Source organism: Ornithorhynchus anatinus, chromosome 3 (assembly GCF_004115215.2).
Source record: "Ornithorhynchus anatinus isolate Pmale09 chromosome 3, mOrnAna1.pri.v4, whole genome shotgun sequence".
Classification (NCBI taxonomy): domain Eukaryota; kingdom Metazoa; phylum Chordata; class Mammalia; order Monotremata; family Ornithorhynchidae; genus Ornithorhynchus; species Ornithorhynchus anatinus.
Window position 1 is genome coordinate 89,316,293 of NC_041730.1, and position 288,358 is coordinate 89,604,650.

General features: G+C 45.4%; 1 protein-coding gene and 4 non-coding genes across 12 annotated transcripts; 2 read left to right on the plus strand and 3 right to left on the minus strand.

Moving 5' to 3' along the window:
• Positions 1-10,070: 10,070 nt before the first annotated feature.
• Positions 10,071-217,576, minus strand: GHR (growth hormone receptor). 8 transcript variants are annotated; one of them, XM_029060282.1, is made up of 13 exons: positions 217,389-217,575; positions 210,472-210,606; positions 180,578-180,692; positions 172,108-172,205; positions 126,544-126,624; positions 62,616-62,663; positions 31,844-31,976; positions 29,232-29,389; positions 28,371-28,549; positions 23,682-23,847; positions 22,582-22,672; positions 16,076-16,145; positions 10,071-13,077 (listed from the first exon to the last, which is right to left on the minus strand). In XM_029060282.1, the coding sequence occupies exons 5-13, from the start codon at positions 126,611-126,613 to the stop codon at positions 12,106-12,108; spliced, it is 1,887 nt and encodes a 628-aa protein (XP_028916115.1). In that variant the 5' UTR covers positions 126,614-126,624; positions 172,108-172,205; positions 180,578-180,692; positions 210,472-210,606; positions 217,389-217,575; the 3' UTR covers positions 10,071-12,105. The 8 variants fall into 8 exon arrangements, with proteins under 8 accessions (XP_028916115.1, XP_028916112.1, XP_028916111.1 ...); XM_029060279.2 differs by lacking the exon at positions 172,108-172,205 and having other exon boundaries at positions 210,478-210,606; positions 217,389-217,576; XM_029060278.2 differs by lacking the exon at positions 172,108-172,205 and having other exon boundaries at positions 217,389-217,576.
• On the minus strand, positions 44,225-44,362 carry LOC114810369. Its single transcript, XR_003758070.1, has one exon. It is a non-coding gene; the product is annotated as a small nucleolar RNA SNORA7 (small nucleolar RNA).
• On the plus strand, positions 119,276-119,413 carry LOC114810700. Its single transcript, XR_003758395.1, has one exon. It is a non-coding gene; the product is annotated as a small nucleolar RNA SNORA7 (small nucleolar RNA).
• A 51,301-nt stretch (positions 217,577-268,877) lies between the features above and the next one.
• On the plus strand, positions 268,878-269,015 carry LOC114810859. Its single transcript, XR_003758549.1, has one exon. It is a non-coding gene; the product is annotated as a small nucleolar RNA SNORA7 (small nucleolar RNA).
• A 10,214-nt stretch (positions 269,016-279,229) lies between these two features.
• On the minus strand, positions 279,230-279,366 carry LOC114810499. The gene has a single exon (XR_003758198.1). It is a non-coding gene; the product is annotated as a small nucleolar RNA SNORA7 (small nucleolar RNA).
• Positions 279,367-288,358: the final 8,992 nt, after the last annotated feature.

Sequence of the window (288,358 nt, forward strand, 5' to 3'; positions counted from 1 at the left end):
CAGAGCACTGTATAATAATGATGGTATTTGTTAAGCGCTTAGAGAAGCAGCGTGGCTCAGCAGAAAGAGCATGGGCTGGGGAGTCAGAGGTCATGGGTTTGAATCCCCGCTCCGCCACTTGTCAGCTGGGTGACTGTGGGCAAGTCACTTCACTTCTCTGGGCCTCAGTTCCCTCATCTGGAAAATGGGGATTAAGACTGTGAGCCTCATGTGGGACAACCTGATTACCCTGTGTCTACCCCAGCACTTAGAACAGTGTTGTGCACATAGTAAGCACTTAAAAAATACCAACATTATTATTACCATGTGCCAAGCACTTTTCTAGGCACTGGTATAGATACAAGGTGATCAGGTTGTCCCAAGTGGGGCTCACAGTCTTCATCCCCGTTTGGCAGATGAGGTAACTGAGGCACAGAGAAGTGACTTGCCCAAAGTCACACAGCTGACAAGTAGCGGAGTTGGGATTAGAACCCATAACCTCTGACTCCCAACCCCGGGCTCTTTCCACTGAGCCACGCTGCTTCTCTATCCCACCTCTCTCCTTTCCTCTGCCCTTCTCTTCATAATAATAATGTTGGTATCTATTAAGCGCTTACTGTGTACAGAGCACCTTCTAAGCACTGGGTAGATACAGGGTAATCAGGTTGTCCCAGGTGAGGCTCACAGTTAATCCCCATTTTACAGATGAGGTAACTGAGGCACAGAGAAGTGAAGTGACTTGCCCAAAGTCACACAGCTGACAAGTAGCAGAGTTGGGATTAGAACCCATGACCTCTGACTCCCAAGCCCAGGCTCTTTCCACTGAGCCACGCTGCTTCTCTATCCCACCTCACTCCTTTCCTCTGCCCTTCTCTTCATCCAATTAATTCATTCAATCGTATTTATTGAGCACTTACGGTGTGCAAAACACTCTGCTGAGCACTTGGGACAGCACAACACAACAACAAACCGACACATTCCCTGCCCACCCTGAGTATGAACAGTAAAACTCACTTAGAGGCCAGCCTTCCACTCTCCATTTTTATTGAGAAGCTGTGTGATCCAATGGATAGGGCACCCGACTGGGGGTCAGAACACCTGGGTTTTATATACTAGCATTGATAGAAGCAGCGTGGCTTAGTGGAAAGAGCCCGGGCTTGGGAGTCAGAGGTCGTGGGTTCTAATCTAGCCTCCACCACTTATCAGCTGTATGGCTTTGGGCAAGTCACTTACCCAGTCACTTGCCTCAGTTACCTCATCTGTAAAATGAGGATTAAGACTGTGAGCCTCACCTGGGACAACCTGATTGCTTTGTATCTATACCAGTGCTTAGAACAGTGCTTGGCACATAGTAAGCTTAACAAATACCATCATTTATTTGATTTTTATTTTCATATGGGGTTAGATCACCTCTAGACTGCGGACAGGGAATGTGACTGTTTACTGATATGTTGTACTCTCCTAAGAGCTTGGTACATTGCTTTGCACACAGTAAGCTCTCAATACATATGATTGAATGAATGAATAAATGGTATGTGTTAAGCATTTACTATACGTCAAACACTGTGCTAAACTGATGAACCTGTAAACACTAAATACTGGGGTAGGTATAGGTTCATCAATACTGAATCCTGGCTCTACTACTTGCTAGCTGGATGACCTTGTTCAAGTCACTTTTCTATGTCTCAGTTTCCTCATTTGTAAAATGGGGCTAAAATGACTGTTTCCCCCCACCACTAACACACACACACACACACACACACACACACACACACACACACACGTGCTTAGTACAGTGCCTGGCACAGAGTAAGCACTTAACAAATATCCTAATTATTACTATACACACACACACACACACACACACACACACACAGACTCTGAACTCCAAGGGGGTAGGATTGTCTGGTTTATCTCATATCTATTCCTGTGCTTACTACATAGTAAGTTCTTAACAAATAATTTATTATTATTATTATTACACATTTCTAAGCACAGGGGACATTTGTTTGTTCACATGAGTCATTCAGTACAGCATTCTGCACACAGTAGGGACCCAGTACAGTGCTAGGTAGGGGACCCACTGCTCCTGAATATGTTGGAAAGCATATGCTTTTTTATGCTATTTATGAAACTCTTACTATTTGCCACGCCCTGTACTAAGTACTGGGGTAGATACAACCTAATCAGTCCATGTCCCTTATTGGGCTCACAGTCTTAATCCCCATTTTACAGATGAGGGAACTGAGGCACACAAAACTGAAGTGACTTGCCCAGATCACACAGCAGACGAGTGGCAGAGCCAGGATTAGAATTTAATGTCCTTTTGATTCCCAGGCCCGTGCTCTATCCACTAGACCACACTGCTTTTCACTCTCTGTTTGGGTGATCCTTAAAAAATTTTTGCAGGGGGAGATGAAAAGCTAGCACTTGAAAGGGTTTACTACAATACATGAACTTTGTATCCCCAGGGAGCAGGTAGCCCCCTTCCATTTTCATACCTATAAATCTGCTACTGAATGGACAGCATGGATTGCCAATCTGAAACCACAACTTCCTCCCCACACAATCGTTCAGCTGCAATACGGGCTAATTAACACTATGTGGGTGGCCCTGCTCTGAGGGCCCTTGTGCTTGTTTCCCTCTTGTTACAAGGGAAAACACTGGCTGAGAGGGAATCAGCTGGGTACCAAAGGAGCCATTAGGGAATCGATAATAACAATAATAATAATAATAATGGCATTTGTTAAACACTTTGTGTCAAGCACTGATACTATGTTGTCTATGGAACAACGTACATATACATGAAAAGCAGCTTGGCTTAGTGGAAGGAGCCCGGGTTTGGGTGTCAGAGATAACGGGTTCTAATCCCGACTCTGCCAATTGTCAGCTGTATGACTTTGGGCAAATCACTTAACTTCTCTGTGCCTACCCATAGATAGGTACACGCTAACCAGTAGGTATACGCTAATCAGGTAGGACACAGTCCCCATCGAAACAGGGCTTATAGTCTTAATCCCCATTTTATAGATGAGGTAACTGAGACCCAGAGAAGTGAAGAGACTTGTCCAAGGTCACACAGCAGACAAGTAGTGGAGTTGATTACTGAGTTTACACCAAAGGGCCAAAGCAGACATGGATCTGAGAATGAACCCCACAACCACTCCTTCTCAAGCCTGTGGTATTGGGATTGGACTCCTACTTGGCCAAGTGCTCATAGTCCCCTCCCCAGTTGGTAAATGGCTCTGTGGGTGGTAGATGGATGGGGGAGAAGGGTACAGATACTCCACTGCGCTCACCCCACCCGAGTACATGATTTGGTTAGTGGGGTTGTGGGTGGGCAGAGAAAAATGGAGGCAAAGGGGAGTTTCCCCTCCATTACAGGGTCCACCTAGGCCCTGAAACCTCAGACTAACGTAATGCTGTGCCCAGAACACCAAACTGGGAGCTCACCAGCCATATTTAGGTCCACTCACCCACACAGCTGTGAGATCTTTCTGGAGTTCACTCCCATGGAAAGAGAGACAGACATATAGGCAAAAGAGAAAGCAAAATGACAAGGGACAAATTTTCAGGCGTCCTTTGTGGATTCTGCATTGGCCTTCTCAGCCACACATGCTTTCATAGGGGAAGTTCACCTTCACTGGTGTCTTCTTTCAATACAAATTACATATACATGTGTAATAATAATAATGACAGTGTTTGTTGAATGCTTACTATGTGCCAAGCACTGTTGTAAGCACTGGGGGAGATACAAGGTAATCAGGTTGTCCCAGGTGGGGCTCACAGTCTTAATCCCCATATTACAGATGAGTTAACTGAGGCACAGAGAAGTTAAGTGACTTGCCCAAAGTCACACAGCTAAGTGGTGGAGCCTGATTAGAACCCACGACCTCTGAATTCCAAGCGGGGCTCTTTCCACTAAGCCATGCTGCTTCTCATGTATATGTATGTTGTTCTGTAAACAGTAAGCTTCTTTTTGATGGTATTTGCTAAGTGCACACTTCTAAGTACTGGAGTAGATGCGAGTCAATCATGTGGGACACAGTCCCTGTCAAACATGGGACTTTGAGGCCAAGTAGGTAGGAGAACAGGTATTTAATCCTCATTTTACAGATGAGGCAACTGGGGCCCAGAGATGTTAGGTTACTTGCCCAAGGTCACACAGCAGGCATGTGGCAGAGCCAGGATTAGAACCCAGGTACTCTGACTTCCAGGCAGGCCTGTGCTCTTTCCACTGGGCCACACTGCTTCTTCTTTAGGGAGAGATTTGCATCTCCCAACTCTATAATATAGGATTTTCCTAAGCGCTAAATACAGTGCCCTGGACACACAATAACCACTTAATAAATAATATTAATTGATTGATGATATCTCTATATATTATATATATGCGTATATTTGTTCACTTCACTTCTTCATCTGCAGTAGCTGAATGTTACCCGTAATTGTGGCAACTTCACTGCATACCACTTCTTCCAGGGGAGATGTGGGGTTTTTTTTGTGTGTGAAATAATAATAATAGTAATAATAATAATTGTGGTATTTGTTAAGTACTTATTGTGTGCCAGGCACTGCGTACTAAGCACTGGGGGGCGGGGGGGCATACCAGCAAATCAGATTGGATACAGTCCCTGTCCCAAGTGGGGTTAACAATCTCCATCCCCATTTTACAGCTGAGGCAACTGAGGCCCAGTGAAGTGACTTACCCATGGTCACACAGAAGACGTGTCAGAGCTGGGATTAGAAACCATGACCTGCTGACTCCCAGGCCCAGGCTCTATTCACTGAAAGAGACAGAGAAAGAATGAGAGAGAAAGAGGGAGAGAGAGAGAGCCTTGCTGCCTGTGTCCAGGGATCATGTTTCTACCCAATCCGATCCATTTAGCCTTTTATTTTTTGACCTGAATCAAGAGCTATGGACCCTAAGCTCTGTGACCATTTTTTGTTTTAAATGGTATTTGTTGAATGCTTCCTCTACATCCGGCACCGTACTAAGCAGTGGGGTAGATACAAGGTAATGAGGTTGGACTCCGTCCCTGTCACACATAGCCCCCATTTGACAGATGAGGTAACTGAGGCACAGAAAAGTGAACTGACTTGCCCAAGATAACACAGCAGACAAGTGACAGAGCTGGGATTAGAACCCTGGTCCTCTCACTCTCAGGCCTCTGCTCTGTCCGCTAGACCACATTTTCACTTCTCCACATCTGCTTTCTTCCACCCACTTGAAAAGGTGCTTGCTTCCACAGTAGCAGTACTTAGAAATTAGCTGTTTCTGAGCCCAGTCCCTTTCCCCATTTACTCCCTTCCCTCTTCATTCCCCCCACCTGCATCCTCTCCCCACTCCATCTCCCTTTCCTGTTTCCTCCCCTCTGAATCCCTCTCCTCTGAGTGTTTGGGAGCACACGATAAAAATAGAAGACAAGGTCCTACCCTCAAGGAGCTTACAAAACTAATGAGAGAAACCTACAGATAAAAAGTTCTCACTGTGCTTGGCACTGTATTAACTAATGGGGAGAAAATGAAACATTGGCCCTCCCGCAAGGGGTTTTGAATCTAATAGGGCAATTATCAAAATCAACATGCAAGTCAAAGTTGATAAAACATGAAAAATACAAAATAGAAGTCATAGAAACAGGGATTTACAATGTAGAGAGGGAAATGGGTTGTGATGTTCAGCTTTTTGATAATGGGGAATATGAGTCTCACATAATTTTCTCACTGAAAGTACCTCTATTACTCATCTCCTTAGATATTTCCAAAAGAAGTGATTTTTGGCCTATGTGGAATATTAGTCATAGTGAAAATACTTTCTGGGCTTGTTGAGACAATGAAAACAATACATAACTCTGTATATTTGTGGGAGAGAAACTCTATGCCCACATGTAGGGATATTTCTTCATTGTCTTAATAGATTAAGGAAGTTTTTGCTAAAAATAATGTCTCAATCCCCTGTTAGATGGTAAACTCTTTGAGGTCAGGGACTGTGTCTACTTACTCTCTTGCCCTGTACAGAGTAAGCACTCAATAAATGTTTTTGCTGATTGATGACTGCCACACATCCTGAATAAGTGTTGTTTATATTTATATAAATAGATGACTCCTCAAGTTAAAGATAATCAATCAATCAGTGGTATTTACTGAGCACTTACTGTGTTCAGAGTACTCTACTGAGAAAGTGGGTTCCTATATATGTGTGCTAGTGTTGCTGAAAAGACCAGTATATGAACAACACTCCCTTCCCATCTTGCTTGCCAGGAACAGTGCACCTTGTTGTGTTGGTAGGTTTGTCCCACTCAGTAAATACCAATGATTGATCGATTGATTGATTTGGGGCAGTCTCTGTTTTGGAACTTGCCTCTTCTTCTCCTGCTCTTTACTCAAGGGTCACAGCTCCTTTCCTAACTGCTGTTGTGTCTGTTTATTGTCATATTGTACTCTCCCAAGCTGGGAGACCTGGGTTCCAATCCCAGCTTCACCAAACGTCTGCTGTGTGACTTTGGGCAAGTAGCTTCACTTCTCTGGGCCTCAGTTACCCTATCTGTAAAATGGGGATTAAGAGTTTGAGCCCAAATGGGACAAGGACTATGTCCAATCTAATTAACTTGTCTCTATCCCAGTACTTAGAACTGTGCTTGGCATATAGTAAGCGCATAACAAGTATCATAATCAGTAGTTCATTGCTCTCCACACAATAAGCACTCAAAAAATACGATTGACTAACTGACTGACTGACTTTCTGCCTGCAAGGCTGGTCAGGCTGCTGCAGTGTTCTCCTAGCAGACTACTGACATTACTTCTCTGGGCCTTTCAATCAGCCACCGTTTATCCTACATTGTGACTTACCTTATGACCCTGTTGAGAAAATATTACAGTTAGAGATTAAAGCACAAAGATCCAGTCAGCGAAAAACACCTTTGTGTCACCCCACTGATGTCTTAGAGGTCTTTAATTGACAGTGCCAGAACCCAAACAGTTACTCTGTAAACTCCCCAAACCTTATTGACTTAAATGGATTTCAAAAGAGTAGATGAAATCCCACGACCTAGCTGTCTGCCAGGATAATTGGCTCCATTACCCCTTAAGAGAAACTCTCTTAATTTCATCACCCTCTAGATTTGTTTTGCTCAATATGTGCATAATGTCCTTTATGACATAGTCCCCAAGCTTAGCTTTGAGAATGATGAAATATTTTTGCTCTACTCCTCGGAGGAAGAAAGTGAAGGAATATTATGTGGGAATGTGATGGATCACCTAAATGATATTGCAAAATGGTTCAAAATTGAAGTCCATTGTTCATAATGAGGAATCAGAAAAAGGAAGCCGAAGTCCATGAATTACAATTTTGACACAGCTTACATAAGGAAAATTGCTCATTTTCTGTGGGACTGACAGTGGGAGAGAGTGGAGTAATAAAATTGAAGACCGAAGACTATTAAATAGCTCATCTAATAGTCCATTTTCTCTACACTGTCTCTATCCAATAGTACACCAAATTGAAGTCTCTCTTACTGATTGTGAGGTCAAGGTAATTAACATTTTATCCTGTGGTCTTCTCACCTATAGAGTGGGCATAATATTGTTCATTTTTCACCTCCATCTCAGGATGGTGCAAGTTCAGTAATACCTGCAAAGCAGATTGAGATCTCTGGAGATGAGGACCAGATTCAGCAGCTTGGCCTAGTGGATAGAGCAAGGGCCTGGGAGTCAGAAGGCTTGGCTTCTAATCCTGGCTCTGCCACTTGTCTGCTGTGTAACCTTGGGTAAGTCACTTAACTTCTCTGGGCCTCAGTTATCTCATCTGTAAAATGGGGATTGAGATGGGGAGCCCCATGTGGGACAGGTTCTGTGTCCAACCTGATTTCCTTGTGTCTACCTCAGTGCTTAGTACAGGGCCTGACACATAGTAAGCACTTAACAAATGTAATTATTATTATCCTGACTCTGCCGCTTTTCTGCTTTGTGACCTTGGGCAACTCACTTCACTTCTCAGTGCCTCAGTTCCCTCATCTGTAAAATGGGGATTAAGACCGAGCCCCATGTGGGATAGGGACTTTGTCCAGCCCGATTTGCTTGTATCTACCCCAGTGCTCAGTACAGTGTCTGACGTATAGTAAGTGCTTAAAAATTCCATTATCATTATTATTATTATTATTTTGAAGGGACAGCTCTCACCTCTGGGCTGCACTGTGGACGGCAGGACGTTCTCCCCGACAGACAGCGATATGAAGCAGCCAACGGGGTGATCCATAGGCAGAACGTGAAGTAAGTCAGGGCCTGGTGGGGGTGCAGTCACCCCACCGGTGTGCCCGGGGTGGGGGTCAGGGTTGGGGGCAAGTGGCTGGGGCATGGTTAGCCCATGACCCCCACAGTCCTTGGTCCCAGCGAAAGCCAGTCATATCGCCATCTCCATAACACAGTCTTCTGCCAATCCACTGGGGGTCCAAACCCACCTTCAAAAGACCTCCCGGGTCACAGGGTTTCCCTTCCGCCCGAGGGGAATGAATGAATGAAATCAGTCACTAAATTCTCTTGTTTCTACCTTCACGACATGTCTAAAATCCACCCTTTCTTCTCCATCTAGATTGCTGCTATGCTGATCCAAGTATTTATCATATCCTGCCTTGACTATGACATCAGCTTCCTCATTGACCTTTGCTGTCTCTTATCTCGCCCAACTCCTGTTTCAAATTCACTCTGTGGCCTGGATCATTTTTCTAAAAAAAATTCAGTCCACATCTCCTCACTCAGGAACTTCAAGTGGCTTCTCATCCACCTCTACATCAAATAGAAACTTCTTGCCATCATTTTTAAAGTATTCAATCATCTCCCCCCGCCACCTTACCTTGCTGATTACCCTACTACAACCCAGTCCATATACTTCAATCGTCAATGCCAATGTACTCACAGTACCTCAATCTCACCCATCTTGCCAATGACCCCTTTTCCACATTCTCTCTCTGGCATGGAACTCCCTCCCCACTATATCTGACAGACCATCACTCTCCCCACTTTTAGAGGCTTATTAAAATCTCTTCTTTTCCAAGAGGTCTTCTCCAAAGATATCCTCTATTCCCTTTCTATCTCTCCCTTCTGCATCCATTATGCCCTTCGATCTGTCCCCTTTAGGCCCTCCATATTTACCCTCCCTTACCCCCCAGCCCCAGAGCCCTTGTGTACGTAGCCACTGTAATTTATTTTAATGTCTGTTTTCCCCACAACCAGCTCACAATCTAGGAGGCTGCCCCACTGATTGACTGATTAACAATACTTCCCTGGATTACCCTAATGATCTATTGAATTTTAGAGAAGCACAGTTTGATCCCAGAGCTGAGGTAGCCAGTTGGAGAGCAGTCACTGGTAATAAGATTTAGCTCGTTGTGGACAGGGAATGTGTCTGTTTATTGTTATATTGTAATCTCCCAAACACTTAGTACAGTGCTCTGCACATGGCAAGCGCTCAATAAATACGATTGAATAATTGTTTGTTTCCCATACACTCCAAGTTCCATCTGGTGTGATGGACATCAGATCTTCCCCAACTCACTTTATCCCATGGAGAGATGGTCTTTTCAATTGTGGTTTTACCTAGCAGGGTATCTCAGTAACCAAACCTCTGTGGTCGGTAAGCGAATGGACATTTCACTTCCTTTCCGCATGAAATAAGAGAAACAATGTGGTCAGGACAGAGCATGGACCTGGGAGTCAGAGGACCTGGGTTCTAATCCCTGCTCCTCCACTTGTCTGCTGTGAGACCATGGACAAGTCAGTTAGCTTATCTGTGCCTCAGTTTCCTCATCTGAAAAAGGGGGATTAAAGCTGTGCCATATGGAACATGGACTGTGTCCAATCCGATTATCTTGTCTCTTCCCTAGGGCTTAGTACAGTTTCTGGCACTTAGTATGTGTTTAACAAATGCCTAGAAAAAAATTATGCCCTTTGGATGTTCATGAGACAGTAATACTATGTATTTGATGCTTATGTTCTGGACTCTGGAGAATCAATTCCTTAGTAAAAGTGCTTCTACCGCTCAGTAAATACCATTGATCAACTGAAGATTTTGGGCAGACAGCAAGGAAACACAATATCAAGGATCCAAGAAAATAAATTTATTAAATTTTGAAAGGAAAAAAAATCCACAGACATAAAGAAAGTTAAATATAAACCGTAAGTCACAACTGTTCATACTGATGAGTAATGGCTTGCGTAACCAGTAAAGTACCAAATGACATTCTGAGATTGATTGAGGTATTTAACTATTTTTGGCTATAGAAACTTTTTCAGCCTGCAGTAATATAGTAGGAGACTTTTTCCAAACACATACAGAGCTTTTAACTGAAATAATTTTACACTTATGAAATTTTACGTGAAACTAAATAACGCAGCTGTTAGAAAACTGTAGCAGCAAGTTAGCAGAAGATCTAATAAACAGTTACAAAAAAGGAACACGGTGAGCTATTAAAACTCAAATCCACTATTGACAGTTCCTTCGGGATCAAGGGAAACTTAAGTCCCTGATTGCAGCCAATAAATGTTTGTGCTACACCGGCAAAAACTGCTTATCGTCTCTAGACCGTAAGCGCATTATGGGCAGGGAACGTGCCTACCAAGTCTTTTACATTGTACTCTCCCAATTGCTTACTTCAGTGTCTGCACACAGTAAGTGCTCAAAAAATAGAACTGATTGATTATCATAAAGTTAATCTTGCCGAGGCCAGTCCCATTTTCTCATAGGTTGACGAATGTAGGTCATTTTGGCTTGAGGTATGACCCCTCTCTTGTAATACGGTTTGCGGACATTTTCCTAAGCTGGTATCTTCTCTTGACTGGGGAAAACTGAGGGCTGTGAGATGGAAGTTGCTAAACTTCCAGTAAAAGTTGGATGGGGAGAAACTCAGAGCCTTTGCCTAAAATTAGTTTTTGGATCATCGGTGACTTGAAACTGGTCCTGATTACATGGATTACAGGCTAGCTTGACTGTATGTGTCTGGTGTAGGCTGGAAAATGAAAGAATATTTCTTGATCCACATCTCTCTCCTTTCCTGTCCCCTATTAACTTCACTCATTCTGTTTCAACATACAAAAGGCTTTATCGGGACCTGACCGGCCCCCAAAAATAATGGAGCGACTCAGCTTCTATAAGAAAATATACTGCTACCAAGTGCCAAAGCTTATTTTTATTTTCTCTGTGAACTTCAAAACCACCCCAACTGTAGTGTTTATTTCTGCTACTTTTTCTATCTAAATGGACTGGCACAACCTGAATTTGGTGAAGAATTGATTCTCTCACCACCCTCCCACCCGCCCAGCCTGAATAAGTGTCTGGTAAAGCTTATGTATGCTTCAAAACCTGAACTTACGGATCTAGCTTTAAAAGTCTGGTGAACTAAGAATGCAAGACACTACAATCCCTTTCGAATTTTCTCTGGATAGTTTGGGAGGTATAAAAATGGCATTGTAAAAAACTAATTCGTTTTTTGCTTTTTATGGTGTCGCCGTGACTAAGGCAGAAATCGGCGTCAGTCTCACAACAGCGACTACATTCTTCAGAGGGATCATCGTAATCAAACTACAGTACACAGTGTGTAGTGTAATATAAAACAGGCATGCTGTATGTCTAGAATATTAAAATAGCTTTATTAATTTGTATGTTAAAATAAATGTTTGACTTACCCAAACTACTTTTTGCTTCCCCACCTCTATTTTACTTTAATTTCCAATTACTGATAAAAAACCTCAGCAAACGGTACGATTTGCATTAGATTCTCCTGAACTGCAAAACCCCCTGATTTTAGCTTTTTCAAAAAGCACGATTTACTGTACATTAAAAACATTGTCATTCGATGCTTAGTATCACAAAATCAACACCCACGATAACAAGACAATCACTGCTACTACACAGTCTTTGGAGACGACTCTTTAAAATATTTACAGGGCACAAGAGGAATTGTCAGATTAATATTTTATCATGTTTCAACGTTTCAGGAAAAAGCATAAAGAACCACACACACGAAAAACACAAAAACAAAACAAAAGAAAGGTTTAAACATTGTTTGGGTTGAAGTGCACAAGACCAAGCCAACACTATGCCATTACATACGTCTACGCAGAGAAAACAAGAGGCTAAGGCAGAATTTTGTTCAGTTGGTCTGTGCTCACGTAGCCGCAGGATGTGAGAAATTCTTTGTTTGGGACTGGCAGGGTAGTGGCATTGAGCACGAGGCCCTGCGGTGACTGAATGATGTGAATGGAGGTATAGTCCGGAACGGGCGTGTCAGGGTTTGAGGCTTCTGCTGGCATTCTGGAGCTCACAGAAGTAGTGGTAAGGCTTTCTGTGGTGAAATACACATCCTCCTCAGGGCACTTCGGAGCCACATGTGGCTCTGCCCCTTTGGGAGGGGCCGCGGCGATGGATTTTTTCACGTCCGCCTCGCAGAAGTAGGCGTTGTCCGTGGTGGGGTTGGGCAGACCGAGCGAGGTGGATTCCGGGAGAGCGTCACACTGCGTTCGACTCGCCTTGTTTCGCCCCGGAGAAAGGACGACGCTTCCCGCTGGAGTGATGTCGCTTACCTGGGTGTAAAAGTCGATGTTGGCCAGTGAACTGTGGTTGCTCAGCTGAGAGTGGACCGGGGGGATCTTGGACTCGACGCCGTCGATCAAAAGTGGTCTTGGCTTGGTACCGACCGGTGAGAGGGGGTCGTGGGGCTCCGGGGAGTCCGGGGTGCTCAAATCAGAAGGCGGGGCGTCATCGGTCTTCCGGTTGAGGCACAAGAGATCTCCTTCCTCCTTGGCTTTCGGCATCTGGGCCACCTCCGAGGACAGATCGCTTATGTCAATGGCACTGAAATCTACCTCTAGAATGTCTGGCTCATAACAGCTAGTTCGCCCTGAGTCGTCATCCTTGGCCCCAAGGCAGTTGAGAGACTTCAGATGGTCATCGTTCAGCAGTCTGTCCGTGTCCGATCCTTCGGTCTTTTCTTCAGAGTCGTCGATGTCCAGTTCGATGAATTCCACCCAGGAGTCATCATTGTAAAATTCAGGTTTGTAACTGTTGTGACTGGCTAAAATCATATTCACCTCTTCCAGCTTCCCTTTCTGCATGACAAATGGAAAAGGAAATGCGGTGAGAAGTGACTGAGTGACCAAGTAACATGTATCATGGGGAACATAATGATAAGAATAATAATAGTGATAATAACAGTACTTGTTAAAGCACTTACTATGCACCAAGCATCGTTCTAAGTGCTGGGCTAGATACAAGTCAATCAGGCTGGACACAGTCCCTGACCCACTTGGGACTCACATTCTCAATCCCCATTTTACAGATGAGATAACTGAGGTCCAGAGAAGTGAAGTGACATACCCAAGGTCACACCGCCGACATGTGGTGGAGCTGGGATTAGAACCCAGGTCCTTCAGACTCCCAGCCCATGCTCTATCTACTACGCCACGTTGCTTCTCTTCATTTGCTCAGGGTCAAGGAATGTGGAGTGACACTAATTTTATCGGCTCTTCCTCCACAATGTTTCCAGAATTTTCTCCTTCCTCTCCGTCCAAACTGCTACCACTTGGTCCAAGAGATTGTTATATCCCCACTTGCCTACTCTGTTCAGTCCGGAACAGTCCTCCCTGTCTCCAATCTCTCCCCTAGTCAGTCCATACTTTATTCTGCTGCCCAAAGTGTTTTCTTGAAGCATAGTTCAACACGCATCCTCTCCATACTTCCTCAAACCTTCAGTGGTTACCTACTCCTCTCTGCATCAAACACCTCCAATCAACTCTCTCCCTCCCATTTATTCTTTCTATTTTTCTACTATGTCCAAGGAGGCTTGTTTGGCTCCTCTCAAGTCAACCTACTTACTGTGCCTCGTTTTCTTCTCTTCCCGCACCAATCTCTTATTTGCACCTTCCCACCTGTGGAACTCTTTTTCCATTCACATCTGGCAGGACACGGCTCTTCCCATCTTCAAAGTCAGTCCGTCAGTCAGTCAATCATATTTATTAAGTGCTTACTGTGTGCAGAACACTGTACTAAGCTCTTGGGAGTGTACAGTGTAACAATATACCACATTCCCTGCCCATAACAAGCCTACAGTTTAGAGGGGGAGACAGACATCAATATAAATCAATAAATTACAGATTTGTATATAAGTGCTGTGGAATGAATAAAGGGAGCAAGTCAGGGTGATGCAGAAGCGAGCTGAATAAAAGGAAAAGAGGGCCTAGTCAGGGAGGCCCTCCTGGAAGAAATGTGCTTTCAATAAGGCTTTAAAGGGGGAGAGAGTCATTGTCGGAATTGAGGAGGAAGGGCATTCCAGGTCAGTGGGAGGACATGGATGAGAGAGGTCAGCAGAGAGATAGATGAGACTGAGGTACAGTGAGAAGAGGGCAAGGTCACTGAGTGCTTTAAAGTCAATGGTGAGGAGTTTCTGTTTCATATGGAGTAGATGGGCAACCACTGGAGGTTCTTGAGGAAGTGGGGAAAGATGGCCTGAATGTTTTTTTAGAAAATGATCTGGGCAGCAGAGTGAGGTATGGATCGGAGTGGGGAGAGGCAGGAGGCTGGGAGGTCAGCAACGAGGTTGATAGGGTAATCAAGGTGGGATAGGATAAGTGATTGGATGAATGTGGTAGCAGTTTGGATGGAGAGGAAAGAGTGGATTTTAGCGATGCTGTGAAGAGAGAACTGCAAGGATTTAGTGATTTCAAAGCTCTTTTGAAATCATAGCTCCTTCAGGAGGCCTTCCCTGTTGAACATGGACTAAATGGTTTTGCAGAAAAATCATCCGGGCAGCAGAGTGAAGTATGGACTGGAGCGGGGAGAGATAGGAGGCGAGGAAGCTGATGCAGTAGTTAAGTCGAGATAGGATAAGTGCTTAGATTCATTCATTCAATCATATTTATTGAGCGCTTACTATGTGCGTAGCACTGTACTAAGTGCTTGGAATGTACAATTCGGCAACAGATAGAGAAAATGCCTGCCCCAGCTTAAGTAGCAGTATGGATGGAGCGGAAAGGACAGATTTTATCACTGTTGTGTAGATAGAGCTGACAGGATATGGTGAAAGACTGAGTCAGTGGGTTGAATGAGAGAGATGAGTTGAGGATAACACCAAGGCTTGTGAAACAGGGAGGATCATGGTGCTCTCTGTGGTGATGGGAAAGTCAGGGGGAGGGCAGGATTTGGGTGGAAAGAGGAGGAGTTCTGTTTTGGACATGTTAAGTTTGAGGTGTTGGTGGGACAACCAGGTAGAGATGTCCTGAAGGCAGGAAGAAATGCAAGACAGCAGAGAAGGAGAGAGATAAGGGCTGGAGATATAGATTTAGGAATCAGTCACATAAAGATGATAGTTGAGACCACGGGAGTGAATGGGTTCTCCAAGGGAGTGGATGTAGATGAGGAACAGAAAGGGATCTAGAACTGAGCCTTGAGGGACCCCCGCAGTTTGGGGATGGAAGGCAGAAGAGGAGCCCATGAAAAAGATTTAGAATGAACAGTCAGAGGGATAGGAAGACAACCAGAGAAGCAACATGGCCTGGGAGTCAGAAGGACCTGGGTTCTAATCCCAACTCCGACTCCTGTCTGCTGTGTGACTTCAGGCAAGTCATTTCACTTATCTGTGCCTCAGGTCCTTCACCAGTAAAATGGGGATTAAGACCGTGAGCCCCACGTGGGCCAGGGACTGTGTCCAACCAAATTAGCTTATATCTAACACAGGGCTTAGTATAGTGCCTGACCCATACTAAACACTTAACAAATACCATAAAAAAACAATCAGGAGAGGCCAGTGTCAGTGAAGCCAAGGTCGGATAATGTTTTCAGGAGAAGGGGGTGGTCCGCATTCATTCAATAGTATTTATTGAATTCTTACTGTGTGCAGAGCACTGTACTAAGTGCTTGGGAGAGTACAGTACAATAATAAACAGACATATTCCCTGCTCACAAGGAGGTTACAGTCTAGAGGAGGGACCAAGTGCTTGCTATAGTACTCTGTACACAGTAAGCACTCAATAAATACTATTGGATTGTGAGCGCTATCTAAGATAGGAAGCCAAGCTAGGTTTGGAAGTGTAAGTGAAGGTTGTTTATTACCTTTAGGAAATCTGGGTCAATCCCTTTAATCTTGGGAACCGGAACCGGAGGGAGAATCAACATCTTGATCCTGAAAAAAACAAATCTATTTAGAGTCTGAAGTACGGTTCAAACATGGCTTTGTTAAGAAAGGAGACGTTTTGGCCCCGGCTTTTTTTCCACTCCTTTGTCTCCAGGGGAATGAAGTCCCCCACCCCCTCCCACACACAGGAGAAGACACTGGGCAGAGGAGCAGAGCCAGGCACCATCGGGGCTGTGGGGAGCTCAGCCATCAATCAATCAATCATTTGTATTTATTGAGCGTTTACTATGTGGAGAGAACCGTACTAAGCGCTTGGGAGAGTACAATACAACAGAATTAGCAGACACGTTCTCTGCCCATATGAGCTTACAGTCTAGAGGGGGAGACAGACATTCATGTGAATAAAAAATTTGTACTATATAATTTAAAGACATTCATTCATTCATCCAATAGTACTTATTGAGCGTTTACTATGTGCAGAGCTCTGTACTAAGCGCTTGTAATGTACAAATCGGTAACATATAGAGACAGTCCCTGCCCTTTGATGGGCATTTACATAGGTGCTACGGGGTTGGGGATATGGAGAACATCAAGTGTCCAAAGGTCACAGATGGAGGTACAGCTCAGTCTCCTCCCTCCTGCCCTCCACCAAGGGTAGTGATGACTGTAACAGCAAAACAGCATAACAGTAAAAAACATTATGGTGTTTGTTAAACACTTATTAGGCACCAGGCACTGTACTAAGTGCTGGGATGGATACAAGCAAGTAGGGTTGGACCCAGTCCCTGTCCCATGTGGAACTCACAGTCTCAATCCCCATTTAACAGGTGAGGGAACTGAAGCACAGAAAAGTGAAGTGACTTGCCCAAGGTCACCCAGGGGACAAGTTGCAGAGCTGGGATTAGAACCCATGACCTTCTGACTCCCGGGCCTGTGCTCTATCCACGATGCCACTTAACCTCTCTATGCCTCAGTTTCCTCAATTGCAAAATGGTGATCAAATATCTGTTCTCCCTCCTACTTACACTGGGAGCCTCATGTGGGACAGAGATTGTATCCAACCTGATTAACTGTATACACCCCAGTGCTTAGAACAGTGCTTGACACATTGTAAGCACTTAACAAATACCATAATAAAAAATAAAATAAAAAGAACTGTGGCCTGGTGTGAGGAAGTGCCTCTTGACTGTCTTTGCCTCACCCTCTAGATTGTAAGCTCAATGTGGGCAGGGACTGTGTCTGTTATATTGTTATACCGTACTCTCCCAAATGCTTAGTACAGTGCTCTGCACACAGTGAGCACTAAATAAATACATTTGACTGATTGACTGACTGGGCCCTTCCAAGTAGCATGGGTTAGTGGCAAGAGCTTGGGCTCGGGAGTCAGAGGACATGGGTTCCAATCCCGGCTCCACCACTTGTCTGCTGTGTGACCTTGGGAAAGGCATTTCACTTCTCTGTGTCTCAGTTCCCTCATGTGTAAAAAGGGAATTAAGACTGTGAGCCCCACGTGGGACAAGCATCTTACCTTATATCTACACCAGAGCTTAGAACAGTGCTTGGCACATAGTAAGTGCTTAACAAATACCATAGTTATTATTATTTAACACTCCCAATAGATTTATTAATTTGCTATTAACTTGTTTTGATTGTGTTTCCCTGACATCTTTCCCCGCTTGGATTATGGGACGAAGACTGTGTCTGATCTCATTATCCTGTTTCTTCCCCAGGGCTTAATAAATGTGAGCAATAATAAAAACAATAGTGACAACAAAATATTGGCAGTACTTGACTTCTTGTTCTTCCAGATTCGCAATGTTCTGACGAGGTGGGAGTGGAAGAGGGGAAGGCTGAGGAGTTAAGAGATTGGGGAGTTGGGCAAGGAGGAGTGGAGTGGGAGGGGATATAAAGGAAAGAGAAGAAGTGGGAAATAGGAAAGGGTAAGAGGGGCAGCAGCCGTGTTCATGTGACCCTGCTAGCCCATCCTGTCATAGGAGATTTGGGGTCTCAGAGGAAATTTGCTGCTCTGGGGTTCAGGTCCGGCCATGCTGGAATGGGATAGTTCAGTTCAGTCATATTTATTGAGCGCTTACTGAGTACAAAGCAATGCATTAAGTACTTGGGAGAGTACAATATAGGCACGAGACGCAGCAGCATTCTTTCACTCATTCAATCGTATTTATTGAGCACTTACTATGTGCAAAGCACTGTACTAAGTGCTTGAGAGAGAACAATATAACATCAGGCACATTCCCTGCCCACAAAAAGCTCAGAGTCTAGAGCAGAGGTGGGTGTTCAGTGTTCCAAACAACTTGAACGTGGGGAAGGTCATGACGGTCAGATTTCTCCCTCTCCCTTTTGTGTCATTCTGATTGCTCCATTTATTCATCTCCTCTCGCAGCCCCATGGCACTTATGTACATATCTATATCTATATCTATCTATCTATCTATCTATCTATCTATCTATCTATCTATCTATCTATCTATCTATCTATCTATATCTAATTATCTATCTATATTCTATCTATCTATATTAATGTCTGATTCCCTCCTCTAGACTGTAAGCTCGTTGTGGGCAAGGGATGTGTCTGTTATATTGTTCTATTGTACTCTCCCAAGCACTCAGTACAGTGCTCTGCACACAGTAAGTGCTCAATAAATATGATTGACTGACAATCAATCAATCAGTTGTCTATGTTGAGTCTTACTGTGTGCACACCACTGTACTGAACGCTTGGGAGAGTACAATAGAACAGTTGATAGACACATTCCCTGTCCATGACGAACTTACAGTCTAGAGGGGGACCCTGGGCTGGCCTCTGGAGCAGTGAAAGATCATTCTTTTATTGTAAAATCGATTAAGCCCAGAGTTTTCCTACCAGCCCTCTCCTCTGCAAAGCCTATGAACTCAGATCTGTGTCTTCTCTGGCCTTATGCTGTTGAGTCATCTCTGACCCGTAGCGACATCATGGGCACATCTCTCCCAGAATGTCCTAACTCCATCTGCAATCGTTCTGGTAGTGTATCCATAGAGTTTTCTTGGTAAAAATACAGAAGTGGTTTACCATTGCCTCCTTCTGTGCAGTCAACTTGAGTCTCCACCCTTGATTCTCTCCCTGCCACTCGCTAGCCACTGCCCAAGCTAGGAATGGAATGGGTATGCCGCTGTTTGACTCTCCCTCCCTTAGCGGAGACTGGTAGAATACTGGAAACTCTCCAGGTGTGACCCTGAGAGGGGACTCAGATCTGTACCCCTGAAGGATTTGATTTTCACCTTACGTTCAGCCCCACAATACTTTTGTACATCTATCAGTCAATCATATTTACCCAGCGCTTACTGTGTGCAGAGCACTGTACCTCATGCTTGGGCGAGTACAGTGTAACAAAATAATAGAGTTGATAGACATGTTCCCCGCCCACAAAGAGTTTACAGCCTAGAGGGGAAGACAGATAATGATATAAGTACTGTGGGGCTGAAGTAGGGATGAGTAAGGGGAGCAAATTCCAAATGTAAGGGTGACACAGAAGGGATTGTCTCTATCTGTTGCTGAATTGTACATTCCAAGCACTTCGTACAGTGCTCTGCACATAGTAAGCGCTCAATAAATACTATTGAATGAATGAATGGGAGAAGAGGAAATGAGGGCTTAGTCAGGGAAGTCCTCTTGGAGGAGACGTACCTTTAATAAGGCTTTGAAGGTGGGAAGAGTAATTTCCTGTCAGATATGAAAAGAGAGGGTGTTCCAAACCAGAGGCAGCATGTGGATGAGAGGTTAGTGGTGAAGTAAGTAAAGGATACATCTCCTTAAAATATCCTCATATATCCTTAAATCCTGCCACCTCCCTCATCTATTTATTTCCATGTCTGTCTCCTCCTCTTGAAGGCAGTGATTGTGTTTACCAACTCTAATGTGTTGTACTCTCCCAAGCACTTCGTACAGAGCTCAGCACACAGTAAGTGTTCAATTAATACCTCTGATTGATTGATTGCTTTGCTTTTGTTCTATTCATCATTTTAACCTCCCCAGGTATGTAATGATAATAATAACTCTGGTACTTGTTAAGCACTTACTATGTGCTAAGCACTTTTCCAAGCACTGGGGTAGATACAAAGTAATCAAGTTAGACCAGTGCCTGTCCCACATGGGGGTCACGGTCTTAATCCCCATTTTCCGCATGAGGATCAGAGAAGTGAAGTAGCTTGCCCAAGGCCACACAGCAGGCACATGGCGGAGCTGGGATTAGAACCCAGATCCTTCTGACTCCCAGGCCAGTGCTTTATCTATGAAGCCATGCTGCTCTATGTCTGACTCCAGTCTTTTCCTCCTCCCTTCTCTCAAAGTGGCCCATGGGCTGAGAGGCCATATCTGAACAACTCTCCTAGTACATTTCCCCAAGACTAGGTTCCGTTAGCTTGTGGGCAGGGAATGCTTCTACCAACTCTGTTGCATTGTAATCTCCCAACCGATTACTGCAGTGCTTTGCCCACAGTTAGTGCTCAATAACCACCATTGATTGATTAATTGATTGATTTTCTGACCACTCAATAAATACTATTGAATATTTGGACACAGCCTTGCTGCATTCAGCTTACATAATAATGATGGCATTTGTTAAGCACTTACTACGTGCATAGCACTGTTCTAAGCACTGGGAGGGGATACAAGGTGATCAGGTTGTCCCATATGGGGCTCACAGTCTTGATCCCCATTTTACAGATGAGGTAACTGAGGCACAGAGAAGTTAAGTGACTTGTCCAGAGTCACACAGCTGACAAGTGGCAGAGCTGGGATTAGAACCCATGACCTCTGATTCCCAAGCCCGTGCTCTTTCCACTGAGCCACACTACATCAGCAGCAGGTTTTCAACAGTCGATTTTATTAAATTCTAGGAGATTTATAAACCACTTTTCAGAGTCCGGGCCAGAGCTTCAAGCCTGCATGAGGCCGATTTCTGTGTTAATGCCAAGAAAAAACAAGCGCAATATGTTTCTATTATATTTTATCTACAAGGGGAAAAACAACTTTAGCACCGATCATCATAGGGGAGGCAAGTATTGCAGTGGATAGAGTCTGGGCCTGGGAGTCAGAAGGTCATGGGTTCTAATCCCAGCTCTGCCATTTGTCTGCTGTGTGGCCTTGGACAAGTCACTTCACTTCTCTGGGCCTCAGTCACCTCATCTGTAAATTGGGGATTAAGACTGTGAGCCTTACTTGGGACAGGGACTGTGTCCAACCCGATTTGCTTGTATCCACACCAATGTTCAGTATGGTCACTGGCACACAGTAAGCACTTAACAAATACCACAACTATAATTATTATTTGCTTCCTAATTTGCAGAGTGACTCAAGATTGAAAAAAAACTCCAGTAGAAAAAAGCTGAAGGCAGCTTTGGTAGCTTGCCTACATGTCATCAAAAATTTTGTGTGATCTCAATAGCCATATGGGACCTGGGGCAGGACACATAACTTCTCCGAAACCTCTCCGTTTCATCATCTGTAAATAACGGTGTCCTGTTCTGCATCTTATTTCCACCTTCAAGACTGCAAGCTCACTGTGGGCAGGAAATGTGTCGACCATTTCTGTTATATTGTACTCTCCCAAGTGCTTACTACAGTCCTCTGCACACAGCAAGCATTCAATAAATTCCACTGATGGATTGACTGATCAAAGACCAGCGGGTCTAGCTTGGCAAAACTGCTAACCTAGTCAGAGCCATGGGGACTTGTCACCTCATCTGTAAAATGGGGATTACGACTGCGAGCCCCATGTGGGACAGGACTGTGTCCAACCTGGTTAACTTGCATCTACCCCAGCGCTTAGTAAAGTGCTGGCACAAAGTAAGCACTTAACAAATTCCCCCAAAATTAAAGATAATTAGGTTGGATATAAGTCCCTGACCCACAAGGGGCTAAGAGTATAAGTAGAGTGGAGAACAGGTACTTAATTTTCATTTCACGATTGAGGAAACTGAGGCACAGAGAAATTAAGTGTCCTACCCAAGGTCACAAATGGCTTATTAGAGTCCATTTGCTCGAGGTCCCTCTTGCCCTGACTCTGGCTCGGATGGTCCGCTAGATTCTGGCTTTCCAACAAGGGGTTGTGGCAATACCTTGGTGTGAATACGTAATTTGGCCCTGAAATTTGATTTATAACTCACAAACCCATCAAAGACTTCATCACTGCTTTCCTAGATTTGTACAGAAAAGAAGCAACCTCCTTAAAAGCAGGGATCATTTCTACCAACTCTATCGTACCCACCCAAGGGCTTAGTACAGTGGTCTGTACAGAGTAGCAGCAAATGTGTCTGTTTATTGTTATACTGAACTTTCCCAAGTGCTCAGAACAGTGCTTTGCATACAGTAAGTACTCAATAATATTATTGAATGAATGAATATTAAATGCTCAATAAATACCATTGATTGATTGACTGAAACATCTCAGGGCATAATTATGCTTTAGAGAAGGCCCTTCCAAACATACCTTTGCTGCTTAGTAAACACGAGTATGAAAAACACCACCGTCAGCCCGAATATTCCCAAGATGATAACCAAAAACCAGGGGAACTGGAAATCTGAAACACACAATAAAAATCACACTGGTGGGTACTTGTGAGTCAGTTTTCACTCTCAATAGAAAAAAGATGCAGCGATTTGTTATCCAAGAAATGAACAGAACAGTTGCTAATTTGGCACTCAGCAGGACTGAATACATTTGTTTTTCATTATTCCCATTCAAGACATCCCACAGACACACACATACACAAAGCTTAAATAGGCTTAAATATACCATTACGGTGATTAACCCAATTAGTCAGGATATGTCATGACCCCACCCGGCGTAGGTATATCATTCTCTCTGGTGACAGGTGATTGGAACTGCTCTCTCACCCATGTCGGCAGTGCCGAAGAGGGTGCCCAGTTCCCTTCATGACATGGCATGCCTGGCTCGCCTCCACATCACTGCTGCTGGCTAGTGGCAGTGGAAGGAGTGGGAAGCACTGAGCCAGGGACAATCTCAGCCCCTGTGCCCGTTCTGCTTATACCAATCATGGTTCTTACTGATGCTGGACAGAGAAAGGAATCCCTGAGCCCAACGTCCCTTCCTCTCCAGCTGACTGCTTCAGTTACTCTATCCCTCCTTTCCTTCCTTCTCTCCCTCCAGCCTTCCCTCCCTCCTTTCCTTTCACTTCCTCTCTTTCTTCCTCTCTTCCTCTTTCTCCCTCTCTCCCTCCCTGCCTCTTCTTCTTTCCTTCCTTCCTCCCTTCTTTCCTTCCTTTCTTCCGTCCTAACTTCCTTTCTTTCTCTTGCTCTCTCTCCTCTCTCCTTCTTTCCCTCTTTTTAATCCCGGCTCTGCCACTTGTCTTCTGTGTGACTTTGAGCCAGTCACCTTCTCTGTGCCTCTGTTACCTCATCTCTAAAATGAGGATTAAGTCCTCTTTCCTCATGTGGGACAGTGACTGGATATGACCCAATTAACTTGTACCCACCTCAGCATTTAAAACAGTTCTTTACACATACTAGGCACTTAAATACTATTATTATTATTACTGTTATTATTAGTAGTAGAATCTTTCTTCTTACCTTCCTCACAAAGAAGTGGGCTCATCTGGGGAAGAGTCACATAAAGGGTCTCACTGAACTCCCCATATTTCTCAGAGGTCCGTTGTCTACATCTGACTCGAATTTCATACTCTCTGTCCACCTTCAGAGAATACAAGGGGATGTACGTCGTGCGGACGGGCTCCAGCTACAAAAAATAAAAATGTTCATTCGTTCATTGATTCTTTCAATCGTATTTACTGAGTACTTACTGCGTGCAAAGCACTGAATGAATTGCTGATTAGAAAAGGTACTTACTCTCTATCTGTAGATGCACTGAAGTTCCCACACAAAAGATACGATGGAAAACAGTAATGACAAATAGTATTTCTTTTTGAAGGGTGGGGGGCTTTTGGACAAAGAACCCAAAGCACTTTATATACATTTAAAGGGACCTAAGTCTTGAGGGATGTCTTGTGATTAAAAACAATAATAATAACGATGATATGAATTATGGCATTTATTATATGTTCTAGACTGTAAGCTTGCCTCTACACTGTAAGCTCACTGCGCACAGGGAATGTATCTACCAGCTCTGTTGTACTGTACTCTCCCAAGCACTTAGGAAGTGCTCTGCACACAGTAAGTGTCTAATAAATATCATTAGTTCATTGATGTAGCAAGAACTGTTCCAAGCACATGGATAGAAAAAACATAATCAGTTCAGACACAATCCCTGTCCCACATGGGGCTCACAGTCTTGGTGGAGGGAATCGCGTTAGATGCAGTCCCTGTCCCATGTGAGGCTCACAGTCTCAATCCCCATTTTACAGATGAGGAAACTGGGGCACATAGAGGTTAAGTGACTTGCCCAAGGTCACCGAGCAGGCAAAGGGTTGAACTGGGAATGAAACCCAAGTCTCCTGACTCCCAGGCCTGGGCTCTTTCCTTTAGGCCACCCTTCTATTGACGTCATCCAGTCCCCCATTTGCCCCCTTGTCTCTGGGCAGGACTGCAGCTAACTTACCCCTTTCTGTTAACATCCATATCTGTAATTTATTTATCTATACTAATGTCTAAGTAGCATAGCGTAGTGGATAGAGCACAGGCCGGGGAGTCAGAAGGTGATGGGTTCTAATCCCGGCTCCCCAACTTGTCGGCTGTGTGATCTTGGGCAAGTCACTTTACTTCTCTGTGCCTCAGCTACCTCATCTGTAAAATGGGGATTGAGGCTGTGAGCCCTATGGGGGACAGGGGCTATATCCAACCTGATTTGCTTATATCTACCCCAGCGCTTAGTACAGTGCCTGGCACATAGTAAAATACCATCATTATTATTATTATTATTATTATTATTATCCTTGTGGTCAGGGGATGTATCTGTTTATTGCTGTATTATACTCTCCCCAGCGTTTAGTACAATGCTCTGCACACAGTAAGTGCTCAATAAATATGATTGACTAACTAACTGTTTATTACCTGAGGTCACTGACTGTTTATTATCTGAAGAGGGAGAGTTTTGCCAGTCTTCCATACTTATGCTTTCCTGAGTACCACAGCTCTCCTGTGCAGAATCCTCAATCAATCAGTCATCAATCAATGATCTTTATTGAGTGTTTACTTTGTGCAGAGCACTGTACTTAGCACTGGGGAGAGTCCAATCTAACATAGTTGGTAGACACAGTCCCTGCCCACAATGAGCATACCCTTACTCATACGTTCAGAGACGAGAATGGATGCAGTTGCTCCGTACAGATGATCTTTTCAACCCACTATCAATTTAGTGAATATGATGAAGCAAAGGCTATTTTCTAAGTCAAATATTCCCGAAGCAAGTACGTAGTAATGTTGGTGTTGGTTAAGCTCTTACTATGTGCAGAGCACTGTTCTAAGCGCTGGGCACTGTTCTAAGCACTGGGCACTGTTCTAAGCGCCGGGCACTGTTCTAAGCGCTGGACACCGTTTTAAGCACTGGGCCCTGTTCTAAGCGCTGGATGCACTAGCAGGGTAAGTGTTAGCAGAACGAACCACTTCTGGTTTGAGAACTCTCACACTTCCTTATCCGAATCGGAAACTGGGACCACGGACGTTCGCCATAATCCTACCAACCCTTTCTACTTTTGTGTCGAAGTCCGGGTTCTGACTCCGGCAGTGATGATGATAATAATTGTGGTATTTGGTAAGCGCTTACTATATGCCAGGTACTGTTCTATGAACTGGGGTAGGTACAAGGTAATCGAGTTGGACGCAGTCCCTGTCTGACATAGGGCTCACAGTCTTAATCCCCATTTTACAGACGAGGGAACTGAGGTGCAGAGAAGTAAAGCGACTTGCCCAAGGTCATGCAGCAGACCAGTGGCAGAGCTGGGATTACAAGCCAGGGCCAGACAGCTCTATTCACTAGGCCATGGTGCATTCAGCTGCAAGTTCAATTGTTACTAAAACAACATAGTCAAAGCTCATTTGCTTGTGGTGGTGATAGCCAAAATATCTGCTAGAAAGGATCTGACCCACTGCCAACACACATGTACGTATCCATAATTTATTTTATTTTAATGTCTGTCTCCCCCTCTAGACTGTAAGCTCCTTGTGGGCAGGGAATTGTGTCTGCCAACTCTGTCGTACTGTACTCTCTCACGTGCAGAGTACAGTGCTCTCTACACAGTACGCGCTCAGTAAATACCACTGATTGATTGATTGCTGGAGGGCACTAGGGCATATAAATGATGTGGGGAAGTGGGTCAGGAAATTGGGCGTGATGTGACATTGTTGAGGCCGCTTGACCATTTAGGTTGACTTAGCATCGGTGGCTAAAGATTTGTACATGCTGGAGAAAGAGCATGGCCTAGTGGAAAGAGCACGGATCTGGGAGTCAGAGGACCTGGGTTCTAATCACAGCTCTACCAATTGCTTGCTGAGTGACCTTGAGCAAGTCACTTCACTTTTCTGTGCCTCAGCTCTCCGTTCTCCCTCCTATTTAGACTGTGAGCCTCATGAGGGGACAGGGACTGTGTTAAATCCAATTAACTTGTATCTACTCCAGCACTGAGAATGGTGTTTGACATACAGTAAGCGCTTAACAAATACCATAAAAATAAAAATAAAATTAATGTCCATCTCCCTGTCTAGACTGTAAGCTCGTTATAGGCAGGGAATGTGCCAAGCGCTTAGTATAGTGCTCTGCAGAGTAAGTGTTCAATAAATATCTTTTATTTATTGATTGATAACTCATACCCTGAAATAAGTACAATCACTCTGATTTTTCTCTAGCTTTGGGCCATGCAGAACTTATCTCAGTGCTGAGTTCCACTGGATTTGGAAAGGTTGACAAATGTTATGCTTAGGGTAAGAGGAAGGGAGCAGCGTGGCCTGGTGGATAGAGAATGGGCCCGGGAGTCAGAAGGACCTGGGTTCTAATCCTGCCTCCACCACTTGTCTACTGGGTGACCTTGGGGAAGTCACTTCACTTCTCTGTGCCTCAGTCACTTCATACATAAAATGGGGATTAAAACTGGGAGCCCCATGTGGATCAGGGACTATGTCCAACCTAGGTACTTTGGATCTACTTGGCATACAGTATGAGCTGGCTGCATAGTAAGCACTTAACAGATCCCATAAAAACAAAACAAAACAAAGGGAGAACCTAGCAGGCCCTCTCCCTTGGTCTTGCCACAAAATAATGATAATACCTTAGTTTTCTAGAGAACTTTTATTCCCAAAATACTCTCACATTAACTAGATCATTTCAGACCTCACAACAGCCCCATGAGGTAGGGAGGAGAGGCAGGTATCATTATTCCCATTTTACTGAAGGGGATACTGAGGTACAGTGAAGTGAAAGCACTTGCCCACAGTCACATGGCCGGTTAGAGGTACAGCTCGGACTCGAACCCTGGTCCTCTGGCTCTGCCACTTGGCCACACCATGACCGATCAGTTGACACTGAATAACAGTAAGCTCGCATTAGCCAAGCAGGCAAGGGGCAGAGCGGGATTAGAATCCAGGTCTCTTGATTGTCGGGTCCATTCTCTTTCCGCTAGGGCACCCTGCTTCCACCTTTTGGAGCACCCCCTGGTGCAGAGCACTGTACTAAGTGCTTCAGAAGTGCAGAGTAATGAAGTGGTATGTTACCTGTTTATGCTCTGATTGGGGAGACAAACATGAAAATATTTCCAACTACAGTGTTCAAAATAAATAAACTGAGCATACAGAAGGGTATTATCCAGCAGTTCCAGGTGAGAAAAAAACTGTTTTCTAGAGAACCATTCGTCCACCAATCAATCAGTGGCATTTATTAAAAACAAATAATAATAACGATGATATTGTTAAGCGCTTACTATAGGTCAAGCACTGTTCTAAGCCCTGGGGTAGATACAAGCTAATCAGGTTGGACACGGTCTCTGTCCCACTTGGACCTCACAATCTTAATTCCCATTTGAAAGATGAGGTAACGGAGGCCCAGAGAACTGAAGTGATTTACCCAAGCTCATCCAGCAGATGAGTGGCAGAGCCGGATTAGAACTCATATCCTTCTGACTCCCAGATCCATGCCCTTTTCACTACGCTACGCTATTTCTCATTATTGAGCGCTTACTACATGCAGAGCCCTGAACTAAGTGCTTGGGAAGGTACAGGACAAAAGAATCAGCCGACATGTTCCCTTTCCAGAATAAGCTAAATGAGGGAATAGCTGCATTTTGAGATGGGGAGGCGGGAGAGTCACCCCCATACCCGTTTCCAGTGCGAATCGTTGGTTTCCTTGAACTGCAGCTCATACTCTAGGATGATCCATCCCTTCTGGACGTCGGCGTTGGGTGGAGGCTCCCAGCGCACCTGGATGTCCGCATGGACCCCCGTCAAGCTGTCATTCAGCAGCGTCCAGTTCAGTCCCACGGGGGGGTCGGGCTGCACTGTTTTAGACAGAGCGAAGACAGGGGTGACGCCGGGTAATAGTAATGATAATGAATAAATAGGGTACTTGTTAAGCGCTTACTATGTGTCAAGCACCATTCTAAGAGCTGGACTAGAAACGAGTTCATCAGGTTGGAAACAGTCCCTGTCCCATCCTGGGGCTCAAACTGTTAATCCCCATTTTCTTGTCTTGCCTGATGTCATCGAGTCGTCTCTGACCCATAGCGACATTTCTTCCAGAACACCCCACATCCATCTGCAATCCTGTCTCCTTAGAGTTTTCTTGGTCAAAATCCTGAAGTGTTTTACCATGCCTCCTTCCGTGCAGTAAACTGTATCTCCGCCCTCGACTCTCTCCCCTGCCAGCATGGGTGAGTTCTGACTTGTAGCAGATTGCCTGCCACTCGCTAGCCACTGCCCAAGCTAAGAATGGAATATATGCTTCTTCTTGACTCTCTCTCCCTTAGTCGAGATGGTAGATTACTCCAGGTGCGGCCCTGAGAGGAGCAATCCCCATTTTACAGATGAGGTAATTGAGGCCCAGAGGAGTGACTTGCCCAGGATCGCACAGCCAACAAGTGGAGGAGCCGGGATTAGAACCCAGGTCCTTCTGACTTCCAGACTGGTGTTCTATCCATTAGGCCAACCTCCTCCTCAATGGAATACAATTCTGAGATTTACCGATATCATCAACGGTGAAACACCTTTCGTCCACTAAGCCAGTGTCCACGGTCAGCTGAATGCAGTAGGGTATCCAGACGGATGTGTATGTTTTATTGAAATAACAGCTGTTTTCTCCAGCGGAGACATAATCGGGACATTCTTTCCACTCGTCGTTCCTGAAAGAGGAAGGAGAAAAATACAGTGCTAATAGTAACGTTCAGAGATGAGTCAGATTTACATGCGTAGGAACTCTATTGTATTGTACTCTCCCAAGGGATTGTCCTGGAGCACAACAAGTACTCAATGAATACTACTGATTGATTGACTTGACACTAATAGTGATGCCAAAGTGAACTGTGCATTTTTGGTACTTAAGGCTATTGACTGACTTACTCCACTTGGTTAATTTTCAATACTCTAGCTATTTATTATCAGGAATATTTTTCCCCCATGGTACATACAATTTCTGCTTGCCTTTCTTTTCCTAGTAATAATAATGACAGTATTTATTAAGTGCGTATTATGTGTCAAGCCGAGTACTATGCCTAGTCCTAGGGTAGATCAATCGACCAATCAATAAATGATATTTACAGAGTGCTTATTCCAAAACAAACACGCAGCAAATATAATCAATATAATACAAGTTTGGATGTCTTTTTCTAGGACACTGACGTTTCTATCAATCCCATTTCAATCTTCCCTTTGCCCCAGTCTGTTGATTCCCAAGCACCACACTCTCAAGGCCAGGAAATCTCTTCATTTTTCAAAAGGCACTGTCTTGTCCATGGGCTTTGGAGTGTTAGGATGATGATGGGAAGGAGTACGGGCAGAGTTGGGACTTTAACAGCACTTAGTACAGTGTCCAGCATTTAGAATGGTGCTTGGCACATTCATCCATTCATTCAATCATATTTACTAAGTGCTTACTGTGTGCAGAGCACAGTACTAAGTTCTTGGAAAGTGAAATGCAACAGTGAGAGACAATCCCTGTCCACATGGGCTTATAGTCTAGAAGGGGGGAGACAGACATCAAAGCAAGTAAACAGTCATCAATATAAATAAATAGAATTATAGGTATATATATACACATAAGTGCTATGGATGGGGGAAGAGCAAAGGGAGCAAGTTGAGGTGACACGGAAAGGAGGGGGAGCTGAGGAAAAAGGGGCTTAGTCTGGGCAGGCACATAATAAGTGCTTAGCAAATACGATTATTGTTATTTGTGGAAATATCGCTCGTGGGAATCCTGTAGGGGAGGCAGAAGAAGGAATTATAACAACAGTGATAATGATGATGTTATTTCTAAAGCACTTACTATGTAACAGGCACTGTATTAAGTGCTGTGGTGGATAGAAGCAAATGAAGTTGGACTCAGTCCCTGTCCCATGTGGGGCTCAGAGTCTCAAACCTCATTTTCCAGATGAGGTAACTGAGGCACGAGAACTGAAGTGACTTGCCCAGAGTTGCACAGCAGACAAGTGGCAGAGCCGGGATTAGAACCCATGAGCCTCTGACTCCCAGGCCCGTGCTCTATCCACTAGGCCATGCTACTTCTCTGGATATATGGATATATACATATCCTTAGACTCTAACATTTCCCCTAAACGTAATTTAATTTACTTTATGTCTGTCTCCTCCTGTAGACTGTAAGCTTATTATGGGCAAGGATCAGTTCAACCAACTCTACTGTACTGTACTCACCCGAGCGCTCAGTACAGTTCTCTGCACATAGTAAGCGCTTAATAAATACCACTGATTAATTGATTGAGTTGAACCTCCTGGGGGCCGATAACTACACCAAATTCACTCAAGGTTCTCAAAGCAAATCATCTCCCTCTTGACTGAAAGCACACTGTGGGCAAGGAACATGTCTACTGACTCTGTTATATTGTACTCTCCCAAGCTCTTAGTACAGTGCTCTGCACAGGGTAAGAGCTTAAAAATACAATTGATTGGTTGATTCCTCCTGCCACCCCCCTCATCCATCTTCCCACCTTTACCTAGGAGAGGCCCCTCTCTTTATGCCGCCCCTTCCATTGGCTGAGGAGGCATACGTTTCAACTGTTTATTGTTTTATTTTATTCTCCCAAGCATTTAGTACAGTGCTCTGCTTACAGAAAGCACTCAATAAATATGATTGAATGAAATATTTCTATGACTGCATTGCTGGCCATTTTTTCCTGGACTATAAGTTTGCTTTGTGCAAGGAAAGTGTCAATGACTCTATAATATTGTCCTCTCCCAAGTGCTCAGTACAGTGCTCTGCACCCAGTAAGCGCTCAATAAATATGATTGGATGGAATACTCCCTTCACTATATTGCTGGCCATTTTCTCTGGACTGTAAGTTTGTTGTGGACAGGGAATGTGTCTACCAAGTCTGCCCTCTCCCAAGCACTCAGTACGGTGCTCTGCACCCAGTAAGTGCTCAATAAATATGATTGGATGGAATACTCTCATCAGTATATTGCTGGCCATTTCTCTGGACTGTAAGTTTGTTGTGGGTAGGGAACATTTCTACCGAGTGTGTTATACTGTCCTCTCCCAAGCGCTTAGTTCAGTGCTGTGCACATGGTAAGCGCTCGATAAATACCAATGATTGATCTCCCTCTTCAGCACAACACTGCCATACCTTTTCCTGTATAAAAGCTGAACGGCTCCTGGTTCCCTAAAACCGGGCTGGGCTCCGCCACCCGTCCAATGGCATGAAAAGGTCTCCAGTTCCGGGGAACGGCACTTGATGAATTGAGGTGTGTTGGAGGAATCTGCAAAACAGAACAGCAAACAGAAGGTTGACCCAACCACATCACACCTGGAACTGGTAGAGAGGGCTTTAATAATAATAACAATAATAATAATGATGATGATAACTGTGGTATTTGTTAAGTACTCACTCTGTTTCAGGTACTGTAGTAAGCACTGAGGGAGGAATACAAGCAAATTGGGTTGGACATAGGCTCTGTCCCATATCAGGCTCATAGTCTTAATCCCCATTTTACAGATGAGGTAACTGAGGCAAAGAGAAGTGAAGTGATTTGCCCAAGGTCACACAGCAGAGAAGTGGCAGAGCTTGGATTAGAACCCATGACCTTCTGACTCTCAGGCGGATGCTCTCTCCACTAGGCCAATGAAGAGAAGACTGACTAACCACATCCACACGTGGAATGGGTAGAGAGGGTTTTATTAATAATAATAATAATAATGATAATTGTGGTATTTGTTACGTGCTTACTCTGTGCCAGGGATTTAACCTCTCTGGGCCTGCTTCCTCGTATGGGGACAAGATGGGGATAAAATAGACTGTGAGTCCTGAGTTGCATAGGGACTGTGTCCAAACTGATAACTTTGCATCTATACCAGTGTTTATCACATTCTAAGTGCTTAATAAATGCCATTTTTTTCAAAAGAGATTTAGCTGAGGCAGAAGGAAACTAAAGAGAAGAAAAGGGCTGTGTGATATGATCCTGTCCCCTTGGAGGCTAGGCGTTCTCACGATGAAACTGCAGATGTGGTCAATCTGGGCTGGGTGTGAATGTTCAAATACTACCCAAGCAGGCTCCGACACCACAATCTGACGCAGAAAGAGAAATTTCAGGCTGTATGAAGCCAGGAGGAAATTCGTATTGTCTGCTGAAATTGTTTTCATGTGTTCTCGGGATCACAAAAGTTAATAGATGCCAAGGATGGGGAAATTACATTGCTCCTTCAGAGATAATAAACAGAGATGAAGTTTCTTCAGAAGCCTGGACTGCCTATTCTCTTTCGGCCCAGCATGGATATTAATTATGGCATCAAGTCTAAGAATGAGAAGGGTGTGGTTTACTGAGCTAAAAGCAAGGCTGGAATAAGAGTTATCTGTATGGTTTGTGTAGAGGGATATGGAAAGATGGCTATGGATATGGATATCTAAAGGGATAGAGAAGTAGCATGGCCTAGTGGCTAGAGCCCAGGTTTGGGATCTATCATTTAACATTTGAAAAAAAAAATGAAGATGACAAAATATCAATCACTCTTAAAGTGGGTCTGCCGTTATAAACCATCATCCAATGGAGTGTTGTAACTGAATCTTTCAAAGTGCTTTAGATAAGCAGTGGATTGTAGTGGATAGAGCACAGGCCTGGGAATCAGAAGGACCTGGGTTCTAATTCTGGCTCTGCCACTTGTCTGCTGTGTGACCTAGGATGAGTCACTTTACTGCTCTGTGTCTCAGTTACCTCATCTGTAAAATGGGGACTAAGACTGTGAGCCCCATGTGGGACATGGACCTGTCCAACCTGATTAGCTTGTATCTACTCCAGTGCTTAGTACAGTGCCTGGCAGATAGTAAGTGCTTAAGAAATACCATTTAAAACAAAGTGATGGTGATTAGAGCTTTTTGCTTCCTCTGATCAGAGTCAGCTGAGGAGGGGGTTTCTCCCAAGTTTGGGCTATCTGTAGGAGTTTAAGTTGTTTTTAAAGAGGAGAGGAAGATGCATATTTAAGGTCTCAGGTAGGTACGTCAGAATTAGAAAAACAAGAATCGACCATTAGATTCTGTCTGTCATAAGGAGGTCCCCAGAGGTCTGTGAGAAGAGCCTGATTGGAGAACATGGAGATACAAATTAGACAGTAATTATCATCTGGCTTTTGGATGTGGCCGAAAAGATCGATACATGACCAACAGGCCTGACCCTAACTGTGTTCACACAAGGTCATCCTTTGGGCAGTCCCAAGTGTTGCTTTCACATGGACGTTCAGACCCATGCATTACCTACAGTGGAGGTTTATCGTTATTCTAAGCTGAAGCTGCCTGAAGTCCCTCGGTCCCGGAAAGGTCGATATGATCCGTGTATTCATTAACTCTGCCGATGGTTTCCCAGAATCCCATCCCAAAGAAATCCTATTTATCTGCCATGGATCCCCCCTACATTTACCAATGCCTTCTCCTTCATATCCCCATCTCTGTTCCCCACTCTAAACTTGTCCCTTCTCACAGATCCAAGCAAAAAGATAAAAAAGGAGAAGCACTATAGCTTACATTTCTTTTAAGGCTGCTGTCTGGGTTGTATTAGTCCCTAAACACACAGTCTTCCCCCAGTTCCACTACTTGCCCACTGTGTAAGATCTCAAGCAAGCCACTTAAACCTTTCTGTCACTCAATTTCCTCTTCTGTAAAACAAGGATATAATACCTGTTCTTCCTTCCTCTTAGACAGAGAGCCCTTTCTGGGACAGGGACTGTGTATGATCTGATTATCTTGTCGGGCCTAAGCATAGTGCTTGGCACAGAGTTAGCATTTAATAAATGGCAGCATTATTATTTTTCACTTCACCGTTTGTGGACCACGCAAGAGTACGTGTGACACCACTGCCAGTACGTCTGGACTCTGGCCACTACTAAAAGAGTTTGATGGCCCTGAGAAGTTTATCAGGACCCTATAATGACTCCTCCTCAAAGACAGGGCTGGCAGAGTCGGAACTGGGAGAGGATTGACTGGTCCGTTCCATATCCCCAGTGGACAGAAGCAGGGCTGTGGACTAAAGCTAGTCCTATTAAACCCATTCAATGCAGCCGTGTTTCTGTAAGGATTCTTTAAGCACGTCAGAACCCTCATTTATTCGAACCACATAATCAATCTATTCACCACATCGCTAAAATCTACCCTTCTCCTTCCAAACTGCTACCACACCGATCCAAGCGTTATCCTAATCAGCCTTGATGACGGCATCTGCCTCCTCGCTGACCTCCCTGCCTCCTGTCTCTTCCCACTCCATCCATACTTCACTCTGCTGCCTGGATCACTTTTCTACAAAATCGTTCATTCCATGTTGCCCCACTCCTGAAGAACCTCTAATGGCTGAGCATCCATTTCCACATCAAACAGAAACTCCTGACCATCAGCTTTAGAGCACTCAATCACCTTGCCCTCTCTTATCTTACTTCATACATTCTCTACTACAATCCATCCGGCACACTTCGCTTCTGTAACGCCAACCTACTCACTGTCCCTTGATCTTGTCTACCTCACTGCTGACCCCTCACCCATGTTCTCCCTCTGGCCTGGAACTCCCTCCCCTTCATATCTGACAGACCATCACTCTCCCGACCCGGCTTCAAAGCCCCATTAAAACCACATCTCTTCCAAGATGCCTTCCCTTTTAGCATGACCCAACCAGACAGCGAAACAGGGCTGCGTTGCGCAGTGGAAATCGGACTTTATTGCTATTGTTTTTGTCTGTCCGTCTCCCCCAGTTAGACTGTAAGCCCATCAAAGGGCAGGGACTGTCTCTATCTGCTACCGATTTGTACATTCCAAGCGCTTAGTATAGTGCTCTGCACATAGTAAGCGCTCAATAAATACTATTGAATGAATGAATGAATGCATTTGGATCTGTTCCCTTTAAGAACTTGATATTCACTCCACTCTCAGCCCAGTAGCACTTATGTACATATAATAATAATAATAATAATAATGATGGCATTTGTTAAGTGCTCACTATGTGCCGAGCACTGTTCTAAGCTCTGGGGTAGATTTGAGGTAATCGGGTTGACCTATCAGGCTCACAGTCTTATTCCCCATTTTACAGATGAGGTAACAGAAGCACAGAGAAGTCAAGTGACTTGCCCAAAGTCACACAGCTGATCATTGGCGGAGCTGGGATTAGAACCCATGACCTCTGACTCCCAAGCCCGTGCTCTTTCCACTAAGCCACGCTGCTTCTCTTGAATATCAGTACTGCATATCAGTAATTTATTTTAATGTCGGTCTCCCCTACTAGACTGTCATCTTCTTGTAAGCAGGAAATGTGTCTACCAACTCTGTTGTATTATCCTCTCCCAAGGGCTCAGTACAGTGCTGAGCACACAGTAAGCATTCACTAAAAAACACTGATTGAATTCTCTGGGAAACTCTATCAACTCAGGTAAAGAACATGATCAAAAGTCCTTGAATCACATGCACCCAGGAGTGACTGTTCTGGTAGCATCCACAGGGGAAGACCGTGTAGATGAATCGTGACCTTTGTAGAGAGAGTATAGGTCTGGGAGTCAGGGGGACCTGCGTTCTAATCATGGTTCCTTCACTTGCCTGCTGTGTGACCTTGGAAAAGTCATTTTAATTCTCTTTGCCTCAGTTTCCTCTTCTGTAAAATGATGATTAAATGCTTATTCTCCCTCCCCTCTAGAATGTGAGACTCATGTGGGACGGGGCTATGCCCAACATAATAATAATAATAATAATGATAGTGGTATTTGTTAAAGTTCCTCCTATGTGACAGACACTATAACTAAGCACTTGGGCAAACTGGGCTGGATACAGTTCCCAGTCCCATGTGAGGCTCACAATCTTAAATCTTATTTTACAGATGAGGTAACTGAGGCACAGATAAATGAAGTGACTTACTCAAGGTCACACAGCAGACAAGTGCCAATCGTCACAGGGAAAGCAGCGTGTCGCAGTGGATAAAGCACGGGCCCGGGAGTCAAAAGGACCTGGGTTTTAATTCCAGCTCTGCCACTTGTCTGCTTTGTGACTTTGGGCAAGTCATTTCACTTCTCTGTGTTTCAGTGACCTCTTCTGTAAAATGGGGATTGAGACTGTGAGTCTCTGTGGGACAGGAACTGTGTCCAACCCAATTTCCTTGTATTCACTCCAGGGCTTAGTTCAGAGCCTGGCACATAAACTTTAACAAATATCGTAATTATTATTATTATTGTTAGCTGGAGACCTGAATGTGTGAGAAGAACTGGATTGAGTCTATGAGCAGAGAGAGCACCCAGAATGAAGTTATGAGCAACCAACAAGGGAGGGTATTTCAGAGAACTTGTTATCTGGAAATCAGAGTTTTGATTATGTAAAATTGCAGAAATTTTTGTTACCCAATTCCCCATCTAATTATACGCCCTGCCCAATTTCCAGACTCAAACTCCCACCCAGGGTGACTCGGCAGGTTTCTATCAGTTGCCCAGATCCAGGGCCGGAAATTCGGACTCCAAATTTCCTGAATGTGGAAAGGGGGAAAAAAAGTAAAATAGGAACAACTATTCACAGAGCTGTGAGAACCCTGGCCCTCTGAAAACAGGGGAGTGGGGGCGAAATCACATCATGTCTGACATCAGTGGAATTAATCAGGCACCCACTAGATGGTGAGCTCGCCGTGGGCAGGGAATGTATCTGTTGTTGTATTGCACTCTCCCAAGGGCTTAGTACAGTGCTTTGCACATAGTAAGTGCTTGATAAATACTATTAAATGAATGAATGAATGGCTCACAGCCGGGGGCCAATCTGATGGGGGCAGACCAGCAGACCAGCAGGACTGCAGGACCTGCTGGAATTGTCTGCTGAAGCTTGGCCTCGCGGCTGGTCCCATAGCAGAATTTGCCTCTGAAGTCGCCCCTTAGGGAGCCTCGGAGGCTCTCTAGACTATAAGCTCATTGTGGGCAGGGAATGTGTTTGTTTTTTGCCATATGTATTCTTTCAAGTGCTTAGTAAGGTGCTCTGCATGTAGTAAGCGCTCAATAAATATGACTGAATTACATACATCTCCTTTGGATATTTCCTACTAAAGCTCAGCCCGCAAACTTTACTCCTCCAGTGCCAACTGTCTCGCTGTACCTTGATCTCATCTATCTCACCACCGACCACTTTCCCATCTCCTGCCAGTCAGTCAGTCAATTGTATTTATTGAGCACTTACTTTGAGCGGAGTACTGTACTAAGCTCTTGGGAGAATACAACAGAACAAAATAACAGACACTTTCTCTGCCCATAATGAGCTTTCAGAAGAGGGGGAGACAGACATTAATATAAATGAAGAAATTCCACCGTTGTGGAACTTCCTTCCCATCCACATATACCAGACCGTCACTGTCTCTACCTTCCGACACATCTCCTCTATTAAGGACAGACCTCCTTCAAGAGTCCTTCCCAGATGAAGCCCTCTTTCCCCTGACTCCCTCTCCCTTCCACATCATCTTTGCATGCGAATCTTTACCTTTGACCATTTGGTGTTCACCCCACCCACAGCACTTATATCCATATCCATAACGTATTTATCAATCAATGGTATTAACTGAGCACTTTCAGTGTGCAGAACATTGTTCTAAGTGCTTAAGAGAGTACAACAGAATTAGCAGACATGTTCTCTATGTATAACGAGTTTATGGTCTAGTCTTATTTGCATTAATGACTGTCTCCCCCTTTTTATTATTATTATGGCATTTATTAAGTGCCAAGCACTGTTCTAAGTGCTGGGGTGGATAGAAGGTAATCAGATTGTCCCATGTGAGGCTCACAGTCTTAATCCCCATTTTACTGATGGGGGAACTGAGGCTCAGAGAAGTTAAGTGACTTGCCCAAGGTCACACAGCAGACAAGTGGCAGAGCCGGGATTAGAATCTACATCTTCTGACTCCCAAGTCCGTATTCTTCCATTAAGTCACACTGAATCTAGTCTATGAGCAGGGAATGTGTCTACTAGCTCTGCTGTATTGTACTCTCCCAAGCACTCAATACAGTGCTCTGCACACAGTAAGTGCGGTGACTTGAAATCTGAGAACATGCAGATGTGGTTTGTTGGGCAGTGCGTTACTAACAAGCCAAATGATGGTTGCCAGAGACCTGGTGAGTTGAAGCTGTCAAATGGTCTCAGAAGATCTGTGGATAGAGGGTAGAGGCTGATTTGACTGCTCTGAGAAGCTCACCAAGATCCAAGAGGGACGGCCTGTCAAGTCAGAAGGAAGATGGCTGATAGAGCATGGGCCTATAAGTCAGAAGACCCAAGTGAGACTCACAATCTTAAACGCTATTTTACAGATGAGGTAACTGAGGCACAGAGAAGTGAAATGACTTACCCAAGGTCACACAGCAGTCAAATCATCATAGGGAAAGCAGCTTGGCGCAGTGGATGAAGCATGGGTCTGGGAGTCAAAAGACCTGAGTTCTAATTCTGGCTCCACCACTTGTCTGCTGTGTGACCTTGGCCAAGTCACTTCAATTCTCTGTGCCTCAGTTAACTCATCTGTAAAATGGGGATTAGGACTGAGAGCCCCACGTGGGACACGAACTATGTCCAAGCTGATTACCTCATATCTACCCCTGTGTTTAGTATAGTGCCGGGCACATAGTAAGCGCTCGATAAATACCTCAAAAAAGGTGCCCTTTCTGATAAGATATTTCCCCATCTCTATGGGAGTGATTCAGGGTTGGGTAGTATGCTGGTCTCTGTCCAACCTATTCGACGCTGTCCTGGGTGAGGAGGCAATGAGAGATGGGCAAGCTGTAAGTATTTAGTACAGGGCTCTGCACACATTAAGTACTCAATAAATACGATTGAATGAATGGAATCAGAAATCACATTGGATCCTCTGGACTGTAAGCTCATCAATCAATCATATTTACTGAAAACTGCGGATTGTACAGTATAACAGAATTGGTAAGGGGCTTTCTGCCCAGAACAAACTTAGAGATTAGAGTGGGAGATGGACATTACTATAAATAAATAATAATAATTATTATTATGGCACGTGTTAAGTGCTTACTGTGTGCAAAGCACTGTTCTAAGCGCTGGAGAAGATACAAAATGATCAGGTTGTCCCACATGGGGCTCACAGTCTTCATCCCCATTTTACAGATGAGGTAATTGAGGCACAGAGAAGTTGAGTGACTTGCCCAAAGTCCCACAGCTGACAAGCAGCTGAACCAGGATTTGAACCCATGATCTCTGACTCCCAAGCCTGTGCTCTTTCCACTGAACCACGCTGCTTCTTTGATACAATTATGGACATGTATAAAAATATTATGGGGCCGAGTTCCTTGTGGGCAGGAAAGAGGTCTACAAACTCTGTTGTACTGTACTCTCTCTCAAGTACTGAGTACAGTGCTTCGCACACAGTAGGCACTCAATAACTACCACTGATTGATCAGCTCCACAGGGAACCTCTACGAGCCTCATCGAAAGTTCTGGGGGAGATACTCAGGTACCGCTGTTTGCTGGTGACGGTGTTCTTAGGTTGCAGACACAAAAATTTGGCAGATGATTATGACTCATTTTGCAGAGTCAGCACCGTGCTATGGGCTGACAATACATTCAAAGAAAACCAATGGAAAACAACCCAGCCCATCCTCAGGAAACTCCCCACCCAGTCAAAGAGTTCATCGGCAGCCCAGGACTTCACGGCGACAATGAATCTGTCAATCAGTCCATCAATCAATCATATTTATTGAGCACTTACCATGTCCAAAGCACTGTACTAAGCACTTGGGAGAATACGCTGTAACAGGGTTGGTAGACACGTCCCCTGCCCACAGCGAGCTTGTAGTCAATCGATCCTATTTTTTGAACGTTTATTCATTCATTCGATAGTATTTATTGAGCGCTTACTATGTGCAGAGCAATGAACTAAGCGCTTGGAATGTACAAATCGGTAACAGATAGAGACAGTCCCTGCCCTTTGACGGGCTTACTGTCTAACTGGGGGACCGACAGACAAGAACAATGGCAATAAATAGAATCAAGGGGATGAACATCTCATTAAAACAAGTTTACTTTGCACTGTAGGGCATAGTGGATACACCCCCGGGCTTGGGCGTCAGAAGGTCAAGGGTTCTAATCCTGGGTCAGCCACTCATCTGCCGTATGATCTTGGGCAAGTCACTTCACTTCTCTGGGCCTCAGTTCCCTCATCTGTAAAATGGGGATTGAGACTGTGAGCCTCATGTGGGACGGGGACTGTGTCCAACCCAATTAGCTTGTATCCACCCGAGCACTTAGAACAGTGCCTGGCACATAGTAAGCGCTTAACAAATACCCAAATTATTACGATTACAGTAGTACTACATATTACCATTACATATTACCATTATGGTAATAATTATGGTATTTCTTAAGGGCTTACTATGTACGAGGCACTGTTCTAAGTGCTGGCAGATGGGGGACGGAGTTGATAGGCATGTTCTCTGCCCATAATGAGCTGACAGTCTCTTAAAAGATCCCACTTTAGGTGTTTTGAACCTAATTACCCTGTCCATCATCACTTCGTTTCTACCACGTAGGCAATACATGGACTGATGATAATCATAGACAAAGGAATAGAAAACAGTACAGACAGGCAGCAGCACTTTTTGGATGCTGAGAAGCAGCATGACTTAGCAGAAAGAGGACAGTTCTAGAAATCAGGATATCTGGCTTCTAAACCCAGCTCTGCCAATTACTGGCTGTGTGATCTTGGGCAAGTCACTCAACTTCTCTGTAACCTCAGTTTCCTCATGGAGAGTCAACACCTGTTCTCTCTCCTACTTAGCCCGTGAGCCCCATGTGGGGCAGGGACTGTGTCCGGCCTGATTAACCTGTCTCTACTTCAGTGCTTACAACAGTTCTGGAGACATATTAAGCGCTTAACAAATACGATAATAATAATGAATAATCATAGTTTGGTGAAGAGAGGACTTAACCAAGTTGAAGGTCTGACAAGTTGTCAGGATGTCCAGATTTCTACACCATGAGTTTCCCAAAGGACAGGGATCACATCTAGTTTCCAAGTGTGTATTCTTTCCCAGGGTTTAGTACATTGCTCTGCACTCAGTAAGCGCTTAATAAATAATATTATTACTTCTACAACACCTCTATGGTTGTCACACCTGGACCTTCTAAGGAAATACAACTAGATTTTGGAGCTGTTCCACGAGACCACCTCTGAACTATACACGAGCACTCTAATATCCAAAGCCCCACAGAACTCATGTACATACTATTTCCCCTATCTAAATTTATTTGTCTGTCTTCCCTTGAAGACCATAAGCTTCTTGTGGGCAGGGATCACATCTGGCTGTACTGGACTGTACTTTCCCAAGAGCTGCAGTGAGCTGCCCACAGTAGGTGCTCAATAAATATCACGGATTGATTGACACAGCATCAAATGGCAGGACAAGACTTGAGCAAGTTCACTAGCGTTGTCCAGGGTGGAACATGAGATGACTAGTAAGCTCGTTATGAGCAGGGAACGTGCCTGCTAATTCTGTTGGACTGTACTCTCCCATGCACTCAGGAAGTGCTCTGCACATAGTAAGTCCTCAAAAACCATTCATTCATTCATTCGATTGTATTTATTGAGCGCTTACTGTGTGCAGAGCACTGAACTAAGCACTTGGAAAGTACAATTCAGCAACAGAGACAATCCCTGCCCACAGTGGGTTCACAGTCTAGAAGTGGGGAGACAGGCATCAAAACAAGTAAACAGGCATCAATAGCATCAATATAAATTAATAGAATTATAGCTATATACACATCATTAATATAAATAATACAATATAATAATTATATAATTAATATAAATATAGAATTATAAATATGTACATATATACAAGTGCTGTTGGGGGGCAGGGCAAAGGGAGCGAGTCGGGGAGATGGGGAGGGGAGGCGGAGCAGAGGATTGAGAGTATTAGTGATTGTATTTATTAAGTGTTTACTGTGTGGTTATTTGTGAAATGTTTAGTATGTGCCAAGCACTGAATAAAGCACTGGGGTAGATGCAAGATCCTTAGGTTAGACTCAGTCCTTGTCCCACTTGGGGCTCACAGTCAAAGTAGGAGAGAGAAGAGGTAATGAATCCCCATTTCACAGATGAGGGAACTAAAATCCCAAGAAGTAAAGTGACTTGCCCTAGTTCATAAAGCAGACAGGTGGCAGACTTGGGATTGGAATCAAGGTTCTCTGACTTCCAGGCCGGTGCTCTTTCCACTAAACCAGGTCCTGTCCCTCATGGGGCTTGGAGTCGAAGTGGGAGGGAGATCAGATATCGAACCACCATTTTAATCAATCAATTAATGGTATTTATTGAGTGCTTAGTGTGTGCAGAGCACTGAATTAAGTGCTTGAGAGAGTACGACGTAGCAGAGTTAGTAAACCGTGGCTCAGCGGAAAGAGCACGGGCTTTGGAGTCAGAGATCATGAGTTCGAATCCCGGCTCGGCCACTTGTCAGCTGTGTGACTTTGGGCAAGTCACTTCACTTCTCGGTGCCTCAGTTACCTCATCTGTAAAATGGGGATGAAGACTGTGAGCCCCACGTGGGACAACCTGATTCCCCTGTGTCTACCCCAGTGCTTAGAACAGTGCTCGGCACATAGTAAGCGCTTAACAAATACCAACATTATTATTAAACACATACCCTTGCCATAATGAGGAAACCGAGGTACATTTGCCTCCACATCAAATAGCAATTCCTTATGATTAGCTGCAAGGTTCTCCCTTCATCCATATTAACTCTCTACTCCCACTTTTAGCTGACTCTCTTTGCCCCTTCCGAGTTCACTCTACCTCACTCTCAACTTTTCTATCTCAGAGTCCTTGTATATGATGTCTTCCTAGCCTGGAACTCCCTTCCTCTTCAAATGCTCTAGACTACTACTACTCTTATTATTAATAATAATAATAATAATGGCATTTGTTAAGCACTTATTATGTGCCATGTACTGTACTAAGTGCTGGGGTGGATACAAGAAAATTGGGTTGGACACAGTCCCTGTCCCATGTAGGGCTCACAGTCTCAATCTCCCCATTTTACAGATGAGGGAACTGAGGCTCAGAGAAGTGAAGTGACTTGCCTAAGGTCACACAGCAGACAAGTGGCAAAGCTGGGATTACAACCCATGACCTTCTGACTCTCAGACCTGTGCTCTATCCACCACTATGCCATGCTGCTTCCCTGTTTTTCCTCCTTCAAAACCTTCCTAAAATCCCACCTCTTCCAAGAACTCTTTTCCGATTGATTTCCAACTCTCCAGATTGGATTGACCCAATAATCATCCTTATCCTCTCAGGGTCGCACCTGGAGAGTTTCCTGTACTCTACCAGTCTCGACTACAGGAGGTAGAGTCAACAGCCTGCTCTCCATCTGCAATCATTCTGGTAGTGGATCCAGATAGTTTTCTTGGTAAAAATACGGAAGCGGTTTACCACTGCATTCTTCCGCTCAGTAAACTTGAGTCTCCGCCCTTGACTCTCTCCTATGTTGCTGCTGCCCAGCAAGGTGAGTTTTGACTTGTAGCAGATTGCCTTCCACTCGCTAGCCACTGCCCAAGCTAGGAATAGAATGAATAAGCCTCAACTTGACTCTCCCTCCTTTAGTCGAGACTGGTAGAGGACTGGAAACTCTCCAGGTGTGACCCTGAGAGGCATAATGCTATCTACTCCCAGTCATATCCTTGTTCCTTGTTCTGTTCCTACTATTTTAAAATAATTTATGTCTGCCTGCCTTCCCCATTAGACTCTAAATTCCTTGAGGGCAGGGGTTGTATTTTAGGCTTCTGGTGTACTTTCCCAAGCACTAGTAGGCTCTCAAGAAATACCACAGACTGATTCATTGATCAGTAAAGTCATTATCAATTTATTGAGCACTTACTATGTGCTGAACACTGTACTAAGCACTTGGGGGTGTATAATACAACAGAATTAGCAGTCATGTTCCCTGCCCATAACGAGCTTACAGCTAGATACATTCATTCAATCAATCACATCTATTGAGAAGTAATGGCATAATGGATAGAGCATGGGCCTGGGAGTCAGAAGGTCATGGGTTCTAATCCCAGCTCTGCCACTAGTCTCCTATGTGACCTTGGACAAGTCACTTCACTTCTCTGGGCCTCAGTTCTCTCACTTGGGAAATGGGGATTAAGACTGTGAGCTCCACATGGGACAGGGACTGTGTCCAACCCGATTTGCTTGTATCCACTCCAGTGCTTAGAACAGTGCCTGGTACATAGTAAGTGCTTAACAAATACCACAATTATTAAGTTCTTACCGTATGCAAAGCACTGTACTAAGCACTTGGGAGAGTTTAATAAAATAATTCATTCCTGCGTTGAACTGGAAGATCTTCCGGGGTCACAATTAAGCCAAACAAAGTAACTGTGGTCTTGAGTTCTGAGCATCTTCTTAGAACACATACAAAGAACATTTTTTGGTCACTATTTCTCTATAAAATCAGACAAATGCGGTTTCACAAATGTGATGTACACTTTGTTCCATAAGAGGGCGGCAGGTGCTTAAACAATGGGGAAATAAACTTGATTTGCTGAAAAGGTTAGGAAATACTTCCAGGCTTCTGTCCTGGAGTTTTGAAGTTGTGTGAGCCCACCACTCTCCTTTTAGAAGAGCAGAAGTTGAAAACAATTCAGGGGTATTAAAGATTATGGTTCCTCTGCAGCCCTGAAAACATTACATCATTTCCTTCAATCACCAATTTTTTCCAAGAAGTGGATATTCAGCAGAGGGAATTAGAGATACACTAGGATTTGGGCAGGTAGGGTTGGAGCTCTAACTTGAAAAATAAAAGGAGTCACAGCATATGTTATAGGAACTGGTAGTCTGGGGGTAAGGACAAGAGCATTAATTAATATTAAAGGATTAGCGGATGAAATGCCTAAACAGAGAACACAATTTTTTATCAATCAATGGCATTTACTGCATGCTCACTGTGTGCAGAACACTGTACTCAGCGATTGGAAGACTACAATATAACAGAGTTAGTAGGAATGTTCCCTGCCCAGCAGCGTGGCTTAGTGGAATGAGTGTGGGCTTGGGAGTCAGAGGTCGTGGGTTCTAATCCCAGCTCTGCCACTTGTCAGCTGTGTGACTTTGGGCAAGTCACTTAACTTCTCTGAGTCTCAGTTACCTCATCTGTAAAATGGGGATTAAGCCTGTGAGTCCCACGTGGGACAACCTGATTACCTTGTATCTATCCTAGTACTTAGAACAGAGATTGGCACATACTAAGTGTTTAACAAATACCATCATCATCGTCCCAAGGAGCTTGAAATCTGGAAGGGGAGACAGACATTAAAATAAATTATGGATATGAACATAACTGCTATGGGGCTGAAGGTGGTGAATGTCAAGTGCTTCAAGAGTACAGATTCAAGTGCCTACGTGGCAGAGAAGGGAGGGGGGTAGGGGAAATGAGGACTCAGTTGGGGAAGGTTTCTTGGAGGAGATGGGATTTTAATAAGGCTTCAAAAGTGGGAAGAGTGGTGGTCTGGCGGATATGAAGTGGGAGTTCCAGGCCAGAGGGAGGATTTCGTGAGGGGTCAGAGGCGAGATAGATGAGATCAAGGTTCAGTAAGTAGATTGGCAATAGAAGGGTAAAGTGTGCAGGTTGAGTTGTAAGGTAGATAAGTAAGGTAGGAGGACAAGAGTTGATTTAGTGCTTTAAAGCTGAGGGTAAGTAGTTTCTATTTGATGTGGACTCAGTCAGTCAATCATATTTATTGAGCACCTACTGTGTGCAGAACACTGTACTAAGTTCTTCGAAGAGTACAACATAACAATAAATAGACACATTTCCTGCCCACAACAGTGTGGAGATAGGTGGGCAACCAACAGAGGTTTCCGTTTAATGGGAAGTCGTGAACTGAACGTTCTTTTAGAATGGGCCTGGGAGTCAAAGGACCTGGGTTCTAATTCTGACTCTGCCACTTGCCTATTGTGTGACTTTGGGCGAGTCACAACCTATCACTGCCTTGGTTTCCTCATCTGTAAAATGGGGATTAAAGGCCTTTCACCCTCCCCCTTAGACGTAAGCACTATATGTGATGGGGACAGTATCTGATCTGATCGTATTTTTCCCAATGCTTAGGATAGTGCTTGAATATGGTAAATGCTTAACAAATTCCACAATTATTATTAAAGGAAGAAATACCAAACTGAAAATAGTTACGTGACCCACTAAAGCTGAAGACTTTGAGGCCAGAGCAGATTGAGTTTCCTGCTGGACTCTAAGTACCTGGAGGGTTTTTTTTGTGTGTGTTTGTACAGTACTCTGAGCATAGTAGGTTCTCAAAAAGTGCTATTAATGATGATGATGATGAAGATATGATGATGATGATAAAAACTATTTTCAAGGTACAAGTCCCTTGATAATCTTTCCAACTGCTTTAACTTCCTCCTGATGCAAGTCACTTTCCTCGTTTCTAAAATGGGGATAAATGATCCCTATCTCTACTTACCTTCCAAGGGTTGTTGCGAGGGAAAAAAGAAAAAAACCTGGGGCTGTTGATATGGAGAAGTTTTAGGAAAATTATTTAACTTCAGGTGACAGAAACTCTGCATGGCTAACTGGAAGAGTGAATGATGCCTTTGGAAGAAACGTGAAAAACCTTTCTCCAAAATGGAGAACTCAGCTCAGTGAGACATAGTAATTCGTCAGGATAAAAAGGAGTTTGAAGAGCATCTTATGAAGGATGTCAAAGCTAATAAATGATTATTCAGATCTATTAAAAACTAGCAGCTAGAACAGAAATAAAAAGGTGGTACTCAGCTTTCTCGCTGGTCTCCCTGCCTCCAGCCTCTCTCCTCTTCAGCCCATAATCCATAAGATTGCCCAGATCATCTTTCAGAAGCATCATATGGCAAATGTCTTCCTTTTCCTCAAAACTCTTTAATGATTACCCTTCTCCCTCTGTCTCAAACAAAAACTCACTGTGGGAAGGGAACGAGTCTGCCAATTCTGCCGTATTATACTTTCCCAAGCAATTTGTAGAGTGCTCTGCACATAGTAAGTGCTCAATAAATATCACTGATTGATTCTTGGCTTCCGAGCTCTCTTTTAGCTCTTCACACCTTTCAGTTTATCTTTCTTCCCTACTATTTCTGAACTTGCACATCGGTCTTATGAAGCTCACCTCCAAACTATTTCTCTTCCTCCTGAAGACCGACAAGACCCCAGCTCTTCCCACCTTCAAGACCTCCTAAAACTCCACCTCCTCCAAAAAACTTAAAAAAAATCCACACCCCAAGTTCTATCAATCCAACCGCTGTCTACCGTGCTTGTGTACCTGTTCATATACCCATCCTCAGAGCTTGTGCATAGACTGAATAACCAACTTCTTTATTCTCATGTTTGCAAATATTTTAATGTCTATCTCCCCTTATAGAATGCCAGCCCCTGTAGGCAGGGAATATGTCTCTTGGTCTTGATGTACCTTCCCAAGTTCTCTGTACAGTGGATTGCTCTCAGAAGGAGCTCAATAAATACCATTTCTACTATGGGCAAAACCTAGTTATAACCTCCCCTCAGTACACTTCTCCCGTGGATCTAATCTGTACTGTTTGATACTTTACTCCACGTATCGTACTTACTATAGGGAAGTGGCCTAGTGGATAGCACTTGAGCCTAGGAGTCAGAAGAACCTGGGTTTTAATCCTGGCTCTGCCTTTTGTCTGCTTTGTGACCGAGGGCAAGTCACTTCACTTCTCTGTGCTTCAGTAACCTCGTCTGTAAAATGGGGATTGAGACTGTGAGACTGTGAGACTGTGAGCCTCATAGTAAGTGCATGAAAAATACCATTATTATTATTATTATTGTTAGTATAAAACCTTCCCTTCCTGCACCTGCAAGGTTGAAAATTAGCATCCAGCAATGCACGGATCTTGAAGAAAGTTCCTTCTACATTATGTGGCAAATTTTTGAGGCACAGAAGAGGCCCCCCATCCCCAGAAGATAAGCAAAGAATCTGCTGAACTGCAGAGGACACAGTTTAGAAATGGTTGGGGCAGATGTTGCTGAGTTGGGTAGCACCTCGCTGACAGGAGTCGTTCAGCAAGGACCTTATTAAACTTCAACAGTACAATGCATCATTGCAAGGTGGTGGACGGATTAAGGCACCATGGTTTCTTGGGATTAAGAAGGTCTTGGATCCATTACAAGAAAATGGATAAACTCATAAATGTGATGGAAGAAGAAGATGATGACTGTAAATGGAGAGAGGAGTTCAAAGGTACGTAGAGGTGTTTGGAACCGTGCTACAAGATGCTTTAAGAAGAAAAGAGGAAGAGTGCAGTATGAACTGAACTGGACAAATTCTTCACTGAGGTTGATAAATTACACAGTCACCAGAGTAAGCTTTTAATCGATCCTCGGTATCTATCGAGTGCTTACTCTTTGCATAACACTGGATTACCTGCTGGGAGAGTATATTGGAGTTAGGAGGCATGATCCCCTCCCTTCAGGGGGTTTCTAATCTAGCGGGGGACACAGATGTTACATCTGCAGCCTCCGGCATACACTCATAATCACACTGTAACTTAGTATGGTGCCTAGCACATAAGTAAGCGCTTAACAAATTCCATTATTATTATTTTTGCAACTCCTTCTTTAATAGTATGGTTAGGCTTTGAATTGCTTTAATAAAAAATAAACAATAGTTTCCAAATCTAGTATGCAAAGGGATTCACATTACTTTTCCAGAGGTTTGGGAATGGATTCTAATTTATAACTTATAATTCTCTGGGAAAATACACCCCTTGATATTATTATTATTGTAACTCCTCTAATATTATGATTAGACTTTGAATTACTTTAATAAAGATTAAACAATAATTACCAAATCTAGTATGCTAAGGGAATTCATGTTATTTTTCCAGAGGTTTGGGAATGGATTCTAATTTATAAGTTATAATTCTTTGGGAAAATATACCCCTTGATACAGACCCATACTTAGGGAACATAATCCTGAGATATGCCTGTAGTTTCACCTGAAGGCAAATATGTGCCTCTGTCTATTTATCTTAGTGAAATTATCTACAGAAATACTGCAAGAAATTATTTACAGAAATAATGACCTACAAAGTTGAGCAATACAAAATGTTTGCAGAGTAAACCATAGCCTTTTGGATAAGCTTTGGAAGGTAACTACCCTTGCAAATCCTCATTTGACCTTATCTTTCAAGTACCCATTCCCTCCATGAAAAAAAATAAAATCAGAACTGACAGCATTGCTTTTCAGATGCCTCTGATTTCTAAGATTCCCTTAACCAGATTGCCACTCTGGTTTGGTTACTGGGCTCCAATCCAAGAATGGGAGTAGCACTGGGGTCTAGTGGATAGAACACAGATCTGGGAGTCAGAAGGACCTGGGTTTTAATCCCGGCTCTGCCCCTTATCAGCTGTGTGACCATGGCAAGTCACTTTGCTTCTCTGTTCCTCAGTTACCTCATCTGTAAAATGGGGATTAAGACTGTGAGCCCTACATGGGACATGGACTGTGTCCAACCTGATTAGCTTGTATCTACTCCGGCAATTAGTACAATGCCTGGCACATAGTAAGTATTTAAAAAATATCATAAAAAGCGGGAGGAGTCTCTTTCACCATTACTTTTAACTAAGTACGCACTTTTCAAATAAAATGGTTCCAGGTACCTAATACATGCAGAGCACTGTGCTGGGTACCTGCAGTATGCAGAATGCTATACTTCATGCCTAATAAGGGTGGAGCATTGTACTGGAACCTGCGAAATGTAGAGCACTGTTCTAGGTGACTACTGTTTGCAGAGCACCATTCTGGGCACCTACTGCGTGTAAAAACACTCTACTAGATGGCTACTTGGTGTAAAACACAAAGTAGAAGCAGCTTGGCCTAGTGGATAAAGCACGGGCCCAGGAGTCAGAAGGAACTGGGTTCTAATCCGAGCTCCACCACTTGCCTGCTATGTGACCTTGGGGAAGTCAGTTAACTTCTTTTGGCCTTAGTTCCCTCATCTGTAAATTGGGGATTAAGACTGTGAGCCCCATGTGGGACAGGGACTGCTTAGTACAGTTCCTTAATTAACTTAATTAACAACACAATTATTATTCATTCATTCATATTTATTGAGCGCTTACCAGATGCCTACTGTGTGCAAAGCACTCTACTGAATGCCTCCTGCCTGCAAAGCATTTTACTGGATGTTTGCTGGGTGCAGAAGACTGAGCTGAGTGCCTTCTTTGTTTCAAGCACTATATATGGGGAGCACTGTTCTCAGTGATTGGGAACATAATCTCTGCTCACAGTATGTGCTCAAGAAGAACCGATGATGATGATAATGATGACTGATGGTGGTGATAATCATGATGACTGATGAAGACATCCACAAATGTTCAGACTCTCCTTCCTCTGACCCAGAAGAGACTCATCCATTTGCCTTCCACACAGGGCCCTAGCCTAAAACAGGCTTCACCTCAAACTGGGGCCAAGAAAGAAACAAAGCTTTTTCTCTCAGCACTCAACCTGCTTCCGCTCCTTCTGCATAGAAGTTGGACATTCCCTGAGGCCGAGTGGTTGCAAATCAGAGAAAGGCCATTTGGAGCGGCAAGGTCTCTTCTGCTTCCGCCCCTGCCCTCTTATTTCGAAATAGAGTTCAGCACCTGTGGGGAAGGCCCGAATTGCGGTTGGCGAGTCCTCCTTCAGGGTATCATCTCGTTCGACGAAAGACTCTATTGCCACCTCGACCTCAGCGTGGTTCAGCAGAAGGTTTTCTCCTCAGAGCATTGTTCTCAACAATAATGGGATAACCACCTCATTTTCTTTGAGGCAGCACCCACCTGATGTAATTAAAGTTAAAAACCACGGTTCTGTTTACGGCACACTAAAGCGGAAGGCATGATTTCATTTTGAGTGACTCATCCCCCACCTCTCCTCAGCTGCTTGAGGGGAAAAGATACCGAAGGGGTGTCATCTTCGTAGCGTGCTTTTTTCAAACATTGGATTCAAATGGCAAGAGGGGGGTAAATGGGGTACGGATCTGCTCCCACCTGGCTTGGTCACGCAAGAGTCCAGGGGTCCACTGGCTAGAGATCCCTTACAGATGGGTTGCTCTTTGTCATCTTGACCTCTCGGTCTCACTGGGCCACCCCAAATCAGTACTCAATAATAATAATAATAATGTTGGTATTTGTTAAGCGCTTACTATGTGCCAAGCACTGTTCTAAGCGCTGGGGTAGACACAAGGGAGTCAGGTTGTCCCACGTGGGGCTCACAGTCTTAATCCCCATTTTACAGATGAGGTAACTGAGGCACCGAGAAGTTAAGTGACTTGCCCAAAGTCACACAGCTGACAAATGGCCGAGCCGGGATTTGAACCCATGACCTCTGACTCCAAAGCCCGGGCTCTTTCCACTGAGCCACGCTGCTTCTCTAAATGGCCCTCATGGCTGCTTTGGTAAGGAAACTATTGCGGGGGGTCAATCTATTCTGCTCCACTGTACCTGGAAGAAAAAGTGTCCATGGTGCCTTGATTCGATGTGGGGGATTGAGGAAAGGTTTGGAAGCCTTTCAAAGGCCTTGGTGCGGTGGGATGATGACCCCATCTCGATACAACAGATCTTGGCCCTGCCAGTTGAGGCCTTCAAAGATGGTGGCCTTCTCCTCCTCTCCTGGAACTCGGGAGCCAAAGGGGAAGGGAGAGTCTGAAGCTCGCTTGCTCCTGGGGCCAAATTCTCTGACCAAATTCAGTAGATCCATCACCTGATTTCTGTGGGAGCAGAGTCCGGCCCCTCGATGCCGTGGGTTTTGGCTCCTGTTCCGCTGTGTCTGCCCAGGCGCCGCTGCGTGGCTCTGTTTGATTAAACCTCAACATTTTGAGACTTGTTCTGCTCTTTGAACAGCATGTCCTGCAGGGTGAAACCCAGGACATTTGTGAGAAACTACACAACTAAGCAGAGAGGTGCCAGGACGGCACTAGGTACGTGGAGTGACATTTTGGAAAATATTTCTATGAGCATATGTTTTCACCAGAAGGAAAGTGCTTTGTCAGTCAGTCATTCAGTCAATCGTATTTATTGAGTGCTCACTGTGCACAGAGCACTGGACTGAATGCTTGGGAGAGTATAATAAAACAATGTAACAGATTCATTCCCTGCTCACAACAAGTTTACAGTCTAGAGGGAGATTCATCTCTTGTTTAGGCTGGGAGTCGATGATGGTGATTTGGTCTTAAAAAATAGATATGTAGAACTACCCACAAAAATAAGAGCTGGCCCACAAGCCCAGGGTGGAAAGAAACCAGGCTGAGGGCCCAACAGAAATCAGGCTGTGGATGTGGGGAGACACTGGGTGTTTGCTGCATCTCTTTCCTCTTTCTTTTTTCTTGATCTCCAAGGAAGATCTTCAGCCAAAGTCAACATCTGTGGGAACTCTAAGGGTATTTGTCAGAGATAGATGATTATGCTCTCTGCCTAATGGCAGGGGAAGATGTGGAGATGATTGGAAGGTAGAGGTGGCATCAATTCAGATCATGTGATCCACGTCTCCAAGTGAGCCAGCATATAAGCATCTGGATATGGAAGGCAGAAAAACTAGAAGAAAGCATAAAGTTCTTTGGTTCTATCTTTTCTGTTTTTTGAATTAAAACCATATCCAGTATCTTTCCCTTTTAAAGGAGTGGACAAAGACAAATCCAAGGAATTAAATGAAAATATTTTCATAGACTTCTGACCCTGAATTATTTCACGAGTACAATGAGATAAAAAGCACCGCCGTCTTCTCGTCTTCAAAGCCTTATTAAGATCACATCTCCTCCAAGAGGCCTTCCCCGATTAATCCTGCATTTCCCCTGGCTCTCTCTCCCTCTCCCTGCTTTGCCCTGGATCAATATCCTTTGGGAATCTGGTATTCACCCTACCTTCAGCCCCAAAGTAGGTGCCCAGCAGGGTGCTCCGAAGGCACCTAGAACAGTGTTCTACCCATGGCAGATCCCAGTACAGTGCTCCTAGTAGGCACAGAGTATAGCATTCTGCATACAGCACTGATGCACATAACTCTAGGTTATTTGTTTATATTAATGTCTGTCTCCCCCTCTAGTTGGTAAGCTTGTCATATGTCTAATGTTGATATTCGTTAAGCGCTTACTATGTGCAGAGCACTATTCTAAGTGCTGGGGCAGGTAGATACAGGGTAATAAGGCTGTCCCATGTGAGGCTCACAGTCTTAAGCCCCATTTTACAGATGAGGTAACTGAGGCACAAGTTAAGTGACTTGCCCACAGTCACACAGCTGACAAGTGGTTGAGGTGGTATATTGTACTCTCCCAAGTGCTTAGTATACTGCTGTGCACACAGTAAGTGCTCAGTAAATACCACTGAATGATTGTTTAAACAAGTGCACAGTCAGTCTTGTAACCCCATACTGAACATACTGGCATTTACTTGCCAGTCATTCAGTCCATCGTATTTCTTGAGCGCTTACTGTGTGTAGAGCACTATATTAAATGTTTGGGAGAGTACACTATAACAATATAACAGAAATGTTCCCTGCCAACATCGAGCTTCAGTCTAGAGGTTATTATAATATGGTAATACTTATAAACAGTATTGTAATCTCAATTCTTGGGAAACCTGTGAATACAGGTGAATCCAATAGAGCTGATGTGGAAGCAAATATGACCAGGATGAATAGTTTTATTCAACAGTGTGTGTGCTGGGGGCCTACTAGGGGCAGAACACTGTACTGGGCATCTACTATGTGCGGAATTCTCTACTAGGCATCCACTATGTGCAGAACACTGTCGTGGGCATCTACTAAGAGCACCACACTGTACTGGGCACCTATTTTGTGCAGAGTCGGGCAGTAGGCACCCTCTGCATACAGAGCATTGGAGGAGGAGCTGGAGAACATACAATAAAATGACAGTTCCCCACCGTTGCCTCCAGGAGCTTAATGAGGGAAGCAGGCTGACATAAATTGCATAGAGATCTATGTAATTTCTCTTTTTATTTCAGATTTACTCCTATAGCCCACCTCACAAGCTTTGCTCCTCCAATATCAACCTTCTCACTGTACTCTGACTTAATCTATCTTGCCACCAACCCCCTGCCTGTATCCTCCTTCTGGCCTGGGACTCCCTCTCCCTTCCTATGTGACAGACATTCTAGACTGTAAGCTCACTGTGGTCAGGGAATGTGTCTACTATATGGTTATATTCTACTCTCCCAAGCGCTTAGTACAGTGCTCTGCACACAATAAGTGCTCAATAAATACAAAATTCTGTCCAACTGACTGACGTTCACTCCACCTCCACCTTCATAGCCTTTACATCTCCCCGAAGAGGCCTTCCCTGACTAAGCCCTCATTTCTACTATTACCGCTCCCTTCTGCATGGCCTATGTACTGGACCTGTACCCTTTAAGCACTTGATATGCACCCCACCTTCAGCCCCACAGTACTTCTGTACATATCCATAATTTATTTATTTATTTATATTAATGTCTGTCTCCTTCGCTTGGCTGCGTTTATACGCACATATACACATACAGTGAGGGAGGGAGGAAATATGAATAAACAGTTGATTAAATGTGGTAAGTGGAAATCCTTATATGTTACCGGAGACTCTCTGGATGGCCTGATCAGGGATCGGTAAAATTAGTTGTGGAAGACCTCCTGAAGAAGGGAGGCTTTCAGAAAGTTTTGAAGATGGTGAGAGGTATGGCGTAGCAGATCTGAAGTGGGAAGGAGTTCCAGGCCAAGAAAGAGCAAAAGTGAAGGGATGAAGGCTGAAGAGTGAAGAACGAGGTACAGCTTGGAGATTAACTTGTGGGAAGTGGAGAGCATGAGCTGGACGGTAGTGGGAGAAAAGAAGGGGAGGGAGCTGGTGGAGCCTCGGTCTTAATATTTATTTATATTAATGTTTCTTACCCCTTCTAGACTCCAAGCTCCTTGTGGGCAGGGAATGTGTCTGTTTATTGTTCTCTCCCAAGTACTTGGAACAGTGCTCTACACACAGTTAGCGCTCAATAAATGCGACTGAATGAATGAATGACTGGGAGAGAGCTGGTGGAAACTTGGACCCAGATCAAGTTGAATGGAGGCTCCAGTTCAGGTCACAATCATCATCATTATTATTATTATTATTAAGTGCTTAATAAATGCGAGTGAATGAATGAATACAATGCAAGAGAATTAGCAGCCTCATTTGCTGGTGATAATAATAATAATCACTGTGGTATTTGTTAAGTACTTACTATGTGTCAGGCACTGTACTAAGAACTGGGATGGAATCAAGCAAATCGGGTTGGACACAGTCCCTTCCTACAAGGGGCTCACAGTCTCAATCCTCCCTTAACAGATGAGGTAACTGAGGCACAGAGAAGTGAAGTGGCTTGGTCAAGGTCACCCAGCAGGCAAGTGGCAGATTTTTCCTTCGTGCTCAAAGCAATTGGGTATCAACTCTTGAGATCAGGCAAATCCTTCTTATCTCTGCTAACTAGTCCAAAGTCACATGAGATCTGGCTTTCAGAAGGGAAGATTCCAAATGACGGAACTTTTCCCGAGTCTTTTCAGGCTTGCTCAGGGCCATAGTTTGTGCTCACTCCTTGACCACCACCCTTCCTCCATATGTTAGTGACCCGGTGATTGAGAAATATCAGCCTACTCTGTCAGCTTATTGTGGGCAGGAAACGAGTCTACCGTCTCTGTTGCGCTGTACTCTCCCAAACCCTTGGTACAGTGCTCTGCCCACAAGAAGAACTCAATCAGTACCATCGATTGATTGATCGGTGAATCGGTAGTACTGATTGAGCGCTTACTCTATGCAGAGCATTGTACTGGAAAAGTACCATCAGTCAGTACCCTTGATTTCTACCCTCAAAGAGCTTAAAATTTTGATTGGGAGGGAGGTATTAAAATCGGTTAAATATCGGAAGTAATAGAATGTATAGATATGTACATACACGGGTGCTATGGGAGGGGGGAGCATGAGTACCAATCAATCAATCAATCAATGGTATTTATTGAGTGCCTACTTTCTGCAGAGCATTGTTCTGAGCACTTGGGAGAGTACTCTCTCCCCTTCAAAGCCTAAGTGAAGGCACGCTTCCTCCAAGAGGCCTTTCCAAACTAAGTTCCACTTTTCCTCATCTCCCACTCCCCTCTGCATCGTCCTGACTTGCTCCTTTTGCTCTTCCCCCGCCTACCTGCCCCACAGCACTTATGTATATATCTGTAATTTATTTACATTGATGTCTGTTTATTTGTATTGATGACTGTCTCCCTCCCTCCTGACTTTGAGCTCATTGTGGGCAGGGATTGTCACTCTTTATTGCTGTATTGTACTTTCCCAAGTGCTTAGTACAGTGCTCTGCACCCAGTAAGCGTGGCATAGTGGAAAGAGCATGGGCTTGGGAGTCAGGGGTCGTGGGTTCTAATCCCGGCTCTGCACTTGTCAGCTGTGTGACCTGGGGCAAGTCACTTAACTTCTCGGTGCCTCAGTGACCTCATCTGTAAAATGGGAATTAAGACTGTGAGCCCTATATGGGATGATCTGATTACTTTGTATCTACCGTAGTGCTTAGAATAGTGCTTGGCACATAGTAAGCATATAAAAATACCATCACTATTTTTATTATTATTATTAAGTGCTTGATAAATGTGATTGAATGAATGAATGGATGAATGAATACAATGCAAGAGAATTATCAGGCATGTTCCCTGGTGATAATAATAATAATACTCACTGTGGAATCTGTTATGCACTTACTATGTGTCAGGCTCCGCACTAAGAACTGAGATGGGATCAAGCAAATTGGGTTGGACACAGTCCCTTCCTAAAAGGGGCTTATAGTCTTAATCCCCCCTTTACAGATGAGGTAACTGAGGCACAGAGAAGTGAAGTGGCTTGACCAAGGCCACCCAGAAGGCAAGTGGCAGATCGGGATTAGCACCTGGGTCTTTTTGACTCTAACTGTGCTCTAACCACTATGCCAGGCTGCATCTCTGAGCTTACAGTCCAGAGCATCAAAGTGCTTAGGTGACGAGGAAGCACCGTAGTGGCAGGAGGGGGGAATAGGGAGTGGAGCTGAGCGATGAATCAGGGAAGACCTCCTGGAAGAGATGGGATTTCAGAAGGGCCTTGAAGATGGGGAGAACAATGGTCTGCAGGATGCGGAAGGGGACAGACTGTTCCAGGCAGAAGGGTAGGTGGGAGTAAGGGGTTGGCGATGAGAGAGGCGGGAACGAGGCAAGCGGACGTAGTGATGGTTGAGGTGCCCAAAGCCCACTGAGGTGTTTCACACCTGCGCTTCACGTCCTGGTAGGAAGCCAGGAAGAAGACTGCGTCTGAGGGATGGGACGTGCTGTGGAGAGGGCAGCCCCATGCGGACAGACAAAGCACCCAGCCCATGGGATCCGCCAGTGACATCTGCTCTTGCAGCCAATCCAAAAGTGGTCCTGTGGACCACTGAAGCCCAGAGCTTACTAATGAATTCAAAACAAAGGTAATACTACTAATAATAATTGTGGTATTGGTTAACTGTTTACTATATGCCAGGCGCTGTGCTAAGCATTGGGGTGGATATGAGCTGATGGAGTGGGACACAGTACCTATCCCATGTGGGGCTCACAGTCTCGATCCCCGTTTTACAAATGAGGGAACTGAGGCCCAGAGAGATGAAGCGACTTGCCCAAGGTCACATAGCAGACAAGTGCCGGAGCCGAGATTAGACCCACGGCCTTCTGGCTCCCAGGCCCGTGCTCTCATGCCAATTCTCAATGACACCTAGGTACTCAAACTGGAGTGGAAGTAGGGGCAAGGATCAAGAAAACCTCAAGAACTCCCTGGACCGCTTCCATCACTAAACAATCAGAAGCAAGCCTGTGATTTTGTTGCCAGACTTGAGGTTTATTAGGACTTAAAGGTATAAGAAGCAACCACCTTCTCAGAAAGCAGCCCCTGAGTTCTAACCAGCAGCTTTGTAACACCAACAAATTCCCTTAGTGAGTCCTGCTTTTGGGAATAAATGCATGCTTAATATGTGTAAATAATAACTGTGGTATTTGTCAAACTCTTACTAGGTGCCAAGCAATGTACTGGAATGCTGGAACAGATACAAGCTAATCCAGTCAGCCGTGGGCCCTGACCCACTTGGGGATCACAGTTTTAGTAGGAGGCAGAACAGGTGAGGAATCCCCTTTCTATAGATGAGGAAATGGTGGCACAGAGAAGTGAAGTGACCTGCCCAAGGCCACACAGCAGGCAAGTGGCAGAGCCGGGATTAGAACCCAAGTCCCACAGCTTCCAGGCCCAAGCTCTTTCCACCAGGTCATGGCCCGTTCTGACAGGATGACTATTTTCCCTGCATTGTTTTGGCAACAATGTTAGGGAATGAGGGGATTTTTTTCCATCAATACTGGCTCGTATAATTTATAAGGATTATAAGAATTTTTCAATCAAGCAATCAATCAATGCTGTTGAGCACTTTCGTGGGCAGAACACTGTACTAAGCACTAAGCACAGAGGAGAGTATAATAAAACAGAGTTGGATGTGTTCCCTACCCTCATGAGCTTAGCCCCTGGTGGGACAAGAACCATGACCAACTGAATTATTCCATAACAACCCCAGTGCTTAACACAGTGCCTGGCACATAGTAAACACTTAATGAGTACCATTAAAAAAAAAGGAGTTTAGTCTGTGTTTTGTGCTTAGGAATGCACATTAATCCTTTCAATTCGCTGGCAAGGTAGGCTGTGTTTTACTGTACCAATGTCTTAGGAACCTGGGAATGACTTAGCCAAGGAAAGATCTGACTTGTTCATCGTACATTTTATCATCAAGGGCCTGGAAAGTGTTCAGTCAATACTTGGTGACTGATCGATTGATTTATAAATCAAGTGTCATGAAGGTAGCTATGCAGAAAGGACAATTTTCCCCTCTCCTTTTCCCTCCCTGAAAACACTGGGAGAATAATAATTAACAAGACAATCTATTAGGACCTCTCTTTTCTGACTTTGGAAGTTTAAATACTTCATTAGTCATTAATGTTTCTGAACAGAAAGCCCATTATTAGAAAATCTCTGGGTTCATTCATTCATTCAATCATATTTATTGAGCACTTACTGATGCAGGGCACTGTACTAAATGCTTGGGAGAGTACAATAGAAAAATAGACCCATTCCCTGCCCACAGTGAGTTTACAGTCTAGAAGTAGGACCACACACCCCAAAATATGCTGAAAATCAGCATGGCCTATTGGAAAGAGCACAGACCCGGGAGTCACTAGGATCTGGGTTCAAATCCCTGCTCCACCACTTGTCTGCTATGTGACCTAGGGCAAGTCACTTAACTGCTCTGTGGCTCAGTTATCTCTTGTGTAAAACGGGATTAAGAGTGTGAGCCCCATGTGGTTCTGTATGATCTTCTGTATGACCTGATGATCTTGTATGTGCCCCAGCACTCAGTACGGTGCTTAGCATATAGTAAGTGCTTAACAAATGCTATTAAAAATATTCAATCAATCCATTTTTTACTCAAAAAGAACATTCCTACAGACTGTAAGCTTGTTGCGTACAGGAACCGTGTCTACCTACTCTGTTATATTGTACTCTCCCAAGCGCTTAATACAGTTCTCTGCACACAGTAAACGCTCAATAAATATAGATGACCGATTTCTATTTTGGAGGTCTCTAATTGCAAAACTGCTGAATAAACAGTACATATTGTTTCAGGAGAGAAAGGGGCTTGAGAAGAAAGGCACAAAAGCAAGGGAAGACAAAAAGAAAACTGGCTGATCATCTCAGATTGCATATATTTATGCTTACTGTAGGGGACTAGCTTTGTGGACCTTTTGGTATTAAATCCACTGTTGACAATGAAAGCAGATACTTGTGTATTTAAAACACTATGTACAATCATTACTAGAAAGAACCAAATAACATCAACATGCAGCTCACACCATCATTACGATCACTTTCCAGTTATGACTAAGGCTAATGGGATTAGATTAATTGAAGTCTCCTCCTTTCTAAACCTCTCTCTCCCTTCTCTATTTCAACTCTCCCTTCCCCAAATCCATTCGGAAAGCAACCAATGACACAGAAAAATAGCCAAACACAATACCATTTCCAAAACTATTCTCGAACCGTTAGGAATTGTCCACCATTAAGTGTTGCCAAAAGAGCTATAAATGGGTGTAGATTTCATGTATTTGCGTTATTGCTCTATGCCTTAATCTTGTCTTGCTCTGAGAGGGTCCAGGGTAATGTATCCCTTAGAGACCATAAACAACCAGAGGGCAAGGAATAAGTTCTGTTTCCAAGCACTGAGCAGAGTGCTGTCCACAATAGGCATTAAATTCATGTTTCCTAATTGCTTCTGGAATGAGGTGACGTCGAGTAGGTAAGTTAAAAGTGTGTGTGTGTGTGTGTGTGTGTGTGTGTGTGTGTGTCTGCATAAAGGCAGAATTCACATGCAGTCAAGACTATAAAACCCTTCAGCCTATGTCCTGATTTAAAATCATTAATTAACTAATCTACATAAAATGGGGATAAGATACTAATTGGTCTCTGCATGTCCTAGATGGTGAATGATTGGGATGTAGTTATCCAGCTGTTCAGGACACTGGAGGTGATACCATGAGGGTCTGAAAGGGATTGGTGAGAAACAGCCGTATTCCTACTGCTCTCGGGCCATGGGGATAATTGGATCAGTCAATCGATGCTCTTTATGGAGCACTTACTGTGTGCAGAGCACTCTAGTATGTACTTAGTACACTACAATAATAAGGTTAATAATTATGGTACTTGTTAAGCACTTACTATGTGCCAAGCATAGTTCCAACATACAAGCAGTGGGGGAGATAGAAGTTAATCAGATTGGACACAGTTCCAGATCCACATGGGGCTCACACTCTTAATCCCCATTTTACAGACGAGGTAACCGAGGCCCGAAGAAGTGAAGTGACTTGCTCAAGGTCACACAGCAAACATGTGACAGAGCCGGGATTAGAACCGAGGTCCTACTGCCTCCCAGGCCCATGCTTTATCTATTAAGATGCTCTGCTTCCCTGGATTCTAATGCTGGCTCTGCCACTTGTCTTCTGTATGATATTGGGCAAGTCACTTAACTTCTCTGTGTCTCAGTTACATCATCTGTAAAATGAAGATTAATGCAGTGAGCCCCATGTGGGATATGGACTGGGTCCAATCTTAATAGCTAGTAATCAAAATATTGATGGTATTTGTTAAGTGCTTACTACGTGCTAAGCACTTTTCTAAGCACAGGGGTAGATACAAGGTAATCAGGTTGTCCCACATGGGGCTCCCAGTCTTAATCCCCATTTTACAGATGAGGTAACTGAAGCATAGAAAAGTTAAGTGACTTGTCCAAGGTCACAGCAGACAAATGGTGGAGCCGGAATTAGAATTTACGTTTTCTGACTCCCAAGCCCGTGCCCTTGCCAGCAGGCCACGCTGCTTCTCTATTAACCCATTGCTTAGTATAGTGCCTGGCACATAGTAAGTGCTTAGTACAGTGCTCTGCACACAGTAAGCGCTCAATAAACATGACTGACTGACTGAATGCTTAACAAATACCATTAAAAAAAAATGAGTTGGTGGACATGATCCCTATCCTCAAGGAAATTACAGTCTAGTGGACTCATCTATTTGCAAGAAGGCACAGCCATGTCACACTAACTCTCACCTCAGACCAGTTTGCTGACCGAGCAGCAGAATGGAACCTTGGAATTCAGCCTAGCTAAATATTTTCCTTAACAGAAAGCCAAGCCCTTTCAAAACTCTAGCCTTAATTAAAGAGCAGGCTAACAGGTCAAATGCTTCTGAAAAAAGAGGACTTCTTGTGGTCTGGCACCATGAACCAAATGAATCAATTTCTTAAAGATTATTGCTCACCTCCTGGTAATCTTGAATACTGCAACAATAGTCGGCCCTGAAAGCTACCTGCCGAAAAGAAAAAAAAAGGACGTATATTTATATGTATATATATTAATGTATATAAATTACTCAGAAGACCCTCATTATCATTTTATAGTACCTATGGGCACTTTCAAATATATTTTCCCCTTCTATACTGTAAGGTGTTGTTTTTATAGATATTTGTTAAGCACTTACCATGTGCCAAGCACTGTATTTAGTGCTGGGACAGATACAAACTAATCACCTGGGACTCACAATCTTAATCCTCATTCTATAGATGAGATTTCTGAGGCACAGAGAAGTTAAGTGACTTGCCCAAGGTCATACAGCAGACAAGTGGCAGAGCTAGATTAGAACCCAAGTCCTTCTGAATCCCAGGCTCATGCTCTAGCCACTAGGTAACGCTGCCTCTTGTTGCAGCAGGGAATGAGTCCACCAACTCTGTTGTATTTTACTCTCCCAAGCACTTACACAGTAGGTGTTCAGGAAATACTATTAATTGATTGATTGATTGATATTAGGGTTCCTGAAAAAGTCCTGTAGCACCCTCAGAGTCGACTGTTGGCTATCTGATGGTAATCCCTTCAGAAGAGAGAACCCTAAATTTTTTATTTTCTGCTTATCAGATGATATGACCACCAGGACTCAAGGAGAAGTCTGTAACCAGACCTTGTCTTCGAAATTAGGCTGTTTATTATTCTCCCCACCCTACTTACAGCATCAGCAGATACAGATGGCAGAGGAAAAGGAAATTTCATCATCATCATCATCATCATCATCATCATCATCAATTTTTATGGTATTTGTTAAGCACTGGCTATGTGCCAGGCAGTATACTAAGCACTGGGGTAGATAGAAGTTAATCAGGTTGGACACAATTCCTGACCCACATGGGGCTCACAGTCTTAATCTCCATTTTACAGATGAGGTAACTGAGCCCTAGAAAAGTGAAGTGAAGGTCACACAGCAGACAAGTGGGGACCTGACATTAGAACCCAAGTCCTTCTGACTCCCAGGATCGTGCTCAGTAGTTACGAGCTGGTATCTCTCTGTCTCCCTTTTCCAGTGCCTCTTCTGTATGGGGCTCACATCATTAGTATTTTTGAGCACCTACTAGGTGCAGAGGGTTCTACTAGAGTCCTACTGTGTGCAAACCAGCGTGGCTCAGTGGAAAGAGAAGGGCTTTGGAGTCAGGGCTCATGAGTTCGAATCCCAGCTCTGCCACTTGTCGGCTGTGTGACTGTGGGCAAGTCACTTCTCTGTGCCTCAGTTCCCTCATCTGTAAAATGGGGATTAAGACTGTGAGCCCCATGTGGGAAAACCTGATTCCCCTATGTCTACCCCAGCGCTTAGAACAGTGCTCTGCACATAGTAAGCGCTTAACAAATACCAACATTATTATTATTATTAGGGTCATGGGCACCTTCAATAAATTTATTCAATTGTATTTATTGAGTACTTACTGTGTGCAGAAGACAATGGTAAACCACTTCTGTATTTTTTACCATGAAAACTCTATGGATATACACACCAGAATGAAGAAGATGGGACATTCTGGAGAGAATATGTCCATAGAGTCGCCGTGAATTGGAAATGACTCGACAGCATTCATTTGTTCATTCAATCTTATTTATTGAGTGCTTATTGTGTGCAGAACACTGTACTAAGAGCTTGGAAAGTACAGTTTGGCAACAAATAGAGGCAGTCCCTACCAATCTGAAGGAGAGTGGGTGCAAAAGTACAGTACTAAGTGCTTGGGAGAGTACAATATAACAGTAAACAGACATATCCCCCCCCCACCCAACGACCTCAACTCATGTGAAAGACACTTCCCTGCCCTAGAGGAGGTTATGATCTAATGGGGGAGACAGGCAGATTCAGATTGTACACTAACAATGGGACCTGGAGGAAAAACAAATTCAACCGAGAATTTTTCCCTGGGGTTCAGAGTTCGAAATCAAGCGGAATGCAGCTCTTTTAGCAAGCCAAAAGAACCATGTCTGCCTCATTCCCTTCCAAGATGTACCCATTCTGGGGAACTGCCACTATGACCTAGCTCTTGGAAGTGTTCCTTGTTTTGTCCAAACTCTGTTCCCATGGATCCGGGTGCCTGGGCACAACTGCGGAATACTCTTATAGCAGCTACCATCTGGCTCCCTGGGGAATTTGGTTCTGGCATGCCTCTAGACTGTAAGGTCACTGTGGGCAGGGAATGTTTCTGTTTATTGTTGCACTGTACTCTCCCAAGTAATAATAATGTTGGTATTTGTTAAGCGCTTACTATGTGCAGAGCACTGTTCTAAGCGCTGGGGGAGACACAGGGGAATCAGGTTGTCCCACATGGGGCTCACAGTGTTAATCCCCATTTTACAGATGAGGGAACTGAGGCACAGAGAAGTTAAGTGACTCTCCCACAGTCACACAGCTGACAAGTGGCAGAGCTGGGATTTGAACTCATGAGTACTTAGTACAGTACTCTGCACACAGTAAGTGTTCAATAAATACAATTGAATGAACAAATGGAAAAAAGTCTCCTGAAACACCTGCAGGGAAGTAAAAAAGGAACCACAGGAAACCCCAGTGAAATGGGTTATATGGGATGGCCACCTCGCCTCTTGTGAAATAACTTGGCTTAGTGGGAAGAGCATGGATGATGGAATCAAAGGACCCGTGTTCTAATCGCTGTTCTGCCAATGGCCTGCTGGGTGACCTTGGGAAGGTCATTTAGTTTCTCTGTGCCTCTGTTTCCTCATTTGTAAAATGTAGATTGAAAAATCATTCTTTCCATCCCATTAGTCTGCGAGCCCCATGTGAGACAGGAACCATGTCTCACTTGATTATCTTGTATCTACTTCCGTGCTTAGTACAGTGTTTGGTTCGTAGCAAGTGCTTAAACACTATTATTATCATTATTATTATTATTTTTATTATTTTGCTTGCTCGGTGCAAGTGTCTTTCTGTATTTATCCCCACCACTTGTTAATGATAATAATAATAATAATAATAATAATAATAATAATAATAATTTTAGTATTTGTTAAGCACTTACTGTGTGCAAGCACTGTTCTAAGCACTGGGGTTGATACAAGGTAATCAGGTTGTCCCACGTGGGGCTCACAGTCTTAATCCCCACTTTCCAGATGAGGTAACTGAGGCACAGAGAAGTTAAGGGATTTGCGCAAAGTCACACACCTGACAAGTGGCGGAGACGTGATTAGAACCCATGACCTCTGACTTCCAAACCCGTGCTGTTTCTGCTATTACGGGCCAATTCCAGAGTCCTGCTGGTAGAAAGTGTGTGTGTGTGTGTGTGTGTGTGTGTGTGTGTGTGTGTATGAGAGAGACAGAGAGAGACAGAGAGAGAGAGAGAAGCAAATAGAGATGAAAAGAGGAACTGAGAGAAGAAAGAGAAGTTTCTCTTTCATATACACATAGAAGCATACACATTGTCTGACCTTTTCTGCTCTCAAATCCCATCAGGCCTGATTTTTGCCCATTTCTCCAAATGCCAGTAGCTTCCTGCTCCCAACATTTCCATAAGCCCTGCCACATGTTGGGGTGGAGGTAACGGTACTAATACCAGTAGAAGCCGCATTTACTGAGCACTCACTTGGTGTGGTTCCCTGTACTAGGTGCTTGGGAAGGTCAGAAAGAAACGTGACACTTGGCCAAAGTCACACAGCTGACAAGTTAAGGAGCCGGGATTAGAACCCACAACCTCTGATTCCTAAGCCCAGGCTCTTTCCACTGAGCCATGCTGCTTCTCTGTCAATCAGCTTCAATTAGAGAAGCAGTGTGACCCAGTGGAAAGAGCACGGGTCTGGGAGTCAGAAGGACTTGGGTTCTAATCCCAGCTCTCCCAATTGCTTGCTATGTGACCTTAGGTAAGTCACTTACTTTCCCCGGGCCTCCGTTTCCTCAGCTGTAAAATGGGGCTTAAACCTGCTCTCCCTCCTACTTAGACTGTGAGCCCCATGTGGGACAGGGACTGCATCTGACCAAATTAACTTGTACCTACTTCAGCTCTTACAGCAATGTTTAACACATAGTAAGTGCTTAACAAATACCATAAAAAATCAATTGATCAATCAATTGTATTTATTGAGCACTTACTGTGTGCTGGGTACTAAACTAAGCACTTGGGAGAGTACAATATAACAGAGTTGGTAGACAGGACCCATAAGGAGCTTACAGCCTACAGGGGAAGATGGAAATTTATATAAAATAAATAAATCATGGATATGGACATAAATCCTGTGGGGCTGAGGTGGGATGAATAAAGGATGCAAATCCAAATAAGGATTGTAAGGAACTATTGTTTCACTTTCTTCTTTGAGAATAATAATAATAATGATGATGGTATTTGCCAAGCACTGTTCTAAGCACTGAGGTAGATACAGGGTGATCAGGTTGTCTCATATGGGGCTCACACTTTTAATCCCCATTTTACAGATGAGGGAACTGAGGTACAGAGAAGTTATGTGACTCGCCCAAGGACACACTGCAGACAAGTGCCGTCAAGGTCAGGAAAGGACAAAGCTGCATAGGCATATTAGTATCCAATGGGGTCACTTTACATAAATGTGAGAATTTGAGCACTTAGTACAGTGCTTTGCAACACAGTAAGAATGCAGTGAATACAACTGACAAGTGAAGTCAGTCATCAATTCAATCGAATTTATTGAGCGCTTATGGTGTGCAGAGCCGTGTACTAAGCACTTGGAAGAATACAATATAACAATATAACAGATACATTACCTGCCCACAATGAGTTTACAGTCTAGAGGGGGAGAACAACTTTTCTATAAATAAATTACAGATATGTACATAAGTATCCTTACAGAGTGCCTTTAATAAATGTGAGGTAGGCATTTCTTTCCAGATTTCTCTACAAGCTAGCATGACTGTACATAATTCGATAGATTATCCTTTCTGATAAATTCTTATGATAAGTCTGGTGGCCATCATCCAATCTAGCTGATACAACAAAAGGTCTGAAACTGCTTTTCAGAACAGTTAAATCAAACATGAAACAAGACTCAAACGAAATCATCAGCATTTAACACACAACCTCTTTGGGAACTTTTCATTAGAAAAATAGACAATAGGATTTGTTTTTTGCTTGTGAATTAGTTTTTGTGGATAACGTAAATTGACTTGGGTCAGAACCATCATTTTCAGTCTTTTTGCTGAGTGTCAACTGTGTGCAGAGCACTGTGCTGGGTGCCTACAGTGAGCAGAGCATTATACTGGGAACCTACTGCTTACTGTGCTAGGACCCTACTGCATGGAGAGTGCTGTATGAGAATATGAGAATTTTCCCATATCAAAATGTTAGGCTGGATATTTTCTAGAGATGATCTGTCCTCCTTCTCTGCCCTGACCTGTTCCCAAACCCGAGACCTTTATCACATTCTCACTGTGCCTCGATCTCTCCTATCGCACCACCAACGTCTAGCCCCCATCCTGTCTCTGGCCTGGAACGCCCTCCCTCCTCAAAGCTGACAATTTCTCTCCCCCTCTTCAAAGCCTTACCAAAGGCACATCTCCTCCAAGAGGCCTTCCCAGACTAAGCCCTCCTTTCCTCTTCTCCCACTCCCTTCTGTGCCGCCCTGACATGCTTCCTTTGTTCTCCGCCCACTCCCAGCCCCTCAGCACTTATGTCCATATCTATAATTTATTTACTTGTATTGATGTCTGTCTCTCTCGCCTCTGGACTGTAAGCTCATTTGGGCAGGGAATGTGTCTTTTTATTGTATTGTACTCTCCCAAGCGCTTAGTAGAGTGCTCTAATCAATAAATATGACTGACTGAATGAATGAATGCAATTCATTCACCCCCATTTCCCCTCTCCTTGCTCTTCCTCTGTGTCACATATGTACATGGGTCTGTACCCCTTATGCTCTTGCTGTTCACCCCACCTTCATCCCTCCAGCATTTATGCATATCTGTATATTCTGCCATTTCCCCTATCTGTATTTATTTCCATATCTCTCTCCCTATAGACTGCAAGCTCTTTGTGGGCAGGGAACATGTCTACCAACGCTGTTATGTACTGTCCCAAGCGGGAATCAGCATGGCCTAGTGGATAGAGCACAGGCCTGAGAGTCAGAAGGAACTGGGTTCTAATCCCAGCTCCCCCCTTGTCTGTTGAGCGACCTTAGGCAAGTCCCTTCATTTCTCTGCACCTCAGTTACCTCATCTGGAAAATGGGGATTAAGTCTGTGAGCAGCAAGTGGAAGAGGGACTGTGACTAACCTGATTAATAATAATAATGTTGGTATTTGTTAAGCGCTTACTATGTGCCGAGCACTGTTCTAAGCGCTGGGGTAAACACAGGGGAATCAGGTTGTCCCACGTGGGGCTCACAGTCTTAATCCCCATTTTACAGATGAGGGAACTGAGGCACCGAGAAGAAGTGACTTGCCCAAAGTCACACAGCTGGCAAGTGGCAGAGCTGGGGTTCGAACCCATGACCTCTGACTCTAAAGCCCGTGCTCTTTCCAGTGAGCCACACTGCTTCTACTTGATTAGTTAGTTTGTATCTATCGCAGTGCTTAGAAGTGTGCCTGGCTGCAGGATACCTGTCCTGGAGCACTGTGGGGTCCCTGTCTTGGAACACTGTGGGTTGCCTGTGAAATCCTGAATATGGCAGTGAGGTCTGTCTGAGCATCCAGCTTGTCTGCACAGAGCAAGCAAGTGTCTAAATTGGAATTTCCTCTCTTTTGCTGCATTTCATTAATTAGATTTCCATTCACAGGTTTTTTTTTTCTATTTTTTTTTCCCAGTAAATTTGGTATCCTCTAGAAAACCTGATTCTTGGCAGTTGGATTGGGAAATGCAAATGGGAAATCTCAGAGCTGTTTGATCTGACAGGATGCCTGCAGTGGATGCAGGTTTTCTAAACTCGAACAGTAGACCAGGGACAAAGGAGGAGATAAGAACAGAGAGGAGCTCACAGTCACATCCTTGGGACAGAAAACATCATTCTGAAGTTAAGCCTACCTTTTTTTTTTAAAAAAAAAAATTGTATCTGTTAATCTTTGACTATGTGCCAGATACTGTACTAAGTGTTGGGGTAGATACAAGTTACTCAGATTGGAAACCGTCTCTGTCCCACATGGAGCTCACAGTCTTAATCCCCATTTTACAGATGAGGTAATTGAGGCACAGAGAAGTGAAAATACTTGCCCAAGGTCACCCAGCGGACAAGTGATGGAGCCAGAATTAGAGCCCAGGCCCTTCTGACTCCCAGGCCCATGCTCTATCCATTAGGTCAGCTTCTCCAGCAATTTAACTGTTTTGTAAATAAAAGGCTCAAAGAAAAAAAAAAACTAGTTCTGAGAGGTTGGTATACAACAATAATACTAATTGTAGTATTTGTTAAGTATTTACTATCTTCCAGGCATTGTACTGAGTACTGAAGTAGATACAGGATAATTGGGACAGATATAGTCCCTATCCCACATGGACCTCACAGTCTAAGTAGGAGGGAGAACAGATATTTAATCCCCATTTTATAGATGAGAAAACAGAGGCACAGAGAAGTAGAGTGGTTTGTCCAAGGCCTCATGGCAGGCAAGTGGCAGAGCTATGATTAGAACCTCAGTCCTCTGACTCTTAGGCCCCTGCTCTGCTATGGATCTACTAATTCTGTTGTATTGTACTCTCCCAATCACTTGGTACAGTGCTCTGCACATAGTAAGTGATCAAGAAATACCACTGACCGACTGATTGATTTTCTCTACTAGGCCATGCTGCTTCCTGGCTTCCCAGCCAAACGAATATGGCAAGCTATGCAGTAAAGTTCCCCTCCCCTGCCACCTGCCCGGGAGCTCAAACCAATGGGATTAAATGTGCCTCAGTTTCCCTTGAAGGGCAATGAAGACTTCTTCCGTTCTCTGGTCCAACCCACTGATTCTGGCACTGCAGGACGATCAATGAACTTCCCTCAGAACTGCAAGTTTATTATTATTGTATAATAATAATAATGTTGGTATTTGTTAAGCGCTTACTATGTGCAGAGCACTGTTCTAAGCACTGGGGTAGATACAGGGTAATCAGGTTGTCCCACGTGAGGCTCACAGTTAATCCCCATTTTACAGATGAGGGAACTGAGGCCCAGAGAAGTTAAGTGACTCGCCCACAGTCACACAGCTGACAAGTGGCAGAGCCGGGAGTCGAACCCATGACCTCTGACTCCGAAGCCCAGGGTCTTTCCACTGAGCCACGCTGATATATTATAACATAATAATTATATTTTTATAGTATAATAATAATGGTACTTGTTAAGTGCTTGCTTTGTGCCAAGCACTGTTCTAAGTGCTGGGGTAGATACAAGTCAATTAAATTGGACACAGTCCCTGTCCCACATGGGGCTCACACTCTTAATTCCCATTTCACAGATGAGGGAACTAAGGCCCAGAGAAGTGAAGGGGCTTGTCCAAGGTCACACAGCAGATATGTGGCGGAGCCGGGAATAGAACCTAGGTCCTTCTAACTCCTAGGCCCACGCTCTTGCCACTAAGCCAGGCTGCTTTCCACACGTTCCTTTCCCGGGACCAACACTTTACTTCCCTCAGAACTGCGAGCTTGACACGTCCCTCTGGTGGCTGGCAAGGCCCTCTTAGGTAGTGTTTCCCAAACCCCTCCCGACACGAGTTCATGCCCGTCCGGATGGCATCTGCTAGCAATTACGGGCGGACACTGGAACTCGGCCCGTGCGAGGAGCCCTTCTGCCCATTAAAGGGCCAATTAAACCCTTGGCGTCAACGTCCTTCAAGGTGCACGACGGGGGAGGGAAGGTCCGTGGCCTCACCCTGGGGCTCGGCACAGCTGCAGCCTGACTTGATTTTCTCCGGGAAAGCCGCCCGGAGCCATTCCTTCTGCTCGTGCTTTCGGGTGCCGTGGGGAGCAGATACCACGTTGTCCACCTGCCCGTCACATGGAACATCATTCCTGATGCCAACGGCGGAGAGAATAACTCTAGGCTGCCTCACTGTGTCGCTGCTGGACATGGTAATCGATCGGTGGTGTTTACTGAGTGTCTACCGTAATCATAATAATTACGGTATTTGTTAAACTATGTGGCAACTACTGTTCTAAGCGCTGGGGTATTTACAAGGTAATGAGGTTAGACATGGTCCCTGTCCCGCATAGGGCTCGCACTCTTATTCCCCATTTCCCGGATGAGGTAACTGAGGCACAGGGACGTGAACTGACTTGCCCAAAGTCACACAGCAGATATAAGTGGTGGAGTTGGGATTAGAACCCACGATCTCTGACTCCCAAGGCCGTGTTCTTGCCACTAGGCCATGCTGCTTCTCAAATGATGGTACTTTTTAAGTGCTTTCTGTGCGCAGAGCACTGTACAGAGTGCTTGGGAGAGTACAACAGGTTCCCTGCCCTCAAGGTGCTTAGAGTCTAGAGGACTGCACTAAATGCATGGAAGAGAACAATACAATCCCTGCTCTCAAGGGGCTTCCGGTCTAATGTGGGATACAGACAAGAAAATAAATTACATGTAGGGGAGAGAGCCAAGGACATGTATATATGTGCTGTGGGCATCTGGGATGGTGTGAGATTCTAAATACTTAGGGGACAGGAGTAAATGTATGCACGCCAGAAGAACCTGGATTCCAATCTCGGCTCCACCCTTTGCTGGGTGACCTTGGGCAAGTCACTTCCCTTTGCTAGGCCTGTGAGCCCCATGTGGGACCCGGATTGAGTCCAACTCGATTACTTTGTTGCTCCCCCAGCGCTCAGTACAGTGCCTGACACATAGTAAGCGTTTAACACATACCATTAAAAAAATGGGAGAAGCAGTAGGGAGGGAAAACAGGGGGCACGATAAGAGCTCTGTCTTGAGAGCTCTACTCTCCCAAGGGCTTAGTACAGTGCTCTGCACACATTAAGTGCTCAATAAATACGACTGAAATTAGCACTAACTAAATAAAGTCTCCATATAATGCCTTTTTGGGCCAGGAAGGGGGCCAAGAAGAGTTCTCTTCAGCCCCATTTTATGCCTGATGTTTCAACAGTGAACTCCTCAGAACACGTGGGTCTCTCTTAATAATAATAATAATAATGTTGGTATTTGTTAAGCGCTTACTATGTGCAGAGCACTGCTCTAAGCGCTGGGGTAGACACAGGGGAATCAGGTTGTCCCACGTGGGGCTCACAGTCTTAATCCCCATTTTACAGATGAGGTAACTGGGGCACAGAGAAGTTAAGTGACTTGCCCACAGTCACACAGCTGACAAGTGGCAGAGCTGGGATTTGAACTCATGATCTCTGACTCCAAAGCCCGTGCCCTTTCCAATGTGCCACACTGCTTCTCTATAACCCTGGCTGCCCTGCGGGAGGGAGATAACGAAGAATGGAAGAAGAATGAGGGATGGCAATCTCCAGCCCATTCTCCAAACAGCACAGATGAAGGATGAGATGCCTAATTAGTGGGCTCTGCACCCCTTTAACATGCAACCAACAGATAAAACACAGAGACTATGGGACAGCTTCAACAACCAATCGATCAATCGATCGTATTTATTCAGTGCTTACTCTGTGCAGAGCACTTTACTAAGCGCTTGGGCGAGTACAATGTAATTTCCCACCCACAGCATGCTTAGAGTCTAGAAGGGGAGACAAACAATAAGATAAATAAATTACGGCCAGGTACATAAATACTGTGGGGCTACGGGGGGGGGGGAGGGGTGAATAAAGGGTACAAATCCAAAGGCAATCCAGGAGGGAGTGGGAGAAAAGGAAATGAGGGCTTTGTCAAGGAAGGCTTCTTGGAGGAGATGGGCCTTCAGGAAAGCACTAAAAATGGGGAATCTGGGAAACTAGAGAATCAGGGAAGCTGGGAGGGACAAGCCTCCATCTTCCATCCGCCAACCCTGTCAGTCAATCATCAAGTACTTACTGTGTGCACAGCACTGTACTAACTGCTGGGGAGAGCACCATCTGAGTTGGTAGACATGTTCTCTGCCCACAAGGAGCTTACAGCCTAGAGGGGGATATTCTTGAGGCAGCACTGGATTGATATCTGCCTCGTCCCCTCCCCTCTCCTTTCAAAGCCTTATTGAAGGCACAACTCCTCCAAGAGGCCTTCCCTGACTCAGCTTTCCTTTCCTCTTCTCCCACTCCTTTCTGCATCGCCCTGACTTGCTCCCTTCATTCATTCTCCCCCCACCCCCATCAGCCCTGCAGCACTCATGTGCATATCTGTAATTTATTTATTTATATTACTGTCTCCCCCTCTAGACTGTAAGCTTGTTGTGGGCCGGGAATATGTCCGTTTACTGTTATAGTGGACTCTCCCTAGTGCTTATTACACTGCTCTGCCACACAGTAAGCAGCCAGTAAATTCAATCGACTGAATCTAAGCGTAGTTAGTTGGCTAAGGGGGGTGGGGAAGAATTCCCATTCCTACCTTTTCGCTTCAGAGCTCCCCATTCCAGCGGAAGAGCTTTTGGAGGAAACCATCGGTGTCCCTGTCAAAGGTGGGGACTCTGAGTTTTGGGGGACAGACTGGTCGTTGTAGTAGGGCCTAAACCTACTATGATACCTTTCCCATTATAACCACTTTTATATACCACAGACTGTAGTTCCCTCCAGATTGTAAGCACTTGTAGGCAGTGAATGTTTCTACCAACTCTATTATATCGTACTCTTCCAAGTGTACAGGACTCTACCCAGAGCGAGTGCTTAATAAATTTCAGTAATTTATAATCATGGTAACCATAAAGCTACTTCCCAATGTATCGGGTACCTTCTCTAAAGTGATCACTTTTCAAATCCCAGTGGTTTGTAACATCTCCATTCAGCACTCGAGGGCCTCCTAACTTTTGGAAAGACTCCATTATGAACGTGGTGCGGTTCATTCAGCAGGGAGAGAAATTAGCTTATGGGAAGAAATCTACCCCGGCACTCGGCCAATTGGATTGTTAACATTCAGTTATCTGCGACACATGGACAACTCATTAGAAAGCACTTGACTGTAAAACATGGTTTGGAGATCTTGGTCACAGGAGGGGGTTTCTGATTAGTTGTCAGGGTTGTTAAAGAGGTGCCTGATCTGTCTAGAGAGTGTAACATCCTGCATGGGTAAACTGAGTACACAATCAATTGTATTTATTGAGCACTTATTGTGCACTGAGCACTACACGAAGCACTTGGGAGAATAAAATATATATAAGCTTTGGTAGACACATTCCCTGCCCATAATGAGCTTACAGTCTTGAGGGGGAGACGGAATCAATAGAAATATATAAATCACACAGATGTACATAAGTGAAGTGGGAATGGGGGGGGGTGAATAAAGGGTAAAAAGGGTAAGGGTGACACAGAAGGAAGGGGGAGATGAGGAAATGAGGCCTTCGCTGGGGAAGGCTTCTGGGAGGAGATGTGTTTTTAAAAAGCTTTGAAGATGGAGAGAATGATTTGCTGTAGGATATGAAGAAGGAGGGTGTTCCAGGACAGAGGTGGGAAGTGGGTAAGGGGTTGGTGTCGAGATAATACTACTACTAATAATAATAACAATAATGAAGTTTTGTTAAGCACTTACTACGTGCCAAGCACTACTCTAGGTGCTGGGGGAGATACAAGGTAATCAGGTTGTGGGCTCACAGTCTTAACCCCCATTTTACAGATGAGGCAACTGAGACAGAGAAGTGACTTGCCCAAAGTCACACAGCAGATAAGTGGCAGAGCTGAGATTAGAACCCATGATCTCTGACTCCCAAGCCCGGGCTCTTTCCACTGAGCCACACATGAGATCAGGATATTCCCCCTCCAGGAGCCACTTTAGGGCTCACTTTATTTCTAGACTGTAAGCTCCTCCTCTAGACTGTAAGGTCCTCGTGGGCAGGCTACCTGCTTTCCAACTGCATTATATTATACTCTCCCAACCACCCAGTACTGTTATTCCTACTTAGACTGTTGAGTGCTTCCACTTAGTGTTCAGTAAATATATTGATCCCCTCTCCAACTGAGTGCTCAGTACAGTGCCTGACACATAGTAAGCATTTAACACATACCATTAAAAAAATGGGTGAAGCAGTAGGGAGGGAAAACAGGGTGCACGATAAGAGTCTCAGGGTCACATCTGGAGAGTTTCCAGTAGTCTACCAGTCTCGGCTACGGGAGAGAGAGTCAAGCAGAGGCCTACCTATTCCATTCCTAGCTTCAACAATGGCTAGCGAGTGGCAGGCAATCTGCTACAAGTCAAAACTCACCTGTGCTGGGCGGCAGCGGCACGGGAGAGAGTTGAGAGTGGAGACTCAAGTTTACTGCGTGGAAGGAGGCAATGGTAAACCACTTCCGGATTTTTACCAAGAAAACTCTACGGATCCACTACCAGAACAACTGCAGATGGAGGGGGGGTGTTCTGGGAGAGATGTATCCATGGCGTCGCTATGGGTCGGAGATGACTCGACAGCATAAGATGGAAAGAAATATACTGAAAGATTGAAAAATATTGTTCCCTTCCCCTCTCTTGAAAATTCTATCTGCTTCCTCATTAATCAATTAACAAATGGTAGCAGCAGGGCTCAGTGGAAAGAGCACAGGCTTGGGAGTCAGAGATCATGGGTTCGAATTCCAGCTCTGCCACTTGTCAGCTGTGTGACTGTGGGCAAGTCACTTCACTTCTCTGTGCCTCAGTTACCTCATCTGTAAAATGGGGATGAAGACTGTAAGCCTCACGTGGGACAACCTGATTACCCTGTATCTCCCCCAGCGCTTAGAACAGCGCTCTGCACATAGTAAGCGCTTAACAAATACCAACATTATTATTATTATTTATTGAGCACTTACTATGTGCAGAGCACTGAACTAAGCACTTGGGAGAGTATAATACAACAGAGTTGGCAGACACATTCCCTGCCCACAGTGAGTTTGTTTTCTTTCCCAGTTTAGCGATCCAGCAGGACACCCACTGCCTTTTCCCTTTGGTCTTGTGGTATCTGTGAAGGTCTCCTACTGGGCCAATTCAGTTTCTTGCAGATGATTCTGTGGCCTAAGAATGAAGATAAGCGCCCAATGGAAAGGGCCCGGGCTTGGGAGTCAGAAGGAGCTGGGCTTTAATCCCAGCTTCACCACTTGTCTGCTGTGTGACCTGGGGCACGCCACTTCACTTCTTTGGGTCTCAGTAACTATCTGGGGATTAAGACAGAGCCCATGTGGGACAGGGACTGTGTCCAACATGATTACTATGTACCTACACCAGGGCTTAGAACAGTGTCTGGCACATAGTAAACTGCTTAACAAATACCATGAAAAAAAGACCCTGGGAGTCAGAGGTCGTGGGTTCTAATCCCGGCTCCATCAAATGTCTGTGTGACTTTGGGCAAATCACTTCACTTCTCTGTTCCCTCATCTGCAAAATGGGGATTCGATATCAAGAAGCAGCGTGGCTCAGTGGAAAGAGCCCGGGCTTGGGAGCCAGAGGTCATGGGTTCGAATCCCGGCTCCGCCGTGACCTTGGGCAAGTCACTTAACTTCTCTAAGCCTGTTACCTCATCTGTAAAATGATGAAAATCTGTAAAATGGGGATGAAGGACAACCTGTTTACCTTGTATCTACCCAGCGCTTAGAACAGAGCGTGGCACATAGTAAGTGCTTAACAAATACCAATATTATTATTATTATATCTGTTTTCCCTCCTATTCAGATTGTGAGTCTCATGTAAGGCCTGATGATCTTGTATCTACTCCAGCACTTAGTACAGCTCTTGGCAAATAACAAACACCATAGTTATAATAATAATAATAATGTTGGTATTTGTTAAGAGCTTACTATGTGCAGAGCACTGTTCTAAGCGTTGGGGTAGATACAGGGTAATCAGGTTGCCCCACGTGAGGCTCACAGTTAATCCTCATTTTACAGATGAGGTAACTGAGGCACAGAAAAGTTAAGTGACTTGCCCGCAGTCACGGGAGACCTTGTTGTGGTGTAGGGTTACAGGGTTTTTTGTTTTTTTAATGGTATTTGTTAAGAGCCAGAACTGTTCTAAGGGCTGGGGTAGATAATAATAATAATAATCTTGGTATTTGTTAAGCGCTTACTATGTGCAGAGCACTGTTCTAAGTGCTGGGTAGATACAGAGTAATCAGGTTGTCCCTCGTGAGGCTCACAGTCTTCATCCCCATTTTACAGATGAGGGAACTGAGGCACAGAAAAGTTAAGTGACTTGCCCACAGTCACAGAGCTGACAAGTGGCATAGTCAGAATTTGAACCCATGACCTCTGACTCCCAAGCCCTGGATCTTTCCACTGAGCCATGCTGCTTCTCTATACAAGCTAATCAGGTGGACACACTCCATGTCCCACATACAGGTCACAGTCTTCACCCTCATTTTACAGATGAGGTAACTGAGGCCCAAAGTCACACCACAGACAACTGGAGGAGGCGGGATTAGAACCCAGGTTCTTCTGACTCTCAGGCCTCCACTAGGCCACACTTCTTCTTTGGAGTTCATAGATTGTTTCTAGGGTTCATAGATTTGGAGTGAGATGTAGGTCTGCAGAGTTGCTACCTAGGAGCTGGGGCAGAGCCTGGTAGGAGGAGCTTGGCCTTCACTCTCTCCACTCCCTTCCCCTCCCCCCGTCCTTAGATATCTAAGTTCTTGGCCTCACTCCATTATAATGATGAATTTTCTCCCTATATATAGCTCTCAAGGGCTGACACGGAGATGTGCTTCTCACTCAATTCACAGATCAACTTGCTTGCCTAATGGATGGGTATAAATATATATATATATATATATATGTATTCAATGTCATAACAGCAATCCAACACTCCAAATATTTCTCCGAGGTGTGCGACTAGTTTTGACTTACACAAGTATGCTCACACAAGTGAACCTGACTGCAGAGGGGTCTGCCAAGAATCGGCCGCCTCGGGCCCGAGCAAAAATCGTGCTCATGCGTTGCCCCTTCCCCCCACTCCGGCCACCGCCCTCCCGGGCTTCTCCATCCCGGTCACGTCCTACGGCATTCCTTCTCCCGCTGCTGCTTCCACCATCCTCCCTGGAGCACTAGATCAGACCTGGAACTTGCTTCTGACTCTGGCTCACCTCCCATCTCCAGTCCCTCCCCCGACTGTATGATAGACGCCTCCTTGAGGGGATGTCTGGCCCCAGAGCTTTATTAAAAGCCCATCTCCTCCAAGAGGCCCTCCCCGACTAAGCCCTCATTTCTTCTTCTCCCACTCCCTTCGGAATCGCCCCTCTATTCACCGCTCCCTCAGCCCCACAGCACTTACATCTGTCTCCCCTTCTAAACTCTATGCCTCTTGTGGGCAAGGAATGTGTCTACCAACTTTGTTCTGCTGTACTCTCCCAACCGCTTAGTACAGTGCTTCACACACACTAAGCACTCAAGAAGTACATCGATCATTGACTGAATGATTGTATGACTGTCCAAAAATAAGGAATGATGTATAACCCAACAAGAGAAGCAGCCTGGCCTGGTGGGAAGAGGATGGGAGAGGAAGACAGCGGATTTGGGTTTTAATCCTGGCTCTGTCGCTTCTTGGGTGACCATGTGCAAATTACTTAATAGTAATAATAGCACTGTACTCAGCGCTGGGGCACATACAATATACACAATCAGACTGGACACATCGGGATCCCAGTCTAAGTAGGAAAGAGAACTGGTATTTCTTTCCCATGCTACAGTGGGGGAAATCGAAGCATACTGTTGCCCACTGTAACAGAGCAGGCAAGTGGCAGAGTTGTGATTAGAATTCAGACTCTTCTCTTAAATAATAATAATAATGATGATATTGGTTAAGCGCCATCTATGCACCAAGCACTGTTCTGAATGCTGGGGTAGGTCCAGGGTAATCAGGTTGTCCAACATGGGGCTCACAGTCTTAATCCCCATTTTACAGATGAGGTCATTGAGGCACAGAGAAGTTACGTGACTTGCCCAAACTCACACAACTGATGAGTGGCAGAGATGGGATTAGAACCCACGATCTCTGACTCCCAAGCCTCTGCTCTTTCCACTAAGCCATGCTGCTTTCCTCAATTTCCTCATCTGTAAAACAGGGAATAAAAACCTGTTCTCCCTCCTTCTTAGATTGTGAGCCCCACGTGGAACAAGGGACTGTATGCAACCTGATTATTGTCTATCTACCCCAGTGCTTTACACAGTGCTCGACACAAATAAAGTGCTTAACAAATACCATTACCATAATATTACCATTACCCTACAAATACCATTATTATTATTGTATTATTATTATTGTAATCTCTAACTGTGGGATTCCCTCATGGCTCAGTACTGAGTCCCCTTCTATTCCAACCCGATTATCCTGTATCTACCCAGGCACTTCATTCATTCAATAGTATTTACTGAGCGCTTACTATGTGCAGAGCACTCTACTAAGTGCTTGGAATGTACAAATCGGTAACAGATAGAGACAGTCCCTGCCCTTTGACGGGCTTACAGTCTAATCGGGGGAGACGGACAGACAAGAACAATGGCAATAAATAGAATCGAGGGGAAGAGCATCTCATTAAAACAATAGCAGATAAATAGAATCAGGGTGATGTACATCTCATTAACAAAATAAATAGGGTAATGAAGATATATACAGTTGAGCAGACAAGTACAGTGCTGAGGGGATGGGACGGGAGAAGGGGAGGAGCAGAGGGAAAGGGGGGAGAAGAGGGTTTAGCTGCGGAGAGGTGAAGGGGGGGTAGAGGGAGCAGAGGGAAAATGGGAGCAGAGGGAAAAGGCACTTAGTGTCTGGTACATAGTAAGGACTTAACGAATACTACAATTATTAATTATGATTGTTATTCTCAATCTACACTCACTCCCTTGGAGAATTCATTCACTTCTATGGCTTCAATGTGAGTGATTCTCAGATCTATCTCTTTAGCCTTGACCTCTCTTGTTCTCTGCTGCCTCACATTTCCTCCTGCTTTCAGGGCATCACACTTGCATAGCCTGCCACCACCTCAAAATCAACATGTCCAAAACAGGATCCCTCATCTTTCCACCCAAACCCTACCCTCCCTCTGTCTTTCCCACCACTGAGGACAACACCACTATCTTCCCTGTATCACAAGCCCAAGACTTTGGCATAATCCTTGATTCATCTTTCTCATTTAACCCACAGATTCATTCTGCCACCCACTCCGGTAGGTTCTACCTTCACAACAAGGCTAAAATCAACCCTCTCCTCTCCATTTAAATTGCTACTATGCTAATCAAAGCACTTATCCTATCCCACCTTGACTATTGTATCAGCTTCCTAACTACATGCCACCTATCGCTCCCCAGTCCAGACCATATTTCCCTAGGCTGCCAGGATCATTTTTCTTAAAAAAAGTTCAGACCACTCCTCGAGAACCTCCAGTGGTTGCCCATCCACCTCCACATCAAACTGAAACACCTTGCCATTGGCTTTAAGACAGTATCGGCTTCAATCTGGGCCTGCCTGTCCTCCTGTTTACACTGTAAACTTCTTGAAGGTACGCACTGACTCTTCGCTTTCTTTATACTCTTCCAAATACTTTGCTCAGTGCTCTGTTCACATTAGGTTCTCAGGACTGTGCTCTAAATGCAAGCAGCATGGTATAGTGGATAGAGCATGGGCCTGGGAGTCAGAAGGACATGGGTTCTAATCCTGGCCCTCCTACTTGTCTGCACTGTGGCCTTGGGCAAGTCACTTCATTTCTCTAGGCCTCAGTTACCTCATCTTTAAAATGGGGATTGAGACTATGAGCCCATACTGGACAGGGACTATGTCCAACCAGTTTTTCTTGCATCCACCCCAGTGCTTAATGCAGTGTCTGGCGTGTAATTAGCACTTAAGAAATAAAATGATTATTATTATTAATAGGCAACCAATATAGTGCTCCACATATAGTAGGCACCTAGTACAGTGTTTGCCTACAATTGGCACCCAAACTGTGCTTTGTAAGTAAGCTTACTGTGAGCAGGAAATATATCTACCAACTCTGCTCTATTGTGCTCTCCCAAGCACACAGTAAGTCCTCAATAAATACAATTGATCAATTGATTGATAGTGGATCCTCAAAAAAATTCCAATAATAAGGATTTCAAAGGGTACACTTTTAGAAAAATAAATTGAACTTCAGAAAGAGTTCAGAAGTATTGTAACATTCACCATCACTAATTTGCACAATATCACTACAAGATATTCAATATTTATTGGGATGAACTTTCTTCTCCTGAATCGACTGTCTCCAAGTTCTAAGGAAAGATGTACCATGGGTTAGTGGATCGAGCATGGGCCTGGGAGTCAGGATGATTTGGGTTCTGATCCCGGCTCCGCCACATGTCTGCTGTGTGACCTTGGGCAAGAAACTTCACTTCTCTGTGCTCAGTTACTTCATCAGTAAAATGGGGACTAAGACTATGAGCTCTAAGTGCGACAGGGACTGCGTCCAACCTGATTAACTTGTAACTACCCCAGGGCTCAGAACGGTGCTTGATACATAGTAAGTGCTTAACAAGTACCATAATTATTATTATTGTTAAGAAGAACTCCAAACTTTGGGTTTCTTTTTCCTGTTAAATCCTTTAACTTTAGACCTCAGAGTGAACATCCCAGCTGAGAGCCAAAAGTCTTTGGAAAAATCAAATCAAATCACAGACTAATAATACTGGTGGAAAATCACACCTCCTATAAAAAGTCTTTTAATTTATCTTTTTGCTTTGGAGAAGTTTACATATGCGGTAGATGGCATTTCTTAAAATGACCATAGATCTGTGGTGTTAAATAAATAGCAAAGTTTTGCTCTCTTAAATGGTGACAGGATCGTTATATAAATCATAAAAGGTTAAAAAGCACCAGAGGGTCAAAGAAACCCTCAGACGCACCATTGATAACCGACCTCTCTGCTAGCAGTTAAGGTCCCTGGCAGGCTGCAAGCCAGACTAGGGTGGCATTTGGTTGGTATGCTCATGCCCACACACACTTTCAGGTAGAACAGAGACAATGTCTGGCTCAAATATGGGCAAAAGACCAGCCAGACAAGTTCTGGACAGTTCTGTATGACAATAATAATCAATCCATCACTGGTATTTGTTGAGCACTTTCTATGAGCCGAGCACTGTACTAAGTGTTTGGGAGAATACAATAGAATTAGAAGACATGTTCCTTGTCCATAATGAGCTTAATAATGATAATAATAATGGTGATGATATTTATTCATTCATTCAATCATATTCATTGAGTGCTTACTGTGAGCAAAGCATTGTACTAAGTGCTTGGGAGAGTACAATATAACAACAGACACATTCCTGCCCACAGTGAGCTCACAGTCTAGAGGGGGAGACAGATAAAAATATAATAATAATTTTAATTATTGCATTTGTTAAGCGCTTACTATGCGTCAAGCACTGCTCTAAGTGCTGGAGTAGATACAAATAATAATAATTATAATAATAATTTTGGAACTTATTAAGCACATACTATGTGCCAGGCACTGTACTAAGCTCTGGGGTAGGTACAAGCTAATCAGATTGGACAAAATACCTATCCCACATGGGGCTCGTAGTCTTTATCCCCATTTTACAGATGAGGTAACTGAGGCCTTTGGAAATTAAGCGACTTGCTCAAAGTCACATAGCAGATACGTGGTGGAGCTGGGATTAGAACCCAGGTCCTTCTGACTCCCAGGCCTGGGCTCTATCTAATAATAATAATGGTAGTAATGAAAATAAGAAGATTTGTTAAGCACTTACTCTGTGCTAAACACCAAACTAATGCTGGGGCAGATACAAGATAATCAGGTTGGACACAGTCCCTGTCCCACATGGTGCTCACAGCCTAAATAGGAGGGAGTAGGACTGAATCCCCATTTTACAGATGAGGAAACTGAGGAACAGGGAAATTAAGTGACTTGCCCAAGGGCACACACTTGGAACACAGGAAGAGCTTAAGAAGAATTTTTTTTTTTTTAAAGAGTTGGTTTTTCAAGCGAATGATAAAAACAACCGGCAGTGAATGGGTTGGGAAATCTAGGGGGGAAATCTAGTAGCCAGTTTTACTAGAAAAAGGATTAGGACTAGTTGGACTATGAATGTCACAGTTCTGGTCTAGCTAAGATTGCTAAGGAATAATTCCCTTTGTTTTTGCTCTACTAAAATCTTCCTGACAATAGACTGATGTCTGAAGGCAAAATTATAGATCTGAGGGAAGACCTGATCATCATACTCCAGATTTTCTTTAATTAAAAACCATTACATGTATACTTTGGAAATGTCTCCTACCAGAATGTGACCTTAGATTGCAGCTCCCTTCCCCTGATTCCTGAGGCTGCCCACAATCTCTAAATGATGTTCTGCAGTCCTGCATTTATTCTAAGTGAAATGCATAATAGCAAGTGGATAATTGACTTGAAGATCTAGAGTCCCATGAAACTTATTTTCCTGATGTTTCACTTAAAGAGATTGGTGATGGTAAAAACTGGCAATACTGGAAGTGTGAAGAAATGTGCTTTTTGTATCTTCGCTGCTTTCTAAAGGCGCTTTGAGCAACTAAATTCAGCTTTTCCTGGTTTCTCTACTCCAGACACATTCTTATACATTATTCAGGGCCAAGAAAAAGGAACAACAACATGTTCAAATAAAGACATGAAGGAGTACAAATATTCCAATCTCCCACAAAAGGAACGAGCCTAACAGTTGAGCATGGCCTAGTGGAAAGAGCCTAGGCCTGGAAGTCAGGGGATCTGGGTTCTAATCCCAGCTCTGCCACTTGTCTGCCTTGGGCAAGTCACTTTGCTTCTCTGGGTCTGAGTTACCTCAACTGTAAAATGGAGATTCAATAGCTGTTTGCCCCCTTATTTAGACTGTGAGGCTCACATGGGACAGGGACTGTGTCTGACCTGATTGATTTGTAACTACCCCAGTGTTTAGAAGAGTGCTTGACACATGATAAGGACTTAATCAATATGTTAATGATAATAATAATAACAATACTAACAATGATAATAAAGTTTTCCATTTGAGAACACTGGATTTGACTTTTTCTCTCCACGATGCATGAGAGATTTGTTGCCTTGAGCAGACACTGATGCCTACTCTCCAACAGCCTAACACGAGTCACCCCTGCTGCCTCATGGAATCTGGGCCATCTAGACAAGATATTTTAGATCAAATCAGAGCAAATAATTTCAGGGTTTTAGGGGTATTGTCACTTCACTTATCTGTGCCTCAGTTCCCGCATCATTAAGATGGGAATTCAATTTCTGTTCTCTCCACTGTGAGCCCCATGTAGGACTTATCTCTTATCTACTCTAGGTACAGTGTTTGGCACAAAGCACTTAACAAATACCACAATTATTATTATTGTGATTATTATTATAATCATTTCTCTGATGAATTTTCTGTCTGTCTGACCATGTCATCTCATCAGCCACCCTTATATATATCTATATATTTGGGATAGATAGAAGCATATCAGGTTGGACACAGTACATGTCCCACATGGGGTGCACAGTCTTAATCTCCACTTATGGATGAGGAAACTGAGGCTCAGAGAAGTTAAGTGACTTGCCCAAAGTCAAAGATGAGATAAGAGGCAGAGTTGGGACTAGAACACAGGACCTTCTGACTCCCTGGTCTATGCTCTATCCATGAGGCCACACTGCTTCTCTCCAACTTCACCTCTCTCCAATCAATCAATCAATGGCATTTACTGAGTTCTAACTGTGTGCAGAGCACTGTGCTGATCTATACTACAAGCCGTTGCCCGGATCATCTTCCTGAAGCATTGCTTGGTCCACATCTCTCCTCTCCTCAAAACCCTCCAATGCTTCCTGTACCCCTCCACATCAAATTTTATTTGCTTTCTCTTATTTTTTTTTTTTACCAATTTCACCTACACTCTTCATTTGCTCCTGATAAATATGCATCCACTTGCCCACACCTGGTTTGATTTTGAGCTCCTTGAGGGTGGGGAAATGATGCCTTCTCCTCCTGTATGATCCCTCTGTAACCAGAAGCACCCGAATGCAGTGTTTTCTCTCACAGACATCCAACACATGCTCCTGATGATTGGCAAATAACATTTAATTGATTGATTTTTATTTATATTAATGTCTGTCTCCCCCTCTAGACTGTAAGCTCAGTGTGGGCAAGGAATGTGTCTGTTATATTGTTGAATTGTACTCTCCTGAGCACCTAGTTCAGTGATCTGCACACCGTAAGTGCTCAGTAAATACGACTGACTCACTGACTGACAAAAAACAATGGATCTCTAAAATATTTGTCTTATGAAATAGTAAAGGTTCAAATCCACCTCTCTTCTCCATTCCTTCTATTGCTTTCCATATTGCCAGGTTAAGAGGACGCAAGTAAAAACTTGTAGTACATCCAGGCAGATTTTCCCTAGGGGCACTGATTCCCATGAAAATTTAACAGGAAGGGAAAAGGGGGGGGGGCAGGGGAAGAGAGAGGGAGAGAGAAAGAGAGAGAGAGAGATTGACTATTTTTCATTTTTGTGTTCTTCTGGAATTTTTCAACCCACTGCCTTCTGGGCCCTGGCTGGGGGCCAGAGTTGGTTCAGGTGGCAGGGAGTTGGCATTCTAATTCCCCTTTCTCTAGCATGGGTGGGGGCCATTTGCAGAAGTTGGACATTCCCATGGGAGTGAGTGGGAGAAGTAGCGGTGGGTAGTAGGAACCCCTGGCCTTCTGACAGCTGGGGTTGCTCTGCAGCAGGGCCCTACAGCTCCGGAGCAGGGCAGAAGCTGGGACCCCCAGGGGACCGTCTCCTCAGCACCGTGAGGATGGCAGGAGGGACTGTGGGGGGCAACCAGGCCCACCCGTAGGCCGCTGAAGCCCACTTGCTCCCTGCTGACCCCTCACCAATCCGCCCCTTGACCACCCTCAGGATGTCGGGAAGGTTCCGGCCTATGGTAAACAGGAGAAGGAGACTGCAGCGAGGAGGAGCTCATGGAGGAACGAGCACAGACGAATTGACTTTCTCTAAATCGACTGTCTGTCCCTTTACTGTTGGACACTCCCCTTACCATCCCCACCCCATTCAAAGCCTTCCTGAAGGCAGATCTTCTCCAAGAGGCTTTCTCTGACTAAACCCTCTTTTCCTCTTCTCCCACTCCCTTCTGCGTCATCCTGACTTGCTCCCTTTATTCATCCCCCACCCCCACCCCTAGCCCCTTAGCCCTCATGTCCATATCCGTAATTTATTTATTTATACTAATGTCTGTCTCTCCCTCTAGACTGTAGGTTCATTGTGGCCAGGGAATATGTCTGTTTATTGTTATATTGTACTTTCCCAAGCACAAATACTATTACTACGGATTTGAGCAGTGCTCTGCACCCATTAAGTGCTCAATAAATATAATTAAATGAATGAATGAATGACATGTGATAGATTTAGAGTTAGATGATTTTTTTTTTCAAGCCCGCTTTAGATTGGAGGGCAGGGGGAGGAGGCAGGGTGGGAACAGGGTCTCCCCCTTCCACCGGGGCACCTTCCCCCCTATCGCCTCCCTAGAGACCATCCAGGTACCCCCACTTCTCCTGGAGCTAGGGTGCCTGGGTTCCAGACCTGCTCACCCCACTCCCTTAAGCACTTATGTATGTGTCTGTAATTTATTTATTGGAATGTCTTTCTCCCCTTTCAGTCTGTACGCTGGTTGTGGGCAGGGAATTTGTCTGTTTATTGTTGTACTGTACAAGCACTTAGTACAGTGTTCTGCATACAGTAAGCGCTCAATAAATATGATTGAAAGAATGAATGAACTGCCCACTCCACGACCCTACCCCAGTTAGGAAGAAGGCTGCATCCAGTTCAGGCAACCCAGAATTTCCCAGGGATCTGCTTCTAGGAGGGAAGTGGGGGAAAAAAACTTACTCCCTTCCTCCTGGAGGAGGCTCTTTCGAACGTCCCCCTGCATTCAGCTACATACTTAATGTTGTCAGTTTAGATAGTTGAAACTTTCATTTGCTCCCACTGTTATTTGCAAAGTTTATCACTGTCATTTTTTTCCTCGTTATTCAATGTGTCTTTTCCACTTTGAGTTGGTGCTTTATTGATAATCTTCTATCTACCCCAGCAACTAGTATAGTGTCTGGCACAAAGCAAGGCCTGACTAGCAGCATGGCCTAGTGGATAGAGCAGGGGCCTGGGAGTCAGAGGGAACTGGGAGTTAGAGAAGCAGCGTGGCTCAGTGGAAAGAGCATGGGCTTTGGAGTCAGAGGTCATAGGTTCGAATCCCTGCTCGGCCATTTGTCAGCTGTGTGACTTTGGGCAAGTCACTTCACTTCTCGGTGCCTCAGTTCCCTCATCTGTAAAATGGGGATTAAGACTGTGAGCCCCATGTGGGACAGCCTGATTCCCCTGTGTCTATCCCAGCGCTTAGAACAGTGCTCGGCACATAGCGCTTAACAAATACCAACATTATTATTATTATTATTATTATTATTATTAACTGGGTTCTAATCCCAGCTGTGCCACTTATCTGCTGTGTAAACTTGGGCACGTCACTTAACCTCTACGTACTTCAGTTCCCTCATCTGTAAAATGGGGATTAGGATAGTGAGCCCCATGTGGGACAGGGACTGTGTCCATCCTGATTAACCTGAATCTATCCCAGTGCTTAGAACAGTGCCTGGCACAAGGTAAACACTTAAAAAATAACATATTTATATATGAGTATATATATACATATATATATATATATATATAAGTCACTTAACTTCTCTGTGCCTCAGTTACCTCATCTGTAAAATGGGGATTAAGACTGTGAGCCTCACGTGGACAACCTGATTACCCAGTATCTCCCCCCGTGCTTAGAACAATGCTTTGCACATAGTAAGCGCTTAACAAATACCAACATTATTATTATTATTATATGTAAATGTATGCCATATGAACAATAATAATAATAGTAATAACAATGATAATAATTAGTATATCTTTTCTTTACATTTTCTCAATCTAGTGATTTTAGCGGGGAAACAGCTGCCTCTAAACTGCCTGGAAAAGGAAGTTAGCTTCCCTTGGGAAAGGCAATCTGAAATTCCAGACAATATCTTGTGAGAACATTTGATTCAAACTGACTGAAAGTTTGGCTCCCAAAGTGACAGATGGACACAACTCTGAGTGCCCGGGTCTAGGTAAGTGGAAAATCTGTAGTCTGTACCCAGGATTTCATTCCTGCTAGTAGCCCTGGGACCCAAAGGGGGTTGAGAGCCAGCCGGGAGTTTCCACTATAAATTACATTCCACTCTGTTCCCAGAGTGAGTGCAGCTCTGATTTCACCAGACGCCAGCTTCTTAACACTTTCATCCACATTGGATGGCTTGAGATGAAACAAAGGGCTTGAAGAGAACCAAAGGGCAGATTTGAGCAAAGGCACGTAATGGCTGAACAAATATAAGTCCATTTCAAAAAGGATTTTCTTCCGGCTCCCACTGTTTGAATATGGTGTGGTCCCACTTGCCGACTTTGCATCTGACAGTTCACTTCTTGATAATAATTAATAATTATGGTACTTGTTAAATATTACTATGTGCCAAGTACTGTTCTAAACACTGAATAAAGATGTTAAGCACTGATTTGTACCAGGCACTGTACTGAGCGCTGGGGTGGATGCAAGCAAATTGAGAAGGACACAATCCCTGTCCTGTGTGGGGCTCGCAGTCTCAATCCCCATTTTACAGATGAGGTAACTGAAGCCCAGAGAAGTGAAGTGACTTGCCCAAGGTCTCACGGTACACAAGTGATGGAGCCAGGATTAGAACCCAAGACCTTCTGATCTCCAGGCCTCTGCTCTATCCACTATGCCATGTACTTCTTGAGGGCAGGCGCTGTATCTTCTGTTTCTACTGTATGTTTCCAAGTAGCTGATAAAGTATCCTACACTGGGAGACCTGGTTGGGTTGCCAACCTCCAGCCTCCCCCCTCTCCAATCAATCAATCAATCAATCAATCAGCCGATGGTATCAATACAGGGCTCTGCATATAGAAAGCACCCAATGAATGAATGACTGACTGACTCCCCAAACTTTTCTCTCCTTCTATCCCCTTCAAACCAATGCCACAGTTTCTCAAAAACATATCATTGGTTTAAGTACAAAGAAACTAACAGTCCACTGAGAAGAAGGCCAGATTGTGTTTTCTTCTTTTTGTTTAATGATATTTATCTACATAGTGCTAGGGTAGATACAAACTAATCAGGTTGGACACAGCTCATGTCCCATATGGGGCTCCCAGTCTTAATCCCCAATTTTACAGATGAGGAAAATGAGGCACTGACTTGCTCAAGGTCACACAGCAGAAAAGTGATAGAGCTGGGACTAGAACCCAGGTCCTCTGATTCCAAGGCCTGTGACCTTCTAGACTGTAAGCTCTTATGGGCCGGGAACGTGTCTGCTAATTCTGTTGTACTGCACTCTACCAAGCTCTTAGTACAGTGCTCTGCACATAGTAAGTGCTCAAGACATTCAGTTGATTGATTCCACTAGGCCACCCTGCTTCTGTTTTTGGTTACACCCGACCTCCAAGCATAATTCATTCAATAGTATTTATTGAGCGCTTACTATGTGCAGAGCACTGTACTAAGCGCTTGGGATGAACAAGTCGGCAACAGATAGAGACAGTCCCTGCCGTTTGACGGGCTTACAGTCTAATCGGGGGAGACGGACAGACGAGAACAATGGCACTAAACAGCGTCAAGGGGAAGAACATCTCGTAAAAACAATGGCAACTGAATAGAATCAAGGCGATGTACAATTCATTAACAAAATAAATAGGGTAACGAAAATATATACAGTTGAGCGGACGGGTACAGTGCTGTGGGGATGGGAAGGGAGAGGTGGAGGAGCAGAGGGAAAAGGGGAAAATGAGGCTTTAGCTGCGGAGAGGTAAAGGGGGGATGGCAGAGGGAGTAGAGGGGGAAGAGGAGCTCAGTCTGGGAACGCCTCTTGGAGGAGGTGATTTTTAAGTAAGGTTTTGAAGAGGGAAAGGGAATCAGTTTGGCGGAGGTGAGGAGGGAGAGCGTTCCAGGACCGCGGGAGGACGTGACCCAGGGGTCGACGGCGGGATAGGCGAGACCGAGGGACGGTGAGGAGGTGGGCGGCGGAGGAGCGGAGCGTGCGGGGTGGGCGGTAGAAAGAGAGAAGGGAGGAGAGGTAGGAAGGGGCAAGGTGATGGAGAGCCTTGAAGCCTAGAGTGAGGAGTTTTTGTTTGGAGCGGAGGTCGATAGGCAACCACTGGAGTTGTTTAAGAAGGGGAGTGACATGCCCAGATCGTTTCTGCAGGAAGATGAGCCGGGCAGCGGAGTGAAGAATAGACCGGAGCGGGGCGAGAGAGGAAGAAGGGAGGTCAGAGAGAAGGCTGACACAGTAGTCTAGCCGGGATATAACGAGAGCCCGTAATAGTAAGGTAGCCGTTTGGGTGGAGAGGAAAGGGCGGATCTTGGCGATATTGAAGAGGTGAAACCGGCAGGTCTTGGTAACGGATAGGATGTGTGGGGTGAACGAGAGGGACGAGTCAAGGATGACACCGAGATTGCGGGCCTGCGGGACGGGAAGGATGGTCGTGCCATCCACGGTGATGGAGAAGTCTGGGAGCGGACCGGGCTTGGGAGGGAAGATGAGGAGCTCGGTCTTGCTCACGTTGAGTTTTAGGTGGTGGGCCGACGTCCAGGTGGAGGCATCCCGGAGGCGGGAGGAGATGCGAGCCCGAAGGGAGGGGGAGAGGACAGGGGCGGAGATGTAGATCTGCGTGTCATCTGCGTAGAGATGGTAGTCAAAGCCGTGAGAGCGGATGAGTTCACCGAGGGAGTGAGTGTAAATGGAGAACAGAAGAGGGCCGAGAACTGACCCTCGAGGAACTCCAACGGTTAAAGGATGAGAGGGGGAGGAGGCTCCAGCGTAGGAGACTGAGAATGATCGGCCAGAGAGGTAAGAGGAGAACCAGGAGAGGACAGAGTCCGTGAAGCCAAGGTGAGATAAGGTATGGAGGAGGAGGGGATGGTCGACAGTGTCAAAGGCAGCAGAGAGGTCGAGGAGGATCAGAATGGAGTAGGAGCCATTGGATTTGGCAAGAAGGAGGTCATGGGTGACCTTAGAGAGAGCAGTCTCGGTAGAGTGGAGGGGACGGAAGCCAGATTGGAGGGGGTCTAGGAGAGAATGGGAGTTAAGGAATTCTAGGCATCGATTGTAGATGACTCGTTCTAAGATTTTGGAAAGGAAGGGTAGTAGGGAGATAGGACGATAACTGGAGGGGGAAGTGGGGTCGAGAGCGGGTTTTTTTAGGATGGGGGAGACGTGGGCGTGTTTGAAGGCAGAGGGGAAGGAGCCCTTGGAGATTGAGTGGTTAAAAATAGAAGTTAAGGAAGGGAGGAGGGCAGGGGCGATGGTTTTAAGAAGGTGAGAGGGAATGGGGTCCGAGGCGCAGGTGGAGGGGGTGGCACTTGCGAGGAGGGAGGAGATCTCCTCTGAGGATACTGCAGGGAAGGATGGGAAAGTAGGGGAGGGGGTTGGTGGGGGGGGAGGGGAGAGGCGGAGGGGTGACTTTGGGGAGCTCAGACCTGATCGTGTTGATTTTCGTGAGGAAATAGGTGGCCAGATCATTAGGCCATAATATGCATGCTCTAAGTCTTCAGGGTGAACAGTGCCTCTCTTGGATTTATCGCATTTCTAAGCCTTTGATAGAGACTGAAAGTTACTATAAATCAGATTAAAATGGACTTTAAAGAGTAGGGACATTAATCCTCAGGGGGAGGAGGGAGGAGGAGGAGGGGAATATTCCACTGACTCGAATGCTCTAACGCGACTGTGGAAAATGTTCTGAGCATGCGTCTGAAGACTGTGGGGCTGGTTCTAAATTAGAACCGTTGCTTTCTGGGTTCCACAGTGTGGCTCCCTGGCCTCTTACGAGGTCAGAGAATGAAGGACACACATGAAAAGAGAAGGGCAGACATTGGCAAGGCGTTGCCTGATGGTTTACCTGAAAAGAACAGAAACCAGAAGGGTCGACGAGACAATTCGAAGACTAAGAGTGCTGAAGCACCTTGCCTTGTGACCTGCCCTGTCGCCCATGTCCATATCCATAGAGAAGCAGCGTGGCTCAGTGGAAAGAGCACGGGCTTTGGAGTCAGGGCTCATGAGTTCGAATCCCAGCTCTGCCACTTGTCGGCTGTGTGACTGTGGGCAAGTCACTTAACTTCTCTGTGCCTCAGTTCCCTCATCTGTACAATGGGGATTAAGACTGTGAGCCCCACGTGGGACAACCTGATTCCCCTATGTCTACCCCAGCGCTTAGAACAGTGCTCGGCACATAGTAAGCGTTTAACAAATACCAACATTATTATTATTATTATATCTGTCATTTTTAAAATTTCTATTAATGTCTGTCTCCCTTCTACGCTTGTTGTGGACAGGGACAGATGAGAAGCAGCGTGGCTCACTGGAAAGAGCACGGGCTTTGGAGTCAGAGGTCATGGGTTCAAACCCCGGCTCTGCCACTTGCCAGCTGTGTGACTTTGGGCAAGTCACTCAACTTCTCGGTGCCTCAGTTCCCTCATCTGTAAAATGGGGATTAAGACTGTGAGCCCCACGTGGGACAACCTGATTCCCCTGTGTCTACCCCAGCGCTTAGAACAGTGCTCGGCACATAGTAAGCGCTTAACAAATACCAACATTATGGGAAGCAGCGTGGCTCAGTGGAAAGAGCACGGGCTTTGGAGTCAGGGCTCATGAGTTCGAATCCCAGCTCTGCCACTTGTCGGCTGTGTGACTGTGGGCAAGTCACTTAACTTCTCTGTGCCTCAGTTACCTCATCTGTAAAATGGGGATTAAGACTGTGAGCCCCACGTGGGACAACCTGATTCCCCTATGTCTACCCCAGCGCTTAGAACAGTGCTTGGCACATAGTAAGCGCTTAACAAATACCAACATTATTATTATTATTGCTATACTGCACTCTCCCAAGAGCTTAGTACAGTCCCCTGCACACAGTAAGTGCTCAATAAATATGGCTGAATGAATGAAAGACCTTCCCTAGGACCTGTCCTGTGACCTTCCCTACAATCTTTCCTATGACCTGCCCTGTTACCTTCCCTGATACCTGCCCTATGATCTTCTCTATGATCTTCCCTATGACCTGCCCCATGTCATTCATTCATTCAATCGTATTTATTGAGAGCTTACTGTGTGCAGAGCACTGGATGATCCTACCAAAACCGGCTCACTGGGCAGGGCACGGGCCCAGGAGTCAGAAGGACCTGGCTTCTAATCCTGGCTCTGTCCCTTGTCTGTTGTGTTACCTGCCCTATGATTTTCTCTATGATCTTCCCTATGATCTTCCCTATGACCTGCCCTGTGTCATTCATTCATTCAATCGTATTTATTGAGAGCTTACGGTGTGCAGAGTACTGTACTAAGTGCTTGGGAGAGTACAATACAAAAATAAACAGACACATTCCCTGACCACAATGAGCTTAAAGTCTGGGGTGGGGTGGGGGGCCGGAGGGGGAATGTGACTTTGTGACCTGACCTATGACCTGCCCTGTGCCCTGCCCTACAATCTTCCCAATGAACTGCCCGTGATCTTCTCTATGATCTGCTCTGTGACCTGCCCCTTGACCTTCCCCATAGAGTCTGACTGGGCTCCGGCCTGGCTGTGGAGGTATAATTCTAGTCTGCTGGGATCTGAGATCTGGTCCGGTACAGAGTTGCCTTGGGGAATCCACTCTCCCATCTCTGGGCTGGGGGCTCCTGGGAAACGCCTTGGTTCTGGAACTCATCTGGAATAGTCTATTCTATGACGCTAGTCCAGTGTGGGCTGGACTCTCAGGAACTCAAGGAGTCCTAGGAGGCGAGGCAAAAGGAAGAAAGGAAGGCATCTCCCGCGCTTAGTACAGTGCCTGTCACATAGTAAGCGCTTTACAAATACCATAATTATTAAAATAATTATTATCTTCCCTAGTACAGGAGCCATGGAGATGCCTTCCTGGCTTTCATTGAGAAGCAGCTTGGCCTAAAAAAAAGAGCTCAGGTCTAAGAGTCAGAAGACCGGGATTCTAATCACGACTCTGCCTTGTGCCTGCTGTGTGACCTTGGGAAAAAATCATTTGGCTCTCTGTGCCTCAGTATCCTCATCTATAAAACGGGGCTTCAATACCTGTTCTCCCTCCTACTTAGACTGCGAGCCCCATGTGGGACAGGGATTGGGTCTGACCTATCTTTTATCTCCCCCAGTGCTTAGTTCAGTGCGTGGCAAATTGTAAATGCTTAACAAATACCATTATTATTTCATGAAGTTTTCGGCTTTAGAACCAGCGATCTTTTTGGCTACTGTATTTTTTCATTGCCCCTTTGTGGATGCAACTGTGGAGAGCAAACCACATGGGAGGTTTGACAGGACTTTGACCTCTTAATCCAGGACTACAAATAGAAACTCATTTCTCAGAGTACTGGGACAGTAAACTAAGGGGTTTTAAACGATGGCTGAAGGAAGAAAGGCGGAAAGTATGATTACTTAAATTTTGTTAAGAAATGACAAATTCTCATGGGGTTCCAAAAGAGCATTTGCTTAGGAGCTACCAGAGTCCCTTTGAGAAAATTAAAAAAGACAAAAACCTTTTTCACTCCTTCCAACTGCCCCTCAGGGCTTCACAGACATGAGCATAGATTGTTGTCAATCTCTCGACTTTTTTTTAACAAGGTAGTTGATTCATTCAACCGTATTTATTGAATGTTTACTATGTACCAGGCACCGTAATAAACACTTGGGCGAAACAAGATCATCAGGTTGGATCCAGTTCCTGTCCCACGTAGGCCTCTCGGTCTTTAAAGCCCTCAACCAGTTCAACCCTTCCTAAATCACCTTGCTGCTTTCCTACTACAACTAACCCCATACACCTGCTCCTCTAATGCCAACCTTCTCACTGTAACTTCATCTCCTTTATCTCACTGCCGCTAACTTCTCGCACACGTCCTGCCTCTGTTCTGGAAGGCCCTTCCTCTTCATTTTTGACAGATGATCACTTTCTCTACCATCAAAACTTAAATGAAAGCACATCTCCTCCAAGAGCCCATCCCCAACTAAGCCCTCATGTCCACTTTTCCCACTCTCTTCTGTGTCACCCTTTCACTTGGATTTTGTTCAACCCTCCCTTGGCCCCACAGCACCTATGTATTATCGGTAATTTATTTATTTTTATTAATGTCTGCCTCCCCCTTAGGACTGTCAGCTCATTTTGGACAGGGAACGTTTCTACCAACTCTGTTATATTGTACTCTTCCACATGCTTAGTATAGTGCTCTGCACACAGTAAGTGCTCAATAAATACTATTGATTGATCACTGCTTAATCCGCATTTTGCAGATGAGGTAATTGGGGCAAAGAGAAATTAAATGACTTGCCTAAATCATGGACTCCCTGGCCCGTGTTCTTGTCACTAAGCCATGCTGCTTCTCATATATTTTATGCCCCACCAATCCCACAAGTGTCCACTTGTGTGTACTCAGGAATAGCAATGTAATCATATTTATTATTAATAATAATAATTTATTAAATCCCTGCTGTGTGCTGAGCACTGTACCAGGTGCTGGAAAAAAAATACACAGATGAGAATTAGACATGGTCCCTGTCCCTTGGGTGTCTTGGGCTTAATCAGATAGGGCTGTAAGCCCCGCGAGGACTATCTTTTTCTCCCCTTGTAAGTACCCATAATACCTGGAAAAGTGCTCTACATGTAGTGAGCACTCAAATATGGCAGGCTGAGTAAATATTGACTAGCATCATCATCACCAAAGTTGACTGAGCACTACTATGTAGAGAATACTATACTAGGTGCCTACTTGGGCAAAACACTGTACTAGGCCCCTAATGTGTAGAAAAAAATCGGAATCAATCAATCGATGGCATCAATTAAGTGCTTACTGTGTGCAAAACACAGTTCTAAGCATTTGGGAAAGTACTGCTCTGACCACTAAGCCACACAAGTCCTTTCCAATGCTAAGATTTTTAAGTTGCTACAGTTCCATTAATTCATTTCTCCCTTTCTCCCTCTCACCACTAAGAGGCAAGAAACTGAATGTTAAGTTCCTTAGAGAGCTTGGAACTGAACAGTTTCAACTTACTGCCTATTCAGGGCAAAAGAGCAAACCGAGTTGTAACAAATGTTTGAAATTCCAAGTGGCTTCTAGTTTAGGGAGGTTCCTTGAAACTTTTGAGCCGATCTAAAACTTCCTGTTAATGGGATGATGTAAAGAGAGATTATAAAAGCTTCTTTCCTTCCCCACCACAAAAATGTGAAATGAGACTCCTGAATTTAAAGTTCAGCTTTGTGCCTTTATACTTTCCTCCTTCCCCAATTCATAGGAGTTTGGGAACAATTCATTATTTATCATATCAGACAACTGCATAGTTAAGAAGAATCATACCAAGACCAAGTGCCTGACCTCCAAACCCAGCAATTTCCATTTCCCTCTCAAACCATTGACCCCCTAGAGGGTATCCACAAAGGTCACGTGGTGGTGAACAGTATGATTTCTGAAGAATTTCAAAATGAGGGTCATCGATGTGGGTAGGAAGAAAAAAATAACAGAGCTCTCTCCCGTTAAAAGAGTGATACTGGGGCTGTAGCTTTGCATTCCTGAGCTTTTTTTATGGTATTTGTTAAGCCCTTACTACGTGCCAGGCCCTGTACTAAACACTGGGGTAGATACAAGTTAATCAGTTTGAACACAGCCCCTGTCCCACATGGAGCTCACAGTCTTAATCCCCATTTTACAGATGAGTTTACTGAGGCACAGAGGAAGTGAAGTGACTTGCCCAATGTCACACAGTAGGCATGTGGAGGAGCCAGGATTAGAACCCAGGTTCTTCTGACTCCCAGGCCCGGGCTCCATCCACTGGGCCATACTGCTTCTCTAGGTTCTCTGCACTGGGGTTCTGGAGTCCCCTAAAGACACCACTAGTCCACTAGACTGTAAGCTGGTTGTGGACAGGAAATGTATCTTTTTATTATTATACTGTACTCTCCCAGTACAGTGCTCTGCACAGAGTAAACGCTCAATAAATGCGATTGACTGACTGAGCGACACCACTGCCTCTTCCCCAACAGTTGCTTGTGAGAAGCCCCTCTCAGAGGGAGCAAGGGGGCAACTGGCCCTGGGGCAACTGCTAGAAGGTTGGGACTGACTGTCCTGACTCTCTTGAACAGGGATGACCCTACCAAAACCAGCTCACTGGGTAGAGCGTGGGCCCAGGAGTCAGAAGGACCTGGGTTCTAATCTTGGCTCTGTCCTTTGTCTGTTGTGTCACCTTGCACAAGTCACTTTACTTCTCTGGGTCTCAGTTCCCTCATCTGTAAAATGGGGACTAAGACTGTGAGTCCCATGTGTGACAGGGACTGTGTCCAACCTGATCAGCTTGTATCTACCCCAGTGCTTAGAACAGAGCCAGGCTCTTGATAAGCGCTTAACAAATGTTACGATTAGTATTAGCAACCTCACTGTGGGCAGAAAACATGTCTACCCACTCTGCTGTACTATAGTCTACCAAGTGTTTCATACAGTGCTCTGCACATAATAAGCACCCCATCAACTGCAGCCTGGACTAGTGGATAGAGAACGGGCCTGGGAGTCAGAAGGATCTGTGTTCTAATCCTGGCTCCGCCACTTGTTTGCTGTGTGACCTTGGGCAAGTCGTGTCATCTCTTTGGACCTCAGTTCCCTCATCTGTAAAATGGGGATTAGAGCTGTGAGCCCTGTGTGGGACAGGGACTGTGTCCAACCCAAGTGTCTACCCCAGCTCTTAGAACACTGTCTGGCACATGGTAAGTGCTTAACAAATACCACAGTCATTATTATTAGTATTAACTGCTGTTTCTGAGTTCTTACTTTCTGCTGACACAAAATCTGCTTATACATTTTTGTCTCTGCCTTCCAAGCCTGAGTGTGTGCTTCTCTCTCTCTCTCTCTCTCTGTCTCTCTCTCTCTGTCTCTTTCTCTCTCTATTCCCCATCCCCCTTCCTATCTGTCTCCCCTTTGTCTCTTCCCTCGCAGCGCCACTCTGAGCTTCAGAAAAATCTCACCTCCTTCCTCGTCTTGGGCACCAGAGATGAGGAAGAAAGTTCTTTTTCACACGACTGGCCACTTCCCGTGACTGAAAGCAGAAAGGGAAACCGTCCAAGACCAATGTCGGTTGAGCCAACTCGTGGAGAGAGACACAGGGTGTCTTTGACGGCCTGTAGAGTCCTGCAGAAATATTTCAGCTGTTGCCGCGGCTGCCAGGGGACTCTTAAAGTTGCACGGTTAGGTATCGCTAGCAGTTGATCGTTCCACTTAAATCTGCCTCCCGATTGCCAAAGGGGCCCATTGGGATAACAAAGAAGGCTTTTCGAGATGGCCCACGGCTGGCGGGGAGCTTGGAGGGCAGAAAAGAGGGAGTAGCCTAAGGTAAGGCTGGCACAGCCTCTGCCAGCACCGGGTTGGGTGAAGAAATCAATTACGGTCAAGGGAGAAAATAATTTCACTTACAATCGATGTTATTTGTTGAATGCTTACCGAGGGCAGAGCACTGAACTAAGTATTTGGAAGAGCACAATAAAGTAGAGAAGACAAGGAGAAGCAATGTGGCCTAGTGGACAGAGCACCTATCCTCTCCTGCCTTGATTACTGAATCAACCTCGTTGCCGACCTCCCCCACTCTAGTCCCTACTTCACTCTGCTGCCCGGATCATTTTTCTACAAAAACGTTCACGACACGTTTCCCCACTTGTCAAGAAACTCCAGTGGTTGACCATCTACCTCCACATCAATCACCTTGCCCCCTTCTATCTCACATCACTATTCTCCTACTATAACCCATCCCACACACTTCGCTCCTCCAATACTAATCTCATTGTACCTCCGCCTCATCTTTCCTGCCACCAATCCCTCACCCATGTTCTCCCTCTGGCCTGGAATGTCCTCCCTCCTCAAATCTGACAACTACTCTTCCCCCCATTCAAAGCCTTAATGAAAGCACATCTCCTCCATGAGGCCTTCCCTAAGCCCTCCTTTCCTCTTCTCCCACTCCCTTTGGCATCCTTCTGACTTGCTCCCTTTATTCATAGAGAAGCAGCGTGGCTTAGTGGAAAGAGTCCCGGCTTGGGAGTCAGAGGTCAGGGGTTCGAGTCCCAGCTCTGCCACTTGTCAGCTGTGTGACTGTGGGCAAGTCACTTAACTTTTCTGTGCCTCAGTTACCTCATCTGTAAAATGGGGATTAAGACTGTGAGTCCCGCGTGGGACATCCTGATTCCCCTGTGTCTACCCCAGCGCTTAGAACAGTGCTCTGCACATAGTAAGCGCTTAACAAATACCAACATCATCATCCCCCGGCAACTGCACTTATATCCATATCAGTAATTATTCATTCAATAGTATTTATTGAGCGCTTACTATGTCTAGAGCACTGTACTAAGCGCTTAGAATGCACAAATCGGCAACAGATACAGACAGTCCCTGCCCATTGATGGGCTTATAGTCTAATCGGTCTAATTATGTTTTTATGCTAATGTCTGTCTCCCTCTCTAGACTGTAAGCTCTTTATGGGCAGGGAATGTATCCGTTTATTGTTATATTGTACTCTCCCAAGTGCTTACTACAGTGCTCTGCACACGGTATGTGCTCAATAAATACAACTGAATGAATGAAAAAATGAATGGGGCTGGAAGTCAGAAGGACCTGTATTCTAATCCCAGCTCCACCACTTGTCTGCTGTGTGACATTAGGCAAGTCACTTAACTTCTCTGTGCCTCAACTGTCTCATTTTTAAACTGGGAATTAAGACTGTGAACCCCATGTGGGAGAGGGACTGTGTCCAATCTGATTAACTGGTATCTACCCAGTGCTTAGAACAGTACTTGGAACAGTACTTGGCATGTAATAAGCACTTAACAAGTACCATTATTATTATTATTTTTATTTATGATCTAGTGGGGAACTCAGACATTAAAACAAATTATAGCTAGGGGAAGTGGGTGAGTATTAGGGTATACACCTAGGTGCTGTGGTGTTGGGGTGGGGTGAGTAGGAGTCCTTAAAAGATAGAAAACGATCCAAATGCATAGGTGACACAGAAGGGAGGAGGAATAGGGTGGGGGAAATGAGAGTTTAATCAGGCAAGGCTTCTTGGAGGAAGTGCTATTCCCACACATGCGAATCGCTGGGTAAAAGCTCTGTAGCCAGCCACTTTCATTTCTATTTTATGGGCCAGTCTCCCACAAAATCTGTCCAACAGGATGTCAACAAAGGCACCTTTGTGATATTATTATTACCCAGAAAGTGCTTTTAATTATTATTGTGTTGCTGACAGAAGTCCTCTGGGTAAATTTAATGGGAGAGGCTCATAAAATAAAGAACACATAGCGCAAAGCTTCGCAAAATAGCTTGTAAAAGCCAAATAATCATTATTTCTATTAATGATAATGATCAAAAAGGAACACCTTCTTTTGTGTCTATTTTGGGTTTCTCTCATGGGAGGACTAACAGAATGACACTGCAGTGAAGGACAGCAAGCTTGGGTGGGTTTTCTACTTGCTATAACATCAGGAACAATCCTGAGTATTTATTGTGTGCCTAAAATAGAGTTAAAAGACACACACTCCCTGCTCTCAGTGAGTTTACATTTCAACAGGGGAGCCAGAGACAAAGGTATTTACACTAGAAAAATGAGAAAAGGAAGGTGGATTCGATCATCTCCTCAGGGCTGCATGCTCTTTACAGGTAAGGAATGTGTCTGTTTATTGCTATATTGTACTCTCCCAAACACTTAGAACAGTGCTATGCTCACAGTAAGCTCTCAATAAATATGACACAATGAGTGAATAAATAAGTGCTCAAAGAGTAGAGCCTTTGTGTGGTGGTGTGGTGGTGAACGCTGGGTTAATAATAATAACTGCGGTATTTGCTAAGGGCTTACTATGTGTCAATCACTGTAATAAGCACTGGGATAGATAAAAGAGAACCAAGGCTCCCAGTCAAAAGTGGAGGGAGAACAGGTTTCAGATCCCCATTTTACAGCTGAGCAAACTGAGGCCCAGAGAAGTGAAGTGACTTGCCCAAGGCCACACAGCAGGCAAGATGCCGAGGTGCGATTAAAACCAGGGTCCTCCGCCTACTAGGTCGGTGATCTTTCTGCTAGGCCAAGCTGGTAGTGGGGGGCCTTTACCTGGGGAGATGACAATTAATGAGCTGCTCTGATGTGGAAGGATGGGATTTCAGGAGGCTCTGAATCTGGAGAGAGCTGTGGCTCGGCGGATCCAGATGGGGAGGGAATTCTGGGCATGAGGGAAGGCAGGATGGAGGAAAAGGAGGGTGGAGAGGTGTGAGTGCGGGGCTGTGAGGAGGATCTGTGGAAAACCTGAATGATTAGGAGGCTTTTAGGAACAGCAAGTCCTGGGCCTTTGTAGATTTACTTTTCCACCTTCCAGACGCAAATTTCCGTACGGCTCCCACTGGGCAGACTTTCGTACTACGACCCAATGAACAGCGGAAGGCCAAATGGTCAAGCGGTTTCGAATTTGAACCGACAAGAGATTTTGAAGGATTCTTTCTCCCACTCCCAACATTTTTCCTTTTGGTTTACTAAACCAAGCCTGTTCCATGATGACTACGAGAATTATTTTTGGTTCTTCTTCCTTCACTTGTGACTATTTTGAAACTACAGCCTTTTTAAAAAGTAGATGTTGTTTCCAAAATACAAATTCCCCATTTGCACCTGTATTAATGTAAGTAAATAGGGAGAGATCTATGCTGTTTTGGGGTTTGGTTTGTGTGTGTTTTTGGCCCAAAGGTGAATCTAAGCATGTGAGTGGGCTTTTTCTTTTCTCTTTTAAAATTAAAAACAGCCTTTTCAACCTGATTCCAATAAATAATAACACAGCTATGGAGCATTAATTGTTCTGAAGTTTCTCTACCCACCTAAAAAAAGACTCAGAAGAAGCAGATTGCCTTCCACTCGCTAGCCACTGGTCAAGCTAGGAAAGGAATGAGTAGGCCTCTTCTTGACTCTCCCTCCCATAGTCGAGACTTGTAGAGTACTGGAAACTCTCCAGGTACAACCCTGAGAGGGGATCCCTATTTGACAGATGAGATAATTGAGGTACTCAGAAGTGAAGAGATTTGTCCGAGGTCATGCAGCAATGGAGCTGGGATCAGAACCCAGGTTCTCTGATACTCAGGCCCAGGCTCCTTCCACTAGGCCATGCTGCTCCTCCTTTATCAGGTGGTCCTGTGCAATCTGTATCATCTTCTATGCATAGTATATTTGCTTGAAGAACTGCACTGGTGGCTAACTGCATCGGTTGCTTATTGTGAACAGAGCACCGTTCTGGATGTCTACTATGTGCAGAGTGCTGCAAGGAGTGGCTTCTGTGTGCAGAGTGCTCTACTGGGTGCCTACTAGGTGCATTTATTGAGCGCTTACTATGCACGGAGCACTGTACTAAGCCCTCGGGGGAATATAATACAACCGAGTTGCCCGGCACGCTCCCTGACAACTAATCAAAACTAATCAGTCTGGACACAGTTCACGTCTCATCTGGGGCTCCCAGTCACAATCCCCACTGTACAGATGAGGTAACTGAGGCCCAAAGAAATCTAATGATTTGCCCAAGGTCACACAGCAGACATACGGCAGAGCCGGGATTCAAACCCCGGTCCTCTGACTCCCAGGTCCGTGGTCTTTATTCTAGGCCATGCTGCTCTTGTAGGGCTTAACAAATACCATAAAAAATGATTCCCAAGAGCTAAGAGGAATGAGCCCACAGTTATTAATAACCATGTTATATTAATCAAGCTGACTTCTTGGAGGCTGTAAATGACTATGACCAGGACCACTCTGGGATTCCAAGAAATTGATGGATCAGGCTCTTAGTACAATGCTCTGCACACAGTAAGCGCTCCATACATAATGACTGTTGGATTATGATTGAGACGATTGTCCCTCCTGACCCACAGAGACTTACTTTCTTTCCTGGCTGCTATGGGAAGCAGCTGGCTTGGCCCACGGTCCAATTGGTGTTATTTTCAGATGGACTTTTCATAGCCTTCTTCATCCCTGGCAAAGCCCTGGGCCTTCAGACCCAGATAATAATCTCCCCACCCTTGAAAGAAAGGGATCTTCTGAAGTCAGTGAGAATACTGAGGAACGCAGGCATATCATGCTGGCTGAAAGGACCCTTAAAATCAGCCTTGTGATTATTTCCCAACAGACTGTGCCATCATATCGACCCCTGGCCCATGTCCCACCTCTGTCCTGGAATGCCTTCCCTCCTCAAATCTGCCAATCACACTTCCCCCCTTCAAAGCCTCATCTCTCTCTCCTTCAAAGGCTCATCTCCTCCTAAAGACCTTCCTAGACTAAGTCTCCCTATTCCTCAGCTCCCCCTCCCTTCCACAGCCCCCCATCTAGCTCCTTTTGCACTAGCCCCTCTCCCCACCCCGCAGCACTTGTGCATATATGTAAACATCTATAATTCTATTTATTTATATTGATGCCTGTTTGCTTGTTTTGATGTCTGTCTCCCCCGTTCTAGACTGTAAACCCAGTGTGGACAGAGATTGTCTCTCTTTATTGCTGAATTGTACTTTCCAAATGCTTAGTGCTCTGCATACAGTAAGCACTTGGTAAATATGATTGAATGAATGAATGTCTACCAACTCTATTTTTTTCAAAGGTATTTTTTAAGCACTTACTATGTGTCAAGTACTGTTCTAAGTTCTGAGGTAGGTTCACGTTAATCGGGCTGGACACAGTCCCTGTCCCACATGGGGCTCACAGTCTTAGAGGGAGAGAGAACAGGTATTGGATCCTCATTTTACAGTTGAGGAAACTGAGGCACAGAGAAGTTAAATTTTCACAGGGAAGGCAAGTGGCAGAGCTGCTATTTCAACCTAGTTCCTCTGACTCCCAGGCCCGTGCTTTTTCCACTAGGTCATGCGACTTCCGATAAACTTCATTCTCCGTGAAGTGCTTAGTACAGTGTTCGGCACAGAGGAAGCTCTCGAAAAAGACCACCGAGGGACTGACTGATTCCATTCTCGAGATGTACTGGATGTCAATGGTCTTGGCCTCCAAGAAGTTTGTTCCATTAATCTCCAACACTGGAAACCACAGATCTGATGCCTGAACCATCCCTTTGATTCAATCTGCAGGGCCCTTTCATAGCTCCAGTGCCCTTTCACATTACTGATTTCATTTTTTTTCCACGACATCAGAGTGAGGTGGGAAGAGGCAGGGGTTTTAATCATCCCCATTTAACAGATGAGGAAAGAGAGTCAGTCAGCCGGTGGTATTTACTGAGTACTTACTGTGGGCAGAGTGCTGTACTAAGTGCTTGGGAAAGTACAATATAACAATATAACAGACACATTCCCTGCCCATCATGAGCTCAGTCTAGAGGAAGAGACAGACATTAATATAAAAACATAAATTACAGATATGTTCATAAGTACTGTGGCTAAGTGACTTACCCAAGGTCACTCAAATTTCCAGGCTTATCCTCTTCCCACTAGCTGTGTTGAGATCTCTTTTTTTGGGGGGGGGTGGTGAAACGTCTGCAGCTATGTGGGTGACAATTCCCTGTCATCCTCCCTCTCTCCCCATCCAACCCAGTACAGAAGTGGGTGTGTGCCTCAAAACTCAGCCCAGCTCCCCAGACCTCGCTTCTAAGGTCTATGTTTTTTGAGCAGAAGGTTGGGGGTGGTGGTGGAGGTCACATTTCCTCCCCATTATCTACCTTAAAGTTTGCAGACTTCAGACTGTTGCTCTTTCCCCAGGCAGGGAAGAGAATCAGATTCAACACTGCCACTAGCACTTTGCACTTAGAATCATTTGACCACAAATAATCTCAGCATCTTAACAAGGCTGCTGGCTCTGACCAGGATTTCTAACCTAAACTTTAACTGGCTTTGCCCCTGTTCCCCGTTTCAGGGTTTCTGTATTGCATTTTTCCTGTCTGTCGGAAATTCCTCTTCTTTCCTCCCTCTTACTTGACCTCCATTTCTAATTTTCAAGATGATTGGAGGAAACAGATAACTCTTCCGACCTCTTTGCAAATGGAATGTATTCCTTTCTTTTTGCCTGTTTGTTTTTTAAAATGGCATTTGTTAAGAGATGACTAATTGCCAGGCACTCTACTAAACATTAGGGTGGATACAAGCAAATCTGGTTGAACAACAGTCCCTGTCCCACATGGGGCTCATAGTCTCAATCCCCATTTTGCAGATGAGGTAACTGAGGCATAGAGAAGTGAAGTGACTTGCCCAAGGTCACACAGTAAACAAGTGGGGGAGCTAGGATTAGAACTCATGATCTTCTGATTCTCAGGTCTGTGCTCTATCCACTACACCATGCTGCTCGCTTGAAAGCTCTGGTGTTTTCCATGAGTGGATTAGGGAGGGAAGATGAAGCATTCAGTTTTGAGGAGCATGCTCATGACATGTTTCTCCACTCCTCAAGGACCTCCAGTGGTTGCCCATCCACCTCCGCATCAAACATAAAATCCTCACCATCGGCTTTAAAGCACTCAATCCCCTTGCCCCCTATTACCTCACCTCGCTCCTCTCCTACTACAACCCAGCTGGCACACTTTGCTCCTCTGGTACTAACCTTCTCTCTGTGCCTTGATCTCATCTATCTCACCGCCGACCCCTTGCCCACATCCCGCCTCTGTCCTGGAATGCCTTCCCTCCTCAAATCCGGCAGATCACCCCTGCTTCAAATCCCTATTAAAGGCACATCTCCTCCAAGAGACCTTCCTCTTTTCCCATTCCCTTCTGCATCGCCCTGACTTGCTCCCTTTGTTCATCCCCCTTCCCACCCCCATGGCACTTATGAACATATCTGTAATTTATTTTTTTACATTAATGTCTGTCTCTCCCTCTAGACTGTAAGCTCATTGTGGGAAGGGACTGTGTCTGTTTATTGTCCTATTGTACTCTCCCAAGCGCTTAGTATGGTGCTCGGCAAAAAATAAGTGTTCAATAAATACGATTGAATGAATGAATGAATGAAGGCGCAGACTGGCCTAGTGGAAAGAGCATGAGGCTTGGGAGTCAGAGGACCTGGGTTCTAATTCAGGTTCTGCCACTTGTCTGCTTTGTGACCTTGGAAAGTCACTTAACTACTCTGGGCTTGAGTTACTTCATCTATAAAATGGGAATTCAATACCTGTTCACCCTCCTATTTAGGTTGTGAGCCCTTTGTGGGACAGGGACTGTGTCTGACCGGATTATCTTATATCTTTCCAAGCACCTGGTACAATGCTTGACCCATAATAAGCGCTTACCTAATGTCACAATTAATTTTAGCTGTATTGCATTTAAGGTCCTGGCAGTATGTCCTTGTGGAGATGACCTGGAGGTAAGAGGAAATGCAATGCAGATGAGGAGGTTAGAGGTTGGGGCTTGCCTTCAGTGATGTAATTTCTGGAAAAGTCCAAGGACTCTGATCCTATCAGTCAATCAAACCACTGCACTTCTTGAGTGCTTACTGTGGATTCAGCACTGTGTGTTAAGCACTGTGTGCACTGTGGTGAGAAGCAGCCTGACCAGTGGAAAAGCACAGGCCTGGGTGTCAGTGGACCTGGGCTCTAATCCTGGCTCTGCCACTTGTCTGCTGTTCATTCATTCAATCAGTCGTATTCATTGAGCACTTACCGTGTGCAAAGCACTATACGAGTATGATATAACAATTAACAGATACATTCCCTGCCCTCAACGACCTTACAATCTACAGGGGGAGACAGACATTAATATAAATAAATACATAAATACATAAATTACAGATAAGTGTCTTGTTTTGTTTTTTGTTTTGTCCCCCCCTTCTAGACTGTGAGCCCATTGTTGGGTAGGGATTGTCTCTATCTGTGGCCGAATTGTACTTCCCAAGTGCTTAGAACACTGCTCTGCACACAATAAGCACTCAATCAACATGACTGATTGATTGATATGTAATAAGTGCTGTGGGGGTGGGGGTGGTGTTGAATAAAGGGAGAGAGTCAGGGTGATGCAGAAGGGAGCAGGAGATGAGGAAAGGGAAGGCTTAGTCAGGGAAGGCCGCTTGGAGGAGATGGACCTTCAGTAAGGCTTCGAAAGCGGGGGAGAATAATTGTCTCTCGGATATAGCTCTTGGTGCCTTAGTTCCCTCATCTGTAAAATGGGGATTAAGACTGTGAACCCTGTGCGGGATGGGGACTGTGTCCAATCTGATTAACCCGAGTCTACCCCGGTGCTTAGTAAAGTGCCCGGTACATAGTAAGTGCTTAACAAATACCACAAACAACATGAAGCTAGGGAATGGATGGTTCCCTAGGAAGAATGTATGAAGTGAGGAGAAGTAGGGCATCTCTAAGAACAGATCCTTGAGGGACACCCATGATTAGGTGGTAGGAAGGGGTAAAAAAGTGGGCAGAAGAGACTGAAGAGAAATCCAGGAATGGGGTTGGCAAAACGAACATTTGTGTCTCGGAGGGAGCTCGGCTGTGTGAAATGCCTGGGTTGGGTTAAGTGAGACTCTTTGGGAGAGCACTACTGCATATCATGGGAGCCAAAATGGCACTGGGCATCAGGATCAACTGCACTCCAAAGCTTGTTTCTGGCCAAAGGCAGCGATGCTTGACCCAAACGTCAAGAGCCTTCGAGAAACCTGACGCAGAGTCGCCCTTGTTAGCCAAATGCGATCAGAACGGACGGCCTTAGATAGATGGGTCGGATGGACACAGCCAGGGGTGGATGAAAACCCAGTCTGACAGTAAGGATGAGCAGTGAAAGAGCACAGCAAAGTGGCTCACCAAATGGATCACTAAAACGTGTTCATAATGATAATAATGATGATGGTATTTGTTAAGTGATAACTATGTTTCGAGCACTGTTCTAAGCACTGGCGAAGATACAAAGTAATCAGATTGTCCCACATAGGGCTAATAGTCTTAATCCCCATTTTACAGATGAGGTAACTGAGGCACTTAAAATGGCAGTGATTGACTCTAGAATTTTTCACCCTCAGATATGGAGAAGCAGGATGGGCTAGTGGATAGAGCAAGGGCTTGGGAGTCTGAAAGACCAGTGTTCTACTCCATACCCTGCCACTTGTCTTCAGTGTGGCCTTAGGCGAGTCACTTAGCTTCTCTGGGCCTCAGTTACCTCATCTGTAAAATGGGGGTTAAGACAGTAAGCCCCATGTGGGACATGGACTGTATACAACCTGATTACCTTGTATCTACTTCAGCCTTCAGTACTGTGTCTGGCACAGAGTAAGTAGTAGTAGGAGGAGGCAGAGGATGAGGAGGAGGAGAAGGGGAAGACCCGGCTCCTGAACCACACAGGGTGAGGAGTCTAAAGGTGAAGAACAAGTATTTTATCCCCATTATAGCTAGGGAGAAATTGAGGCATGGAGAAATTAAGTGTCTTGTTCAAGGTCAGGTTGTTGACAGGTGCATCATTTCAGTATTTTTAAGGATTATGGTTATTCTACAGCATTAAACGGAATCTGCGAAGTAACTCAAAATCCTTTACATGTGTTTTTGGGCCAGTGGTTTTAGAGTACAGTCACCAGTAGGTAACATGTCCTGGGTAACAGCCTAAAAGACTTTCAGTGATGTCCACTGAAGCAGCATAACTTTGTGAAAAGAGCCCAGGCCTGGGAGTCAGAGGACCTGGGTTCTAATCCTGGCTCTGCCACTTGTCTGCTGTATGACTGTGAGCAAGTCACTTAACTTCACGGTATGTCTCATCTGTAAAATGGGAATTCAATATGTCTTCCACCCTGATTATTTTGTATCTACCCCAATATTCAATACAGTTCTTGGCACACAATAAATACTCAACTGATAGTATGGTTATTACTATTGAGTTGGAAGAGTTTCTGGGTGCATTATAACTGTATTTTGTTTCAGGTTCCTCGGCTGCTTTTTCAAGCATGAGATTGAGAGTGAGTTTTCTAGAAGATGTCGAAGCTTAAGATGTAAAGCTTATTCTTTAGCCTCACTGAGGCTCAACTGTGTTAGTGTATGAAAGGAAACAGATTTTTTTTTTTCGGATGTGAAAATTAGATACATTCAAGGAGCTTGTTCCTCCACATACCCTCATAAACTGTACTTTTTGAGTTGTCTCATGATTACAGAGCACTAGACTAGAGTCCAGTAGACAGAAATCCAGGAGTCCCTTCAACTGGGTTAAGAAGAGAATATAGAGGATTAGTTGCTGGCTCTTTTATTATGGTACTTGATAAATGCTTACTTTATACCAACTATCATATTAAGCTCTGGGGTAGTTACAAGTTAATCACATTGGACATAGTCCCTTGTCAATATGGGACTCGCAATCTAAGTAGGAGGGAGTACAATTCAATCCCCACTTTACAGATGAGGAAACCGAGGCCCGGAGAATTGAAGTGACTTGTCCAAGGTCACTCAGCAGGCCAGCCGCAGAGCTGAGATTAGAACCCGGGTCCTCTGATCCACAGACCTGGGCTCTTTCTGCTAGGCCGAGCTGATTCTTCGCACCACGTTAGCACTCGCTCACAAAACCTCAGGGATAAAGTGATCCCAGATCAAATTCCAGGACACAGAGTCTGGTACATCTGCTCTATGACTGCAGCAAAAGACAATAATGCCCACTGATGTCAGGAAAACGTGGGCTAGCTAGGAGGGCGGAACAGAAAAGTTGGGTATTAATTGGCCTCTGTTGAGAGAATGGGCCTGATATCCGGCCATTTATCTTATGGGGGTCTACTACACTTAAAATTCAATGAAGTGCTCTCTAATCAAGAAAGGGCTTGAAAAATGTCATTGATGAGGACACATGGAGGAAAAAACCTCCTTGGATGTACCAAATTTTCACACTGGACAAAAAAAAAATCTCTGGCTCCTTTCATACCCTCTCATACAGTGCAGGAACTTAGTAATAATAATAATAATAGTAATAATGTTGGTATTTGTTAAGCGCTTACTACATACAGTGCTTAGAACAGTGTTTTGCACACAGTAAGCACTCAATAAATACCACTGAATGAATGAAAACGCTAACACAGCTGAGTCCCAGTGAGGATAAAGAATAAGCTATTTTGACATTTTGAATACTATTACTAATAATAATGATGGCACTCGTTAAGCACTTACTATGTGCCGAACATTGTACTGAGCACTTAGGTAGATACAAGATAATCGGGTCAGGCCCAGTCCCTGTTCCACACAGGTGAACACATTCTAAGGGTGAGAAGAGGTATTGAATCTTCTTTGTACAGATGAGAAAACTGAGGCACAGAGTTGACTGACTTGCCCGAGGTGACGAAGCATTCATTCACCCGTTCAATTGTATTTGTTGAGAGCTTACTCTGTGCAGAGCACTGTACTAAGCGCTTGGAAAGTACAAGTCAGCAACAGATAGAGACAATCCCTTCCCCCAGTCTAGAAGGGGGAGACAGACAACAAAACACAACAAGTAGACAGGCATCAATAGCATCAAACTAAATTAATAAAATTATAGATATATACACATCGTTAATAAAATTAAGAGAATAATAATGTGCATATATACACAAGTGCTGAGGTGGGGGGGAGGAGGGAGAGCAGAGGGAAGAGTTGGGGCAATGGGGAGGGGAGGAGGAGCAGAAGAAAAGGGGGGCTCAGTCTGGGAAGGCCTCCTGGAAGAGGTGAGCTTTCAGTAGGACTTTGAAGGGAGGTGTGTCACAGAGCACGGGCTTGTTCAGAGCAGGAGATTGTTCTTGGACACGCAGTAAGGTGGCTGGGCGGATCATTATTATCATGGTGTCCTGGATGGCTGCTATGTTGAGCCAAGGACTAAAAGCAGCGTGGCTCAATGGAAAGAGCCCGGGCTTGGGAGTCAGAGGTCGTGGGTTCTAATCCCGGCTCCACCGCTTGTCTGCTGTGTGACATTGGGCAAGTCACTTAACTTCTCTGTGCCTCAGTTACCTCATCTGTCAAAATGGGGATTAAAAAATGTGAGCTCATACTTGGGACAACCTGATTACCCTGTGTCTACCCCAGCGCTTAGAACAGTGCTCTGCACATAGTAAGTGCTTTACAAATACTATAATTATTATTATGCAGGGCACTGTACTGGGCATTATTGTGTCAGAGCACTGCCGAGTCAATCGTATTTATGGGGAGCTTACTGTGTGCAGAGCACTGTACTAAACGTTTGGGAGAGTACAATATAACAATAAACGGACGCATTCCCCTCCACAAGGAGCATACAGTCTAGAGGGGGGCCTATTCTACCTTCATCTCCCTGCACCCGCTTGGCACCCCCTCACTGCGACCAAGCGAACGGTCTTCTCGCTCGGCCATCCAGGGCCGGCACCAGCTACCCTCCGCACCATCGAGGTGACCCCATCCCATCCCGCTTTCCACCGCCCGGTGGGAATGGGAATGACCCCTGCATCATTAAACCTCAGAGAACCTCAGGAAGGCTAGTGGCTGCGTGGACATTGCTCTGGACTCTAAATCGCAAGGAAAAATTCTGCTCCTCTAATCCATAGCTCTCTACTGACTTTTGTCTTTAATTTTGTGCATTATGTATTTGTCCTCGTCCCTTATTCTGTTTTAGAGTTTCATTCCTCCCACTGGCTCTGTCTCCAGTCTTTCCTCCTCCCCACACCACCTATGTTCATAGATTGTGAGCTCCTCGAGGGGCAGTGTCCATGTGCAATTCCCAACTGTATAGCCTTTCCCAGCGCTTAGTACAGTGCTCTGCACACAGTAGGTGCTCAGTAAATACTCTTACTACTTCTACAACTATAGAAAGCAGGGCACTGTATTGGGTGCCTCGGAGCAAACAACAAAAATAGAAGACACAATCATTGGGCTAAACACAGGGGCGGACGTTGATAAGGCAGAGACAGAGAGGCAATGACTAAGTGGGTGAGGAAGAGGCACGGATTATTAGCCCCATTTTACAGTGGAGGAAACTGAGGGCCAGGGAGGTTAATTAATTGGGTGGAGGTTGTACAGAATGCAGTGGCAGAGCAGGGGCTGGGGGCCTTTTGTCTTGATCCCTAGGCCCCTTCACCTGGACCACACTTCCACCCCCTGGACACTGTACCCTGGCATGGAATGGGCATTTCTGGTACAGAGATTGCTTTCCCCGACTTGGGAAGCAGCATAGCTGCAGTGGTTAGAGCATGGGCCCGTGAATCAGAAGCTGATGGGTTCTAATCCTGGCTCCACCTCCACTTGTCTGCTGTGTGAGCTTGGGCAAATCGCTTCACTTCTCTATGCCTCAGTTACCTCATCTGTAAAATGGGGATTGAGACTGTGAGCCCCATGTGGGGTAGGGACTGTGTCCAACCCTATTTACTTGTACCCACCCCAGTGCTTAGTACAGTGCCTGGCACATGGTAAGCGCTTAACAAATACCATAAATATTATTATTGACTCTCTCTTGGGACTCTGCAAAATTAGTAGGCACTGAAGAGAAGCTTGAGGTTAACTTTATGGCATCACTTCTGAAAGACAACAATAATGTAAATGATGATAGTGGTATTTGCTAAGTACTTACTTTGTGCCAAGCACTGTAATAAATGCTGTGATAGAGACAAGATAGACCCAGTCTCTGTCCCATGAGGGGCTCACAGTCTAAGTAGGAGGGAGAACGGGGGTTGAATCCCCATTTTATAGATGAGGAAACAGAGGCTCAGAGAGGTGAAGAGACTTACCCAAGACCACAGGGCAGGCACGTGGCAGAGCCGCATTTGGAACCTGAGTCCTCTGACTCATAGGCCCAGTTTTTTCCACTAGGCCAAGCTGCTTCTCAAGGAATAATGGGAAAAAGCGAATTTTGAAGCTCCTCTAATAGAAATGGAATGACTGCTGTTTTTCAGCAGTCCTTGTAATCAACCAATCAATCGAAATATTTATTGAGTGCTTCCTGAGTGTCTAGGACTCTAATAAACATTTAGGTAAGTACAACAAAAGCCAAACACATATTTCCTGCTCCCAAGAAGTATATGACTTACGTGGGGAGATGGACATACAAAATTGTTTACAGACAGTGGGAGCGATGGAAATTACGATCTGATGGGAAGTAAAAATGAATGAATGGTGGTATTCGTTATGAACTTATTATGTGCCAACTGCTGTTCTAAGAGCTGGGTTAGATACAAGAAAATAAGATCAGATTCAGTCCCTGTCATGGGCCTCGCAGTTCTAGTAAGAGGGAGAACAAGTATAAAACCCCCATTTTAATAATAATAATAATGTTGGTATTTGTTAAGGGCTTATTATGTGCAGAGCACTGTTATAAGCGCTGGGGTAGATTCAGGGTAATCAGGTTGTCCCACATGGGGCTCCCAGTCTTAATCCCATTTTACGGATGAGGTTATTGAGGCACAGAGAAATTAAGTGACTTGCCCAAAGTCACACAGCTGACAAATGGCAAGTTCTCTGAGAAGCAGCATGGCTTAGTGGAAAGAGCACGGGCTTGGGAGTCAGAGATCGTGGGTTCTAATCCCGGATCTGCCACTTAGCTGGGTGACTTTGGGCAAGTCACTTAACTTCGCTGTGCTTCAGTTACCTCATCTGTAAAATGGGGATTAAGACTGTGGGCCCCACATGGGACAACCTGATTACCTTATCTCTATCCCAGCGCTTAGAACAGTGTTTAGCACATAGTAAGCGCTTAACAAATACTAGTGCAGTCCTCATTATCTTTGTTGAATTAGGACTTTTGCCTTGGGTTCTGATCACCTAATACTTCACTGATGACAGAGATTGGGTATTGTATATTTCTAATTCCCTAATTCCAAAACAGGAGACATTCCAGCGTGGCTCAGTGGAAAGAGCCCAGGCTTGGGAGTCTAGATGTCATGAGTTCGAATCCCATCTCTGCCATTTGTCAGCTGTGTGACTGTGGGCAAGTCACTTAACTTCTCTGTGCCTCAGTTACCTCATCTGTAAAATGGGGATTAACTGTGAGCCTCACGTGGGACAACCTGATTACCCTGTATCTCCCCCAGTGCTTAGAACAGTGCTCTGCACATAGTAAATGCTTAACAAATACCAACGTTATTAATACCACCCTCCCTTCACAGAGAATGCTTAGTAGAGAATGCTGCATACAGTAATAATGATAAGAGTGTTTGTTAAGAGCTTATGTTCCAGACACTGTACTAAGCACTGGGGTGGATACAAGCAAATCGGGTTGGACACAGTCCCTGTCCCTCATGCGGCTCACAGTCTTAATCCCCATTTTACAGATGAGGTAACTGAAGCGCAGAGAAGTAAAGTGGCTTGCCCTAGGTCACCCAGCAGACAAGTGGCAAAGCGGGGATTAGAACCCATGATCTTCTGACTTCCAGGCCCATGCACTATACACTATGCCATGTTCACAGTAGGTGTCCAGTACAGTGGTCTGCATTCAGTAGGGACACAGTAAATGCTGTGGGCAGGGATGATGATGATCTGATTGGGCCGTGTATTTGGGTACAGCAGAAGCCCACTCCAGAGATGTTTCATACCAGACATCTTTCTGGGCACTGCCAGATGAGCCAGAATAATAGTCGAAGACCAGGTGCTGCCGATGACTATCAAGCCTCTGCACCTGTGTCTCCAGAAGGTTTGCCAGAGCTAACAGAGGATAGTCTGTCAGAGGGTGGTCTGATAGAGGATAGAAATGCAAGGGTTTACAACGGCTGACTAAACACGCTCAGGTCGAATCGTCACCGGAACTGGGCAGCCTGGGGCAGCTGTGCCAGTGGGAAGTGGAGCAGTATGGCCTAGGGGCTAGAGCACAGGCCTGAGAGTCAGAAGGATCTGGGTTCTAATCCCACTCTGCCACTTGCCTACTGTATGACCTTGGGCAAGTTACTTCACTTCTCCAGACCTCAGTTACCTCCACTAAAATGGGGATTCAAACTGTGAGCCCCATGTGGGACATGGACTATGTCCAACCTGATTATCTTGTATCTATCCCAGTGCTTAGTACAGTGCTACCGATTTGTACATTCCAAGTGCTTAGTACAGTGCTCTGCACATAGTAAGCGCTCAATAAATACTATTGAATGAATGAATAGTAAGCACTTTACAAATATCATAAAAAGGTGTTGGACTCTATGTGTCCCCTCTATCCCCCAACACCCCAGCTACAGAAACTGATCCAAAACATCGCTCTGTTCTGATCCTGCACAAACTGGGTCAGAGATTGCAATCTCATCTGGGGAAGAAACCCTGAAAAGAACAAGAAAATGGCAGAAATCTGCAGAGTTCTTTGGTTCCACCCCTCACTTGTGTACAGATTGGGGGCTGACCCTTCTTCCTACTTTAATTGAAGTAGCAGGAGCAGCAACAGATTTGCTTTCCGGAGTGTAGCTGAAGTAGCTCTAATTTCCAGGCAGTCCTTCAAAGTGCCCCAAAATTCAAAGGCAGCAAATGTGTAGACATAAACACTGGCCTCTGTTTATCTTCCTGATGAAGTACTGCAAATTAATTCTTTAATGAATTCTGGAAATCTATTCAGTAAAGCAAAATGGGCTTATATTTCACTTGGACATGTGCTTTCTGGCATTTCTGCACACTGGTCTGGTTATTCTCTAAAAAGTGCTTAAAGAGATTCGATATTCGTACAATGAACTGCAGTGGATTTCAACATGTACTTTGGTTACCCTTGGAGCTGGCAATTCCAGAAGGTGAAGGACCTCTAATCTATTGCTTCTGTAGCTTATTTTTATTTTCCAAAGAAGCAGCGTGGCCAAGTGAGAAGCAGGGTAGCCTAGTAGATAGAACAAGGGCCTGGGAGTCAGAAGGACCTGGGTTCTACTCCCAGCTCCAGTCATTTGACTGCTGTGATCTTTGTCAGGTGTCTTCACTTCTCTGTTACTCAATTACCTCATCTGTAAAAAGGGGATTGAGAGATTGAGCTCCATGTGGGACAAGGACGATGCCCAACCTGATTATCCGGTACCTATCCCTGTGCTTAAAACAGTTTCTTGTACTTAGTAAGTGGGGAACAAATGCCATAAAAAGCAAAACATAACAAAAAGCTTTCCCATTACATATCCCATTTTTTTCCACACAGCATCCCTTCAGAGAGGCAGGAAATATTCTCCCTGTTCTAGGGATGAGGAAACTGAGGGTAAGTGATTTGCCCAAGGCTATGTAGCTGGCTAGTAGCAGAGTTGGGAGACCATAACCCTAGTCTTTGGAATCCTAAAGCCCTCCTCTGTCCACTAGACTACAGAGCCACTATTGTTCTCTTTGGGTTTTAGAAGATAATGCTGTGGGCATTTGCCAGTACCCTCATGGATGTTGATGGCTGAAATGATCTATGTTGATGGCCTTTAGTTTTCATCCACTGCTGCTCAGTACCACGGCTCCATGAGAGCCTTCCCACCTCTAATTTATCGTACTCAAATTTCCGGTCCTCCACAGCTCTGTTGCATTCCAAGACATCTCGCTTCGGGCAGGGGGTCTGCTCGTCTTCCCCTGCATCGATTGCCCTCGGCGAATTGATGCAGTTGAGAAGCAGTGTGGCCTTAGTGGAAAGTGCAGGGGCTTGGAAGTCAGAGGACCTGGGTTCTAATCCCAGTTCTGCCTCTTGCTGGGTGACCTTGGTTGAGTCCCTTAACCTCTCTGTACCCAGTTTATTTAACTGTAAAATGGAGATTCAATATCTTCTCTAGACTGTGAGCCCATTGTTGGATAGGGATTGTCTCTATTTTTTGCTGAATTGTACTTCCCAAGTGCTCAGTACAGTGCTCTGCACACAGTAAGCGCTCAATAAATATGATTAAATACGACTGAATGAATGTTCTCTCTCCTACTTAGATGGTGAACCCCATGTGGGAAAGGGACCTGATGGCATCATAAACACTTAACAAATACTATTATTATTACTATTCTCATCATCGTTAGAGCAGATCCTTTAATTCCTTATGGAGTTCATCTTTCTCACTCACTTGATCTTCTAGAGTTGTTGCCGTGAAAATTCTTAGATTGTGAACTCCTTGACGGCAGTGTCTATGGAGTTCATCTTTCTCACTCACTTGATCTTCTAGAGTTGTTGCCGTGAAAATTCTTAGATTGTGAACTCCTTGAAGGCAGTGTCTGCATCTTTTTGTCCTGGGTTTCTCTTCCAAGAGCTAGGTATATCACTCTGTACACAGAGAGGGTTCAACTAACATCCCTAAGTGATTGATTGATTAATTGAATGACTAGCCTCTCGAAAATTAATGGTCTGGCTGGGAGGACAGACCATAGAGTGTAGAGGAGCAGCGTATTCTACTGGAAAGACCACGAGTCTTGGAGTCAGAAGACCTGGGTTCTAATCCCGGCACTGACACTTGCCTGCTGTGTGATCTTGGGCAAGTCACTTCTCTGGGCCTCAGTTTCCTCATTTGTAAAATGGAGATTCAATCCCTGTTCTCCCTCCTACTTCGACTGTGAGCCCAGTTTTGCTCAGGGACTGTGTCTGACCTGATTAACTTATATCTACCCAAGAGCAGTGCTTAGAACAGTGCTTGACATCTAATGAAGTGCTTAACAACTACCATGAGTAATCAATTAATTGGAGTGGAAGGACCAAGAAGGTCAAAAGGGAGAAAGTCAGAAGTTGTGAGGATGTTTCAATAAGTGTGGGAAGCAAACAGATCTCTACATCGGGGGAAAAGTTTCAGATGATGGAGTCGAACGAACACTAACCTCTATGACCAAGCCCTGCTCTGGGAACAGAACAATAATTGGCCATTAGAAATAATTTGTGTAAAATATGTAACCAACACGTCAAGCCAACAGACTACAGATACCAGAAAACAATTTAAGGATGTACCAGAGGCCTTTACGATAAACACTGTTTGCTCCCTGGAGGAGCTAAACATCTTTCAGAATATAGGAGGAACTCCAGTGGGAATTTTCTTGGGAGAAAAGTCCTAAAGTATCAGAGAGAAATGATGAGAAAGAGAGAAACAGAAATAATCATGCAATCAATGGTATTTAGTGAGTGCTTACTATGGGCAGAGCACTGTATTAAGCTTTGGGGAGAGTATAATACAATGGAGTTGGTGGACATGATCCTTGCCCACAAAGAGCTTAGAGAAAAAGAGAGGCAGCAGGTAGACTGAGTAGGCCCTAGTTCTTCAGCTGTATAACAGTTCTTTGTTCTCTCCCAAGTGCTTAGTACAGTGCTCCGCACACAGTAAGGGCTAAAGAAATACCATTGATCAACTGAATGAATGTTGATTCCCTTTCTCTTACTTTCTCCCTCTCTCACGCGCGCTCTCTCTCTCTCATCCTCTCACTCTCTATCAATGGATACTTTTCTCTTGGGAGTTTCTCCTATGCCCTGAAAGATGTTTAACTCTTCCAAAGAGCAAGAAGCTTACAGTCTAGAGGAGGAAACAGACACACAAAAGTAGTACTTCACTGAAGATCAACTCTCTTTCTCTTTAAGTGCCTTCTAGGAGGGGCCTGACACCAGCAGTCATTTGCTGATGTTTCCCAACCCTCTGAAAATGTGGTTCCCTCACTGATGCACAGAGCCAATATTGATTTTAGACGAGAAATTCCCTGGACAAATATCTAGCTCTGCTTCCGAGAACAGATTACCACTCTGTGAGAAGAAAAAAGATCAGTCCTTTTCAGCCCTGTATTCATGAATTTCCCCTCTCAGGTTTGCACCTGGAGAGTTTACAGTAGTCTACCAGTCTCAGCTACAGGAGGGAGAGTCAAGCAGAGGCTTACCCATCCCATTCCTAGCTTGGGCAGTGGCTAGCGAGTGGAAGACAAACTGCCACAAGTCAAAACTCACCCATGCTGGGCAGCAGTGGCATGGGAGAGAGGCGAGGGTGGAGACTCATGTTTACTGGGTGGAAGGCAGCAACAGTAAACCACTTTTGCATTTTTACCAAGAAAATTCTCTTGGATACACTTCCAGAACGATTGCAGATGGGGAGCGGGGTGTTCTGGGAGAGATACGCCTGTGGTGTCGCTATGGGCCTGAAACGACTCGACGGCATAAGACAAGACCCATGATTCAGTATTACACGATATCTACATCCATTTTTTTTCCAGTGGGGAAATTAGACTCAATTCAAATCTTCTTAGGGATAATGCATCTCTTTTCCATCTGTTCTCAACAAAGAAGAGAGCTTTTTTTTCATTCATGGCTCAGTTCTTTGTAAAATGACTTTTCTTGGAAATATCAATCAATCAGTGGCATTTATGGTGGGTTTACTGTCTACAGAACATCATCATCATCGTCATCATCATTATTATCAGTGGTATCTATTGTGAGGTTACCGTGTGCAAAGCACCATCCTAAGCACTTCGGAGAGCACAATATAATAATATAACAGGCATATTCCCTTCCCTTCAATGAGCTTCCATTTTAGGGGGGGAGGCAGACATTAATATGAATAATTTCTAATATATAGTTCATAGAACTGTGTCCAAATGGTTTACATTGTTTACACCCTAGCATTTAGCACAGGGCATGGCAGAGAATAAGCATTGAAAAGATAAAACGGTTACTCTGCAGTAAGCCTCCTCACTGCCCATCTGTGAGCTCCGTGGTTTCAGCCAGAGGAGGAGAATCATTTGCTATTCCTCCTCCGTACACCGTCTCATCTCCTTCTTGCCAAATCCAACAGCTTTGACTCCATCCTAACCTCCTCGACCTCTCAGCCGGCTTCAAAACTGTGGCCCACCCTCTTCTCCTGGAAAGATTATCCACCCTCGGCTTCACTGACACTCTCCTCTCCTGGTTCTCCTCCTATCTCTCTGGTCACTCATTCTCAGTCTCTTTCGCGGGCTCCTCCTCTGTCTCCCATCCTTTAACTGTGGGTGTCCCTCAAGGTTCAGTTCTGGGTCCTCTTCTATTCTCCAGCTACACCCACTCCCTTGGAGAACTCATTCACTCAAATGCCTTCAACTACCACCTCTATGTGGATGATACCCAAATCTATGCCTCCAACCCTGATCTCTCTCCAACTCTGTCCTGGCATTGCCTATTGCCTTCGGGATGTCTCTACTTGGATGTCCTCTCATCACCTCAGCGTGGCTTAGTGCAAAGAGCACGGGCTTGGGAGTCAGAGGACATGAGTTCTAATCCTGGCTCTGCCACATGCTTGCTGTGTGACCCTGGGCAAGTCACTTAACTTCTCTGTGCCTCAGTTACCTCATCTGTAAAATGGGGATTAAGACTGTGAGCCCCACGTGGGACAACCTGATTACTTTGTAACTACCCCAGCACTTAGAACAGTGCTCGGCACATAGTAAGCACTTAACAAATACCATAATCATTATCAATATGTCTAAAACAGAACTTTTTATCTTCTCACCCAAACCCTGTCCTCCCACTCATTTTCTCATCACTATAGACAGCACCATTCATTCATTCAATAGTATTTATTGAGCGCTTACTATGTGCAGAGCACTGTACTAAGCACTTGGAATGTACAAATTGGCAACAGATAGAGACAGTCCCTGCCGTTTGACGGGCTTACAGTCCTACCCTTCATGTCACACAAGCCCATAACCTTGGTGTTATCCTTGACTCCTCTCTTTCATTGAACCCACATATTCAATCCATCACTAAATCCTATTGGTTTCATCTTCACAACATCACTAAAATCTGCCCTTTTCTCTCCATGCAAACTGCTACCTCGTTAATCCAATCCTGCCTTGATTACTGCATCAGCCTCCTTGCTGACCTCCCCTCCTCATTCATTCAATAGTATTTATTGAGCGCTTACTATGTGCAGAGCACTGTACTAAGCGCTTGGGATGAACAAGTCGGCAACAGATAGAGACAGTCCCTGCCGTTTGACGGGCTTACAGTCTAATCGGGGGAGACGGACAGACGAGAACGATGGCACTAAACAGCGTCAAGGGGAAGAACATCTCGTAAAAACAATGGCAACTAAATAGAATCGAGGCGATGTACAATTCATTAACAAAATAAATAGGTTAACGAAAATATATACAGTTGAGCGGACGAGTACGGTGCTGTGGGGATGGGAAGGGAGAGGTGGAGGAGCAGAGGGTAAAGGGGAAAATGAGGCTTTAGCTGTGGAGAGGTAAAGGGGGGATGGCAGAGGGAGTAGAGGGGGAAGAGGAGCTCAGTCTGGGAAGGCCTCTTGGAGGAGGTGATTTTTAAGTAAGGTTTTGAAGAGGGAAAGAGAATCAGTTTGGCGGAGGTGAGGAGGGAGGGCGTTCCAGGACCGCGGGAGGACGTGACCCAGGGGTCGACGGCGGGATAGGCGAGACCGAGGGACGGCGAGGAGGTGGGCGGCAGAGGAGCGGAGCGTGCGGGGTGGGCGGTAGAAAGAGAGAAGGGAGGAGAGGTAGGAAGGGGCAAGGTGATGGAGAGCCTCGAAGCCTAGAGTGAGGAGTTTTTGTTTGGAGCGGAGGTCGATAGGCAACCACTGGAGTTGTTTAAGAAGGGGAGTGACATGCCCAGATCGTTTCTGCAGGAAGATGAGCCGGGCAGCGGAGTGAAGAATAGACCGGAGCGGGGCGAGAGAGGAGGAAGGGAGGTCAGAGAGAAGGCTGACACAGTAGTCTAGCCGGGATATAACGAGAGCCCGTAATAGTAAGGTAGCCGTTTGGGTGGAGAGGAAAGGGCGGATCTTGGCTCCTCCTATCTCTCCCCATTTCAGTCCATACTTCCCTCTGCTGCCCAGGTGACTGTTCTTCAAAAATGTTCAGGCCTTCTTTTCCCACTCCTCAAGAACCTCCAGTAGTTGCCCATCCAGCTCCGCATCAAATGGAAACTCCTCACCATTGGCTTTAAAGCACTCAATCACCTTTCCTCCTCCTCCTACCTCACCTCACTCTTCTCCTACTCCAATCCAGCCCGCACACTTCGCTCCTCTAATGCCAAGTTTCTCGCTCTATCTCCATCTCATCTATCTTGCTGCCGACCTCACGCCCACATCCTGCCTCTGGCCTGGAATGCCCTCCTTCCTTAAATCCAACAGAAAATGACTCTCCCTTCCCTTCAAAGCCTTATTGAAGGCACATCTCCTCCAAGAGGCCTTCCCCCAAATAAGTCCTCCTTTCTTCTTTTCCCACTTCCTTTTGCATTGCCCTGACTTGCTCCCTTTATTCATCCCCCCTCCCAGTTCCACAGCACTTAGGTACATATCTGCAATATATTTATATTAATATCCGTCTCCCCCTTTAGACTGTAAGCTCATTATGGACAGTAGTAGTATTTATTGAGCGCTTACTATGTGCAGAGCACTGTACTAAGCGCTTGGAACGAACAAGTCGGCAACAGATAGAGACAGTCCCTGCCATTTGACGGGCTTACGGTCTGATCGGGGGAGACAGACAAGAACAATGGCAATAAATAGAGTCAAGGGGAAGAACATCTCGTAAAAACAATGGCAACTAAATAGAATCAAGGCGATGACAGGGAATGTATCTTTTTATTATTTCATACTCTCCCAAGCACTTAGTTCAGTGTTCTGTACACAGTAAGTGCTCAACAAATACAACTGACTGACTGGTTGCCAGAGGAAAAGGCAAGACTGGAGCAGACGTCGTTTCCTCTCCTTCTTTTTCAGTCTGACCCACAGAATGGCAGAGAGAAGGAAAAATAAAATTCATTGGCCGCCGCCCAAATCTGGCAGCGAACGAAACACATGGCCCATGAATGTCATCTGAGCTCAACTCTGTCCACGTGTTCCCTCTTGCTGGATCTATTAGATAAGCAGGCTGAGAACTGGCAAAAAAAATAAAAATGCTCATGTAAACAATCATCCCTAGTCGTTAAGAGAACCTCAAACCCTCTACAAATAACAGTTCAAACTGGCAAATCGAGCTATCCAAAGGAAACATTCGGGGTCCAGCCAGTAGGAGAGCAGGAAACCAGGTCAGAACAATTTTGCAATCGCAAGAAACCGTGTTGCAATAGAATGGGAGTATGGAGTTATGTTGGATTTAATTGATATTACCACACACATCCATTTCTCTTCGGCAAATGCCAAGAACGCTCACCCTGCTTCCTTCTGGATGGGTCTGAAAAAGTCAAAAGCCATCGAAAGCTCAACAGGACCCAATCCTGCTCTGCAGTCACTGCCTTACCTCCCTGTTTTATTTGCTCTCTTTCCCCACAACATTCTCCTTAAAGCTCCCTGAGGGGAGCGATCCTCTAGTACGTTTCTAAACCGAAACCTCCCCCCCACCCCGCCCAAGCTGCCCCTGTGAGGGCCGCTAGGTAAGAGCCACATTAGTGAGGAAAGTAAAGATTAAACTAGCATTAGTCCTTTCTCAGAGAGGAACTGAACTGTAATTGTCTGGCACCACACCAGGCTCTGAAACCAGTCACGGGAAAGCTGTTGAAATAGAGCCTGTAATTCCCTCCGCGTTTAACTTGCATAATGTCAACATTTAGACATCTGAATTTTCTACAGAACACACCAAAGAGCCTCCAACTCGCAGGAATTCTTTCCATAAAGGCCCAGTTGAAAACTTTTATAGATAAAATAAGCGGATCCTCCCTTTAAGCCTTTCGCCCCTCGCTCGAGAATGGTATTTATTTCTGGCTGGAAGGTCAGGGAGGACATCTTAGATGGGGGGAGAGGAAGAGTAGTCCCTGTTGCTCAGGGCTCCTGTTTGACCCTCATAAGTGACCGAGGGAGTGGCAGAGCCGTACGACAAGCTGTCGTTGCTTCGGTCTGCCCAAACTCAGAGGGTGAGATAGCATGGCCTACTGGATAGAGCATCAGACTGGGAGTCAGAAACAGCTCCACCCCGTGTCTGCTGTGTGACCTTGGGCAAGTCACTTCACATCTCTGGGCCTCAGTTCCCTCATCTATAAAATGGGAATTAAGATTGTGAGCCCCATGTGGGACAGGGACTGCGTCCAACCCGATTTGCTTGCATCCACTCCAGCACTGAGAACAGTTCCTGGCACCTAGTTCGCACTTAACAAATACAAATACCAGAACTATTAAATACCACAATTAATATTATATTATTAATCTCTAGTCTCTTGCAGACTGATGGCTCCCAGCGTGACCCCAAAAGTCCCAATTTCTTTCTGTTCCTGAATCCCTTGGGGGAGACGAGTTCAGGGACCAAAGATCTCCTAAAGAACAGCAGCATATTCAAGGCGTGGGGAGGGAGTGTGTAAGCTTCCTGAAGGCAGGGATCATGTCTGTCAACTGTGTGGAGAGAAATAGTGTGATCTAGTGGAAAGAGCACGGGACTGAGAGTCAGAGGACCTAGGTTCTAACTCTGGCTCTGCCACTTACCTGTTGGGTGACCTTGGGCAAGTCACTTCTCTTTTTGGTGCCTCAGTTTTGTTTTTTCAGTGGTATTTGTTAAGTGCTTACTATGTGCCGAGCACTGTTCTAAGCGCTGGGGTAGATACAGGTAATCAGGTTGTCCCATGTGGGACTCACAGTCTTCATCCCCATTTTACAGATGAGGTAACTGAGGCTCAGAGAAGTTAAGTGGCTTGCCCAAGGCCACAAAGCAGACAAGTGGCGGAGCCAGGATCTAGACTGTGAGCCCGTTGTTGGGTAGGGTTTGTCTCTGTTTGTTGCCGAACTGTACTTTCCAAGAGCTTAGTACAGTGCTCTGCACACAGTAAGTGCTCAGTAAATATGACGGAATGAACGAATGAATGAGAGTCCATGTTCTCTGACTCCCAAGCCTGTGTTTTTTCCACTGAGCCACGATGCTGCTGAGTTGTAGTTTTCTCAGCTGCAAAATGGAGATTCAATACCTGTTCTTCCTCCTACTTAGGGTGCGAGCTCCATTTCAGTCAGTCACTCAATTGCATTTATGAACGCTTACTATGAACTAAGAACCACGCTGCTTCCCTTAGTGCAGAGCTCACTGTTCACTACTGCACAGCTCCCCATTCCCTAGTGCACATCTGACTGTTCACTAATGCAGAGCTGACCATCCATTAGTGCCACACTGACCATTCACTACTGCACAGCGGACTGGTCACTAATAATAATAATTATGGTATTTGATAAGCACTTACTATGTGCCAAGCACTATTCTAAGCGCTGGGGTAGTTCCAAAGTAATTAGGTTGGATACAGCCTCTGTCCCACATGGGGCTCACAATTTAATCCCCATTTTACATATGTGTTAACTGAGGCACAGAGAAATGACTTGCCCAAGGTGACCCAGCAGACAAGTGGAGGAGCTGGGATTAGAACCCAGGTCCTTTGGACTCCCAGGCCCGGGCTCTTTCCACTAGGCCACTCTGCTTCAGCTCACCATTCACTAGTGCACGGCTCACAATCCTCTTGTGCAGAGCTGACCATTTGCTAGCACAGAGCTCACCCTTCACTAGTGCAAAATTCATCATTTACTAGTGCTCCTCGCACTAGGCCATGTTTGCCTCTCCCAAGAGGGGCAGTCCAATTAAAGGTGAATGTTGCCTGAGGAGTCCGAGCTCTGGGCTATGGGCAGATGGGCCCTATCACTCAGTCAATTGTATTTATTGGATGCTTATTTAAAGCACTGTAGTAAGCGCTTGGAAGAGTACAATATAACAATAAACAGATACAATCCCTGCCCACAATGAGCTCACAGTCTACAATATATCTTCAGTTAGGTACACTGGATCCATTCTAAGAGAAATTTCAGCGTCTATTCTTCCACCTCAGTTCAGAGTATCGCTGCACCCCGCGAATCTATATACACCTATTAAATGCCATTTTGGACTCTCCCAAGTGTTTAGTACAGTGTCCTGCACACAGTAAATGCTTGATAAATATGATTGAATAATCTGCAGCTGTTAGCTTTGATGGATAAATAACCTAAAATTCCTAGCTTCCCGTTCAGAAAAATCCAGGTGTTTACGAATGCCTTCTTCCCGCAAAGAACCTGGGCTTAACAGACAGAGCCGAGTGTCTTGACAAAACTTAGAGAAAGGAGAAAAAGATAAGCACTCACCCCTGCTCCAAGAAACGGCATCATATGAGCTTGCCAGTGCTAGGGTAAACAGCAGCTGCCAGAGACCCATACCTGAAGATCCTGCAATGACAGACCAAATGAAGTCAAAATGATGCAAACCGAATCATTAAATTCACACGCTCCTTGATCCACCTACTAATTCATGAATGAACCCCCCAGCGTCAATCTAGGGAAAAAGACATATTCTAATCTTTTCTATTACTTCCAAGTCACACGTTGTAAAGCACTTTATGAGAACAAGCAGCAGGTTGTAATAAATTCCATTTCCCGTGGGTCCTCAGCTCAGGAAATAATAGGGACACAAAGAGATTTTTCAATTCTTGGCTGACAGCCTGAGCCTCACCTCCACAACAAATCACCCCCACCCGCCCCTACATTGCTACAACAACAGGACAGATACAGTTCACTTTAATTTGAGCTGGAAATAGAATAACATGTCAGCAACAACACCAAGCCTAAGGTCTTATGCAGAGCAAGCTATAAAAGGGAAAGCAAAATAACCTGCACTAATAGTTGGTGAAATTTACTTGTTAGACTTGCCCAGAAAGCAAAGTAGTAGACAGAAATATGTGATGAAACACCCTAATGAAGTTTAGCACTAGCGGGGAGAGGAAGAGTTTGGTGAGAACACTTGCATTCATAATTTCTGTCTGCATGTAATAATAATAATAATGATAATAATGGTTAAGTGCTTACATTTATATTTGTTAAGCACTTACTATGTGTGAAGCCCTGGCCTTAGCACTGGGGTAGATACCAGTTAATCAAGTTGGACACAGTCCCTGTCCCACATGAGGATCACAGTCCAGGTAGGAGGAAGAACAGGCATTGAATCCCCAGTTTACACATGAGGAAACTGAGGCACAGAAAAGTTAAGTGACTTGTCCAAGGTCACAAAGCAGGCAAGTGCCAGATATGGGATTAAAAGCAATGTCCTCTGATTCCTAGCCCTGTGCTCTTTCCTCTAGGCCACCAGTGGCTCCCCCAACTACCCTGCAAGCTCCCTCAGGGGAGGGATTGTGTCTTCTTCTTCACTGGTATAGTCCTCAATGTCTACAGCAGTGCTCTGGACAACCTTCTGCACCTGGTAGTATTCAATACTATATTCTGCACACAGACAGTCAGAAGGTCAGAAGAGGGCATGACATCATTCATTCATTCATTCAATAGTATTTATTGAGCGCTTACTATGTGCAGAACACTGTACTAAGTGCTTGGAATGTACAATTTGACAATAGATAGAGACAATCCCTGCCCAAAGATGGGCTCACAGTCTAATCGGGGGAGACAGACAGCAGTTCAGTGCTCTGCAGCAGCGTGGCTCAGTGGAAAGAGCCCGGGCTTGGGAGTCAGAGATCATAGGTTTGAATCCTGGCTCTACCACTTGTCAGCTATGTGTCTGTGGGCAAGTCACTTAACTTCTCTGTGTCTCAGTTACCTCATCTGTAAAATGGGGATTAACTGTGAGCTCTACCTGGGACAACCTGATTACCCTGTATCTACCCCAGCGCTTAGAACAGTGCTCTGCACATAGTAAGCACTTAACAAATACCAACATTATTATTATTACTACAGTATTCAGTACCATAGTAGAAGTTTGGAACAGTGTCTTATAATCCCTTGTAATCCCTTGGTGTCATCATCCTTGATTCCTTGTTGTATTTTAACACTCTTAGTGAACCTACTTTGGAATCCTACTGGTCTTTCCTACATCACATCTCCCAGATAAGTCCCTTCCTCTCTACCCAAACACCTTCCATCCTAGCACAAGCTTAAGCCAGGTGCTGGTTAGACTATTTAATCACCCTCCTCGTTGATCTCCCTGCCTCCAACCTCCTCCACCTCCAAGAAGCAGCATGCCCTAGTAAGAGCAAGGGCCTGGCAGTCAGAAGGACCTGAGTTCTAATCGTCACTCTGCCACTTGTCTGCTGTGTGACCTTGGACAAGTCGTTTAACTTTTCTGTGCCTCAGTTCTCTCATATGGGATTGAGACTGTGAGCCCTACTGTGGGACAGGGACCATGTCCAATCTGATTATCTTGTGGTGACAGTAAGCATTTAACAAATACCATCATCATCATTACTGTCTACATTAACTGCAGCAGCAGGGATCATCTTCAGATGTCGCTTGGCTCTCTTTCCTCACCTAAAAACTCTCCCTGTGCTTCCCATCACATGAAATTCGTTGTGGGCAGGGAATGTGTCTACCATCTCTGTTGCACTGTGGTCTGGCAAGCACAGTAAACACTCAATAAATGCTACCATTGATGATGATGAAGCAAAAACTCTTCACAGTCAGCAACAAGGCTCTCCACCAACTCATACCTCCTTACATATTCACTCTCTTCATCGCCTGCCTACCGGATTGCTTTCTGTTTTCCCCCTCTCTCATTTCTCCCGCCTCTATCCCTTTACCCTCACAGTCCTCTCGGTTTGGAACTCCCTCCCTTCCCGACTCCAGCAAATCAAAACCTGCCCCAAATTCAAAATTCTCTTTAAGTCCCACCTCCTCCAACAAACCTTTCCCAACGAATTCTCAGCATCCAAAGCCATATAAATCCATCAGCCATCTCTAGCACTTATTAACTTATTTATGCCCATTCTTTTCATTCATGGATTTGCTCACTCCACTGCATATTCAATTATTTATTTTGACTGTGCTGTAAAATGATTTGTCTCTCTACCCCCATTAAAATATAAATAAGCTTCTTGTGGGCCTGGAATGTGTCCCTTGCTTTTTTTGTACTTTCCAATTGCCTAGTGAAGCAGTGTGATCTTAGTGGGAAGAGCAGGAGTGTGGGAGTCACAGGATCTGGGTTCTAATCCTGGATCTACCACTTATCTGCTGGGTGACTCTGGACATGTCACTTAATTTCTTTGTGCCTCAACTGTCTCATCTGTAAAACGGGGATTGAATTCTATAGTGAGACTGTGAGCCTCTTATGGGACAGAGATTGTGTCTGACTTGATTAACCTGTATATACCCCAGTACTTAGAACAGTGCTTGAAACATAGTAAGTCCTTAACAAATACCTCAATTAATTAATTGCACCCATGGGAACTCATTAAACATTATTACTGCTACCCAAGAAATAGAGAACATTTCCACCAACTCTATTATATTGCACTCTCCCAAGCACTTAGCACAGTGCCCTGCACCTACTAAGCTCTCAGTAAATATGATGTATTGATATGGACAATAATGACGACAGGTACCTCACACCTGGGCATTCATTCATTCATTCATTCATCATATTTATTGAGTTCCTACTGTCTACAAAGCACTGTACTATGCATTTGGGAGAGTAACAGACACAGTCCTGCTCAGAATGAGCTCACAGTCTAGAGGGGGAGAGAGACAATGATATAAGTAAATATATGGATGAATAAACAACAGATATATACAGATACGGGTTTATAGGTTCATGTTTAGGAATGACAACAAGTCTCCAGGGAACGTAAGCTCACTGCGGGCAGGGAACATGTCTACACGTCTACTGTGTCCAACCTGATTGCCTCGTATCTATCCCAGCATTTAGAACAATACTAGGCACATATTAAATGCTTAACAAACACCATAATAATTATTATTATTTCCAACTCTGCTTTAGTGTAATCTCTCAAGCACTTAATACAGTGTTTTGCACATAGTAGGCGCTCAGTAAATACGATTGTTTGACCGATTGACTGACTGTGAGCCTGGGGACTGCTGTCCACCTTAAACACAAAGAATAAGTCTCACGGTATCATCCCTCACGCCAACATTTTAACCAACGTCAGGCCTACCCCAGGCGAGCCCGATCTTGTCGTCTGAGTGAAAAGCCTTCGTTTTAGCTGTCGTGCACCGTAGGGTGAGTCAGAGGCTTAGCGCTTAACACCCATACGCGGTGGGAGGATCGGGGAGAAGGAACAGATCCTTAGCAGACCTCCTCTGCTTCTGTCTCTGAGTCGAGCAGAAATGTACCAGACTTTGCTCCCCTTTACTACCCTTCCTCTCTCCCCCTCGCTGTGGGCAGGGAATGTTTCTCTTTTGTGGTTATACTGTACTCTTCCAAGTGGTTAATACAGTGCTCTGCCCACAGCAGGTGCTCAGTAAATATGACTGACTCTCTCTCCCTCCCTTCCTTCCCCATTCTGGCTTTGAAGACGGCACTGCCGATGGGGATGCTTTTGGGTTTGTGGGTGGAGCTGAGGATGGCATGTGTCGGGCAGTCCCTTCCTCGACTGGGTGCGTAAAAAGATTGCCCCGGGCTGCGCTGTTGCATCTGGTACTCGGGTGTGCCTGACGCTGTCTTCTTTTCTTCCATCAGCATCGTGACCTTCCCTAAGCTTCTGCTCCCGTGGCTGACTGCCGCACGCCAAGCTGATCTTGCTACCAATGGAAGCAGCGTGGCCTAGTGGCTAGAGCATGGGCCTGGGAGTCAGAAGAACCAGTGTTCTAATCCCCCCTCTGCCCCTTGTCGGCCGTGTGACCTTGGGCAAGTCACTTCAATTCCTCTGTACCTCAGTTACCTCATCTGTGAAATGGGGATCAAGACGGTGGGCCCCAAGTGGGACCGGGACTGTGTCCGATCCAATTACTTCGTATATACCCCGGTGCTTAAAACAGGGCTTGGCACATAGTAAGTGCTTAACAAATACCACAATTATTACTAGGCCGTAATGTTGGAGGTTTTGCTTCACTGTGACTTTAAGGAGTCTCTCTGTGCCCCTCCCCGTTTCAGGTTTCCCCACTTCAGCCTCCCACAGACCTGTCCTTTGGACGTACTCCTTTTGTCCCTCTCCTCAGATATAACCACCACAGGACATCTGTAGTGGACCATCCTTCTTTTTGCCATCGGTCAGTCAGTCATATTTATTGGGCGCTTACTGTGTGCAGAGCACCGTACTAGGCACTTGGAAAAGTACAATATAATAATAAACAGACACGTTCCCCACCCACAACAAGCTTACAGTCTAGGCTGGGATATCCCATTTGATACACAGATTGGTACCAACGGCATTCCCCGTGTGCCCTCGTCAACTTTAAGGGGTGGGACGGGATCACCTCTGATGCGATCCTGGAACGCCACCAGACGCCCCCAGGCAGCAGTGACGATTGGGGCATCGCACTTCCACTGGGCAGAATGAATACGTCCGCCCAGAACATTCTGCAGCCCCGACCCTTGGGAACGTTCAGAGCAGTGGTGCCCCTTGACCATGTCATCTGGACGTGCAGGAGGCTGGCCAACAGGAATGTTGCCGTCACGCTTCATGATAGATCGAAAGCCAAGCACATAGTGAATTCTGACAACCGTTTCTCCACTTGGCATGAATTTGCCATCTGATTTAGGATGCCAGTGGGGCATGAAAATTCCCAAATTCAGCCCTGACCCTGACGTCCTGGAGCAATGGCAGCCCTGGCTTGGAGAGAATCCCTATTAATAATAATAGTAATAATAATAACAATAATATTGTTAAGTTTAATATAGTGCCTGGCCCATAGTAAGTGCTTAACAAATACTACAAAAAAGTTCTTACTATGAGTCACTGTTCTAAGTGCTGGGGTAGATGCAATTTAATCAGGTCAGTAAGAGTTCCTGTTCTACATGGGGCTCGCAATCTAAGTAGGAAGGAGAGCAAGTTTTGAATGGCCATTTTACAGATGAGGAAATGGAGGCACAGAGAAGTGAAGGGATCTGCCTATGGTCACCCAGCAGGCGAGTGGCAGAGGCAGGATTAAAACCCAGGTCCTCTGATCCCCAGCCAGAGATCTTTCCACTAGACCACGCTTCTCTGAATGAAGTGACTTGCTGAAAGTCACACAAGCAGGCAAATGGCAGAGGCAGGATTAGAACCCAGGTCCTCTGACTCCCAGGCCAGAGCTCTTTCCACTAGACTACGCTGCCCTGTATGTTCAGAGCACTTGTGTCCTTTGACCATATCATCTGGACGTGCAGGAGGCTGGCCAACAAGAATGTTGCCATCAGGTTTCATGATCTATCGAAAGCCAAGCACACAGTGATTTCTGACAACCGTTTCCCCAGTTGGCATGAATTTGCCATCTGATTTAGGCTGCCAGTGGGGCATGAAAATTCCCAAAACGCAGTCAACCCATCCAGTAGATACACAGTCGATGGTATTCACGGAACATTTACTGGGTGCAGAGCACTGTTCTAAGCACTTTGGAGAGTTTGCCATCCAATTTGGACTGCCAGTGGGGCATGAAAATTCCCAAAACGCAGTCAACCCATCCTGTAGATACACAATTGAAGGTATTTGTGGAACATTTACTGGGTTCAGAGCACTGTTCTAAGCACTTGGGAGAGTACACTAGGTTGGTAGATAAGATTCCTGCTCTAAAGGAGCTTACGATCAATAAGAGGACTCAGTAGGATTTTCAGGCAGAATAATGGCATGACTCTCCATGATCATTATTAAATTGATCAAAGACGGTCAACTTGGTGTGGGCAGGAAAAGTGTCGGCCAACCCTGTTCTAATGTACTCACCCAAGCGCTCAATACAGTGCTCCGCACGTAGTAAGTACTCAATAAATACCACTGATTGACTGATGAAAATATTTTGAATTTGTATGGACCTTTTATTTTTCTTACTTCCTTTGATTACTTATTTCATCCTCATATTTCAAGCACATGTTAGGATTCCCATTTTAAACGGATGAAAACAGGCTGAGGCAGGCTAGGTGATTTGCCAAAAAATTCCACAGCAGACCAGTATCAGAACCAAAGCCCTTGCAACTCTCCAAGCCACACTCTGTCCAGATGACTCCACTGCCTTCCAGATAATAATAATAATTGGGGTGTTTGTTAAGTACTTACTATGTAACAGACATTATACTAAATGCTGGGGTAGACCCAAGGTAATTGGGTTGGACTCAGTCCCTGTACCACAGAGGGCTCACAGTCTTAATCTCCATTTTACAGATGAGGTAACTGAGGCCCTGAAAAGTGAAGTGACTTGCCCTAGGGCACACAGCAGACAAGTGGCAGAGCTGGGATTAGAACCCAGGTCCTTCAGACCCCCAGGCTGCTGCTCTCTAGATATTGTTCACCTTTCGATTTTGCCCTCAGGTTGGAGAAGGGAGAGTCGTGAGCAAGGTACACCATGTGCAGATAAATCCAACTTGCCCAAAACATGAACGGGAAATTCCTGTGGCTGGAGACCCACTGGAGGATGGTGGAGAAGAGGGTGAAACTCAGGCATCAGAGAAAAGGAGATGATATCAGCTGACAGCTGTCACTGCGAGGCTTACTGAGGAACCCAGCCATAATGATGGCAGGAGGGAGAACGGGCCTGGATTCAGCTGGAGCTAATTGCTTCACTGGGGAGCAGGAGCCAAGGGACATAAAGAGAGCTTGTTTACTTTCGTCATCTGCTCTCTGCCCTGTGCTTGACGCTTGGGCAACAGGAGTGAGGTTGCAAGGAGCCCCTCTGTGATGTTGACTGAATTCTGGTGACGGATATGTCTGGGGCTTGGCCTCAGGCACCCAGATCTCCGAACGTCTGTTCAACCGCTTCCGGACCGTGTCCTTGGCCATTTCCCCGGCCATTTCCGGGGAGTTGGGCCCGGTGCTTCCTAGCAGGACGGGACGGGATTGGATCTTCCCCTCCAGGCTTTGCCTATCAGAAAAGATCAGGTACTCAGACTTTACAACACAGCCTAGTAGAAGCAGGATGATCTAGTGGATAGAGCACGGGGCTGGGACTCAGAAGTCATGGGTTCTAATTCCGATGCTGCCACTTGTTTGCACTGTGACCTTGGGCAAGTCACTTTACTTCTCTGAGCCTCAGTTCCCTCATCTGTACAATGGAGATTAAGACTGTGAGCCCTATGTGGGACAGGGACTGTGTCCAACCCGACTATCTTGTATCTACCCCAGAACTTAGAACAGCACCTGGCACTTAGTAAGCACTTCACAAACACCATAATTATTGATTACTACTCTTACCCTGCAATCAAGCTCCAGAGTCAAGCAAGAATAGGAGAAGAAAAGAGTGGCTTCCTGTGCTCGCCCTCTCTCCCTCAGTCCCACTCCCCTAAATTCATCCCTAGATTCATTCAATACTATTTATTGAGCGCTTACTATGTGCAGAGCACCGTACTAAGCGCTTGGAATGTACAAATCGGCAGCAGATAGAGACAGTCCCTGCCCACTGACGGGCTTACAGTCTTCCAGTCTCCTCCATGGGAAAACTTCAGCGAGGCCTCTGAGAAGACATGGAACGGAACACGAATGAAAGCATTTAGGCATTTGATATTGATTCGATTCATTCGATCATATTTATTGAGTGCTCACTGTGTACAAGGATGGAGTCCTGACAGCGTTATTCCCCTATTTCAACCAAACGGTTCCACTTGAGGCATGAGGAACAAATGGGTCGGAGGCATGGCATAGTGGACGGAGCATGGGCCTGGGAGTCAGAAGGTCATGGGTTCTGATCCCAGTTCCTCTACTTGTCTGCTCTGTCTCCTTGGGCAAGTTACTTCACTTCTCGGTGCCTCAGTTACCTCATCTGGAAAATGGGGATTTAGACTGTGAGCTCCATTTGGGACAGGGACTGGGTACAAACTGATTTGCTTGTACCCACCCCAGCACTTAGTACAGTGCCTGGAACATAGTATGCTTTTAACAGATACACACGATCAATTGAAAGTATTTATTGGGTGCTTGCTTCAAGCAGAGCGCTTTCCTAAGTGCTTGGGAGAGTACAATACAACAGGATCAGCGGGCATGTTCCCTGCCTATAATGAGCTTACAGCTATGTACAAAGTCTCTCATGTGTGGATTTATTATTGGAATAAAACAATTATAGTCCAGACAAAGGCTCAAGGTGCTGGGCAAAGTCCTTGAAAAGAGGAAACAGCTGCGCTGATTTACAGATACAATTATGCTTTCCTACAATCCAGAGGACTTGTTGAGGAGTCCCTATTGCACTGTCTCTCCCCTTCAGGCCTCTGCACGTGACGCTCTTTGAACTCTAAAGCCTCCAACATCCTGGAGAGGTCATCTTGTTGAGCTCCCAGCCTCCAAGTTGGGAGGTGAGGGTCGGGGGCATCTCCCCTTTCTTTGAAACTCCAGAAGCCTCAGCTTCCTTTGGCTACCTATCCCAGCCTTCCACTGATCTGGCAGCCAGGAAGTTTATAAAGCCTGACCCATCCCAGCATCTAATTCTCCTGCATGCCCCAAGGGCAACCTTTGCTGGCCTACCTCCACTCTCCCTGCCTCCCTCCCGGCCAGAATCCCAACCAATGGCCTTTTACCCCTGGGAGACCATAGCTAGCAGGTTGACTCAGTCGTTCAATCGTATTTATTGAGCGCTTACCATGTGCGGCTCTCCTATGAATCAACGCCTTACCGTGGCAGGAGAGTTTATGTAAGCTAATGAAGCTTCGAGCTATGCCTTTGAGAGTTATTCTTTTGTCATAATGGAAAGGTCTAAGCTGACATGTCAGACAAAGTTGATTCACCTGTGTCGGGCAGCAGCGACATGGGGAAGAGTCAAAGTTGGATGATCAAGGGATCAAAATGTTGATCAAAGACAATGACAGAGACTTCAGTTTTTACTGCGAGGAAGAAGGCAATGGAAAACCACTTTTGTATTTTCTACCAAGAAAACTCTATGGAGAAAGAACCACAGAGTCACTATGAATCAGAAAGGACTCAACTGCATCTAAGAAGACTGTGTGCAGAGCTCTGTACTAAGTGCTTGGGAGAGTACAATATAACAATAAACAGACCTAATCCCGGCCCATGGTGAGTTTAGTCTAGAGACTCCTGGACTCGTGGCTCAGTGGAAAGAGCCCGGGCTTGGGAGTCAGAGGTCATGGGTTCTAATCCCAGCTCCGCCACTTGTCAGCTGTGTGACTTTGGGCAAGTCACTTAACTTCTCTGTGCCTCAGTTCCCTCATCTGTAAAATGGGGATGAAGTCTGTGAGCCCTACTTGGGACAACCTGGTTACCTTGTATCTACCCCAGTGCTTAGAACAGTGCTTGGCACATAGTAAGCGCTTAACAAATACTAACATTGTTATTATCTTGACACCTCAGCACTGGGACTTGCCACAGCGGGGAGAAATACCAACAAGAACATCTGCCAATCAATTCTTCACCAGAGCTCTACTGCCCAAGAGAAAAGTTACCCTGCCTCAAAGCCCCAAGCCTTCCCATCAACCTCTGCATTGCTCCACCGTGGCAGGATGAAGCAGCAACAGCATGAAGCCTTCAATCAATCGATCGATGGTACGAATTCAGTACTTCATTCATTCAATCATATTTATCGAGGGCTTACGGGGTGCAAAACACTTGGGCGAATACAATATAACACTGAGGCACAGTCACAGCCCACAGTGAGCTTACAAGGTAGAGAGGAAGACAGACATTAATATATATAAATTAATTAATTACAGTTGTCTACATAAGTGCTGCAGGGCTGGGACGGGGGATGAATAAAGGGAGCAAGAAAGGGCAACGCAGAAGGAAGCGGGAGCAGAGGAAAGGAGGGCTTAGTCAGGGAAGGCCTCTTGGAGAAGATGTGTCTTCAAAAAGGCTTTGAAGGGAGGAATAATTGGATATGTTGGATATGTATTGAGCGCTTACTATGTGCAACTCTGTGGGCAGGGAATGTGTCTATCCATTGTGTTGTACTGTACTCTCTCCAGCGCTTAATACAGTGCTCTGTACCCAGTTAAGTGCTCGATAAATACCACTGATGGACTAACTGATTGCAGCACACAACAGAGTTGGTTGGGAAGACAGCCTTGTGACTACTGAAACTGTTAGACTCTGTACTGCAAGGTGTCTGAAACTCTGCTCCTCTAGGCTACTGATTTGTATTCATTTTTTGCATTGTTCTTGTCTTTTATGTTTGTACCCTTTCTCTCCCTAAGTCTCAAAGTGTGAACATCTTGGGGCCTAAGGTATGTGCCTAATTTTCAACCTTACATTTTCAGCGTGGTACAGTGGAAAGAGCCCGGGCTTGGGAATCAGAGTTCATGGGTTTGAATCCCGGCTCTGCTGCTTGCCAGCTGTGTGACTTTGGGCAAGTCACTTAACTTCTCTGTGCCGCAGTTACCTCATCTGTAAAATGGGGATTAAAACTGTGAGCCCCATGTAGGGCAACCTGATCACCTTGTATTCCCCAGCGCTTAGAACAGTGCTTTGCACATAGCAAGTGCTTAACAAATACCACCATTTATTTTATTTATCATTACTTAGGACAGTGTTTGGCAAACAGTACATGTTTACCAGTTTATACTGGATGAATAAATCAAGAGCACTGGTCTGGGAATTTACCTTGTGCACAATGCTGCACTAGGTGCTTACTATGTATAAATCACTATATTGGACATCTACTATGTGCAGAGCACAGTACTAGGTGCTTAAATACAATATAAGTAAAAGACATGGCCTATCAGTCAATCAATAGTATTTACTGAGTGTTACTGTGTGCAGAGCAGGGCCCTAAGCACTTGGGAGAGCCTATAGCTCCAGGAGCCAAAGAAGCAGCATGGCCTACTGGTTACAGCACAGGCCAGGGAGTCAGAAGGACCTGGATTCTAATCCTGGGTCCAACACTTGTCTGCTGTGTGACCTTGGGCAAGTCACTTCAGTTCTCTGGGCCTGAGTTACCTCATCTGTAAAATGTGGATTTAGACTCTGAGCCCCATGTGGCACAGGGATTGCATCCAACCTTATTTGCTCGTACCCATCCCAGAGCTTAATATAGTGTTTGGAAAACATAAGCGCTTACAGATTCCACAATTATTATTATTACTATTATTAAGGAGCTAACAATATAATGAGGGAAAAAGACAGACATAAATTGCATACCTACAGTGGGAAAAAAGAAATAACTGATAACAGCAAGCCTGTGGAAAAATGAATAAATGAAGAAATAAGTGAAGTGCATTCACTGAGTAGTGGGAAGGGCAAGAGGAAAGACCACAGATCTGGGAGTACGAGGACTTGGATTCTAGTCCTGGCTCGGCCACTTGTCCACTACATCATCCTGGACAAATCATTTGACCTTTCTGTGCCTCAGCTTTCTCATATATAACGTAGGGATTAATTCCTACTCCCTCCAATTTAGATTGCGAGCTCCATGTGGAACAAAGACTGTGTTCATCCTGATTGCCTTATATCTGCCACTCTGCTTGGCACACAGTAAGCATTTAGCAAATACCACAACTGCAAGCGCTTAGTACAGTGTCCTGCACATAGTAAGCGCTCAATAAATACTATGGAATCAATTGACACATTTATCCGTGTTAACAGTACCAGTTGGGATGATATGATCCATTTTAAATATTTTTGTCATAGTGGCTCAAGAGGTTTGGTGGGCACAGCCTCCTTCCGCATTGTTCCAAGTGAAGGAATGAAGAAAAATATCAGTTTTTGCCCCCTGCAATTGGTCCTCATGTTCCCAAACGGAAGAACCCTCTCCACTCATTGGCTGGGAGTGGAAACAAAGTTGAGCATTGTACTATAGGAACAGGGCAGAGTGCCACGGGGAGTGGAAAGAGATCCCCTTATTTGGCTGTGTGAATCCAGCGCCTCGGCTGGTAGCTCTGAAAGAGCAGAGGCTAGCGGGGGACTTGAAGCCGAGATCGGGATTGTTCTAAATCTGAGGCCTCAGTCAACACAAAAGAGAGACGTCAGTGATTTTGAAACGGGTGTTGATTGCTCGTGAAACTCTGCGTGGCAAAAATTCAGAGGTGTTCTGAGGAATCCGAGCTCACTGGGATGGAGGCTGACTCACAAAGATACTCATTCTGTTAGGACTAGTAGTCGGTTTCTAGGGCCAGACAGGGTTTCCCCGCTGGGGTCTGGAGTGGCCTTGCTCCGCTTTCTGGGAGTTCAGCCTGAGGTAATGTCTGTCTCCCCCTCTAGACTGTGGGCTTTTTATGGGCAGGGAATGTGTCTGCTAATTCTGTCGTATAATTCTGTCGTATTGTACTCTCCCAAGTTCTTGGTACAGTGCTCTGCACATAGTAATGCTCAATAAATACAAGTGATTGATTGATAGGTAGATGCGCGTTTTCCATGGCCGTGGATAACGGATCGGGTCATTTCTGTCTGGCCACTTCTGGGCTGGTCTCCTGCTTTTCCATCTCTGCTTCAGGAGTTCATTAGCAGGGAAGCCATAGCCACTGATTAGAATTCATTATTAACAGAAAAGCAATGTGACCTAGAGAAGCAGCATGGCTTAGTGGAAAGAGCACGAGACCTGAGAGTCAGAGAACCTGACTTCTAATCCTGCTCTGCCAATTGCTTGCTGTGTGACCCTGGGCAAGTCACTTCACTTCTCTGAGCCTCCATTTCCTCAAACGTATACTGGGAAGTAAATATACATTCTTGCTCCTGCTTAGACTGTGAAACCCATGTGGGGTAGGCGCTGTATCCAACCTGATTGACTTGCATTTACTCCAGAGTTTAGATCAGTGCTTGATACATAGTAAGCACTTAACACATACAATAATAATGAGCACAGGCTTTGGACCAGAAGGACCTGGGTTCTAATCCTAGCTCCGCCACTTGCCTGCTGTGTGACCTTGAGCAAGTCATTTAACTTCTCTCTGACTCAGTTACCTCAACTGTAAAATGGGGATTAAGACTGAGCCCCACATAGGACATGGTCTGTGTCCAACCTGATTACCTTGTTTCTACTCCAGTGCTTAGAACAGTGTCTGGCACATACTAAGTGCATAACAAATACCATTAAATAACAATAATAATAATGACAATGATAAAAAGTTCTATTGGAAACAGTGATCTCAAATAGCTACGTTTAAGTTCGGTAGTGCAAATGAATGAGAGATACAGCATACGGGAAGCATAATGAGCACCTGAGAGGGCAGCTAACTTAAAAAATGATGTTTGACTTTTTTCCCCACAGGCCTCATATTCCAAGCGAAAGGAGGCTGTCCCCAACCCCCATAATCCCATGAGCCTTTGGTCTCGCCAGCTGTGTGGCTTTCATGAACCAAATCCCACATTTGGCAAGGGAAAACAGAATTTCCCTCCAACTCTAGGAAAGCCAGTGTCTCAGCCAAGGGCAGATCCTTTCTAGCCCGAGGCTCTCCGCAGGCTAGCAAGCTGCTGAAGACCCACGCTAGTCTACTGGATCCCACAGACAGACCAACTCCTTGCTTGTGGAGGCCAATGGGAGAAGAGCCAATGTTTTCTCCCGATGGTTGCCTCATCCACCAGCCAACATCCTGAGTGCGGTTAACGGGTCTGCCACTCGGTTCGGGCGTATTTAATGCGCGCTTACTGCGTGCAGAGCCCTGTACTAAGCACTTGGGAGAGTACAATAGAACAATAAACATTCCTTGCCCACAACGAGCTTACAGCCTAGAGGGGGAAACAGCGTCTAGAGGGGGAGCTTCCACCCGCTGAAGGGCGTGGAGATAAATGCCAACGAGATGGGACTTGGCTCAGCCTCAGAGATACTTCTGGGAGAACTGGTTTGATGTCAGGAACCAAACTTGAAGGGTCTTCTTTTACTGGAGAGGAGAGGAAAGAAGGCATGACGAAAAGCATATTCCTAGGCTTCTTCGGCTCATCTTATGGTGCCTATGAATGATCTCCTTCTCTCCGTCTCTTGGGCTTTTTTACTCAAACACACCTGGACTAATCAGTAGCTGAAAAGCAGATATTTATCCAACCCGTACCTCACGAATCGTGATCATGACTGTGGTAGCTTATTAACTGCTTACTACGTGCCAAGCACTGTGGTGGATACAAGATGATCAGGCAGGACAGAATCCCCGTCCCACGTGAGTCTGAGAGGAAGAAAAGGTACTGAAGCCTTATTTTACAGGTGAGAAAACATATAAGTTAAGTGACTGGTCCAAGGTCACACAGCAGGCAGAACCAGGATCAAAATCCAGGCCTTCTCACTCTGCTAGGCTACGATGCTCCTCACACCTGTGGTTCCTTTTCTGTTCCTGCCATGATGGTTCACTTGATCAGTGCATTAGCAATAATAATAATGAATAATCATGAAATTTGTTAAGCACTTACTATATGTCACCCACTGCTCTAAGCACTAGGGTAGGTACAAGTTGATCAAGTCAAAGTCCCTGTCCCATGTGAGGCTCACAGTCTAAGTAGGAGGGAGTAAGGGTGATACAGTTGCAGAGACAAAGAAGAGAAGGACTATCACCCATCATCAAGCCCCCTGCCCCAAATCCTATCCACACCTCGCCAAGGCTGACATTTCCTTTAGCTTGATTCTCAATCGTATTTATTTATTATTATTTATGCATTATTTATTTTATTTATTAATAATATTTCTAGACAGGGATGGAGGAGGATAGGTAACAAAGCCCCATCCAGATCATCCTCTTCAGAGATTTCAAGATCTTTTATCTCACTTGAGCCTCTTGAACCTTTCCTTTAAGGTCCTGGAAGCCAACACTTTTAAATATAACTTTGTAGAACATCACTTGATCAGGCCAAGCGATAATCGATAATAATTCAATAATGAAGGACAGGAAACAATTATTTCCATCCACGAGAAGGAACCGGGGCTATAGCTACCACCAGCATTCAGCCCTACTCATCTGAGATGCCAGAGAATTCATTTTAAATACTTAGGCAGCTGTACTTTACAGCAACTGAAAATTCCAGCTTCAAAGCGTAGGGTATGAGATCCAGGAAAGGAATGTAAATGAACAATCCTTCTGTGAACCTAGATTGGATTCTTCAACTGGCTCCACGTAAACGAAAATGGTTGTTAGAATTCTGGGTTGATAGTGTTCAGTTGGATTTAACACATTTGATTAGATCAAGACCACCCTAGAAACTAAGATTTTCAAATCACTGTTTTTCTTTCACTTTCATAGGTGGCCTTGGAAGATTTGATGGGGTTTCCCATTTGGAGCAATAATGCTGAAACCCAGTTTGTAACTGTCCATTTGGATTTTTTCACGTCCTGTGGGAATGGTGTGTGTGTGTGTTTAATGGTATTTGTTAAGTACTTACTGTGTGCCAAGCACTGTTCTAAGCCTTGGAGCAGATAAAAGACAATCAGGTTAGACCTGGTTCCTTTTAGCTCATTATGGACAGGAAACGTGTCCACCAATTTTTCTTTTTTATGGTATTTGTTAATTGTTACTATGTGCAGCACACCGTACTAAGCACTGGAGTAGACACAAGTTAGTCAGGATGGATGCAGTCCCTGTCCCACATGGGGTTCACAGTCTTCATCCCCATTTTCCAGATGAAGGAACTAAGGCCCAGAGAGGTGAAGTGAAGCTCAAGGTTACACAGCAGACAAGTGGTGGAGCCGGCATCAGAACCCAGGTCCTTCTGACTTCCAGGCCTATGCTCTTTACGCTAGGCCATTCTAATTCTGTTGTATTGCTCTCTACCAAGAGTTTAGAACAGTGCTCTGCATGTAGTAAGGGCTCGATAAATACCATTAATAGATTGATTGATGGGGCTCACTGTCTAAATCAGAGGGAGGAAGATCTAATCCCCATTTTACAGATGAGGCACTGAGGCAACTGAGGTAACTGAGGCACAAAGAAGTGAAGTGACTTTTCGGAGGTCACACAGCAGACAAATGATGGAACCAGGATTAGAATCCAGGTCCTCTGATTCCCAGACCTATGGTTTTTCCACTAGGCTATAGTGGCTAATTCAGTAATTCATGATGACATTTGTTAAGCGCTTAGTATGTGTCAAGCACTGTTCTAAGCGCTGGGGGAAGTATGCAATAGTGTGCTAAAGAGGGAGAAGAGGGAAGTGTGAACAGCCCAGTGCTGCATTTGGAAAGAGAGAAACCCAAGCGAAGATAAGAGCAAGGCAATTTATATGATCATGCAATTTTGCTCTGCGGTATCCAACTACACGACTGTAGTTTCTTACTTTGGTGATTTGTATTGGAGTATTAGCCTATACTGAAGGACCCAAAGATTGTATAAGTTAAAAAAAAAAAAAAGGTAAGGTTGTGGATCCCTGAATTTCTCTGACTGGATGGTAGCTTTGCTGTCTGAAAACGTGAAATGAAAGGTTGAGCAAATAAAGAAAAAAAAGGTGAATGATCGAGTTTAAGAAAGCTGAGGTTCAGGGAGACAATTTCTTCCAGAGCTCTAACAATAATAATAATAATACCACTAATAATAATAATTATAATACATGTTAAGCAATTACTACGTTCCTGGCACTGTACCAAGCGTTGAGGTGGATACAAGTAAATAGGGTTGGACACTGTCCCAGTGCCACATACGGCTCACAGTCTCAAACCCCATGTTCCAGATGAGGTAACTGAGGCACAGAGAACTGTTGTGACTTGCCCAAGTTCACACAGCGAAGCCAGGATTAGACCCAGATCCTTCTGACTCCCAGGCCTGTGCTCTATCCACTAGGCAGTGCTGCTTCTCTACATCAGAGTAGTTTGGAGGGAGCAATAAGCCTTCTATTTGCCCATTCTGTTATCCCTTTGGCATCAAGGCCGGTCATTGTCAAGAAGCTAGGGATCATTCCAACCCACCCCTCAATGGCTGGCAAGGGCAAGGGGAAGAGGAGCAAAGAGAAGCAAAAGAAGTTAGTGTAATGAGCCAATCAGCCTCTTCCATCTTCAACTTAGTCCTCTATTTATTTAATGACCTCTAGACTGTAAGCTCATTGTGGGCAGGGAATGTGTCTGTAATATTGTTCTACTATACTCTACCAAGTGCTTAGAACAGTCCGATGCACACCATAAGAGTGCAATAAATACGACTGACTGATGTGCTTAGCTTGCCCAGAGTTCCCTTCCTAAATCGTCTTTCTAAACACCTCATTCCCCTCCTCTACACTCCAATGGCCGCCCATCACTCTCAACGCACCGACCACTGGATTCTAGGCTCTCCGCAAGCCATTCCTTCTCAACTTTCGACTCTCTTCTCCTTCTGTGACCCAGGACACACTTCAATTTCACGGGATGTGAAACAGATGTACCCTTTCCAAGAGTCAGAGAGCCTGGCACAGTGACCTCACGGTGTCCAGCAGGCTTCATGGAAAACTCCTGGTATGTTCTTCCTTCCAGGTCAAATGGATGACAACGACGGAATGCTGAGCACCAAAAGGCTGAAACTGACTAAAAAAATCTGGCCTCTTTTGCTTGTCTTCACTCTTTTTCATTCTCTCTCTCTCTCTCTGTCTCTCTCTCTCTGTCCTAAAGCTCCCTGATGCCAGATGAGAAGATTATTTCCCTTAACGATTGCCTAATGGAATGAATCACCTGATCTATGCCCATCTAGGCCAGCTGGAGTGAAGGCTAAGAGAAACTGGAGCCCCTAAAAATACCTCATTAAAACCTTTGCAGAGATCAACATCCAGAAACTATATTTTCACAAACTCCCTCTGGCCTGATCTTGTCAACCTTTTTTTTTATGGTATTTGTTAAGCGCTTACTACGCATCACATACTTTTCTAAGCACTGGGGTAATAATAAATAATAAAAATGATGGCATTTGTTAAGCGCTTACTGTGTCCCAAGCACTATTCAAAGCACTGGGGTAGACACAAGGTAAGCAGGTTGTCCCACAGGGGGCTTACAGTCTCAATCCCCATTTTACAGATGAGGTAACTGAGGCACAGAGAAGTGAAATGACTTCCTCAAGGTCACACAGCAGAGCCAGGATTAAAACCCATGACCTCTGACTCCCAAGCCTAAGCTCTTGCCACTAGGCATGCTGCTTCTCCATGCTCCCTGTAGATACAAGCTAGACAAAGCTTGTTGTGGAAAGGGAATGTTTCTGTTATATTGTTATACTGTACTCTCCCAAGTGCTTAGAACAGTGCTATGCACACAGTAAGTTCTCAGTAAATAAGACTGAATGCCTAAATATAATTAGGTTGGACACAGTCCTGTCCTGCATGGGGCTCACAGTCTAAGTAGTTTTGAAACATGAACATTCCTGTTTTATCCAATTGTATTTTATCAGTGCTTAGAACAGTGATTGACACATAGTAAGCACATAACAAATTCCATAATAATAATAGTTACTGTTATTATTATTATTGTTATTAAAATCCCTTACTGCCCTGCCAGCTCTTATGGTCTGGGAAAAACCAAAACACAGAAATGAACTTGTTAGCAATGCCTTTGTTGTTAATATTCAACAGTGTTATTAGCTCATGGTGCTATTCATTGGTTAATGATTAGAGCAAGTAGATCTCATATGCTGTCTGCTAAACCTTCTATTTTTTCCATTATCTTAAATATTATGTTTAAACGATTTTTCACAAATTGTTTATTTCCCTCAATCTTACCTTTTAGGAAAAGGGTGCATATCAGTATTGGATCCATGAGTACAACAGATATTACCCCAAACAGAAAAACCTTGCCTGGTGTACTGACTGAACACCTCCAGTGGGCAGACCACTGTACCACATGCTTAGCATCCATGATCCATGCCCTGGAGAATTTTTAATGGGGAAGAAGCAAAGGGAGCAGCATGGATCAATTTCTCTTACGCTCAAATACTTCCTCTCACCCAACGTTGGCTGCGATTTTATTTGCACCAAATAGTCATTTATGCATAAGTCTACTGCTAATTATTGTATTATTTATTAAGCTCTTACTCTGTGCCAAGCACTGTATTGAGCGCTAGAGCTGACAAAATATAAGCAGGTCAGACACAGTTCTGTCCCACATGAGGCTTGCAGTTTACGTATGAGGGAGGACACGTATTGAATCCCCATTTTGCAGGTGAGGAAACTGAGGCATAGAGAATAATAATAATAATAATGATGATGGTATTTGTTAAACGCTTACTATGTGCCAAGCACTGTTTTAAGCACTGCGGTAGATACAAGGTAATCAGGTTGTCCCACATGGGGCTCACAGTCTTAATCCCCATTTTACCGATGAGGTAACTGAAGCCCAGAGAAGTTAAGTGACTTGCCCAAAGTCATGCAGCAGGCAAGTGGAAAAGCCAAGACTGGAATCCAGGTCCTCCCACTCCTTGGCCCAGGATTTTTCTACTAGGCCATGCTTTTTCCCAGGATTAAAAATTAAAATTCCACAGAGATGGTCTCCCTAGAGAAACATGGAAGAGAAGTAAGTTTTAGTAAAGTAGTCAGAGGAAGACATTTTTGATTTTGTAGTAGGCCCTGCAGAAGTGCTTGCCTGATGAGCACTTTTCCAAACATTTAGAAAGGTGCTCTATGAGTGATGTCCTTCATGTATATCATCAATGGTATTTATTGAGTGCTTACTATGTGCAGAGTGCCGTACTAAGTGCTTGGGAGAGTACGATACAACAGAGTTAGCAGACACGTTCCCTGCACACCGCCAGCTTACAGTGATGCTTTTATTGCTCCTACTATCCATGGGAGCATGGCTAAAAAGGCTGATGGGAATTTCCTACGCTTAGTTCCATTCACTTATTCCCGAGCTTAGATATCTGCTCTCTTCACCCACTCCTCCTCAGCTCACTCTTTAAATTTACTGTGCTCTCAATTCTCCTGCATCCGATCCCCTTTCTCCAGGCAGCATTCCCCTGCTCCAAACTCCTTCTCCTTTCCAATCCATCAGACCTCGGTCCTCCCAAATTGCAAAACCTTCCTAAAAGTCTATCTCCTTCAGGAAGGTTTCTAGATTGTAATCTTGTTGTGGACAGGGACTGGGTCTATTTACCACTGTACTGTACTTGACCAAGTGCTTAGTACAGTGTTCTACACACAGTAAATGCTCAATAAACATGATTGAATGAATGAAATAAATTAAGCCTTCCCTGATTGATTCCCACCATGCCAAATCCCAGCATCCCAAAAGATACCCTTAGCACTTAGGGATTTACACCCTAGATATATATACATACATATATATATAGAGAGAGAGAGAGAGAGAGAGGGGGAGAGAAAGAGAGAGATGAGATTGGTGGGATGTAAAGATCTATTTACACTCTCACTCATTTATTAATCTATTCCATAATAATGATAATAATAAAGATAATAATAATTGTGGCATTTCTTAAGCACTTACGATGTGGCTAATCACTGTATTACGCTCTGGGTAGATACAAGATAATCGATTCACACGTGGGGCTCACAATCTAAGTAGGAGGAAGATTTGAATCCCCATTTTGCAGATGAGGGAACTGTGGCACTGAGAAGGAAGTGACTTTCCCAAGGTCACACAGCAGGTACCTGGTGGAGCTGGGATTAGAATGTAGGTCCTCCGACTCCCAGACCCAAGCTCTTCCCACTAGGTCACATTGCTTCACCTTTCCATACTCTCGCTACTACCACTCTAGTTCATCCCTTTCTTCCTAGCATTCCTTAGTAATTCCGGTCTGGGAGTCTCCACCAATAGAATGCACACTCCCCGAAGCACGGAACATGGGTTTTCCTTTTCCCAAGTGCTAAGTACAGTTCTCTGCCCACACTAAGCACTCCATAAACGCTGCTAATTGATGGATTTAAATTTAGTTCCTTAGCTTATATTTTTTACCAGTTGCATCCACACTTTCCACTTGTCCCCACTGTGGGTATGCTACCTCCGTCTGCCTGTTTCCCCACTTTAGATCGTTGAGTTCCTTGAGGGCAGAGACCATGTGCTCTGCCTTTATTATTTCCTGCCAAGCACCTAGTATAGTACACTGCATCCAGTAGGGGTCCAGGAAATACTGACGATGATGATAATGTCCAGGACCGCATTTAAGCATTCATTTGGACCCTGAGCCACAAGGAGCCTAACATTGTTCTCCTCTAGCCAAGCACCCTCCCAATTTTGATTTTGATTTTGTGTATTTGTCTATGTCTTTTATGTTATTTTAATGGGCTTCATCACTGTCTCCAGTCTGTCTGTCTGTCTCCAGTTATCCTTCCCTCGACCCCACTCCCCACCACATATTTTTAAACTGTGAACCCCTTCAGGGCCAAGGGCCGTTTTAATTCTCAACTTTCTCCTTTCCCAGTGCTCTGGGCCTTAAGAAATGTTGTTACTATTAACGGTTTGGTAGGCTTGCCCGTTGAACTTAGAAATCACTGGCGACCCATTCATTCGATCATATTTATTGAGCACTGACGGTATGCACAGCACTGTACTAAGCACTTACAAGTGGGTCACACCAAAAGTGAATGCTGCTCTCCCTACCCCCCACCTCTCCGTGACTCACCATGACACTGCTATGGCCACAGCCTGACCCCCAAGAGTTTGACATTGTAGTTCCCCTGTCCATCTGACCAAGATCACTGTACCTACCCAGCTCTCCACATCACAGCAGCCCCCGACTTAAACGTGCCCCAGGTCTTCCATTTTCCCATAATCGTCTGGCATCATCAACCTAGTTTTGTTTTCACAGCATCCCCGGGAGATAGGGAGAGGCCAGGAACACAATCTCCATTTCACAAGTGAGGACACTGAGGCACAGGGAGATGAAGTGACTTGCCTCATCACACAGCTGACCAACAGAAGAGCTGGGACTGGAATAATAACAATTGTGGTATTTTAAAAATATTTATTATCTACTAAGTGTTGGGGTGGATACAAGGTAATCAGGTTGACGCAGTTCCTGTCTCATATGGGGCTCACAGTCATAATCCCCATTTTCCAGAAGAGTAAACTGAGGCCCAGAGAAGTGAAGTGATTTGCCCAAGCTCATACACCAGACAAGTGGTGGAGCCAGGATTAGAATCACATTTATTGAGCACTTACTGTGCACATAACACTATACTAAGCACGTGGGAGAGTACAATATAACAATAAACAGACACATTCCCGGTCCACAGTGACCATACTGTCTAGAGACGAGTTTACCATCTACAGAACCCAGGTCCTTTGGACTCCCAGGCCCATGCTCTATCCATACTGCTTCTCTTCTGACGTCCAGGCCTGTGTTTTTTCCGCTAGACTCCACGGTCTCTTGTTTTCTTTCCTCTAAACCTGTTCATCCCAGTAGAGCAATGTTTCAGGGCTGCAAAGTTGGCTTGGTCCCAGCTGGTTCTCACCAGTTATCCGGTTTTGCCTTCTACTATTTCCTTCAACATGCAAGTGATGCTGACAGAACCGTGCAAAGCCCGTTAGTCTGGAAAGAAAAACACCTCAGGCAGGGCCTGCTGAGGAGAGAGGCTCTGTGGGTGCTTCGGAAAAGCAGCATGGCTTAGTAGCTACAACATGGGCCCAGGAGGTGGAAGGACCTGAGTTCTAATCCCAGCTTCTCTACTTGGCTGCTGTGTGTCCTTGGACAAAACGCTTCATTTCTCTAGGCCTTAATTCCCTCATCTGTAAAATGGGGATTATGAGCATGAGCCTCATGTGTCCAACCAGATTAACATGTATCTACTTCTGCGCTTATAACAGTTCTTGGCACACAGTAATCATTTGACAAGTACCACTGCTCTACACAAGCCCAGCCACCCTCTCATCCAATAGGAGTGTGAGTTTCACTGACAGGAGACCACACTCCAGTGCATTCTCCCTGCACACCAAGGTGCCCCTGGCCAGCCGTTCAACCCATGCCAGGCAGGGGCAGTACCCTGTGGGAGAGGTTCTTTCTGCAGAGTCGCTAACTCCAGGCCTAGGCTGTACCACCGAATTGCTTCACTCCACCTGCCCTGTTACCTTGAGAGAAAGGAAGAGGGCCTGAACCTGGCCATCCTGATGGAGCCTGCCCGTGCCGCAGGCTTGGGGGAAGGTTTGTCATTTCGAAGGTTTGTCATTTCCTGAGAGGACTAAGGCTTTTCCTGAATGGTCAGTTCCCAGGAATTGGAGTCATTTCATCGCGTGCTGGGTTTTGGGATGGGGGTTACCAAAACGCCAGAAGAACCAGGCTGCCTGAGGACTGTGGCACCCTCAGGCCCCCGTGGATCTCTCGGCTCTCGGGAAAAGGACACTAGATAAGGTGAGGGCGGGGCCTTGCCCGGGACCTGCCTCTGGCTTGGAACTCCCTCCCATTCCATAGATGACAGACCACTACTCTTCCCATCTTCAAATACTTCCTAAAACTCCACCTGCTCCAAGAAGCCTTTTCTGACTAATGGATTCCTCACTTCTCCTCCCTGACCTTCTTTTTGCATGGCCTATTCACCGAGCCTGTGCTTCTTAAGCACTTGATAACCCCACTCTCAGCCCAAAAGCACTTATTTATATACCCTTATACCATGCCATTTCCTCTTATTGTAATTTATTTTATTGCTTTTCTCTCCCTCTAGACTGTAACCACCTCCTTGAGGTCAGGGATTATTCTACCGATTCCACTGTTTTGTATTTTCCCAAGCTCTTAGTGCCCTACTTATAGTAAGTGCTCAATAAAGAGAAGCAGCTTGGCCTAATGGAAAGATCACAGGCTTGGGAGTCAGAGGACCTGGGTTCTAATTCTAGCTCTGCCACTTGTCTGTTGTGTGACCTTGTGTAAATCACTTTACTTCTCTGTGCTTCAGCTCCTTCATCTGTAAAATGGGGATTAAGACTATGAGCCCCATGTGGGTCAGGGACTGTGTCTGATCTGATTACCGTATACCTACCCCAGCACTTAGGTCAGTGGCTGGCACATAGTAAGTGCTTAAAAAATACCATTAAAAAAAATAAATACCATGGGTTGATCGATTAACTGAATGATGCTTTCCTACAAACTCTACTGGCTCACACTGGGAAAATCAGGGTGGCATTCCAGACCACAGATACCGGGACCTGGCATTTGAGTGTAGCGGACCCAAATCTCTGCCCACTCCCAACCCAAACCACAATCCACAAAACAGGTGAGATGTCCATCGGGGTCATGGAGGGTCACCCAAGTTTCACTGGCATCTGCTTTGAGCCCCTTGGGTTGACCAGCAGAAAGATAGACAGAGAGACAGAGAGTGTGTGTGTGTGTGTGTGTGTGGTATGAACCTGCTCTTGTTTTCCTTGGGAGAAGTGCTGTTCCCTGACATTTCAAATGCAGCAGGGAGCTGTCCTACCTGTCAGAGAAACCCAGGCAGGGGTCAGAACCAGGGCAGAGGGTCAGAGGCAGCAACAAAATCATTCTACAAATAGATTGATCTGTCTAGATCCTTCCCACTAAAAATAAAGTCATCATCATCATCTGAATTTATTGAGCACCAATTCTTTGCAGAGCATAGCCCTGGGCACCCACTCACTGTAGAACACTATACTGGACACCTACTCCCTGCAGAGCAGAGCCTTGGCACCAAAGTGTTGCAGAACACTGTACTGAGCACCTACTTTCCGCAGAGCACAGTCCTGGGCAACTACTCATTGCAGAACACTGTATGGGGCACCTACCTTTTGCAGAGCACAGCCCTGAGCATCTACTTGTTGCAGAACACTGTACTGGCCACCTACTCTCTGTAGGTAACAGCCCCAGGTACTAGAGATGATTAAAGTCTCCAATGAGGACTTCAGGGCTGAGAACCAGTGCAGAGAAAACTATTCGAGAGACAAGTGACCTGAACAGTGCCAGTCACGGTCTCAGCCCTGTCAGTCATCTTCCAGCTGGGATCCGGAGTGCAACGAGTCAAAAGACAGGCCGGGGCATAGCATGGTGCAAAGTGCATGTGCAGTCTTGCCCCATGTTAGCCAACTCTGAGTAGAAGATGGGCTAGATCCAGGCCTTCTGATTTCCAGAACTGAGCTCTTTCCACTGGACCCACAACAGGGCTCTCTGGGCACTTACTACATGCCCAGCATTGTGCTGGAAGTCTACTGTGTGCAGAAGACTATACTGAGCACCTACTGAGGGCAGATCACTGTACTAGGCACCAGAGGTAATCTTGAAATAGAAGACCCAGTCCCTATCCCTGAGAAGCTAACAATGGAATGGGGAGGAGAGAAGTGGGGGAAACTCTCCAGCTTATACTAAGATCTGCTTAAGAAAATATCTCTGCCCCCCTAAGTAACTAACCTGCCCTCACCCCTGTCTACATCCACATTTCCAAAAAGCAAAAATCTATCTTTCAACATTGCTTTTTAAACTGTGCGAGGCACACGCATCCTGTCTTCTCTTCTAATTATAAAATAGAATTTCACATCATTACTCCCCAAAAGGATTTTGAAATAACTATTCTTAAAAATCATTTCCCTTGTCTTTACTCTATGTAAACTGATTACTCTTCAGCTAGCATTTCCCAAGAGTCTACCATGGCAGATGCAGGATACCATATCCCGAAACCATTGATTTTTCCTCCCCTACTGCAGTCAATGAAATGATAAGCTTTGCGAGCCATCCCTGTAATCATAATAATAATGACAAAAATAATAATCATAATGATACCCTCCTCATATCCGCCAAACTTGCTCTCTTCCCCCTTTAAAGCCCTACTGAGAGCTCACCTCCTCCAGGAGGCCTTCCCAGACTGAGCCCCCCCTTTTCCTCTGCTCCTCCCCCCCCATCGCCCCAACTCCCTCCCTCTGCTCTACCTTCATCCCCATCCCACAGCACTTGTGTATATTTGTACATATTTATTATTCTATTTATTTTATTAATGATGTGTATATATCTATAATTCTATTTATCTATTTTGATGCTAATGATGCCTGTCCTTTTGTTTTGTTGTCTGTCTCCACCTCTTAGACTGTGAGCCCGTTGTTGGGTAGGGATTGTCTCTATCTGTTGCCGAATTGTACTTTCCAAGCACTTAGTACAGTTATCTGCACAGAGTAAGCACTCAATAAATTCAATTGAATGAATGAATGAAGCACTTCCTGGGTACCAAGCACCATGCTAAGTGCTAGGGTAGACACAATATATCTAGATCAGGCACGATCCCAGTCCTGGGGCTCAGATTCTAAGGGGAAGAGAATGGTGAAACCCATTTTACAGATGAGGAAACTGAGGCACAGAGAATTTAAGTGACTTTCCTAAGGTCCCAAAACAGGTAAGATGAAGGGCTGGGATTAGAACCCAGGTCCTCTGACTCCCAGACCCAAGCTCTTTCCACTGGGCCATGCTGCTTTTAAATAGTTGTTGAAGTGATGCAGTCTCGAGACTGAGAACGTGAGAGAGCAGCGAGGGGGGTGACTGACTGAAACACATCAAATTTAGCTGTCATTTTTCTTAAAAAAACATTCTATTGCCCTGGGCAAAATATTAAAATCTGTCATTGAATTTTTTTTAATAGTATTTGTTAAGTGCTTACTGTATGCCAGGCACCTTTCTAAGTGCTGGGGTAGGTGCAAGATATTCAGGTTGGACACAGATCTTTTCCCACACGGGGTTTACAATCTCAAATCCCCATTTTACAGAGGAGGTAACTGAGGCACAGAGAAGTGACGTGACTTCCCCAAGGTCACCCAGCAAACAAGTGGCAGAACCATAATTAGAATCCAGAACCTCCTGATTCCCAGGCCCATGCTCTATCCAGTAGATCACACTGCTTTCCAAATTCAGAAAGGGTACTTGTCCTTCAGGTCTCTGTTCTCTTTAAGGACTAACAAGACAGCAGCAGATTTTCTTACGCAATGTTTTTGATAATGAGTGCTTTTTTTTATGCAGATAGGAGTTTGGCAGTGAACCCCACATCCACCCTTCACACACAAAGTGGCTCCACCAGACACGGGCCTCTCCCAGCTCCGCTACTTCTGTTAATATCCGCATCCCTTTCCCACAGTAACGGCAGGGATGTTTCCCTCTACACAACCCATCCCGGGGAAACAATGGGGCTGTTTATCTTGGCCCTGGAACTTGGTCCAAAGGTTCCATTTATGTTCGCCTTGGGCCAACCCTGCTTGTAAAATCAGATCTCATCACTGTTGTCTGGAGGAAGGGCCCACAGACACCAGTCTCCCTCCATCCCCTGCAGCTAATGAGGCCTATCGCCTGGGGAACAAAATCTGCCTTCTAAAATTACCCTGGAGGCTGAGGAAAGGCAAAGCAGCCCAACACCTTCCCCAACCTAGACTTTCCACAGTCCAGCCATCAGCCCATTATGATCCAGCTGTGAACTGAAAGGGCATTTAGGTGGTAACAAATACCTTCAAGGTCTAATCTCACTTCTTAAGGGTGATGTGTTTTCTTCTCACCTGGGCCCAGGTTTTCCAGCACTGAGACAGAGAATCATTCCTTCATTTATTCATTCGATCGTATTTATTGAGCGCTTACTGTGTGTAAAGCACTGTACTAAGCGCTTGGAAGAGTACGATATAACAGAAACATTCCTGCCCACAACGAGCTCACAGTCTAGAGGGAGACAGAGACATTAATGTAAATAAATAAATAGCTATATACATATGTGCTGTGGGGATGGGAGGGAGGAGGAATGAAGGAGCAAGTAAGAGCAGCACAGAAAGGAGTGGGAGAAGGAGATGTAGGAGATGTGTGCCTTCAGTAAGGTTTTGAAGTCAGGGAGAGCAATCAGACTCCAAGCAATTGTAAAAATAGCAACAAACTCATCTCTCGGCTCACTCCTCGGTAAATCGGTAAAGTCTCAGGACAACCAGGAAAAGTGCCAGAGTCAGGCTAACGGTCTTCCCAAGAGCAAACCACAGAGCAGCTCAGGGTTACCAGCTCACTGTTAGGGTTCCCGAATCAATCTATCAATCATCGATACCGTGACCAAAAGCCTCCTCACCGCTGTTCTTACATGTCTGTTCTTACATGTGTCCCATAAGTTAACTTTGATTTCACCACTGATAACTCCCATTCTCTCCTAGACCCCCTCCAATCTGGCTTCCGTCCCCTCCACTCTACCGAGACTGCTCTCTCTAAGGTCACCCATGACCTCCTTCTTGCCAAATCCAATGGCTCCTACTCCATTCTGATCCTCCTCGACCTCTCTGCTGCCTTTGACACTGTCGACCATCCCCTCCTCCTCCATACCTTATCTCACCTTGGCTTCACGGACTCTGTCCTCTCCCGGTTCTCCTCTTACCTCTCTGGCCGGTCATTCTCGGTCTCCTTCGATGGAGCCTCCTCCCCCTCCCATCCTTTAACTGTTGGAGTTCCTCAAGGGTCAGTTCTCGGCCCTCTTCTGTTCTCCATCTACACTCACTCCCTCGGTGAACTCATTCGCTCTCACGGCTTCGACTACCATCTCTACGCAGATGACACGCAGATCTACATCTCCGCCCCTGTCCTCTCCCCCTCCCTTCAGGCTCGCATCTCCTCCCGCCTCCGGGACGTCTCCACCTGGATGTCGGCCCGCCACCTTAAACTCAACGTGAGCAAGACTGAGCTCCTCATCTTCCCTCCCAAACCCGGTCCTCTCCCAGACTTCTCTATCACCGTCGATGGCACGACCATCCTTCCCGTCTCTCGGGCCCGCGATCTCGGTGTCATCCTTGACTCGTCCCTCTCGTTCACCCCACACATCCTATCCATTATCGAGACCTGCCGGTTTCACCTCTACAATATCACCAAGATCCGCCCTTTCCTCTCCACCCAAACGGCTACCTTACTGTTACGGGCTCTCGTTATATCCCGGCTAGAATACTGTGTCAGCCTTCTCTCTGACCTCCCTTCCTCCTCTCTCGCCCCGCTCCAGTCTATTCTTCACTCCGCTGCCCGGCTTATCTTCCCGCAGAAACGATCTGGGCATGTCACTCCCCTTCTTAAACAACTCCAGTGGTTGCCTATCAACCTCCGCTCCAAACAAAAACTCCTCACTCTAGGCTTCGAGGCTCTCCATCACCTTGCCCCTTCCTACCTCTCCTCCCTTCTCTCTTTCTACCGCCCACCCCGCACGCTCCGCTCCTCCGCCGCCCACCTCCTCGCCGTCCCTCGGTCTCGCCCATCCCGCCGTCGACCCCCGGGTCACGTCCTCCCGCGGTCCCGGAACGCCCTCCCTCCTCACCTCCGCCGAACTGATTCTCTTTCCCTCTTCAAAACCCTACTTAAAACTCACCTCCTCCAAGAGGCGTTCCCAGACTGAGCTCCTCTTCTCCCTCTACTCCCTCTGCCATCCCCCCTTTACCTCTCCGCAGCTAAACCCTCATTTTCCCCCTTTTCCCTCTGCTCCTCCACCTCTCCCTTCCCATCCCCACAGCACTGTACTCGTCCGCTCGACTGTATATATTTTCGTTACCCTATTTATTTTGTTAATGAATTGTACATCGCCTTGATTCTATTTAGTTGCCATTGTTCGTACGAGATGTTCTTCCCCTTGACTCTGTTTATCGCCATTGTTCTTGTCTGTCCGTCTCCCCCGATTAGACTGTAAGCCCGTCAAACGGCAGGGACCGTCTCTATCTGTTGCCGACTTGTTCATCCCAAGCGCTTAGTACAGTGCTCTGCACATAGTAAGCGCTCAATAAATACTATTGAATGAATGAATGAATGAACGCAATAACCTTTAGCTACAATCTCTGCTACAGTTTAATAGCATTATGCTGTTCTCATGATGTATTGTACTTGCCCAAGTCATTACAGTCACGCAGTAGGCACTCAATAAACACCACTGATTGATTGTTTCATTTATTCAATTGTATTTATGGAGCGCTTATTGTGTGCAGAACACTCTTTCTCTGACAGGGTGTCAGGAGTAGCAGAAAGAGGTGAAAAGAAAATCTCCCAAAACAGGCTGTTGAGCCTGATGCAAAATACATTTAGGATTTGGACAAACAACCTTTCATATGCGAGTCATTTCATTTCATTATTATCATAGTCATAACTGTGGTCTTGGTTAAATGCTTGCTGCATGCTAAGCACTGGGGCAGATTGATACAGGGCCTTCAGGTTGGACACAGTTTCTGTCCCACATGGGGTTCACAGTCTAAAGGGAAGGAGAATTGATCAATTGGTGGCATTTATTGAGCACTTTCTGAGTGCAATACACTGTACTAAGCGCTTAGGAGAGTACTATAGTAGTGAGTTGGTAGACACATTCCCTGCCCATGAGGATTTACTGTCTAGAGAAAACAGTGAAGGATTCTGCAAGGAATAGGCAGCCAGGGCAAGCGCCTAGAAAGGGTTGCTTCCATCCTCTGAAGATGTACCGCTTTAGCCTCTGGTCACCCCCCTCCTCAAAAATCTCCACTGGTTGCCTATCCAACTTCATAACAAACCAAAACTCCTCATCACTGGCTTTAAAGCAGTCCATCACTTTGCCCCCTCCTACCTCATCTCACTTCTCTCCTACTAAAACCCAGCCTGCAAACTTTGCTCCTCTAGTGCTAACTTTCTTACTGTGCTTCAGTCTCTCCTGTCTTGCTGTAGACCCCTGGGCCACGTCCTGCCGCTGGCCTGGAACACCCTCCCTCCTCAAAGCTGACAATTACTCTCTCTCCAATTCAAAGTCTTACTGAAGGCACATCTCCCCCATGAGAACTTCCCAGTCTAAGCCCCACTTTTCTTCATCTCCCACTCCTTTCTGCATTGCCCTGACTAGCTCCCTTTGCTCTTCCCGCCTCTCCCAGCAGTGGCACTTATGTATATGTCTGTAACTTTATTCATTTGTACTGATGTCTGTCTCCCCTCCTCTAGACCGTGAGCTCATTGTGGGCAGGGAATGTCCACAGTGTTTATTGTTATATTATTATATTGTTTATTGTTACATTGTACTTTCCCAAGTACTTGGTATGGTGCTCTGCACACAGTAAGCACTTAATAAATATGACTGAATGAGCGAGGGCTGAATTGGAGCACTCACTATGGGTTCCACCTTCCGGGGACCCCACCCCAAAAGCTTCCAGGCAGGAGCAAGGAGAGAAAGAAGTGATGCTTTTGGCTCAGAGGTAAGATGGCTGCTACTCTTTCAATTGTGTAAGGATTTTCAACCACCGTTTTTGACTACAAGATCCATAAAATGTTTCTGAGACTCCCAATCTTAAATTCTCTTGAAACTCAGGAAAATAGGCCAGCTCGGTCCTGATCAAACATCCCGAAAGCTGCAGACCTGAGGCTAAGACCTAAGAGAAGCAGTGTGGCTTAGTGGATAGAGCACGGGCCAGGAAGTCAGAAGGACCTGGGTTCTAATCCCTGCTGCACCACTTGTTGGCTGTGTGGCCTTGGGCAGGTTGCTTTACTTCCCTGAGCCTCAGTTTCCTCATCTGTAAGAAGGGGGTTAAGTCTGTGAGCCCCACGTGGGACAAGGGACTGTGTTTAACCTGACAAAACTTGTATCCACCCTGAGCTTCATGCAGTGCCTGGGCTCATAGTAAATGCTTAACAAATACCAATAAAAATAGAAATAATAATTATGGCATGTGTTAAGTGCTTATTATGTGCCGAGCACAGAATTAAGCACTGCGGTACACACGAGATAATCAGGTTGGACACAGTCCCTGTCCCACATGGGGCTCCAAGTCTAAGTGGGAGGGAACACAAGTGACCCCATGTTACAGATGAGAAAACCGAGGCACTGAGAAATGCAGGCAGATGGCAGAATCAGGATCTGAACCCAGGTCCTCTGACTCCCAGGCCCGTGCTCTTTAGCGAAACTTAGGGGAATCTAAACCCAGCAGAGAAATTTCCCGAAAGCTAGAAGCATGTGAAGCCAAAGGGGTTATGACAGTTTGTCCTCCCTGGAATTGGCTATTTGCTGCCAGGAACAAAATATATACGATGCTATTTATTGCCGAGAGCTCAGCGCATCTGGCTTCAGTGAGATCGCGGTCCTCCCGGCTCTGCAGCTGGGCCGAGTGTGGAACGAAGTGCCAAGGTGACAGAGGGAGTTAAAGATTCTTTCCGGAATAAAGCACAGAGGCCACCCGGCCCCCGGTTGCTGCCTCTGGGACTAGCCAATTGCTGTCCGCTCATTCTCCTTCTCGGGGACGCAGTCCAGTCTGGTGGCCAGAGTGGACTGTAAGTGGATTGGTGGACGTCTCTAGACTGTAAGCTCATTGTGGGCAGGGAATGTGACTGATTACTGTTCTATTGTACTCTCCCAAGTGCTTAGTACAGTGCTCTGAACACAGTAATCGCTCAATAAATACGACCGACTGACCAAGTCAGGAGGTCGGATTCTGGCTCCAACTCAGCTCCCTTAATAATAATATCAACTGGGGTATGTGATGAGCACTTTATGCCCAGCACTGTACTAATCACCGGAAGGGGTACAAGATGATCAGGTCAGACACAGTCCCTGTCCCGCCTGGGGATCACAGTCTAAGGGAGAAGTAGGAAAGGTATGGAATTCCCATTTTCAAGTGAGTTGCTCAAGGTCACACAGCAGGCAAGGGGTGGAGCTAGGATTAGAATCCAGGTCCTCTTGACTCCCAGGCCTGTGCTCTCTCTACTAGGCCATGCTGCTTCACCTAGCCTTCTGTGTTGACTTTGGGCAGGTCACTTAACCTCTCAGTCCCAGTTTCCCCATCTGTAAAATAGGGATAATAAGACTTGTCTCTTCCCGCTTCAGGGGAATGCTGGAAGGAAAAGAAGAAAATTGATGCAGAAAGCATTTGGAGAAAATATAAGTTTTCTGCAAATATAAGGGAGGAGTTTAATGGTATTTCTATTAAGAAGCAAGTGCTATTGCAAAGCATCAGTAGCACACCAGCTGAGTTTTAATCCTACTCCACCGCTTTGCTTTGTGACCTTGGGCAAGTCACTTTCCTTCTCTGTGCCAGAGTTACCTCAACTGTAAAGTGGGGATTAAGGCTGTGAGCCCCATGTGGAAAAGGGACTGTGTCCAACCTGATTACTATGTATCCACCCCAGTGCTTAGAACAGTGCCTGGCACCCAGTAAGCGCTTTCACAAATAGCATAAAACCACCCCAGAATTTGGTATTGTCGTCATGCCCCTGGGAGGGCCCCCCTTCCGAGTCCCTGGTGAGAAGCCACTGGGCCCAAGGATTGGCCTTCCAGGGGTGCAGTATGGCCTGTTTCCAGTCAGCCCTGGCTAGAGAAACCATGACGTGAGGTGGGGCAGAGACAATGGGCTCCCCGGGCCAGCAGACCCTAGCCTTCAGCCTCCCCCACCCGACCTGGCCCGAGGAACAGTGCCCGAAGCCTGTGTTTTCTCAGTCTCTCAAGGGGTCGGAGTTCTGTGAGGGCTGCAGCCTTGTTGTGCAATATACGATAGCAAGGAGACCGGCCTGCTGGTCGTGTTTACCCGGATTCGGGTTTGTTTGCTCCCTCTTCTCTTAGTTTAGAAACTAACAGAAATAACAGCCGTGTCAATTAACACCGCCAATCGGAGAGGCCTGTTTGCGGGGGGGGTTGGAGAGGAAGGAGCGGAGTACACCAGGCTTCTGGCCCTCAATGTCAAAAATACTAATAACGATAAGAACTGTGGTATTTATTCAATGCTTACTATGTGCCAAGCACTGCAGGAAGCACTGAAGTAGATAGAAGATAATCAGGTCCCACATGAGGCTCACAGTCTAAGTAGGAGGGATAACATTTTGAAGATGAGGGAACTGAGGCTCAGAGAAGTGCCCAAGTGGTGGAGCCAGGAGTAGAACCCAGGTCCTCTGACTCTCGGGCCCGTGTTCTTTCCACTAGGAAATGGTGTTTCTCAATGGAGTGGGGTAGTGTGACGGAGGTCCACCCCAAACAAATGGGGAGATGGGGGGCTGCAGCTGCCATTTTCTAAATTAAGGTCTCTACCCCCATGAGGCCTTCCCTGATTGATCCCACCACCCTCCTCAGCTCTCTTTCCCCCAGCTCACTCTCCTTTCAGCATCTTCTCTGCACCTTAAACCTTTGGACACTTGATATGCTCCCCACCCTCAACAACACAGCACTTAGGCACATATCTTTAAGCTTTTATAGTATAAATTATTTATTCATGTTGTTGTCTGTCTCCCCTTCTAGACTGTCAGTTTCTTATAGGCAGGGAATGTGACTGCTAATTCTGTTGCATTGTACTCACCCAAGTGCCTAGTACGGTGCATAGTAAGCGTTCAATAAATACAATTGATTGATTGATGTCATCATCCCATAAGCCCCTCTTATGACAAATGTGGATGTTGGTTTATTTATTCATTCTGTACTTCCTATTATTGTCACCAACTCTACTCTTGTTTTGCTTCCACATTCCATTAGATCTGAAGCTCCTTGAAGGTAGGAACCATACGTTTTATCTCCAACTCTCTAACATAATGTGATCCTAGCAACAGATGCCTTGTACAGTGCTTTAGACATAGCAGGCATCCAGTAAAGTACACACATAACCCTGCTCTATCCACACAGTAGGAACTCCAATCTGGCTTCCGTCCTCTTTGCTCCAAAGAAACAACCCTCTCAGAGGTCACCAATGATCTTCTTCTTGCCAAATCCATCGGCCTCTACTCCATTCTAATCCTCCAGAACCTCTTTGCTGCCTTCGACATTGTCGATTACCCCCTTCTCCTCTGGCCTGGAATGTCCTCCCTCCTCAAATCTGACAGACGATTACTCTTGCCCCCTTCAAAGCCTCGCTGAAGGCACATCTCCTCCAGGAGGCCTTCACTGATGAAGCTCCCCCTTTCCTCTTCTCCCACTCCTTCCACATCGCCCTGTCTTGCTCCCTTTGTTCTTCCCCCTTCCCAGCCCATGGCTCTTATGTAAATACCTGCAATTTATTTATTTATATTAATGTCTGTCTTCACACCTCCCACACCTCCGCTAGATTGTTAGCTTGTTGTGCGTAAGGAATGTGTCTACTATTGCCTTGTACTCTCCCAAGTGCTTAGTACAGTGCTCAGCGCACACTGAGCCCATTGCTGGGTAGGGGTTGTCTCTATTTGTTGCCGAATTGCACTTTCCAAGCGTTTAGTACAGTGCTCTGCACACAGTAAGCGCTCGATAAATATGATTGAATGAATGAATAAATACGATTGAATGAATGAATGAAAACTTTTTCCAACCTTGCACTCTGCCCAGAGTAGGCACCCAATAGAGTGCTTGGTACCAAGTAAGCATTCAGCACAGCACCTTTTATATAGTGGGCATCCATATAGCATTCTGTCAACTGTAGGTGCCCTTTACAGTGTTCAACATAGATTAGGCACCCAGTAAATTTCCCTGAATACAGCAGGTGCCCAGTACAGTGCTCGGCACACTTTAGCTGCTCAATAAATACTGACAAATCATCAACCTCAGTGGCATTTATTGAGCACTTACTATGTGCAGAACACTGTTCTAAGCACTTGGGAGTTAGCAGACATGTTTCCTGCCCACAATGAGTTTGAAGTCTAGACGGGAAGACAGACATTAATATAAATAATTGATAATATATCATTTATAGACACATACATTAGTGCTACGGTGGGGTCAATATCAAATGCCCAAAAGCCATAGATCCAAGTGCAAAGACAAAAATAATAATAATTGTGGTAATCATTAGTGCTTACTAATTCTGCTAAGCACTGGGGTATATATAAGCAAATCGGGTTGGACACAGTCCCTGTCCCATATGGGGCTCACAGTCTCGATCCCCATGTTACAGATGATGTAACCGAGGCAGAGAGTGAAATGCCTTGCCCAAGGTCACAAAGCAGACAAGTGGCAGAGTCAGGATTAGAACCCACCACTTTCTGACTCCCAGGCCTGTGCTCTATCCACTACGCCATGCTGACGACACGGGGGAGAGTGAGCTGGGGAAAAGAGGGCCTAATTGGGGAAGGCCTCTTGGAAGAGATGTGACCTTAATAATGATCTGAAGGTGGAGAGAGGCCTGGTTTGGTGTACACAGAGAGGGTGGGAGTTCCAGGCTATGGGGAAGACGGGGGAAAAGGGATGGTAGCAAGATAGATGAGACTGAGGCACAGTGAATAAGGTGGCACTAGAGGAGTGAAGAGAGCAGTCTGGCATGGCATAGAGGATAGAGCACAGGTTTGGGAGTCAGAAGGTCATGGTTCTAATCCCCACTCTGCCACTTGCCTGCTGTGTGACCCTGGGCAAGTCACTTCATTTCTCTGTGCCTCGGTTCCCTCACCTGTAAAATGGGGATTAAGATAGTGAACCCCATGTGGGATGGGACTCTGTCCAACCCGATTTGATTGTACCCACTGCAGTGCTTAGTAGAGTGCCTGGCACACAGTAAGCACTTAACAAATACCAGAATTATTATTATTCTAATCAGTGAATGAATAAATTAGTATGTAGATGCTTGAAAACTCAGAAACCCTGTCATATCTCACAGTCTTTAAAGTTAGTATCAGGATTTTAAATTTATGTTGTTCTTAGCGGCAACACCGGAGTATCTAATTACACAACAGAAGCCAAGTGACAAACATACATCAATTGGGATCCAACAGAGTTACTACATTTTTTATTTGAAACTCACCACAGCTGATAAATAGAAAACAAAAGGCATCACACTTCGCTTTATGCTTCCCTTGAAATTGGATCGCTGTGTAGTTTTTATCAGAACAACGGGGAACTACTTGAGGCAAGGAACGAATGAATACTTACCAGAGATAGTTTATAAGCATGAAAGGATTGTGTCTCTCTGGAAACATGAGCACAGTGATTTACTAATCAGTTGTCTCCTACTTGCCCCAGCTTGGGCAGGAAAAATTCACAACTCATTCCAAAATTGTTTGGCTGGCTTTAAAATGAGAAGCCAAGAATCAGCATTGCCTAATGGAAAGAGCCCAGGCCCAAGAGTCAAGAGACCCAGAATTTAATTCTACCTCCAAAGACTGTCCGCTGTGTTACCGTGGGCAAGTCACTTACCTTTCCTCTTCTCCCACTATCTTCTGTGCTACCCTGACTTGCTCCTTTTATTCATCCTTCCCTCCTTCTCAGCACTTACATACATATTTGTAATTTATTTATATTAATGTCTGTTCCCCATCCCCCCTAGACTCTAAACTCGCTGTGGGTAGGGAATGTGTCTGTTTGTTGCTATATTGTACTCTCCCAAGCATTTATTACAGTGGTCTGCACACAGTAAGTGCTCAATACAACTGACTGACATATTCTCTGCGCATCAGTTTCCTCAGCTGTTCTCTCTCCCCCTTAGACTGTGAGCCCATCTGAGAGAGGGGCTATGTTTGATCTGATTATCTTGTACCATCTCAGCTTAACAAATACCACAATTATTATTATAAAATCCAATCTTTCGTTTTACATATCCAATGCCTCAACAGGGTTAAGATTTAAAGCACTGGAGCAAAACGTGTTTCAGAAATCTCCACTCAAGGGCTCCGGGCAAGACTCTTGCCACTCCCTGGGGCTGTTGTCTTCCAAAGATGCAGGTGATGGGGGGTTGTGTGTTACTCTTTGTTTTTCTGGAGAGCATTTCAGGGGTAGTGACATGGCTCTCTTTAAGTATTACCCCCTCCCCTCCTCCAAACACACAACCTTCTTTAATAGGCTGTGTCGGTCCGCCCCTGCTTCCTCCTGGTTGCTTCAGCTGTTGCTCCCAGCCTGCTTCAGGCGGCCTGGCACAGAGAACTGGACCGTGGAGCCGGGTTTAGAAAGCTGGCTCTGGACATTAACTAACCTCAATTCCCCTCTCTCCTACAAATGTCAAACTGCCACCCCAAGCCAGCGCCGGTAAATAATTATACTTTTTGGCAATCAAATGAAAGCTCTCTGGTTTCAAGGTTTGAACCCAACCTGTCGGCCATTTGATACCCCGACAGCGGTGGCTGGGCCAGTGGTGATCGGCGGACCCGCTTGGTCTGCAACGGCACTGCCCTGCCCAGCTCTGCCCTAGGTGGATTTGAGTGAACTGTGGTGGTACTTAGTAAGCACCTTGTCCTGAGGAGTGGGATCTATGCAAGTCCCTGTACTATATGGGGCTCAGAGTCTAAGTAGGAGGGAGTACAGGTATTGAATTCCCTCCATTTTACAAATGAGGAAACTGAGGCACTGACAACTTACGTGTTTTGCCTAATGTCACCCAGCAGGCGAGTGCAGAGCCAGGGTGTCTTGGTTTCTTACTGTGTTGGATGAAAGGTTGCTAGAGGCAGTTGGTCTGGGGGAGATTAGGGGATGGATCAATCAATTAATCAATGGTATTTATTGAGCGATTACTATACGCAGAGCACTGTACTAAGCACTTGGAAGAGTAGAATCCCGCATCCTGTCTCGGGCCTGGAACACACTCCCTTTTCATATCCGACAGGTAATTACTCTCCCCCCCTTCAAAACCTTATTGATGGCATACCTCCTCCAAGAGGCTTTCCTTGCTAAAGCCCTCATTTCCACTTTTCCCACTCCCTTGCTCCTTTTATTCACCACCCCCAACCCAGCCCCACAACACTTACGTCCATATCTGTAGTGTATTTATCTTAACGTCTGTCTCCCCCTCTGTGGGGCAGGGAATGTGTCTGGTATATTGCTGTGTTGTACTCCTCCAAGTGCTTAATACAGTGCCTTGCACACAGTAAGCACTCCATAAACACCATTGATCGATTGGTTGATAGACTACAAGAGTTGGCAGACACGTTTCCTGACCACAACGAGCTTACAGTCTAGAGGGGGAGATCTGCCCATCCCCTGCCCCTTTACCAGACTGAGGAAAGAGAGTGGATTGTCCCTCAGTTCTCCCACTCGAAGCTCCCCTGGGACTTTTCTCTCACTGACCCCTCTAGATTGTAAACTTACTGTGGGAAGGGAATGGGTCTGTTATATTCTCTCAAGTACTTAGGACAGTGCTCTGCATACAAGTACTCACTAAATATGATTTACTGGCTGGCCCTCAGTTTGCTTCTCAGTGACCAAAACCGCCGGGGTTCAAGGCCTCTCTTTCACCTCATTCCTTCCCCAAGGTCAGGTCACATAATTGAGTTTAACAGCCTAGAAGTCAAGGCACAAACCTGAACAGCAGGGCATAATCACAACCTACCTCAAATGGCCAGAATCAAGGTTAAGAGGTTCACAACCTACCTCAAATGGCCAGAATCAAGGTTAAAAAGTTCAGCTCTCCCTTCAGCCTATCCTCACTCCTCTCCCCCTATAACCCGGTCTCTCAATTTCACTCCTTTAACACCAATCCACCCCTTGGGGTGACAGGACAGCCATGGATGGTCAGAAACCCAAGGCCCTTGTTGTACTCACACACCACATAAAAACAATAACCACTGTGGTATTTAACTACTTACAATGTACAATTCCCCTAGACTGAAAGGTCATTGTGGGCAGGGAACGTATCTGCCGTCTCTGTTGGGATTAGAACCCCTAACCTTCTGACTCTCAGGCCCGTGCTCTATCCTCTACACCATGTTGCTTCTCTGTACTCTCCCTAGACTTAGTAGAGTGCTCTGCATGCAGTAAGCGCTCAATAAATGTGATTGATTGATTGATTGTATTAAGCAGGGGAGAAATCAGCACAACAGATTTGGTAGACATGTTCCCTGCTCACAAGGACCTTAGAGTCTAAAGGGGAGACGGCCACTGAAATAAATTATGGATATTTACATAGGGCTGAGGGTAAGCTCTGAACATAGTAAATAGCATCGATTGATTGACAGACCTTTCCAGATCAATTTATTCCCTGTAAATCAGACCAACACCTGGGATGAATATGCTCCATTCCCCCTAGAGGAGCTGGAAGGGGGCTGGGGGGAAAGCATAAGTGAGGACCCATGTGGTGGTAGTCCCTAAAGGGACACAGGAGTCCCAGGTTCCCCGCAGTCACTCTAGCCCCATCCAGGCTCGCTGCCTTCGACCAGAACAAGGCCCGCTGGCTCCAAAAACCACTCCATCCTCTGCCAGAGGCTCGTGCCGAAACATGGTGTGGGCAAGGGATGTGCCTGTTCTACGGTTCTATTGTCCTCTGTCAAGTGCTTAATACAGTGCTCTGCACACAATAAGTGCTCAGTAAATACAAGGACTGACAACACAAGGATTCTTCCCCGGAGCACTGAGGTGAAGGAAGGAATCTCAGAAATCCTCTTCTCTCCAAATACTCTTTTGATCTACTTAGTTTGGATTGGTGAATTTGGAATTTACCCATTGTTTTCTATTTCACTTCCACCACTTCCTTCCTTCCTTAGATTGCGAGCCCCAGTGGTGGAAGGACCAGGTCTAAATGAATTTACTGAGCCCAAGTTGGACCCTTGATAAATATGGTTTCCTTGACGGGTTGGCATACTTTGTGCTAAGGCATGTTAATTGGGTGAAATACTTTTTTTGTGTGTGGTATTTATTAAGTGCTTAGGGTGTGTCAGACACTGTACTAAGTGCTGGTGTTGATACGCTCTAATCAGGTTGGACATAGTTCCTGTCCCACTTGAGGCCCACAGTTTTAGCCCCCAATTTTCAGATAAGGTAACTGAGGTCAGAGAAGTGAAGTGACTTGCCCAAGATCACACAGGAGGTATGTCAAGGAGCTGGGATTAGAACCCAGGAAGATAATTCAATGGACGAACAGTTTAGAGCATCTTCTGGTCCTCCATCTTCACTGTTTGAATTACAAGTAACCTGATAAAGGAGAAAGAGGGAGGCGGGATATTCCTTGTCACTCGGGTGGCGCTCAGCTCAATACAGGAAGGGAGCGTGCCTGCTAAGTCTGTTGTATTGTACTCTCCCAAGCATTAGTACTGTGCTCTGCACACAGTAAGTGCTCAAAAAATATCACTGACATTGATTGATTGATTGAAGGGATGCAGGCTGATCACCGGTCCCCTGGGTCCTGTCCTGCCCTGGGGGATGCATGCGCTCCGCTGTCTTGGTTCCTCGAGGGGGCAGAGAGGCCGTTAAGGTGAAGACAGCGGGAGAGGGGATCTAAGTCCATCTCCTCACTCCTCAGCCTAGGCTCTGGAGCGGTAGCAAGAGTGGGGAAGCCATTTTCCCTCCTTTCAAAGCGGGAGAGCGGCAAACCGAAGTGGCTCTGTCCCAGTTCCTTGAGAAGGCTCGTGCTGCCCTAAATTCATTCCTATTTCGTCAGGCTGGGCTCCGGACTGGCGGCCAGAGCGGGGTTAGCAAGAAAGCACAGGCCATGTTTTCTCATTCAAGAACCTCCAGTGTTTGGCCAGCCACTTCTGCATCAAAGAGAAACTCCTCACCACTGGCTTTAATAGCCTCAATCACCTTGCCCCCTCCTTCCTCTCCTCACTACTCTCCTACTACAACCAGCCCACACACTTTGCTCCTCTAATGCCGACCTTCTCACTGCACCTCCATCTTATCTATCTCACCACTGACCTCTAGCCCACATCTTGCCTCTGGCCTGGAATGCCTTCCCTCTTCATATCTGACAATCACTTTCCTCCTGTTCAAAGTCTATCGAAAGAACGTCTCCTCCAAGAGGTCTTCCCTGACTAAGCCCTCCTTTCCTCTTCTTCCACTCCTTACTGCATCACCCTGACATGCTCCCTTTATTTATCACCTGACCCAGCCCCACAGCACTTATGTACATTTCTGTAATTTATTTATTTATATTAATGTCTGTCTCCCTCTCTAGAATGTAGCTCACTGTGGGCAGGGAATGTGTCTGCCTGGTGTTATTTTTCACGCTTCCAAGCACTTAGTATAGTGTTCTGTACACAGTAAGCACTTAGGAAATATGACTGACCGACTGACCTGCAGCTCCTCGCCAGATCCACACTCCCCGAGGGGAGGACGGAGGAGATGTAACAAGAAGCTTTGTGTTTGTTTGATATTTACTTGAAGAAAGGACAAAAAATAAATCCCTTGGCCCAGCAAATGTACCTGGGCAAGGGCAAACCCTGGGTCACGGAGCCCTGTCATCACTGTTCCGCCCAGAGAGGCCGTGCCCAGGCCCGCATGGTGCAGGGACTCGACCACCAGGCCGGTGTCAGATTGTATCATATGATGGGCAGGGAGAAGCGGTGCCATGTTGGGTCATAATTCAACCTGTTCTACGAAGGATTGGTAGACCTGGTAGGACGCCCAATCAAATCTGTAAACCAACCAAACGTCTCTTATGCAAATCGCACCCCCAACACATTTCCATAAACGCCACCACTAATTTATCCCTCGGCCTCCTCTGGGCCTCAACAGTCCACAAAAGGCAAGGAAGTCTGGACTTGCTGGATAGGGCCAATCCGTGCCAGGAGCACAGCGGGAAACGAATCTGATGATCCACCCCAGCACTTAGCACATAGTAGGTACTTCACAAATACCCCAGTGGTGACAAAGATTATGATTCCAAACGGAAGCCACCCACCCTCTCCCCCGGGGGCCCAGTGGTGCCAGCCTGGGGCGGCCAACCCGTGGAACGCCATCCGCCGCCAAACGGTCAATGTTTAACTTGTCGGAAGAGCATGTGCGGGAAGATAACGAGTGACTCCCGTCAATAACCGCTGCCTGGATGCCCAACCCGGCCGGACGGGCCAAAGTAAACCGGAGAGGAAAAGCAAAGAGAGAGACAGACGGCGCTTTTTACCCACGGGAGACTTACGGTTCCCGTGGAAACCTAAGATGGGGAGCCCCCGGAGGAGGGGTCTCGCTGCCGAGCCTGCCGAGGGTGAGATCTCTGGAGGGGGTTCCCCGGGAATAGGTCGGGACCCGGAGTGAAGAGCCAGAGGACCGGCATGCTGGGTTGAGGTTCGCGTCATCTGCAGTAACCTCAGGGTCCCGGGACAGTTATCCAGTTCAAGGTTTGCCCTCTGGACCGGAGGTGGCTGTCCCCTTACTGGGATTGGGTGGAATTCTGCACCAGTGGCCCAATTGGACCGGTGGCCTGCTTGGATGCCTCCTTTGCCCTGGGGTGAGAAACAAGGACCAATGGCTCGCTCAGATGCCTCCTTTGCCCATTTTTTTAAAATGGTATTTGTTAAGCACTATGTGCCAAGCATTGTACCTAGCCCTGGGGCTTAGCATACACTAATCACAGTGGACATGGACCCTGTCCCACAGATGAGGGAACTGAGGCATAGAGAAGTGAAGTGGCTTGTCCAAGGTCAAATTGGAGACAAATGGTGGAGCCGGGATTAGAATCCAGGTCATTCTGACTCCCAGGCCTGGACTCTAGCCACTAGGCCACTCTGCTTCTCACTGTTCCCCTGGGGTGAGGGAAAGGGACCAAGAGGCCAAGCCCAGGCCAAAAGTTTGGAAACCAATTTTTTTTTTAAATTATACTTGCAACTTGATTTTTCCCTCTTCAAATTACTCAAAGCAGAGCATTCTGGGTGGGCAGACGTGACCAGGCATCTGCAACAAGCAGCATAAGCGTGTTAACCGACCTACCATGCTGAGAGCAATTTTCTTCCCCTTCTTCCTAAGGGGGATAATTTGAATTCCTTCTCACTTTCAAACAGCCATCACCTCGGAAGGGGCTTTGAGTTTGTCAGGGTGAAGGGGAAGCTGAGAGGCGGGATAGGAAATGGCTGAAACTCAAGGAGCAAGGGAACGGGAGGGGTTCGGGAAATGACATAAAGCAACTTGAATCGGTGGCCGTTCCTCGTAGACTGGACACCAGGAAGTCAAGTCTGGGATGAGGATTGAACTGAGAACGCTAGAGGAGTCTGAGTTGTCCTTTATGTGGGCACAGTGGACACATACAAGGAACACGTAACACGTATGAATCACACTAAATAATGACCATGACCCCACTAAGGGAATACTGAGAAGCAGCGTTGCCTAGTGGAAAGAGCACAGGCCTGGGTTCTAATCCTGGCTCCACCAATTGTCTCCTGTGTGACCTTGGACAAATCACTTCACTTCTCTGTTCCTCAGTTACCTCAACTGTAAAATGGGGATCAAGACTGTGAGCCCCAAGCGGGACAGGGGCTGTGTCCAACATGAGTAGCTTGTATCTACCCCAGGGCTTAGTACAGTGCCAGGCACAAACTAAGCGCTTAGCAAGAATCATTAAAACAACAACAAAAAACACCAATAAAGCCCTTCTGGACATCCTGCCACCCCCTTGGCAAATCAATAGGTCTCAATTTCTTTAACCCCTAAAGGTGCAGCCCTGTGGACACTGCCCTTAAAGATGAGGGAATAGCTCCCTCTGGTCTATTAGCTAAGCAATTCCTTGTGCAATTTTCCAAGGCCACGTGAATAATTCCTTTCGCCTCTCCAAAACATCTATCGGGATAGAACACAACCGTGGGGTTAGAAGTAATGTTTGGATCCACACATTTGGCATCGGGCAAGACGCGTGTGCTATAATGTGAGTTTTACTAAAGTTGGGCTTTGTCGGGGACATGAAGCCCATTCTACGCGAGAACCAAATTTTATTCAGAAAATCATACTCCATTTAGCAAAACTAAGTCCCTTAACCACCACAACACATACGAGCCCTAGAGATTTCACACGCACTTTGCAAAAACACCAAAGACCAAGTTGGGTTTTTTTGTTCTATACGGGTGGTTGGTTACAAGTATTCCATTTTAAGGAACCTCTCTACAGATTTCTCAACTGGATTTAGTACCAGCTTTTTCCGCTTTTATACTTCTCCCAAGTTCATGACAGCCAAACCCTGCACTCCCACATTGTCACTCAATTTCAGGGATGCAACTGAACAATCAGGCATGAGCGGCACATTTTCAAACGCAAGAGAGAACATGACAGGGCAGTTGATCCGAGTCTCAGAAAAATGCACCCCGATCTCTCCTCTCTCACCTTAAAAGTTAGTATGAAGCTGGCTTTTACCACCTCTCCCCTAGACAGAACCGACCAGGTGTAGATTTATACCCCACCGGGCCATTCCGTGTTTGGAACCCCACACCCCTTTCTAAACACTACCTTCTTAATTCCAGAACGAGGTCATTATCTAAGGCTTCTAATAACCTCTAAAAGCCATGGTTTGGAAACATCCTTTCATTGTGCAGCAGTTTCAACATTTATTTTGTAATTCAGAAAAACATCAACTCACTGCAAGACAGCCGTGTCCCCTCGCCTCTCCTGCTCTGTCCGAGGATTCAATCCCGGGTGAAGCCTGAACCTCCAATTGCAAACACGTTTGCAAACAAACTGCAAATACAAATGCAAACACCAATGCAAACACAATTTCCATATCCAAGTGGAATCACAATGAGGACTGTCCAATTCAGACTTTCTTCCTTCTTTGTTACTTTTCCTCTAAGTGATCCAAGTCATGGGGAGAACAGATGGATTCGTCAGTTTGCTTCATTTGCTTCATAAAGACATTTGAAAGTTTGAGCTTTCATCTTAGCAGGAGTCTGGAAAAGGATTTTACTCCACTTTGGTTTATCCTTCTAAATTCCACCTGCTATTTCTGGCGTATCCTGCTACGACTATAATAATACTAATGGTATTTCTTAAGGACTTACTATGTGCTAGGCACTGTTCTAAGTGCTGGGGTAGACACAAGGTAAGCAGGTCTTCCCATGTGGGGCTTACAGTCTAAATTTCCATTTTCCAGATGAGCTAACTGAGGCACAGTGAGGTTAAGTAGCTTGCTCAAGGTCACGCAGCAGACAAGTGATGGAGGTGGCATTAGAACCCATGTCCTCTGACTCCCAACCCCATGCTCTTTCCCTTAAGCCACGCTGCTTCTCTACTACTACTATTTGTTAAGTGCTTACTGTGTGCCAAGCACTATTCTAAGCACTGGGGAAGATACAAATTAATCAGATGGGACACAGTCCCTGTCCCTCGTGGGGCTCACATTCTTAAACCCCACTTTACAGATGAGGTAACTGAGACCCAGAGAAGTGAAGTGCCTTGCTCAAGGTCACGCAGCAGACATGTGGCAGAGCCAAGATTAGGTCCTTCTGACTCCCGGGCCCAGGCTCTTTCCACTAAGTCACACTGCCTCCCAGGCATACTCTGTGCCCAGCACTGTGCTGAACACTAGGAAAAAGTACAAAGACCCTGGATAGAGCCCTGTCCCTTCCCAGTTTAGGAATATGATGACATTTAGGGCAAATTTTCTAATCCCCACCCCTACAATTCCTTCCAGGTGAGCAGTGTATCGGTAGTGTCAATCAATGGTATTTGAGGACTTACTGGGTGCAGAGCACTGTACTAAGTGCTCAGGGGAGTATGAAATAATGGAGTTCATAGACAAGAAGCTTCTCCACAAGGAGTTGACAGTCTAGGGTCACATTTTCTCCATGAGGCCTTTCCTGATTAAGCCCTCTTTTCTCTGGCTTGCTCTCCCTTTTGTGTCTTCTATGCAATTGGCTCTGTGACCTTTGGACATTTGATATTTGCCCCATCCCCAACCCCACAGCACTTATGTACATATCTTTAAATTATTTGCCATTCATTACTTATTAATATTAAGAATGATGATTATTATTATGGTATAGGTTAAGCACTTACTATATGCCAGGCACTGTTCAAAGCCCTGGGGTGGATACAAGCAAATTGGGTTGGACACAGTCCCTGTCTCATTTGGAGCTCACAGTCTCAATCCCAATTTTAAAGATGAGGTCACTGAGGCACAGAGAAGTAAAGTGACTTGCCCAAGGTCACATAGCAGATAAGTGTCAGGGCTGGGATCTGTTGAGTGCTGTACTACGCTCTTGATAAAATACAATACCTTAGAGTTGGTAGACATTATCCCTGCACACCAACACCCTAGAATATCATAGAATATGGGCCCCCCAAGGAACTTACAGTCTACAGGGCCACCTGCACCCTGGATAGCACCCTGCCCCTGGAAGTACTCAGTACAACACTCTGGAGACAGTAGGTTCATTCAATAGCATTTATTGAGTGCTTACTATGTGCAGAGCACTGTACTAAGCGCTTGAGGTCCGGTAAACATCACTGAGGCCATAAACTCTGAGGCTCAGCTCCTCTCACAAGACTTTCAATTCCTGATGCAAATCCCTCCTATTGGAATGTTTCCAATCCGGGAGCATTTATTTTAGCTTCTAGGCCTGCAAGAATCTTCTAGGGCCAAAGGGGAAAACACAGGGACCTCCCGGCTCTGGAGCTGGATAACTAATAATAATGATTATAATAACAGTAATAATTGTGGTATTCGTTAAGTGCATACTATGTGCCAGGCACTGTACTAAACGCTGGGGTAGACCCAAGGTAATTGGGTCGGACACAGTCTGGGCCCCACTTGGGGCTCATAATCTTAATCCTCATTTTACAGATGAAGTAACTGAGGCACAGAGAAGTAAAATGACTTTCCCAAGGTCATGCCGCAGACAAGTGGTAGAGCCCAAGACCTACTGACTCCCAGGCCCATACTCTACTCACTAGGTCTTGCCGCTCCATCACCTCTTCACTACTGAGAGTTGTTAAACAGAGAGCAATCACTCAGTATTTATTGAGTGCTAACTGTGCACAGAGCGCAGTACTAAGCACTTGGGAGAATACAACAGAGTCAGTAGACACATTAGGGGTCCACAACGAGTTTACAGTCTAGAGTGGGGAGCAGATGCCAGTGTCTCTAGACACAACTACTTGCTATTTGCCATTTCACCATCGTGTGGGAACCAGAGTTGGCTTGCAAGTTGGAGCTCTATCCCTAGTCTTCCTTGGAGTTTGAAGAAGAAATCACCGACGTTGCTATTTACCTACGAGCGAGTGCAGGGCTGCAAAAGCCACTATGAGATCTCCGTTCCCACCACCTTAAGCTCGGCTCCTTGCTCCACACTTCGATCAACCGCCCGAAGGAGGTGGTTTACAAGAAAGATTCATTTGATCGTATTTCTTCAGCACTTATTCATTCATTCATTCAATAGTATTTATTGAGCGCTTACTATGTGCAGAGCACTGTACTAAGCGCCTGGGATGCACAAGTCGGCAACAGATAGAGACAGTCCCTGCCGTTTGACGGGCTTACAGTCTAATCGGGGGAGAATTGTGCAAAGCACTGTACTAATAATGTTGGTATTTGTTAAGCGCTTACTATGTGCCGAGCACTGTTCTAAGCGCTGGGGTAGACACAAGGGAATCAGGTTGTCCCACGTGGGCCTCACAGTCTTAATCCCCATTTTACAGATGAGGTAACTGAGGCACCGAGAAGTTAAGTGACTTGCACAAAGTCACACAGCTGACGAATGGCCGAGCCGGGTTTTGAACCCATGACCTCTGACTCCAAAGCCCGTGCTCTTTCCACTGAGCCACGCTGCTTCTCTAGGCGCTTCACAGGGTACAAATGTGGTTTGAAGTGGGGAGGGAGTTCCAGGCAGAGAGCGCACAAATTTTACTGGAGACTGGCAGGCAAGCCCGTCTCCTTCCCAACTCTAGACCTCGGAGTCCAGGCTGATTTCTTAAAGAACAGTGAAACTGTGGAAATATCACCTTTACGGCTCCTAAAGCTCTGAGCAGAATCTCTACCTCAGACACCTTTGCCCTCTTTTAAGTTGAAGCAGCACAAAAGCAATGGAGCATCTTCAGGCCACTTAGGAAAGTCACTTCATTTCTTTGGGCCTCAATTACCTCATCTGGAAAATGGGGATCAAGACTGTGAGCCCCATGTTGGACAGGGAATGTGTCCAACCTAATTAGCTTATAACTAACCTAAGTGCTTGACACATAGTAAGCGAACAAGTACCATTATTATTTGTAACATTTGTGACATTATTATTATTATTATTATTATTAATGGAACACCAATATCTGCCAGAGATTTGTGCCTTGAAACAGTTGTATTGGAAGCCAAGATACTAACGCATGCAAGCCGAGTCGCTAAAAATTGTTCCCAAGTAGAGAGGGGCACAGGCCAGCATCATTCACCATGAACCACACACGGGGACCAAAGTTTCAGAAAAGTATATCACCCATGCAAATGTTGATAATGGCATCAAAGGCAGAGGTTGCCAGTAGCCTGCAGACAAGGTGTGGGCTGAAGAAGAATTAATTTCAAGCACACAGGAACAAGCCTTGAGGATCCTAGCCCGGGGAAGGCCTCAGTTACTTATTCACAGAGGAGGGTAGGGGTCTTGTAAGAGATTCCATTTGTTTGTTGTGGAGTGGTGGGTTAAGGAGAAGCAGCATGGCCTAGTGGATAGAGCACAGGCCTGGGAGTCAGAAGGACCTGGGTTCTAATCCCGGCTCCTCCAATTGTCTGCTGGGGGACCTTGGGTAAGTCACTCATCTTCTCTGGGTCTCAGTTACCTCATCTATAAAATGGGGATTAAGACTATGAGCCTCCCTCAGAGGCCAGCCCTTCTCAGTGTGCTTCCAGCCAATTCCTCCCCATCCCTTGTGCAGCCCCCCATCTCTCTTCCCTGCCCCCATCCCTGTCATCCTGCCCCAGTGCTGCCCCCCTCCCCCTCCCCCAGCACTGTCCTCGCAAGCTCACCCCCATTCGGCCCCTTCCTACACCTCACCCCCACAGCCTCAGCCAAGCACGGCCTGTGGTACCCCCGTTCCATCATGGGGAAGCTTCCCTTCATTACTGACCTGTTCGTGACCCAGTCATTTCTCCTCCTCACCGTCACTGAAACCTTGCTCTCCACAGATGACACAATCACCCCCGCCACTCTCTCTTCAGGGAGTCTCATCTTCTGCCGCTCCCCCAGACACACAGGAAAAGGAGGAGGTGTTGTCTTCCTTCTCGTTCCCTAATGCCATTTTTGTACCATCCTACCTCCCCCATTCCTCTCTTTCCCTTTTTTTGAGGGCCGTGTTATCCACCTTTGCCACCCACTCCAATTGCTAGTCACAGTCATCTGCCACCTCCCCTCCCCACCCTGGTTCCACCTCCAACTTTCTGAATCATTTCGGTCCCTTTCATTCCTCCTCTCATTCTCCATCCCTGCATGGATTCTTGGGGAGGTCAATATTGATGTGGATGGCCCCTGTGATCCTTCCACTGTCCACCTCCTCTCACTCCCTTGCTCCAGTGACCTCCTGCTCCACCCCACCTCACACACTCACCAATTTAGGCACAAACCTGCTCTTATAATCTCCAGTCACCAATTTTGAAATTCCTCTTTCTGACCACAACTTCCTCACCTTCTCTCTTTCCCATACAGCCACCCCCCGGTAAATCTGTCCTTTTCCCCCACAGAGACCTCCATTCTTTTGATCCCCCCCCTAGTATTCTACAGCCATCCTACCCCATTTGGTCTCCATACCCAAACTATCTTCTCCTGACGCACAGATTGACACACTCAACACCATTCTCTCCACTGAACTCAATTTCCTTTCTCCCCTGTCCTTCCTCCGGTCCCGTATCACTAACTCACAACCCTGGAGCACCTCCAAAGTTCACTTCCTTCTCTTCTGTGCCCGAGCTGCAAAACACTGTGGGAGGATATCCAGACATGTCTCTGACCTTGTCCACCTCAAGTTCATTCTTATCTGCTTCAATTTGGTCCTCTTCACTGCCTGACAAAAACACTTCTCCTTCCTAATTCAATCCCATATCCACTGGCCCCACCAGCTGTTCCAGACATTTAACTCCTTTCTCAAACCTTCTGTCCACTGCCCCCACCATCTCTTTGCCCTGATGACCTGGCCATACGCTTCATCAGCAAAATTGAAACCATGAAACGTGATCGCCCTAAGATCTCCCCTGCTCCTTTCCAATCCCCCGCTCCTCCTCCACCCTCTTTGACTTTCCCTATATTCCCTACAGTAGCTCAAGATGAGATCTCTTGCCTCCTCTCTAAATCTACTCACTTTACCTGTGCTTCTGACCCCATCCCTTCACATCTTTTAAAAACATTCGGCTCCTCCTTTCTTCCCTTCTTGACTGCCATCTTCAACTGTCTGCTTCCAATGGCTTCTTCGCCACTGCTTTTGAGCATGCTTATGTATCACCTATCCTAAAACTCCCTCTCTTGTTCCCAGAGTTCCCTCCAGTTATCGTCCCATCTCCCTCCTACCATTTTTCTCCAAACTTCTTGAGAGTGTTGTTCACACCCACTATCTCCACTTTCTATCCTCCAATCTCTCCTAGATCCCCTCCAATCTGGCTTCCATCCCCTTCACTCTATGGAAACAGTCCTCTCTAAGGCAGCCAATGACCTTCTTCTCGGAAAATCCGGTGACCTCTACTCCATCCTAGACCTCTCAACCACCTTTGACGCTGTAGATTTGAAACTTTATCCCAAACTGGATTACCTGACACTATCTTGTTTTGGTTCTCCTCCTTTGTCTCTTACCGTTCCTTCTCAGTCTCTTTTGCTGGCTCCTCTTCTGCCTCCCACCCTCAGACAGGAAGGGCCCCTCAAGGCTCAGTTCTAAGTTTTCTTCTATTGTCCCTCTAAAAATAATAATAATAATAATGTTGGTATTTGTTAAGCGCTTACTATGTGCAGAGCACTGTTGTAAGCGCTGGGGGAGATACAGGGTCATCAGGTTGTCCCGTGTGAGGCTCACAGTCTTCAGCCCCATTTTACAGATGAGGGAACTGAGGCACAGAGAAGTGAAGTGACTTGCCCACAGTCACACAGCTGACAGGAAGCTGGAATTCGAACCCATGACCTCTGGCTCCCACGCCCGGGCTCTTTCCACTGAGCCATGCTGCTCTACAACCACTCCCTTGGAGAACTCATTTGGGAAGCAGTGTGGCTTAGTGGAAAGAGCATGGGCTTGGGAATCAGAGGACATGAGTTCTAATACTGGCTTCTCCACTTGTCTGCTATGTGACCTTAGGCAAGCCACTTAAATTCTCTGTGCCTCAGTTACCTCACATGTCAAATGGGGATTAAAACGTCAGACAAACTGATTACCTTGAACCTACCCCAGTGTTTAGAACAATGTTTGGCACATAGTGCTTAACAAGTATCATGACAAAAATAATAATTTGCTCCCATGGCTTCAATTTCCTTCTCTATGCAGATGATTCCCAAATCTACACCTCCAGCTCTAATTTCTCTCCTTCCCTGCAATCTCATATTTCCTCCTGCCTTCAAGACTTCTCTACTTGGATGTCCCACCGACACCTCAAATTAAATATGTCCAAAAGAGAACTCCTTATCTTCCCACCCAAACCCTGTCCTCCTCTTGTCCTTCTCATCACTGTAGACAAGACCATTATCCTCCCTATCTCACAAGCCAGTACCTTGGCATTGTCCTTGACTCATCTCTCATTCCACATTCACATTCAATCAGTCACCAAATCCTGTCGGTCGTAACTTCACAACAGTGCTAAAATTTGCCCTTTCCTCTTCATCCAAACTGCTACCATACTGACCCAAGGATAAATCCACCTTGACTACTCCCTGACCTCCAGGCCTCTCTCCCCACTCCAATCCTTACTTCACTCAGCTGCAAGGATAATTTATTGACAGAAACATTCAGTCCATGTCTCGCCATTCCTCGAGAACCTCCAATGGCTGCCCGTGTAATAATAATGTTGGTATTTATTAAGTGCTTACTATGTGCAGAGCACTATTCTAAGTGCTGGGGTAGACACAGGGTAATCGGGGTGTCCCACGTGAGGCTCACAGTTAATCCCCATTTTTACAGATGAGGTAACTGAGGCACAGAGAAGTGAAGTGACTTGCCCAAAGTCACACAGCTGACAAGTAGCAGAGCTGGGATTCGAACTCATGACCGCTGACTCCCAAGCCCGGGCTCTTTCCGCTGAGCCACGCTGCTTCTCATGTACCTCTGCGTCAAACAGAAACTCCTTACAACTGGCTTTAAAGCACTCAATTAGCTCGCCCTGTCTTACCTCACCTCACTCATCTCCTACTTCAGCCCATCCTGCACACTCCCTTCTCTAATGCCACTTTATTCATTGCGCCCCGATCTCATCTGATTCGCCTCCGACTCTTTTCCCACATCCTCCCCCTAGCCTGGAACTCCCTTCTCCTTCCATATATGCCAGACCACCACTCTCTCCACCTTCACAAAGCATTATTAAAGTCACACCTTCTCCTTGCGGCCATTCCCAATTAAGCCCTCTTTTCCCTGGCTTGCTCTCCCTTCTGTGTCATCCAGCGCTTAGAAAAGCGCTTAGCACATAGTAAGTGCTTAACAAATACCATAATTATTATTATTATTATCTATGTGCTTCAAACTGTGACTTTTAGACATTGATATTCACCCCACTCCTCAACCCCATAGTACTTACGTACATATATATTAAATTATATATTAAAAATTACTTATTTATTCATATTAATATCTACTTCTCTTTGTAGACTGAAAGTTCATTTTGGGCAGCAGAACTTACCTGCTAATTCTGTTGTACTGTACTCTCCCCAGTGCTTGGTACAGTGCTCTGCACATAATAAGCGCTCAATAAATACGATTGATTGATTGATTGTACAGTGGGGATCATGACTGTGAGCCCCACATGGGACAGGAACTGTGTCCAACCCGATTAGACTGTATCTACCCCAGCGCTTAGTACAGTGCCAGACACAAACTAAGTGCTTAACAAATACCCCCCCCACACCCACCCCCTACTCCCCCCCAAAAAAGGAGAAAGCTGGAAATGTTCAACTCACCGGTGCTCATAGCCTCCACCCAGACGAGGCAGGCTGGCATTCACAGTTGTTTTCCTCGCTCCGGGCCACAGTGAGGGCATCTACTGCAAACGCCGGAAACCACACATGGAATACCCTAGGAAGGGAATGGAGGTAGGGCAGAGGAGAATTTGAGACTGGAAAACTCCCAACAGTCGAGAATCTGTCATTACAGCTCTGGTGCCTCTAAAGAGGGCTTTCTCAATAATGAGATATAGCGAGGCTTAGTGGAAAGAGCATGGGCCTGGGAGTCAGGGGGCCTGGGTTCTAATCCTGGCTTGGCCATTTGTCTACTGAGTGGTCTTGGGCAAGTACTTCACTTCTCTTTGCCTCAGTTTCCTCATCTGTAAAATGGGGATTAAATTCTCAATTTTATGTCTTCATTTGATTGTATTTATTGAGTGCTTACTGTGTGCAAAGTGCTGTACTAAATACTTGGGAGAGTGCCATATAACAATCAACAGACACATTCTGCCAATAAACAGACACATTCTGCTCACAACAAATCCTACTGCCTCCTACCTAGACTGTGAGCCTTATATGGGACAGGTACTATGTCTAACCTGAAAACCTTGTATCTGCCTCAGTGCTTAGAACGGTGCTTGAAACATAATAAGTGCTTAACAGATCCTACAATTATTATTATTGCCTGCTTTTTGACCTTGGGCAAGCTACTTAACTTCTCAGTGCCTCAGTTATCTCATCTGAGATTCATTACCTGTTCTCCCTCCTACTTAGGCTGTGAGTTCTATGTGGACAGGGACTGTATCTGACCTGATGATCTTGTTGAGTATGGTGTTTGGAGTACATAAAAAGCTTAACAGATAGCACAGTCATTACTATTATAGCCCAGGCTCCCAAAGCTGTACCACATTGCAGAATGTAAAATGGAAAATAAACACGAGCCAGGTTATCCCACAGCATTAATTCTGTCTATTTTCAGGGGCCATTAGATCATAAGCTCCTTGAGGGCAGAAACCATATCTTCTACTTACACTGTACTGCGTAGGACATATTCCCTCTCTAGCTTGTTTTGAGCAGGGAATCATATCCTCTACTTCCATTGCATTGTATATTAAAAATTCCTCCACTAGACAGTAAGCTCACTGTGTGCAGGGAACCATATCTTCTATGTCTACTTTATTGTACATTACATAGTCCCTCTCTAGACAGTAAGCTTGCACTCACCCCACTCCCCAAACCCACAGCACTTAAGTACATATCTTTAAATTATATATTATAAATTACTTATTTATTCATATTAATATCCACTCCCCCTTGTGGACGGTAAGCTCATTTAGGGAATCAAAGTTTCTACTTATACTGTACTGCATATTATATATTTCCCCTCTAGGCAGTAAGCTCGTTGTGGGCAGGGAACATGTTTATCAATTCTGTTGTACTGTACTCTCCCAACTCTTAGTACAGGGTTCTGCAAACAGTAAGCATTTAATAAATAGCACTGATAGACTGTACCTTCCCAAATGCCAATCAATCAGAGGTATTTCTTGAGTAGTAGAATGTTCTGCATCCAGCATGTGTCACACAGTTGGGGCCTAATAGCTAAGGATGGCATAAGGTTCCTATAAGCAGATTAATCATTCTTACAATAATAGTAACAATAGCATTTGTTAAGCGCCTACTATATGCCAGACACTGTACTAAGTGCTGGGGTAGATACAAGTTAATCAGGTTGAACTCAGTCCTTGTCCCACATGGTGCTCACAGTCTTAATTCCCATTTTAGAGATGAGGTAACTGAGGCACTGCAAAGTTAAGTGAATTACCCAAGGCCACAAAGCAGACAAATGGTAAAGCTGGAATTAGAACCCAGGTCCTTCTGATTCCCAGGCCCGTGCTCTATCCACTAGGCCATGCTGCAATCCTACGCCTTCCTGCTTAGATAGCGAACCCCAGTGCTTAGAACAGTACTTGGCATATAGTAAGTACTTAATTACTATTATTATTGTCTTCTGTGTGACCCTGGGCAAGTCGTTTCACTTCTCTGTGCCTCAGTCACTTCATCTGTACAATAGGGAATAAGACCGTGAGCCCCATTTGGGTCAGGAACTGTTTCCAAACTGATTAGCTTATATCTACCCCAGTGTTTAGTACAGTGCCTAGCACATAATAAGCACTTAACAAATACCATAAAAAAATTGAATCCCCATTTTACAGATGAGGGAAGTGAGACATAGAGAAGTTAAGTGGCCTACCCAAGGTCACACAGCAGACCAGTGGCAGAGCTGGGATTAGAAGTCAGGTCTGCTGAGTCCCAGGCTCAAGCTTGTCCTCTTTCCACTAGGTCACACTGCTTCTGATGTATTGCCTTTCACCAAGCAGTTGAAAGAACCAGAACCCATGGCTTGCCACATTTTTCATTCATTCACTCGTATTTATTGAGCACGTACTGTGTGCAGAGCACTGTACTAAGTGCTTGGAAAGTACAATTTGGCAACAAATAGAGACAATCCCTACCCAAAAAAAGACTCACACTCTAAAAGGGGAGAGACAGACAACAAAACAAAACAAGTAGACAGGCATCAATAGAATTATAGATATATACACATCATTAATAAATAGAATAATATATATGTACAAATTTACACAAGGGCTGTGGGGCGGGGAAGCGGGTAGAGCAGAGGGAGTGAGTCAGGCTGATGAGGAGGGGAGGGGAGCTTAACCTATTTCAGGAGGTTAAAAGTATGTGAAATTAGGTCTGGAGCACAATACACTCAGCACTCTCCCCAGTGCAAACCCACAAAGAAACCTCACAAAATAACCAGAAAAAAAGACGTTGGGTTTATGGGGTTTCTACTAGGGCTCAAAGTCTGATTTGCCTTAAGGTAGATGATTATAGAACACTTAGGAAAATAGGATTATCCATGTAAGTAAACAGAATCCAACTAGAGCGGGACAAAGGAGTAATGTTTCCTGCTCTTACACTTTCTCTGGATAAATGAACTCCTTTATATCATCAGGCCACCCTTCCTTCATCGTCTTCTGAGGTGTAGGCTCGCTGTGGGCAGGGACTGTATCTGTTACATTGCTCTATTGTACTCTCCCAAACTCTCAGTAGAGTGCTCTGCACACAGTAAGCGCTCAAAAAATACGACTGACAGGGAAAGGCCGACCAAGGGTTGTGGCGGTAGGTGAGGCTGGTGACCCTCTGGTGTGCATTACAAACCAGGGGAAGTTTTTCTTCTCTCTCTTGCCTTCTCTCTCCCTCTCAGTGCCTCAGATCTATGAAGCTAATGATGATGAAAATAATAATTAATGATGGTATTTAAGCTGTTACTATGTGCCAAGCACTGTTCAAAGCGCTGAGTGTTAAGCGCAAAATAATAAAAATAATAGTAATGGTATTTGTTAAGAGCTTACTACGTGTCAAGCACTGTGTTAAGCACTGGGGTAGATAAAAGGTAATCGAGTTGGACACAGTCCCTGTCCCACACAGGGCTCACACTGTGAGAAGCAGCATGGCTCAGTGGAAAGAGCATGGGTTTGGGAGTCAGAGGTCATGGGTTCTAATACCGCTCCGTTGCTTGTCAGCTGTGTGACTGTGGGCAAGTCACTTAACTTCTCTGTGCCTCAGTTACCTCATCTGTAAAATGGGGATTAAGACTGTGATCCCCACCTGGGACAACCTGATCACCTTGTAACCCCCGCAGCGCTTAGAACAGAGCTTTGCACATAGTAAGTGCTTAACAAATACCATCATCATTATTAATCCCCATTGTACAGATGAGGTAATTGAGGCTCAGAGAAGTGAAGTGACTTGCCCAAGTCAGGCAGCAGACAAATGAAAAGCAGCAGGGCGTAGAGGATAGAGCACGGGCCTGGGAGTCAGAAGGTCATGGGTTCTAATCCCGGCTCCGCCACATATCTTCTGTGGGACCTTGGAGAAGGCATTTCACTTCTCTGGGCCTCTTCTGTACAACGGGGATTCATTCATTCATTCAATAGTATTTACTGAGTGCATACTATGTGCAGAGCACTGTACTAAGCGCTTGTACTAAGGGATTGAGACTGGGAGTCCCATGTAGGGCTGTGTCCAACCTGATTTGCTTGTATCCAACCAAGAGCTTAGTACAGTGCCCGGCACATAGTAAGTGCTTAACAAATACTATTATTATTATTATTGTTGTTATGTGTCAGAGCCAGGATTAGAACCCACCATGTCCTTCTGACTCCCAGGCTTGTGCTCTATCCACTAGGCCATGTTTCTTTTTACTGTGTGCTGTTTTCAATCCTCGGTGACCTGATGCTATTTCTACTGGATAAACAAGCCAACCCAACTCTGCAAGCTTTTTCCCCAGCAGTCCAACCTGCTTACAGCTCTGGAAAACCTCGGAGCTTCAGATCAGAGGTGTGTGCAGGCAGTCGAACTGATGGTAAAGTGGGAATCAATCAATCAATCCATGGTATTTAATGAACACTCACCGTGGATAGATCACTGTACTAAGTGACTGGGAAGGCACAACATAATAGAGTTGGTAGACTTGATACTCTGCCTAAAAGGAGCTTACAATCTATGGGGGAAGACAGATATTATTTTGTTTAATGAGATGTACATCACCCTGATTTTATTTATTTGCCATCGTTTTTATGAGATGTTCTTCCCCTTGACTCTATTTATTGCCATTGTTCTTGTCTGCCTGTCTCCCCCGATTAGACTGTAAGTCCGTCAAAGGGCAGGGATTGTCTCTATCTGTTGCCGATTTGTACATTCCAAGCGCTTAGTACAGTGCTCAGCACATAGTAAGCGCTTAATAAATACTATTGAATGAATGAATATTAAATTAGATTAAGGATGGGAAGAATAGTAGACTACAGGAATATTTACATAACTACCGTGGAGCTGGGGTAAGTATCAAATTGCTTAAAGGGTGCAGTTTCCCAAGCATTTAGGACAGTGCTTTGCACAGAGTAAGCGCTCAATAAATATAATTGAATGAATACACACCCAAGCGCATAGTTGATACAGTTGGAAAGGTGGGTAGAGGAAATGAGGGAAGAAGCATGGTGTAGTGGATATGGCACAGGCCGGGGAGTCAGAAGGTCATGGGTTCTAATCCAAGCTCTGCCACTTGTCTGCTGTGTGAGCTTGGGCAAGTTATTTAACTTCTCTGTGCCTCTGTTACCTCATCTGTAAAAAGTGGGGATTAAGGGTGTGAGCCCAATATGGGACAGGGAAATGTGTCACACCTGCTTAACTTGTACCACCTTAGTGCTTAGAACAGTGCTTGGCACATAGTAAGCGCTTAACAAGTACCATTATATTATTAATATTATTATTAATAAATAAATACAGGGCATAGTCTAGGAAGGCCTCTGGCACATGTAATTTTAGGAGGGTTCTGAAGGGGGAGAGAGGGGTGGTCTGTCAGATATGAAGTGGGAGGGAGCTCCAGCTCGGAGGGAAAACGTGGGCAGGGGTTGACGGCGAGAGAGACGAGATGGAGTATGTTTCTGGTTAATGAATTGTATCCGGTTCCCAGCAATTAGTCCAAAGAGTGATTTGGTAACAAAGAGGCCAGAATCCCGCCGAAGGTGTCACATGATTGACTCTCAGGCTCAAACTTCCGCCCAGATAGTAAACTGCATGCTCAGTAGGTCCAAAGCAACTAATGAAATACCAGCATCCCAAAGCCAACTGCTGGGAAATAAATGCAAATGAAATTGGAGCACTTGAATTTGTCTAGCACTTTTAGATTCCCAAATCACCCTCACATCAATCACCTCATACCTGTGCATGATCCCTGTGAGGTAGGGAGACTAATCAATCAATCATTGCATTTATGAGAAGCAGCGTGGCTTAATGGAAAGAGACCGGGTTTAGGAGTCAGAGGTCGTGGGCTCTAATCCCAGCTCTGCCACTTGTCAGCTGTGTGACTTGGGGAAAGTCACTTCACTTCTCTGGGTCTCAGTTACCTCATCTGTAAAATGGGGATGAAGACTGTGAGCCCCACGTGGGACAACCTGATGACCTTGTATCTCCCCCAGCGCTTAGCACACTGCTTGGCACACAGAAAACGCTTAACAAATACCAACATTATTATGATTATGAGTGCTTACTGTATTCAGGGCACTGGACTAAATGCTTGGGAGAAGGTAATACAGCAGTCGATAGTCACGTTCCCTGCCTGCAAGGAACTTACGGTCCAGAGGGCAGGTAGTGTGCCTCCATTTTCCAGGTTAAGAAGCTGAGACTAAATAAGGAGACAGAGCTTATATTCTGGATGTAACCAGTTAGCTGCAGAATAATAATAATAATAATGGTATTTGTTAAGCGCTTAATATGTGCCAAGCACTGTTCTAAGCGCTGGAGTAGATACAAGGTAATCAGGTTATCCCAGGTGGGACTTGTGGATTTAATCTCCATTTTACTGATGAGGTAACTGAGGCAAAGAGAAGTGACTTGCCCAAAGTCACACACCTGATAAATGGTGGATCCGGGATTAGAACCCATAACCTCTGACTCCCAGGCCTGTACTGTTTCCACTAGGCCACAATGCTGGGATTCAGAGGACCTGGGTGCGAACTTTGGCTCAGCCACCTGTCTGCTGTGTGACCTTGGACAAGTCCCTTACCTTTAATGTGCCTTAGTTACCTTATCTGTAACAGGGGATTAAATCCTCCTCCCTCATTCACTCATTCATATTTGAGTGCAGAGACTGTGTGCAGAGACTGTACTAAGTGCTTGGAAAGTACAATTTGGCAACAAATAGAGAAAATCCCTACCCAACAATGGGTTTACACTCTAGAAGGGGGAAAATAGGCAACAAAACAAAACAAGTAGACAGTCATCAATAGCATCAATATAAATAAAAAGAATTATAGATGTATACACATCATTAATAAAATGAATAGAATGATAAATATATACATATATACACAAATGATTTAGATTGTGAGCCCGGCAAAGATTGTCACTGTTTACTGTTGCACTGTACTTTTCTGAGTGCTTAGTACAGTGCTCTGCACACAGTAAGCACCTAATAAATACAACTGAGTGAATGGAACAGGGACAGTGTCCAACCTGATTATCTTGTATCGACCCCAGGAGAACAGTGCTTGACATATAATAATAATAATAATGTTGGTATTTGTTAAGCGCTTACTATGTGCCGAGCACTGTTCTAAGTGCTGGGGTAGACACAGGGGAATCAGGTTGTCCCACCTGGGGCTCACAGTAATAATAATAATAATAATGTTGGTATTTGTTAAGCGCTTACTATGTGCCGAGCACTGTTCTAAGCGCTGGGGTAGACATAGGGGAATCAGGTTGTCCCACATGGGGCTCACAGTCTTAATCCCCATTTTACAGATGAGGGAACTGAGGCACAGAGAAGTGAAGTGACTTGCCCACAGTCACACAGCTGACATGTGGCCGAGCAGGAATTCGAACCCATGACCTCTGACTCCAAAGCCCGTGCTCTTTCCACTGAGCCACGCTGCTTCTCAACATAGGAAGCGCTTGATGAATAACATTAAAAAAAGGACAAAGGGTGAACATGATCATCACCTTTGATAATGGTTCTCTTGTAATTAACTGTACTGAGCATCCACTGAGTGCAGAGAACGGTATTAAACACTTGGAAAACTTAGAGAAGCAGCATTCCTAGTGTAAAGATCATGCAACTGGGAGTTAGAGAACCTCGGTTTTAATCCTGACTCTGACGCTTTTCTGCTTTGTGACCTTGGGCAAATCACTTCATTTCTCTGTGCCTCAGTTGCCTTATCTGTGAAATGGGGATTAAGATTGTGAGCCCCACATGGGACATGGACTGTGTCCAACCTGATTAGCTTGTATCTACCCAGGTACCTATTATGATGCCCGGCAAATAGGATGTGCTAGCAACTACCATTTTAAAAAAGATAAAAAATAGAGAAGGATGAGACCTATTGCGTATCCACAAAGAGTGTACGCTCTAGATTGTGTCTGTTAATTCTGTTGTAGTGTACTCTCCCAAGCACTTAGTACAGTGCTCTACATACAGTACGTGCTCAATAAATCTCATTGATTGATTGAGGCATTATAGGGGCTCTGAACTCAGATCTGTCAGATCTCCTTGGACAAGGAGTAGGACAGTCCTTAATTAAATGAAATTAGTTAAATGAAATTAATTAAATGTTTAATACATCTTCATTAGACCACGAGCCCCTGATTCCACATTCATTATTTTCGGGTTTTGGAAACAGATTATTGACTCCTTTCAGGAAATGTGGGACTCCATCGACGAGGGGTACTAACTGAGGGTTTTGTTTTTGAAGTACCAGGTGTTCATTCAATTCACTCAATCACATTTACTGAGCACTTACTGTGTGCGGAGCACTGCACTAGGTGTTTGGAAGAGTACAATACAACAATAAACAGACACATTTCCGGCCCAGGACGAGTAGCTGGAGATGATCTCTATATATTCAGTTCACCAAGCTCTAAAGCTGCACGTCGAATGCTAAAGTTGGATCAGAAACGCCTGGTAAAAGCTGTAAGTGTTCTATATGGCACTGTGTGGGTGTTGTTATGACCTCATTTCTGAACAATGTCTTACAGCTTTCTCAGGGTTCACAGGTCATGAAAGGTATAACACAGATAGGAAGCGAACCCTAGCTCCAACTCTGAAGTAACCCACAAGGAGCTTTTGAATAACAATAATAATCATAATATTCGTAATAATAATCTTCTCTGCTCACCAGTGTCTGCTATGGCAGATTGAAAAAAAAACCCACATAAATTTGAAAGTGAGGAGAAGTAGGGAAAAAATGGATGAGTTTTAAATACATCTATGTTTCGGGACACCTCTCTGGGTTGCACCCGGAGAGTTTTCAGTACTCTACCCATCTCGACTATGGGAGGGAGAATCAAGCAGAGGCAAATCCATTCTATTCCTAGCTTGAGCAGTGGCTAGCGAGTGGCAGGCAATCTGCTACAAGTCAAAACTCAACCGTGCTGGGCAGCAGCGGCATGGGAGAGAGTCGAGGGCGGAGACTCAGGTTAACTGCGCGGAAGGAAGCAATGGTAAACCACTTTCATATTTTTACCAAGAAAACTAGACGGATCCACTACCAGAACGATGGAGGTGGGGCATTCTGGGAGAGATATGTCCATGGCATCTCTATGGGTCAGACACGACTCGACAGCAAAAGACAACAACGATGTTTTGGGAGAGGCGAAACGCAATTGTGCCACAAATGTACAGTTTGTATGGAATCTGAAAGGAGTCACTGTGTAATTGTATCATTTTAAAAGTCAACGTCTGAAAGCAGAATTTAGGGAGAATAGGTGTTTTGGGAGTTCCTGGTCAAGTTTAATCAATCAGGAGTATTTACTGAGTACTTATTACGTGCAGAACGCGGTCCTAAGCACTTGGAGGAGTACAATAGAGTCGATAGATATGATCCCTGCCATCAGTGAGCTTGCAATTTAAATCAAAACCTAGACCAATTGTTTTTGAAAATTTATCGATTAAGGGGACTCTAAAGATGGATGAAAATGTTAAACAGGAAGTTAAGAAAAATTTGGTTCCATGCTGACTGAAATTCACTTATAAAGTGATGAACGGGAACATGCCGGAGGAACACAATTGGCTGTTTCTATCCAGGCCTACAACGCTATTCTCTTTCTGAGTGGACGCTGACCTCCAGACCACGGTGCTTGTAAGAATCCCACTGCAATTCCCAATCTCAACCCAGATGAAAAGATGGAACCACAATAGTATTTTTGTAACCCTCTGACCCACTCCACTTCAATGCATATCACCCCACCTCAACACTGTTTTAGACTCAAAACAATGCAAGGAATGTCCCCAAAATATTTTCCCCTGAATTTTGTTTCTTTTCGGATGTCCACACCCAAAACCTTGCTTCTCAATAATAATCGGTTCCTTCCTAGCAACTCATTTCTAAAGGCAATAAACAAGTGAAACTTTAGAAGCGACTCCTTAGAATCAGATAACAAGAGGTTGTGCTTGATTTTTTTTTCTTTAGGCATGATTATTTTTGCGATTGTACATATAATGCTCATCTCCACGATGCATTTTATTTAAGCATTTTTGCTTATGAGTACTGTGCGCTGAAATTTAAAGGAGGGTATAAACACATGTCAGTCCTGAGCCAGAGATGATGATTATAAACCAGTCTTAATAACAATTTATTGGAAATCTCTCAATACCTGCAGGCCCCGTAGAAACACAACTATTCACTGCCTCGGCCCACTTGGTCCTTTTATCTCTATCAGAACTGAACTGATTGAGATCAGAATTGATTCTTGTCTGCCCTGTAAAGTAGCAAGGTAAAAGCAGGGCAGGGAAGAGGGTAGTCTTCCTCAAATGATCTTTCTCATCGAAAACAGTTTCTCACCTTTATTCCCACAACTTATACCTGATCATAAATTTCCTCAGAAATATATTGAGGTCAATGTTATCTTCTCCTCTCCACTGAGATGACCAGATGTCCCTATTTAGGAGGGTCAGTCACAAAATCTCAGGATCTATTTGCCTCCTGCCCCATTTGAGTTCTTTGGGCAAATTAATGTCCCAAAAACCTGAGGAAAATGGTCAGTTGAGATGTGTGCCCTCCTTAGCCAGGGGAAGGGGTCCCATAAGTCAGGGTGGGGAGGTGGGTGAGGGGGAAAGCAGGAGGAATCAACAAATCGATGGTATTTATTGAGCGCTTACTGTGTGCAGAACACAGAATACTGTACTAAGCACTTGGGAGAGCACAATATAACAGAGTTGGTAGTTTCCTGCCCACAGTGAATTTATAGTCCAGAGAAAATGGCCAGCAATACAGTGCTAGAGCTTTAGGATCTGGGGCCCAGGAAGACTGTTTCTCTTCTCCTGCTCCCTTCTGCATCATCCTTCATCTTGGATTTGCCCCCTTTATTCACCCCTCCCTCAGCCCTAAAGCACTTATGTACATATCTGTCATTCATTCCCATTAATGTCTTTACCCCCATCTTGTTGTAAACTCCCTGTGGGCAGGGAACATATCTACCAACTATGTATACTGTTCTCTCCCAAGGGCTTACTCGGCACAGAGTAAGCACTCACTAAATACAGCTGAAAGGTTGATTCCTCCTGCCTCTCCCCTCAACCATCTCCCCACCCTTACCTAAGGAGCAGCTTCTCTCCCTAGGAGACACCTTCCATTGGCTAATAGTATTTTGTTGAGCACTTACTACGGGCCAAACTAAGTGCTGGGGTAGTTACAAGGTAATCAGTTTGTCCCATGTGGGGCTCACAGTCTTAATCTCCATTTTACAGATGAGGCAACTGAGGCAAAGAGAAGTGGCTTGTCCAAAGTCACACAGCAGACAAGTAGCAGAGCTGGGATTAGAACTCACATCTTATGACGCCCAGGCCCGCGCTCTTTCAACTAAGCCGCTCTGCTTTTCATCTGACCATATACCTGTCACTGTATTGCTGGTCATTTTCTCTGGATTAGAACCCAGGTCTTTCTGATACCCAGGTCCGTGCCCTATCCACTAGGCTATGCTGCTTCCCATTACTAATTACTGTTACTTATTAGACTCTCCCAACCAGAGGGTCTAATACAGTGCTCTGTCCACAAAAAACATCCCAAAGACCTGGGCCCCCAATTAAGTGCTCTGCCCACAGTAGCCCAGTACAGATGTGCCGCTGGTTGCCAACAACCCCAAAATATAAAATCCAGAGCTGTGTCATGGCCTAATTGCTGACACAGCCCATGATCCATGACACTGCCCACAATTTTGTCGGATTGCTGCGGGGCTTTCAATTCCTTCCCCACCCCACTTCTCCCCGCCCTCCCCGAACGTAAACCGAAAGCCAGGTTCTCTAGTCCAGCTCAATCATGCAATGATAAGAAAGTCTGCTAATTCTGGCTAAAAGCGCTACCCTTTGACCTCATCCTGATTCTGGGCTGTTTTCAGCTAAGGAAGATTGTAAGCCTCCCTAATAATAATAATTATGGCATTTGTTAAGCACTTACTAGATGCCAGGCACTATACTAAGCATTGAGGTGGATAGAAGCAAATTCGGTTGGACATAGTCCCTGTCCCATGTGGGGCTCACAATCTCCATTTTACAGAAGAGGTAACTGAGGCACAGAGAAGGCAAATGACTTGTCCAAGGTCACACAGCAGAATGACTTGTCCAAGGTCACACAGCAGACACATGGTGGATCCGGGATTAGAATTTATGACCTTCTGACTCCCAGGCCCATGATCTACGAGGCCTGTGCCCTAACCACTCCACCATGCTGCTTCTCTGCCCACTAGATTGGAAGCTCCATGTGGGCAGGGAATGTGGCTACCAACTCTGTTGAACTGTCCTCTTTCAAGTACTTATTATTACAGTTATTAATTATTAGCTATGTACTTGAGTTCATACCCCCTAAGCACTTAGGTATTCACTCACCTTATCCAGTACTTATGTACATATCCTTTAACTCAGTTGCCTTCCCTTTCTAATAATTATGGTATTTGCTAAGCGCTTACTAGGTGTAGAGCACTGTTCTAAGCGCTGGGGTAGATACAGGGTAATCAGATTGCCCCACGTGGGGCTCACATTTTTAAATCCCCATTTTTACAGATGAGGTTACTGAGGCCCAGAGAAATTAAGTGACTTGCCCCAGGTCACACAGCAGACAAGTGGTGGAGTCGGGATTAGAACCCATGACCTCTGACTCCCAAGCCCGTGCTCTTTCCACTAAGTCACACTGCTTTACACGCTCCTTCCCTTTCTGTATTTTAATATCTGCCTCCCCCACTAGGATTGTAAACTATTTGAAGGCAGGGATCACATCAACCGACTCTATTGTACTATACTCTACCAAACATTTAATAATAATAATAATAATGTTGGTATTTGTTAAGCGCTTACTATGTGCCGAGCACTGTTCTAAGCACTGGGGTAGACACAAGGGAATCAGGTTGTCCCACGTGGGGCTCACAGTCTTAATCCCCATTTTACAGATGAGGTAACTGAGGCACAGAGAAGTTAAGTGACTTGCCCACAGTCACACAGCTGACAAGTGGCGGAGCCGGGATTCAAACTCATAACTTCTGACTCCAAAGCCCTCTTTCCACTGAGCCACGCTGCTTCTCATTTAGTACAGTGCTCTGCACTCAGCACTCAGAATCAATACCACTGATTCATTGATTAAGAAAGATGTTGTTCATCCTCAATTGGACGCATGTTTCACAAAAGGGAAGCAGCATGACCTAGTGGATAGAGCACGGGGCTGGGAGTCAGAAGGACCTGGGTTCTAATTCCGGCTCCACCACTGTGTGATCTTGGGCAAGTCACTTCACTTCTCTGGGCCTGTTACTCAACTGTAAAAATGTGGATTAAGACTTTGAGCCCCATGTAAAACAGGGACTGGGTCCAACTAGGTTTGCTTGTATCCACCTCAAGGCTTAGTACAGTGCCTGGAACATAGTAAGCGCTTAACAAATAGCACAGTTATTATTATTATTGTTAATAAAGTTGAAAAAACACCACCATGCTCAAATAGGAAAACTCCTGGTTCAGCAGCCTCCTGCAAAGACCCAAGAACACACTACAATTCCTAATTTAATACTTTGATGTGAGGCCTTTAATTTCAATTTTTTAATGGTATTTGTTAAGCACTTACTATTTACCAGACAGTCTCCTCAACTGTAAAATGGGGACTAAATAACTGTTCTCCTTCCTACTTAGACTGTGACCTCCATGCAGGACAGGGAATGTGTCCGATCTAATTAATCTATACCTATCCCAGTGCTTAGAACAGTGTTTGACACATAGTAAGCACTTAAATACCATAAAAAAAGGAATCAGCAACAGGATTAGTTAATCTATCAACGGTATTTACTGTGTGCTTACTGTGTGCTGAGCACTGTACTAAATACTTGGTAAAGTAGAGTACAATACAGTCCCTACCCTCAATCCTCTTGCTGGAGATAGACATAAAAATAAAATACAGAAAGGGATGGCAACTAAGTTTAAGGCTATATATATAAGTGCTGGAGAAGTGGAGTGAATTCCTATGTACTTAGGGGATATGAACTCAAGTATACAGGTAATAATAATAATAACTGAGGTATTTGTTACAAGCTCTCACTTTGTGCCAAGCACTTTCCCAAGAACTGGGGTAAGTACAAGATAACCTCTTCCCACATGAGACTAAGTTTAAGAGGAGGGAGAATAGGCGTTGAATCCCCATTTTGCAGGAGGGAGCTGAGGCACAGAGAAGTGAAGTGACTTGCCCAAGGTGACACAACAGGTAAGTGGCGGAGCTGGGATTAGAAACCAGGCCCGTACTCTTTCCACTAGGCCACACTGCTTCCCATGAGGAAACAGCTTGAGGCAGAAAGGAGGGATAATTGGGAAGGAAGATGGGAGATGCGTCAAGGAAATCTTTCAGGAGTAGATGTGATTTTAAGATGACTTTGAAGATGGGGAGAGTAATGGTCTGGTGGAAATGATGGGGCGGGAGTTCCAGGCCAGAGGATGTGAGCAAGGTGTCAACGGCGAGAGAGACGAGAGCGAGAAGCAAGAGAGTACGTTGATGTTAGAGTGAAATGTGATGGCTAGGTTTTAGTGGGAGGGGACAAGGGATTTCAGAGAGAGTTGATTGAAGGTCTTAAAGCTGATAGTAAGGAGTTTCTGCTTGATGAGTAAGAGAGAGGTATGCAGAAAGTTTGTTTTTTTTTAGAAATCTGATCTGGGCAGCAGAGTGAAGTATGGACTAGAGATAGGAGAGGCTGGAGGCAGGGAGGTCAGTGAGGAGGCTGATGCAATAGTCGAGACGGGATATAGTAAGTGCTTGAACCAGTATGGAGCAGTTTAGATGGAGAGGAAGGGGAAGATTCTGGAGTTGTGAAGATAGAACTGGCAGTAACAGAAGCAGCATGGCTTAGTGGAAGGAGCATGGGCCTGGAAATCAATCAATCGATCGTATTTATTGAGTGCTTACTGTGTGCGGAGCACTGTACTAAGTGCTTGGGAGAGTACAATATACACTATAACAGACACATTCCCTGCCCACAACAGAGGACCTGGGTTCTAATTCCGGCTCTGCCACCTGACTACTCTGTGACCGGGTTCAAGTTACTTAACTTCTCTGTGCTTGTGTTTGCTCAACTGAAAAATGGGGAGTTAATACCTATCCTCGCTCCTACTTAGACCACGAGCCTCAAGAAGGACAGGGTCTGTGTCTGACCTGATTGATTTGTATCTATCCTAGTCCTTAGACACAGAAGTGCTTCCCAAATACCATGAAAAAAAAAGAGAGGCACAGAGAAGTTAAGTAACTTGCCCAAGGTTACGCAGCAGACAAGTGGCAGAGCCAGGTTGGAACCCACATCCTCTGACTCTCGGGCCTGGGCTCTTTCCACTAGACCATGCTGCTCCTTGATGAAGGTCATCTCGGTGTAGGAGAATTCCCGGAAGTAATTGTCGGGTCCTCCTGCTCTGGAGAGGCCCTCCGCTTCTGAAAGGAGGCTCATAGACATGGACCTTGTAATTAGCCAGTCGCTTGACTCAAGCTTTCCTAATCCATCCAGAGGCACCGGTGACTGCCTCATGACCTCTTTACCCCGCCATGAAAGCAATTCCGGCTAAACAATCTCTGACACTGGGAGTCTGAAGCCTGGCCGGCTGACTCAGACACTGCCCCTTGTTCTCCTGAGAGGATGGCTGTGAGGCGTAATAAGAACCAGTTTCTGAACTAAAAGTATCTCTTCAACACTTCTGTGTTTGAAGATGATGCTATTGCAGAAGAGAAACCTGTGGGTGACTGCAAGGACTGCAAATAGAGCAGTATTCATTCATTTAATCGGATTTATTGAGCGTTTTCTGTGTGCAGAGTTCTGTGCTATGAGCTTGGGAGAGTACAAAACAATAAACAAATACATTCCCTGCCCACAACGAGCTTACAATCTAGAGGGTAACAGTAGGAGTAGGAGGTATTAGATTGTAAGTTCCACACTAGACTGTCTGCTCCTTAATAATAAGAATATTTAATTGTGGTATTTGTTAAGGGCTTACTGTGTGTCAAGCACTGTACTAAATGCTGGGGATACTGTAAGCTCACTGTGGGCAAGGAATGTGTTTGTTTATTGTTATACTGTACTCTCCCAGCTTTTAGTACAGTGCTCTGCACACAGTAAGCACTGAATAAATGCGATTGAATTGAATGAATGAAGGAGGACCCACATGGGGCTCACAGTCTAAGTAGGAGGGAGAAAAGGTATTGAATCCCCATTTTGCAGATGAGAGAACTGAGGCACAGAGAAATTAAATGACTTATCAAGGTCACACAACAGACAATAATAATAATAATGTTGGTATTTGTTAAGCGCTTACTATGTGCCGAGCACTGTTCTAAGCGCTGGGGTAGACATAGGGGAATCAGGTTGTCCCACGTGGGGCTCACAGTCTTCATCCCCATTTTACAGATGAGGGAACTGAGGCACCGAGAAGTGAAGTGACTTGCCCACAGTCACACAGCCGACAAGTGGCAGAGCTGGGATTCGAACTCATGAGCCCTGACTCCAAAGCCCACGCTCTTTCCACTGAGCCACGCTGCTTCTCCAAGACAAGAGAAAGAGAAAGAGAAAGAGAAGACAAGAGGCCTTCCCACACTAATTCCCACTTTTCCTCAGCTTCCCCTCCCTTCCACATCACCACAACTCGCTCCCTTTGCTCTTCCCCACTCTCCCCACCCCACAGCACTTATGTATGTATGCATATATCTATAATTCTATTTATTTATATTGATGCCTGTTTACTTGTATTGATGTCTGTCTCCCCCCACTAGACTGCGAGCCTGTGTGAGCAGCGATGGTCTCTATTGCTATATTGTATTTTCCAAGTGCTTAATACAGTGTTGTGCACACAATAAGCGCTCAATAAATAGGATTGAATGAATGAATGAAAGGAATTAGAACCCAGGCCCTCTGATTCTGAGGTCTGGGCTCTATCCACTAGGTCATGTTGCTTCTCCTAAAATCAAGTCTATTCCCAACCTCTTAGTACAGTACTCTGCACACAGTAAGTGCTCAATTAATACCATTAATTGAGAGGAGGAGGATTAGCAAAGACACTTAACTTACTGAATGCCTGCTGAGTCCAACGCATTAAAATGAGTCATACTGGGGGAAAACGCATTTGGAAAGTACAACAGAAACACAGGATGTGTATTCTGCCCATAGGAGCTCCTAATCTAATGGGGGAAACAGGCATAGGAAAATTCAGAAATAGTTGGAGCAAGAGGGAGAACAGGGAGCAGCTAAAGAGTTGAAGGAATAGGCTAGGAAAAATGACCAGAAGAAATAATTAGCTTGTATCTACTGCAGTGCTCAGTTTAGTGTTTGGTGCATAATAAGCCTTTTGCAAATTCCACAATTATCATTATATGATTTTATATACACAAGCACTGAGGATTTGTAAAAATCAGCCAATCAATGGTATTTATTGAGCACTTCCACTGTCAAAAGCATAAGGGCCAGAGGTGGCCATTGGCTTGATAAGCTTTGGAAGGATGGGAATCTCTAGACTTTAAGCTCCTTGGGGGCAAGGATTGTGTCTATGCTTCTACTGTACTCTAGCTCAGTGTGGCTTAGTCGCTAGACCCCGGGCCTGGGAGTCAGAAGGACGTGGGTTCTCATCCCAGCTCTGCCACATATCTGCTGGGCGACCTTGGGCAAATCACTTAACTTCTCTGGGTTTCAGTTACCTCATGTGTAAAATGGGGATTAAGAGTGTGAGCTCCATGTGGAACAGGGACTGTATCCAATCTGAATGACTTGTATCTACCCCAGTACTTAGAACAGTGCTTGGCACATAGTAAGTGCTTAACAAGTACCACATTATCTCTTAAGTGCTTAGTACAGTGTTCTGCACACAGGAAATGCTCAATAAATAGCATTTATATTTATTGGTGGGCTCTTAGGAGGGTTTTGATGGTACGGAGGGCTGAGGTCTGGACAGTTTTTGTGGGAAGAAAGTTCCAGGCCAAGGGAACACTATGTGCAAGGGTTGAGAGCAGCATTCCCCTTCCATTGGCTGTTTCCCTCACCCTCACCCATCTTAGGGAGCTAAGGTGTGGACATGGGGGTGTGTGGAAAAAAACAACCCTGCCACTGACTGAAATAAGGCCTTCTTTTTTCCCCCAATACTGTAGTCAGTCAGTCAATTGTATTTAATGAGCTCTTTCCGTGTGCAGAGCACTGTACTAAGCGCTTGGAAGAGTACACTACAACAATAAACAAGCAGATTCCCTGCCCACAGCAAACTTACAGTCCAGAAGGGGAGGCAGACATGAATATAAATAAATACATAAATAAAGGGCAGTTGGAAGATACGTGGACAAATCAGTTTAGGAGCCTGGAGAATTAGCTCTGTTCTGTTTACCTACAATCATTTATGACACACTTTTCTTCAAACTCAATGGACTGAGTATCCAAAGGGCACAGAGGCTCTCAGACTGCGATACATTTCTTTTTTGTATGTTTGTCGATTTAATGAGAACCTCTCCCGCTCCATAGGTTTTAGCAGAGAGCCAGGAGATTAGGAGTTATGGAAAGCATCAAACCACACCCATGGCCCAGCATGAAAGGATCGATTCATAAATTAAATTACTTAACAGACACGGGATGTTTATGCTGCAAATCGTTTTACAAATTGGCCCGCACTCTCTCTGCAAATGGCTAGAAGGGCCCGGCTGCCCAAGTGGGTGATGGGGAGGTGGGTGGGGATGGGTGGCGGGGGAGGGGAAGGTGATGCCAGCTTTGCCACTGGGCAACAACCATGACTCCCTGCAGCTGGCAAACTGGGGAGGAGGGAAGACTGGAGCTAGGCAGTAAACTCCATATGTGTAATAATAATATTTGTATTTGTTAAGTGCTATGTGCAGAGCACTGTTCTAAGCGCTGGGGTAGATACAGGGTAATCAGGTTGTCCCCTGTGAGGCTCACAATCTTAATCCCCATTTTACAGATGAGGTAACTGAGGCACAGAGAAGTTAAGGGTAGGAATCACGTCTACCAACACTATTGGGTCACACGTGTTTAGCACAGTGTTCTGCACTGCACTGAGAAGCAGCATGGCCTGTTGCATAGATCACAGGCTTGAAAGTCAGAAAGTCATGGGTTCTAGGCCCGACTCTCCCACCTGTCCACTGTGTGACTTCGGGCAAGTCATTTAACTTCTCTGGGCCTCAGTTCCCTCATCTGTCAAATGGGGATTAAGACTGTGAGCCCCATGTGGAACAGGGACTGTGTTCAACCTGTGCCCAGTGCTGAGAAGAGTGTCTAGCACAGAGTAGGCACTTAACAAATATCACATTTATTATTATGATGATTAGCAAGTGCTCAATCAACACTGATTAAGAAAGGGGTGTGAAGGGCAGAGAGTCATCTATCTCTGCCTACTGAGGCATCCTCCCACCCCAGCTTTAGTTTCCAGGGGCTCCTGAAGAATGGGTCGGTCAGTCAATCAATCATATTTATTGAGTGCTCTGTGCAGAGCACTGTACTAAGTGCTTGGGAGAGTACAACAATAAACAGACACGTTCCCTGTCCACAACAAGTTTACAGCCTAGAGACAACACACTTAACATGGGCACCTACTGTGTGCACAGCACTGTATTAGAAGCCTACTGTGGGCAGAGCACTCTCACAGGCATCTACTCTTTGCAGAGCACTGTACTGAGCACCAGAGAACCTACAGGAAAACAACTGAATGTACAAATTATAACTACCCAGGTGTGAAGGATGGGTATAATCATGACCATTGGGTTGATAAGATTCAGGATGCCTAATTCTGTTGTACTGTCCTCTCCCAAGTGCTTAGAACAGTACTCTGCATATAGTAAGCACTCAATAAATACCATTGATTGATTGACTGATTGATTGTCGGGGAATAATTGGGAAAGTCTTAGTGGAGTAGAAAAAGAACATATGATTCCCTGCCCTCAAGGAGCTTACAATAGAATGAATATTTACATAAGGCTCTGAAGCAACAGACTGCACATTTCACGTTCAGAAAGCAACGACTTGAAAAATTTGAGCATTTTCCAGGAAAACCATTGTCAAACAGGCTAATGACACAGTTTTCAGTGAGAAGAGACTAAGCAAAGCTTTAATTTAAGATTACCTACAAACTAATGCATGCTCAGAAAGAAACTTCCTCTTCCCCACCTTCTATAAAGCAGCAGTGTGGGAATTTACCTTTTTCCATCCTTTCCTTTTCCAAATTCAGGACCTTGAGGGTGAGTGAAGTGTTAATCAATGAGGATAAATGTCAGTGGGAGGGGAAAATAATAAAAATATGTTTTAAATTGTTCCACACTATTGGAACCTTTGCATTTCCTACTTTTGTCGGAATTAGGAAGCTCATGGTGCACAGGGAATGTGTTGGTTATATTGCTGTGTTTACTCTCCTAAGAGCTTAGTACAATGCTCTGCACACAGTAAGCACTCAATAAATACCACTGATTGATTGAATTAGGAGCCTTTTGATTCACTCTAAATAATTAATTTATTTATTCATCTAGCCATCTTTTCCTGCTTCTGCAATTACCAGTTTTACCAGTTGTATCTAGATTTTAAACCCTTAAGGGAGGGATTGTGATTAGTAATGCTATTGTACTCTCTCAAGGGCTTACTACAGAGCTCTACACAAAATATGCACTCAATAAATACTACTGATTCATTATTTTTCTTCCTGCTTCCACTGTATGTATTCCAACTAAGGCTGCTTGTCTTCCCCACTAGACGGAAAATTTCTCCTGCCTTTCTTCTTTAATGTATTTTCCAAGCCTTAATATACAGTATTCTGCACACAATGGGTGCTCAGTAAATGCTGATTGATTCAAACAGGTAAAGCCCAGCCAATTCTGTGGGCCTTTTGCTTTTTAGGAGTTTAAAAACAAGTGCCTGTTTCTGTCAATAAATGGAAACTCGAAGCACGGACCCTGTGGAGTTTAGCTTCCAAGAGGTATCCATCACGTCAAAAGCCGAAATACAGATAACAAATGTTGGCTCCTTTCTGAACTGAACAATATTGTGTCCCCATTGCATTCAACGATGTCCAGAAATCAAAACCATAGAAGTTCCACCTAAAGAAAAAATGGCCCATCTGCATCAATCAGTCATATTTAATTGATCATATTTACTGAGTGCTGTGTGTAGAGCACTGTACTAAGCCCTTGGGAGAGTGCAATACATTATAACAGAGTTGGTCAACACACGCCCTGCCCACAAAGAGCTTACAGTCTGTAGAGGGGCAGAAAGACATTAAAATATATGAATAAATTGCAGAACTGTTAATTAGTGCTGTGCAGCTGGGGGGCCAAGAGAGGGTGAATAAAGGGAGCAAATTAATATAAATAAATGAATTATGGAAATGTGCACATGTACTGTGGGGCTGGGGAAGAGAATGGTGAGTAAAGGGAGCACATCCAGGTGAAGCAGAAGGGAGTGGATGAAGGGGAAAAGAGGGCTTAGTTGGGGAAGGCCTCTTGGAGGAGATGTGCCTTCAATAAGGCTGTGAAGGTGGGAAGGGTAATTGTCTGTCAGATATGAATAGGGAGGGCGACAGACAATTACTCTCCCCACCTTCAAATCCTTACTGAAGGCACATCTCCTCCAAGAGGCCTTACCCGACTAAGCCCTCTTTTCCCAATCCCTTCTGCTTCACCTGGATGTGCTCCCTTTACTCACCATCCCCTTCCCCAGCCCCACAGCACTTGTGCACATATCCATAATTCATTTATTTATATTAATGTCTGTCTCCCCCTCTAGACTGTAAGCTCGCTGTGGGCAGGGAAGATGCCTGTTATATTGTACTCTCCCAAATACTAAGTTCTTGGAGTAAGAACTCAATAAATAGTGCTAGAGAAGCAACGTGGCTCAGTGGAAAAAGCATAGGCTTGGAAGTCAGAGGACATGAGTTCTAATCCTTGCTCTGCCACTTGTCTGCTGTGTGACCTTGGGCAAGCCACTTAACTTCTCTGTGCCTCAGGTACCCCATGTGTACAATGGGGATTAAGCCCCATGTGGGACAAATTGATTACGTTGTATCTACCCCAGTGCTTAGAACAGTGCTTGGCACATACTAAGCACTTAACAAATACCATTATTATTATTATTAATAAATACAATCGATTGATATGAAGAGGGAGGGCATTCCAGGCCAGAGGCAGGACGTGGACCAGAGGTCGGTGGCAAGATAGATGACCGAGGTACAGTGAGTAATCAATCAATGGTATATATGGAGTACTTACTGTATGCAGAGCACTTCACTAAGCATGTGGGAAAGTACAGTACCAGAGTTAGTAGAAATGATCCCCATCCACAAGAGTTGTTTGGATTTGAACCCCTATAAATCGAAGTCCAAGTCATTTATTAAACTACAAGTCACCATAAAGCATAATTAACCTTCATGTATCGAGAAGAGCAGAAGGCTTGCTTTGTTCAAGCAAGAGCAAAAATAAACCTCTTTTCCTCTTCATAATAATAATAATAATGGCATTTGTTAAGCACTATGTGCCAAGAACTCTTCTAAGCGCTGGGGGTGGGGAATAAAAGGTAATCAGGTTGTCCCACGTGGGGTGCACAGTCTTACTTACCAAACCTTTTGAAGAGTACTATACTTAGACTGTGAGCCCCATGTGGGATGGTGACTATGTCCAACCTGATTATCTTGTATCTTCCTCATTGTGTAGATTAGTGCTTGGCACATGGTAAGCATTTAAAAAATGCCATTAAAAAAAAAAGAGTTCAAATAAATCTCAAGGGAAAAAGCTACAATGTGTAGGGTCTTTTGCTACTCTTCTATCATGATATCAAGCAATGGTATTTACTGAGAGCTTCCTATGTGCAGAGCACTATACTAAGGGCTTGGGAGAGTGCAATATAACATAATTAGCAGACACATTCCCTGTCCATAACAAGCTTACAGTCGAGAGGGGGAGACAGACATTAATATGAATAAATAATTTATGTGATATGAAGACGTATTTTCCTCAAAGACCACGAGCGATAATCCACCAAAATGCTCAAATGAATGCTTCCTCACAGTCCTTAAACAGTGTCCACGATGTCACTAGCAGCTCTGTGACTTACTAGTGTCTTTGTCTTCCCTCTAGACTGTGAGCTTATTGTGGGCAGGGAATGTGCCCCTTGAGTGTTATATTGTTCTCTCCCAAGCGCTTAGTACAGTGCTCTACACACAGTAAGCACTCAATAAATATGATTGAATAAATGAATCCTCATTAGCAGGCCACAATGTGAGAGTCTTCCATTGAACAGAGAATGTGTCTGTTTATTGTTATATTGTACTCTCTCAAGTGCTCAGTACAGAGATCTGCACATAGTAAAGCGCTCATTAAATACAATTGAATGAACAAAGAATTAGTCTTAGATGCAGGTCTCCTTGTTTTTGTCCATCACTGTTATATCACAGTCTTCGGTTATAATTCCTTGTCATCCATAGCCTTTTGTACCTTTCTCCTTTAGGTCCCTACTAGCAGCATGGCTCAGTGGAAAGAGCACGGGCTTGGGAGTCAGAGCTCGTGGGTTTGAATCCCTGCTCTGCCACTTGTCAGCTGTATGACTGTGGTCAAGTCACTTAACTTCTCTGTGCCTCAGTTACCTCATCTGTAAAATGGGCATTAAGACTGTGAGCCTCATGTGGGACAACCTGATTACCCTGTAAATCTACTCCAGCGCTTAAAACAGTGCTCTGCACATAGTAAGCACTTAACAAATACCAACACTATCATTATTATTATTATCCCACACCCACAACTCCTGGCTAATAACCACCCTACTCCTGCAAAGCAAATGTCAGTAACTGGCCCCACACAAATCCTGCGGGTTGGATCAACTAAAATGTGGGTACTGCAGGTTAGTAGACTGGGGAAGGTGATCGCTCATTCCTCTGGGTGGTAATAGTATCGGTAGTATTCAATCATATTTATTCAATCGCATTTATTAGGCATTTACTGTGTGCAGAGTACTATACTAAGCACTTGGGAAAGTACAATGTAGCAATACAGAGAGTATTCACAGTATTTATTTATTGTGCAGTGCTCCACACAAGGTAGGGTTCACGGATGGTAATTAGAGCATGTAGCAATTCACTGGTCACTCATTCCTCCAGCTAGTATATTCATTCTTTCATTCATTCATTCGCTTTTCAATGGTATTTATTGAGTGTTTACTATGTGCAGAGCACTGTACTAAGTGCTTGGGAGAGTACAACACAACAGTATCAACACACATCTTCCTTGCCCAAAACAAGCGGTGAAGACCTGGCCTGTTGCAGGATCCTTCCCTCAAGGCAGAGTGACGAGGGCTGGAGGAGGGTTGGGGGGACTGAGGCAGGGTTGTTGGGGAGGGAGGGCAGGGAGAAAGGAAACAAAAGGGGGATGGGTACCAGGTTCCTAGGATGATTCAAGGCACAATCCTGGCAGTGGCTTTCCCTGAGTATCCCGCTGGCAGCAGTGACTAAACAGTCAATCAATTTGTATTTGGTGAGCATTTACTTTGTACAGCACGGCTTAGTGGCTACAGCATGGGTCTGGGAGTCAGAAGGACCTGGGTTCTAATCCCAGCTCCACCACCTGTCTGTGGTATGAGCTTGGGGAAGTCAATTCACTTCTCTAGGCCTCAGTTACCTTGTCTGCAAAACAGGGATTAAGAGTGTGAGCCCTACTTGGGACAGGGACTGTGTCCAACCTAATTAACATGTATCTACCTTTGTGCTTAGAACAGTGTATTGCACATAGTTAACATTTAACAAGTACCATTATTATTATTATTACAGAGCACAGGACTAAGTCCTAAGCTACTCATTCTTTCAATGCAGCTGATTCACCCTGATCCAACCCTGCATCCTTTTTAAATGACATTTGTCAAGCGCTTATTGCCGGCCACCGTACTAAGCTCTGGTGTAAATACAAGGTGTAAGGTTAGAGACAGCCCCTGTTCCACATGGGGCTCACTGTCTTAATCCCCATTTTACAGATGAGATAACTGAGGCACAGAGAAGAAGTGAAGTGACTGGCCCCAGTCACTCAGCAGACGAGTGGCAGAGTCAGGACTAGAACGCAGGTCCTCTGACTCCCAGGCCCATGCTCTATCCACTACGCTGCTTCTCGTCTCCTGATACCAACAGCTCAAGCAACAGCTCTTAAAGCAGGAATCGGCGGGGTCAGTTGAGGGCCTCACAGTGATGCAGATTTCTCTCTCCTTTCTTCCTTCCTTCCCTCCCTCGCTCCCTCCTTTTCAGCTCTCACCGCCCCAGTACAATCCGGATAATCAGAGCTTGTTGCCTTTGCATTTTGTTACACACTGGATCCCTCCCAAAGGTCCAATTTCAACAAACAGCACAACAACAACGGAAATGAAAGCCAAAGTGAAACATTAGCCGTTTGCTCGGAAGACACGGGCGGCCATGTGAAAGGGAGTGTGGAAAGTTTAAAAGGGTTGTGACTCTAGCAAATTAGCTGGATAATCACCGCCTGGCACTGCCAACAACAAACTCCACTAACCCTAACCCTGCCTCCCCGCCACTTCCCCCACGAAGCAGCGTGATCTAATGGCTAGAGCACGGGTCTGGGAGTAAGAAGGACCCGGATTCTAATTCCACTCTGTCCCTTGTCTGATGTGTAACTTTGGGCAAGTCACTTCAAGTCTCTGGGCCTCAGTTACCTCATCTGTAAAGTGTGAATTGAGACTGTGAGCCCCATGTGGGATGGGGACTTTGTGTCTAACCTGATTTGCTTGTATCAACCCCAGTGCTTAGTCAGCACTGAACCAATACCACAATTATTATTATGAAAATGCTCAGCTGATTCCATTCCAAAGGGATGTACCTCTGCCCTCCATCAGGACAGGGCCCATTCCACTCAAACCCATCTGTGCCATGGCCCACTTACTGGCTGAGCTGGTTTGGGCTCGCAGATCATCACCATTATCATCAATGGTATTCATTCATTCATTCAATCTTATTTATTGAGTACTTACTGTGTGCAGAGCACTGTACTAAGCACTTGGAAAGTAAAATTCAGCAATAAAGAGAGACAATCCCCATCCAAACTGGGCTTACGGTCTAGAAGGGGGGAAACAGACCTCAAAACAAGTAAACAGGCATCAGTAGAAATACACTGAATTATAGATACATACACATCAAAACAAATAAACAGGCATTAATATAAATAAATAGAATTATAGATATGTACATTTATACACAAGTGCTGAGGGGCAGAGAGAGGGGGAATAGACCAAAGGGAGTGAGTCAGGGGGGATGGGGAGGGGAGGAGGAGCAGAGGAAAAGGGGGCTTAGTCTGGGAAAGCCTCTTGGAGGAGGTAGGTTTTCACTAGGGCATTGAAGGGGGGGGGGGCCGTATGAATGTGTGGCAGATTTGAGGAGGGAGGGCTTAACAGGCCAGAGGTGGGACGTGGGCCAGGGGTCGATGGTGAGTTATGAGAATGAGGCACAATGAGAAGGTTAGCACCAGAGGAATGAGGTGTGCAGGCTGGGATGTAGAAGGAGAGAAGGAAGTGAGATAAGAGGGGAAAGTTGATGGAGAGCTTTGAGGCCAATAGTGTTAAGCGCTTATTATGTGCCAGACACTATACTGACTGCTGGAGTAGATATAAGATAATTGGGTTGGACACGGTACCTGTTCCATACTGGGCTCATAATCTTAATCCCAATTCAGTGAGTGCTTCCCTGGGAAGTATTCCAGAAATGAGAAGCAGTGTGGTTTAGTGGAAATAGCCTGGGCTTGGGAGCCAGAGGATATGGGTTCTAATCCTGGATCCACCGCGTGTCTGCTGTGTGACCTTGGGCAAACCACTTCACTTCTCTATGCCTCGGTTACTTCATTGTAAAATGAGGATTAAGACTGTGAGTCCCATGTGGGACAACCTGATTACCTTGTATCTTTCCCAGCACTTAATGAACAGTGTTGGGCAGATAGTAAGTGTTTAACAAATACCATTATTATTATTATTATTATTGTTTTTATCCAGGATGACAATTTCTGGATGGAGGGATGTAGATCTTTCTCTTTGCATGAGCTTGATATGCTATATCTAGGATAGCTAGCCCCAGTTCCATTCCCTCCAGCTGCCTGGGTTCAATATTGGCCTGTACTGTCAATAAGCGATATTGATTACAGATCTGATGTAGAATTATGACTGAATTCCTAGAACATATTCTGGATTTTCTCTTTTTTTTAAATGGCATCTGTTAAATTCTTGTTTTCTGTCAAACACTGTTCTAAGCACTGGGATAGATACAAGTTAATTAGGTCGGACATAGTCCCTGTACCGCTTGGGGCTCACAGTCTAAATAGGAAGGAGAACAGGCGTCCCCATTGTCCAGATGATAACTAAGGCTCAGAGAAGCTAAGTGACTTGCCCAAGGTTGCACAAAGCAGACAAGGGGTGGAGCTGGGCTTAGAACCCAGATCCATACTACTACTACTAATAATAATAATAGTTAAGCACTTACTATATGCCAGGCACTGTACTAAGCACTGGGGTAGATACAAGCAAATCGGGCTGGACACAGTTCCTGCCCCATGTGGGGCTCATAGACTCAATCCTCATTTTACAGATGAGGTCACTGAGGCCCGAAGAAGTGAAGTGACTTGCCCATAGTCACCCAGCAGATGAGTGGCAGAGCTGGGATTAGAACCCATGACCTTCTGACTCCCAGACCCATGCTCTCTCTGCTAGGTCTTGCTGCTTCTCTTCTAGGCCACGCTGGTTCTCTCCGAATAAATGAGAAATGGGGGCTGCAGTCAGCCTGGGACTCCTCTTCTTCTTCTTCCTCCCCCTTCATTCATTCATTCAATCGTATTTATTGAGTGTTTATTGTGTGCAGAGCACTGTACTAAGCACTTGGAAAGTACAATACAGCAATAAAGAGAGACAATCCCTGCCCAAAATGGGCTTACAGTCTAGAGAGGGGAGACAGACATCAAAACAAGTTGACAGGCATCAATAGAAATAAATAGAATTATACATATATATATATATACACATAAGTGCCAGGCCCAGGGCCCCTCCCTCTGCTCTCTCACATGGTTCCTAAGGGAGCAGGGGAAGGGAATTCCCAGACCAGCTGCAGTCAGAGCACCGTGATGGCTCTGACCACTCTGACCAGGGACGTATCTGCAGGGAGCAGATAGACAGGGGAGGTGACAGAACACATTTTGAAAGCCCCAGTTCAATGGTGTGAGTTTGAGGATGGGGTGTAGGGGAGGGAGATGATTTCCCATTCTTTAAACCCTTCCTAACCCAGACCCCTCCCTGAACCCTACATTCTCCTTGATGGCACCCAAATGGAAAATAACGTAGAAAAGGATTTACATTACTGATCTTCTATTTATTTTCACTGTCACCCGTTACATAGCTATGTTTTTCTCTTCTTCCCACCACATGTCTACATTCTGTGGCTGCCTGTTCATTCATTCATTCATTTGTGTTTATTAAACTCTTACCGTGTGCAGAGCCCTGTACTAAGCTCTTGGAAAGTACAATATAGCAATAGTGACAATCCCTATCCACAATGAGCTCACAGTCTAGAGTGGGGGAGACAGACATCAATATAAATGTTTAAAATTGCAGATATATCCATAAGCGCTGCGGGGCGGGGAGATGACTGTCCTCCCATTAGATTGTAAACTCCTTGAAGGGAGAGTTTGAATAAGCAGCGAACCTTCCACCCTCTGACAAAACTTCTTTAGGCATCAACATCAGTCGTATTTATCAAGTTACTGAGTGTGACGTACAACACTACACATTTTGGAGGATACAACACAAAGAAGATGATGACATTTATTGTACTTTACCACGCACCTATTCAGCTATTTCATCCTACTACATATGAGCACACACATACAGTAACTGCTCAATAAATAACATCTGTCAGTTGTAGAGCCCTGTACTAATGTATTTATATTTTTACTTGCACATTCTATTATTTATTCAGTTTCTTCATTCAGATGTTTTTGCAATACTTCCTAATTAAATCCTTAAATCTTCCTCCTCCTACCACTGCTGTGAATACTGAAACACATAGGAATGGAAAGAACATGGGATTGGGAGTCAGAGGATCTGGGTTCTAATTCCAGATCCACCTCTTGTCTGCTGTGTGGCATTGGGAAGTCACTTAACTTCTGTAAGTAACTTCAGTTACTTCATCTGTAAATTGGGGATTAAGACTGTGAACCTTAAGTGGGACATGGACTCTGTCTAGGCTGATTAGCTTGTAACTACTGCAGCATTTAGTAGCCTGGCACACAGTAAGTGCTTAATAAATACGGTTAAAAAAATTTTCTGCCTGTCTTCCTCATTAGATTGTAAGCTCCTTGAAGGCAGGAAATGAGCGTTTTGCTTCTATTGTGCATACACAAGTGTTCAGAACAGTGCGTAGGCTCTCATTCATTCATTCAATTGTATTTATTGAGCTCTTACTGTGTGCAGAACACTGTATTAAGCGCTTGGAAAGTACAATTCAGCAACAAAGAGAGATAATCCCTACCCAACACTGGGTTCCATCGATTGACTGAAGACATAAAGACAAATATTTGAATACTGCTTTCCCAAACCAGTTTAAAATGCTGTGAAAAGACGAACATACATGGTTCTAATGCTCTACCAGCTGTAGAATTCCTTTGATTGAATGATTGATTCATTCATTCAATCGTATTTATTGAGCGCTGTGTGCAGAGCACTGTATTAAGTGCTTAGGAAGTACAATTTGGCAACAGATAGAGCCATTCCCTACCCAACAACGGGTTTCCTGTTCACTAGGTTACCATAGGTAGCGTGGTGACGCTAGGAATCACAAGGGTGCACGAAGGTATAGTAGTTATCACCTCCACCTCACGGTCCGTTACAGGAGTTCAGCTGCTAGGTAGCGGGGTCTACTGGGAGTCAGGTTCTAGTCTCAGCTCTTCCACTGGCTTGTAGGGCAATTTCCCTCAAAACTCTCTGGACCTCAGTGTCCTCACCTGTAAAATGGAGATAAGAATAGATAATACCTGCCTAGCTATCCGATAGGAATTACAAGCAGAGAGACTTTAATCAGACCGGGATCTAGCAATTTTTCCATCAGGAAGTGGGAGGGGGAAAAGACATTTAAAAGACCCAGGGTTGCGATGCTACCCCTTCCCCAGATCTGAAAGTTGCTGGGGGTTTCTAACCTTTCCTGCTGATAGGTCAGTGCCATGTGGCCTGCTCAGTTCTTCCTCCACTTGAATGCAAAAGCCCACTGTGATAGACGGTGGCCACGCTGCCCTCCTTCCACAAGCTATCTGGGGGATGATCCCCTGTCCCACTGGAGTGTAGGAGGCAAAAGATACAGGAGAATAAGGCAGGTGCTCTATAAATACTATTGAATGAAAGACTCCATAGAGAACAGCCCTTCTGTGAAAAGCAGCATGGCTTAGTGGAAAGAGCACGGGCTTGGGAGTCAGAGGTCATGGGTTCTAATCCTGCTTCTGCCACTTAGCTGTATGACCTTGGGCAAGTCACCTAACTTCTCTGTGCCTTAGTGACCTCATCTGTAAAATGGGGATGAAGACTATGAGCCCCACATGGGACAAACTGTTTACCTTATATCTATCCCAGGGCTTAGAACAGTGCTTGGCACATAGTAAGCGCTTAACAAATACTATTATTAAGGTCATGGGTTCTAATCCCATCTCCACCACGTGTCTGCTGTGTGACTGTGGACAAGTTACTTTACTTCTCTGTGCCTCACTTACCTCATCTGTAAAATGGGTATTAAAACTGTGGGACAGGGAATGTGTCCAACTCAATTTGCTTGTATCGATCCCAGCACTTAGCACAGTGCCTGGCACACAGTAAAAGCTTAACAAATACCATCATTATTATTATTGTTAAGAAAAGAAATCTCTCTGTCTTTCTGTTTGAGACCCAAAAAATCCGCCTTGGAATGATTCCTTTATCCTCAGAATACCATTTCTAAGCTCGCTGCAGGCAAGGAATGTGCCTGTTTGTTGTTATATTATACTCTCCCAAGTGCTTAGTACAGTGCTGTACCCAGTAAGCGCTCAATAAATATGACAATGAATATTACCCAAATAAAAACACTACCTGTTCCTAGGGGAATGAAAAGCTCCATGTTTTAGCCCCTTGCCATGTGTATGTGTACAAGCAAGAAGACACAAATTACCTAGAGGTCTGAAGGCAGAAATGGATTTTCACTGAAAACCAATCCTTCAGGCCTCTTTCATTTGTAGTCACCAATGAGATGACTGGGAAATCCTTCAATGCGGGGAAAGTTACCAGATACAAAATGCCACTTGAGTCTTTTTTTTTTAAAGCCAAATTGTCTCTGGGCCCATTTCTGCCGTATCTCTCAGCTTTATTTTTACATTAACAATGGTAGCTGGAGGCTGGGCAAGAACGCACACCAGGATGGACTCTTAGGGGCATAATAATAATGCTGGTATTTCTTAAGCGCTTACTATGTGCCAGGTACTGTACTAAGAGTTGGGATGAATCCAAGCAAATGGGGTTGGACACAGTCCCTGTCCCACGTGGGGCTCACAGTCTCAATCCCCATGGATGGAGGTACTGTGGCCCGGAGAAGTGAAGTGATTTCCCCAAGGTCACACAACAGACAAGGAGCAGAGCCGGGATGAGAGCCCATGAACTTCTGATTCCCAGGCCTGTGTGCTCTATCCACTAGGCCATGCTGCTTCTACATTGCTCTGCTGCCGGGATGCTTCAGTGGGCACTGGGGGCCTCGGCGCTGCGGTGATGCCGCCCACTCCCAAGTGTGTCCTGGACAAGCGAGGCTGGCCACGCGACCGGCTAACCGCCCCGGGATGGCCGCCGGAGCGGGGTCTGGACCTCACTCGAGCCGTGGGGCTCTTCCGGGGCATTCATTCATTCAATAGTATTTATTGAGCGCTATGTGCTAAGCACTTGGAATGTACAAATAGGTAACAGAGAGAGACAGTCCCTGCCCTTTGACGGGGCATGCGATGGGAAATATCACGGATCAGGGGGCTCCACGATCAAGTCTGCTATCGACATGGGACAAAAACGCTTCTATGTGGACACAACTATTTGTTAAATCTCAAAGTTAAAACTCACAGCTACTCTGTCATTTGGGTATTTGTTAAGCGCTTTCCAGTGCTTAGACCAGTGCTCCAGCACTTAGAACAGTGCTTGGCACATAGTAAGTGCTTAACAAATGTTATCATTATTATTATTATTATGTATCAGGCACCATACTAAGCACTGTGTTAGATCCAAGATAATCAGGTTAGACACAGTCCCTGTCCCGCATGGGGCTCACAGTCTTAATCCCCATTTTACAGCTAAGGCACAGAAAAGTGAAGTGACTTGCTCAAAGTCACACAGCAGACATTAGGGCCTTGTCTAATAATAATGATGGCAATAATAATAATTATGGTATTTGTTAAGCGCTTACTATGTACCAAACACTATTCTAAGCACTGGGGTAGATACAAAGTAATCGGTTTGTCTCATGTGGAGCTCCCAGTCTTAATCCCCATTTTACAGATGAGGGTAACTGAGGCACAGAGAAGTTAGAGTGATTTGCCCAAGGTCACTCAGCAGAACCAGATTAGAACCCACATCCTCTGTCTCCCAAACCTATACTGTGAGCCTCACATGGGACAACCTGATTATCCTGTATGCCCCAGCACTTAGAACAGTGCTCTCCACATAGTAAGCGCTTAACAAATACCAACATTATTACTCTTTCCACGAAGCCACGCTGCTTCTAATCAGGTTGGACACAGTCCCCGCCCCACATGGGGCTCACAGTATTAATCCCCATTTTTCAGCTGACGCACAGAAAAGTGAAATGACTTGCTCAAAGTCATAAAGCAGACATTAGGGCCTTGTCTACTCTTTCTGTGCTGCCCTCATGACTTTTTATGCTATTCTTGGTGCTCGGTGAACGTTCACGTTCATAAACTCCCGAGAGGAAAAATCCGGTTTTGGGGGTGTGCAAGGAATTCTGCGTAGTGAGTTGCACCCTGACTTTCAACTTTTCCTCTGGGGGCATTGAGCGCATGGATAAGTGCTCTGTCTCGGATGCTGCTCTGCTGGGGTGGACCCTCAAAGGAGTTGCCCAAGGGGTACGAGACCCTCTACTCCCCTTCTCCAGGAGCAGCCGCAGCGCTGCCCGCAGTTCGAGCAGTGGGGACCGAAAGATGGCAGCGGCCGCCTAGAACTGTGCGTCCCGCTGGCCCCCACCTGGGAAAACTGTCACATTAGACTCTAAGCTCGTTGTGTGCAGGGAATGTGTCTGTTATATTGTTATACTGAACTCTCCCAAGCACTTAGTACCGTGCTCTGCACACAGTAAGAGCTCAATAAATACCACTGATTGATCAATTGATTGATTGAAGCTGCCATCCTCTCAGGGTCCTGCAGGGACTCTGGGCTCTGGAGATACCAAGGTGCTCAGGAGGGGCAAGGAATGATGTAATGATAATAATAATAATGGTATTTTTTAAGCACTTACTAAGTGCCGAGCTCTATTCTAAGTGCTGGGGTAGATACAAGGTAACCAGGTTGTCCCATGTGGGGCTTACAGTTCTTAATCCCCATTTACAGGTGAGTAACTGAGGCCCAGAGAAGTCAAGTGACTTGCCCATGGTCACAGAGCAGACAAGCGGCAGAGTCAGGATTAGACTTCACTTCTGTCTCCCAAACCTGTGCTCTTGCCACTAGGCCAGGCTGCTTCTCCACAGGACCCCTCCCTCCCTAGTTGGGGGGGGGTCTCGGCACCAACTGCCCAAGGACCCCCCTCCCATCTCCATGTGGGGACTTCTCCAAACCCTTCCCCACTTCCCGGTCACAGCAGGGGAAAGCCAGGACCCTCACTGGAGGGTGTCCCTTGGCCCTCCCACCCCCAGACTGCATGCCCCCAAACCCCTTCCCCTTCTCCCTCCTCCTCCCTCAGGCCCTCCACCAGCTGCAGTTGACCCTGTTCCCTCCCCACCCAGCTCCTGGTCGTGTGGATTCATTCATTCAATCGTGTTTATCGAGCACTTACTGTGCGCAGAGTATTAAGCGCTTGGGAAAGTACAATACAGCAATAAAGAGAGACAATCCCTGCCCACAACGAGCCTACAGTCTGGGGGGGGGGGGGGGGGGGCGGGGAGAGAACAGATATCAGTACAAACAGGCATCAATATAAATAAAAGGACAGATCCATACAAAAGTGCTTTGGGGCACGGGGGGGGGAAGAGCAAAGGGAGTGAGTCAGGGAGATGCAGAAGGGAATGATGAATACATAATAATAATGATAATAATCGTATTTGTTAAGCGCTCACTGTGTGCCAAGCACTGTTCTAAGCACTGGGGCAAATACAAGATTATCAGGTTGTCCCAGATGGGGCTCACAGTCTTAATCCCATATTACAGATGAGGGGATTGAGGCCCAGAGAAGTGAAGTGACTTCCCCAAAGTCACACAGCAGACAAGTGGCAGAGCTGGGATTAGAACCCAGGGCCTTCTGATTCCCAAGCCCAAGCTCTTGCCACTAAACCATGCTGCTTCGCAAACGCCAAGCTCCACCTGGGCTGCCACCCCCAGAGACACCCCCCCCCCATACACACACAGCCTACCCCCACCCCCAAAACACACATACACACACACACACACACAGACACATAAACACACACAGAGACCTACTTATACAGCTATGTCCATTGAGGAAAATGAAATCCCATCCCGGCTGCCCCGCCAGCCGCAGTTTCCTCGCCTCTGTCCCTCCCGAGCAGCGGGTTTGGACAGAAATAGGGTGTCCTGTCACCGCCCCTTCCTCCTCCGGACCCCGGGGGCACCTCGCCGGGACACCCCTTTCCCCACCCCCCTGCCGTTGCCCCGGCCGAAACCTTCAGGCCGGGAATGGAAGGCTACGGGCCGAGGGTCCCTCTCCCCCTGCCCAGCTTCCACCCCCCAGCTCCCACCCGCTCCCCGCTCCCATTTGCCCCCAGCTCCCAACCCCCTGCTCCAACTCCCCAGCTCCCTCCTGCTCCCAGCTGCCACCCTCCAGCCCCTACTTGCCCCCAGCTTCCACCCCAGCTCCCACCCTCCAGCCCCTACTTGCCCCCAGCTTCTACCCCAGCTCCCACCCTCCAGCTCCTACTTGCCCCCAGCTCCCACCCCCAGCTCCTACCTGCCCCCAGTTTCCACCCCCAGCTCCTACCTGCCCCCAGTTTCCACCCCCAGCTCCCACTTGCCCCCAGCTCCCACCCCCAGATCCCACTTGCCCCCAGCTCCCACCCCCAGCTCCCACTTGCCCCCACCTGCCACCCTCTAGCTCCTTCTTGCCCCCAGCCCCACGGGGAGCTCAGCCGGGAGGATCCGGAACTGGCAAGAGTCTCCAGACCGGAGGAGGACACGGGGTCTGGGCTCGCCTTCTAACCCCGGCCCCTCCACACTCATCTGCTGGGTGACCGCGGGCCAGTCCCTTCCCTTCTCTGGGCCTCCGTTCCCTCATCTGTCAAATGGGGGATGGAGTCCCTGCCCCACGTGGGGCTCCCGCTTTCAATCCCCATTTTCCAGATGAGAGAACGGAGGCCCAGAGAAGTGATGTTTAGGGGGGCAGCTTGGCCCTGCCCTCCACACCCCCAGATCTCTGAAAATACACACACACACAAACACCCCCAGATCCCTGCAGAGACACACACATACACAAACCCCCAAAACATTCCCAAACACACAAAAAGACACTCCTAAACACAAAATCTAACGCAGCCACACCAACACACCCGCCCCCGGACACTGAGAGGCCCACAACCCTCCCTCCCCCAGCTCACCCACCCCCGGCCCCGCAGACACAAGTTGCCACCCCCAGGAAGGAATCCCCGAGGCCTCCTCGGCGGCGGCAGCCCCCCACCCTCCTGAAGTTTTTGACCTATGCCCCAGGGCCTCCTGCTTTCTTTGGGAATCCAGGATCGGTCACTCCCCTGGAGGGCTAGGACCCCAGGGACAGGCCTGGTCGGTCCCCAGCCCCCAAACCCCAACCCCCGGGGGGACCGACAGACAGACAGACCCACGGACACAGGAGACAAGCCCAGAGGACCCCGCCGGGGGACACGAAGAAGATCCGCCCCCCAACCCAGCCCCCAAACCCACCGGCCCAAACTACTCCTCCGGGCAGGGAGGGAGGGACGGACGGGGAAGAAGGAAGGGAGGAAGAAAGAGAGAAAGTAAGGAAGGAAGAAAGAGAGAGGAAGAAAGAAGGGAGAGAGAGAAAGAAAGGAAGGAAGAGGGAGAAATGGAGAGAGAAAAAGAGAGAAAGAGACAGAAAGGAAGGAAGAGCGAGAAAGAGAGAAAAAAAGAAAGGAGAGAAGGAGAGAGAGAGAAAGGAAAGAAAGGCAAGAAGGAAGGGAAGGAAAGAAGGAAGGAAAGGAAGAAAGGAAAGAAAAGAAGAAAAGGACGAATGAAGAGGAAGGAAGGAAAGGAAGGAGCGAAGGAAGGAAATGAAGGAGGGAAGGAAGAAAGGAAAGAAAGAAGGAAGGAAGGAAGGAAGGAAAGGAAGAAAGAAAGAAAGGGAAGAGGAAAGGAAGAAAGAAGGAAGGAAGAAAAGGAAGGAAAGAAGGAAAGGAAGGAAGAAAGGAAAGGAAGGGAGGAAGAAGGGAAAGGGAGGAAGGAAAGGAAAGGAAAGAAAGGAAGCCCCCCGATCCTCTCCCCCCAACTCCCCAATTCTGCCACCCCCTCCGAACACGGTGCCCCCCCTCCCCTCCCCTCCCCTCCGCCCCTTGGCACTTACGTGTCTGAGGTCCGGCGGTCGGTCCGGGGGTCGGTCCGGGCTGTCGGGGGTCGGGGTTGGGGGGCTCCGGGGCTGGGAATGGGGGCTCAGCGCCCCCGGCGTCCCACGCTCCCCATGGCTGCGCCCCGCCAGCTGTCAGCTCCGGGCCGGGGCCGACCGGGGCCGGGGCTCAGCGCATTCGGGGGTCGGGGGTCGGTGCGGTGCCCTGTGCGGTGCCCTGTGCGGTGCCCTGCGCGGCGGCCGGTGCGGCGGTGGGTGCGGTGCCGGGGGCGGGCGGCGGCCGCTGCGGGGCACTTCCCGACGCCCGACGCGCGCCCCCTGCAGGCAGCTATGGGAAGCGCCCGGCCCCGCCCCCGGCCCCGCCCCTCCTCCCCCCAGTAATAATCATCTTGGTATCTGTTAAGCGCTTACTGATGATGATGATGATGTTGGTATTTGTTAAGCGCTTACTATGTGCCGAGCACTGTTCTAAGCGCTGAGGTAGACATAGGGGAATCAGGTGGTCCCACGTGGGGCTCACAGTCTTCATCCCCATTTTACAGATGAGGGAACTGAGGCCCAGAGAAGTGAAGTGACTTGCCCACAGTCACACAGCCGACAAGCGGCAGAGCTGGGATTCGAACTCATGAGCCCTGACTCCAAAGCCCGTGCTCTTTCCACTGAGCCACGCTTCTCCGAGCACTGTTCTAAGCGCTGGGGGAGATACAGGGTCATCAGATTGTCCCACGTGGGGCTCACAGTCTTCATCCCCCCCCCCCCCCTTTTAGAGATGAGGGAACTGAGGCCCAGAGAATAATAGTAATAATGCTGGTATCTGTTAAGCGCTTGCTATGTGCGGAGCACTGTTCTAAGCGCTGGGGGAGATACAGGGTCATCAGATCGTCCCTCGTGAGGCTCACAGTCTTCCCCTTTTAGAGATGAGGGAACTGAGGCCCAGAGAATAATAGTAATAATGTTGGTATCTGTTGAGCGCCTACTATGTGCGGAGCACTGTTCTAGGCGCTGGGGTAGGTACAGGGTAATCAGGTTGTCCTACGTTAGGCTCACAGTCTTAATCCCCATTTTACAGATGAGGTCACTGAGGCACAGAGAAGTTAAGTGACTTCCCACAGTCACACAGCTGACAAGTGACAGAGCCGGGAGTCGAACTCATGACCTCTGACTCCGAAGCCCAGGCTCTTTCCACAGAGGACACTGCAATAATAAACAGACCCAGCCCAGCACTGAATTAAGTGCTTGGGAGAGGTCACTATAACAATAAACAGACCCATTCCCTGCCCAGCACTGTACTAAGCGCTTGGAAGAGGACCCTACAACAATAAACGAGAAGCAGCGTGGCTCAGTGGAAAGAGCACGGGCTTTGGAGTCAGGGCTCATGAGTTCGAATCCCAGCTCTGCCACTTGTCACTGTGTGACTGTGGGCAAGTCACTTAACTTCTCTGTGCCTCAGTTCCCTCATCTGTAAAATGGGGATTAAGACTGTGAGCCCCACGTGGGACAACCTGATTCCCCTGTGTCTACCCCAGTGCTTAGAACAGTGCTCGGCACATAGTAAGTGCTTAATAAATACCAACATTATTATTATTATTAAACAGACACATTCCCTGCCCAGTACTGTACTAAGCGCTTGGGAGAGGACACTGCAACAATAAACAGATTCATTCCCTGCCCAGCAATGTACTAAGCGCTTGGGAGAGGACACTACAACAATAAACAGCCCATTCCCTGCCCAGCACTGTATTAAGCGCTTGGGAGAGGGCACTGCAACCAGACATAAACAGACCCATTCCCTACCCACAACGAGCTTACAGTCTAGAGAGAGGAGAACCCAGGTTCTTCTGACTCCCAGGCTCATGCTCTATCCACTAGGCCACACTGCTTCTCCTTGTAGGTGGAGGTTGAATATAGATTGGCTTATAATGATGTAGTGTTGGGTGGTAGGTGAATTAATAATAATAATAATGGTGGTATTTGTTAAGCGCTTATTATGTGCAAAGCAGTGTTCTAAGCGCTGGGGTGATACAAGGTGATCAGGTTGTCCCTCATGGGGCGCACAGTTTTCATCCCCATTTTAAAGATGAGCTCACTGAGGCACAGAGAAGTGAAGTGACTTGCCCAAACTCACACAGCTGGCAAGCGGCAGAGCTGGGATTAGAACCCATGACCTCTGATTCTCAAGCCCCGGCTCTTTCCATTGAGCCACTCTGCTTCACTATTCATTCGTATTTATTGAGCTCTTACTGTGTACAGAGCACTGTACTAAGCGTTTGGAAAGTAGAATTCGGCAACAGAGATAATCCCTACCCAACAATGTGATGCAATGATTTAAAAGGAAAAAAAAAGTCCCAGAGAAATAGCTCACTGTGTGAGGGGTAATAATAACAATAATAATATTTAAGAATAAATGATAATTATGGTGTTGGTTAAGCATTTTCTATGTGACAAGTGCTGTTCTAAGAGCCCGGGAGGTCCAAGGTAATCAGGTTGTTCCACATGGGGCTCATAGTCTTCATGCCCATTTTACAGAGGAGATAACTGAGGCACAAAGAAGTGAAGTGGCTTGCTCAAGGTCACACAGCTGACAGGTGGCAGAGTCAGAATTAGAACCCACCTCTTCTGACTCCCAAGCCGGTGCTCTTTCCACTAAGCCACGCTGCCTCATGCATTTACTATGGACCAGGCACTGAACTAAGAGCTGGGGTGTATAGAAGCAAACAGGGTAGGACACAGTCCTGGTCCCACATTATTGTTATTATTGTGTTTGTCAAGAGTTTACTATGTGCCAGGCACTGTAGTAAGCTCTGGGGTGGATAGAAGCAAATAGGATTGGACGCAGTTCCAGTCCCACATTATTATCAGTATTGTTGTTATTATTACGTTATTTGTTAAGCATTTACTATGTGCCAGGTACTGGACTAAGCCCTGGGGTGGATCCAAGCAAATCAGGTTGGACACAGTCCTGGTCCATGTTATTGTTATTATTACTATCATTATTATTATTATTATTATTATTATTACTATGGTAGCTGTTAAGCACTTACTTTGTGCCAGGCACTGTAGTAAGCGCTGGGGTGGATCCAAGCAAATTGGGTTTGACACAGTCCTGGTCCCACATTATCATTATTAGGGCATTTATTAAGCACTTACTATGTGTCAGGCACTGTACTAAACACTGGGGTGAATCCAAGCAAATCAGGGTGGACCCAGGCCCTGTCCCATGCAGCGCTTGCAGTCTCAATCCCCATTTTACAGATGAGGGTACTGAGGCCCAGAGAAGTGAAGTGACTTGCCTCAATTCACAGAACAGACAAGTGGTGGTGCCAGGATTAGAACTCATGACTTTCTGACTCCTAGGCCTGTGGTCTATCCACTATGCCATGCTGTTTCTGACCTAAAAAGCCCGTCAATGAGCAGGGACTGTCTCTATCTGTTGCCGATTTGTACATTCCAAGTGCTTAGTACAGTGCTCTGCACATAGTAAGCGCTCAATAAATACCATTGAATGAATGATTTAAAAAGTATAGACATGCGGCTATACTTTCTGATAAGAGGGCTGGGGATAGGTAAAACAACTTTGGAAGAGACATGTCCCTCTCCACCAGCACGTAGTACAGTGACTGGTACTTAACAAACACTGTAAAAAAGGAATGGCGGGGAGACGCTTTAGGAAAGAAATAGCCTAATAGTTAAAGTGAAATCAATCATTCAATTAATCAAGGGCATTTACTGAGTGCTTACCGTGTGCTGAGCACTGTATTGGGTGCTTGGGAGAGAGTGTGAGAAGGAGCATGGCCTAGAGGAAAGAGTATGGGCCTGGGAGTCAAAGGACCTGGGTTCTAATCCTAACACTGCCAATTGTTAGCTGTGTAACGTGGGGCAAGTCACTTTACTTTTCTGTGCCTCAATTCCCCTGTTGTCCCTCCTACTTGTTCATGGGTCCCTGGTCACGGGTTTGAATCCCGGCTCTGCCACTTGTCAGCTGTGTGACTGTGGGCAAGTCACTTCACTTCTCTGGGCCTCAGTTACCTCATCTGGAAAATGGGAATTAACTGTGAGCCTCACGGGGGACAACCTGATTACCCTGCATCTACCCCAGCTCTTAGAACAGTGCTCTGCACATAATAAGCGCTTAACAAATACCAACATTATTATTACTTAAGACAGTGAGCTCAATGCGAGACAGGGACTATGTCCAACCTAATTAACTTATCTACCCCGGTGCTTAGAACAGTGTTGGACACAAAGTAAGCACTTAACAAATACCATAAAACACACCCACACAGGTGAAAAAAACCAAAACAATGTAGCAGAATTGATAGGAACAATCCCTGCCCACTAGGAGCTCAGTGACCAAAATAGTAGAGTTGTGGAACGTATTGAAACCTACAGATAAATTCAAACCTGTTATAAAACAGATAAATATAGAGTGTAAGTAAAAAGCAATGATGGACATCATAAACAAATAAAGACACATAGCCAAACTAAGAAATGAGCAAATGTATAAAATAAGAAAGCTAATCACCATCAGTTAAGTTTACCTTTCTTCAGGGATGATAAAGAAACCTGGCAAGGGTGCCCTGAAGGATTCAGAAAAAATCCTATTCCTTCCCCGATGCCCTCCAAACAACCGCTCTGTGCCTGCCTGTTAAATTTTAAATCTGCAGGTGTGCTTCCCCTCACCTGGGGCATGAACAACATGGGACCTTAGAGAAAAATGCCAGAAACTCTAGGACTAGTTGAGGCATGGTAAAGGCTGGCAGTGCCAACCCCAGAAGTGGACAACAGGGCTCTGAGAGTGGTTCGGGTGCCTAGACATTCATTCATTCACTAAGTCGTATTTATTTCACGCTTATTGTGTGCAAAGCACTGTACTAGGTGATTAGGAGAGTGCAATATAACAATAAACAGACACATTCCTGCTCATAGTCTAGAGGGGGAGACAGACAGTAATATAAATAGATGAATAATGGATCTATACATATGTGTCATGGGGGGTGGGAGTGAGGAAGAATGAAGGAGCAAGTAAGAGTGGCGCAGAAGGGAATGGGAAAAGAGGAGAAGAGGGCTTAGTTAAGGAAGACTTCTTGGAGGAGATGTTTTCAGTAAGGTTTTGAGGTGGGGGAGAGCATGTTTTCAGCAGAGCTTTGAGGTGGGGGAGAGCAATTATCTGTCTGATATGAGGAGGGAGGGCATTTCAGGCCTGGGGTAGGTTGTGGGCGCAAGGTCAGGCAGTGAGATAAACGAGCTGGAGGCAAGGTTAAGACATTACTTTGCTGATCTCCTGTTCTGCTGTCTCTGACTGCTTCTTAGATGGGCAACCTTGAGTGCTGCTGGGACTACATGTTCCAGAAACCTTTATGGCCTACCAAACCCCTCGCCCTCCAATATAACATCCCAAATCCTGCTGCCTGAAGGAAGCCGAAGTGGGGCCGGCTGCTTTGGCTTTTGATTTAACTGAGATCAGCCCTGTGGGCAAAGGGCTTAGATGAGGTGGGATGGATGGTGGGGTGGAGTGGGGTGGTGAGAGGTCATTCTGCTTTTTTCATGCTGTAATGCTCAAGAGATTCTTTACTCAACCATTGCCCAATGAACAGGGTCGAGGCAAAAATACCTTTGCTGCCTAATATCCGTGCAAAACTTCCTCTGCTGTCCAATAACCTCCACCCTTTTCTCCTTAGCTCATGTTTCTGACCCCATACTTTTTTATGCTGCTTTCTCTGGTTCCAGTTTTACCTTTGATTTGCCCTTCCTTCTCCTCAGTCTTTCATGGTCGATATTTCTGCTCATGTCTCTCCATCTCTTGGAGAAGCAGCGTGGCTCAGTGGAAAAAGCACGGGCTTTGGAGTCAGGGCTCATGAGTTCGAATCCCAGCTCTGCCACTTGTCGGCTGTGTGACTGTGGGCAAGTCACTTAACTTCTCTGTGCCTCAGTTCCCTCATCTGTAAAATGGGGATTAAGACTGTGAGCCCCATGTGGGACAACCTGATTCCCCTATGTCTACCCCAGCGCTTAGAACAGTGCTCGGCACATAGTAAGCGCTTAACAAAAACCAACATTATTATTATTCTCTCCAAGACTCTCTCTCTTGTTTCAAGTCCTTAATCTCCCTGTTTGAAGTGGGTGTGTTCAAAGAAGGAGACACCCCACTATTCCACATACAAATACGGACAGTACATGCATGTGGCAAATTAATATGAACCTGGAAAAAGACCCCTAAGAACTCTTACCTTTAAAGGGTTGACTAAAAGTCAATGGTCAAGAATTGAGCATCCGATTGTTATCTGAGTGAAAGTGCTAGAAAAAATACTTTCTCACCCTAGCTGGGTTGTGAATATTCAGTGTTTGGGGAATTTCTTTCCCTCCACAGTGGTCTGTCAAACTGGGAGATGGAGAACTGGATTCTGGTTGACTTCTGTTTTGAGCCTTGGCTTCACTCCTCTGGCAGATAACAGATAGAGGGGGAGGGAGAAGGGAAGAAAATGATTTAGTGGAAGAACATTCATTCCTTCTGGGTTTAAAGGCAGCTGCCTGAAACCTAATAGGCGGCACTGGACATTTACAGTGAATCCCGTCAGCTACCGAATTAAAGTTGCAAAATAGGCAGAGATTACTCCACGATTTTCAAAACAAATAAATCCATTCCGTGGTGACTTTATGGCTGGTTCCACCCCCTCCACCCCCAACCCCTCAGCCATATGCGCTAAGAGTACGGGCTGCTTGGGAGAAAAATCAGGAAGGCAATCAACGGGCATTATTCATTCATTCATTCATTCATTCATTCATTCATTCATTCATTCATTCATTCGATCGTATTTATTGAGTGCTTACTGAGTGCAGAGCACTATACTAAGCACTTGAGAAAATGCAATACAGCAATAAACAGTGACATTCCCTGCCTGCAATGAGCTCACAGTCTAGGATGGGGGAGACAGACATCAGTACAAATAAATAAAATAACAGGTATGTACATAAGTGTTTGGGGGTTGGGAGAGGGGAGGACCAAGGGGATAAATACAATTGTATTCATGTAAGCTCATCTCTAGACTCTAAGCTGGACATGGGCAGGGAACGTCACTAATTATTGTTCTGAACTTTCCCGGGTGCTTAGTACAGTGCTCTGCACACAGTAAGTGTTGAATACATACGATTGAGTGAATGACACCTACTGGGTGTAGAGTGCTGTACTGAGTACCTGTGGTGTGCCGAGCACTGTCTTGAACACAAATCATACCGGACACAGAACCGTGTTCAAATCAGTAGGTGTGGGCACCGGGTCAACCTGCTGCTACCTGTTCTGCCTCTGCCTACAAGTTCTTGGGTCAGACGGTCGGGTCAAAGGTTGCCTCCTTCCCGCTCCTCTCCCAGCCCTCCCTCTTTCTGGCCCAGGGCCTCAACACACAGTAAAAATGTGAGAGGCGGAACTGTGGCTGAAAAACAATTTCTTACTGGGTCGCCGGTTCTGGGACTCGTTCTTTCCCCGGAGCCTAGTTCTGGCTTGTTCCTTGTTACTTTCAGCACCGACTGAGCACCTACCGCATGCTGGGTACTGTACTGAATGCCGAGGGTTGTGCCGGGCATCGACTGCCTGCGGGGCGTTGAACAAGCGATTGGGAACATGTCACAGTTGCGGAAGACATAGTCCCTGCCCGATGAGCACTCTGCTAAAGCATCCGATGCCATCCCGGTATAACTCGGAAAGCAGATTCGTGTGATTGGTGGGAGAGGCCGTGATGACTTTGGAGAGAAAATTTTCGCTGAATCAATTTAGTCGACAGAGAAAAGCTCCTCGGCGTTATTATTTGGGGCCCCATCAGCCGAAGTGTTTGCTTCTCAGCCCTTTCCTCCCATCAGCTGCTCTTTGGCAGTTTCATTAGCAACCCTCCCTGGGGGTTGGCAGGGAAAGGGAGAGCAGATAAAACTCATATCCGTTGCTACTTGTCGGAGGCTTTGGTTAAAGAAACAATCTCACCGAGGAGAATGTTGGCACTGTTGCCTCGAGTGAGGATTTGGAATCATCTATGGATTTCCTTCTCCTGTGTTATTCTTGACCTCCATTATTCCAGCTAAACCAACATGGCCAGCACCCAGAATTTCTCAACACAGCCCCCAAGCACAACTGGCAGTCAAATTCTCCAGAGATGCAAGGGGTCAAGGCTGCAAGAACTCCTCCCCCCCCACCCTCCTAGTCTGGGTCATCTTTGGTGAGACCATCTCTTCCCCTAACCCCACCCTGACTATTTCTAGAGTGGTGGTCATGGTTGTCGGAAGAGTTCTTAGTGTCATGGACTTTACTAATCGATGCAGAGAGAAGCAGCCTGGTTCAGTGGAGAGAACACAGGCCCGAGAATCAGCGGACCTAGGTTCTAATCCTGGCTCCATCACTTGCCTGCTGGGTGACCTTGGGCAAGTCATTTCACTTCTCTGTGCCTCCCGTACCTCATCTGTAAAATGGGGATTAAGACTCAGAGCCAAAGACTGTGTCTGTCCAAATTGATTAGTTTATATCTATGTCGGCGCTTAGAACAGTGCTTTGCACATAGTAAGGGTTTAACAAATACCATTGAAAAATGCTTACCATATATGATTATTGTTATTCTAGAGAAAGGATTGGGACGTCTCGGAGTTATCTCCCTCTCCTCTGACCTCATAGAGGGGTTACTTACCCTCTTTGCTGCTCTCCCTCCACCAACTTTCCTGTAAAAGACTCCCAGAATAATAATTCAGTGTTTTTCATTTAATAATAATATACATAATTATGTAATAATAATAATTATTATTATGGTATTTGTTAAGTGCTTCCTAAGTACCAGGCACTGTGCTAGGTGTTGGGGTGAATGCAAACAAATCAGGATGGGCCCTGTCCCTGTTCCACATAAGGCTCATAGTCTCAATCCCCATTTTACAAATGAGGCAACTGAGGTCCAGAGAAGAGACTTGCCCAAGGTCACATAGCAGACACGTGGCAGCATCAGGATTAGAACCCATGACCTTCTGAATCCCAGCCCCGTACTCTATCCACTACGCCATGCTGCTTCTCATTTTCTGGCATAACTTCATGTCTATTTCTTCCAATCCCAGTTCCTTATCTTTTTGGTTTATTTACGGAGAAAAAGATGGAGAGGATTTAAAAGCAATAACTGGCACGGATGAGAGAGTAATCAACATACGAATGAAGTTTCTCTTAGCAACCTTCCCTCACTGAAACTGCGCAAAGAGAAGATTTTCAATCATCCAGTAGACTTCCATGAGGGCCTCACAACAAAATATGGACTTTGCTATCATGAAAATTAGAAAGATGCATTTGCCCTCATAATGCCTCCTGCACTCTTCTGCCTGGATTAACCACATCAGTCATTTACTCCTTTATTTGGTAATACTTATTGCCTCTTGGGTGGAAAGCACGGGGCTGGAAGCTTATTCTGTGCAAAGCATAACACTAACTACTTGGAAAGAGGAGGATGGCAGGAAGAGGAAGAAGGAAAGAAAGAAGAGGAGCCTGGAACTCCTTCCCCTTTTACATCCAAGAGACTACTGCTCAACTCATCTTCAAAGCCCTGCTAAAATCACATCTCCTCCAGGAAGCCTTCCCATACTGGTCTCTCCTCTTTCCACCCACCTTTCCTCTTTACAGTGTCACTTATGCCCTTAAGTCTATATCCTCCAAACACTTTGATACCCCGCTCCCATACTCTGTTGCTTCTCCTCCAATCTATAATTTATTTTCCCCTCTGTCTCCCCCCCCCCCCCGGGATTAGTAAACTCCCTGAGGGAAGGGAGCGTGTCCACCAACCCTTTGGTACTAAACTCTACCAAGCACTTGGTACAGCATCCTGCACATGGTAGTTGTTCAATAAGTACCGACGACTGACTGCAATTCCATACGATCTATATGTAAACGTGTTGTGAGCAGGGAATGTGTCTGTTTATTGTTGTATTGTACTCTCCCAAGAACTAAGGACAGTGCTCTACACACAGTAAGTACTCAATAAATGAATAAACCTCACAGGGTGCGAAAGATGATGTTCCAGCTGAATCTTTCATTAATTAATTAATTAAATCATATTCATTGAGCGCTTACTATGGGCATAGCATAGTACTAAGCGCTTAAGAGAGTACAATATAACAGTAAACTGACCTATTCCCTGCCCACAACGAGCTTACAGTCTAGAGGGGGAGACAGACAGTAATATAAATGAATAAATTACAGATATGTACATAAGTGCTGTGGGGCTGGAAGGGGGGATGAATCATGGGAGCAAGTCAGAGCTATGCAAAAGGGAGAGGGAGAAGAAGATAGGAGGGCTTAGTCATGGAAGGCCTCTTGGAGGAGATGTACTTAAGGTTTTCAAGGGGGGAGAGAGTAATATCTTCATTATTGTTACTCCATTTGTCTTCTTCTAAAGGAAAAGTGGTCAAGGCCTGACAAACTCAGTGGCTGCTCCGTAATGAGTATTCTGGGATGCCACGGGTAGCTTTGGCATTCACTAATTCATTCAATCACATTTATTGAGTACTTACTCTGTGCAGAGCACTGTACTAAGCGCTTAGACCTCAGCTCCATCCAAAGGGGTCCTCAGCCTCAGCACCTGCAGGTGCTCTGGGCCCTGAAAATGTGCCAGAGAGATGGGGGGCTTTTGCCTACCCCAAAATAACTTAGAGCTGTTGGAAACCTTGTGACCACTCTTCAGAATAATTCTCACTTTGTTCATAAGAATCATGAAGCCTTGGGTTTTAGGGTATGGGTGAGGAAAACTATGAATGACAAAATAGATTAATAATAATAATATTATTATTATTATGGCATTTGTTAAGTGCTTAATATGTGCCAGGCACTGTTCTAAACACCGGGGGAGATATGAGCTAATCCACTTGGACATTAGTCCCTGTCCCACATAGGGCTCTTATTCCCCATTTTACAGATGAGGGAATTGTGGCACAGAACATCTAATAATAATGTTGGTATTTGTTAAGCGCTTACTATGTGCCAAGCACTGTTCTAAGCCCTGGGGGAGATACAGGGTCATCAGGTTGTCCCACGTGAGACTCACAGTTAATCCCCATTTTACAGATGAGGTAACTGAGGCACAGAGAAGTTAAGTGACTTGCCCACAGTCACACAGCTGACAAGTGGCAGAGCTGGGATTTGAACTCATGACCTCTGACTCCAAAGCCCGGACTCTTTCCAGTGAGCCACGCTGCTCCTCTAAATCTAAATTTAAATCTAAATCTAAATCTAAGTGATTTGCCCAGGGTCACTCGGGAAACTAGTGGCTGAGGTGGGATTAGAACCCAAGTTCTTCTGACCTCCAGTCTCGCTGCTTCTAAGTTTGTATCTTTCAGTTCCATAGCCTTCTGTGAATGAGGACATAAAAGTTTAATCACATTCTGAGTGATTAATCACTTTCACACTTCAAAGATACAAAGTAGACTTTCTGGGCTAATAGTTTAGGAATACCATGCAGTCAGCTCAGTAGAAAGACTGAATATGTTCTGTTCTCCTTAAGGTAGGGGCTGCATTCTTGAAGACTCTTACATTGGAAAACTCAAATTACAACCCACACAACTTGGCTGACAACCATTTCTTCCAAAATTAAGACTGTATTCTAGTCACATAGGTGCATTTTGTATCCCCTTTTAACATCTCTATTTCCCTAATGGAGGCCCAGAAAGGTTAAGTGACTTGTCCAAGGACACACAAGAGGTCAGTGGTGGAGCTGGGACTGTCCCTGCCTCCAAAACCCTTCTAAAATTACATCTCCTCCAAGATGCCTTCCCAGACTTACCCCTTTATTTTCCCTATCTGCTCTGCCCCCTGCATCGACTGTGAACTTGGATCTGTACCCTTAAGTACTCTTATATATTTATGTAAATATTCTTATGCACTCTACTATTTCCCCTATCCCTACTTTAATGCAAGTTTTCCCATATAGAACATAAGGCCCTCTGTGCAGGGATTGCACCTACTACTCCCTTGTACTGTACTTTCCCAAGTGCTTAGTAGAGTGCTTTGCCCACTCAATGAATACTGTTGATTGATTGATTGATCAAACCCAGTTCTCCTGACTCCCAATCCCATGCTCTATCCACTAGGCCCTGCTGCCTCCAATCGAGTGAATCAGACAGCTACCCTCCAACTCAGCTCTTCTACTATCTCTTGAATTCCTTGAAATTGTGCTGATTCGATGGGCTCTGCATGAGGTTAAAGCCAAAGATAATACTAATAACTGTGGAATTTGTTCAGTGCTTACTCTGTGCCAGGCACTGTACTAAGCACTGGGGGAGATGCAAGGTAATTGGGTTGGACACAGTCCCTGTCCCACATAGGGCTCTTAGTCTGGTTCCCCATTTTACAGATGAGGTAATTGAGGCACAGGGAAGTGAAGGGACTTGCCCAAGTTCATATAGCAAACATGTGGCAGACCTGGGATTAGAACTCAGGACTTTCTGACTCCCAGGCCTGTGCTCTATCCGCTAAAATACGCTGCTCCTGGGCGGCTGAGCTGGGGCAGAGCAGGCTGGAGCAATAAGGGAGAAGGGATGAAGTGCCCTTCCTTAGATGTGTCCATTTTCCTTTCATTTTTTTGAAATGGTATTTGTTAAGTGCTTACTATATATCAATCATTGTTCTAAGCACTGGGATTAGTTAGAAGTGAATCAGATCAGGCTTAGTCACTGTCCCACATGGGGCTTGCAGTCTAAGAAGCATGGTTCAGTGGAAAGAGCATGGGCTTGGGAGTCCGAGGTCGTGGGTTCTAATCCCAACTTCACCACTTGTCTGCTGTGTGACCTTGGGCAAGTCACTTAACTTCTCTGTGCCTCAGTTACCTCATCTGTAAAAATGAGGATTAAAAAATGTGAGCCTCACGTGGGACAATCTGATTACCCTGTATCTCCCCAGTGCTTAGAACAGTGCTCAGCACCTAATAAGCGCTTAACAAATACCATCATTATTATTATTAAGAAGTGGGGAGAAGCAGTGTGGTCTAGTGGATAGAGCACAGGCCTGGGAACCAGAGGACCAGGGTTCAAATCCTGGCTCCATCATTTGCCTGCTGTGTAACTTTGGGCAAGTCGCTACACTATTCTGTGTCTCTATTTCCTCAAAGATAAAATGGGGCTACAGTACCTGTTTTCCCTCCTACGTAACTGTGAGCACCATGTGGGACAGGGACTGTATCTCACCTGATTAACTTGCGTACCTACCCCAGTGCTTAGAACAGTTCTTGACACCCAGTAAGTGCTTAACAAATACCATTAGAAAAACAAAGTGAGAATAGGGATCGAATCCCCATTTTGCAGTTGAAAAAAAGGAGACACAGAGAAGTGAAGTGGCTAGCCCAAAGTCACACAGCCAGCAAGTGATGGAGCTGGGATTAGAACCCAGGTCCTCTGGGAACTCTATCCACTAGGCCACACTGCTTCATTCTCTCAAGGTGCTACCCCTTTATCTAATTCGTGTCTATATAAAGCCATCAGATCAGGATCTCTATCACTGTCACTTCGGATATTGATTGAGTGCCTTAATAATCACTGTGATTTTGCTAAGTGCTTACTATGTGCTAGGTGCTGGACTAGATACAGGATAGTCAGATTGGACACAGCCCCCGTCCCACAGGGGCCTCACAAGGAAAGGGGGCAGGTGGAGAGAACAGGTACTTTATCCCCATTTTACAAATGAGAAAACTGAGGCACAACAATCTTAGGTGACTTTCCCATAAGAACACAGTGGGCAAGAGGCAGAGCTGAGATGAGAAATCAGATCTCTTGACTCCCAATCCTGTGGTTTATCCACTCTGCCAAGTACCACTAAAAAAAGTAAATTGTCACAGGAAGTAGCAAATTTCACAATACAACACAAGGATCTGGAAAAGCAGATCCTCCACCACGCATTAGTTTTTAGATAACTTCACAGATACTAGGCATGTTTTTTTGTTTGTTTTTATGATATTTCTTAAGTGCTTACTATGTCCCATGCACTGTACTAGCACTGGGATAGATACAAGATAATCAGGTTGAGCACAGTCCCTGTCTCACATGGGGCTCATAGTCTTAATCCCCATTTCACAGATGAGGGAACTGAAGCACAGAGAAGTGAAGTGGCTTGCCCAAGGTCACACAAATGACAAGCGGTGGAGCTGGGATTAGAACCCAGTTCCTCTGACCCTCTGGCCCAGGATCTTTCCATTAGGCCACGCTGCTTTCATTAAATCTTTTTTAGTAAAAGAAAAACTGAGTTACCCTAAATAATCCTACACTACTGTAGAGCACTACACTAAGCACTGGGAAAGAATACACAGGTGGGAATTAGATACAGTCCCCATTCCTTGGGAGGCTCGCAATCTAAGAGTTTAAGAGGGGAGAAGGGATTGGAGACAGACACATCAAGAGTGATGACCCTTCAAAATACGACATAAGCAGAAAGACAAAACAGGCTCAAAATCTCCGTGGGGATGGAGGAGTCCAAGAGCATGTGAAAGCACTTTTTATCGCCATCTTGGCAAATACGGAAAATGTCCGGAACAGGGACTTTTGGGGCAGGAGAGAAGGTAGCAGTTACCACGGTGCTTTTCTCTGGGGGAATGGAGTTTTAATAAACTTCAGCTTCATATAAAAATGTGTGTGTGTGTATGTATAATATCTATATATATCCCCTCTCAGGGTCACACCTGGGGAAGTTCCAGTCCTCTAACAGTCTCAGCTACTGGAGGGAGAGTCAAGCAGAAGACTACCCATTCCATTCCTAGCTCGGGCAGTGGCTAGCAAGTGGAAGGCCATCTGCTTCAAGTCAAAACTCATCCCTGCTGGGCAGCAGCGGCATGGGAAAGAGTCGAGGGTGGAGACTCGAGTTTACTGTGTGGAAAGAGGCAATGGTAAACCACTTCAGGATTTTTACCAAGAGAACGCCCTGGAAACACTACCGGAATGATTGCAGATGGAGAGTGGGGTGTTCTGGGAGAGCTATGTCCATGGTGTCGCTATGGGTCATAACCACTCGATGGAATAAAACAAGACAAGATATATATATATATATATATATATATATCTACACACAAAAATGCTGTTAAGTATATGGATACATTGGGTGTTTATATTTACATTTGGTATATATGCTTACATCTATAATATACTCATAGCTTATAGGTCTTTAGAAGAGTAAAATAAATTAAACTACTGCACCTTACATAGTTAACTGAAAAAGAACCCAAGAATACCCACTTCTATTCTTTTCACCGAATGTATGAAGGAGCATTTTACTTCCCCAAACTGCTTTGACATCTTAGAGGACACCCATCAGAACTGTGGCATTTTTTATGAGCTAATTTTGTGCCAAGCATTATGCTGAGGCCTGCAGATCAGATTCATTCATTCACTCGTATTTATTGAGTGCTTATACTGTGTACAGAGCACTGTACTAAGTGCTTGAAAAGTACAATTCAGCAATAAAGAGACACAATCCCTGCCCACAATGGGCTTACAGTCTAGGAGGAGGGAGACAGACATCAAAACAAGTAAACAGGCATCAATAGCATCAATATAAATAAATATAATTTAAGATATATAAATCTTAAATTTATGCGTGCTGGACTAGATACAGGATAGTCAGATTGGACACAGCCCCCTGTCCCATAGGGGCCTCACAAGCTAAGGGGTGGTGGTGGGGAGAACAGGTACTTTATTCCCATTTTACAAATGAGAAAACTGAGGCACAACGATCTTAAGTGACTTTCCCATAGGAACATAGTGGGCAAGAGGCAGAACTGAGATGAGAAATCAGATCTCTTGACCCCCAATCCTGTGATGTATCCACTCTGCCAAGTACCTTTCATTTCCTTTCATATTTTTTAAATGGTATTTGTTAAGTGCTTACTATACAGCAATCATTGTTCTAAGCACTGGGATTAGTTAAAAGCATCAAAACAAGTAAAAAGGCATTAATATAAATAGAATTGTAGAGATGCATATGTATATATATATACAAGTGCTGTGGGGGAGTAGAGCAAAGAGAGGGAGTTGGGTTGATGGGGAGGGGAGGGAGAGCCTTCAGTAGGGATTTGAAGGGGGGAAGACTGATTGTTTAGCAGATTTGAAGAGGCAGGACACTCCAGGCTAGAGATAGGATGTGGGCCAGGGGTCTGCGGAGAGACGGGTGAGAACGAGGCACGGTGAGAAAGATAGCACCAGAAGAGTTGAGTGTGTGGGCTGGGATGGAGAAGGAGAAAAGGGAGGTGAGGTAGGAGTGGGCAAAGTGATGGAGAGCTTTGAAGCCAATAGTGAGGAGCTTTTGCTTGATATGGAGGTTAATAGGCAACCACTGGAGATTTTTGAGGAGCGGGGTGACATACCCAGAAAGTTTCCGTAGAAAGATAATCTGGACAGTGAAGTGAAGTATAGACTGAAGTGGGGAGAGACAGGAGGATAGGAGATGAGAAAGGATTCTGATGCAGTAATCCAGTCGGGATAGGTTGAGTGACTGTACTAATGTGGTAGCGGTTTGGATGGAGAGGAAAGGGAGGATCATGGAGATGTTGTTAAGGTCAGACAAAATCCCCGTTCCATGCAGGGTTCACACTCTGAGAGGGACATCACCCTTCTAAGTGGGCGCTGCTGGGGAGATGATTTTGATTCTATAAAGAATCTGGAGTAAAAATGTTTTGTGCCAAGTTTCCAGAGCTTTGGTAAGTTTCTGTTAATGTGACATCCCTTCTGCTTTAACTACTTCGCAGAGGCAAAATGCTTCCACTAGGCCCTCTGTGACACTGTGCACTAATAACGGTGAAGTTATTTTAAAATCAGAAAAGTCAATGAGAACCAAGTCCCCACATCCAGCTCCATTCACCCCCAAAGAAAGGAACGGGATCTCATATTTGTGGAAAGGTTTTGTTTCGGTGGCCACACGGTTCAGAAACTGGGTGAAGAAACACTGACTTGGAATAACATTTCTTTTCCGGGACTGAAGTTGCTTTACTTCCACCGAATACTAACCCTTGTAAACTGATTCTTCTAGAAGATCACTGGCCAATGGCAAAACCTGAGACAGAGGCCAAGTCTAGAAATAGCTCCTTCAGACACAGCCTCATAAATCATTTCAAAAAGTCAAAGGCAGTGTGTTCAGAGTTGTCTTTTCTCTTGGTACTGGTTGTACTTAGAATTTTCTTAAGCACTAAGGGCTACTTGGGTGCTATTAATACGGTGGCATTTCGGAACAGCTACACCACAGGATATGGTCAATCAATCAATCGATCTATCTATTGAATACTTACTGTGTACAGAGGGCTTTACTAAATCATTGGGAGTGTACAATGCAAAAGAGTTGGTAAATCCGTTCCCTGCCCACAACGGCCATGAGAAGCATCATTGCCTAGTGAATAGAGCACGGGTCTGGGAATCAGAAGGTCCTGGATTCTAATTATAGCTCTGCCGCTTGTTTGCCGGGTGACCTTGGGCCAGTCATTTCACTTCGCTGTGCCTCCGTTTCTTTATCTGTAAAATGGGGATCAAGACTCTGAGAGCCACATGGGACATGGACTGTGTCCTACCCGGTTAGCTTGTATCTACCTCTGCGCTTAGTACAGTCCCTGGCACAAGTAAGTGCTTAACAAATACAATTTAAAAAAAAATGAGTGTACAGTCTAGGGGTCCTAAAAGCAATCAATTAATGATTGCAGTTGGTCTGTGTTGAAAGCAGAATTTCTCATCTTTTTTTATGGTATTTATTAAGTGCTTAATAATGTTAATAATAATGTTGGTATTTGTTAAGCGCTTACTATGTGCCGAGCACTGTTCTAAGCGCTGGGGTAGACATAGGGGAATCAGGTTGTCCCACGTGGGGCTCACAGTCTTAATCCCCATTTTACAGATGAGGGAACTGAGGCACGGAGAAGTTAAGTGACTTGCCCACAGTCACACAGCCGACAAGTGGCAGAGCTGGGATTCGAACTCATGAGCCCTGATGCCAAAGCCCGTGCTCTTTCCACTGAGCCACGCTGCTTCTCATGTGCTTACTATGTGCTAGTCACTGTACTAAGCCCGGGGGTAGATACAAGCTAACCAGGTTGGACATAGTTCCCATTCCTCATAATAATAATAATAATGAAGGTATTTGTTAAGTGCTTACTATGTGCCAAGCACTGTTCTAAGCACCGGTGTAGATACAGTGTAACCAGATTATCCCACGTGGGGCTCACAGTCTTAATCCTCATTTTACAGTTGAGGTGACTGAGACTCAGAGAAGAGAAGTGACTTGCCCAAAGTCACAAAGCTGGCAAGTGGTGGAGCCGGGATTGGAACCCACAACCTCTGACTCTCAAGTCTGTGCTCTTTCCACTAAGCCATGCTGCTTCTCATGGGGCACTGTTCTTGTCTGTCCATCTTCCCCGATTAGACTGTAAGCCCGTCAAACGGCAGGGACTGTCTCTATCTGTTGCCGATTTGTACATTCCAAGCGCTTAGTACAGTGCTCTGCACATAGTAAGCGCTCAATAAATACTATTGAATGAATGAATAGTCTCAATCCCCATTTTATAGAAGAGGTAACAGGCACCGAGAAGTGAGGTGACTTGCCCAAAGTCACACAGCAGACAAGTGGTGGAGCCGGGATTAGAATCCAGGAACTTCCAATTCCCAGGCCTGTGCTCTATCCACTATGCCATATTTCTTCTCTCTTCTTCCTAGACTTGCTCCACCTCCTAACTTTCTCAACTCAGTTGATAACACTACCACCAATCCTCCCTATCCCAGAAGCCTTCAACTTGGAAATCATTCTCGACTCCTCATTGTCTTTTAACTGTCTCCCCGCTTTAGACTGTGGGCAGAGATTGCCTCTTTAGCTGTATTGTACTTTCCCAAGCACTTAGTACAATGCTCTGCACACAGTAAGTGCTCAATAAATACGACTGACTGACTGAATGAATGAACTGTCACATTCCATCTATTGCCAAATCCTGCTGGTTCTTCCTACACAACTTCAGGATATTCCTTCTCCCTTGTATGGTGCCTCCACACTTGGATTTGTCCACTTTAAGCACTCGATATTCACCCCAGTCTCAACCCCAGAGTGCTTATGTACATATTCATTCATTCATTCATTCATTCATTCATTCAATCGCACTTATTGAGCATTTACTGTGTGCAAAGCACTCTACTAACCGCTTGGGAGAGTACATTATAAGAACAGACACTTTTCTGCCCACAAAGAGCTCTGCAATTTATTTCAAAGTTTGTCTCCTCCTGTATGTAGTGAGCTCCTCGTGGGCAGGGAATGTGTCTACTAACTGTATTATACTCTCCCACCTCTTAGAACAGTGCTCTGAATGCAGTAAGAGCTCTAAAGATAGCAATGATGGATCGATAGGAGGGAGAGAGCTCACTGAATATCTTAAAGTCTATGGCAAGAAGTTTCTGGTTGATGCGGAGGTGAATAGACAACCACTGGAGGTTTTGGAGGAGTGGAGAGATGTGGATTGAAAGGTTTTTCAGAAAAGTGATTGGGGCAACATAGCGAAGTACGGACTGGAAAGAGGAGAGACAGGAGGCAGACAGGCTAAGGAGGAGACTGATGCAAGAGTTGAGATGGAGAAATGATAAGTGCTTGGATCAGCATGTTAGCAGTTTGGATGGAGAGGGAAGGGTGGATTCTACAGCCGTGGTGAAGGTAAAACTGACAGTATTTCGTTTGTCTGTTTTTAAGGGCCTCATCTTTTTTTTAAAAAAAATGGTATTTGTTAAGTGTTTACTATGTGCCAGGCACAGTTCTAAGCATTGGAGTAGATACAAAATAATCAGGTTGGACACAATCCCTGTCTTACATGGGACTCACAGTCTTAATCCTCATTTTACAGATGAGGTAACTGAGGCCCAGAGAAACAAAGGGACTTGCCCAAGGTCACACAGCAGGCAAGTGGAGGAGCCGAGATTAGAACCTATGACCTCCTAACTCCCACGGCCATGCTCTATCCACTAGACCATGCCCACAAACACACACACAAATACACGCACACACTCCCCTCCCTCCCCCTCACGACTCTGCAACTGGCACTTCCAAGTAGCAACTGTGTTGAGGAGAACAATGAAATGCTGTTGCCAACTTTTCATCATAAATACATTGTTTGTGTGAGCCATCTTCACTTTTCCCACATAGGGAAAGGGAAGGATGCTAATTGAGGAGGGAGAAGAGACAGGACTCAGGTCTTTTGGCTGCTAAACTGGTCCCCCACCCCAGGACCAGTTATTAGCCACCCTGTTCAATTTCTTCTTCCTAGAGGCCATGCTAAAAGATATAGCAAGCAAGCCCTGAACGCAGTGCATAATACCTAGTGATGGCAGTAAATGCCATCACTGCTATGTGAATAAAAGGTTAGAATACCCGTCTACTCCTCTAGGAAACTTCCAAGTCAACGGAGGTTGACCCTCATCCTAGAGAGACAGTCCTTTTAGAATGGCTGTACAAATATGACTAGATGTAAACACCAAGAAGAAATGAGAAAGAGTGTGTATCTAGTGGGAAGAGTCCGGGTGACTGAGTCAAAGGACCTGGTTTCTATTCTGCCACTTGCCTGCTGTATGGCAAGAAGCAGTGTGGTGTAGCAGATAGAGCATGGGCCTGGGAGCCAGAAGAACCTGGATTCTAATCCCGGCTCTGCCCCTTGTCTGCTGTGTGACCTTGGGTAAGTCACTTCACTTCTCTGGGCCTCAGTTGCCTCATCTATAAAATGAGGATTAAGAATGTGAGCCCCACGTGGACAGGGACTGTGTCCAACTTGATTAACTCGTACCTATGCCAGTGTGTAGAACAGTGTTTGGCACATAGTAAGTGATTAGCAAGTACCATTATTATTATTATTATTGTCAGTCTATATCAGGTAAGCCTCATAACTGTATATTGGCAACATGGAGCTGCCTTGCAAAACGGGCTCATAGACAATGAGGTCTTAGAATAAAATCCAACTCCTAGCATTGGAGCTAGGCTCTCTGCTGTGGTGAGTGGGATGATAGCTGAATACCCAGACAGCCACTCTGTGATGAACTGAAATTGGGAAAACAAGAGCAAGGAGGGCAGAAGAAACATTTTAAGGATACAATAAAGCGAAGTCTCAGATTGGTGTTGCTTCTCAGCAAAAAACTAGCCGTCGGTTACTTTGGACAGATGAATATTGAGTGCTGCATTCGGGAAATGTGCCATTTTTTTTGAGCAGATAATTCCAAAGGGTCATGGCACAAGGAAGAAAATGTGAAAACAGAACAGGGGTGGCCAACTGCAAATATGATCGGCTTTATGGTTGGATGGATTGTGGCTCCTCTATTGGCTTTGTCAGTCACCAGTGCAATCACAGATGGATTCACCAAAAGTAATAACAATAATAATAATAATAATAGTGGCATTTGTTAAGCGCTTAACTATGAACCAGGCACTGTACTAAGTGCTGGGGTTGGACGAAGACTCTGGGGTGTCTGTGGGGCTCATAGTCTCAATCTCCATTTTACAGATGAGGTAATTGAGGCCCAGAGAAGTGAAATGACTTCCCCAAGCTCATACAGCAGACAAGTGGCCAAGCCGGAATTAGAACCCATGACCTTCTGACTTCCAGGCCCGTGCTCTATCCACTATGCCATGCTACTTTTCAGTGTCATCTCCTTTGAATGCAAAGGATAACTACCTCACTGTAGCACATACACTCTCACGCACAAATATGTATTATATATTTGTATAGTCAGCCAGTCAGTCATAATTATTGAGTGCTTACTTTGTGCAGAACCCTGTATTAAGCATTTGGGAGAGTCCAATATAACAGTATAACAGACATATTCCCTGCTTTCAATGAGGCTACACATATATATGTTTATACCTATGTGTATATTGTGCACATATGTATATATGAAGCAGCATGGCTCAGTGGAAAGAGCACGGGCTTGAGAGTCAGAGGTCACGGGTTCTAATCCCGGCTCTGCCGCTAGTCAGCTGTGTGACCTTGGGCAAGTCACATCTTCTCTGTGCCTCAGTTACCTCATCTGTCAAATGGGGATTAAAACTGTGAGCCCCACGTGGGACAAACTGATCACCTTGTATTCCCCAGCGCTTAGAACAGTGCTTTGCACATAGTAAGCTTAACAAATACTACGATTTATTTTTTATTTTATGTACACACACAAACACACATAAAAATATCCACCCATAAACACATACCACACAAAGCACTTGGGAGAGTAAACCAGAAATAAACTGCAAGCTCATTCATCCGTCTGATTCTTTTTCCCAGAGAGTTCCAGATTTTAAGACAGTGAATAGACCAGAAAACTCTCAGAAAACTTAGTTCTGAGAACATACTAATTTCCCCTTCTTACTGTTTCATAGCTCACTCAAAGATGCTTGGGTCTTCGGGAAGAAAATAGAAGGAGCAAGCATATAAAGATGATAAGTTAATAATAATAATGTTGGTATTTGTTAAGCACTTACTATGTGCAGAGCACTGTTCTAAGCGCTGGGGTAAACACAGGGGAATCAGGTTGTCCCACGTGGGGCTCACAGTCTTAACCCCCATTTTACAGATGAGGGAACTGAGGCACAGAGAAGTTAAGTGACTTGCCCACAGTCACACAGCTGACAAGTGGCAGAGCTGGGATTTGAACTCATGAGCCCTGACTCCAAAGCCCGTGCTCTTTCCACTGCGCCACGCTGCTTCTCAATAATGTTGGTATTTGTTAAGCGCTTACTATGTGCCGAGCACTGTTCTAAGCGCTGGGGGAGACACAGGGGAATCAGGTCGTCCCACGTGGGGCTCCCAGGCTTCAACCCCATTTGACAGGTGAGAGAACTGAGGCCCAGAGAAGTTAAGTGACTCGCCCACAGTCACACAGCTGACAAGTGGCAGAGCCGGGAGTCGAACCCATGACCTCTGACTCCGAAGCCCAGGCTCTTTCCACTAAGCCACGCTGCTTCCCACTAAGCCACGCTGCTTCCCAGTTGCTTCTCGAATAACACACTTTTACCATCCTTACTCATGAAATTTTTTCTTCCTTCCCTGGGAGGTGGGCCACCTTAAATACGGCCTGAAATTCGCCCCCTTGTGGATAGGGATTTGGGAGGAAGAGTCGAACACTAACAGTCACAGACTTCAGTTTTATGTTTTTGAAAAGCTGAAGTCGAACAGTCACAGACTTCAGTTTTATGTTTTCGAAAAGCTGAAGTCGAGTGGATCGTGAATCTCATATACCACAAATGTGTCGCAGCTCAACAGTTTGGAGGTAACTAAATCTGCAGGGGATAACGCTCCATTTGAGGGCTTCGTTCAGCAGATGGGAATGCAATTGGTTCAGGCATGTCCTGGCTTCCTGGTTGAGAAGCAGTGTGCTCTAGTGGGCAGAGTCCTGGTCTGGGAGTCAGAAGGACACGGGTTCTAATCCCAGCTCCACCGCTCATCTGCTGTATTACCTTGGGCAAGTCACTTCACTTCTCCGTGCCTCAGTTTTTTCATCTGTAAAATATGGATTAAGACTGTGCACCTCATATGGGACATGGACTGTGTCCAAACTGATTGGCTTGTATCTATCCCAGCACTTACAGTACTTCACAGATACAAGATAATCAGGGTAGACACAGTCCCTGACCCACATGGAGCTTACAGTCTCAATCTCCATTTTACAAATGAGGTAACTGAGGCACAGAGAAGTCAAGTGACTTGCCCAAGCTCACATAGGAGACAAGTGGTGGAGCCAGGATTAGAACCCAAATCCTTCCAACTCCAAGACCCAGGCTCTAACCACTAGATGACCCTGCTCCTCACTAAGTCAAGCTGCTTTTCCTCCCGCTCCCACTGCTTGTTTCCTCAATTTTGTTGTTAGCTCCTTGAAGGCGGTAATCGTGTCTGTCATTTACACTGTTTGCTCCCAAGTGCTCAATACAGTGCATTGTCCACAGTAGGGGCCCAGTAGAGGATTCTGCAAACAACAGGCACCAAGTTCAGTGTCTTGCACACACCAGGCACCTAGTTTTATGGTCTACCCACAGTCGCTGTTTCCATACAGTCCTTGGCGGGTCCAGTTAACTTTCACTCTTTTGGCACAAAGTTGGTTTGTCAGTTAGTTTCTTCATGATCCTCAGTTATTTTTGCTCCTACAGGGGATCTTTTCTCAAGATGACACATGAACTCAACTCTGGCGCCTCTATCACCGATGTACTCTACCCCCTGGTACCGTGCTCCTTTTTGCCAACTGGACTGGTCACAACCCAGGTTTCGTCAGCTTCAAATGACCCAAACCCCAGTTTTGATGAAGTTCTACTGCACTTTTCACAAGTTTCTGGGGACCCGTTACCTCTCTGGACCCATTAGCCTCTCTCCAGAGGCCCAATCCCCTTCCTAATTCCTTTTTGTTCAGACTCAATCGATCACACTCAAGGAAAAAACCATTAAAAACATCTTGACGGCTACTCTCTTTGACCCAATGCCTTGTTCCCAGCTGCGATTCACTCCCCCCCCCAATTCCTGCTTGCTTCTAATTCGATCCCAGGTTGTTTCCAGAAGGAAAGTAGCTTGGAAATCACTGGTGAACCAACCCCTCATCTTCCCGCCTGACCTTTTTCTGAGTACCCCATCACTGTAGATGGCATCACTGTGCTTCCTGTTTCACAAGTCCATAACCTTGACATTATCCTTGACGCATCTCTCTCATTCAACCCACATATTCAATCTGCTGCCAAATTCTGTCAGTTCAACCTTCCCAACAGTGGTAAAATCCTGCCTTTCTTCTCCATCCAAACTGCTACCGTGTTGATCCAAGCACTCATCTTATCCTGCCTTGACTCCTGACTGCATCAGATTTGCTGAGCTCCCTGCCACCTGTCTCTCCCCACTCCGGTCCGTACTTCTCTCTGCTGCCTGGATCATTTTTCTAAGAAGGTGCTCAGTCCATGTTTCTCCACTCCTCAAGAAACCCCTGTGGCTATCCATCTGCCTCTGCATCATAGAGAAACTCCTTGCGATTGTATTTAAAGCATTCAATCAAATACCAAACCTTGCAGATTTCCTACTACAAGCCTCTAATGCCAACTTGCTCACGGTACCTCAGTCTCATTTATCTCTCTGCTGACTCCCTGCTCATGTACTAGCTCTGGCCTGGAACTCGCCCGCACTTCGGATCTTTTAGACGATCACTCTCCCCACCTTGAAAGCCTTATCGCATCTCTTCCAAGAGGTTTTCCCCAACTAAGCCCTCCTTTCTCCTACTCTCCCTTTCTGCTTCGCCCTGACACTTGGATTTGTGTCACTGTTATTGTTGTATTGTACTTTCCCAAGCACTTAGTAGAGTGCCACAATGAGCTTACAGTCTAGAGGGGGATACTGTGCTAATATAAATATATTACAGATATGTACATAAGTGCTGTGGGTCTGAGGAAGGGGTGAATAAGGGTGCAAATCCAACTGCAATTCCAAGTGGTCCCTTTATAAGAATAATTTTGGCACTTTTTAAGCGCTTACTATGGGCTAAGCACTGTTTTAAGCACTGATACTTAGGGAAAGGAGTCCAGGTGCAGTCTGTGGTCCTGGAGCAGAGTATCTCTGTGATCTCCCCAGCAGCATACATCAGGGTCATCATCATCATCCATATTGTCAGTCATCTTTAAGGATGACACCAAGAAGCAGGGTGGCTCAGTGGAAAGAGCCCGGGCTTGGGAGTCAGAGGTCATGGGTTCTAATCCCGGCTCCGCCACCTGTCAGCTGGGTGACTTTGGGCAAGTCACTTCACTTCTCGGGGCCTCAGTTACTTCATCTGTAAAATGGGGATTAACTGTGAGCCTCACGTGGGACAATCTGATTATCCCGTATCTATCCCAGCGCTTAGAACAGTGCTCGGCACATAGTAAGCACTTAACAAATACCAACATTATTATTATTATTATATTTAAGGATGATCACTGGAGTGCTGTGAGTTGCAGGAGCCTGGATAGCTTTCTAAGTTTCACTCCTCTGCTCAGGGATCCTGGCTCAGAACTTTCAAAATGGTCACTCAGGATGAGGGACTGGAAGTTGGGGCCACTCAGGACCAGAAACTGAAAGTTGTGTTCACTCAGGAGTGGGGACTGGAAAGTGAGGCCACTCAGGGCTGGGGTCTGGAAGCTGTGGTCATTTAGGACCAGGGATTTGAGACTGTGGTCACAAAAGCCTAGGGATTTGAGGCTGTGGTCACTCGGAACCAGGACCTGAAAGTTGTGGTCACTCACGGCCAGGAAGAGGAAGTTGTGGTCTCTCAGGACCAGAGACCGGAAGCTTTGGTCACTCAGGACCAGGAACTGGAAAATGCAGTTACCCCAACTCAAAGGGGGAAGAGCCGACTTGATTCTCCACCACTAATCCTACTTTCACATCTTTCCACCCCCTTCAGCCTCCTCCTTTCTTCCTTCAAAGTCCACACCATCCACCTCTACCCCCTATAATAACTACCAACTGTTGTCATGGACCTGTCCTCCAACCCTGCCTCTGCTTTTCTGAGCAACTTGGATGCCTTTCTCTCCTTCCTTTTCTCCTTCTCTCCTAAACTGACACATGGGGACTTCAATATTCATGAAGATGTTCTCGTAAGTCCTCAACGCCACAATCTCCTGCTCTACCTCACCCAATCCTCTTAACTCCGTGGACACCCAGGATCTAAGCATTACCAGTCATTTTACCATTTCTAACCCCTCCAACCCTGAAATCCCCCCTCCAGCAATTGCAACCTCCTCAGCTGCCATCTTGAACTCTCTCTCCTAAGGCCCCATCTCTCCCCGCTCAGAGACCTCTGACCTCTAGACTCCCCTCCACATATCCCACAGGCTATCCTTACCCCACTTTGATTCTAAGCCTCACCTCTCTCGGTTCCCAGGTCCAGGCCCACAAATTGTCTCTTTCCAATTGACCCAATCATTTCATCTATGTTATCTATCAAGTGCTTTCTCTCTTCTCTCTGTCCCTTGGTTAACCTCAAACCACCAACCCCCAGCCCTGGATCACATCCATAGTGCATTTCCTCTGCAGACTCCTGTGTCCACAATGCTGAGGGTTGGTGGTGGAAATCCAGGTTCCGGACGGAAATGGTATCTAACTTGGTTTCTCTGACAAGGTTCTCACATGGTCCTCCTCTGACCTCTCCAATCTCATCTTCTCAGTTCTTTTTGCTGGCTCTTCCTCCACTTTTCATCCCTAAATGGACAATGTCCCTTATACCCTTGAACTAGGTCTTCTTTCTTTCTCACTTTTTGTGCCTTTTGGGAGCCTATCAACAACCTCTAATAATAATAATTATAACATTTAAGTGCTTACTATGTGCCAAGCACTGTTCTAAGCACTGGACCTCTATGTGGATCACTCCCAAGTCTGCCACCTTTTCCCCAGACTCTCTTTTCTTGTCTTATGACGTCGAGTCGTTTCCGACCGACCCATAGCGATGCCATGGACACGTCTCTCCCAGAACGTCCCGCTCTCCATCTGAAATCTTTCTGGTAATGGATCCAGAGAGTTTTCTTGGTAAAAATATGGAAGTGGTTTACCATTGCCGCCATCCAGTAAACTTGAGTCTCTGCCCTCGACTCTCTCTCGTGCCGCTGCTGCCCAGCATGGGTGAGTTGTGACATGTAGCAGATTGCCTGCCACTTGCTAGCCACTGGCCAAGCTAGGAATGGAATGGATAGGCCTCTGCTTGACTCTCTCCCCCATAGCTGGGACTGGTAGACTACTGGAAACTTTTCAGGTACGACCCTGAGAGAAACCCAACTTCTCACCTCCTCCATAATCTTGCTCTTCCTCTTACCTCTATGACTTCTCCACATGGATGACTTCTCCAGGATCTCGTTGTGGGCAGGGACCATGTCTACCAACTGGATTGTATGGTATTCTCCCAAGCACTCAGTAATGTGCATTTCTGAGACCTTAAGCTCAATTTATCCCAAATTGACCCTCTTCCCCCACCTAATTTTCCCCTCCACCTAACTTCCACAGCTGACAAGACCATTACCCTCCCACTTCTCAAGCCCAGAACCTTCGCATTATCCTTGACTACTTCCTCCCTTTTAATCTTCATATTCAGTCTGTTGCTAAACCCTGTTAGTTTCCCGCCATCCCCCATTCATTCATTCATTTGTATTTCCTGAGTGCTAACTGTTTGCAGAGCACTGTACTAAGAGCTTGGGAGAGTACAATACAACAATAAACAGATGTTTTCCTTGCCCACAACAAACTTACAGTTTAGTAACGTTTCTAAGATCTGCCCCTTCGACTCCTTCCAAAATGCTACCACAATGGACCAGAAACTTGTAAAATGTCAGCTAGATGATAGCATCCTCATCTATCTTATATCAAATCCTTCCCCTCTCCAGGTCAAACTGCACTCTCCTGGATGGGACATTTTTCTAAAATGCTGTCCCACACGCATCTCCTCTCTCCTCAAAAAGTTGCATCGTGTAGAAATGCCTGACCATTGGCTTTAAAGTTTTACAGCACTCAACTAGCTCTCTCTCTCTCCTACTACCAGTTTTCTTCTCCCACTACCCACCAGCTGGCACTCTTTGGTTCTCTGAAGCTAATTTACTCACTACACCCTGAAAAAGAATTGGGTTTTTTTTTCAGTGCTTACTATGGGCCAACCACTGTACTGTGTGTTGGGGTAAGTACTAAATGTTGGGGTAGATACAAGACAATTAGGTCTTGTGTCATTAGGTCAGAAGCAGCATGGCTCAGTGGAAAGAGCCCGGGCTTGGGAGTCAGAGGTCATGGGTTCGAATCCTGGCTCTGCCACTTGTCAGCTGTGCGACTGTGGGCAAGTCACTTCAATTCTCTGTGCCTCAGTTACTTCATCTGTAAAATGGGGATTCACTGTGAGCCTCACGTGGGACAACCTGATTACCTTGTATCCTCCCCAGCTCTTAGAACAGTGCTTTGCACATAGTAAGCACTTAACAAATACCAACATTATGTGACCTTGGGCAAGTCACTTAACTTCTCAGGAAGCATGTTTTGGGCAAGGAATATAACTGATAATTCTGTTGTACTCTCCCAAGCACTCAGTACAGTGCTCTGCATATAGTAGGTGCTCAATAAATGCATTTGGTTGATGGATTATGCCTCAGTTACCTCATCTGTAAAATGGGAATTGATACCGTGAGCCCCATGTGGGACAGGAGATGGATCCAACCTCATTTGCTTGATTCCGCCTCATCGCTTAGTACAGTGCCTGGCGTATAATAGGGATTAATAAATAACACCATCATTATTACTATTCGGTCTCAGGAGGGAGAACAGGTACTGGATCCCCATTTTGCAGGTGCGGGCGCTGAGGTGCAGAGAAGTAAAGTGACCTGCCCAAGGTCACAGAGCAGACAAGCGGAAGAGCTGGGATTAGAAGCTGGGTCCTCTGATTACCAGGCCCATGCTCTTTCCAAATGACCACAGCTGCTTCTCCACATTGCTCTCATCTCTCCTGCTCTCATCTTCTTGCTCATAGCCTCCCTGCTGCCTGAAACTCTCCCCATTCACATCCAGCAAGCCACTGCTCTCCCTAGTTTTCAAAGCCTTTCTGAAATCACATCTCATAATAATAATAATAATAATAACGATAATTTTGGTATTTACTTTGTGCCAGGCACTGTACTAAGTGCTGCCGGGGGTGGGGGGAGGGGAGAAATACAAGAAAATCAGTATCTGAATGGAGTGGATTTCTTTAAAGTAATTCATACCAATTAGAAAAAAACTTGATTAAAAACTTAATCATATGTAATAATTATAAGAAATCGAGATGAATAATAACCTTTATAAAAAACTTGATAAACATCCTTCTCCAGGAAGCTTTCCATTAATTTGTAATCTCCCCTTCTTATTGCCCTCTGTCACTTAAGTCCTTTGGAGCTTTCTAATTACTGGGGCATTAATACCCCACCATAGCATTTCAACTTTATTACTTCCTCTAATATGTAATTTATTTTAGTGTTGTCTGTTGGATATGAAGGGGGAGGTTGCTCCAGGCCAGGAGGATTTGGGCAAGGGATTGGTGGTGAGGCAGATGAGATAGACGAGATAGGTTGGTGTTAGAGAAGTGAAGTGTGTGGGCTGGGCTGTAGTAAGAGAGTAGTGAGGTGAGGTAGGAGAGGGCAAGGAGATTGATTTAAAGCTGATGGTAAAGAGTTTCTGTTCGATGTGAAGGTGGATGGTCAACCACTGATGTTTCCTTTTGAGGGGGGAAGATGTGGACTGAGCTTTTTTTAGAAAGATGATCCAAGCCAGCAGGATGAACTATGGACTGGAGTGCAGAGAGACAGGATGCAGGGAGGTAAGCCGGGAGGCAGATGCAGTAGTCACGGCTTTGATCGGTATAGTAACTGTTTGGATGGAGAGGAAAGGGTGATCTTTGGGACTGTGTTAAGTTCTTACTATATGCCAAACATTGTACTAAGTGATAGGGTAGATAAAAGATAATCAGGTCCCACATGGGACTCACAGACTAAGCAGGAGGGAGAGCATGTATTGAATTCCCATTTTGCAGATGAGGGAACTGAGGCACAGAGAAGGTAAATGATATGCCCAGGGTCACACAATAGGCAGAATAGGTCTTAGGAGCCAGAGGACCCATGCTCCATGCTACGTCCTGACAAGCATCTGGTGACAGTTGGAATATGAGGCTCGTATGAGAGAGATGAGTTGAGGAAAACACCGAGATTATGGGCTTAGCAGATAGTGAAGATGGTGGTGGTGTCTTCAGTGATGGAAAAATCATGAGGACGACAAGGTTTGAGTGGAAAGATGAGAAGATTTGTTCTGGACATGTTAAGTTTGAGATGTCAGTGGGACATCAAAGTAGAGATATCCTGAAGGTAGGAAGGAATGCGAGACTGCAGAGAGGGAGAGAGGTCTAGACCAGAGAGAGGGAGATCACCACTCTCCCCATGTTCAAAGCCCTACTAAAATCATATTTCCTCCAGGAGGCCTTCCCTGACTAATTCCTCATTTCCCCTACCTGCCCTCCTTTGTGGGTAGCAGATGCCCTTGGTCGGTAACTCCTTGGTTGTGCATTTTGATAGTCTCCTCACTCTCAGCCACATATCATCTATGCACATATTTTATACTCTGCTGTTTCCTGCACTCGTAATCTATTTTAATGTCTGCTTCCCTGTCTTGCTTGTAAGCTCCCTGTAGACAGGGATTATATCTACCAACTCTATTGTATTGTAACTCCCAAGTGCTTAGTTCAGTACCCTACAACACCTATTTACAATATATACAATAAGGGCTCAATAAATACCACTGATAAATTTCTTGAGGATCCTGTCTACTAATTCTACTGTACTCTTCTAAGAGCTTAAGCACTGTTCTCTGTAAAGAATAGGTTCTCAACAAATACATTGACTGATTGAAATCTGACAGACCACAGCTCTTCCCATTTACAAAAATCTTCTAAAATTTGGCAAAAATAAGCCTTCCTTGCAGAAGCAACATGGCGTACTGGATAGAGTAGGGGCCTGGAAGTAAGAAGGTCATGGATTTTAATTCTGTTCCTCCCAGTGCTTAATACAGGTGCCTGGCACATAGTAAGTGCTTAAACAATACCACAATTATTATCATTATGTTCTCATGCCCTCCTTTGCTTGTGCCCAGGATATCTGGCTCACTAGGTCTGCTCAGCTTCTGAGAATGACAGGAATGGAAACCTGGATGATTTTGCCCCTTTCACCCCATCCCCCCTCCACTTGCTCCATGGAATAGCCCTCTTTCCTCTTGGGCATTTTACTTAATTACAGGGAGTTCAGCCAATCTGTAGTCACCGTGGAAGGTGCGTGATTGGAAAATGGAGTAATCTTGCATTTCCTCTTTAATCACACACTGAACCCTCTTAATCCAGCTATGAAAATTAGTGCCGTGTCACATGCTCAAAACAAAAGGGAATCGAAAGAGGAGGGAGGGTGAAGGCAGTTAGGGAGTGATATTTACACTTTGTATTTAGACAGTCCTCTTATTTTTCCCAAGTGCTTTCATGTCGGTTATCTCATTTGGTCTTTACAACATCCCTGTGAGGTAAAAGCTCACTGTTGGCAGAAAAAGGGTCTGTTATATTGTTGTACTGTACTCTCTCAAGCACTTAGTAAAGTGCTCTGCACACAATAAGCGCTCAATAAATATGATTGCCTCACTGAATAGAAGGAGGCGGGTATTGTCATTCCCACTTGCAGTTCAGGAAACTAGGACTTAGAGAAGTTAAGTGGTTTCTCATCAATCAATCGATCTATCATACTGATTGAGTACTTCCTGTGTGCACAGTACTGTATTAACCACTTGGGAGAGTATAATTACAATACAGTTGGTAGATAAGGTCCCGGCTAACAAGGAGCTTACAGTCTAGAGGGGAGACAGACATTAATATAAATAAATATATTATGTTTACGTACATAGGTGCTGTGGGGATGTGGGTGGGGTGAATATAAGTGCTTTATATTCATAGGCAAAGCAGAAGGGAGAAGGAATAAGGAAAAAGAGGACTTAATCAGGGAAGGCCTCTTGGAGGAGATGTAATTTTAATGTCTTTGAAGGGAGGGAGAGTGGTGGTCTGGTGTATGTGGAGGGGGAGGGAATTTTAGGTAAGGGGGAGATAACGGGCAAGGGGTCAGTGACGAGATAGAAGAGAATGAGTTATAGTGAGTAAGTTGGTGCTAGAGGAGTGAAGTGCGTGGATTGGGTTGTAATAAGAAATCAGCAAAGTAAGGTAGGAGACAGGGAGCAGATTGGGTGCTTTAAAGCTGATGGTAGATTTTGGAGTAAGGATTAAAAATGATCTGGACAGTAGAATGAAGTATAGACTGCAGTGGGGAGAGGCAGTAGGCAGAAGGTCAGAGAGTAGGCTGGGGCAGTAATCGAGGCAGGATATGATAAATGATTGGATCAGCAAAGTAGCAGTTTGGATGAAGAGGAGAGGGCTGATTTTATCGATGTTGTAAAGCTAGAACCCATCAAGATTTGGTCAGAGATGGAATATGATAATAAGTGATTATTATGATAATAATAATAATAATTTTGATTATTTGTCAAACAATGTTCTAAGTGCTTGGGTAGATACAAGTTATTTAAGACAGACACAGTCCCTGTCCCACAAGGGGCTCACAATCTAAGTAGGTGAGAAGACAAGTATTGAATTCCCATTTTACAGATTAGGAAACTGAGGCACAGAGAAGTTAAGCAACTTGCCTAAGGTCACATACCAGGCAATTAGAGGAGCTGGGATTAGAACCCAGGTCCTCTGACTCTCAGGCCCACGCTCTTTCCAGTTAGAATGGGAGAGATGAGTCAAGGATAATGCCAGGGTTATGGGTTTTGTGAGATAGGGAGAATCATGGTGTGGGTCTACAGTGATGGGAAAGACGTGAGGACAGGGGTTTGGGTGGGAAGATGGGGACTTCTGTTTTGGACATAATAAGTATGACGTATCAGCAGGATGTCCAAATAGAGGTGTCCTGAGGCCAGGAGGAAATTTGGAACAGCAGAGAGGGAGAGTTCAGAGCTGGAGACATAGAATTGGGAATCATCCACACAGAGATGGTAGTTGACACCATGGGAGTAAATGAGGGTGTAGATGGAGAATAGAAGGGGTCCTCAAAACTGAGTCTTGAGGGACTCTTACAAGTAGATGGTGGGAGGCAGAGGAGGAGTCCACGAAAGAGACTGAGAATGAGTGGCCAGAGAGATAGGAGGAAAATCAGGAGAGGGCAGTGTCAATGTGAAACCAGAGTTGGATAATATTTCCAGAAGAGGGTGGTGCACAATGTCAAAGGCACCTGAGAATTAGAGGAAGATTAGGATGTAGTAGAGGCCATCATATTTGGCAAGAAGAAGGTCATTGGTGACCTCAGAGATGGTCATTTCTGTGAAGCGAAGGGGATGGAAACCAGGTTGGCTTGGGTTGAGGAGAGAATAGGAGGAGAGGAAGCGGAGGCTGTTTGGAAAGGAATGGTAGGAAGAAGATGAGGCCATAGCTGGAGGGAGTCATGGGATCAAGGGAGGGATTTTTTTAGGAGAGGGGACACATAGATATGTTTGAAAGTACTGGAGAAGAAGTCACTGGGACTGCCTCCCCCTTTACATGAAACAACCCACCACTCTCCCTACTTTCGAAGCCCTAGTAAAATCATATCTCCTCCAAGAGGCCTTTCCTAACTGAGCCCCCATTTCCCCTCCTCTCTCCCTTTCTATTCTATTGACCCTTCCTTGTATGTCACGCGTGCCTTTGAGTCTGTACCCTTTAGACATTTCATATTCACCACACCCTCATCCCCACAGCACATAGGTACATAACCTTATAGTCCGCCATCCCCCTATCTGTAATTTAATATCCGTCTCCCCCTCTAGACTGCAAGCATCTTGTGAGCACCTGGAAGCACTCTCCCAAGCACTTAGTACAAAGGTCTGCACAAAGTAATGGCTCAGTAAATATGATTGAATGAATGAATTTAACTTCTCTATGCCTCAGTTACCTCATCTGTAAAATGGGGATTAAGGTTGTGAGCCCTATGTGGGCAGGTACTGTAGCCAACCTGATTAACTTCTACTACCCCAGTGTTTAGTACAGTCCCTGGCATATAGTAAGCGCTTAACAAATACCATTAAAAAATCAATCAGTGGTATTTGTTGAGTGCTTACTGTGTGCAGGGCACTGTACTTAGCTCTTGGGAGATTACAGTTTAACAGGATAAGAGACACATCCCTTGCTCACAGTAAGCTTACAGTCTAGAGGGGGAGACAGACATTGATATGGACGAATCAATTACAGATACGTACATAAGTGCTGTGGGGCTGGGAGCAAGGGAGTAAGTCAGGGCAATACGGAAGGGAGTGGGAGAAGAGGAAAGGAGGGCTTAGTCAGAGAAGGCCCTGGAAGGGGGAGTGGGAAAAGGCAAGGGAGAGAGAGGCGGGGAGAGAGAGACAGACAGACAGACAGAGACATATGCGGACCAAACAGACGTGTAAAGACGGATGGACACAGGGGGGCCGGTCTGAGCCACTGGGTTGAATCCTCCCAGAAGACTGCTTTATCACGGAATGAATGTGCATTGTTAGAGAAAACCAAAATTCTTGGTTTTCTAGGGAATCTTCCCTTAACCTCTCAAGAATTATTGAAATGTTCCAACTACCAGTTGTATTTCCTTTCTGAGAACTTCATGGTACATTGGAAACCAAATCCATTGTTCCTTGTTATGACGGAGCAATGAGCCCTGATTGACCCATTCAGAAAGTCCTTTACTAGAAGGACTTTAAATTATTACTCTGCAGTAGTCCAAGACGACCACTGATTTCAGGCTTTGGCAGGCAAACCACATGCTTGGTCTGAGCCTTCGGTAGACCTTGAGCCTTGTTGTAATTAAGGTCCCTTTCTAACTTCTAGATAAAAGCATCCTTCCTCTAGTTTGATCATAAACTGTCTGAGTGAGTTTGCTCATCGATACTTGAAGAATCATCATCGGTGGCATTTACAGAACATTATGGGCAAGGAATGTGTCCGTTTATTGTTCTATCTTACTCTCCCAAGTGCTTGGTACAGTGTTCTGCATACATTAAGCACTCAGTAAAGGTGATTTACTGAGAGTGCACTGTAATAATAATAATTATGGTATTGATTAAGTACTTACTATGTGCTAAGCACTGTTCCAAGTGCTGGGGTAGTCACAAGTTAATTAGATTGGGCACAGTCCCTGTCTCACATGGGGCTCGCAATCTTAATCCCCATTTTACAGATGAGGTAACGGAGATCTGGAGAAGTGAAGCGACTTGGCCAAGATCACACGGCAGACAAGTGGTGATCGGAACTGTACTAAGAGCTCAGGAAAGTATTCCTAGTCCACAACGAGTTTACAATCTGGAGGACTATATCCACTTGACATAGTAGATCAGATACAGTTTTATGGCATAAGTGCTTTTTACCTGTGTCATTAATAGTAATATGTAGTCATATGCTGTTTCACTGCTAAGACGTGTTTAAGTGTTTAACATACCGTGGCTTCTTATTTGTTACAGTACCTCAATAAAGTGGAGAGGGCTACAGCACCTCAATAAAGTGCTTGAACACCGGAGAAGAGGATTCTGGTACTTCTGTTGAAAGCCGAAGCTGATAAACACACAGGAACAGATGTTCAATTCATTCTTTCAATAGTATGTATTGAGCTCTGACTGTGTACTAAGCACTTAAAAACCCTCAACAATGAAAATAAGGATAGAAATCCTTTCTCCAATCTGATCTCTCACCTGCTTTATGCCAATGAATCAGTGGTATTTACTGAACCCTTACTGAGCTTGGGAGAGTCCAATCCAACAGAGTTGCCCTCACATGGCACTAGAACGTACCCATTCGGCTAACCTACCAACTGTGGCTTAGTGGAAAGAGCATGGGTTTGGGTGTCAGAAGAGGTGGGTTCTAATCCCGGCTCTACCACTTGTCTGCTGTGTGACCTTGGGCAAGCCACTTAACTTCTCTGTGCCTCAGTTACCTCGTCTGTAAAATGGAGATTAAGACTGTGAGCCCCACATGGGACAACCTGAATACCTTGTATCTATCTTAGTGCTTAGAACACTGCTTGGCACATAATAAGTGCTTAACAAATATCATTATTATTATTAATAATAAAAACCAATGTGCAAAAGCAAACTCTTCCCCTTTTCTCCTGAGCCTCAGCCTTTTCCTAAAAGTCTCATCATGGTTGACCACAACACTATGCTCCTTCCCCTTATGGCTCAAGCTTGGTGGCCTCTAGATTCTGCCTTTCTTCCTCGATCGCTCAGTAGTACACACTACTGAGCATAGTATATGGACTCTCTTCACCTGCTACTTTTCAACTACCTTCCCCTTCAATTCCTCCAGCCCACAGCTCTCTCTCTCTTCAAAGGCCTTCCTCCAGGAAGCCTTCCTTGATTAATCCCACTACCTCAAGACATGTCCATTCAACAGCAACCCTTTAGGACCTATGCATTTCTATCCATCCACGGCACTTATCTATCTCTTACTCTGTAGATCCCCTTCTGAAGTTCAACCTGCATTTCACAGCAGTGAACGGGTGCGCCAGAAGCCTGCCAAGAGTAGGCCATCAGTCGTATAGAGTTTGGCCTACAGAATCAATCAATCAATAGTATTTATTGAGCACTTTACTATGTGCAGAGCTCTGTACTAAGCATTTGGAGTAATTCATTCAATCGTATTTATTGAGCACTTACTGTGTGCAGAGCACTGTACTAAATGCTTGGGAAATACAACTCAAGCACTTAGGAAGTACAATTACAAAGAGTAATAATAATAATAATAATAATTATGGTCTTGTTTAGGTCTTACGGTATGCCAAACATTGTTCTATGCGCTGGGATAGATACAAGTTAATCAGGTTGGACACAGTCCCTGTCCCATAATGGGGCTCACACTCTCAATCCCCATTTTACAGGTGAGAAGTTAAGTGAATTACCCGAGGTGCATATAGCACATAAGTAGCAGAGCAGGATTAGAACCCAGGTCCTTCTGACTCCCAGGCCCGTGTTCTATCTACTAAGCCACACTGCTTCTCGATACAGTACAACAGAGATAGCAATCACGTTCCCCATCCACAACACTTGAAACATCCCTCATGATAGACAGATGCAGTAGGAGTCTTGAAAATAGTTGACTGTCTTGGGTGGCAAAGATTGCAGTGGCTTCTGAGATGACTATTGTGGGAACTGCTACATAGGATTAGCTTGAGGACCCTTTTGACATGAGTGGTTTTGCGGTGTATTTCATCCCTGCCAGCATACTTTCATCATACTTTCATCGAGGACACGACTGGCAGAGATGAGGGATCAAGAGTGGCACTGAGCAAACCACTAGCTCTCTAATCAAGTCCTTCTCACAGGTTCTTGGTCCCCAAGTCTCCCTCGGTGGCTCAAGACTCATTCGGTGACATGGGGAGACTGCATTATCAAATTGAGAAGCGTCATTGAGAAGAGCACGGCTTACTGGATAGAGCCCGAGCCTGGGAGTCAGAAGGACCTGTATTTCTAATCCTGACTCTTCCGCTTGTCTGCTGTGTGACCTCGGGCAAGTCACTTCACTTCCCTGTACCTCAGTTACCTCATCTATAAATATTGGGGATTAAGATCTTAAGCCCACTGTGGGACTGGAACTGTGTCCAACCTGATTAGCTTGTATCTATCCCAGTGCTTAGTATAGTGCCTGGCACATAATAAGCACTTAAAAATCGCAAAATAAAAATTGAAAAATTATTGATCTACTGACTGTGTGTGTTATTTATTCATGTGAAGCAGCAGGACCTGGTGGAATAAGGACAGTTCTGGGAGTCAGATGAACTAGTTTCCTAATCCTGGTTCAGCCACTTGCCTGTTATGTGAACCTGAGCAAGTCACTTTACTTCTCTGTGCTTCCTTTTCCTCAACTGAAAATGGGGATTGATTTCCTATTTTCCCTACCCCTGAGACTAGGAGCCCCATGTAGGATAAGGACTATGTCGAGCCTGATTATCTTGACTATACCTCAGTGCTTGGTTCCGTGCTTGGCACACAGTACATTATAAAAATAATTGTGGAATTTGTAAAGTGCTTACTGTGAACACACTATAATTATTGTTACTCATCTTCCCATTCTCTTGCTTTCACCTGATGTATTTTTGTTCTTCCTCTTGAGGGGTGGATGTAACAAACCACACTGGCTTTTAAATTAATAACACATTCTATTTATTAAGCACTTACTAGATGCCAAGCAAGATAAACAGATTGGACATGATTCAGAGGCTACACTGGGCTCACAGTTTAAGTGGGAAGGAGGGAGACTGGATAATGTATTCCCATTTTATAGGTGAGGAAGCTTCTTGTCTTATGCCGTCGAGTCGTCTCTGACCCATCGCGACGCCACGGACATATCTGTCCCAGAGGTCTCACCTCCACCTGCAATTGTTCCGGTAGTGGATCCAGAGAGTTTTCTTGGTAAAAATGCAGAAGTGGTTTACCATTGCCTTCTACCGCGCAGACAACATGAATCTCTGCCTTCAATTCTCTCCCATGAAACTGCTGCCCAGCGTGGGTGAGTTTTGACTTGTAGCAGACTGGCTGCCACTCGCTAGCCACTGGCCAAGCTAGGAATAGATTGGGTATGCTGCTCCTTGACTCTCCCTCCCGTAGTCAAGACTGGTAGAGTATGGAAACTCTCCGGATGTGACCCTGAAAGGGGGAAAATTTAAGTGACTTGCCCAAGGTCACATAGCTGGTAAATGGCAGAGCTGGCACTTAGTTCCAGGTTATCCTGGCTTTAGTCTCAAATTCTTTCTACCATATCACACTCTCTCCCAGTCATAATATTAGTAGCAGGGATTGAGTCTTGCTTCTCTTGTACTCCTTAGAGCTTAGATTCATTCATTCATTCAATCGCATTTATTGAGCGCTTACTGTGTGCAGAGCACTGTACTAAGTGCTTGGAAAGTACAATTCAGCAACAGCTCTGCCCATGATTTTTGCTACCTATTGAGGATCTTCCTTCCTTCACCATCACTGCGGGGCAGTACCCTTGGACTTCGTCCACAAAGAGACAGTTTGATTGCATAAACAGATTGCTGCGAACCATGTTCTCACCCTTGACCCAATCCTGCTGAGCGACTTTATAGGATAATTGCAACATAATTTACAAGGGCTTTAGCTTTGGGTTCAGTTGTGTCATCTGCTGTAAGGCAATTTATAGCAATTATACAAGCTCCTGTGTGGGCAGGGGGTGAGCCCACATTCTTTCACACTCTTTCAAGATCTAAGATCAAAAATAACCCGTCAAAAATCTGCATGCCCCTTCCAGTTAAGAGAAGGGTTGTGATTTCTACATCATCCTCTACGTCGTAAGCTCGTTGTGGGCAGGGAACAGGGCCTTATCAGCTCTGTTGAATTGTACTCTGTGTGACTTTGGGCAAGTCACTTTACTTCTCTGTGCCTCAGTTACCTCATCTGTAAATGGGGATTAAGACTGTGAGCCCAGAGTGGGATAGGGGACTGTGTCTAACCTGACATTCTTGTATCTGTCCCAGAGCTTAGTACAGTGCCCGGCATATAAGTGCTTAACCACCAGAAATCTCCATTACAATGTTCTTCTTTATAACTTTTTCTCAAGATGGCACTACTGAATTTTAATACCCGAATTACATTCAGAGCTCCCTCCTGTAGAGGCCATGCCATGAATTTCAACTTGACTCAAGCCCTTCCCTTCAATTTGATGCATTTTGACTAATATAGATCCAGAAATCTGTCTACCCCTCCAGACTGTAAGCTCATTTTGGGCAGGGAATGTGTCTGTTACATTTTTGCGTTGTACTCTTCCAGTTGCTTAATGCAGTGATCTCCATGTGGTAAAGGCTCAGTAAATACCACTGATGGATTAAGTGTTTACTCTATGCAGTGCACTGTATTAAACACTTGGCTTCCAGTTGATCAATTCTCTCCTCTAATTCCTCTCTTGGTGCTGAGTCGGGAAGGCAATAGAATGAGAACACATGTCTCTGACCCTCAAGGAGTTTACATTCTAGTAGGGATGGTCCATTTCAATTAGCATAGATTATAACAGTTCTGTTTTGCATGAGCTAGTGTGTTAATATAAGGAGCCTTTTCTGCTGAATAAGATGTGAAGATTGAAACCCTAATGCAGTACAATATTTACATATCTACCCTCCAAAAAAGGTCAATCAACCAATTGTATTTAGTGAGCACTTAATGTACGTAGAGCACGGTACCACACTCAGCGCTTGGGAAAGTACAAGTGACAGAGGTATTAAGAGGTATTAATTGCCCACCTGGAGCCTACAGTCTAGGGGGGAAGTAGACATTAAAATACATTACAGATATGTACAAAAGTGTTGCAGGGCTGAGGGTAGGGTGAATATCAAATGCTAAAAGGTGAGGCAGAAGGGAGAGGGAGTTGGGGAAAAGAGGGCTTAGTTGGGGAAGGCCTTTTGGAAGAGATGGGATTTTAATAAGGCTTTGAAGGTGGAGAGACTGGTGGTCTGTTGATTATGAATGGGGAGTTCAAGGCCAGAGAAAGGACGTGGGCAAGGGGTTGACATTGAGATAGATGATATTGAGAGAATAATAATAATAATAATGATTTTTTTAAACATTTACTTTGTGCCAGGCACTGTTTTAAGTGCTAGGGTGGATACAAAGAAATTGGGTTAGACACAGACCCTGTCCTACATGAGGCTCACAGTCTTGATCCCCATTTAACAGATGAGGGAACTGAGGCACAGAGCGGTTAACTGACTTGGCCAAAGTCACACAGCAGACAAATGGAGGAGCCAGGATCAGAACCGATGACCTTCTGAACAGCTCCTCCCCCTGTCAAATCCACAGAAGTTATGCACAGATCAATAAATTACATAATATAAATGACTCATTCATTCATATGAGATATAGTGAGTTAAGATATAGTGAGTAGGTTGGCATTAGAGGAGTAAAGTGTGCGGGCTGGGATGTTCATGTTTATGTTGTTATTTCATTAAATTACCATTTTGCATTTTAAAATCATATGAGATGTTTGTTCCTGCAGTCTTCTCTAAACCTGACTGCTGTGATCTGCACTGTCTTAGGTCTTTCCGCCTCACTAGGACAAAGCCAAAGAGATGTCCCTGTTTAGATAATGGATGCATTCAGGGCATAACCCTTTCATCCGGCAGGAGGAAGAGCGCATCGGCAACTGCGAGATAGTGTTTAACAAATACTTCCAGCCAGATTTGCAGCGTGGCTTAGGGGCAAGAGCCCGGGCTTGGGAGTGAGAGGTCATGGGTTCAAATCCCAGCTCTGCCGCCTGTCAGCTGTGTGACTTCAGGCAAGTCATTTAACTTCTCGAACCCTCAGTTACCTCATCTGTGAAATGGAGATGAAAACTGTGAGCCCTACGTGGGACAACCTGATTACCTTGTATCTACCCCAGTGCTTAGAACAGTGCTTGGCACATAGTAAGCGCTTAACAAATACCAACATTATTATTATTATATGACCATTGCTATCGAGTGTGTCAATCCCAATAACAGAGTCAGAAATTAGAGTTTGATTTTTGACCTGCTCAATCAATCAATTATTGAGCTCTTACTGTGTGTAAGCCCAGTACTAAGATCAATCACTGAAAAAGCTTGGGGTGGATTTGGGGGTTAGGATTTGGCTAAGTGGTTTGATCGACTCTTGGTCTGTTGATTACTGAATATTTAGTCAGTTTTTACAGTTCTCTGTAATAGTTTGGCTACCGGTTGATCACATCCTTCCTCTAATTTCCATCCTTGGTGCTGAGTTGAGAAGGCAAATGTTCATTTAAAGAATTTGTTAAGCACTTATTATGCGCCAGGTACTGTACTAAGCACTGGGGTAGAAACAAACTAATCAGGTTAGACATGGTTCATGCCCCACATGGGGCTCACTATTAATCGCCATTTTACAATGAGGTAACCGAGGCCCAGATAAATTAAATGACTTGTCCAAGGTCACCCAGCAGACAAGTGGCAGGGCTGAGATTAGAACCCAGTCCTTCTGACGCCCAAGCCTGCGCTCTCTCCATTAGGCCACACTGCTTCTCGGCGATTCTCAGAGATTGAAAGGTCCTGGAAGTCACAAAGAAATGTGTCTTTTCTCCAGGGGAAACCCTGTGTGCCTTTTCCTCCCCTTTCCCTCCTCCCCACCCCCACAGTCAATCCCTGAGCTGGGTCCAGAGATTCCAGAAAGGAAATTAGCTTCCAAAATGGGCCTGCATTATGCTGTGTTCTGACCCTGAGTTCTGTGCTCTTTCCACTAGGCCAAGATGCCTTGGTTATTTTCTCTTAGTCTGTGTGCGACCCCTATCAAGAGAAACAGCTCTGCAACTTGCTTCTCTCTCTCTCTCTCTGGCAGCCACTGTCATGGGTAAATCGGCCAAGAAAGTCATTCTGATATTCATCTGTCCAGCGTTCGGCTGCTTCAGTGAACCCTTGGATCATCAGCAAAGTGTTTATTGGGAAGGATGTTTTCTAACTGGTAAATTGGTTTAAAATAAGTAACTTCTCAAACAATTCAGAAACCCTCACTCAAACTACTGAGAAACATATGGAGTGTGAAAAGCAAACAAATACTGTTTCTCTTTCCAGTTGTTTTGTTGAGTCTTTAACCAAATCAGATGCACATTTGAGAAGCAGCGTGATTTAGTGGAAAGAGCACAGACTTAGGAGTCAGAGGTCGTGGGTTTGAATCCCAGCTCTACCGCTTGTCATCTGTGTGACTTTGGGCAAGTCACTTAACTTCTCTGTGCCTCAATTACCTCATCTGTAAAATGGGGACTAAGACTGTGAGCCCCACGTGGGATAACCTGATAACCTTGTATCTACGCCAGTGCTTAGAACCTTGCTTGGCATATAGTAAGCATTTAACAAATATCATTATTATTATTATTATTTAACCCAGACAGGGATTTGGGCTGCTTATGTGTGGATATGACTCTCACTGTTCAAGGTTCTAGACGCTGGAGCAATCTCTTACCCACATCCTCCATCTGGCTTGGTGGTCACTCCCCCTTCATATAATAATAACAGTAACAATAATAATTGTGGCATTTGCTAAGTATTTACTATGTGCCAGGCACTGTACTAAGTGCTGGGGCAGATACAAGAAAATTGGGACAGACCACCACTCACCCTGCTTTCAAAACCTTATTTACATCACATCAATGATCAATCAGTGGTATTTATCGTGTGCTTACTGTGGAGTGCTTGAGAGAATCCAACAATGTTGGTAGACACTACCCTGCCCAAAAGGAGTTTACAGTCTAGAAAGGGAGGCAGACGTTAATCTAAATAAATTATGGATATGTACACACCTCCTCCAAGAGGTCAGTTTCTCTGACTAAACCCTCTTTTCCCCTACTTCCTCTCCCTCTTGTGTCGCCTACGCATTTGGACCTGTACCTTTTAAGCACTTGATAGCCACCCAACCCTCAGCCCCACAACGTTTCCGTACATGTCCGTAATTTATTTGTAATATCTATCTCCCCTTTTAGACTATAAACTCCTGGTGGGAGGGAGGGTTTAACAATTCTGTTGCATGGGTTATGTTTCCCCATTGACTTGCCTGAAATTTGTTAGCTCCACTCCAGAATCAACCGCATATTATGACTGTACTCTACAGATAAATCACTTTATATCCTTTCCCACCACCTTCTTCCTCTTGCTCATTCTCCTACCCTGTTTCTAAGAACTGTAATAATAATAATGATAATGATGTTTGTTAAGCATTTACTATGTGCCAGGCACTTCATTCAGTGCCGGGATAAACATACTATATATATAAATATCCTGCCCTACTTGGGGCTCACAGTATTAATCCCCATTTTTCAGATGAAGAAACTGAGGTACAGAGAGGTGAAGTGACTTGACCAAAGTCACACAGCAGACAAGTGGCAGAGCCGAGATCCTGGCCAGCTGTGCCCCAAACTTGGCTATCTCCTCAGCCTCTCGCTGAAGGCTCCCTTTTTCACTCTGTTTTCATAGCAACGGCAGCCACTGCCTGTTACCCACGAGCTCTGTCATATCTCTCTGCCCTCCCCCGCTCTCGGCCTCAGCTAGGAGAGGGAAAAGGAGAGAGAGAGAAGAGTTAGAGAGAAAAAGAGAAATAGAGAGAAGAAAGAGAAAGAGAGAGAGGAAGTTAGAGAGGGAAGGATAAGAGAAAGAAAAAGAGAGTGAAAGAGACAGTTAAAGAGAGAAAGAAAAGAGAAAGAGAAAATTAAAGTGCGAGAGAGAGCTATGAGGGCAGCAGGTCAGAGTTACTAGCCACTGGGCCCACAGGAGCAGCAACTCCCCCACCTCCCATCCTTCTCAGTCGGTCCCCAGCTCCATAACAACCGCTGGGGCTGAGAAGGGGTAGGGGGATAAAAGGCGGGACAACCTCAGCACAGCACTCTGTGTACTGTAGGGACTCAATAAAACTCTCTGCTTAGAGTAGCCATCTAATACAGTGCTCCAATTCACACAATAAGTGCCCAGAATGGCGCTCAGTACAAAACGGGTACCCAGGACAGAGCTAGCACCCGGTATACGAAGTATATATATGTATGTGTATATATATATATATACAACCCAATTATTGTATATTTATCCCGGTGCTGAATGAAGTAAATGCTTAACAAACATCATTATTATTATTACAGTTCTTAGGAACAGGGGAGGAGAATGAACAAGGGCAAGAAGGTGGTGGGAAAGGATATAAAGTGATTTATCTGTAGAGTACAGTCATAATATGTCGTTGATTCTGGAGTGGACCCTAACAAATTTCAGGCAAGTCTATGGGGAAATACTCTCCACACAGTAGGGATCTAGTCTAGTGATCTACATACAGTAGGTTCTCATTTCAGTGCTCCTAGTTGGTGCCCAGAGGGAAATCTTCACTCAGTAACCGTTCAGTCCTGGGCTCTGCACATAATAGGAATAATTAACTGAAAGTTCTTACCATCTGCTGCTGCTGTCAAGCACTCAGTCAAGTTTGTTGCAGCCCCTCCCCTTGGTTATGGTACTTAACAGTTCCATAATTATCATTTTTATTACCAGAATCAGCCATCTTGCCTCACCAATTTCCTACTACAACCCAGCCTGCATGTTTCACTCCTCCAATGCCAACCAACTCACTGTACCTCAATCTCTTTTATTAGAATAAAGTGACTGTCCAATCAATCATGTGGATATAGTAATAATAATGTTGGTATTTGTTAAGCGATTACTATGTGTAGAACACTGTTCTAAGCGCTGGAGAAGATACAGGGTCATCAGGTTATCCCATATGAGGCTCACAGTCTTCATTCCCATTTTACAGATGAGGGAACTGAGGCACAGAGAAGATAAGTGACTCGCTCACAGTCACACAGTTGACAAGTGGCAGATCTGGGATTCGAACCCATGACCTCTGACTCCCAAGTCTGGGCTCTTTCCACTGAGCCACGCTGCTTCTACAAAGGTATTGAGTGAGGCTATACGTAAGTATGTAACTGGTAATGGTGCCTGAGTAGACGTGATTTGGGGCGTTGGTGATAATACTACTGAATGAATGAATGAATGAATGAACCTCTCTGAGCTGCAGTTTCCTCTTTCTCTTGCTGTCCCACAATATATTGTGAAGACGAAGTGCGACATGCAGTGTGAAAATGCTTTGGGAAAGTAAGAGCACTGTAGAGATTCAAAATCCATCTCAGGCCCTCTTTCGAGGGGAGGAGCTTGGAATTCAGGAGTACCAAGGTACCTATAGACCGTAAGCTTTTGGGGGGCAGGAATCATGTCTAGCAATCAATCAATGGCATTTAATGAGCGCTTACTGTGTGCAAAACACTGGGAAAGTACAATACAATGTTGGTGAACAAGTTCCCTGCCCACAGTCTAGTGTTTACCAATTCTATTATACTTACTGTATTGTCCCAAGCATTTAGGACAGGGCTCTGAGCAGAATAAGTGTTCAATAAATTCAACTGATTGATTGATTTTACAAATGTTTTCTCAGGAGGGAGAGTGCCAGTGTTCAAAATCTCTTCATACCCCAGGAGCAGTGTGGACCTGAACAAAGTTGATAGGAAATAAGAATGTTTTGAAGAGATCTTCCCAGTAGCTGCTTTTCCTCTTCTTGGCAAACAAAAATTAAAACATAAATTAAAAAAAATAAGGTGGGAGGTACTCTGCTACCTAAAGACTGACTTGGAAGACTTGGAAGCACAGAACTGTGAACAAACTTCACCCTCAAACCTCCTTCCTGGCAATAACCAGGCTCAAAGTGGATTTTTAAGAGAAATTTTGAAACAGCAAAACTTAAAATTCAAACCTGATGTTGATCATTTCCTTCAAATTTATTGTGTGGCTTTTGCAATACTTTGCTTTTTCCCCACATTTGTGCTGAGGGCTTTCTGGTTCACTGACTCTTCAGATTCATCTGTAGACTTTCATCTTCCTCCTTCCCAGAGCCAGAGGATTTACTTCTAACTCATCCCGTGATTCTGGGTAAGCATATGACAGACCTAACCCTGCCCCAGCTCTAATCAATCGATCAATCAATCAGTGGTATTTATTAAGTACTTACTGAGTCCAGAGTAGTGTACTAAACTCTTGGGAGAGTTCAGTACAGTAGAGTTGGAATATTCATTCATTTTATTGAGCACTTACTGTGTGCGGAGGACTGTACTAAGCGCTTGGAAAGTTCAATTCAGTGACAGAGACAAACCCTACCCAACAATGGGCTCACCTGACTCCTGCTTCCAAGAAGTTGGCAATTTAATCCTGGCCCTAAACTGAGTGCTGAGGAAAAATGGTGAATATTAAGACTGTCATTAGGTTTAGATTGTAAACTCCTTGAGGGAGGCATCATGTTATTTTTTGTTTGTTTTGCTTTTTAATCCTATTTATTAAGTGTTTACTATGAGCCAGACACTATACTAAGCTCTGGGGAAGATACAGATCATCAGGTTGGACACAGTCCCTCGGCTACATGGAGCTCACGGTCTCAAGCCCCATTTTACAGATGAGGTAACTGAGGCTCAGAGAAGTTAAGTGACTTGCTCAAGGTCACCCAGCAGATGGGTGGCAGAGTTGGGATTAGCACTCCAGGTCCTCTGACTCTCTTTCCACTAGGTCACACTGCTTCTCCATGTCTCTTAACTCTACTGTATTCTCACGAGAGCTTAGTTCAGTGCTCCGCACGTAGTAGATACTCAATAAATACCACTAACTGATTGATTCGCAAATGTCCAAGAATGGATTTTAGGGGTTAGGTTAGGCAGTTTCTCACACCTCTGTTCTTTCTCCAGCCTCCCCATAGCTGTACGCGCAGTTATTCATACTTGCCCGTATCCTACCCCAAGCCACATACACACACAATACATCCTCCTCCTGCCCCCAAACCTCCCCAATCTCACAGTGACAAGGAGAAGCAGTGTGGCCTAGTGGATAGAGTATGGGCGCTCTGCTGTTTGACTGCTGTATGACCTTGGGCAAGTCATTTTTCCTTTCTGTGCCTCAGTTACCTCATCGGTAAAATGGGGATAAAGACTGTAAGCCTCTTGTGGGACAGGGACTGTGTCCAACCCAATTATCTTTTTTCTACCCCAGCACTTAGAACAGTGCCTGGCACATGGTAAGCGCTTAAATACCCTTATTATTGTTATTATTATGCAGTACATAATGATGGTATTTGTTAAGTGCTTACTACATGCCAAGCAGTACATGATGGGAGACCTCAATAGCTACTTTTACTTATCTCCCTGTCTTTATGCAGACATGCCCTTTTGACTCCTTTCCATCTCAAGAGGCAGTGTAGCTTAATGCGAAGAGCACAGAATCGGAGGACCGGATTTCTAATCTTGGCTCAGCCATTCACCTGCTGTGTGACCTTAGGCAAGTCACTTAACCTTTCTGGGCCTTAGTTTCCTTATCTGGGAAATGGGGATGCAATACCTGTTCTTTTTGTCCCTCTTAGACAGTAATCCCTTGTGAGAAAGGATCTGTTTCCATTCTGAATATCTTCTATTTACCTGAGTGTTTTACACAGTGCTTGCTATATAATAAGTCCTTATTAAATATTAGTATCTCAAGGTCTGTCCTCCAATTGAGCACACGGCAGTGGTCTCAGAAAAGGAAGGAAAAGGGTACATGGGGGATATTTATACACTATGACATGATAGTATTGTCCTTGGGTTCAAAGAGAAAGCTGCTGACAGGGAGGGGAAGACAGCTGATGTGTGAGTTATGTTTAATTGTTCACACCTCCTTAGGTAAATTTTCAAGAAATTGGAAAGAAACCTATTAGTATGAGAAGTTTCCAGTCCAGTTCTTTAGTTTATTGTCAAATTTGACTGTTTATTGACAGTACAAATTCAAGTAAATCTCACAGCACCAATAAATACCACCAATTGATTCGCAAATGTCCAAGAATGGATTGGATTTTGGTGTGAATTTTTCCAAAGACTTTTTCTCCAGCGATAAATTAATTTAATATTACAGACATGCCCTGCTTAGAATCAAAGCAAAATTCTGTGGGTTTTTTTATGGTATCTGTTAAACCCTTACTGTGAGCTAGGGTGGATACAAGCTGATCAGGTAGGACCCAATTTGTCTCCCACATGGGACTCACAGTCTTAATCTTCATTTCACAGATGAGGTAACTGAGGCATGGAGAATTGAAGTGATTGCCTAAGGTCACACGGCAGGCGAGTGGCAGAGCCGGGATTAGAATGCAGGTCTTTCCACCTCTCAGGCCTGGGCTTTTCCCACTATGCCATACTGTTTCTCTGTGATTGGTTCTGGTCGTGGAGCAGAATTTCTTCTGCTTCTGCTCCTGCTGCCTGCCTCTTTGACTTTCTTCAAGTATTTTCCTTGTCATCTGAGGTGTTACCAGTGCTGATTCTCTTTTTCTGACCAGCCCAGGAAACTAAACTGACACAAGCCTGATTTAAGAAGTGTGGTAGTGTGGCCCACAGCTGCAAACTGCAATCAAACAGGGAAATCTCTGAACAGAAAGCCACGTCTCTTCCCTGGAATAGAGCTGTATTTCTTTGAATAGATTTGTTGCTTAGAAGCAATAGGCAAGGCATAGTGGATAGAGGATGGACCTGGAGTCAGAAGGTCATGGGTTCTAATCCCAGCTCCACCACTTGCCCACTGTGTGAGCTGGGGCAAGTCACTTAACTTCTCTGGGCCTCAGTTACTTCATCTATAAAATGGGGATTGACACTGTGAGCCCACTGTGGGACAAGGTACTGTGTCCAACCTGACTTGCTTCCCCCTTCTAAACTGTGAGCCTGTTGTTGAGTATGGATTGTCTCTATCTGTTGTCAAATTGTACTTGCCAAGTGCTTAGTACAGTGCTTTGTACACAGTAAATGCTCAATAAATGTGACTGAATGAATAAATGAATGAATGAACAGGGCCTGGGCCCAGTGAGGACAGTCTTGGAGGAGCAACATAGTTTAGTGGAAAGAGCCTGGACCTGGGAGTCAAAGACCTGGGTACTAATCCCAGCTCTGCTAGTTGCCTCCTTTGCGACCTTGAGCAAGTCATTTCACTTTGCCTCAGTTTCCCTATCTGTAAAATGAAGATTCAATTAGCCTATTCTCCCTCCTACTTGGTCTGTGAGTCCCATGTTGGACAGGGACTGTGTCCAACCTGATTAACTGGTATCTAACCCGGGACTTAGAACAGGGTTTGTCACACTTGAAATGTCATAATAATAAATCAATCAGTGGTATTTATTGAGCACTTACCGTGTGCAGAACATTATTCTCAGCACTTGGAAGAGTACAGTGTGCAAGAGTTAGAAGACAAGTTCCGTAATAACAAGGAGCTTACATTTTAAGGTCTTCAAGGATGAGGACTGTGGAAATCTACTCTATTATATTCTCTAAAACACTTAGGACAGAGTTCTGCACACAGGAAGTGTCCAAGAAATACCATTTATTGATTGACAAGGCAGAAGAAGCCAGAAGTGGCAGGAAGTGGGTTTGGGGATGAGGAGAAAGGGCAGAACTTGTAATCTCCATAATTTATTGAGCACTGACTAATCACTGGTATTTACTGAGTGCTTAATTTTTGCAGAACACTTGCAAGTGGTTGGGAAGGTACAATAGGACAGAGTTGGTAGTAATAATAATGGTATTTGTTAAGTGCTTATTATGTGCCAAGCACTGTACTAAGCACTAGGGCAGATACTAGAAAATAAGGTTCCACATGGGGCTCACAGTCTAAGTAGGAGTGGAGACAGGTACTGAATCCACATTTTGCTGATGGGAAAACCAAGGTACCAGAGAAGTTAGGTGATTTTCCCAAGGTCACACAGCAGGTAGATAGCGGAGTCAGAATTAGAACACAGGTCCTCTGACTCCCAGGCTGGTGCTCTCTCCACTAGGCCACGCTGCTTCATTTCCTGGTAGATGCATTCCCGTTCCCTGCCCATAGTGATCTTACAGTCTAGGAATCTGTCTGTTTATTGTTCTAGCGTATTCTCCCAAGTGCTTAAGTACAGTGTTTGGCACCCAGTAAGTGCTCAATAAATACCACTGAATGAATGAGCTTACAACCTGCAGTGAACCAAAAGGACAACCCAAATCCCACCAGGCCTCAGAGCCCATTGGGAGCCCCAACAGGGCTCACACTCAAGTTGTGGGATGCAGGAGTAACCGTTCTTGAATCAGGGGGCTACAGAGGGTTGAGCTTGAAGACCTGTTAGACACTGATAGATCAAATATAGACCTGGTAGGGAGGCAGGAGGTGAGTGAGAAAGAAAAAAGGCAAACCAGTAATGAGGGCATCCATTCATTCATTCAATAGTATTTATTGTGTGCTGACTGTGTGCAGAGCACTCTACTAAGTGCTTGGGAGAGAACAGTAGGACAATAAACAGACACATTCCCTGTCCACAGTGAGCTTACAGTCTAGAGGGAGTGGGGGAGGGCATTGAAGTGACCCTTCTGGCAGGGTACTGACCTAAGCAACACCCTGAGTAGGGTCAACCCCTCCCAGGGTCATACCTTGAGAGTTCCCAGTACTCTACCAGTCTCAACTATGGGAGGGAGAGTCAGGCAGAAGCCTACCCATTCCATTCCTAGCTTGGGCAGTGGCTAGTGAGTAGAAGGCAATCTGCTACAAGTCAAATCTCCTCCGTGCTGGGCAGCAGCGGCACGGGAGAGAGTCTAGAGCAAAGACTCAAGTTTACTGCGCAGAAGGAGGCAATGGTAAACCACTTCCATATTTTTACCAAGAAAACTCTACGGCTACACTACCAGAATGATTGCAGATGGAGGTGAGAGTTCTGGGAGAGGTGTGTCCATGGCGTCATTATGGGTCGAAGATGACTCGATGGTAAAATAATAATAATAATATTGGTATTTGTTAAGCACTTACTATGTGCAGAGCACTGTTCTAAGCACTGGGGTAGATACAGGGTAATCAGGTTGTCCCACGTGAGGCTCACAGTTAATCCCCATTTTACAGATGAGGTAATTGAGGCACAGAGAAGTTAAGTGACTTGCCCACAGTCACACTGCTGACAAGTGGCAGAGCCGGGATTCGAACCCATCACCTCTGACTCCCAAGTCCGGGCTTTTCCCACTGAGCCACGCAGCATAAGACCAGACTTCAGTGGCTCAGAAGGACCGGGTTGGTTCTGGAGCAAAGAGGAAGGCAGGGCTTCCTTGGAGAACTGTTTTAATGACTTTTATAATAATAATAATTATGATAATGATAACGGTACTTGTTACTGCCTACTATGTGCCAAGCAGCGCTGTGAGCACTGAGGTAGATATAAGTTATTTAGGGTGGACAAAGTCCTTAAAATGTTCTGGATAGTAATTAATAATTACGGTACTTGTTAAGCACTTACTATATGCCGAGCACTGTTGGATCCCGTCCCTGTCCCACCCAGGGCTCACGCTCTAAATCCCCATTTTACAGATGAGGTAGCTGAGGCCCAAGCTCACACAACAGAGATGTGGAGGAGCCGGGATTAGAACCCATGATCTTCTGACTCCCAGGCTTGTGCTCTATCCACCGAGCCACACTTCTTCGTGACGCCATGGTCTGGGATAACCCAGGGAATGTCTCATGAGTCTGGGGGCCTAGTATCTGCCAGTGCCATGACTGGTCTCCCTAACAGTGAGGTGGCTAGCTGGGATATCCATCAGATCGGGTGCGGGGGCTCCCTGATGCATAAAGGGAAATGAGTTTCCAGGCAGGTCGAGAAGCAGCATGGCCTAGTGGATAGCGCACGGGCCTGGGGGTCACAAGGACCTGGCTTCCAATCCCAGCTGGGCCACTTGCCTGCTGGGTGACCTTGGGCAAGTCAAGTAACTTCTCCGGACCTCAGTTACCTCAGCTGTAAAAAAGGGGGATTAAGAGTGTGAGCCCCATGTGGGTCATGGACTGTGTCCAACCCGTTTAGCTTGTATCTACCAGAGTGCCTGGCACATAGTAAGCGCTTAATAAATACAATAAACAAATAAAAATGATAAATAATAGGTTACGCCGAGGAAGATCGACCGCGGCGGTGGACCTAAACTTTTGGTCATCACGAGACACGCCCCTCATTCTCCCGCGATCATGGATGACCTGAGACATTCTGAGCCTTCTAAGGGAAGGGAGGAAGCTGCCAGCTGAACCACGAGGTGGAAAGAGGAAAGAAGCCTTCTTGGTCAGCTAGCACTCTACGCCGTGACCTCATTGACGTTGTGATAGAACCGGGCATGACTCTCTCTCACCCACCCACGCTGTTGCTCTGTCCTCGATGTACATTCTGCCTGTCTCCCCAAGAGTATATCTTCCAGAGCCAGGAGGTAGCGGGGCAGCAAACGGGATACGTTTGAATCTCTCCTACCAGCAGCACGGCCTCGTGGACAGACGGACCCGGGAGGCAGAAGGTCATGGGCTCTAATCCCAGCTTCGCCACTTGTCTGCTGTGTGCCCTAGGGCACGTTGCTTCACTTCTCTGGCCCTCGGTTACCTCATCTATCAAATGGGGATTAAGACTGAGAACCCTATGTGGACAGTGATTCTATCCAATCCGATTTGCTCGCGCCAATCGCAGCTCTTAGTACGGTGCCTGGCACATAGTAGATGCTTAACGAATACCACTATTATTATCATTATTACTTCCACGTCCCTTTTCCGGCTTAGTTGAGGAGGCTACATCTCCCACCCGATGAACGGGGTGGCCTCACTCCTGTCCCCCTGCTCACCGGGAGTGATCCTTCAATCCGAGCTGTGCTAGGAATCTGCCCTCGACACCCCCGGCCCCTGTCCGGAAGGCAAAGTTTTCATCATGCACGCTTTGAAACAAAACCCTGATCTTGCTTTCTTCTGGCATCCTAGGGCATTACAAATGATGAAACATGAAATCCTCGGCAGATTTTGCTGACACTTCAAGCCATGGCTGCCTCCCCTCCCTGGCCCGGGAGCCAGCTTTGATTCCAAACTCCGTCGGGGAAGCCGCCAGGCCCCTCCCGTGCCCTACCCACATGACATCACCACCTCCCCTCGGGAGTGAGGTCTGCAGATTTTCAAACTAAAACTTGATTTTGTTTTCTTCAGGATCCTGGGACATTTTCAATTACGAAACACGAAATTCCCAGGAAAGGCCAAAGATGCCATTTATTTTCCCCCCACCCCCCAATTGGGTCGTGTCTGGGGGAACCAATCGAAGGGCAAGACCCATCAACGCCCCATCACGCGGTGATTTCAACTGGTGGAAAATGATCAAAGACGGTCTCCACAGGGACCAATCATTGCGTAGTACTTTAGCAAGACACAGCTTTCTCCTGAACCCATTAAGGAAATGCAGCCTAGTTTCCCTGTCCCTTACGCCTCCTTGTATGGAGATTCTATGGATCTTACCTTGTCTATTGGCCCTGTCCTGCGTTTCATGTCTGCTTTGGCTTTTCCCTTGGTTTTGAAAAGAAAGCGGGAGAAGAATTGCCCAACATTTACTTAGTCACTCTGAGTATCAAACTCGACATTGGTTTATAGAATGAGTGTAGGCAGAGTGGGTTCTCTTGATGTGGAGGTTTCAGAAATAATGCTGATAATAATAACGACAATAACAGTGTGGCCTAAAGGACAGAGCATGGGTCTGGTAGGCAGAGGGATCTGGCTTCTAATGCCGGCTCCTCTACTTGTCTGTTTTGGGGCCTTGGGAAGTCATAACCTCTATGTCTTGGTTTCTCGAACTGTAAAATGGGGATTCAAGGTTTGTTCTCCCTCCTGTTTAGACTGTAGGGCAGGGAGTATCGTCCCACCTATTCAACTTGTAGTCATTCATTCATTCAATCGCATTTATTGAGCGCTCACTGTGTGCAGAGCACTCTACTAAGCATTTGTAAAGTACAATTCAGCAACAAATAGAGACAATCCCTGCCCACAATGGCCTCACAGCCTAGAAGCAGGGAGACAGGCATCAAAACAAGTAAACAGGCATCAATAGCATCGATATCAATAAATAGAATTATAGATATACACACATCATTTATAGAGTTATAAATTTGTACATGTATACACTTAGACCAGCGCCCAACAAATACCAAAATAATAATAAAATAATAATAACCATAATAATTGTATTCTATGTGTTATTTTCCAAAATGGTTTCACATCTATCTCATTTCATCACCTGGGAGCTCTTCAAGGGACAGGGTCTGTGTCTAATTCCCACCTGTATATTTTTCCCAGTGTTTAGTATAGTGCTTGACACGCAGGAAGCAGCATGATCTAGTGGACAGTGCACAGGCCTGGGAGGCAGAAGGTCCTGGGTTCTAAACCCGGCTCCTCCACTTGTCTGCTGTGTGACCTTGCGCAAGTCAATTCACTTCTCTGTGCCTCAGTTACTTCATCTCTAAGATGGGGATGAAAACTGTGAGCCCAGTGTGGGACAGGGTCTGTGTCCAACCCAATTACCTTGTATCTACCCCAGTGTTTAGGACAGTGCCTGGTACGTAGTAAGTACTTAACAAATGCCACGATAATTATTGTTACTATTATTAATAAGCACTTAAAAGCATAGAGAAGCAGCGTGGCTCAGTGGAAAGACCATGGGCTTGGGAGCCAGAGTCATGGGTTTGAATCCCAGCTCTGCCACTTGTCAGCTGTGTGACTGTGGGCAAATCACTTCACTTCTCTGGGCCTCAGTTCCCTCATCTGTAAAATGGGGATTAAGACTGTGAGCCTCATGTGGGACAACCTGATCACCCTGTATCTACCCCAGCGCTTAGAACAGTGCTCTGCACAAAGTAAGCGCCTTACAAATACCAACATTATTATTGAGGAAACTGAAGTCTAGAGAGGCTAAATGATTTGCCCAAGTCATGCCAGTGGCCCTATGACCCATGACCACAGACCGCATCTGCTATCTCTGCCAGCCAAGTCACAACGTGAGCCACTGGGTACGGGGGAACTAGGTGAGAGAGTGTGGATGACGCAGCGCAAACCATCACGACTACTCCCAAAACTACTCAAGTGTGCATCCTGCAGGTGATAGGACATATCTTTCCCCTCTTTACCTCTGTTGCCTGAGCAATACTAACTCTGAAGAGCAGAGGATCAGAAAATGTGCATGACTCAATTTTTATGGATAAATTATACAATGTTGTAAGTTCCTTGAGAGCAGGGATCGTGTCTGCTAACTATATTTTACTCTTCCAAGTGCTCAGTACAATGCTCTGCACAGCATAAGTGCTCAATAAGTAATTAAAATAATAATTATAATGCTGGTATTTGTTAAGCGCTTACTAGGTGCAGAGCACTGTTCTCAGCGCTGCGGTAGACACAGGGGAATCAGGTTGTCCCACGTGGGGCTCACAGCCTTCATCCCCATTTTACAGATGAGGTAACTGAGGCACCGAAAATTTAAGTGACTCGCCCACGGTCACACAGCTGACAAGTGGCAGAGCCGGGATTCGAACCCCTGACCTCTGACTCCAAAGCCCGTACTCTTTCCACTGAGCCACGCTGCTTCTCTAATAAATATTTGATGATCTGAATGAAGTGCTTTAAAGACTCTCTAGGCGGTAAGCCCCTTGTGGGCAGAGATAGTGACTACCAACTCTATATTTTATTATGCTCTCCAGAGCACTCAGTACAGAAGCAGCGTGGCTCAGTGAAAAGAGCACGGGCTTTGGAGTCAGAGGTCATGGGTTTGAATCCCGGCTCTGTCACTTGTCAGCTGTGTGACTGTGGGCGAGTCACTTAACTTCTCGCTGCCTCAGTTACCTCATCTGTAAAATGGCGATGAAGACTGTGAGCCCCACGTGGGGCAACCTGATTCCTCTGTGTCTACCCCAGCGCTTAGAACAGTGCTCTGCACATAGTAAGCGCTTAACAAATACCAACATTAGTACAGTGTTCTGCCCACCGCAAGCACCCAATAAATACCATCGATTGATCGAGCGACTGACTGGCACTCACATTTATCGACGCAGCAGCATGAACAGCCGACTGCAAGCTCGTCGTGGGCAAAGAACGTGTCTATTGTATTGTACTCTCCCCCGTGCCTAGTACAGTGCTCTGCACACAGTAAGTGTTCAGGAAATATGATTGACTGACCGGACAATAGCAGCTTGGAACCGAAGGACAACTCCACATCTGTTATGATTGTCTGCTGCGATGGCAACTCAGGTGGGGTGGGTTTGGAGCCTTGAAGGGAGATTCAGACAAATCCTTCTTCCCCTGATCTTTGCCTCTAATTATCCGAACAAGTGTGGGCTGGTTGTTCCTGGTAATGATGATAATGATGACAGCAATAATAATAATATTATTTTTTAAGTGTTTGCTATGTGCCAAGCGCTGTACTAAGCGCTGAGGTGGATACACTTCACTTCTCTGTGTGTCAGTTACCTCATTTGTAAAATGGGGATTAAGACTGTGAGCCTCATGTGGGACAACCTGATTACCCTGTATACCCCAACGCTTAGAACAGTGCTCTGCACATAGTAAGCGCTTAACAAATACCAACATTATTATTATTACAAGGAAAGCTGATTGGACAATGTCCCTGTCCCACTTGGGGCTCACAGTCTAAAAAGAGGGGAGAATGGGTATCGGCACTGCATAGCCTTCCCTTAGATTGTGAGTCCCTCTGAGGGACAAGGGACCATGTCTAATTCTCTCCCACATTTAGTACAGCGCTCTGCACACAGTAGATATTTAATAAATACTATCACTGCCATGATTTACCGGTTAGTCATGGCTTTCTGAAGAAATAGAAGCGTTGCTACTGGGGTAAACATCTGTTGCTGCTATAGTTCTTTGCCCTTCGAATGATCATGCTTTACTCTGCATAGCACCACCCCACACTTTACACGTGAAAGTGAGTTTGCATTATTATTAATAAAAATCATCATAATAATCATGGTATCTGTTAAGCGCTTACTCTGCGCGAAGCCCAGTACTGAGCGCCGAGGTAGATACAAGTAATTTGGGTTGGACGCAGTCCCTGTCCCACCTGGGGGTCCCAGGCTTAGCCCCCCATTTTACAGATGAGGTAACTGAGGCACAGAGAAGTAAAGTGACTTGCTCAAAGTCACACAGCAGGCAAGTGGTGGAGCTGAGATTAGAACCCACGACCTACTCACTCCCAGGCCTGTGCTCTATCCACTCCGCCACGAACATTTGAAGCCCTAGGGGTAGGGGTGAAAAATGCAACTAAAGTCCTCCAAGATGGCCTTTCCAGCATGTATGAGCAGGATGCAGAAAAGGAAAAATCTTCTCTTCTCCCCCCTTACCGTTCCAGGAATAGATGGATGGCAGAAACTAGTGTGGAGAGAGTGAACTGTTGAAATGGTGGTCCAAGAATCACAAGAAAATCTCTTCCAAAGAATGGAGAAATAATTCCATTACGGGGGACTTAGCAGCTGTTGCCGTTTCCCTTTCTAATCCCCATCTCCCTGGACGTGGCCGAACACCAGTCATCCTCAGCACTCGTGAGGACATCAATCAATCAATCAGAGCACTGTACAAAGCGCTTGGAAAAGTATGATATAACAGACTTGGTAGATCCATTGCCTGTCTGCAGTGAGGTCATCGATTGATTTATCCATTTATTTCCTTTTACAGTCCTCTTGTTACTTTTGCAACTTTTTTTGAGAAGTGGAGTGGCTTAGTGGAAAGATCGTGGGTGTGAGCGTTGGGGGACTTGGGTTCTGATCTCAGCACCACTATTTGCCTACTGTGTGACCTGGGGCAAGTCACTGGATTTTTCTGGGCCTCATTTTCCCCACCTGTGAAATGGGGATTGAGGACTTGTTCTCCCTTCTGTTTAGACTATAAGCCGCATGTTGGAAAGGGCCCGTAGCTGACCTGATCATCTAGTATGTACTCCAGCATTTAGTACCATGCTTTGCAATATAATAAGTGCTTAATAAGCACAGTCACTGTTATCCGTTGTAGCTATGTTTTTATTAATAATAATAACTGTGGTATATAAGTGCCTTCTACGTGCCAAGCGCTGTACTGAGCGCTGGGTGGATACAAGTAAATCAGGCTGGACAGAGTCCCTGTCCCACGTGGGGCTCATGGTCTCAATCCCCATTTTACAGATGAGGTGACTGAGGCCCATAGAAGTGAAATGACTTCCCCAAGGTCACACAGCAGGTGGAGGAGCGGGGATTAGAACCCATGACCTTCTGACTCCCAGCCCCGTGCTCTTGGCCCTCCTGCCTGTATAAAATCTGGGATGACTACAGGTCAGCCAGGCCAGGAGCAGGGGAGAGGACAGGCTGGGGGGACCAGGAGAGTGCCTAAGCATCGGTCCTGGGTCACTGAGGCAGGGCTGGGAGCTGATGTGGCCACGCAGACCTTGTTGGAGACAAGAGTCGTCGCAGACAGATACCTCTGTCACTAATATCAGGCTTGGCCCTTTGGGAACTGTGATTGGAGCAGACGATTCAACACGATATTTCAGTTGGAGAACACCACTAACCGCTGAGCTGTGTTAGACATTTCAGTCTAGGATAACGATAATGACGAGCAGCAGTGTGTCCCAGTGGGTCGAGTACGGGCCTGGGAGTCAGAAAGACCTGCATTCTAATCTCAGCTCCGCCACCTGACCGCTGTGTGACCCGGGGCAGGTCACTTCACCTCTCTGTGCCTCAGTTACCTCATCTGTAAAATGAGGATGAAGATTGTGAGCCCCATGTGGGACATGGGCTGTGTCCAACCTGATTAGCCTGTATCCACCTTGGCTCTTAGCACAGTGCCTGGAACGTAGTAAGGGCCTAATGAATACCATTAAAAAAAAATTGATGAGAATAATAATAATAATGATAATAATTAAGTAGTTAGGTGCCAAGCACTGTACTAAGTGCTAGGATAGACACAAGATACCTGAGTTGGTCACTGTCCTCGGTCCTATATGGCGCTCGCAGTCTTAGAAGGAAGGAGGACTGGCATTAAATCCCCATTTTATAGAGGAAGAAACTTGAGGCACAGAGAAGTTACGTGCCCAGAGATGCACCACGGGCAAGTGGCAGAGCAGGGATTAGAACCCAGGTCATCCAACCCCCATTTCTATGCTCTTTTGACTAGGCCATGCTGTTTCTCAGCAGTTATGCTGCCACTTTTCATTTTCCTTATTCAACTCTACAGAAAACCCAGGAAAATACAGGAATCAGTGTGGCCCAGGGGAAAGAACATGGGCCTGGAAGTCAGAGGACCTCAGGATAATCTGGGCTCCGCTACTTGCCTGTTGAGTGATCTTCCAAGTCACTACTCCTCTCTGGGCCTCAGTTTCCTCATCTGTAAAATGACGATTCCATACCTGTTCTCCCACCCCCTTCTACCGTGAACCTTATGTGGGACATGAATCATCTCCAACCTAATTATCTTGTAGCTACCCAGTGGTTATTACAATGTTGAGCACACTTGAATATTATTATTATTAATATAAAACTAATATAACAACTATATAATTATATAACTACATGATTATATAGTATGTAATCTGTGGATATTTTAATGTGATTACTATGTGCATAGCATAATAACCAAGAAGCAGCATAGCGAAGTGAGAAGCAATGTGATGTAGCTGAAAGAGCATGGCCCGGGAGTCAGAAAGTCATGGGTTCTAATTCCAATTCCACCACTTGTCTGCTGTGCGGCCTTTGGCAAGTCACTTCACTTCTCTAGGCCTCAGTTACCTCATCTGTAAAATGGGGATTAAGACGGGGAGAGCCACATGGGAAAGGGACTGTGTCCAACTCAGTTTACTCTTATCCACCCCAGCGCTTAGTATAGTGCCTGGCACATAGTAAGCACTTAACAAATACCACAATTATTATTATTGTTAATAGTAATAATAATAATACTAATAATCAATAGTAACAATAATGACACGCAGATTCATTGCTTTCCATGGTCTTTCCACGTTTCCTTCTCTGAAATATGCACCCAGGTTTTAAACCAGAATGATTAATAAAAGCTATTCATCTCACCTCTCTCCTGTAATCAATCAACCAGTGGTATTTATTGAGCATTTACTGTGTACAGAACATTGACTAAGCACTTGGGAGAGTACAACAGAACAATAGAACAGACACATTCCCTGTCCACGGCAAGTTTACAGTCTAGAAGGGGAGAGATCCATGTCTTAGGAAGTGGAGATCCAAGGGGCATCTCACCAGATGGTCTTCTCCCCAAAGCGTGATTTGCCTGTAGCTGAGGAATATGCTCTTTTACTTCCTGGAAGTGACATGACCCATATTTTGCATGTCATTTTCCATATCTCCCCTTGAGAAGCGGTGTGACTTAATGGAAAGGGCCCAGGCCTGGGAGTCAGGGGACTGGGGTTCTAATCTTGGCTCCTCCACTTGTCTGGTGTATGACTTTGGGCAAGTCACTTCACTTCTCTGTGCCTCAGTTACCTAGCTATAAAATGAGGATATAATCCTACTCACTCCTACTTAGACTTAGAGGCCCTGAAGGACGGGGACTGAAACCAACCTGATTAACTTGGGTCTACCTCAGCTCTTAGAACAGCGTTTGGTGTATAGTAAGCTGTTAACAAATACCGTGATTAATATTATTTTCACTTCTACTCAGACACGAACCCACTGTGGCCCTCAATCTGCATGCCTTGCTTCATGTTGGTTCTAACGTTGTGCTCCCACTCTTGTCTTTCTTATGCTGTCGAGTCGTTTCCGACCCATAGCGACGCCGCCGACACAGCTCTACCAGAATGCCCCACCTCCACCTGCAATCGTTCTGGTAGTGAGTTTTCTTGGTAAAAAATAAAGTAGCTTACCATGGTCTCTTTCTACTTAGTAAGCTTGAGTCTCTGTCCTTGACTCTCTCCCACGTTGCTGCTGCCCAGCACAGGTGAGTTTTGACTTGTAGCAGACTGTCTTCCATTTGCTAGCCACTGCCAAGCTAGGAATGGAACGGGTAGGCCCCTGCCCGACTCTCCCTCCCCTAGCCGAGACTGGTAGAGTACTGGAAACTCTCCAGCTGCCATTCTGAGATATGGTACTCCCACTAGAGCAGGAAAATTGATCCCGAACAGCCAAACTGGTCTCCTTGCTTGAAAGTCTTACCAATTTAATGTCCGAGAGATTGGCTGTAGTGCACGATCGATTTCAAACTGCCACTTTTTAATCCTCGTTTTCCTGCTTTATTAAAAGATGGATGTGGCTATCTCATTGATTCCATCAGTTGCACCCCACAGGTCAACCATAATAGATCTAATCTTGAAAATAGATCTAATCTTGAAACTCGACCAGCCGAAGGGAATTCTCTGGGATTCGAAAGAAGGAGCAGATTGAGAGGATGTTAAAGTGTTATCTCTGTCTTTAGTGCAGTGAAGACAAATCTGTTTTGAGGTTTATTGACTTAATGTGGATTAACAACTAATCCCTTTGATGTGGTGAATTTAGTAGACTCCATGAAATTGAACCGGGCATTTTTACTTAATGCGGATTTGACACGTTGCCAGGGGTTTATCCATTTTCCTTCACATCGATCAGACGCTCGTGGCTCTCAACCAGCTCAATCCTTTTTATACATCAGAATCGCTTCTCCATGCCAGCCCTGGCTCTCTGCCACCTCCTAGCTCGACTTTATTCTTGCGTCCCACCCATTTATGTTAAGGGTACTTGTTAAGCACTTATATGTGCCAGGCACTATACTAAACACTGGGGTACATACAAGATAGCCAGGTTGGAGCTCCTTGTGGGCAGAGATTGTCTCTCTATGTTGCTGAATTGTACTTCCCAAGAGCTTAGTACAGTGCTCTGCACACAATAAGTGCTCAGTAAATACGATTGAATGAATGGATGAATTCCCTGTTCTACATAGGGCTCCCAATCTAAGATGGAGGGAGGAGGATTTAATTCCCATTTTGAAAGTGAGGAAACTGAGGCACAGAGACGTTAAGTGACTTGCCCAAGGTCACGTGGCAGACAAGTGGCAAAGCTGGGATCAAAATGCAAGGCCCTCTGCCTCCCAGGCCTGTGCTGTTTCCCCTAGGAGGAGTTCTTTTGCTACGGAGAGGTGGGTGGCCACTGGAAGCTTGGAGAAGAAGGGAAGGGGTATTTGAATGTTGTTACAGAAAGATGATCTGGACAGTAGAAAGAAGGAGAAATCAAAGAGGGGAGAGACTGGATGGAAGGAGATCAGTAAGGAGGCTCATGTAATGATCCCAGGCTTCAATTAATTGATCAATCCATGGTATTTATTGAGCACTTACTGTGTACAGAGAACTGTACTAAGTGCTAGGGAGAGTACAGTATAACGGAGTTGGTAGACATGTTCCTTGTCCACAACAAGCTCCAGGTTAGAAGCAAATACGGGCCTCATCCCTCTTCCCCAGTAGACGCAGGAGGAGAATGGAAATAGCAGTGTGGGCATGGAGAGCAGAAGCCAGGAGACCTGGTCATCAGAGTGTCCAAAGCCCACCACCTTATCCCCTCGCTAGTGCGGGTGGCGGCGGATGTGGGGAAGGAATCTTCACAGACTGTAGATCGTAGTCCTCTAAACTGGAAGCTCCCTCTGGGCAGGGAATGGGTTTACCAGTTCCGTTATACTGTACTCTCCCAAGCGTTTAGTACAGTGATCTTGCACACAGTTAGCGCTCAGTAAATACAATCGATTGATTGTGGGGCCAAATCCAACTGACCACATTGAGAGGTATCTTAAAATGCCATCATTTCCAACAAGCCTTCCTGATTCATTGCCCTGCATCCTGAGACTTAAACCCATCAGGCAGCCAGCTCTAGCACTTAGGAACTTATTTTATTTTTACCCATCTTCAGCACTCATACATCTTTGTTTATTCGATTATTTGTTCTGTCCACCCTAGTTGTAAATATTTTTTGTATTTACTTCTTGCTCACATTCTGCCTCTGGCCTGGAATGCTCTCCCTCTTCATAACTGACAATCACCCTCTCCTTATTGAAGGCGCATCTCCTCCTCCAGAGGCCTTCCCTGACTAATCCCTCAATTCCTCTTCTCCCACTCCCTTCTCCATTGCACATGGATTTCCACCCTTCATTCACCCCTCCCTCAGCCCCGAAGCACATATGTACGTATCCATAGTTTGTTTTTTAAATGAATGTCTGTTTCCCCCTCCAGACTGAAAGCTTGCTGAGGGCCGGGAACATGTCTACAAACTCTGCTATGTTGTACTTTCCCAAGTGCTCAGTACAGTGCTCTGTGCACAGTAAGCACTCAATAAATATGATTGATTGATTGATTAAGCTTGGATAATTGAAATCTGGTGATGCTCAGTACAGTGCTCTGTGCACAGTAAGCAGTCAATAAATATGATTGATTGATTAAGCTTGGATAATTGAAATCTGGTGATTTCTGCCAGATCACAGGGGAACCTTTTGCCCCTTCAAATCTTTACCTGACCTGATAAGTAACCAAGCTGCATGGTTCAGATTTTACCTCTTCCCTTCAGCCCATACGCAGGGCCAGACCCTCTGATGGAGAAAGGGTTGAGAAACAATAGGGATGGGAGAGAGAGGGAAGTTTAGCAGGCCTCATTTCTACAACTGAATATTCTCTCTCCTGGAAAATCCAATCAATCATTCAAGCGAGCAATGCTATTTACTGAATGCTTACTGTGTCTGGGGTACTGTACTAAGCAATTGGGAGAATACAATATACTCTTCATTCACCACGAGCAACCTTTACCGCTGGGCCTCATTCTTCACTCTCCTTCCTTGGAACGTCTTTCCCTTCAAAATCCACCAGACCTCAGTTTTCTCTATTTTCAGAGTCCTCCTGAAATCTCACCTCCTTCAGGCGGCTTTCTCGGATCAATTCTCTTTTCCCCTGGTCTCATCCATCTCACCACCATTTCAGTTCTAACTCACAGTCACCAAAGGCATCTTTCTACTTATCTTTTGCTGTAATCTATCAACCAGTCATATCTACTGAGCACTTTTTCAGTACAGATACTACAATAAGCTCTTGGGAGAGAATAACAGAATTGGAAAATACTTTCCCTGCCACAAGGAACTTACAGTCTAGAGAAGAAAGGATTCTATGAGGTAAGGATTGAATTTTGTCACCTACTCTCCCAAACATTTAGTACAGTGCTCTGTATACAGTGGGCACCCAGTATAGTGTCCTATATAATAGGCCAAACTCTAGAAACAGTAGATGCCTAGTACACACAATAGATCCTCAATTAATACCATTGATTGATTAGCATTAGCGGAAAGCTGAAAGCATAATGGTCAATAAATCCTCTCAATAAATAATAATAATAATGTTGGTATTTGTTAAGCACTTACTATGTGTAGAGTACTGTTTTAAGTGCTGGGGTAGATACAGGGTAATCAGGTTGTCCCACATGAGGCTCACAGTCTTAATCTCCATTTTACAGATGAGGTAACTGAGGCACAGAGTAGTTAAGTGACTTGCCCACAGTCACATAGCTGACAAGTGGCAGAGTCAGAATTCGAACCCATGACCTCTGACACCCAAGCCCGGGCTCTTTCCACTGAGCCGCCACTGATTGATTGATTAATTGATTGGAACCCCAGATAAGCTGGAGGAACAGAAGGCTTCTAAAGATGGTTTTTCTGAGAATAAAGTACCAAAACATTAGGCTTTTTCTGTTTTTTTTTCTTTTTTTTTCCCCCAGTGGTATTTGTAAAGCACTTACTATGTTCCATTCATTCATTCATTCATTCATTCATTCAATCATGTTTATTGAGTGCTTGCAGTGTGCAGAGCACTGTACTAAGTGCTTGGAAAGGACAGTTTGGCAAAAGATAGAGTCAATCCCTACCCCAAAATGGGCTCACAGTCTAGAAGGGGGAAGAGAGACAACAGAACAAAACAAGTGGACAGGCATTATTAGCATCAATATAAATAAATAGAATTATAGATATATACACATTATTAATAAAATGAATAGAATAATAAATACATACATATATACACAAGTGCTATGGGCATTGAGGAGGGTAGAGCAGAAGGAGGGAGTTGGGGCAATGGGGAGGGGAGGAGGAGCAGAGGAAAAGGGGTGCTTAGTCTGGGAAGACATCCTGGAGGAGGTGAGCTTTCAGGAGGGCTTTGAAAGACGGAAGTATGCTAGTTTGGCAGATGTGAAGAGGGAGCACATTCCAGGCCAGAGGTAGGACATGGGCCAGGGGTCGACAGCGGGACAGGTGAAGACAAGGCCCAGTGAGAAGGTTAGCGGCAGCTGAGGAGCAGTATGTGTGGGCTGGGCTGTAGAAGGGGAGAAAGGAGGTGAGGGAGGAGGGGGCAAGGGGCTGGACAGCTTTGAAGCCAATAGTGAGGAGTTTTTGCTTGATATGAAGGTTGATAGGCAACCACTGGAGATTTTTGAGGAGAGGGGGGACGTGTCCAGAGCGTTTCTGTAGAAAGATAATCCGGGCAGCAGAGTGAAGTATGGACTGACTGAAGTGGGGAGAGACAGAAGGATGGGAGATCAGAAAGGATGCTGATGCAGTCATCCAGTTGGGATATGATGAGTGATTGTACTAACAAGGTGGTGGTTTGGATGGAGAGGAAAGGGTGGATCTTTGATGTTGTGAAGGTGAGACTGGCAGGTTTTGGTGAAGGATTGGATATGTAGGGTGAATGAGAGAGTGGAGACTAGGATGATGCCAAGATTGAGGGCTTGTGAGACAGGAAAGATGGTAGTGTCGTCCACTGTGATGGGAAAGTCAGGGAGAGGACAGGATTTGGGAGGGAAGATAAGGAGCTTATTCTTGGACATATTGAGTTTTAGGTGGCAGGCAGACATCCAGGTGGAGACGTCCCGGAGGCAGGAGGAGATACGGCCCTGGAGGGAGGGAGGGAGAGAGAACAGGGGAGGAGATGTAGATTTAGGTGTCATCCACGTAGAGCTGACAGTTGAAGCTGTGGGAGCGAATGAATTCACCAAGGGAGTGAGTACAGATGGAGAACAAAAGGGGATCAAGAATTGACTCTTGAGGAGCCCCTACCGTTAAGGGATGGGAGGGGGAGGAGGAGCCCACAAAGGAGACCGAGAATGAATGGCCAGAGAGATAAGAGGAGAACCAGGAGAGGACGGAGTCCATGAAGCCAAGGTTGGATAATGCGTTGAGGAAAAGGGGATGGTCGACAGTGTCAAAGGCGGCTGAGAGATCGAGAGGGATTAGGATAGAGTAGATTCGGTAGATGAGTAGATTAGGATACAGTTCCAGGCACTGTACTAAGCGCTGGAGTAGATTCAAGATCATCAGGTTGAACAGTCCATGTTCCACACGGGGCTAATAATCTTAATAATGTTGGTATTTGTTAAGCGTTTACTATGTGCAGAGCACTGTTCTAAGCACTGGGTAGATACAGGGCAATCAGGTTGTCCCACGTGAGGCTCACAGTTAATCCCCATTTTACAGATGAGGTGTCTGAGGCACAGAGAAGTTGTGACTTGCCCACAGTCACACAGTTGACCAGTGGCAGATCCGGGACTTGAACCCATGACCTTTGAGTCCCAAGGCCAGGCTCTCTCCTCTGAGCCACGCTGCTTCCCATTTTATAATACCCATTTCACAGATGAGGTAACTGAGACAAAAAGAAGTTCATTATTATTATGGCATTTGTAAAGGATTTACTATTTGCCAGGAACTTTACTAAGCACTGGGGTAGATAAAAGCTAATCAGTTTGGGCACAGTCCATGTTCCACACTGGGCTCACAGTTTTAATCCCCATTTTACAGATGAGGTAACTGAGGTGCAGAGAGGTGAAGTTACTTGCCCAAGGTCACACAGCAGATAGGTGGCAGAGCTGGGATTAGAACGCAAGTCCTTCTGACTCCGAAGCCCGTGTTCTATCCCCTGGGCCACATTGCTCTTCTTAAAGGTTTTTTCCTTAAGGTGAGAATTGTCAATGGTTGGAAGAGTAAAGTGGAGCAAATTTCCATGGACTTGCGTATTTTTCTCTGAGCTGAATGGGATGCTTTGATGGTTAGCCTCAGAGAGCCATGGTTGTCCATGAGAAAAGAGACATGGAAGAAAAAATCATACTCCACTGCAGCTGTCTACAGCTGTGCTCTGTGTCCTTTTTACAAGAATCGAGCAGAAAAAAACGTCCAGAAGAAAAACCACTGAGAATGCACTGATCTCATGTTTGTTCAGTTTGTTTTTTGTGGGGTTTTTTGAGAAATTTTTGTCCTAAAAGTGCTCAGGACACTCTGTGTCTTTTTCTGGTAAGAAGTAATTAGCAGCCAGTCAATTGCATTTACTGAGCACTTACTGTGTGCAGAGCACTGTACTAAATGCTGAGGACAGACACATTCCCTGCCCACAATGAGCTTACCGTCTAGAGGGGAATTGTTCATGCCACCCTCTCCATGCCTAACGTTGCTTCATCTGGATTCTGAGGGCCAATCTCTGAGTCAGTATCTTGATTGGTGGTATTTGTTTAGCGCTTACTGTGTGCCAGGACTGAGCACTGTAGTGCATACAAGCAAATTGGGTTGGACTCAGTCTCTGTCCCACATGGGACTCTCAGTCTTAATCACCATTTTACAGAAGCTAAGTGACTTGCCCAAGGTCACACAGCAGACAAGTGGCAGAGCCGTCATAAGAACCCAGGTCCTTCTGCCTCTCAGGTCCATGCTCTTTCCACTAGGCCAAGCTACTTCTCAGAAGCCTGGTCTTCCCCTCTAGACAGTAAGTTCATTATGGGCTGGGAACATGTCTGCTAATTCTGGTGCATTGTACTCTCCCATATGCTCATTACACTGTTCCGCACATTGTAAGAGTTCAATAAATACCATTGATCAATAGATTGATAAAACTTTGGAGGCTCCCTGAGCACCAGGTCAGAGAGGTGGTCTCAGTGGGGATAGGAGAGCACTCAGATAGATTCTGATGCCTGGGAAAGCTACAAGTCTTCCCTGGGTCGAGACCCCTCCGGGAACGATAAAAACAGTTTTCTGGACCAAAAGAAAGCAGGTCAAGGGGCCTCTTGGAAGCTAGGAACGCTTAGCAAAATGTCAGGATGTTGAATTATGGGCAAATAAATTAAAAACATGTGGGGTCGCTGGCCTGCGGATTGTACTTTGGGCTGCCATTTATGGGGAAAGGTGGCAGGCGAAAAACCAGCCTCCCAAACCCAGGAAAATACACTGAGATGTTTGGCTCATCGCAGGACACCCACGGACTGTGTCTGCCCTCCTCACTGACAACCTCTGGAACCTGAAGTGTTTGTGTAGCAGGAGAGATCACAACAGCTGTCTGCTACCGGCCAAGAGGGTTGGAAATATGACTGCAATCCATCTTAAACTTAGACAACGGCTTTCTAAAATGCTATTTTATTTGAACGGGGAATGGAGTTCGGTTGGAAACATCGATGACTAGGAAGTCAAATTCTTCCTAATGTGGCAAAATAATATCCAGGAGGCCAGGGGGTTCCTTCCCAGAATAAACTGCTTTCACACAGATTCTTCCCTCACCACCCCTCCACCCTTCCCACACCCAAAAAAAAGAAAACCTAAACCAAAGAACTTCAGAAGTTCAGGAGCAATGTGGGAAATGACAATCACATAGGCAAAGGATGAAGATCAGGAGATTGATTTTTATCTTTGGTCCCATTTCTGCCTCTTCTGGGACCACCGAAGGAACTATTGACCCAGGAAGGCAGTGTTGTAGAGTGGAAAGAGCACTGGTCTGGGAGCTGGAGGGCTTGGGTTCTAATCCTTGGGTGAGTGACCTTGGGTAAGTTCCTCTCTGGGCTTCAGTTTCCTCATTTGGAAAATGGGAATAATAATACCTGCCTTCCCATATGCCACAAGATTGTTGTGAGGACACAAATGATATGAGAAATGTGACATTGCTTTGGGAATAAAAACACTATTTTCAATCCATGTAGTATTAGAAATGGAAGCTAGATCAGACCAGTTTCAGACCAGTTTGAATGGTACTTACTGAGCATTTAGTGTGTGCAGAACACTGTACTAAGAACTTGGCAGAGTACAGTAGAGTTGGTAGACAAGTTCCCTGTCCTCAAGGAGCAAACAACTTATGACCAAAATCGTAGTCTCATTGGCTCTCTCCACATTTCAAGCAGACTTTCTTCTCTCGCTACATCCCAGCTGACATCCTAGGCTCTTCCCAAGCTCTGAATCTCTGCTTCATTATTGTACATACCATCTCCCTTGCCTGGAACTCCAAACCCCACCTCAAATTCAACACACCACATCCCTTTCTGCCAAAGCATATCCCTCTCATGTTCAAAGCCTCCTGAAATTCCACCTCCTCCAGGGATCATTCTCTGACTAATTCCCACTCCACCTGATATGGCTGCCCCAATTTAGCACTTGAGTTTATATTTGCTACATGAACTCTGCTTAGAGCCTCACTATGAGTCAAGTCAATTCTATTCAATCGTATTTACTGAGCTCTGTGTGCAGAGACCTGTATACTAAGCGCTTGGGAGAGACTACAATACAACAGAATTAGTAGACACATCTCTTGTTGTTACTGCTTATATCTCTGCATTTTTCCTCCCACTGTTTAAATTTGTCACCTCTCCCCTATTCTTAATCTATTTTAATGTCTATATCCTCCTGTCGATTGCAAACTCCTTGTGGGCAGAGACTGCATCTAACAACTCTGTTGTATTGTACTATCACAGGCATTTAGTACAGTGATCAAGTGATTAACAAGTGATCAAGTAAGTGATTAACACCATCAGGTCCGAGCTCCCCAAAGTCACCCTTCCCCCTTCTCCACCCCCCCACCCCCCCCCCCCCACCCCATCACCCATGCTCTTGATCCCCTCCTCTACTTTCCCATCCTTCCCAGCGGTATCTTCAGAGGCCATCTCCTCCCTCCTCTCAAGTGCCAACCCCTCCACTCCCGCTTCTGACCCAATCCCTCTCACCTTATAAAAACTCTCACCCCTTCCCTTCTCCTCCGCTTAGCTTCCATTTTCAACCACTTACTCTCCAACGGCTTCTTCCCCTCTACCCTCAAACACTGCCAAGTCTCCCCCACCCTAAAAAA

Coding starts and splice junctions, on each gene's coding strand:
- GHR (XM_029060276.1), bottom strand. CDS start 169,843: ATGACGCGAACCTCAACCCAGCATGCCGGTCCTCTGGCTCTTCACTCC. Junction 62,664..126,543: donor TGCCGTTTCTTGGAGCAGGG/GTGAGTGCTTAT, acceptor TCTTTTCGGCAG/GTAGCTTTCAGGGCCGACTA. Junction 31,977..62,615: donor GTATTCAAGATTACCAGGAG/GTGAGCAATAAT, acceptor TCTGTTTTGCAG/ATTCCTCCAACACACCTCAA.